General features: G+C 61.2%; 6 protein-coding genes across 17 annotated transcripts; 3 read left to right on the plus strand and 3 right to left on the minus strand.

Moving 5' to 3' along the window:
- Positions 1 to 5196: 5196 nt before the first annotated feature.
- On the minus strand, positions 5197 to 7816 carry CRYAA (crystallin alpha A). 3 transcript variants are annotated; one of them, XM_062175129.1, is made up of 4 exons: positions 7628 to 7816; positions 7377 to 7445; positions 6283 to 6405; positions 5197 to 5406 (listed from the first exon to the last, which is right to left on the minus strand). In XM_062175129.1, the coding sequence occupies exons 1-4, from the start codon at positions 7814 to 7816 to the stop codon at positions 5197 to 5199; spliced, it is 591 nt and encodes a 196-aa protein (XP_062031113.1). The 3 variants fall into 3 exon arrangements, with proteins under 3 accessions (XP_062031113.1, XP_062031108.1, XP_062031119.1); XM_062175124.1 differs by having other exon boundaries at positions 7362 to 7445; XM_062175135.1 differs by lacking the exon at positions 7377 to 7445.
- Positions 7817 to 33665: 25849 nt separating this feature from the next.
- Positions 33666 to 42719, plus strand: U2AF1 (U2 small nuclear RNA auxiliary factor 1). Of its 3 annotated transcripts, none has more exons than XM_062204652.1 (8): positions 33666 to 33768; positions 35609 to 35696; positions 38046 to 38112; positions 41551 to 41600; positions 41685 to 41783; positions 41944 to 42077; positions 42166 to 42258; positions 42443 to 42719. In XM_062204652.1, exons 1-8 carry the CDS (start codon positions 33725 to 33727, stop codon positions 42585 to 42587), a joined length of 720 nt encoding a protein of 239 aa, XP_062060636.1. In that variant the 5' UTR covers positions 33666 to 33724; the 3' UTR covers positions 42588 to 42719. The 3 variants fall into 3 exon arrangements, with proteins under 3 accessions (XP_062060636.1, XP_062060630.1, XP_062060642.1); XM_062204646.1 differs by lacking the exon at positions 38046 to 38112 and adding an exon at positions 38882 to 38948; XM_062204658.1 differs by lacking the exons at positions 33666 to 33768; positions 35609 to 35696 and adding an exon at positions 38882 to 38948 and having other exon boundaries at positions 38040 to 38112.
- A 7984-nt stretch (positions 42720 to 50703) lies between these two features.
- Positions 50704 to 63211, plus strand: CBS (cystathionine beta-synthase). 3 transcript variants are annotated; one of them, XM_062204680.1, is made up of 17 exons: positions 50704 to 50762; positions 52843 to 53060; positions 55657 to 55763; positions 56861 to 56995; positions 57250 to 57329; positions 57415 to 57549; positions 57816 to 57885; positions 58549 to 58640; positions 59112 to 59237; positions 59416 to 59500; positions 59998 to 60103; positions 60711 to 60788; positions 61164 to 61298; positions 61581 to 61689; positions 62027 to 62111; positions 62389 to 62430; positions 62974 to 63211. In XM_062204680.1, exons 2-17 carry the CDS (start codon positions 52852 to 52854, stop codon positions 63075 to 63077), a joined length of 1698 nt encoding a protein of 565 aa, XP_062060664.1. In that variant the 5' UTR covers positions 50704 to 50762; positions 52843 to 52851; the 3' UTR covers positions 63078 to 63211. The 3 variants fall into 3 exon arrangements, with proteins under 3 accessions (XP_062060664.1, XP_062060655.1, XP_062060672.1); XM_062204671.1 differs by lacking the exon at positions 50704 to 50762 and adding an exon at positions 52584 to 52650; XM_062204688.1 differs by lacking the exons at positions 50704 to 50762; positions 62389 to 62430 and adding an exon at positions 52588 to 52650.
- A 5951-nt stretch (positions 63212 to 69162) lies between these two features.
- On the minus strand, positions 69163 to 207708 carry PKNOX1 (PBX/knotted 1 homeobox 1). 5 transcript variants are annotated; one of them, XM_062204715.1, is made up of 12 exons: positions 207608 to 207688; positions 171397 to 171465; positions 169366 to 169472; positions 164513 to 164640; positions 95989 to 96160; positions 93581 to 93751; positions 86952 to 87048; positions 85746 to 85843; positions 79611 to 79739; positions 77635 to 77711; positions 74022 to 74194; positions 69163 to 71911 (listed from the first exon to the last, which is right to left on the minus strand). In XM_062204715.1, exons 3-12 carry the CDS (start codon positions 169414 to 169416, stop codon positions 71706 to 71708), a joined length of 1302 nt encoding a protein of 433 aa, XP_062060699.1. In that variant the 5' UTR covers positions 169417 to 169472; positions 171397 to 171465; positions 207608 to 207688; the 3' UTR covers positions 69163 to 71705. The 5 variants fall into 5 exon arrangements, with proteins under 5 accessions (XP_062060699.1, XP_062060683.1, XP_062060690.1 ...); XM_062204699.1 differs by having other exon boundaries at positions 86952 to 87051; XM_062204706.1 differs by lacking the exon at positions 171397 to 171465 and having other exon boundaries at positions 86952 to 87051; positions 207608 to 207697.
- A 27043-nt stretch (positions 207709 to 234751) lies between these two features.
- Positions 234752 to 243240, minus strand: NDUFV3 (NADH:ubiquinone oxidoreductase subunit V3). 2 transcript variants are annotated; one of them, XM_062204738.1, is made up of 4 exons: positions 243115 to 243240; positions 241984 to 242104; positions 237477 to 238394; positions 234752 to 234971 (listed from the first exon to the last, which is right to left on the minus strand). In XM_062204738.1, exons 1-4 carry the CDS (start codon positions 243160 to 243162, stop codon positions 234814 to 234816), a joined length of 1245 nt encoding a protein of 414 aa, XP_062060722.1. In that variant the 5' UTR covers positions 243163 to 243240; the 3' UTR covers positions 234752 to 234813. The 2 variants fall into 2 exon arrangements, with proteins under 2 accessions (XP_062060722.1, XP_062060729.1); XM_062204745.1 differs by lacking the exon at positions 237477 to 238394 and having other exon boundaries at positions 243115 to 243226.
- A 7879-nt stretch (positions 243241 to 251119) lies between these two features.
- WDR4 (WD repeat domain 4) lies at positions 251120 to 273654 on the plus strand. The gene is made up of 11 exons (XM_062204754.1): positions 251120 to 251232; positions 251857 to 251922; positions 252755 to 252898; positions 262217 to 262373; positions 262900 to 263012; positions 265176 to 265236; positions 267116 to 267214; positions 269317 to 269381; positions 270715 to 270898; positions 271445 to 271514; positions 272413 to 273654. Exons 1-11 carry the CDS (start codon positions 251144 to 251146, stop codon positions 272586 to 272588), a joined length of 1224 nt encoding a protein of 407 aa, XP_062060738.1. The 5' UTR covers positions 251120 to 251143; the 3' UTR covers positions 272589 to 273654.
- Positions 273655 to 282178: the final 8524 nt, after the last annotated feature.

The following is a 282178-nucleotide window of genomic DNA, read 5'->3' on the forward strand; positions in this document are numbered from 1 at the left end:
GCCCGGGGCCGCCCACCACACTCACGGGCTGCGGCAGGGGAGGGCAGGTGGGGGCAGCCCTGACGGCGGCTGTGGGCGCCTGCGTGGGAAGAGCAGGCTGGGGTCACCCTCTCCGGGAGGCAGTCGGGTCAAGGGCGACTTCTCATGAACCAGCGGGCCCAGGGCACACGCGCGGGGCAGTACTGCCGTCTCCTCAAGCAGCCGCCACGGCCAGCTGGCCCCGCCCACGGCACACAGCCCGGGCCCCAGGGCCGGCCTGGTCCACGCAGCTGCTGAAGGTGACCTTCCAGGCTGCGGCTCTGCTGGCCTCCCTCAGCCAATCGAGGCCTCTGCTGCCCCCTGGTGGACAGTCGGCCGCGCAGGCAGGCGATGCAGGGAAGGCGACCTGGGGACGGGACCTGCCCAGGAAGCACCTGCCATCCAGACACCACAAGTCGCCAGCACCCCCAGCTTCCGTGCACCCGTGCCACCGTGACGATCACCGCCCGGGGCTTCCGTGTCCGGCCCGGGGACAGCAGGCGAGTGACTCAGCGTCCAAGCCGCTTCCCCACTGCAGGAAGACTGGCGGGCCCTCCTGCAGGTGACACGGTGGCTGGCACAGGCGATGGGGACACCGGGAGGATGCCCCTGCGTCCCACTCACAGCGCCCGGCTCCCTCCTCACTGAGCCCCTGCCGCCCAGCTTGGGACTGGAGGGGGCTCCTGGCTCCCAGCCCAGGCCTGGCCCAGCCCAGCATTTCAGGGAGAGAATCAACGCTCGGAAGGTCTCTCTCCCTCCCCCTCTCCCTCTCCCTCTCCCTCTCCCTCTCCCTCTCCCTCTCCCTCTCCCTCTCTCTCTCTCTCCCCCTCTCCCTCTCTCTTCTCCACTCCCTGCCTCTCAAATAAATGAATAAAAATTTTGAAAGTAAGAAAAGAATAATTATGATACTGATGATGGTGGTGTTGATGGTGATGAAGGCGATGATGATGGTGAAGACAGTGAGGTGAACATGGTGGTGGTGGTGATGGTGGTGGTGATGGTGGTGATGGTGGTGGTGGTGGTGGTGATGGTGGTGGTAATGATGATGGTGAAGACAGTGAGGTGAACATGGTGATGGCGATGATGGTGGTGGTGGTGGTGGTGGTGATAGTGATGGTGATGATGGTGATGGTGGTGATGGTGGTGGTGATGGTGGTGGTGGTGGTGGTGATGGTGGTGGTGGCAGTGGTGGTGGTGGCAGTGGTGGTGATGGTGGTGGTGGTGATGGTGGTGATGGTCGTGGTGATGAGGAGGATGGTGATGATGGTGATGGTGGTGATGGTGATGGTGGTGGTGGTGATGGTAATGGTGATGATGATGAGGATGTTGATGATGGTGATGGTGGTGGTAGTGGTGGTGGTTGTGGTGATGGTGGTGGTGGTGGTGGTGGTGATGGTGGTGGTGATGATGGTGATGGTGATGGTGGTGGTGGTGGTGGTGATGGTGATGATGGTGATGGTGATGGTGGTGGTGGTGGTGGTGGTGATGGTGGTGAGGATGGTGATGGTGATGATGGTGGTGCTGGTGGTGATGGTGATGATGGTGGTGCTGGTGGTGCTAGTGGTGATGGTGGTGGTGGTGATGGTGGTGATGGTGGTGAGGATGGTGGTGATGATGCCATAGCTGGAGTACACAAGGAGATCCCAGGAGGGGAACGGATCATTCTTGCTCCTGAACCACGGAGCGACACGCAGGTGTCAGGTGCGGTGGGGTGAGACCTCGCCCTGGGACCCACAGGCAGCTTCCTGTGCTCCCTGCCCCTCCCCCACCAGAGGAGGCAGCTGCTGCTCTCCCAACGACTCCCACGGGGGCTGGGCCTGGGGCCCCGGAGTGATCACCCAAGATAGGAGCCCTGGACTCCACCCCCAGGGGAGATGGTTCTCCAGACCTGGCCAATCCCACCCTGACCCGACGGGCTCGCCAGCAGGTGGCTCGGCCTGGGCTCCGACCGCCCGGGACTGCCCAGGCAGCAAGGGGCAGGTGGGTAAGCTGGGAGCAGTCGGGCCGCAGGCCTCGGAAGCTGTGAGCAGTAGAGGGAGACACCGCAGAGCTCCAGTGCCTTGTCCCTCAGACGACCAGGCCTGGGGGGCCCGGGAGGACCAGCTGGCCGCGGCGGCTTCAGTCATCCAGGGAGGCCCCGGGGAGGGCAGGGGACCCCAGGGAGGAGAGGGCAGTGCCCGTGGGAACGACGCAGGGCGGACCCCAGCAACCGGAGGTTTCCGATGGCCGGTCAGACCCTGGTCGGCCACCAGGCATCAGCACAGCCTCCTGCCGGGGCCGTGACACTGACGGGTCCCCTGGGCAAATCCGAGCAGTCCCTCAGCCAGGAGACCTGGCTGCAGCCGGCCTGGGGCGCCCTCTGACCTCTGTGTGGATGTCCCAGCTGGAGCCCCAGGCACCGCACCCCCGAGTCTGACAGCCATTGCAGGAGAGGGCATGGGCCAGGGGCCGGGGGCCGGGGCAGGGGGCCGAGGGCCAGGGCGGGCCGAGCCCTTCCTGAGCCTGAGCTGCCGGAAGGGCCCATTGGGGGCAGAAGAGGTGCCCCTCCTGCTGACCCCGGCTCCTGGCAAACCCCAAGGACTGGATGGGGCCGGCATGCAGCTCACACGGCCACGGGAGGGCTTGGCCGTGCAGCGGGCGCCTGGCGTAGTCCCCTGGGGCTGGAGCCCGGGATGCCTGAAGCTGCCCACCCGACCTGTGGCTGGCGTCCCCTCCCCCACCCATGTCACCTGCCGGCCACCCCGCCTCTGCCTCGGCTCCCCTCCACCCAGCCAGGGCCTGAGCTCTGGGGCCGGGCCTCCAGCAGGACTGCAGGGCTCAGGCCGCCCTGAGCGCCAGGTGGGGTGGAAGGAGCAGTGAGCCTGGGCCCTGGCCGGCCAGAGCGACTGCCCAGCCCCACAGGGAGCACCCGTGGCTTCCCTGACCCGAGTCCTCCCCGCCTCAGACACGTGGCACACAGCACTCGGCACTTGGCACACGGCTGGGCGGGCAGGAGCCAGGAGGTTCTGCAAGGGCCAGGCCACTGAGCTGGAGAGCTGGGCCACAGCCACGGGGAGGTGCGGGCGTGTGTGTGCAGGGTGAGTGTGCAGGGTGTGTGCAGGGTGAGTGTGCAGGGTGAGTGTGCAGGGTGTGTGCAGGGTGAGTGTGCAGGGTGAGTGTGCAGCGTGTGTGTGCAGGGTGAGTGTGCAGGGTGAGTGTGCATGTAGTGTGTGTGGTGTGTAGTATGTGTGTTAGTATGTAGTTTTCATGTGGTATATAGCATGTAATGTGCAGTGTGTAGTGTGTGTAGTATGTAGTATATATAGTGCATAGTGTGTGTGTAGTGTGTAGTGTGTGGAGGATGGAAGGGGTGCCACTGTGTGATGTGTGTAGAGTGTGTATGTAGCATATAGCGTGTGTAGCATGTAGTGTGTGTATAGTATGTGCGTGTACTACATAATTGTACATTGCATGTAGTGTATGTGAGTGTGTGTATAGTGCATGCAGTGTTTGTGTGTGTGTTCTGTGTGCACTACTCCCCTCCCTGCCCTCTGCTCAGCGTGCTTACCCTGACACCCCAACACCCTGAGCTCCGACACCCTGACACCTGACACCCAACCCCCTGACACCCCAACACCCTGACACCTGACACCCAACCCCCTGACACCCCAACACCCCAACACCCCGACACCTGACACCCAACCCCCTGACACCCCGACACCCTGACACCTGACACCCAAAACCCTGACACCCTGAGCTCCGACACCCTGATACCCTGACACCCTGACACCCAACACCCTGACACCTGACACCCAACACCCTGACACCCCAACACTCCAACACCTGACACCCAACACCCTGACACACTGACACCCCGACACCCTGAGCTCCGACACCCTGATACCCCGACACCCTGACATCCAACACCCCGACACCCAACACCCCGACACCCTGACACCCAACACCCAGCACCCTGACACCCTGAGCTCTGACACCCTGATATCCTGACACCCAACACCCTGACACCCCGACACCCTGACACCCAACACCCCAACACCCCGTGAGAGTCCTCTCTCCCAGGAGGAGGATGGGGTGCCACCCCATGGCCTTCCCTGGGCTCCATGGGTCCCTGGGGCCCTCGATCTCGACCTCCCAGGCAGTGGGTCCCAGGCAGGGTGATGGCCATGCGGCTGTGGGGCTGCTTCCCAGGGACCACGCCTGGCCCCAGCCTGTGCCTCCGTGGGTCGTGGGAGCCACCTGCTGGCTCCAGACGGCAGTGCCAGCCTTCCCTGGGTGGAGGTGGAGGCACCTCCCTGCGGCAGGGGTCTGGACAGACAGCAAGAGGCCAGCCAGCCTGGCCGGAGGTCCTGCTTGGACCCTTGGCCCCTGGTCACCAGAGTCCCTTAGAGCCAGTATCCCATCCAGGGAGGGGGACGGGGAGGCAGTGCCTCCCACACTGGCCTAGGCTGCGCTAGCCAGGGACACGAGGATGAACCCCAAGAAGATGATAGAAGCCCCCACGTGGGGTCCCTCCCTCTCCTCCTGAAGTCCCTGGGGCCAGGGGGAGGAGAGGGCACAGGAGGCCGGGGGCTGGCAGGTGCATGGTGCCCCGCCTCTCCCTCCCCCACCCCGCCCCCTCCCCAAGGTCCCACCCCTTCCCCACTGGACCCCCCCCCCCGAACATCCTTCCCAGGCCACACCCCTCCCATCTGTCCCTCCCAGGCTCCGCCCCCTCCCTCCCATGCCCCTCCCAGCAAGACCACAGGACAGCGTGTTGCTTGTGTCACCTGCTCTTTATTGGCTGCCGTGGGTGACCAGAGTCCCCAGCAGCGGCACTACGTAGAGGAAGGGTGGAGGAAGAGGGTCTGAGAGAAGAGGCGCCGGAGAAGGTGGGCGGGGCCACGGCCAGGGTGTCAGGACGCCCCCGGCCCCACTGCAGTCCGGAAGCCATCAGAGTGTCACTAGCGGTGTTCTCAGGGCCTGGTCACCTCCTGCTTTGACCTCTCACCAGCAGCCCCAGGACGAGGCCTCACGGAGCAGGGGACCACCACCACCCTGGGTGCCCCTCTCTCAAACCCTCACTCCCCTGAGGAGATGAGCGGGAAGGGAAGGGAAGGGAAGGGAAGGAAGACGAGCCCCACGCCTGTTCTGGGGTCCCCCTGGCCCGGGTACCAGGGAGCCTCGGTGGGGGCAGCGGGCTCAGGACGAGGGCGCCGAGCTGGGCTTCTCCTCCCGGGACACGGGGATGGCTCGCTCGCTGTGGCCAGCGTCCAGGCCGGACTGCACCTTGGGGCCGGAGAAGGTGAGCATGCCGTCCGCAGAGAGCGAGCAGGACAGCGCCGACTGGTCCACGTTGGAAGGCAGGCGGTAGCGCCGGTGGAACTCGCGGGAAATGTAGCCGTGGTCGTCCTGGGCGGAGGCCGGGGGAGGTGCCGTCAGAGGCAGTGCAGCGGCGTGGGGGGAGGGGCACGCGTCCCCCAAGGCCCAGACCCCTCCCGGGAGGCACAATTAACCCCCCTGGAACCTCGGCCTGGCCTCCCTGCCTCCACAGAGGGGCCGTGACCTCAGACCTTCCTGGGGCGCCCACGGCCCTGGGGTCGCCACTGTTTCCACTCACCGCGGTGCCCCCAAATGGGGTGAACCTGCCCTGCACCTGTGCCCTGGCTGTGCCCTCTGAGAATCCAGCCTGGCACCCCCTGGAAAGCTCCCCACTCCCGTGGACACCCTGACTCCCCCACCCTGGACTCGTCCTCTGGCCTGGGCTGAGGGGGCTGCAGAGGAAGGGTTTGGGGGTGCCCCTCCCCGAGCTGCCGCAGCCAGGAACAGACAACCCGGCCAGGAGTTGCTCGGCCTCAGCCAGGAGGCTGCACACAGGCCCCCCTCTGCTTGCCCGTCGTGGGACCCCGTCTGGGCTTCCAGCTCCACCCCAGGTGCTGCCTCCGCCTGCCCCGGTGCCAGGGGCTCCCATGTGGCAGAGTGGGTGACTGCAGAGGGAGATCCCCTGCCCACCACCTGAGCTCGGCCAGCCAGTGACCCAGGACACCAGGTACTGGCCGCAAAGGGGCCCTGGGAGCTGGCCATGTCCCTGCGGGCAGGCCCTGGGGGCAGCCGTTTGCCAAGGGCTCTGTGCAACCCTGCTGGCTTGGGCCTGCTCTCCCCAGCTCCTTGCTAACCCCACCCTGCTACTCGGATGGTTTGGGTGGGGCTGGGGGCAGCGGGGAGCAGCCGTGGCCGAGGCTCCGGGGCCCCGCGAGGGCTCCTGTCCCCATCCCCGCGCCCCCGCACCTGTCTCTCGTTGTGTTTGCCGTGGATCTCAACGAAGTCTTCCTGCACCTTCACGGTGAGGTCCTCAGGCGAGAAGTGCTTCACGTCCAGGAAGATGACGAACTTGTCCCGGTCGGACCGCACCTGGAGGCCAGACCCGCGTGTGACTCCCAGCCGCCCCCTCCCACGCGCCAGGCCGGACCCGTGTGTGACTCCCAGCCGCCCCCTTCCACGCGCCAGGCCGGACCCGTGTGTGACTGCCCAGCCACCCCCTTCCACACGCCAGGCCGGACCCGCGTGTGACTGCCAGCTGCCCCCTCCCACGCGCCAGGCCAGACCCGCGTGTGACTGCCCAGCCGCCCCCTTCCACGCGCCAGGCCAGACCCACGTGTGACTCCCAGCCGCCCCCTTCCACAAGCCAGGCCGGACCCATGTGTGACTGCCCAGCCGCCCCCTTCCACGCGCCAGGCCAGACCCGTGTGTGACTGCCAGCTGCCCCCTCCCACGAGCCAGGAGGGACAGAGACCGCCGCTGGGTCCCCGGACGCCACGCTCAGCTGCTCTCCAGAGCCGGGTGGGGCGGGCGGTGCCGCTGGCGGCTGTGTGCTTGGCGGGGGCTGACTGGCAGGTTATGGGTTAACTCGCCGGTGAAGGGCTGGCTGGTTAGGGGCTACCAGCTGGTTAAGGGCTGACCGGCTAGTTAAGGCTGACTGGCTGTTTGTGAGCTACCAACGGGTTAAGTGCTGACCGGCTAGTTGAGGGCTGACTGGTTATGGGCTAACTCGTTGGTTATAGGCTGACTGCCGGCTGTGCTAAGCTCCTGTCCTGTTGTCTCTGCCCGGGGCCTGGGCTCACAGGCCACCGTGGCACCCAGAGCCCTCACACCGCTCTCCTGCCTGCAGCTCGGGCACCCCTGCACCGCAGCAGTTGGGGAAACTTAGCCCAGCCGTGGCACCGTCCCCCGGCTGAGGGTGGGGAGGAAGGCGGCTCTCGCGGCCTCTCTGCTGCTGGGGGCTCCCTGAGGGCCCTGGCTGGAGCCCCGCTCCCAACCCGCACCCGGGCTTCCTGTGCTGACGGAGAGCGGCCCCCGGGAGCTCGCACTGGCATCGGATTTGCCTTGCCAGGGTTGTTCTTGGGGTCTCCAGCATGAGGCTGGCGCGTTAGAGACCACATACGGGTCATGAGCTGATGGAGGGAAAGACAGCGGTCGGCGCCGGGCGCCCTCCTCCTCTGGCCCCTGGCAGGGGTGCAGGAGGCTGCGCTGCCAGGCCCCCGGGCTGGGCGGCCATCCCCACAGGCTCCGTGGAACAAGCCTGCGGCGGCTCTCCGGAAGTCCCTAGGTCTGCCGCACCCGCCGGGGCGCTTACCTCGGAGATGCCGGAGTCCAGCACGGTGCGGAAGAGGGACTGGCGGTAGTAGGGGCTGATGGTGGACGACAGGAAGGGCAGCAGGTCGTACTCGAAGAGGCCCTCGCCGAAGAACTGGTCGAACAGCCGGCTGGGGTAGAAGGGCCCCAGGGTGCGCTTGAACCAGGGGTGCTGGATGGTGACGTCCATGGCCGGCGGTGCTGCTGCGGGGAGCGGAGGCTGGAGAGGAGTGGAGCAGGGGCTGCTAGGCAGTGCAGTGGACAGCCGGGGCGCCGGCCCTGCTTTATACGCCCCGGGAGAATGGAGGCATTAAGGGGGATTTCTCGGGAAAGGCATGAGCTCATGCGGGAGCTGCACGGTCAGCAACCCCGCGGGGCCGGCCCCGCACCCCAGCCCCGGGAGGCCTGTGCTGACCAGCACGGGGCCTGGGCTCCGGTCAGCCTGCCTGGGCGCCTCGGGCCACCAGGGCGACAAGGAGCCACTCTGCCCTCCCCGCCTCGCCCCATGGGGCCGGGGCCAAGCTGGTGTTCCAGCTACTAGGGGTGGGGGCGTCACGGCCAGCGACAGAGCTGCGCCTTGGCCCTCTGTCCTGTGTGGCCCTCACGGTGGGGGCGGCGCCCACCTGTTTCCTGGACGTGGGGGACCCAGAAGCTCACGCTGCTTCCCACAAGCAGAGTTGCCTCTCTTACGGAAGCCTTGGGGGTGACGGAAAGCACAGAGAAGAGACCAAAGGGACCTGGCAATTCTGGCCCCAGGGGAAGCTTCTCCCGGGGTCAGGTGCATCCCTGGGAGGCCCCGTCGCCTGCGAAGCCTGGCCCCAACGCATGACCGTGCTGTGACTGTCCGTGTCACCCACACAGTGCCCTGCCACGGGCCAGGCCTGTGGCCGGGGAGGCTCGCATGTTGGGGATCCCTCCCTTGGAAGTCTGGGGGTACTCCTGGTCCTCCGGCCTGCTGGCTGCCACCCCCGCGGCACAGGGCAGTGCCGGACCACACCCCGCCCCGGGCTGGCTTTCGAAAGCACCCTCCGGACAGTGGCTTCGTCCTGCCCATTTCACGTGCCCCAGACCCTGGCCCAGCTGGGGGTCGGCGTCCATCTCTCGTTTGTGGGACGCACTCACACCCCACAGCCCTCGGGGATGCAGCAGTGTGTCTCTGGGCAGCAGCACTTGGGGGGGGGGGGTGCGTCTGACGCAGCCGAGGCGGGGTCGCCGTGGGACGTGGGGCACCGCCCCGCGGGAGGCAGAAGTGCTGGGGATCACGCCCTCGCCCCCATTTTGAGCACCAGCTCCGGGCACGGCCCTGGCGCGGGCTCTGGGGAGAAAAATCTGGAAGGGAGGACACTGACCCTTCGGTGTGTGGTTCCAGAGGCGCAGCTGTAGCGAGGGCTGTGAGGAGGGGCCGTGCCCCAGCCCAGCCTGCACCCGCGCCTGCTGGCTGTGGGAGGCAGCCCTGGCATCACCCTGCATGGCAGGCCGAGCTGCGCGCCCAGGTCACCCGGCTCGGACAAGTGGGGGGAACTACGACGCGGTGGGGCTTTGGCTGCCTGTCCGGGCTGGGGACCAGCATCCCCTCAGTGGCGGGTGTGCACGGGACAGCCGGTGGCCCTGCAGTGCTGGCCGCTGACCCCAGGGCCCGGCCGGGGGTCTGCTCCCCTGGAAGTGAGCGTCCACCTGGCTGTGTCCTGCAGCCTGGGGCAGAGAAATCGCCAGATTCCTTGGGCTTTTGTGTTCGCTCCTCTCCGACCTGGCTCGGCTTGAGCTGGGGTGTGCCAGGGGCTGCAGCCTCCTGGGCTCCCGTCCACGCTCAGCGGCCTCTCCCAGGGCCACACCTGGCACGTGGGGTCCACGCCTGCGGCCGAGACTGGGGGGCTTGAAGCGAGGCCCTGCTGCTCCAGAGGGGAGCGACCACGAGTGACAAACACACGGAGCCGCAGCCACGCGGCCGGCAGCAGGAGCTCCGTGGGCGCTGGGGCTGGGAGGCCGCCGGTGTGCCGTCAGCAGCCACGGGCAAGGCCCGCTCTGCCTCAGACCTCAAAAGCAACCCTTCTTCCTGGGCCGGGTTCCTCCTGGAAGCCAAAGCCGCAGCGGCAACGGGTGGCCGGAGCTGATGGCCGTGAGCGCCAGCACTGGGCAGCATTGGAAACCACAGTAAACCAGGCTGCCCTCGCGGCTCCCGACGCGGCCAGGCTAAGAAACGCCGGTGCAGCCTGCGTCTCCCAGATCGTCTGGACACGCCCTGCTGACCTGTCCACACCGAGCCGTGTCCGCCCGCACCATCCGTCGCTTGTGCTGGGACAGAGCCCGTCCGGCACAGGTGGTTCCCACAGCACCGGCTCCCTCGGGGGCGTCCAAAGCATTGGCGGTGTCTTGGGGCGAGCCACGGCAGGGGGGCGGCTCAGCCTGGGCTGGGGCAGGCGGGGGGCGGACAGCTTTGCGAGTATAGACTCACAGGCAACCACAACTCTGAGCTGGGGTGCTGTGGCCTGGGTTGCGTCCCCCCAGCATTCACGGGGGGGGGGGCCTGGGAGATGCAGGTGGGGGGACCTGCTTCTCGGCTTCAGGGCGCCCTGGACACCAACTCAGGCTAGCGCTCAGGAGTGGGCGCACAGGGGCACGGCTTTCCTGTCCCTTCGTGAGAGCTCACCCTGGGAACTGAACTGTCCAAGGCACCCCCAGATCGGCGGCTGCCTCCCCCCCACAGCCGTTGGCTTTGAGGTGTTTGTTTGTTTTAAGATTTATTTATGGATTTGAAAGGCAGAGTTACAGAGAGAGAGAGGTCTTCCATCCACGGGTTCACTCCCCAGATGGCAACAATGGCCAGGCCTGAGCCAGGCCAAAGCCAGGAGTCTGGAGCTCCATCCCAGTCTCCCACACAGGAGCGCTTGGGCCATCGTCCACTGCCTTCCCAGGCCATCAGCAGGGAGCTGGACCGGAAGTGGAGCAGCCGGGACTGGAACCAGTGCTCTGCTGTGGGCTGAAGCCGCTGCGCCACCATGCGGTTCCCCGAGGCAGGTGCTGAGCTGGGAGCCGGTGGGCCTCACGGGAGAGGGCGGGACTCCTGCATCAGGTCTCCAGAAATGACGACAGCGCACAGAGAAACAGAGCTACGGCCCGGGAGCTGCCGCGGGGTGGCTCCTCGGGGTTCCTGGTGCCCTTGTGCAGCCGACGCTCAGGTGCGCTCCTTCCGCAGAGCGTGTGAACGAACAGTGAGAGAAGCAATGCTCACGGCACGCCCCCCTCCACCCCGTGTGGTCCCCGCGTGACTGGAGGGACACAGGCCTGTGAGGGGTGGACGAGATGCTTGGAACGGCCATCCACTCTGGGTGTCCAATGCCGGGCACACGGCCGGCTGCGGGCCCTCGGGGACCTGTTGCTGTCCCAGTAGCTTCCTCAGCCCTGCAAGGCTGCGCCGGCCTCCGTGGCCATCCACAGGAGACCTGGAGCCTCCCCCACCCTCCGGCTCTGGAGCAGCCACGCTGGGACCCCAGGGGAGAGAAGGCACCCGGAGCAAGCGTCCACTGCCGAGGGGAGGTCTGCCTGCGCCCGACGGCACCCCTCCCACAGGCTGCTCCCGCCTGCACGGCCATGGCTCCCAGCAGGCCCCGGGGCGGGAGTGGACACGTGTGAGGCTGGGAGTCCTGGGCCACACAGGGCCTGCCCTGCAGCTCCCAGCTCAGGAGGGGGCTACACACCTCCCCTCACAGGTCCCGGGCCACGGTCCGCTCTGGGGTCGCCCAGGCAGCAGCTCCAGCTCAGAGACCCCAGCCGGTGGCTCTCAGGGCGGCCATTCTTCCCGGGACATCTCCTGGCCTCTTGCCCAGCGCCCAGCGCTCAGCTCCCGGCTTCCTAGAGGGTCACCGTCACCCCCTGCAGAACCAGCTCCTGTGACGGCCAAGGTGGCCGTGAGGCCCGGGGCCTCTGCCCGGGGGCCAGTGCTGCTCTGGGCAGCCCCTGCGGCCTGGCCCTCGAAGCTCATGGCAGGGAGTGGGGCTGAGGCCACAGCTGCACACGCGGTGCCCACGCTCACGGCCCAGGCTCCACCAGGAGGCAGCGCCGGCCACGCGTGCTCCCCGGCACAGTGTCCACACTGCAGGGGTGAGGGCACACGTTCCCCACTGAGGGAGAAGCCGAGAGGAGGAATGGAGAGGGACACGCGGTGCCCACGTGTGGCCTGCGCCCCGTGCTGTGCTCCCTGCTGCGTGGGCACCGGGCGTGGAAGACACAGGGAGAAGTCACGCGTGACAGGACTGGGCAGGCCTCACACACGGCTGGACACAGGGTCTAAGGAGGCTGGGGGAGGGGCCAGCTAAGAGTGCGGGGTCTGCATGTCAGGGCAGGACCCCCACAGGCCTGGCAGTGCGCACGCGTGGTGCTGTGTGTAGTGGGGTGTGTCTACACGTCTGTGTGATGTGTGTGCTGAGTGTGTGTGTGTAATAGAGGTATGCGCGTGCATGTGTGTTGTTATGTGGCTGTGTGTAATATGTGTGTTGTGTGTGTCTGCACACAGTGTGTGTGTGATGTGTGTATGGTGTTTTGTATGTGCGTGCGTGATGTGTATGTCGTACTGTGTGGGTCTGATGTGTGTGGTGTGTATCTACACATGGGGTCGGTGTGTGGGTCATGTTGTATATGTGTGCACACGGGGTCTCTGTGTGTGACTTATGTGTGTACATGGGGTCTGTGTGTGATGTGTGTATTGTGTGTCTGCACACAGGGTCTTTGTGTTGTGTGTGTGTGCATACGGGGTCTGTGTGTGTGTGATGTGTGTTGTGTGTGTGCACACGGGGTCTGTGTGTGTGATGTGTGTCGTGCGTGTGCACAGAGGGTCTGTGTGTGTGATGTGTGTTGTGTGTGTGCACACGGGGCCTGTGTGTGTGATGTGTGTCGTGCGTGTGCACAGAGGGTCTGTGTGTGTGATGTGTGTTGTGTGTGTGTGCATACGAGGTCTGTGTGTGTGATGTGTGTTGTGTGTGCACACGGGGTCTCTGTGTGTGATGTGTGTTGTGCGTGTGCACAGAGGGTCTGTGTGTGTGATGTGTGTTGTGTGTGTGTGCATACGAGGTCTGTGTGTGTGATGTGTGTTGTGTGTGCACACGGGGTCTCTGTGTGTGATGTGTGTTGTGCGTGTGCACAGAGGGTCTGTGTGTGTGATGTGTGTTGTGAGTGTGTGCACATGGGGTCTCCGTGGGGGGGGCTGAGCCCCCCCTCCACGGGGGCAGTGCTCGGTGCCCCCACAGGCGGGAAGCGGGGCCTCCCTGGGCCACGCCCTGGGCATTGTCTCCGACCCGGCTTTCGCCCGCTCTCAGCAGTTTCCCGTCCCACTGCACAGGGGCTAAGCCGACACTGGCTGCACCCAGCGATTCCCACCGCGCCAGCAGTCTCCACAAAGCCGGCCCCGGGATTCCAGCCCCAGGCGCCAGTCCGCCCGCCCAGCCCCCTGCGCAGGCCACGGCCATTGTTGAGGCCCCGCAGGAATGCGCAGGCTAAGCCCTGGTCAGCAGGTCCCAGGGCACCAGCCCCGCCCGCCCAGGACAAAGCCGCAGGCGTGGGGCGGGGGTGCTGCTGGCCTGGGGGCTTGGGGACCCCTGTGTCCCACAGTCCCGTGGCCCTGGGAGTAAAGTGTGGCTTCGCCAAGAACGCCGGCATCCTCGGAGCAGAGGAACCGGGACAGGGACCCCAGGCAGGAAGCCCTCCCCCGGAAGCACAGCTTGTTAACTTGTTAAGGAAGCCTGCTTTGCCCTTTCTGGTTTCTGAGGGACAGGCGGGAGGACCTGGCCAGGCCGGAGTCTGAAGCCAGGAGCTCCCTCTGGTCTCCCCCATGAGCGGCAGCGACCCAGCTACGGGGGCCACCGCTGCTGCCCGCCAAGGTCTGCACCGGCAGGGAGCTGGCGCCAGGAGCCGGGGCTGGCATGGAGCCCCGGCACTCACACGTCCTGGGCCTGACGCCCGCCCTGGAGGGCCGCATTCATATGGGCCCCATGCCCGCGGCTCCAGGGGCTGCGCCTGAGACCCGAGATGACTGCAAAGTCCACTTTTCAGCTGACGGGGACTTGGCTACGTCCCGGTGCCTCAGGGACCCAGAGGCGGTCAGGCTAACCTGAGCCAGAATTAGCCCTGGAATTAGCCCCTGTTTCCCGGCAACGGAGTTGCGCAGGCCAAGGTCAGGGTGAAGGTCGGGCAGGGCATCGGAGGCACCGCTCCACACAGCACCACGGCCACGGTCACATGACCACCTCCCCCCACACACCTGCCTCGTGCGGCTCTGCTGGGGCAGCCACGGGGCTCCCAGTCCTGAGGACCCAGGTGCCTCCACGGGGGGGCTCCCAGCTCGCTCCCCCGGGGGCTGGGTCTGTGGGGACAGGGGCTCCTGTTGGCTGGATGATGCTACGTTTGGCACCTGTGCTCGAAATGCCATCGGCCTGTCCCTTTTCTTTCTTGTGCCTTCCTTGTGTGGCTTCCCAAGAGGAAACCGACCTGGTCAGGAACGCGGAATCATGTTTCTTTCCTTGCTGTGGGGACAGCGCAGCCCGGAGCCCAGCAGGACGGCTCTGGGGTGCGTGCGAGAGCCTGCAAGGAGGTCCGGGCGCAGCCCCGGGAGCAGACGGCTAGCGCCCGGTTCCTTCTGTTACCAAGATTTGAGATTTGTTTGTCTGAAAGGAGAGCTACGGGAGGGAGGGAGGGAGGGAGGGAGAGAGAGAGAGATCTTCCATCCTCTGATTCACTCCACGAATGGCCACAACAGCCAGGGCTGGGCCAGGCAGGAGCCAGGAGCTTCTTCCAGGTCTCCCACGTGGGTGCAGGGGGCCAAGCACTTGGGCCGTCTTCTGCTGCTCTCCCAGGTGCACTAGCAGGGAGCTGGATGGGAAGTGCAGCAGCCGGGATCCGGGCCAGAGCCCACATGGGAGGCCGGTGTCGCAGGCAGTGGCTCTGCACTCTATGTCCAGTTCTGAGGTCAGCGCGTGCCCAGCTGTGTTCGTGCCCCAGGCCTGTTTCCCACTCACACTGAGTGCGGCGACCCCACACTGCTCCACTTCTCTTCCTGGTTGTGGAAAGAGAACCAAGTGTGGCCGCGAACAGCTCTGCAGCTGAACACGCGTGGGTGTGAGCAGAGACAGAAGGCCACAGCCATGCCAGGGCTGCGCGGGCGACCTCCACCCCCGCGTGCCCCAGGGAGCAGCCGGGGCACCCACAGAGTAACCCCAGGAAGCTACGGACCCACAAGCGTCAGAGCCCAGGACCCCGCCCAGGCACCCACCGTTCCCCCAGGGGCTTCCTTCCCTGAGTAAAAGGGCGGGGGCTGCCTGGGGTCCCCACGAGCTGTCCTCCACCCATCCCAAGGGCTGACTTCCGTTTTAACTCCTCCTGCCCGCCGCCAGCTACAACCCTGTAGGTGGGGGGGCCCGGCCTGGAGGAGGAAGACAGTATCAACGTCTACTCTGGGTGCCTGGTGACAGAGGGCGGTGGCCAGGGCGGCAGGTGGGAGGAGCTTCCTCTTCTTAGGCAACAGAGCCCGGCTTTCACTTCAGGAAGTCCCGGCTCCCCGGGTGGGCAGAGGCCACGCAGGGAAGGGCATGCCCGGCCCAGAGCCCCCGCGTGCCTGGGTGACCAGCCCACAGCCTCCTGCCCACGGGGAGAGGCCTCACGCCCCACGAGACCAGGGCTTTCGGGGCAGGGGCGGTGCCGTGAGACGCTGTGGTCTCCACTTGGCTCCCCCCAAAGCAGGTGCTGAGAGGGGTGCAGAGGAGGAGGTGAGGCTGGGAAAAAGCCAAGCAAACGCCCCTTAGCAGGAGGGGTGCGTGGGGCTGGGCAAGCTCCGTGGGGGCGGGGGTCTGGGAAGCCGCTCCGGGGCGAGTCAGGTGTGGATGAGCGGACTCAGTGAAGTGGGGGACCCGGGGCGCCCGCAGCTGCACCTCGGCATCGTCCCTCCCAGGACACCCCACAACCTCCCCGCTCCTGAGGACGTGGCCGCTGGCACTTCCGGGTGTGTTCTCCTGGGCAGAGAGCAGAGACGAGGGACCCCCTCATCTCCAGGGGCGCACGGCCCCGCAGGGCAGCATCGGGGCCAGAGACCCGGAGTACGGGGAGCCAGGCCGCTCTGCAGGGAGACAGAATGGGGGCGCAGGGGGAGCAGGGCCGACCGCACCCAGGTGTGAGGGACGGGCTGAAGGGCAGAGCCGGGAATCTGAGCGAGGCGAGGCGACAGCCACGGAGGCAGAGCCACACAGTCCCGCCCCGCTCCGTGACCTTTCCGGGGGTCGGGGTTAGGGGCCCCTCCACCCACACCCAGGGGGCTGATGAGGCCCTGGGCGGAGTCTCAGGAATTCAACCCCCAGGAATATCCAAGAGGGAGGGGCGGGGGAGCCGAGGCTCACCCCACATCCAGTAACTCCAGCTGACCGCGCCGGGCTCTGGCCTCTCCTGGGCCTGGCAGGTGCAAGCCGGCTTCCTGCCCCTCCCTGCCTCTCCCCTGCGATCCTCTGGGGAGCGGGGCAGGCGAGAGGCTTACTTCGATGGCAGAGGTTTACAATGGCAGGGGCCGCTGACTCCAAGCGCAGCAGCTCCCGCGTCGCCATCCAAGGCGGCCGCAAGCCCACCCACTCCGCAAACCGCGCCTGCGCACGGAAGGCCGCGGCTCCCTCGCCGAGGGTCCCCGGCTTCACTGAGCCTGCTCATCCACACGAGACTCGCCCCAGAGCGGCTTCACAGACCCCGGCCCCCCCGGAGCTCGCCCAGCCCCTGGCCTGGGTCTCCCAGCCCCGCTGTCCCCTCGGACATCCACAGCCCCTAAGCCCACAGCACGCAGGACAGGAGGGCTCGGAGCAGGGCCGCTGGCTCCACAGCCCCAGGCCGGCCACAGTACAGCCTCCCTGAGAGGCCGCCCCCACCCCCACCGTGAGCCCGGCTGTCCGTCCAGTTCCGGCTGCTTGCACTCGCCACCCCGCCCGAGGGCACTGGCAGGGTCAGCCGGTGCTGAGCAAACACCGGCCCAGAGCCAGGCTGCCGGCGACGACCACGCAGCCTTGTGGAGTCCAGGAGGGGCGGGGGCCCTCCCCCAGCTTCCCACCCGGACTCCCCCATGTCGCCAACCCCAGGGACCCGTTGTCAGGCCTGGCCTTGGCGAGCTGACATCACAGGTCAGCCCCACGTCCTGCTCCTCCTGCCTCACCGTGGGGCCCCCAGCCCTTCAGCTCCCCTGGGGGCCCCTCCTCCCTCTCTCACCCCTCAAAGCTGGGGCTCCAAGGGCTGAGGCTGGGGCTGGAGCGCCCCCCCCTTTTAAATAAATATTTATTTATTTGAAAGGCAGTTACAGAGAGGTAGAAGCAGAGGCAGAGAGAGAGAGAGAAAGAGAGGGAGAGGTCTTCCATCCCCTGGTTCACTCCCCAGATGGCTGCAAAGGCCAGGACTGGGCCAATCCGAAGCCAGGAGCCAGGAGCTTCTTCCGGGTCTCCCACGGGGGTGCAGGGGCCCAAGGACTTGGCCATCTTCCACTGCTTTCCCAGGCCACAGCAGAGAGCAGGATCGGAAGTGGAGCAGCCGGGACTCAAACCGGCGCCTGTGTGGGATGCAGGCGGCAGCCTTACCTGCTACGCCACAGCGCCAGCCCCTTTTTCCCGTTGTCCATGATCTAAGGAGCCCCGTGGACGCCCCCAAGCTTCGTTCTGTGTGCTGCTGGTCCCCAGGTTCCTGCTTGGTGTCCCCGCCGCCTCCACGGGTCTCATGCTGGCCTTGTCCCTGCGGCCCTCGCCCCGGCCTCTGGCTCAGCCCTGGGAGCCCCGCACTCACTGTCACCCAGGCCAAGCTGAGCTTCAGCCTTGCCACCTGCAGCGCCACAGGTGGGAGCCCCAAGTCCCCGCAGAGGAGGGGACCAGAGTTCAGAGAGCCCAACAAGGATGGGCCCTCCCTGGACAGCACCTGTGCGTGTCTGAGGGAGGAGGCAAGGACATCCATCGGATGGGGCAAGCCCAGGGCAGCAGCCTCGGGAGGCGCCGTGGTGCCCACGCCTGTCTCCAACCCTCAGCCTCCAGACAGTGAGACAGGAAACACCTGTGGTTTAACCCACCCAGCCCGCAGCACATGGCCGCCTGCGCTGGCCAAGACGCACCCTGTCCCTGCCCTGGCAGCCAATCCGGCCACCTCCACCTGCGAGAGCAAAGTGACCCAGAATTCACCCTCCGCTCGCCACCACCACCCCCTCCACCAGGACCCCGTGGACCTGCTGCCCACTGCCCAGGACTTGCCACCCTGCACCCCGAATGCAGGACCACACCCAGCCTCTCCTGTGCCCCACGCCTTGCCCGGCTGCCCCAAGGAAAAGCCAGCGTCTTTGCAGGGTCTCCCCTGCCCTCGCTCTCAGAGCTGCAGCCGCACAGAGCCAGGCACCCTCCCACTCAGGGCCTTCGCACCTCCGGCTTCTTCCACACAGGAATTGCTTCCTGGGGGGCGGCACTGTGGCTAGGTCTCCACCTGCAGCACCAGCATCCCGTATGGGCGTTGGTTCGAGACCTGGCTGCTCCTCTTCCAATCCAGCTCTCTGCTGTGCCTGGGAAAGCAGCGGAGGATGGCCCAAGCCCTTGGGCCCCTGTACCTGCGTGGGAGACCTGGAGGAAGCTCCTGGCTCCTGGCCTCAGATCAGCCCAGCTCTGGCCATTGCAACCATTTGGGGAGTGAGCAGTAGAAGGAAGACCTCTCTCTGTCTGTAACTCTAACTCTCAAATAAAATAAATAAATCTTAAAAAAAAAAAAAAGTGTCTCCTTCAGTCCCCTGCATGGCAGGGGTGCTCACCTTGAGGTCACTAACCCAGTCGGTGTGGCGCCCACCTCGCACAAGGCCGCATCTGCTTCCTGCCCTGGCCACAGGCTGTGTGGCCTTGGAACCTGTGCTGGGCAGCAGTGCGCGTGGACGAAGCCGTGGCTGTGCTCCGTGAGCAGACGCTGCCCCCTCAGTGTGGCCACGGAAGAGGAAGGCACAGAGTGAAGCCGACGCAGGAGCCCCCAGCCACACGCGGACCCCCGAGCCAGGAAAAGCGCCTGCAGCGTGAGCCAGAGAGCAGTGACGGTGACAATGCTGGCTGGTTGGGTGCACGTCCCCGCCCTGCCACGCCCGTTCTCACCCCCGCCCTGCCCCGTCGTCTCCTCCCAGCCACGTCACCCTCAAACCGCCTTCCCCCCGCTAACGCTCTGCCTTCCCTCCCAGAGGTGAGCTCTGTGGGCACAGGGCCTCCACCACATCTCCTCACCACGGTCTCCCCGGGGCTAGGCAGGAAGGAGGAGACACTGAACAGATATGGCTGGGTGGGTGGGTGGGCAGATGTGTGGACAGTGGGTAGGGGAGGATGGGTGGATGGGTGGGTGGATGGATGATGGATGGGTGGATGGGTGGATGGGTGTGTGGGTAGACAAATGGGTGGATGGGTGGGTGGGTGGATGGGTGGGTAGACAGATGGGTGGGTGGGTGGATGGTGGGTGGTGGGTGGATGGGTGGATGGGTGGGTGGATGGGTGGGTGGGTGGATGGGTGGGTGGATGGTGGGTGGGTGGATGGGTGGGTGGGTAGACAGATGGGTGGGTGGGTGGATGGTGGGTGGATGGGTGGGTAGACAGATGGGTGGATGGGTGGGTGGATGGTGGGTGGATGGGTGGGTGGGTGGGTGGGAAGACAGATGGGTGGGTGGATGGGTGGGTGAGTGGGTAGACAGATGGGTGGATGGGTGGATGGGTGGGTAGATGGTGGGTGGATGGATGGGTGGGTGGGTAGACAGATGGGTGGATGGGTGGGTGGATGGTGGGTGGATGGGTGGGTGGGTGGGTAGACAGATGGGTGGATGGGTGGGTGGGTAGACAGATGGGTGGATGGGTGGATGGGTGGGTGGATGGTGGGTGGATGGGTGGGTGGGTGGGTAGACAGATGGGTGGATGGGTGGGTGGGTAGACAGATGGGTGGATGGGTGGGTGAGTGGGTAGACAGATGGGTGGATGGGTGGATGGGTGGGTGGATGGTGGGTGGATGGGTGGGTGGGTGGGTGGGTAGACAGATGGGTGGATGGGTGGGTGGGTAGACAGATGGGTGGATGGGTGGGTGGATGGTGGGTGGATGGGTGGGTGGGTGGGTGGGTAGACAGATGGGTGGATGGGTGGATGGGTGGGTGGGTGGGTGGGTAGACAGATGGGTGGATGGGTGGATGGATGGGTGGATGGGTGGGTGGGTGGGTGGGTGGATGGATGGATGGGTGGGTGGGTAGACAGATGGGTGGATGGGTGGGTGGATGGGTGGGTAGACAGATGGGTGGATGGGTGGGTGGGTAGACAGATGGGTGGATGGGTGGGTGGGTAGACAGATGGGGGGATGGGTGGATGGGTGGGTGGATGGTGGGTGGGTAGACAAATGGGTGGGTGGGTGGGTGGGTGGATGGTGGGTGGGTGGATGGGTGGGTGGGTAGACAAATGGGTGGGAAGACAGATGGGTGGGTGGATGGGTGGGTGAGTGGGTAGACAGATGGGTGGATGGGTGGATGGGTGGGTGGATGGTGGGTGGGTAGACAAATGGGTGGGTGGGTGGATGGGTGGATGGGTGGGTGGGTAGACAGATGGGTGGGTGGGTGGGTGGGTAGACAGATGGGTGGATGGGTGGATGGGTGGATGGGTGGGTGGATGGGTGGGTGGATGGGTGGATGGGTGGATGGATGGATGGATGGATGGGTGGGTGGATGGTGGGTGGGTAGACAAATGGGTGGGTGGGTGGATGGGTGGATGGGTGGGTGGGTAGACAGATGGGTGGATGGGTGGGTGGGTAGACAAATGGGTGGATGGGTGGGTGGGTAGACAGATGGGTGGATGGGTGGATGGGTGGATGGGTGGATGGGTGGATGGGTGGGTGGATGGATGGATGGATGGGTGGGTAGACAGATGGGTGGATGGGTGGGTGGATGGGTGGGTAGACAGATGGGTGGATGGGTGGGTGGGTAGACAGATGGGTGGATGGGTGGGTGGGTAGACAGATGGGGGGATGGGTGGATGGGTGGGTGGATGGTGGGTGTATGGGTGGATGGGTGGGTGGATGGTGGGTGGGTAGACAAATGGGTGGGTGGGTGGGTGGGTGGATGGTGGGTGGGTGGATGGGTGGGTGGGTAGACAAACGGGTGGGAAGACAGATGGGTGGGTGGATGGGTGGGTGAGTGGGTAGACAGATGGGTGGATGGGTGGATGGGTGGGTGGATGGTGGGTGGGTAGACAAATGGGTGGGTGGGTGGATGGGTGGATGGGTGGGTGGGTAGACAGATGGGTGGGTGGGTGGGTGGGTAGACAGATGGGTGGATGGGTGGATGGGTGGATGGGTGGATGGGTGGGTGGATGGGTGGGTGGATGGGTGGGTGGGTGGATGGATGGATGGATCGGTGGGTGGGTGGGTGGATGGTGGGTGGTGGGTGGATGGGTGGGTGGGTGGATGGGTGGGTGAGTGGGTAGACAGATGGGTGGATGGGTGTATGGGTGGATGGGTGGGTGGATGGATGGGTGGGTGGGTGGATGGGTGGATGGGTGGGTGGATGGATGGGTGAGTGGGTAGACAGATGGGTGGATGGGTGGATGGGTGGGTGGATGGTGGGTGGGTAGACAAATGGGTGGGTGGGTGGGTGGGTGGATGGGTGGGTGGGTAGACAAATGGGTGGGAAGACAGATGGGTGGGTGGATGGGTGGGTGAGTGGGTAGACAGATGGGTGGATGGGTGGATGGGTGGGTGGATGGTGGGTGGGTAGACAAATGGGTGGGTGGGTGGATGGGTGGATGGGTGGGTGGGTAGACAGATGGGTGGGTGGGTGGGTGGGTAGACAGATGGGTGGATGGGTGGATGGGTGGATGGGTGGGTGGATGGGTGGGTGGATGGGTGGGTGGGTGGATGGATGGATGGATGGATGGGTGGGTGGATGGTGGGTGGGTAGACAAATGGGTGGGTGGGTGGATGGGTGGATGGGTGGGTGGGTAGACAGATGGGTGGATGGGTGAGTGGGTAGACAAATGGGTGGATGGGTGGGTGGGTAGACAGATGGGTGGATGGGTGGATGGGTGGATGGGTGGATGGGTGGGTGGATGGGTGGGTGGATGGATGGATGGATGGGTGGGTAGACAGATGGGTGGATGGGTGGGTGGATGGGTGGGTAGACAGATGGGTGGATGGGTGGGTGGGTAGACAGATGGGTGGATGGGTGGGTGGGTAGACAGATGGGGGGATGGGTGGATGGGTGGGTGGATGGTGGGTGTATGGGTGGATGGGTGGGTGGATGGTGGGTGGGTAGACAAATGGGTGGGTGGGTGGGTGGGTGGATGGTGGGTGGGTGGATGGGTGGGTGGGTAGACAAATGGGTGGGAAGACAGATGGGTGGGTGGATGGGTGGGTGAGTGGGTAGACAGATGGGTGGATGGGTGGATGGGTGGGTGGATGGTGGGTGGGTAGACAAATGGGTGGGTGGGTGGATGGGTGGATGGGTGGGTGGGTAGACAGATGGGTGGGTGGGTGGGTGGGTAGACAGATGGGTGGATGGGTGGATGGGTGGATGGGTGGGTGGATGGGTGGGTGGGTGGATGGATGGATGGATGGATGGGTGGGTGGATGGTGGGTGGGTAGACAAATGGGTGGGTGGGTGGATGGGTGGATGGGTGGGTGGGTAGACAGATGGGTGGGTGGGTGGGTGGGTAGACAGATGGGTGGATGGGTGGATGGGTGGATGGGTGGATGGGTGGGTGGATGGGTGGGTGGATGGGTGGGTGGGTGGATGGATGGATGGATGGATGGGTGGGTGGGTGGATGGTGGGTGGTGGGTGGATGGGTGGGTGGGTGGATGGGTGGGTGAGTGGGTAGACAGATGGGTGGATGGGTGGATGGGTGGGTGGATGGATGGGTGGGTGGGTGGATGGGTGGATGGGTGGGTGGATGGATGGGTGAGTGGGTAGACAGATGGGTGGATGGGTGGATGGGTGGGTGGATGGTGGGTGGGTAGACAAATGGGTGGGTGGGTGGATGGGTGGATGGGTGGGTGGGTAGACAGATGGGTGGATGGGTGGGTGGGTAGACAAATGGGTGGATGGGTGGGTGGGTAGACAGATGGGTGGATGGGTGGATGGGTGGATGGGTGGATGGGTGGGTGGATGGTGGGTGGATGGATGGATGGATGGGTGGGTAGACAGATGGGTGGATGGGTGGGTGGATGGGTGGGTAGACAGATGGGTGGATGGGTCGGTGGGTGGGTGGGTAGACAGATGGGTGGATGGGTGGATGGGTGGATGGATGGGTGGGTGGATGGTGGGTGGGTGGATGGTGGGTGGATGGTGGGTGGATGGTGGGTGGGTGGATGGTGGGTGGGTGGATGGGTGGGTGGATGGTGGTTGGATGGGTGGGTGGGTGGATGGGTGGGTGGGTGGGTGACTGTGATGGGACCGAGATGAGAGCTAATCCTGGAAGTAACAGGAAGTTATCAGTGGAGCCATCAACCCAGAGGGACTTCCCAGAGGAAGCAACATCCAAGCAAACAGCCCGAGAGGTGACCCTGAGTCACCCTATGAAGGGTTCCCAGAGACCAGACTCTGCTGACCAGGCCAGGGGTGAACATGGACACTGAGTGGTCACCAGGGCTGGGGACACGGTCCAGGTGAGCAGAGGAAGCAGGAGGGTCAGGGAGATGCGTCTGGGGGGACAGAGGTAGGGTGGGACAGGGGTGTCCCCAAAAGGTGAAGCAGGCAGGATGTGAACCCTCCCGTGGGGCACTTTGTCGCCAGCACTTGGACCTCAGCAGGGCAAGACCCGCTTCTGGCGTGGACACCCCTGCTGAGACCCTCAGGGCTCTGTGCCAGCAGCCGCAGGACGTCCTCCTACAAGTGATGCGGCGTTCACTGAGATCCCCACTCCATCCGGACCCCATAATCGTGTCAGGGACGGAGAAAGATGGGGAGAGGGTCCGGGCCACATCCCATCCCCAGAACCGCGAGCAGCACGGAGCTGGGAGGCAGGCGACAGGGAAGCCGTCTGGGGCTCAGCGATGCCGGCCGGACATCGGCCACGTCCCGGGAGGACCTGGCCCGTGCTGGTCCCAGCGGCTGTCTCGTGGTTCTGCCCCACTCAGCTCAGCGGCCACACGTGGGGCTGGCTGTGGATGTAGAGGTCAAGGGCAGGGCACAGCGCTTGCCAGGGGGCTCAGGGGCTCTGGGTGCAGGCTTCGTCCACGACTGGCCCAGCAGGTCTCTGGAGAATGAACCAGGCAGGGAGGAGCCGCCCGGGACCCCACGAGGCCGGGCTGCGGTTTGAGGATTTCCCCTCGGGAATCAAGCCTAGCCCCCAAAGTCTTGTGCTTTTTATTTATTTTTAAAGATGTATTTGTTTATTTGAGAGGCAGAGTTACAGAGAGGCCGAGAGAAAGAGAGAGAGAGAGAGAGAGAGAGAGAGAGAGAGAGAGAGAGGTCTTCCATCCACTGGTTCACTCCCCAAATGGCTGCAACAGCCAGAGCTGTGCTGATCTGAAGCCAGGAGCCAAGAGCTTCTTCCAGGTCTCCCACATGGGTGCAGGGGCCCAAGGACTTGGGCCATCTTCCACTGCTTTCCCAGGTGCATTAGCAGGGAGCTGGATCGGAAGAGGCGCAGCCAGGACACAAACAGGAGCCCATATGGAATGCTGGCACCGCAGGTAGAGACTTAACCACTATGCCACAGTGCCGGCCCCAGTCTTGTGTTAATGGGAGGAAGAGTGGACGCACGTCCAGTGTGACGTTGGAGTGGGGCCTTAGGGTCATTCGATTGGCCTGGGTCTTAGGGTGATGACCCTGTGACCGAGCCCTGGTGACGTGAGACCTCAGATGTGATGGTCACACACTCCTGTCTTCTGCCAAGGAGGCCCTGTGCCACCTGGGACTCAGCCAGCGAGAGGCCACCAGTGCTGGCTGCTCGGTCAGTGACCCTGCCGAGCCAAGAGCCACAGACCTCCCGTGAGTCCAGCCAGCCTGCCTCTGGCGATTTGTCAGTGACAACAAAGCCGACCAACATGGCGCTGGCTGTCACAGGCCGCACTGTGTCACCTCCAGGAGCTGGGATTCACATGAAATCCCAGGGGCGAGAGGAGTCCCCTGGGAAAGAGGGACAAGCAGGAGCCGGGGTCATTCAGCCCACGGAACAATGCCTGTTTTCAATATTTATGCTTCAAACAGCGGTTAAACCAACAAAGCATCAAAAATCGTCCGTCTTCACTATTTCTGGGCGCATGGTTGGAGGGTCACAAGCTCCCGTCCCCGCCCCTGGGCTCCTGAGCCCCCTCCCCGCCGTGTGCCTGAGCAGGCCACTCCTCTGGGGGCCCCACGGCAGTGGGACAAGGACAAGCAGCCCTTGTCCTGCTGTGCCTGGTTGACTTCGTGGGCACTGCAGACCCTGGAGAGGGGGGAGAGGCTGAGGTCGGCCGGGAAGGGGCTCACGGGGCAGGGGAGGTGCCAGGGAGCTAGTGTGAGAGCTGGTGTGAGCCCCCCGTCCTGGACTTCGGCTGCACCCAAGAAGTCAGGATCTCGTCCTGGCTGTGCGACTGAGTACAGCCACAGACACAGCACAGGGTGAGTGAGCACGGGTGAGTGAGCGCAGGGTGAGTGTGCACAGGGTGAGTGTGCACAGGGTCAGTGTGCACGGGGTGAATGAGCACAGGGTGAGTGAGCGCAGGGTGAGCATGCACATGGTGAGTGAGTGCAGGGTGAGTGTGCACAGGGTGAGTGAGTGCAGGGTGAGTGTGCACACGGTGAGTGTGCACACGGTGAGTGAGTGCAGGGTGAGTGTGCGCAGGGTCAGTGTGCACAGGGTCAGTGTGCACAGGGTGAATGAGCACAGGGTGAGTGTGCACAGGGTGAGCGCAGGGTGAGCACAGGGTGAGTGAACACAGGGTCAGTGTGCACAGGGTGAGTGAGCACAGGGTGAGTGAGTGCAGGGTGAGTGAGCACAGGGTGAGTGTGCACAGGGTGAGCGCAGAGTGAGCACAGGGTGAGTGTGCACCGGGTGAGTGAGGACAGGATGAGTGTGCACAGGGTGAGTGAACACAGGGTCAGTGTGCACAGGGTGAGTGTGCACACGGTGAGTGTGCACAGGGTGAGGACAGGGTGAGTGTGCACGGGGTGAGTGAGCACAGGGTGAGTGAGCACAGGGTGAGTGTGCACACGGTGAGTGAGCACAGGGTGAGTGAGCACAGGGTGAGCGCAGGGTGAGTGTGCACAGGGTGAGTGAGCACAGGGTCAGTGTGCACAGGGTGAGTGTGCACAGGGTGAGTGAGCACAGGGTGAGTGAGCGCAGGGTGAGTGTGCACAGGGTCAGTGAGCACAGGGTGAGTGTGCACAGGGTGAGTGAGCACAGGGTGAGTGTGCACACGGTGAGTGAGTGCAGGGTGAGTTGCACAGGGTCAGTGTGCACAGGGTCAGTGTGCACCGGGTGAGTGTGCACGGGGTGAATGAGCACAGGGTGAGTGTGCACAGGGTGAGTGTGCACAGGGTGAGTGTGCACGGGATGAGTGAGCACAGGGTCAGTGTGCACAGGGTCAGTGTGCACAGGGTGAGTGAGCACCGGGTGAGTGTGCACGGGGTGATTGAGCACAGGGTGAGTGAGCACAGGGTGAGTGAGGACAGGGTGAGTGTGCACAGGGTGAGTGAGCACAGGGTGAGTGAGGACAGGGTGAGTGAGCACCGGGTGAGTGTGCACGGGGTGAATGAGAACAGGGTGAGTGTGCACGGGGTGATTGAGCACAGGGTGAGTGAGCACAGGGTGAGTGAGCACAGGGTCAGTGTGCACAGGGTGAGTGTGCACAGGGTGAGTGAGGACAGGGTGAGTGAGCGCAGGGTGAGTGTGCACAGGGTCAGTGTGCACAGAGTGAGCACAGGGTGAATGAGCACAGGGTGAGTGTGCACAGGGTGAGTGTGCATGGGGTGAGTGTGCACCGGGTGAGTGTGCGCAGGGTCAGTGTGCACCAGGTGAGTGAGCATAGGGTCAGTGAGCACAGGGTGAGTGAGCACAGGGTCTGTGTGCACAGGGTGAGTGTTCACAGGGTGAGTGAGCACAGGGTGAGTGAGCGCAGGGTGAGTGTGCACAGGGTCAGTGAGCACAGGGTGAGTGTGCACAGGGTGAGTGAGCACATGGTGAGTGTGCACACGGTGAGTGAGTGCAGGGTGAGTTGCACAGGGTCAGTGTGCACAGGGTCAGTGTGCACAGGGTGAGTGTGCACAGGGTGAGTGAGCACCGGGTGAGTGTGCACGGGGTGATTGAGCACAGGGTGAGTGTGCACAGGGTGAGTGTGCACAGGGTGAGTGAGCACAGGGTGAGTGTGCACAGGGTGAGTGAGGACAGGGTGAGTGTGCACAGGGTGAGTGAGCACAGGGTGAGTGAGCACAGGGTGAGTGTGCACAGGGTGATCACAGGGTGAGTGTGCACAGGGTGAGTGTGCACAGAGTGAGCACAGGGTGAGCACAGGGTGAGTGTGCGCAGTGTCAGTGTGCACAGGGTGAGTGAGCACAGGGTGAGTGTGCACAGGGTGAGTGTGCACAGGGTGAGTGTGCATGGGGTGAGTGTGCACCGGGTGAGTGTGCGCAGGGTCAGTGTGCACCAGGTGAGTGAGCATAGGGTCAGTGAGCACAGGGTCAGTGTGCACAGGGTCAGTGTGCACGGGGTGAGTGAGCATAGGGTGAGTGTGCACAGGGTGAGTGAGGACAGGGTGAGTGTGCACAGGGTGAGTGTGCACAGGGTCAGTGAGGACAGGGTGAGTGTGCACAGGGTGAGTGTGCACCGGGTGAGTGAGGACAGGGTGAATGTGCACAGGGTGAGTGAGCACAGGGTGAGTGTGCACAGGGTGAGTGAGGACAGGGTGAATGTGCACAGGGTCAGTGTGCACAGGGTGAGTGTGCACCGGGTGAGTGAGGACAGGGTGAATGTGCGCAGGGTCAGTGTGCACAGGGTCAGTGTGCACAGGGTGAGTGAGCACAGGGTGAGTGTGCACAGGGTCAGTGTGCACAGGGTGAGTGAGCACAGGGTCAGTGTGCACAGGGTGAGTGTGCACAGGGTGAGTGAGCACAGGGTCAGTGTGCGCAGGGTCAGTGTGCACAGGGTCAGTGTGCACAGGGTGAGTGTGCACAGGGTCAGTGTGCACAGGGTGAGTGAGCACAGGGTGAGTGAGCACAGGGTCAGTGTGCACAGGGTGAGTGTGCACCGGGTGAGTGAGCACAGGGTGAATGTGCACAGGGTGAGTGAGCACAGGGTGAGTGTGCACAGGGTGAGTGAGGACAGGGTGAATGTGCACAGGGTCAGTGTGCACAGGGTGAGTGTGCACACGGTGAGTGAGTGCAGGGTGAGTGTGCACAGGGTCAGTGAGCACAGGGTCAGTGTGCACCGGGTGAATGCGCGCAGGGTCAGTGTGCACAGGGTCAGTGTGCACAGGCAGCGCAAACATCAACTTCTGATGACTGCTGAATTCGGTGCCGGCATCACCAAGCTCCATTTTCACCTCTGCTCCCTGGGCCTGGGCTCTGGGCTCCCACACTGGGGGCCACACCACACAGGACGTCGCACCCAGGCCCCTTCAGTCAGGCCTGCAGGGGTCTCTGTGTCTGGGTTCCTAGAGGAACAAACCAGAACGACAAACAGAGGAGATGGAGAGAAAGAATGGATTCACAGACGGATGAGAGGAGTGGACTGGGTAGGTGGATGGATTAGAAATTGACAGATGGAGCCGGCACCGCGCCTCACTAGGCTAATCCTCCGCCTGCGGCGCCGGCACCCCGGGTTCTAGTCCCGGTCGGGGCGCCGGATTCTGTCCCAGTTGCTCCTCTTCCAGGCCAGCTCTCTGCTGTGGCCCGGGAGTGCAGTGGAGGATGGCCCAAGTGCTTGGGCCCTGCACCCCACGGGAGACCAGGAGGAAGCTCCCAGCCCCTGGCTTCGGATTGGCGCAGCGCTGGCCATGGTGGCCATTCAGGGAGTGAACCAACAGAAGGAAGACCTTTCTCTCTCTCTCTCACTGTCTATAACTCTACCTGTCAAATGAATTTTTAAAAAGACACTGACAGATGGATACATGGGTAGCCACGCCGGCAGATGTCTGGGACGGGGGCGGGGGGGGGGGGGCAGGTGACGGGTGATCTACCCCGGGGACTGGCAGCCGAGCAGTGCCGTGATCCGCCTCAGAGCCCCAGCATGGTGAACGGGTGTTGTTTGAGCCACTTTGTCATGGCCACCCCAGGGAAACTGACGCACGCCCCTCCTCCTCCTGGGAGCAGGCTCGGCTCTGCCAGCACACGGAGTCCTTGCTGGCTCCTGCACTCAGCTGAGTGCCACGACAGGTGGCTCCGCCTCCATTTCCCGTCTCTGCGCCTTGGGGGGTTCCTGCAGCTCCGGCATTCCCACGTCCGGGCAGGTCCCTGGCCCCAGCATCCCCAACATGCCCACCTCGGCGAGGCACAGCCACCTGCCGGCAAGCCAGGAGGACGTGTGGAGCACAGCTCGGCTCACACCCAGGCCCCGGCTTCCTGAGTGGTGGGGCAGCTGCTGCCGGCAGAGGCGAGGCAGGCAGCACACCTGCGGGCCCTGGCTCAGTGCCCGACCCGCGGGAGGCCGAGAGCCACAGGCAGGCTGCTCCAGGACAGCTCAGCTGCCAGCCCGCCCACTGTCTGGACACTGACCTCGCCGGCAGGGGGCGCAGCAAGCCAGCTGCAGCAGGCAGGGCTCGGCCGAGCGTGGGCTGCCCGGGAAGTCGTGAGAAGGAGGGGTGCAGGCCCCGGGAGGCAGTGGCTGGACACAACCTTGACCTCCTGCGACCAGGCACGAGACTGTGTGGCAGGTGGGGCACTGCCCACTACAGGCTGTGCAGGGCTCTCAGAGCCTCTCCCTCCACCACTGTGCCCAGAAACCCTGCTGTGTGGAGCCCAGGCAGCCTAGCACGGCTGTGGAGCCCCACTGCGGCCACTGAACACCCACCCGGCCTCCCCGGGGGGCTGCAGGGCCACTCTGCCCCAGTGTCCCTCAGCTGGACGCCCCAGCCCCCCAGGCTCCCCCACACGCCCTGTGCCTGGGCTGGGAGGGTGGTCCTGCCCTGTGCAGCCGGCAGAGGGGGAGGGGCACTGTGCTGGGGACAGCCAGGGAAGAGGACCCCCGGCCCCAGCCCTCCTGCAGTCCGCAGCAGGGCCGTGGCCCCCTGTGGACGGGCCCCCCGGGGAGCGGCCACAGCCGGGGGTGCAGGTGCATGGTCAGTGGACTGTGAAGCAGGGCTGTGCAGGCAGCAGGGACTGGCGTGACCCAAAGGCCAGGGCCCAAGGGAAGCAAAGGCCGTCACGCGTCTCAGACGTGATGGGCGGCAGCCCTCGGGCCCTGCTTCCACGGCCAAGGCGAGAGGCCAGGCCAAGGAGACTCCAGGTGCCCTGGTCCACTTTGTTCTCCACCCAAAATCCACAGCGCAAGTCCGGCGTCGCCCCCTGGGGAGCACTGAGCCCCACCCCCCAGCAGGCCTAAGTCCCACCCGTGGCCTGGGCAGGCTCCGGGCCCAGCACGGGCGCAGACTGGCGCCCTCTGGTGTCGGCTGCCGCACAAGCAGGCTGGAAAGAACGTCCTCTCCACCATGAACTCCAAGATCGGACAAAAAAGCCTGAGTCCTGCGAAGTCCACCCCTCAACACCGCCTGCTAAACACGCCCACCACCCTCCCACGGCGACGGCACGGTGGAGACCAGGCTTCCAGCAGCCGCCTGCCGGCACAGTTGCAAAACACATCAGCAAAGTGGGAGTGTGTTTACTGCTGCAGCAGCCTGGAGACCACCCTCCCAGGGCTTGGCCCACGTGGGGGCGCCGGTTCAAGTCCCGGCTGCTCCACCTCCGATCCAGCTCTCTGCTATGGCCTGGGAAAGCAGCGGAGGATGGCCCAAGCCCTTGGGCCCCTACACCTGCTCCTGGCTCCTGGCATTGGATCAGCCCAGCTCCAGCCATTGTGGCCATCTGGGGAGTGAACCAGCAGATGGAAGAGCTCTCTCTCTCTCTCTCTGTCTCTCCCTCTCTGTAACTCTGCCTTTCAAATAAACTTCAAGCTGGCGCCACGGCTCACTAGGCTAATCCTCCACCTGCAGCGCAGGCACACCGGGTCCTAGTCCCGGTCGGGGCGCCGGATTCTGTCCCGGTTGCTCCTCTTCCAGGCCAGCTCTCTGCTGTGGCCCAGGAAGGCAGTGGAGGATGGCCCAAGTGCTTGGGCCCTGCACCCCATGGGAGACCAGGAGAAGCACCTGGCTCTGGAGGCTGTGGGGAAGTGAACCAGCGGATGGAAGCAGCCCCACCCCCGCCAATTAACTAAACAAACCTTTAAAAAAAAAAGCCCACGGCCTGCAGAGATGCCACCAACACTTGGGTCAGGTCGACGTTTGCAGCAAACTGAATTCTAACAAGAAAAAAAAAAAAAGAGCTTTCAGTCTTCAGAACGTTTCGATGTGGGGTATTGCAGATAAGGGGTCTGTTCCAGCAGGGACTCAGAACGGGACCTGGAGTCGGCTGCTCGGAGCGCCCTCAGCCGAGTAGGGCCGAGCAGGGCAGAGCCGGCATCTCGAAGCTGGAACGCCGTGCGGTGACAGCAGCTGCTGTGTCCACGGCCACTGAAGGCCGAGCTCTGGACGCCGGCAGCGCGGGGATGGCTGCTCCCACCACACGGAGACCCCGAGCGAGGGACCCCGGAGCACGGTCCCACCACACGGAAACCCCGAGCGAGGGACCCCGGAGCACGGTCCCACCACACGGAAACCCCGAGCGAGGGACCCCGGAGCACGGTCCCACCACACGGAAACCCCGAGCGAGGGACCCCGGAGCACGGTCCCACCACACGGAAACCCCGAGCGAGGGACCCCGGAGCACGGTCCCACCACACGGAAACCCCGAGCGAGGGACCCCGGAGCACGGTCCCACCACACGGAAACCCCGAGCGAGGGACCCCGGAGCACGGTCCCACCACACGGAAACCCCGAGCGAGGGACCCCGGAGCACGGTCCCACCACACGGAAACCCCGAGCGAGGGACCCCGGAGCACGGTCCCACCACACGGAAACCCCGAGCGAGGGACCCCGGAGCACGGTCCCACCACACGGGAACCCCGAGCGAGGGACCCCGGAGCACGGTCCCACCACACGGAAACCCCGAGCGAGGGACCCCGGAGCACGGTCCCGTGCCGCAAAGTGGGTTTCAGATCTGGTGGCTCCATCCTCAGAGGGGACCCAGCGGTGCGGGAACCCAAAACGAGGTGCCCACCTGGCAGGGAGTGAGCCCAGGGCCAGGGGCCTCCGGGGGCCCCACAGCCAACCTCCCTGCGCGAATGGCACAGGCTGAGGTGCCGCAAGGCCGGCGGTGGGAAGGGCGCGAGGGCGTCAGATCTGGGTTTCCCACAGGCCCCAGCAGAAAGACAACCTGTCAGCTGGCAGAGGGCACCGAGGAATCCCGGGGAGACACGGGCCAGCGCTGGGTCATCGCACGCTCAGCAGGGGGAATAAAGGCAGCTGGACGCGCCCACCGCGGCCTGGAAGCCGACGGCTCCAGTCCCAGCCTGCATGCGTGCACCTGCCGTGGTGTCTCCGGTATCAGCTGCGCCCCTGCCCCAAGCCAGACGGACGGCCAGATGTGCACGTGTGGACGGATGGACAGGCGGTGTATGGACTGACGGATGGACAGATGGTGGACACAGAGGTGGGTGGATGGATGGACAGACGTGTGACTGGATGGGTGGGTGGGTCAGTGGATTGATGGATGGAGAGATGGATGGGTGGGTGGATAGGTGGACGGATAGAACAGTGGGTAAGTGGATGAATGGGTGGGTGGGCAGGCGGGGGGAGGGAGAGCCCTGGGACTCACGCCCCCCCGGTGCTAACGGCCAGATTATAACCCCCGGGTGACAGCGCCCCTCCCGCCACTTCTCCCAGGGCCTCCAGCCCCGCTGAGCTCCCACTGCCCTGCAGCTGCGGACACGGCCCGCGCAGACGGGCCCACCTGCGCCCGCTCTCCCCGCACGGCGCGGCGACCGGGCCCTAACCTAACCTAGGCGGGGTGCCCTGTAGCGGGGGGGGGGGGGGGGGGGGGTCTGCGAGGCCGGGGGACCGGGGACCTGGGACCGGGAGGCCGGGGGCTCGGCCGAGGGACGGGGGCTGGGGGCTCGGCCGGGGGACCGGAGGTCGGGGGCTCGGCCAGGGAGGGGACCGGGGGACCGGGGGGGCCGAGGGGTCGGGGGTCGGGGGGCTCGGCCGGGGGGCCGGGGGGGTCGGGGGCTCAGCCGGGAGACCGGGGGTCGGCCGGGGGGGGGAACCGGGGAGCCGGGGGGTCGGGGGTTCGGCCGGGGGGTTGGGGGCCGGGGGCTGGGGGCTCGGCTGGGGAGGGGGAGCCGGGGGGTCGGGGGCTCGGCCGGGGAGGGGGGGCCGGGGGCTTGGCCGGGGGTACCGGGGGTCGGGGGCTCGGCCGGGGAGGGGGGGCCGGGGGTCGGGGGCTCGGCCGGGGGTACCGGGGGTCGGGGGCTCGGCCGGGGAGGGGACCGGGGGTCGGGGGCTCGGCCGGGGGGTTGGGGGCCGGGGGCTGGGGGCTCGGCTGGGGAGGGGGGGCCGGGGGGCCGGGGGCTCGGCCGGGGAGGGGACCGGGGGTCGGGGGCTCGGCCGGGGGCCGGGGGCACGGCCGGGGAGGGGGGCCGCCCACAGCCCGCCCCTGGAGCCCTCCGCGAGCGCCAGGCCCCGGGCCGGCCAGCCCCGCGCACAGCTGCGTGGACACGCAGAGGGCTGGCACGCGGGAGGCTGAGCCCGCCGAGACGCCCCGGCCGCCCAGCTCGCTTCCGGCCGCCGCGTGGCGCGCAGGCCGCGGGCCCTGCGAGCGGAGCGCGGGCCCGGCGGGCGCCGGCAGGGGGCGCGCGGGCTCCCGCGGCGGACGGGGCGGAGTCGTGCGCCTGCGCGCGCCCCACGTCCCGCCCACGCGCGGGCAGCGCCTCGCCCGATTGGGCGGCGCCGCGGCGTCGGGGGCGGGGAGAGCGTCGTCGCGTGCGGGTGACGTCTCCCGCGGGCGTCGGCAGAGTCGGCGGCGTCGGCGGCTGTGGCGGCGGTGGCGGGTGGGAAATGGCGGAGTACCTGGCCTCCATCTTCGGCACCGAGAAAGACAAGTGAGTGCGGGCGGCCCGCCGGGGCTCCGGCCGGGGCGGCGGGCGGGCGCGGGGCGGCGGGGCGCGGCGCGCGGGAGGCAGCGGCCCTCCCGGCCCTGGCGCGCCCGCGGGAGCCGCCGCCGCCGCCGCCTCGTGGGCCGCGCGCGATGAATGGGGCGGCCGGGCCGGGCCGGAGCCCGCGGCGGGCGGGGGGCGGCGCCGGCGGTTGGGGTCCCCAGCCGCGCGCCCGGCGGTGCGGGCCTCTGACGTGGGCGAGTGGCGGGGCCGCCGGCCGGGAGGGACGGAAGCCGCGCCGCGGGCGAGGGGGTGTCGGCCGTAGAGACGTGCGTACCTGGCTGTGTGTCTGCCCGGCCCCGGTTGGCGTAGCTGGGGGTCCCGGGCCTCCCGCGGAGCCGGGCCGGGCCTGGCGGGTGTCCCGTGGGCGCGGGGTCCCCCCGGAAGTCTGGCCGGAGCGGGTCTGCGGGGCGGGGCTGGGGGCGGGACCCCCGGCGGCCTCGCTGCCCCTCCGCGGGTCTAGCCGTGCGGGGCTTTGGCCGCCAGGAGCCGAGAGCGAGGCCCCTCTGGCTGCGCCCGAGTCGGGGTTCAGAGTGCTGGCGGGGGTAGTGCAGGCGTGGGGAGCCTTTGTCCCGCCCAGGGCCGTTTGGGAATTTGTAGCGAAACGCACGGAGCGCACAAAATCGCCGACTGGGAAATGGGAGTGCTCGGGCCCCGGTTCGAGTCCCGGCCGCTCCACGTGGGCCCCAGCACCCTGCTGTGCCTGGGAAAGCAGCGGAAGACGCGCAGGTGCCTGGGCTGGCGCCCGCGGGAGGGACCCGGCCCGGCCCGGCTGTTGGCCGCCACCTGGGAGGGACCGGCAAGGTGGAAGGCCCCTCTCCCGCTCGCTCTGTGATAGCTGAACACCTCTCTGAAGGAGCAAGTTCGCTGCCCTGGGCTATCTGAGCTTCGAGGGCCACAGCAGAGCTGCCCGAGGCAGGGGCGCTGGGGGAGGCCCGGCCGCGTCGCCCCTGGGAGCTCGACTTCCCCTTTTCCTGTTTTTGTTGCCTTGAAAGATTTTGTTTCCGTGGCGGCTGCGCGACAGAAAGGGAGGCCTTCTCTTCGCGGGTTCACGCCCAGGTGGCCAGAGCCGGGGCCCGGGGCCGGGGCCGGGATTTTCCACTCCGGCTTGGTGGCCTGGAGCGCCCTGGCCTGCCCCGTCTCCCTGCCGTTTCTGTCGCGGCTCCGGGTTGACGGTGCGCCGTGAGGCCTGGGTGCTGCCCTCCCGCAGCCTGGCTGGGCACAGGCCCCGGCGCCCGTCCACGCGGCCTGCAGGTGATTGCTGGACGGGCAGGCGCGGTCGCCAGGGTCAGGGAGGGCTTGGTGGTGGCGTGGGTTCCTGCGGCCGCCCGCGTCCCCTGTGGCCTGGTGGCGGGGTTCAGGAAGTCGAGAGAATGTACTGCTTCAGGCCTCTTTGGGAATTTCCTGTCGATCTGATGGCGGAAGTTTCCGGAGAACCTGGAGCTGGTTTCCTTAGAGCAGTGGGGCACCCGTGTGCGGGCAGCGGTGCACAGACCGCCCGAGGAGGGGTGGGCAGTCGGTGGGAGCCGTGCCCTTGGGAAACGGGGGCGTGAACCTGCTGTGGACCGAGGCGGCCTGTGAGGTGGCAGGGGCAGTGGACCTTGAACCTGGAGGGAGCCTGGTGAGGAGGAGCCAGGACGTGGCCAGGGTCTGGGGGAGCTCCGTCCTCAGCCAGGCGCTCTGCCGGTGCAGCCTGGGGCCGACAGGAGCGTGGGAGCAGGTGCGACCCCCGGGTCCACGTGCCCTGTGCGTCCTCAGCAGAGTGACCGGCTCTCCTCCCTTACAGAGTCAACTGCTCGTTTTACTTCAAGATCGGAGCGTGTCGCCATGGAGACAGGTGCTCTCGGCTGCACAACAAGCCCACCTTCAGCCAGGTTTGTCTTCTCGTCTTGTTCTTACTCTGTCCGTGGGATGCTCAGCCTTGCTTTCCACAGCAGTCCCTGGCCGCTGTGTGTGAAGAGCACGTCCTGTTCTCTGTCCCGCTCACTCGTGTCCACGAATGTCTTGTTTCCCCGAGGCTGAGACACGAGAGCTACCCCGGGGGGGGGGGGGGGTCTGAGCACCGCTCCAGTTCCTCTCCGTTTTTCCAGAGGTGCTTTGTCCGTGGGCCCTGTCTGCTGGACACGGCGCGGGCTGTGGCCAGGCCAGCATGGGCTGCGGCTCTTCTCCAGGCCCTGGTGGGTGCCGGCGGGGCTCTGCCTTTGCTCTCCATTCAGTGGCCCGCGGGGCGCTTAGAGAGGGATGCCAGCGTGACTGTGTGTCCCCAGGCCCAGCCCTCCCCAGCACCCCGAGAGGAAGGAGCAGCGGGTTGCAGCCTGTCGGGAAAGCATTGAGAAATGAGACGGCGTGGACGGTGCACGCACAGCAGCGCTGTCACCGAGCTGGGCCCGTGAGCTTGGGCTTTGGTCTGCTTTGAGTTTGGTTCAGTCCAGCGCTGTGATTTTTGAGAGCTGCCTCTTTGGCCCACTGGAGAGGCGGCCAGGGTGTCCACCCCCCAGAGGCTCCTGACGGCCTGCAGGAGGGACTGGGAGCGCAGTCTGCCCGAGCGTTGGGGTCTGAGACTTGAGCGTCTTCCCTTGAGTCTCCGTGGGCCGAGGGCTGCCGGCTGCCGCGGAGCTGCCTGGGCCACTGCTCCCATCCCGGAGGAAGGCCGGGGTCGGCCAGCGAAGCCGTGGGAACCCCACCCCCACCCCCCCAGTGCTGTGTTTCTGGGAGAGGTGCTGGCGCCTCCTCCCCTCCGTCCTTCCTGGTCACCAGGTAGTGAGTGGACAGGATCTGTTTTTTAAGAATTCTGAATGTGTCTTTTTGTGAATTTCAGAACACTGGAGAACTTGGTTAGCCTGTGTTTATTACAGTTGTTTTTAAGAAATGCTTTGATTGCCCCGGGTCTCTCCAGCTAAACCATTGCTATAAATTGTACCATAATCAAACACTTTTAATGTCCACCCAGTTGTTTGATTTGGGGTATTAGGAGTATTGGGCTGCGAGAGAGATCTCGATTCTTCAGGCTAGCCAGGGGCACTGGCTTGTCTCGAGCCCTGGGTGAGCTGACGGGTAGAGGAGAGGTGACGAGCCCCGTGGGTCGAGCGAGCTGCCGGCCTGGCAGCTACGGCCTGGCGAGCTCGGTGGCGTCGGCTCACCTGAGCATCTGATCTGGCCAGTTGGGATCAGGAGAGTACTCTGCCTCCTTAAGTGCCCCTGCGGAGTACCTGAGCCCCGGCGTGGATTTACAGTGACCGACCGGGCTCAGTCTAGCTCAGCGTGGGCGCTGGCCCTCTCCAAGAGTCAGCTCCGGGACAGCTCCGGGGCCTATGGCCGGCAGAGTGCAGCCCTGACTGCGGGTGCAGGTGGCTCAGTGTGTGCCGGCCCAGGCGGCTTTCCCAGCCATGGACCTTCCTCTGGGGAGCCTCGCGCAGCCGCGCCCCGGAGGTGCCGCTGGAAGCTGGACGGCTGGCTTTGTGAAGCCGCTCCGGAGCTTGTGTGGTGTTGACTGAATGTTTTTCTAAGTTGTGGCGTTCCTGAGTCACTCGTAAGTCTAGCATAACTCTGGGGGGTTTCTTTGTAAGCTTACAGTGGTATGGACAATAAGATCTCGTGTGATATATTAGCTACTAACTTAAACATGGTTTGTTTTTTCAGACAACTTGGTTTTGAGAAGAACGGTACAGTGTAAGGTTCAAGTCTGCCTGATCCAGTGTAAAGCACGAGGGCTAAAAGGATTTTTTCCTTAAAAGGCGATCGGAAAGGAGCAGATGTGCTAAGCTATTGTATTATGTAAACAGAGACCCCACCAAGAACGCGTAATGAGCCGGTGCCCACGGCAGCGCAGAGGCCTGTTTCCTGAGACCAGAGAGCTGGGTGTGCTGCACACGGCTGAGTTATGCGTTGAGAAAAGTGACTGTGTGTGGGCACTGTGACTGTGAGTTTTAGCCTAAAGTAGAAGCAAACGTTAGCGTGCGTTACTTCTCAGAGTAGCGTGGCCTGCTCAAACGACAGTGGAAATTTCTTGTTGGTCGCTGGCTGACTTGGCCCGAGTCACTGCTCGAACTCTGTTTTCATAATATGATGGCTTCTGTGTCTTCTGCTGAAGACGAGGGTCTGACTTGGGGGAAAAAAAACCAACAGCAGACGTTTAGCCATTTGCGAACAAACTGTCTCTGCAATTGTCTAATATATGCACAGCAGCCAGTAGAATTCCCCTTTTTATTTTTTTTTCCCCGCAGACCATCTTGATTCAAAACATCTATCGTAATCCCCAAAACAGTGCACAGACGGCTGACGGCTCACACTGTAAGTCCCACAGTTGGAGGAGTTTTAAAGCGATGGTGTTAAAGAGCCCACTCTTAGCTGAGGCGCGCAGTGCCGGCTCCTGAGCTGCTGGCATAGAGCTGCCGCAGGCGGGACCAGGCGCCGGGCCCGGCGCACGGCAGGACCTGGCCGCGTGGCCGCCAGGAGGCCCCGCTCTCGGGCAGTCACCGGCCGGGCCTCTTCCCTTGCTGCCACTGGTCACGCAAGATGGGTTTTGACATTGTTAGCCGGTCATGGTCTTTCCAGTGACTGAACCCCTGGCCTTTCTTAAGTTCCTTCTGGAAAATTAAAAATCTTAAGAGTGTTAAGGCATCGATCAGGTAAGTTGCCCGATAAGTGTGGGCTTCATTTCACCATTATAATTTCTCCTTAGGAAGTGGAGACTTCATGACGTGTCATTATTGTGTTCTCCTAACGCAGGAATCTCTTCGCCCACCGCTACACACACTGGGCTCAGTTTATGAGGTTCTGTGTCGTACCTGAACACGGGCCCCTCGCAGCCGCGTGCCTGCTGCCTGGAGTGGCTTTGGGGGCGGAGCCCTCCTGCGTGTGGACAGACACGGTACTCGCATGTCATGAGGTCTCCCCAGTGCAGCGTCAGGCAGGCAGCAGCTAGGAGAACTCCGCGCAGGAGCAAATAACTCGCTCTCTTTGCAGCACGCATCTCGGCCGAAGCCGTCGCCAGAGGCAGCCGGTGAAGTGTTTACATTCAATTTTCCGTAATATAAAGTTGTTGCGTTTTGTATTTCAGACCATTGCCCTCTTGAACATTTACCGTAACCCTCAAAACTCTTCCCAGTCTGCTGACGGTTTGCGCTGTAAGTTCATACAAGTTCCTTCCCTGGTCCCCTGGGCTTCCGTGTCAGCTCAGTCCACTCCGGTCTGCCGTGGTAGTGTGCAGGACCGTGTGTCGCTAGCGGTGGCCAGGAGCTCTCGTCCCACTGACCCTCTGGAACCTCTGTCGGGGAGTTGACGACCTGCCCACCCCCTGGAAGAGGAAGACAGTGACTGGAAAGGGTGCCCATGAACCGCCGGGGCTGCTCTCCCTCCTGGGACGTCACCCCGGGGGCGCGGCCCTGGCCTCCCAGCCCAGAGCACGGCGCGTGCGCGCTGCTCTCAGCGCAGGAGTGACTTCCTCCCTGGCCGCCTCTCCTCAGACCCGGTGCTGAGGCTGCATGGTGGTCCTGAGAACGCGGGCCCGGCGTGGGCCTGGCCGGGGAGAGGCGCCGGCGGCCCCTCCGCCGCTCGGGTCAGGTCATCTGGACTTGCGCAGCACCCGTCCCCACCCCTGCCCTGTCGGGAAGTTGAAGTTGAGGGTGTGAGCGTTTCCCGAGAACGGGCCGCACGCCGGTGTCTGGATTCAGAGTTCACAGACCGGAGCTGAGTTTTCTCGGCTCACGCGTGGCTCGCTGGGCTGTAGTCATTCCTGGAGGAAGCGAGGACCCGCTGGGCTCCTGCCGCAGCGAGACAGCCAAACCAAGGCAGACACTTCGCCAGTTCATTAAAGCAGTGGGCACCGATGCAGGACCCCTGGGCGGCCACACCGAGGCTGACTGCACCCTTGCACTGGAACCCCTGTTTCCAGGGTGACCTGCCCGGGGGACAGTCGCCCACCGGAGCTGCCCGAAGCGGGGAGGCCTGGATGCCCCCGGCCAGGGCACAGCTCCTCCGTCGGGGAGGGGCAGGGAGGGTCCCCATGCTTCTGAGAAGCCCAGGGCCTGCAGTGCTGAGACCGACCTGGTGCAGGCTTGCCTTCCGGAAGCTGCCGGAGCGAGCCCTGGAGTCAAATTCCTGGCGTGTGGTCTTGCTAAGGTGGAGGGAAGTGTTGCTGTGTTTGCTCACTGAATGATTTCTGCTAACAGCTGCCCTGGGACAGAGTGATTGAAAAGTAGTGGCTGAGTGCCGGGAGGGGGGAGAGTCGCCCTCTGCCCGTCTCCCGGGCTGTCCGCGCGCCCGCTGCTGTCGGCTTCTGGGTCTTCCTCTGCAGCTCGCCGCGCTCTTGTTTGGCGTCGGCTACGGAGTCAGAGTTGAGCTGTTACTTACACACTCAGATTCTGGGGTTCACATTGTACAATCAAATGAAATTCTGATTCTGCGTTTTAGGAAGAAAATCAGTTATCTAAATAAAATTACTGGCTCTTCACATAACCTTTCATATACAGAAACATAAGCTTCGTATGTGTGGATTAAACTTAAATAATAATCCCAGTTTAAAGCTACTATTGCGAAAAAAAAAAGGTATTTCCAAGCAGCAGTATCACAGCCGTGCCCAGCGTTCAGGTGACTTGTCGTGTGGCCTCGCTGCAGCACGAGGCCCTGGCGGACGCCGAGGTCCTATGTAAGCAGGACAGACGCCAGCCACTTGAAATCGCCACCACGAAGGCCGCTCGGCGCTGTAGCTTGGAGCGTAGTTCCGTTTTTTTCTTTTCGTGTCCCTTCTGCGGTGGCAAAGGAGAAAGTGTTAGGGGTGCAGTGTCGAGCCTGCCCGTGGCGGCTTCTCTGGCTCGCCCCCGACTTCCCCGGGGCTGTTGATCAGGGCAGCTGCCGGAGCCTGCCTGTCGTGGCCTCGGCCCGGCACTCGAGGTGTCCGGGCCGTAAAGCAGACTGGTTCCCCGGAAGTTGAGAGACAGCGAAAGCATAGCCATGAGCAGGCGAGCCAAACCTCCTTGTCAGACCGGCAGGTGAGGAGTGAGTTGGTGTCTTCCATATGAAAGGGTTTTGAGGGCCTCACCCCACCAGGAGCCGTGGGGGCCGCAGCCTGCTCCCGCCCGCTGGGACGTCAGGCTGGGCTAGGCCAAGAGCCTGCTGGGGTCTGGACGGTGGAATGAGGTAGGGAGCGTGGTGCCGGGCTAGGTGGGCGTGTGCGCCCGTGAAGGGAAGCCCAGTGCAGGAGTGGGTTCTGAGCCCTTCACTGGGCGCCCAGGCCGCTGGGTTGCACCTGCCACTCACCCTGCTGAGTCTCTGGTCCTTGGGCTTTAAACACGTCAGAATTTTCTGGCGCTCTGTGGCTGGCAGTGCGTGAGAGAATGGCGGGAGCGCACGCCCTTGGTCACCCAGCCGCCCTCGGCTTCTGTCTTATGATAAAGGGAAGGCACCCAGCGCGCTCACCTGACATCCATTCTAAATCTGAAGGGATTTAGATAATCTAAATAATCCAGGAGAAGGATCTGAACAGTTTAAAATGTTCTTGATTTTGAGAGTCGACTTCTCGCTTTATGAAAACGTGGCCCTTCTTGGTGCTGGTTAAGACTCGTGGTTTTGCTGCGTGGCGAGCCAGGACAGCCTGTCAGGGACACGTGGCGGCTGTCGCGCCAGCCGTGGTGCAGCCTGCGGTCACAGACGGCCTGTGTGTCACTAGAGCTGAGTGGTAGCGCGAGGCCCGCCCGGCCCAGCACTAACCAGCAAGCTCTCTCGTTGCAGGCGCCGTGAGTGACGTGGAGATGCAGGAGCACTATGATGAGTTCTTTGAGGTGAGGCGGTTCCTGGGTGGCCCCGAGTCTGGCGGCCCGCGTAGCCGTGCGCCGCGTGGGTGACGTGGCCATGCTGTCCCGCAGGAAGTGTTCACGGAGATGGAGGAGAAGTACGGGGAGGTGGAAGAGATGAACGTGTGCGACAACCTGGGCGACCACCTGGTGGGGAACGTGTATGTCAAGGTAGGCGCCCGCCCCCACCCGTCATCAGGCCGGGAGAGCAGGGGAGGGGCTGGCTCTGAAGGAAGAGGTGGCTGGAGTGTGAGCGAGTCTGGCGAGCGCGCGAGTCTGGCGAGCGCGCGTGGGCGGCGGTGTGAGCTGGGCCGGGCGCCTGTCCCCGCAGTTCCGCCGTGAGGAGGACGCGGAGAAGGCCGTGATCGACCTGAACAACCGCTGGTTCAACGGGCAGCCGATCCACGCCGAGCTCTCCCCCGTGACCGACTTCCGGGAAGCCTGCTGCCGCCAGTACGAGATGGGGTGAGTGTCCACCGGGCCTGGGGCCACCACCGCCCAGAGCGCGCGGTGCACGCTGGGTAACAGTCTGCCCCCCTCCCCCCCCCCCCAGGGAGTGCACGCGGGGCGGCTTCTGCAACTTCATGCACCTGAAGCCCATCTCCAGGGAGCTGCGGCGGGAGCTGTATGGGCGCCGGCGCAAGAAGTGAGTGCGGGGCCCGGGCGGGGCGGAGGGACAGCACCGCGGGGCGGGCGCCCTGTGGAGAGAAGGGCTGGTGGTGGCTGGTCCGTGGACTCCCCGGGCCGCCTGAGTTGGTGCAGGACGCAGCTCACAGAGCTGACCTGGTGGGGCCTCGGGCCGCGTTCTGACGCCGTGTTTCCCGTTGCAGGCATAGGTCGAGGTCCCGGTCCCGGGAGCGGCGCTCTCGGTCTAGAGACCGTGGTCGTGGCGGCGGCGGCGGTGGCGGAGGCGGCGGGGGCCGGGAACGCGACAGGCGGCGGTCGAGAGACCGGGAGAGGTCGGGGCGGTTCTGAGCCGCCGTTGTTGCCAGTGTCTAGCCTTGTAGTTGATTGACCAAACCAGTTCATAATGGGAATTTTTTTTAAAAAACAACAAAAAAAAAACACAAAGATGGGTTTCTGAATAAAATTTGTAGTGATACGGTATTCTCAAGGTAGCTTGTTTGTTGTGGAAAGTTTATTTCTGGTTCCAGCGCAAGTCCTCCAACCTTGGGTACAAAACGAGACACGTGGGGGGTGGGGGGCTCACCTGCAGCTCCTGTGCCCCTGCCCGTGGCGAGGGCTGCGCCCGGGAGAGGCGTGCGGCTCGGGGCGGCACCGTGGTGCAGACCTGCCCTCCACCGCCGGCCACCCCAGGCTGCGGCCTGTGTGCAGGCTCCCCGGTGCGTTAGCGGGGAGCCAGGACTCAAACCAGCGGCTTACCCGCTGCTCCACCAACGCCAACATGGTGGCTTGTGTGGAGACCCAGGCCTGGTGCCCCGGCAGCTGGTGGCTCCAAGGTAGGTGAACCAGGGCACGTGCGCACAGTAGTTAGAAGCCATTGCACGGATCGCCGGACGCTGATAACGGGGCCCCCATCTCCCTGCTGAAGGGGCTGATGGGCGTGGCAGCGTCTGCCGTCCGTGCTTGAAGGCACAGCACTGGGGCTTAGTGGCTGAACCTCCACCTGCCACACCAGCGTCCCACGGGCTCGTGTCCCAGCCACTGCCTGTCCAGCCCAGCTCCCTGCTGACGGCCTGGGCGCCTGCACCCATGTGGAGACCTGGGGAGCACCCGGCCTGGCCATGGTGGCCCAGTGGACGGAAGCTCTGGCTCAGATCCTAGATCTTACAGGCCCTAGCGTAGGTCTGCACTGGTGTCCACTCACTGCCCGTGTTCTGGCTGCACTGGGAGGTCTTGGGTGTATCGGCGTCGGGGTGGTGGTTGTGGGTTTGAATCGCGGTCGGTTGGTTGTTTTTTCTTTTTTGACAGGCAGAGTGGATAGTGAGAGACACAGAAAGGTCTTCCTTTTTTTTGCCGTTGGTTCACCCTCCAATGGCCACCGCGGCCGGTGTACCACACTGATCCAAAGGCAGGAGCCAGGTGCTTCTGGTCTCCCATGCGGGTGCAGGGCCCAAGCACTTGGGCCATCCTCCACTGCCTTCCCGGGCCACAGCAGAGAGCTGGCCTGGAAGAGGGGCAACCTGGACAGTATCTGGTGCCCCGACTGGGACTAGAACCCGGGGTGCCGGCGCCACGAGGCGGAGGATTAGCCTGTTGAACCATGGCGCTTGCTCACGGTCAGTTTTTAAAGGTTTATTTGAAAGAGCAACGGGGCAGTGCTGTGGTGTGGCGGGTAAAGCCGCCGCCTGCTGTGCCGACATCCCACATGTGAGCCAGTTCGAGTCCCAGCTGCTCTACTTCTGATCCAGCTCTCTGCTATGGCCTGGGAAAGCAGTGGAAGATGGCCCAAGTCCTTGGGCCCCTGCACCTGCGTGGGAGACCAGGAAGAAGCTCCTGGCTTTGGATCTGTGCAGTTCTGGCTGTTGTGGCCAATTGGGGAGTGAACCAGCAGATGGAAGACCTCTCTCTGTCTTCTCTCTCTCTCTCTCTCTCTCTCTCTCTCTCCCTCTCTCCCTCTCTCCCTCTCCCTCTCCCTCTCCCTCTCTCCCTCTCTCTGTCTTCTCTCTCTCCCTCTCCCCCTCTCTCCCTCTCTCTCCCTCTCTCCCTCTCTCCCTCTCCCTCTCTTCTCTCTGTGTAACTCTGACCTAAAAGAGCCACAGACTTCAGAGAAAGGTTCCATCCGCTGGCCCACTCCCCAGACGGCTGCTTCAGCTGGGGTGACCCAGGCCAGAGCCAGGGGCCCCACCCAGGTCTCCGGTGCTGGTGGCCGGCCATCTGCTGCTTTCCCAGGCGTTAGGGCCTGGCTGCTCCCGGTACCACAAAGCTGGCCGGGGGCTGGCAGCCCTGGGGGGTGTGTGTGGTGGCTTCTGCTCACTCCCATCTGGGCTGTCCTCCCTGTGGCCCTGGCTGAGGGGAGGGAAGGTGACCGGGTCCCCATCGCTCTGCTGGCTCGGGGAGGCAGGCCCATGGCCACCCCGGCCTCGGACAGAGGGACAGAGGGACGGGCCTGGAGCCTTTGGCTCGCACGCTGGGGGGAGGCCAGCAGGTTCCGGTGCGGGCGAGGGATGGCCACGTGCGGACGGACTGGGCGCTGGGGACTCGGAGCGTCTCCACTTCGTCTATTTTTAAAGACGTCCACTTCTGTTTCCTATTTAAATTTTCATGTCTCGTTTGTTTGAGAGACAGATCTGCCGGCCGGTTCATCCCTCAGATGCCCACAGACGCGGACACTTGAGCCGTGGCCTGCTGCTTCCCAGGCTGTGTGTGAGCGCGAAGGGGGGCAGGGCTGGGGCTGCGGGAGCCGGACTCTGCCCCCCCCCCGCCCACATCGTGCGTGTGCCGACTCCGGTGAAGCGCCTTTGCCGCCCAGTGGTTTGGGGCTTTCTGGGGAGCCTGGACCTGCCGAGCTGCGGGCTGAGGGGCGTCACCCCGTGTCAGGATGAACCCAGGCTCCTGGAGTCCCCTGGCAGGAGACATGGGGCGTCTCCCAGGCCTGGTTCTGAGGTCACTGCCACCCTGGGGCCTGGGTGAGGTCCAGCCACCCTGCCCTGGGTCGCGGGAGACCTGCACACCCCACTGACCAGGACGGATTTTGTGTGACAGTGGCTGGGATTTGCTGGCAGGTCAGGTGTGGAAGGCAGAGGGCTGCAGGAGGCCCCCAGGGCGCTGCCTTAGGCCAGGCTGGGGAAGGGGTGACCCAAGTCCCATCCCCACCCCTGCCACCTGGGGACAGGGTCTCCCCCCACACCCTGCGGCACCAGCTTCCCCCTCCCCGCAGTGGGGTCCCAGCAGCCTTGCAGGGAGGAGGTGGGCGGGCCCCCCGGCCCTCTGAGACCTCAGGCTGGGCAGGGCTCTCCCCCCTCATCTAAGTCCCAGGGAGGGAGGCCAGGGTCTTAGTGGAGCCTTCGCCGTAGATCGCAACAGGTGGTGCCTTCCCTGGCCCTCGCCTGCAAACCCAGAGCCCTGGAGACCTGGGAGGGGTGGGCCCCGGGCCACCCAGCCCGGCGGCCTGGTTCTGAGGGAAGGGTCGCCCCCAGGCAGGGACCCTGTCAGTCCCAGTTCCTGTTTTGCAAGGTCGGCAAAGCTCCCTGCTGCTTCCTGGGCCCCGGCGCTGGAGTGGGAGACCCGGGTGGAGCTCCTGGCTCCTGGCTTTGGCCTGCCCCAGCCCTGGCTGTTGTGACCATCTGGGGAGGGAACCAGCAGATGGAAAATCTCTCTGTCTCTGTCACCCTGCCTTTCAAATACATAAATGAATAAATCTTTATTTACAATGCCCGAGGCCAGTACTTGCAAGTGCAGAGTTCTGTTTGGTCCACACTTGGGGCAGCAGCGTGGTGCAGACAGACGGACGACTCAGCACGTACGGGAGGCACAGGCACATGGGGAGGTGGCCTTGCTTCCAACAACCTGGTCCCCAAGGCAGCCTTGAGTCCCTGGGGCGGGCAGCAGCCACTGGCCAGCCAGTGGCAGTGCCCCAGGGTTCAGGGTCCCGCGTCCCGTGGCTGGGCTGATGGTCCTTGCAGGGTGGGTGAGGAGGTGCCCAGGCTCAGGGCTCCGTAGCCTGGGGTCTGGATCCTGGCCAGCGCCGAGTGCCCAGGGGGCCAAGCACCTGCCGCCAGCCCCGGCAGCACCCCGTGCCCATTGGCTACAGGTTCTGAGCAGTAGCCTGGTCAGCAGCTGCAGGAGGGACGTGGGTGGGGGTGGGGGACTGGCAGGAAGCCTAAGGGGCCCGTGTCACACCAAACACCGGAGTCCGGCGGGGTGGGGGGGGGCTCCATCCGGGTCTCCCACGCAGGCGCTTGGGCCATCCTCTGCCGCTTTCCCAGGCCACCAGCAGGGAGCTGGATCGGAAGCGGAGCCGCCGGGCAGAGCCAGCTCCCATTGGGCCGCCGGTGTGGCAGGCTGCGGCCTCGCCCGAGCCGGAAGACCTCTCCCCAGTCCAAAAGGATAAACGGGGGAAGCGTGTGGACTGAAGATCCCGACACCGTGGCAAGAACCAGAGGCCGTGTGCGTGGCTGGAAGCTGCCACGTGATCAGAGCCGCCCGCCCCAGGCCACCTCTCCAATCCCAGATCCTGGAGTCCCTGTGCAACTGGGCCTCAAGCAGTCAAGGGGACCTTGAAGACCTCAGCTGTGGGACTTGCACTGCCGGCTGGTGTCCGGGCTGCTTCCCCTCGGGTCCGTGCTGGGCGCCGGCCCCTCCCCTGCAGCCCAGGGGACGCGGCTGGCGAGCACGGGGCAGGGGTGGGGGATGGGGGAGGCCAGCACACCACCCTGCCTGTGCACACCTGTACCCAGGTTGTCTGCTGAGGCTCAGGGAGGTGCACCTGTGCTGCCTTGGCGCTCAGGAGCGGGCGGGGGACACCGGCCCGCCTGCAGGGTCCGACCTGAGACCCCTCTCCCCACCACTTCCTGCCTCCCTCCCCGGCCCATCCTCCCAGGCCTGCGGCCTCCGGGGGCTGCTCCACCTCCTGCCGCCAGCCACACCCCTCTCCGGCCGTGCCTCCCTCTGGGTGTGGGGGGTAGGGAGGAGGCACAGGTGCCGCAGGGCCTCTAAACCGCCTCTGCTCCCCTCCACTCCCCTCACGCCCACCGTGGTGGTCTGGATCCAGTCAAACCTCACCCCACCTGGCCCCAGGACGGGGACAGAGGGGGCGATTGGAAGTGTTAGAAAAGTTAAACTGTTAAAACCAGAACCTAAGCCAGAGAGGTAACAGGATATTTACATAGTTACAAAGGCCCGCCCAGGAGATAGCCTATCAGTTAGAGTCAAACAGTAACTTCCAGACAGCAGCCTGGACTGGGGATTGCGGGTAGCATTGGCCAGTGGCAGGGGGCCACGACGCCCGTGGTCCACCTGGGTGCCCGGGTTCCAGTCCCAGCCCGGGCGCACCCTGGGAGGCAGGCAGCGAGGTCCCTGGGGCCCTGCCTTCCCTGTGCAGGCTCCTGGTCGCCGGGGCAGCGAACCAGCAGGTGCAGGATCTGTTTGTCCATCTCTGTCTTGAAAACACGTCGTGTGCAGAGGCAGCTACAGCCCGCCCTGGGGGGTGAGGCAGACCGGGAGGCCACACACACACACACACACACACACCGCAGCTTTCCTGTGGCCCAGCGCCTGGTCGCCAGGGGACAGACACCAAAGAAGCAAGAGGGACTGGGCACTCTCTCAGGCCCTGTCTGGAGAGGTGCCCGTCCGTCCTTACGGATGTCCCTGCCCCAATAAACCTTGCTCTTTTACCTTCCACTACTCTCTGTCTCACGCCTGAATTCTTTCTTGCGTGAAGACCAGAACCCTGCCATTCATGGGTAACAATAAGGCTTTATTGGGGACGGGCATCGGTCAGGACGCAAGGGACAGAGAGCGGCCAGTCGCTGGGACTGGGGGAGCGAGGTCACGTGGCTGAGTGGAGCGAACACGGGGCGAGCGCCGTCCGGTGGGACTCCCTGGGTTTTTAAGGGCGTCTGTTTACCCCTCCCCCTCTCCTCCAGGACAAAGGATGGGGAGTCCTGGCGGAAGGGGTGCAAATTAGCAAACTCCTCCCCAGAGTTGCAGGCAGGCCCGGGCAGGGCTGGGACCCCCTGGGAGGTCACCAGGGTCTGGGCAGGACTTTGGAGTGGGAGACGCTGGACTTCTGGGGCTGGCGCAGGGGGTGCTGGTCCTCAGGCCGGTCTCACACACAGAGGCTCAATTTCTGACTTCCACCCAACAATGGGAGCTGAGGTCACGGGGGGGGGGGGGGGGGCTGAGGTCACAGTGAGCGGAATTTGGCCCCTAAAATATTCATCGAAATGGGGCCCCTTAGAGCCCCCCAAAAGTCCCACGTGGGGTGCCACATAATATCACCATATCCGTCTTAGGAGATCCCCGGTACTACGAAGCCGTGTGGGTGCTTCCTGACGTCCAGAGAACTCTGAATGCCGGCACAGGTGAAGGAGGCAGCGCGGTACACTTGAGGCTTTTATTCAGTGTGAAAGGTGGAGAGTGAGGGCTTTATCTCCGAGAGAGGGGGAAATCTGGGTTCACGCCGAGCACCAGGAACCGGCCCCGTGGAGGAGCACCTAGACAGGAAGCATGGGGTGGGTGGCGCAAGGCCACGCGCCCTGGAGGCTCAGGGCTACAGCCAGCCCTGTACTGGCAAGAGACCAGAGCAAGGAAAAAGGAGGACAGGGCCGGACACACCCTGTCCCAGGCCTTTAACCACTCTCAAAGGGGAGCGGTTAATTAACCTGATTGGCCGGTGGGCGCTCAGCTGTGGCCAGGTAGGGGCAAGAGGTCACTCAGGGGCGTGGTGAAGGCGTGGTCTTCCAGCCCACAAAACTAATCCATTTTAACCTGTGTGCCTCTCTACACAACGGGAACTGAAGTCACGGGAGCTGAGGTCACGGGGCTGAGGTCACAGCCAGCGCAGAGGTCACAGCCGGCGCTGAGGTCACAGGGCTGGGGTCTGGGCTGGGGTCTCAGCAGGGGCTGGGACTGGGCTGTGGTCTGGGGCTGGGGGCTGGGCTGGGGTCTCAGCAGGGGCTGGGGCTGGGCTGGGGGCTGGGCTGGGGCTGGGTTGGGGTCTGGGCTGGGGTCTCAGCAGGGGCTGGGACTGGGCTGGGGCCTGGGCTGTGGTCTGGGGCTGGGGTCTCAGCAGGGGCTGGGGCTGGGCTGGGGCTGGGCTGGGGTCCCAGCTGGGCTGGGGGCTGGGCTGGGGGCTGGGCTGGGGCTGGGGCTGGGTTGGGGTCTGGGCTGGGGTCTCAGCAGGGGCTGGGGTCTGGGCTGGGGCTGGGGCTGGGCTGGGGGCTGGGCTGGGGTCTCAGCAGGGGCTGGGGGCTGGGCTGGGGCTGGGCTGGGGTCTCAGCAGGGGCTGGGGTCTGGGCTGGGGTCTGGGCTGGGGTCTCAGCAGGGGCTGGGGCTGGGGGCTGGGCTGGGGTCTGGGCTGGGATCTGGGGCTGGGGTCTGGGCTGGGATCTGGGGCTGGGGCTGGGGCTGGGGCTGGGCTGGGGTCCCAGCTGGGCACGGGGTCCATCCTGCCTGTCCTGGATGCACTGAGGTTGGGGCAACACCTGGATGTTTAACAGATGCCCTTGGGGGCGCTCGGGGGTGGGGCTGGGGCGCACTCAGCGGCTCACCAGGCTCACCAGGTGCAGGGGTGCAGAGGGAGGGCAGAGCCGAGCCGGGTAAAACTCCGCACTGCCCTGGTCTCTCCTGACTGTGCAACTACGTCACAGTGTGCAAAAACTTTAAAAAATGTTTTGGGTGGCAGTAACAAACCCCCACAGATTTGCATTCCTAAGACACACACTGGGGGCAATGCTGTGGCAGGGAAGGCTAAGCCTCCACCTGCGGCGCCGGTTCCAGTCCCGGCTGCTCCTCTTCCCATCCAGCTCTCCGCTGTGGCCTGGGAGAGCAGTGGACGATGGCCCAGGTCCTCGGGCCCCTGCACCCGCGTGGGAGACCCGGAAGAAGCCCCTGGCTCCTGGCTGCTGGTGGGCCCTGGCCCAGTCTCAGCCATTGCCACCATCTGGGGAGTGAGCCAGCAGATGGAGATTCTCTCTGCCTTTCAAATAAATTAATTCGAAAAAACCAAACCAACAAACCGCACACACAACTGGGGGCAGCTTCCGTGGCCCCCGCCTCACTTCGTTAAAAATCCAGACTCGGCCTTGGCCTGGGGACACACCCTCCCTCCCTGGGGGACGCGGCCCCTCGGGCTGTGCCCCCCGCCACCAGTGCGCGCGGCCGCCCCCGGGCCGCTGTCCCGCGCCCGGCGCCCCCCTGGACCTGTCCCCGCCCGGCTGCGGGGGCCCGCGCGGTGGGCAGCGCCGCCTCTGCGGCCTCGGCTTCCGAGGGCCCCCGCACGCGGGCCTGCGCGGGCACTTCTGGGCGTCGCAGCCCGCGGCGGCACGGGCGTGGGCCCGGGGCTGCGCGGATTCGCGGCCGGAGGCGGGGCGGGGCGGGGCGGCCGGCGGGCGGGGCGGGGGCGGGCGGCGCTGCGCGCGCGGGGATTGGCGCCGCGGCCTCCGCCCGCCGCCCGCCGCCCCCTCCCGCGCCGGGGCGGGCCCGCCCGCCGACCCCAGGCTCGTCTCCCGCGCCGCCGAGCAGGTGAGCTGGTCCCCGCCAACCCCCCGCCTCCTGCCGCGACGCGGGCGCGCCCCGCCCGCGCCGCAGCCCGGAGTTGCATCAGCTCCCCCGCCGCGCCCCCCGCCCCGGGCAGCGGCCCCCTCCGGCCCCGGTATCCCAGCCGCGAGGGTCTCCCCACCCCGCGGGGCCCAGCCGCGGCGCAGCCCGGAGAGCGCCCACGTGGCCCGGCCGCGGGCCGGGGCGTGGGGCTGGTCCCGCGTGGAGGGTAGGGGCGCCCCAGGGCCGGTGGGGCCGGGCGGCGGGAGGCTCCGGGACTCGGCGCTCCCTCCCCCACCGCGGTGTCCCCCGGGATCCCTGCGGGGCCGCGGCCGAGGTGCCGGGGGCTCCCTGGCCCCACGTGGACCTCGCCCTCCCTCGCGGTCAGAGCGCGGCCAGAGGCCCGGGGGGTCCCCGGGGGTCCCGGTGGCCCAAGCGCTTCCGGAGCCGACGACGGCGCCCGGCGACCCAGCCCCCTAGGGCGCACGTGCGTGCGGGGTGCGCAGTGGGCAGGGTGCCGAGCGGGTCACGCACTCAGCGGAGACGCCAGGGCCAGGTGTGCACGGGCCGGGGTCGCCCTTGGTGGGAGTCGGGAGGGAGGTGCGTCTCCCCCCACCGACCCCTGAGGAGGCCGGGACTCAGGCCCTCGGGGGAGGCTGGGCAGGTTCGGCCTGGCCTGGGCTGCAGAGTGGCCAAGCCGCGGGCAGGCCCGGAGGCGGGGCCGGCTCTCCTGCTCCTGGAGTTGGGGGAGGGGTGGCCCGCAGTCCCCGGTTTGCACTGCACCTGGAGCCGGTGCACACTTTTCCCAGCAAAACCCCGGTGGGTGCAGGGCAGGCGGCCGGGTGGGGCTGTGCTCAGAGACCGGCCTCCTGCCCCATCCCCTAAGGGGCCTGGCGGCTCCTGCAACCCAAGCCAGGAGCTCCATCCGGGTCTCCCACGTGGGTGCAGGGGCCCAGCGCTTGGGTCATCTTGCGCTGCCTCCCAGGCCACAGCAGGGAGCCAGAAGTGGAGGGGCTGGGACCCGAGCCGGCTTCCTGACGCGGGGTGCGGGAGTCCGAGCGGCCGCCCAGGCACCCGTTCCTGCATAGACGTTTGGACAGAGCAACTGTGGGTGGGCAGGAGGGTTGCAGAGGCACGGCTGGGGTCTGTCCATCACGGCTGGGGTCTGTCCATCACGGCTGATGAGCCAATCACACGGCCACGTGCTGAGCCCCGGCTCCCTCCCTCTGCCTGTCCTCATGCAGGGGCGACAGCTGCTGTCTTAGCCGTGGCCTGGGCGCCTGTTTAGTGTCCATGGGAGGCTGGGCAGGGGCTGCGTCCAGCCCTGGCCTCTGGAGAGGAGGGGGTGTCTCCTGTGCCCCAGGCACCGCCGGGCAGGGCGCACCTGGCCGCACACCCCTCTCCCCTTCTCCTCTCTTCCTTTTAGTCCATCTGGCTTAGGTGCACGGTGGCTCTGTGACCTGTGAGTCCGATGGGGGTAGCACGGCGCTGGTCACCTTAGCCATCTGTGAGCATGAAGGTCGAAGGCGTTAAATGCCTCCCAGCGATGGAGACTTCCTGGTCAAACCAAGAGCTCTGTGCAGGGGCGCCCCAGCCCCCGGGGCCGCTGGGGCCAGGACACGTGACGTGGGGTCCCGCGGTGTGTGCCCATCTAGGAGTGGCTGACTTAGCATGCGGTCCTCGGCGCTCACCCACGTCAGCGCGCGGCCACAAGTCCATTCCTTTTCGTGGTTACGTAGTACTCCCCTGTGGACGGGTGCACTGGGCTTGTCGTTCTCTGCGCGTGGAGGCCGGGGTGGCCTAGGCGCGGGTGTGCAGATGCCCACCGGCGGCTGTCTGGAACGGTGCCCAGGAGGCGGATTGCTGGCCTTGTGTGAGTTCTATGTTTAACTTCTTGAGAATCAGCCAAGCCGTGGTCGGGTGCAGCAGCTGGAGCCTGCGTCCACATGCCTGCTCTTTGTGGGCGGGCTTGAGGGGTGCCCGCCCCAGGGGGGCCGGGAGTGCCGCCTCCGCCAGGATCCAGCACTTTCCAAGCCTGAACCGGCATCCCCCCTCCTTCTGTCAGATCCCAGCAATGCCTTCGGAGACAGCCCAGGCAGGAGAGGGGCCCGCTGGCTGCCCCCGCCTCTCGGGGGCCCACGGCTCGGAAAGGAGCCCGGACCAGAGACCCCCCGGGAACAAAGATGCCCCGGAGCGCGTGTGGATCCGGCCGGATGTCCCAAGCAGGTGCACCTGGGAGCTGGGCCGGCCCGTCGCCGACTCCCCACACCAGCACACAGCCCTGTGAGTCCCTGCTCTTGGCCATGTGGTGGGTGGTCCGGGGTGGGGGGCGGGGGGGCAGGCTGGGGCATGGGTCCGCGTGCTGGTGAGCTGAGGCTCGCCAACCGGAGCCTGTTCATGCCAAGGCCGGTACCCACGTCAGCGGCCAGCAAGACTGGACGCGCCGTATAAATATTTGCTGAACAAAGCAGTGTGAGTGCCCAAGTCACGGTCTGGGAGGGACCGGAGGTGAGCCCACGGCTTCGGCTGTGCCCTCCTGCTCTGGCTGCATCTCTGTGGCCAGACACAGCTGGACCAGTTAACCACCGCTCTAGGGTAGACGGTGTTCACCGCTACCTCGTGCCAAGCACCGGCCGTGGGAAGCTTCCAGGTGGCAGCGGGGTCACCTCTACCTCGTGCCCTCTGGGCGTGGGAAGCCATCGATGGGAAAGACACCGGCTGGGGCTCGCTCCCCTGGGGATCACTCGGCTTCGGTTTGTTTCCTTGGGGTCATCTCGAAGCCAATCAAGGACAGGCTTTTTGGATCTGTGAGTCTTTTTAAAAAGTGGCCCTCGTTGGCTGGGTTGTCAAGCCTGCGGCTGGGGACCCTGCGTGCCATGAGTGCCGGAGCTTGTGCCGATGGGATGGGTACTGAGTGAGGGCTCAGTGTGTGGCACTCCCAAGGGGGCCAATAAAAGGGCTGGAAATCTGTGAACCCGGAAGCTCCGGGCCCTGGGCACCTGAGAGGCCGAGTGGGCAGCTGGCCAGCTGGACCAGAGCCGGGGAGAGGCCATGGGGGTGGGGGCGGGGCTGCACCTGTTCCTGCCAGGCTGGCCTCACCCTTTTCAGGAGACACGGCAGGGGGCCGCACCGCAGACCCCAGCCCGCCGGAGGGGACGCTGGTCACCGGGGCTTCCTGCAGCGAGGGGGCCTGGCTGTGCCGAGGAAGGGGGTCCCAAGGGGGGATGGGCTTGGGCAGGGGAGCCCTGAGGGGGAGGGGCTGGCCCTGCTGGGTGGGGGGCAGTGGGCTAAGGTGCCCGGAGGCTGAGCCAAGCAGACTCCCTGGCCCCTGTACACTCGGTTCTCCTGCTGGGCTCGGCCCCGGGGCAGCCGGGCGGCTCCCAGGCTGGGGTTAGGCGCTCTCTGTTGCCAGCCTGGTTCCTGACCCAGGGCCAGCGGGCGTGAGGTCAATGAGGAGCAGGCAGGAGCAAGTCCTGCCTGGGCCCTGGGGCGGCCTCTCCCTCCTACCCTGGAATGTGCATTCCTGCCACCCCCCCGGGATGCTCGCTGGGGTGGGAGAGGTGAGGCTGGGCTCAGTGGGCACTGAGGGCGAGCGGCACCCGCGGGTCCTGAGGCTGAGGCAGCTGGAGCGTCCCCAGGAGGGTGGCAGGCCGGGCCCCATCCCCCTGGCAGAGCACACGGCCCATCTTGCCTGTGGAGGAGCTGCTGGTGGGGGGCCGGCCCCATCCCGGCCCCGGCCCTGGCCCTGGCCCTGCTGTGTCTGTACCCGGCCCCTCCCCCGCTGTGTCCTGTGCCTGGCCTGGCCTCTGAGGTCCAGGGACCTGGGAGCCCCTTGGGGTGACTGCCACAGGCTGCTGGCCAGAGATCTGGGGGGCCCTGCCAGAGTCAGAACTTAGTTTTTTGGGTTTTTGAAAAAATATTTATTTTTATTTGAACAGCACAGAGAGACAGAAATCTTCCATCTGCTGGTTCACTCCCGAAGCCAGGAGCTTCATCGGGGTCTCCTACGTGGTCAGGGGCCCAAGCACTTGTTTGTTTAACGATTTATTTAGGGGGCGGTGCTGTGGCACAGCGGGTAAAGCCGCCACCTGCAGTGCCGGCATCCCATGTGGGCGCCGGTTGAGTCCCGGCTGCTCCACTTCCGATCCAGCTCTCTGCTGTGGCCTGGGAAACAGCGGACGATGGCGCAGCACCCAAAGCGCCTGGCTTTGGCCCAGCCTCAGCTGTTGCAACCATTTGGGCAGTGAACCAGTGGATGGAAGATCTCTCCGTGTGTCCCTCTCTGTAACTCTTCCTTCCAGATAAATCTTTAGAGAGAAAAGAGTGAGGGGGTGGGGCAGGAGAGACAGGGGTTCCACCTGTTGGTTCACTCCCCTGTGCCTGCAACAGCTGGGCTGGGCGAGGCTCAAGGTGGAAGCCAGGAGCTCCATCCGGGTCTCCCACACGGCGGCAGGGCCCCAGCCTCCGGCCGTCATCCACTGCCTCCCAGGATGCACCTCACCAGGGCACTGGATCAAGGTGGGGAGCCGAGAGTCGGACCAGGCCACGGGGGCCAAACCCTCCGGGCCGCAGAGTGACCTGACCCTCGCGGAAGCGGCCGAGACGCCCAGCAATTCTCTGTAGCTGCCCTGCTGCCGTCGGCGCAGGACCCAAGTTCTGGTCCAACCCCGGGACCTGGCCTGGTGGCTGGAGCAGCTACAACGCCTGAACTAGACCAGGGCACGGTTTGGGCTTTGTAGGTTTCGAGGTGCGTGTGCGCGTGTTTCTGGCATGAGCACGCGTGTTACAGGTGTGGTTGTGTAACCGCACCCGAGTCCCGCCCTACCGCCGGCTCCGGATTTGTGTCCCTGAATAAGCCTGGGCCCCCTCTCTACTTTAGGGCAAAATCTCCAAAAATCTTGCCAGATATTCTCAAGAAAATCGGGGACACCCCCATGGTGCGGATCAACAAGATCGGGAAGAACTTTGGCCTGAAGTGTGAGCTCTGTGAGTGCCCGGCAGGGACCCCGGGGCCTGGACCCCGGGACATGGGGCAGCGGCCGGTCAGTCAGGCGTAGCAGGTGCTGTGTGGCAGAGCCAGCGGCCGGGACAGGCGAGGCCAGTGGGCGGGGCCTGAGCTGGAGGCGGGCAGGTCAGAAGGTTGACGGGGGTCTTGCCGCGGAGAGGCCGAGTCGCAGCTGGGTCCGGCCAGCTCCCAGCACCCCGGCGCTGGTGGACTCCTGGCAGGAGTGGGGCGGCCTGGTCCTGGTGGACATGGAGGCCTGGGGTCTCATCTGAGCTACATGGGCGAGGGCAGCGCTGCATGGAGCTGCTTCTAGAACGCGAGGTGAGGGGGACTCATGACCACCGTCCACCTCTCCTCCCTGCACAGGCCCTGGGGCGGCTGGGAGGGAGCAGCCCAGGTGTGGCATCTCTGCTCCGAGGTGGTCACTCGGCGAGGTCCCCTTCGCTGGGGAAGGGGCGCTCTGTGCTGGGGAGCCCGGGCCGTGCCAGATCAGCCGCCTTCCCCGAGACCCCCAGGCGCCACCGGGGCCTGCTCCACATCTGCCTGAGGGGACAGAGACCACACCCTAGCGCCCTGCAGGCAGGCCTGCACCTGAGCAAGGCGGAACCTCAGATGTGCCCATTTTGCAGAGCGACAACCCAAGGCCCAGGGAGGGGGGAGGGATGCAGCTGGCGCAAAGGCTGGGCTGGCCAGAGTGCCCAGCAGGGGCCTGGGCGCCGGGGAACCCCCACCCCGACACCTCCACCTGGCTCTGTGTGGAGTGGCTTTCACCGGGCTCTGGCGTGGCCAGGGTCCTGGCCGCTCCTGTTGGCTGCAGCCCAGAACCCCCTCCTTTGAGAAAGCAGGCGTGCTGACCATGGCTGCGGGGGCAGGGGGAGGAGACCCTGCCTCGGGGTCTGACCCCCGGGGAACGGCCTGCCCGGGCCCACATTTCCCAGCCGTGCCCGCGCGGGGCTCCCAGGTGTCCTCCACTCAGTGGCCTCTGGGGTCGGGGGAGAGGCTGCCGTGGGGCGCGCCCAGGTGGGGGTGGGAGCGAGGAGGAGGTGGCTCCGGGCCCTCACGGTCGTCCCTGGTGCAGTGGCCAAGTGTGAGTTCTTCAACGCGGGCGGCAGCGTCAAAGACCGTATCAGCCTGCGCATGATCGAAGACGCGGAGCGCGCGGGGACCCTGAGGCCCGGGGACACCATCATCGAGCCCACGTCCGGGAACACAGGTGCCAGCTGGGCCGCAGTGGGGACGCTGGCCCCGCCGGGCCTGGGGCACCATGCCAGGGGCTCCCGGCTCCCGGCCAGCGGGTGGGCTCCTCCTGCTGTGCACCTGGCTGCCTCCGGCCACGACCCGCTCACCCTGCAGGGGAAGGCAGAGGGGGCTCGGGGTGGGGGGCGATGGAAGCCGAGGTGCCTTCCCGCTGGGGCTCGGGCTGTGGGCGGGTGGGGCGGGGCGGCGCTCACTGCTCTGTCCGCCCAGGGATCGGGCTGGCCCTGGCCGCCGCCGTCAAGGGCTACCGATGCATCATCGTGATGCCAGAGAAGATGAGCCTGGAGAAGGTGCTGCCTGGGGAGGGGGCTCGGGCAGGGGCCCCGGGAGGGCGGGCAGGCGGGCAGCGGTGAAGCCGTGGTCTCTGCACCGCAGGTGGACGTCCTGCGGGCCCTGGGGGCCGAGATCGTGAGGACGCCCACCAACGCCCGGTTCGACTCCCCCGAGTCCCACGTCGGCGTGGCATGGCGGCTCAAGCACGAAATTCCCAATTCACACATCCTAGACCAGGTGAGGGGCGGGGAGCCTGCCGCGGGGGCCTGGGCGGCTGTCCTGCCCGGTGGTCGGTGGGCCGAGCTCTGAGCCGTGCATTCCGTGTCCGTGTGTCCCCCAGGGTGGGCTGGCTGGCTCCACAGGGGACCCTGGGCACACGCGCCGCCCTGCCCCATGGGCACAGGGGCTGACCCGGGTGCTGTGGGGCTGGGGACGTCCCCAGAGTTGCTCCCTGGCCCGGCCGTGGCGTCCACCCGGCTCACAGCTCTGCTCTCGCCATGCAGTACCGCAACGCCAGCAACCCGCTGGCTCACTACGACACCACGGCCGAGGAGATCCTACAGCAGTGTGATGGTGCGTCTGCCTGCCCACCGCGGCTCCATGGCGTTTGTCCCTGGTGTGGCCCTTGCCTGTGACACCAAGCACCGGGCACGGGTGTGCCGGCCATCTCTGCTCCAGCCCGGAGCCTGTCCGGTAGCTCGGTTGAGCTCTGCCTGGGCACTGGGGTCAGTGGGGGCGGTGGTGCCTGGCTGGCTCTGCACACGGCCCGAGGCTCGGGACCACTCCCCTCCCGGGCACCGCAGCCACAGTGGGGGTGGTGCCTGGCCTCCTGCCTTGGCTCTGGCTCAGCCCCGTCCTGTGCCCAGGCTCTGCCCAGCTGGCCTCACTGGGGAGAGTCGTGCCGTGCAGCCGCGGTTCCATGTCGGCGTGACTGCCCGCCCACGCTCCGGCTCGGCCCTGGCGCTGGCCCCGCCACAGTCCCGGCCCGGCAGCTCCGAGCCACGGCCCGAGGGATTGAGCACTTCTCAGCTCCACTGCCCTCCGCATCCACGAATCCCCGGCCGGGGCCGGCCTGCCGTGGAGACCCTGCCCCTGCCCGCGCCCTCCCGTGGGCGCCCGGCTTCTGCATTCTGCCGGGAGGGGTGGCGGGGAGCCGCCCTTTACAGGGTCTGCCTGCCCTGGTTGGGCTGGGCCGTCTCGGCCGGGTGTGGCCTGAGGCTGGTCCCCCCTCCCCAGGGAAGCTGGACATGCTGGTGGCCTCAGCGGGCACGGGCGGCACCATCACGGGCATCGCCAGGAAGCTGAAGGAGAAGTGCCCGGGATGCAAGGTGAGCGGCAGGCGGGACCCAGGAGGCCTCGCCTGCGCCGTCTCACTGTGGCGTGCACCTGGGCAAAGCAACACAGCAGCTCGGCGGCCGTGCGCCAGGGCTGGGGTCGCCCACAGCCGTGGCCTAGAGGGGCTTCCTGGGCTGGGGGGCTGTGCCATGTGGACAATCAGCCCAGAGGCTCCCAGCCTGGGGCAGGGCCCCTCCGGGTCTGAGAGAGCTGGGAGGGGCTCCCGGAAGTGCCCACTTCCTCCCTGTGGCCCTGACATTGCCCCCAGGAAGAGGCCAGTGCCCGTGCCGCCCGCCTCCCCGAGCGCCTACAGGGGGCGCTCCTGGGGCAAGGCCTCTGCCCGCTCCGCCCCGGCTGCTGGCTTCACTGCCAAGTGTGCGCTCCGGTTCTGGGGTTGTGCACCTGTGTGCCGTGGGCGGGGCCCCACTCGCTGCGGGCGGAGCCTAAGGCTGCCCCCTCTGCAGATCATCGGCGTGGACCCCGAGGGCTCCATCCTGGCCGAGCCGGAGGAGCTGAACCAGACGGAGGTGACGGCCTACGAGGTGGAGGGCATCGGCTACGACTTCATCCCCACCGTGCTCGACAGGACGGTGGGTGGGCCCCAGCCTGCAGACCCCGGCTATCGGGACAGGGCACCGGGCCCCGCTGGGGAGGGAGGGGCCGCCGGGGCAGCTGGCACAGAGCTGGTAGCTGGTGGGACGGCGGCCTCCGTGCGGGCACCCACCCACCCCCTGGCCGAGCTGACCGCCAGGACTGGGTCTGCCGCAGGTGGTGGACAAGTGGTTCAAGAGCACCGACAAGGAGGCCTTCGCCTTCGCCCGCATGCTGATTGCACAGGAGGGGCTGCTGTGCGGTGGGTGCTGGTGGGGACCCCGCCTGGCTGGGGGGGCGGGGCCGTGGGCCTCAGGGCAGCCGGCAGGGTCACCTGCCCGGGGCGGGGCTTTGAGCTGCCCTGCCAGCACCATCCTGTTCCGGGGTGGGCCAAGGGGTCACGAGGCTCCAAGGGCCGGGCCGGGCGGCAGCTCTGGGAGCCTCCGCCTCTGGGTTAGGGAGTGGGGCCTGGCGTCACCCGTCGTGTGGGGCGGATGTGGGCAGCCCATGAGACGCCGGCCCCGGCCCCAGCACGGGCCCGGCCCTAGCTGAGCAGCAGCCCACGTGGTTCCAGGCTGCGTTCCTGCCTTGAGGGTTCGGTCACGCCCCTGAGCAGGCGGGGACTCCAAGGGGGCGGGAGAACACGGACGTCCCGGGACCCTCCCGGAGTGTGTATGTGCACACGTACGTGCTGGGCTGGTTCTCCCCGGGCACACGCGTGCACTCACAGGGCAGGGTCTGACTGACGTGCCTCGGCAGGTGGCAGTGCCGGCAGTGCGGTGGCCGTGGCCGTGAAGGCCGCCCAGGAGCTGCAGGAGGGCCAGCGCTGCGTGGTCATCCTGCCCGACTCCGTGCGCAACTACATGTAAGAGCTTCAGCTGGGGGCCCCTGTGTCTTGTCACCTGCCTTGCCCCACTGTGGGGCTTGGGTGCTGCCATGGTGATGGCACGGACTCCCTGCTGCAGCCCCTGCCCTGGGGGCCCCGTCCCCCGCACTCTGCTGAGGTTTCTGGGGCCCAGGCAACACCCAAGCTGAGTCCTGGTGACGTCTCTTGTTCACCCCACCCGCTCGCTCAGGCGCTCCCCTGGGCTGGAGGCGTGCGGGCCGGGCAGCCAGGCTGGCATCCCCTAGGGCCCGGTGTGCTCAAGTCCAGGCTCCCAGGACAATGGCCTTGGTCCCGCTCCAGTGGGCACCCAGAGTCTGCCCTGGAGCCCAGCGCTCACGTGCGCAGGCGTGTTAACCACAGGCGCACAGGCGTGTTGTGCTGGCCGTGCCTGCTCCCTGCGTTGCTGGACCCTGCCCTGCCTTTTCAGGACAGAGGCCACCCAGGCCTGCAGAGAGGGGACCCTTGTTGACCTGTGACCCGCAGGCCTCTCCCTGGAGCCCCTGGCCAGCTGTCTGGGGTCTCTTCCCTCCGCGTGGTCAGAGGCCACCACGGACACCCCATGAGGCCTCGGTGCCTGCCCCTGCAGGTCCAAGTTCCTGAGTGACAAGTGGATGCTACAGAAGGGCTTCCTAGAAGAGGAGGAGCTCTCGGTGAAGAGGCCATGGTGAGGGCCTGGCGGGGACACGGACCTGCCCGTGGGGTTAGGTCCTGGCGGGGACACGGACCTGCCCGTGGTGAGGGCCTGGCGGGGACACGGACCTGCCCGTGGGGTTAGGGCCTGACGGGGACACGGACCTGCCCGTGGGGTTAGGGCCTGGCACGGGGACACGGACCTGCCCGTGGGGTGAGGGCCTGGCGGGGACACGGACCTGCCCGTGGGGTGAGGGCCTGGCACGGGGACACAGACCTGCCCGTGGGGTTAGGGCGCTGGCGTGGGGACCCTGGGACCTGCCTGCTGTGGTTAGGGCACTGGTGCGGGGACCCTGGGGCCTGCCCGCTGTCGGTGGCGGTGATGGTCTCACCTGCCGTGGCTCCCCAGGTGGTGGCACCTGCGGGTGCAGGAGCTGAGCCTGTCGACCCCACTGACCGTCCTGCCCAGCGTCACCTGCAGCGACACCATCGACATCCTCCGTGAGAAGGGCTTCGACCAGGCGCCCGTGGTGGATGAAACGGGGTCAGTCCCGCCCCCCACTGTCGCTAGACGGGGCAGCCGTGGGCCCCACACTGACAGCTGGCCTTGGTCGCTCTGCCCAAGACGTCCAGGGCACACCCACCGGAAGCTGGTCCTGAGTGGCAGCTCCCTGTCCCACCCCAGGAGATGGGTGACGGGCACCCTGAGGTTGGGCTCAGAGGTCGGTGCCCCCTGGCATCCCAGGGCTGAGCAGAAGCGTGGAGCTGAGGCAGCAGGGCGCTGAGCCCGCCACCCCTCTCCCAGCGCTGTCCTGTGCCTCCACAGAGAGACCCTGGGCATGGTGACCCTGGGGAACATGCTGTCGTCCCTGCTCGCCGGGAAGGTGCAGCCGTCCGACCAGGTCTGCAAGGTCCTCTACAAGCAGTTCAAGCAGGTGCGGCGCTGGTGGCCGGTGCAGGGCCTCCCGGGTGGGAGTGAGGTGCCCGGCCCGGAGGCGCTGGCGGGCTCTCCCCACCTCTGCCACCTGCACTTCCCGGAGTCTGTGCGTTTGCCACTCCTGTGCCCCCCCCGCCGCCATGCACCGGTTCTGAAAGCTGCTTCCTGCCCTGCCCAGCACCTGGACACGAAGTCCCTCCCTCCCCCTGCGGACCCCGTGAGGCTGTTGGCACCAGGACCCTCGGCCCTGCGGGGCCGTCACGGTGGTCGGAGTTAGGAGAGGCTCACGGGCCCTGGGTCCTGGCCGCCGGGTGCTGAGGCCGCTCCTCCCACAGATCCGCCTGACGGACACCCTGGGCACGCTCTCGCACATCCTGGAGACTGACCACTTTGCCCTGGTGGTGCACGAGCAGATCCAGTGTAAGTGGCGCAGGGGCCGATCTCGGGGGTCCTGAGGGCGGCCCCAGGAGAATCGGACTGTGTCCCCAGCCCCCTCGGAGGGGATCCTGTGGCTCAAGTGCGTCCTGCTCCCAAGGCTGCCCCCGGGCCGGGAGAGTGGCCGCACTCCTGAGTGCAGGCCGGGCCCGGGGCCCACGGCGTAGTTGAGGGGCCCTGGAGCCCAGTCCCAAGCCCACCCGCCTGGCCTGGCCTGGCCGAGGGCTCCCACCTAACCCCTCTCCCGTCCTTGGCTCTGCAGCACAGGACCAGGCCTGGTCAGGAGAGGTGGGGGGGCCCACAGGTACGTACGCCCCGCCCAGCACTCCCCAGGGTGCCCGGGGCCTGACTCCAGCGTGGGTAGGACGGTCCCTCCTCGTGGCCTCACACGTACTTGTGTTCACACGTGGTGAGGAAGAGGAGAGGGTGTGTGGACTTTCCCCGAGAGTCCGTCCTGTGACCCCAGGCCTGGACGCACCTCCTGGCCCATCCTGGGCAGGCGTGACCCGGCTAAGGGCCGGCCCCCGGCGCCGAGGCCGTCTCTGGGCTGTTCCCCAGGCTTCCAGAGGGCAGCATCTCCCCCACCCCGGGCGCTTCTGCCTGGGGCTGTGGGATGGTCCAGGGCCAGCTCGGCAGGGAAGCAGAATCCAGGGCCCAGCGTGGTGTCCACCTGCTGGCTGCCAAGTGGGCCAGGGCGGGTATGGCCTGCGGGTTGTTGGCCGGTGTCCTGGGTCACCTGGCTGTGGGTGCCGCTCCTGCTGCCCCAGGGGCTCAGTGTCGGGGGGACCTCGGCCGCCAGCTGGCTCCGGCCACCTCCTGACCCGCTGCCCGATGTTCCCCCCCACAGACGGCGGCGACGAGCAGCCCAGCAAACGGCAGACGGTGTTCGGCGTGGTCACCGCCATGGACCTGCTCCACTTTGTGGCCAGCCGGGGGCAGGACCAGCAGTGACGCATGGGAGCTGGGCATGGGGACCCCCAGCACGCGGAGCGAGGCCCCTGGGTTCCCCTGGTTAACCCTTGGCCATGCCCACAGCTCTATTTATGGCATCCTGGGGAAGAGGCTTCCTATTAAAACGTCTTGTCAAGGAACTGTTCAGACCGGATCCGGCCGGCAGGGTGTCAGGGATGCTCGGGGAACCTGGGTCGCCGGGGTCCCATCTCGGGGACAGCTGCGCCCCTTGGGGCTGAGTGGGTCGAAGCAGCCGTCTGGGGTGTGCATGACCTTTGAGTGACCGGTTTGGTGGTGCTCGGCCGCCGTGTGGTCACCACGTGGGTGCAGTCCCCAGGGACGTTTCCCCCATCAGGCCGCCCTGCCAGGCGTGGGTGTGGGTCCTGCCACGCGCGGCAGCGGCACCTGGGACCCAGGGCTCTCTGAGGAGCTCCTGGGACAGTGCACAGGGACTGCAAACTTTCCCTCCAGCGACCTTCACCTTCCTGGAAGAGAGCCAGATCTTCACCCACATAACAGCCAGGGCTGGCCTGGCCGGGCCAAAGCCGGGAGCCGCTCTGTTGGCACGCACCTTGCGTGCCGGGCATGGCCCCGGGAGCCAAATTCCTGGGCCATGGAGTCACCTGTGGTAGCGGCTCCCGCCCCCGCCCACGCCCGCCCTCCGCCGGCTCCCCTGGTGCCTGGCCGTCTCCACACGTCTGCGCCCGTCCCTTCGTGCTGGCCACCTGCAGCCGTCTTTCTTAGCGCCCTCTCGACCGGGCCTGCTACAGCCGAGCACTCGGTTCGGGTCCCCCACCCGCCCCTGGCCGGCCCCTGCCGGAGCTGAGCGCTCAGCCAGGTCTGTCCCGTGTTAGGAGCTGTTCCAGGTACTCACACTGTGTCAGACACGCGTGGGACTCCAGGCACCCGCTCCCTGGCTGCAGGTTCTCTTCCCGCGCGAAGCCGCTGGACGCACAGCCGTCCTCGCCTGCGGCCAAGTCGGAATCTGCCGCCTGCAGCTGCTCCCTGCTCAGCTCCGGGGCTCTGCCTGGTGCCCACTGGGACGGGTTCTCTGTGCCTGTGCGCGTCTGTGTTCATGTATGTGCGTGCAACCAGTTCCCGGCAGGGAGGCCCACGTGTCCCTGGGTCGCTGTGACCTCAGCCTGGCGGCCCCCAGCTGCCCATGGTTGCCGCGGTCCTGTTTGGTGGTTTGCGGAGCAGTCGGCTCCGGCCCGGGCTTCTGTGCCAGCAGCGCAGGGCTCCGGGGGCTACAACGTGAGCATCCACTTGGTCCTTGTTCTCTTTGAGGATTTAGTTGGCAGAGAGGGAGAGGGAAACAGGTCTTCCACTGCTGGTTCACTCCCCACGTGGCCGGGCTGAAGGCAGGGGCTCCATCCAGGTCTCCCAGGCGGGTGCCGGGGGTCCCAGGGGTCCCAGCACTCGGCCGCCGTCTGCTGCTTCCCAAGAGCGTTAGCAGGGAGCTGGATTGGAAGCGGAGCCAGGGCCTCCCATGTGGCAGCTTAACCGTGCTACATCGGCCCCGGCGTAGGTCCTACAGGGTGGCCGAGGGGTCCCGTTCCAGCAGCACCACCCCCCAAAACTGCCCTGAGCCAGTCTGATCTGGATCCAAGACCTGAGTCCAGGCCTACAGGCATTCAGAAAGCAATGGGCGGGGCAGGGTGGGACCTGAGCCACCACGTGTCCCAGGGATCAGCTCAGAGCTGGGGCCGAGTGCAGGAAAGGGTGTCCTGCGAGCTCACAGGTGCACAGAGCGGCACACAGCCTGCGTCATGGAGCCCAGCGCACTGTCCCTGGGCGTGCACGCCAACGCACACGCACAGCTCCCCAGGCCTTGCACCTGCACCACGCAAGGGGGTCACACCCAGCCTCTGGGGGAGCCCGGGGGCAGGCCGAGCGCTCACTCCCCAGACGCCTGCCTCAGTCACAGCTGGGAACGGGCTGTCCACGGCGTGGCCAGGGGCCCACCTGCCAGTCTGCACCGGGGTGGGACAGCGCCCACCCTGGGAACAGGCTGTCCACGGCGTGGCCAGGGGCCCACCTGCCAGTCTGCACCGGGGTGGGACAGCGCCCACCCTGGGAACGGGCTGTCCACGGCGTGGCCAGGGGCCCACCTGCCACAGTCTGCTCCGGGGTGGGACAGCGCCCACCCTGGGAATGGGCTGTCCACGGTGTGGCCAGGGGCCCACCTGCCAGTCTGCACCGGGGTGGGACAGCGCCCACCCTGGGAACGGGCTGTCCACGGCGCGCCCAGGCCACTGCTGACAGCATCTGCCCCCAGGACTGCACCCCCAGCTCCGCCTGCCGGCCCTGGGTGAAGCCAGTAGCAGGAACCAAGGCCTCTCTGTGTGGCTCCTCTGCCATCTTCAACACGTGGCTTCTACCTCATTGTCCAGTGTGGCTGCTTGAGCACCAACCGTTATGTCTATCCCATCCCAGTGGACTGCACCGGCTGATCCAGCCGCCAGCTCACTTAGTGCCACGGAGAGTTCTAGAAAGAACCCTGAGGGCACATGGCACAGTAGGTCCACAGTGCCTCAGCCAGTCAGAAGCATGGTAAATCCTGGGGCCAGCGTCCCACATGGGCACTGGTGCAAGCCCAATCCAGCTCCCTGCTAACACGCCTGGGAAAGCAGAAGAGGGCCCAAGTGCCTGGGCCCCTGCACCCGCGTGGATGGAGCTCCTGGCTCCTGGCTTCAGCCTGGCCCAGTTCTGACCATCTGGAGTGAGCCAGCAGACGGAGGGAGGGCCTCCCTCTGTCTCCTGTAACTCTCAAAATAAATCTTTAGAAAAATAAAGACAACCCATGGTGAGCCAGTGGCCTAAGCCAGGCCACACCTGCCCTCACGCCTGGTGAGCAGCACCAGCACGCACTCGCTCCTGTCGCTGCTGGGTGCTGGCTGTGGCCGAGGACAGCTGTGCCGGGCTCCCCGTGTGCCCTGGGCAGCCCTCAGCCTTGCTCACGCCCTGCAGCCCTGTTCAAGCGCTGGGGCCCCTAGGGCTGCGGCCACAGCTGTGGCCCCTGTGGGCAGCACCCCGGCCACAAGACCCCAGACACCTCTGGAGAGAACATCGCTGCCGAGAACCAGCAGCCCGAGGCCTCGGTGCAAGCCGGCATGGCGCGGGGCTCTGCGAAGCCACTCCCAGCCCCGTTTCCCTCCCGTTCCCGTCTCTGGCTCTGAGGCCTTAGATGCCGGGCTCGATACCCTCCGGGGCTCAGGACAAGACCCCACCTCACCCCAATACCCCCCACCCCCACAGGCATCCCTAGGACTCAGGGCCCCGGCTGTGTAGTCCTGGGCGCCTCCCAGGCCGCGCCAGCTGTGAGCTGGCCGCGTCCCTCTCCACCAGCCCATGTGGAGGTCCCGCTGAGGTCATACGGAGGGCGCATGAGGTCCCTGAGCGTGAGCTGTAAGACCACCGCGTGGAAGAGGTGCCAAGGAGGGACAAGCTCCCCCAGGAGGCAGGGACACACAGGTCCCCTGGGCAGGCTGCCCTGGACGGGACGGAGGAAACATCTCAAGTTAACCCAGTGTGCGGAGACGGCCCCGGCGCAGGCAGTGGCCAGAGCGGCCCTCAGGGCAGCGCCCGGGGAGGACCCGCTGGCCTGGAGGAGGGGCACAAGGCCTCCGGGACCCAGGTCCTGCCCTGCCCAGCAGTGGGCGTGAGCCCTGTGCCCCACAGGACTCGCCTGGGGCTGGGCTAAGCCAGCTAACAGGCAATCACAGTAACCAGCCTCGGCGGCCCCTGCTGGGGGGGGGGGAGCCGACACCACGGAGCAGGCAGGGAGCAAGAACCGGGGGGGGGGCAGGGAGCAAGAACCGGGGGGGGGCGGGCAGGGAGCAAGAACCGGGGGGGGGGCAGGGAGCAAGAACCGGGGGGGGGCAGGGAGCAAGAACCGGGGGGGCGGGCAGGGAGCAAGAACCGGGGGGGGGGGCAGGGAGCAAGAACCGGGGGGGCGGGCAGGGAGCAAGAACCGGGGGGGGGGGCAGGGAGCAAGAACCGGGGGGGGGGCAGGGAGCAAGAACCGGGGGGGGGGCAGGGAGCAAGAACCGGGGGGGCGGCAGGGAGCAAGAACCGGGGGGGGGGCAGGGAGCAAGAACCGGGGGGGGGGCAGGGAGCAAGAACCGGGGGGGGCAGGGAGCAAGAACCGGGGGGGGGGGCAGGGAGCAAGAACCGGGGGGGGGCGGGCAGGGAGCAAGAACCGGGGGGGGCAGGGAGCAAGAACCGGGGGGGGGGGCAGGGAGCAAGAACCGGGGGGGGGGGGCAGGGAGCAAGAACCAGGGGGGCAGGGAGCAAGAACCGGGGGGGGGCAGGGAGCAAGAACCGGGGGGGGGGGCTCTCGGGCATCCCTGCCGGAAGACAGGCCCCTAGTGCCCACGCCTGTCTGCCGCAGCACGGGCCTCCCCCTGTCCTACAAGGCACCAGCAGCAGTCAAAAGTGGTGACACAGGACAAAGCAGCACCTGCACTGCTGGGAACAGAGCTGGCCACGGACCCGGACCCGAGACTGGCCATGTGGCCAGAACAGAGCCGGCCACGGACCCGGACCCAGACCCGAGACTGGCCATGTGGCCAGAACAGAGCCGGCCACGGACCCGGACCCGGACCCAAGACTGGCCGATGTCCACACGGGGCCCTGCCGGGGCACACTGCCAGATCTCTCCAAATGCCCGTCCCAGGTCACTGGGCTGTTTCCACAAACACCTGGTGCCACTGCTCTCACGGTGGCCTGACACTGGGACGCAGCATCGCTCCTTGGGCCCACAGCAGGCCCACCCCTCACACCTGCTCCTTCCTGCCCATTTCCAGACAGGACTGGTTGACTGGCGGGAATCCCGCCCCCTCCCCACCTCGGAGAAAGGTTCCGCAGGTGTTGCCTTCCCCTGGCATCCGGCACTGCCCTTGGGGCCCTCGGCCTCCCAGCTCCTGCCCTCGCCTCTCCCTACCCGGGGCTCCCAGCAGCCCTTGTGCCGCCCGGCAGTTCAGCCTGCCTGGCCCCTCCTCCTGGAAGCCCAGGTCTGCGCCGACACGCATGGGCGTGCGGGAAGGAGCTTATTTCAGACGTGGACTGCCGTGTTAGGACGATCCGGACGAAAACGCAGACCATGTAAACCATGATACTACAAACAACCCCGTGTTCTGTAAACACGACGAAGCAGCTCGTGCCAACGCTACCGCTAAAAGCTCCCTTACGAACCCGCTGGGACCCGGCCACTCCTGACTCCCATCCCGGCCACTGCGGCCTTTCACAGGGTGGCCCCAAAGGGTGGGGACCTGGGCCAGCTGAGCCTGCAGGTCCCACAGGGGCGAGCCTCACACCCACCAACCACTCCCCAGAACAACACCCTTCCGGCTGTCGCGCTGAACCACTAGTCGCAACCTTAGACGCATTTTCTTTCTTTCTTTTTTTTTTTGGACAGGCAGAGTGGATGGGGAGAGAGAGAGAGACAGAGAGAAAGGTCTTCCTTTTTGCCATTGGTTCATCCTCCAATGGCCGCTGCGGCCGGCGCATCTCGCTGATCCGAAGCCAGGAGCCAGGTGCTTCTCCTGGTCTCCCATGGGGTGCAGGGCCCAAGCACTTGGGCCATCCTCCACTGCCTTCCCGGGCCACAGCAGAGAGCTGGCCTGGAAGAGGGGCAACCGGGATAGAATCCGGTGCCCCAACCGGGACTAGAACCCGGGGTGCCGGTGCCGCAAGGCGGAGGATTAGCCTGTTAAGCCATGGCGCCGGCCAGACGCATTTTCAACGTGCGCCAGGCTGCTGCGCCGAGCCTCCCCCCCCCCCCCCCCAAGCAGGTGCCGGAGCCCGGACACCAGGCCCTCTGCAGAGCCAGGGAACCTCACGGCGCTGCCTCTGAACGTGGGCTACCTGACCCAGCAGTTTCTTCTCATTGCTGTCAAATCAATGACATTAAAACTACAATAAAAACAACAGAAAACCCATTTCGGATTTTTTCCGGGAAAACCAGCGACTGATGAAGCGAAGCGAGAGTCTGAAGGGAGATCCGTAACACATGAGGGGCCAGGGTCCCGCAGCCACGGCCGACGCCGCTGGCGACACGCACTGTACAGAAATAAAGCGTCCATAAGGCTTGTTTCTGTTTTTAATTTTTTTGATTTGATAGATCAATTGCTTCACAAAAATCCTCTTAAAGACAACAATCCAAGAAACGTATCGTTACAGTATTCACATTTTAAAGATTGTCAGTTTCAAAGACCGAACAGAACTGAAGCAAAGGAAGACTGCTGACGTAACCGTCCCTAAGGCCCGGGAGGGGGCGGGGCTTCACGGCGCGGCGGAGGCCTGCGGGGTCCCCTGGGGTCTGTCACACAGAAGGGAGCCCGGAAGCCTCGGAGGTCAGGGCCCTGGGCCTTCCGGGCTGACACCTGTCCGTCCCTCACCGTGCAGTCACGTGGAAAGCCGAGTCAGCCCCGGCTGGCACCTGCTGGAGCCACGTGCCGACTCCGGGCCTTCCTAAGGAAAGACCTCGACAAGGACACAGCTGGGCTGGAGGGGACAGAGGCCACAGGGTCCCCCACTGTGCTGGTCGCCGCGCAACAGCCGTGTGCTCGGCGCACTGTCGGCAGCCAGGACGGAGCTGCTTGAAAGCACTGTGGTTATGTGCGGCGAGGGGAAGGAGCCCAGGCCGCGGCACAGGGCCTCCTCCTGAGCCCCGCCCTGCCCTGGTCTCACCGTGGACACAGGGCCTCCTCCTGAGCCCCGCCCTGTCCTGGTCTCACCGTGGACACAGGGCCTCCTCCTGAGCCCCGCCCTGCCCTGGTCTCACCGTGGACACAGGGCCTCCTCCTGAGCCCCGCCCTGTCCTGGTCTCACCGTGGACACAGGGCCTCCTCCTGAGCCCCGCCCTGTCCTGGTCTCACCGTGGACACAGGGCCTCCTCCTGAGCCCCGCCCTGCCCTGGTCTCACCGTGGACACAGGGCCTCCTCCTGAGCCCCGCCCTGTCCTGGTCTCACCGTGGACACAGGGCCTTCTCCTGAGCCCCGCCCTGCCCTGATCTCACCGTGGACCTCAGAGGGCTGTCGTCAGCAGAGAACTCGGCAGCCCACACGCGAGGGCCCGCTCGGCGGGGGCCACCATCTGTGACTGCGCCAAGACACGTGTGGAGGGACAGATGGAGAAGCAAGAAGTCCCAGAAAGTCCAAGAAAGATGTGTGGGATAAAGTTAAAGTGATCTTTCCGGTTTGTGTAGACCTGACGTAAAATGTTAAAACCTATTTATAAATAACAAACCCAATGGCCGCCTAAGAAATGCGTTTTCTCCTGACGGGAGCTGACCACTGAGCTCTGCTCTGGGGCAGCTCCCGCAGCCTGGCCGCAGCTCTGCGTCTCCTGCGGCTCTGGGTTCATCAGGGAGAATCCCCCTACGATTCACACCAAGTACACGCATTCCTCTGGGGGAAAAGTCAGTTCCAGAAAAAAATATCTGCACTAGTTAAAAATGTCCCTCCACCAAGCGTTGGTCCACAACCCCTCACCGGCGCTGTGTCCCGGAGGACAACCCCGTCCCCTCACCCCGTGACGGGCACCCGGTGAGGACACACAGAGGCACCCAGTACGCGCCTGGTTCTCGCCTTCCTAGGCGCAGCCCTGAGCCTCTCAGGGCTGGTCTCTGTCCCGGCTCCACGGGGCTCTGAAGCCACAGCCTTCAACACCAGGAGGGCCCACGGCTGCGCCCAGTGCACCCTGAGCCACCGCATGTCGGCTGCTGGTGCGGGAATGGCTGCCGCCCTCCGCCCAGCTCTGAGCCAGCTGGACAGAGCACCTGCTCTGTGTGCAGAGTCCACAATAAACATCCTGTGCAGAACATATCTGGACTAAAAAACCATCCTAAAACGACACTCAGTTACCGTGGGGGGAGCTGTGGCTCATCACGGGCTGCGTGGCCCCTCGCTTCCCCGGCGTCCCCTCATCAAACCTTCACACACACGATCTGAGCAGCACAAAGGGGCGCACAGCAGAGACTCCAATCTGACTGACAGCTGTCTCTCTGCGAGTGGAAAGCCAATCACGGAGCGGGCGGGGCGGGGACATGGCGCAAGGTGGGCGGGAAGCAGGTACTGTGTCTCCTCTAGAAATTTTTATCCTCAATACAGTCATAATCCAATTCATAATGAATTTATAAAAATAGCTTTTTATCCAATAATTCCAGCAAGGTAAAAATAGGAGCTTCTTTTTCAGTATATATAGCAAATGAAACAGGCTCACGGAAGACGGGAGAGCTGGGCTCGGTGGAACCGCCGTCCGCGCCCTCCGGGGTCATGCGCGGTCTGCGCTGGTGCGGCCGGCAGCTCTCGCGGGCACATCGGCCGCGGAGCTTCCCGCAAACCCGCGGGCCCCGAGCAGGCGGTGCTGTTCAGATCAGAGAACGGCGCGCTGCTCCTTAATCTAGGCAGGGGCTCACTCGCCACGTCTCTAGCGTTCACTTTAAAAACCCACGCGCACACACACTCAGAGGAAGTCGCTGCACTGGTGAAGACGCTCCGGAAGCTTACTAGGAAATACAAAAGTGCACTTCTATATCTACATATAAAACATATTAGAAATAAAACTGTGTAAAACGTTTGCTGTGCAAACTCCAGAACGTCCGCTCGTGGCCGAGGCCCCACCTACTGCAGGGAGTCGCTGTTCTCCAGCACCAGCCCCCCGATGTGCGCGGGGGCCAGCGCGCCCCCGTCATCCTCTGTGCTGTCGGCCGACTCGTCCTCGCTCTGCCCCGCCATCATGACCTGCTGCACGGCGAGCGTGGCCCCGGCCGAGGACAGGGACTGCAGGCTGTCCACGTTCACGGGCGTGGTGATGGTCACGACAGCTCCTGTAGCAGAGCACCGCGCGTCAGCACCGCGTCCAGGGCTCAGAGGGAGGCAGCACCCACCCGGCTCGGTTTGCTTTCCAGGCCCGAGTGAGATGCCCGGGTGTGTGACGGGTGCCGAGTGCACAGGTGGTGGTTTCTGGAGCTGGTCCCAGACCACGCGCACCTGCCGGGGTCCTGGCTGCCCGCTGTGCACCAGGACGGGGGGGGGGGGGGGGAGCAGCACCTCCAGGCACAGGGCTGCCCGGAGAGCACAGGACCAAGGAACTGGACAGAGTGAGACGGGCGAGATGGGCCGGTGGACAGAGGGAAGGGAAGTAAGGTGAGAGTGAGGGAGACCAGTGTGAGGGGACCCCAGCGTGCACCCCAAAGCCTGCAGCAGAGGACGGAGTCACCCCGACAGCCACCAGCAAGGCCCAGAGGCACGCAACAGGCCCGAAGGACCCCACATCGCCAAGTGGTTACACAGTGAGGGAGACAGGGGACTGCACTACATGAACTGCTAGCAGTGGGGTGAGCTGTTCAGAGGTGGACTCAGGGGCTGGCGCTGGGGCGTAGTGGGCTAAGCTGCCGGCTGCAGTGCTGGCATCCCCTACGGGCACTGGTTTGAGTCCCAGCTGCTCTCTTCTATGGCCTGGGAAGGCAGTGGAAGACGGCGCAAGTCCTTGGGTCCCTGCACCCGCGTGGAAAACCCAGAAGAAGCTCCTGGCTTCACCTGGCACAGCCTTGGCTGTTGTGGTCACTTGAGGAGTGAACCAGCAGATGGAAAAAAAAATCTTTGTCTCTCCATCTCTTTCTCTGTAACTCTGCCTTTCAAATAAATACAAATAAATAAATCTTTTTAAAAAAAAAAAGAGAGACGGGTTTGTTTGTTCGTGTGTCTGCACAGAACACCGGGCCCTGTGCCCGAGCACAGGCAGGGGACGGCAGGACTGACTGCAGAGCCAGGGTGAGACAGACTGGGCACGGCTGTCCGCAGCACACAGCATCGCCTCCCCGCGAGGGGACGGGAGAACGCCGCCGCCTAACTCACTCTTAGAGAAAACACTGGAAACGTGAGGTCTACGCACGAACACGCGGTCGTGACATCCAAGCCCACGTGAGGAAGAGGAAGCCGTCCCGGGGGACTTCGCTTCAGAGCACACAGCTCCAAAGGGCTCAACGGAGACAGCGAGTGTGACTGACACCCGTGCGGCGGGCCACGTCCCAGCCGCAGGCCTCCACGCCGGCAGGAGAGGTCACGGAGAACAGCGTCCCGGGTCCCCCGGCCACTAGCCACCGAGAGGTCTGTCTGTGCTGCGGGCATGGTCAGCCCCCTCAGACCACCGCTGTGGACCACCCAACAAGTTATGGAGCCAGACCTCAGGGAGCCAACTGCTCCCAAGTCCACTATGCGCACTGCAGGAGGCGCTCAGGACACACAGGACCCAGCACTCCACTCCCGGCAATGCTCACAGCGTGCCAGCAGCCAGAGGAGAGCAGTCGGCCAGCCCCGGCCGGCCCCGAGCTGACAGACGTCCGGGTTAGCACCGGGTGTACAGTGCGCCCCACATGGTCAGAGCGGAAGCAGGCTCAGGCCTCCAGGGAGGTGGCCACTGTGATGTCTAAGGTGAGAAGCATGCTGGACCCTGCAGAGGGAACGCTAACGAAGCCCAGGGGCGAACTGTGAACTCACAGAGGCAGCGTTTGCTCCCTCGGGAGGAGGGGACGGGGCCCGGGACGACCCCCTGGACCTGCCCTGCCCCAGGCGGCGCCCTGGTGCCGCCACAGGAAAGCAAGCAGAGCCAGACTCCACCACCAACGTGCGCGACAGACACGTCAGAGCGGCCGCTGGGGACAGAGGTCACGGGTGGAGAGGGGGTGCACGTGGCGAGAACAGGGTCCTTCCTTCATTGGTCCCCACAGCTGAGGGGAAGACGGGATGGACAGGCAGAGTGCTGGGTGCACGGGTGTCATGTGAGTGAGACGCCACTGGCCCCTGCCCTACGCCGCTCTCCGTGTGCGGGATGCGACACCCCCTCGGGCCTCTGTGCGAGGCGGGAGAGCTCAGGGAACGGCCTCGCGCACGGCGGGCAGGGCCCGGCCCGCCCACTCTGGCTTGGGCTGCTCGTACCTTCTGGCATGGTGAGCTCACTTGGCGGAGGCTGTGCGACTCCTGATGCAATGGAGTCCGGCCAGAACCTCTGAACCGGCCTGTTCTGAGCTGTTTTTTTCTTTGTTTTTGGGGTCTCTGAGCAACTGGAATCCAACATTGGCTGAAGAATCCGTCTTCGAGCGTTGATGAACCTGGGAATCAGCAAGGGAAACTGTGTCAGCGCCCTGCACCAGCCCCTCCAGCGCGCACCTGCCTTGTACGCCAGGCTACCAGGATCTCAGGCCCCACCGTGAGACGCGAGCAGCAGCACTACTGGAACGTTCCGCTGCCCTGGAGAGGAGCAAGCCCCGGACGGCGCGTGGGGAGCTGGGCCCGCAGTGACAGAGCCGGCCTGTGGGAGCTGGGAACCCGATGCTGCTTCCCGTGGGGAACGAGTCCAAGCAGCAAGGCCCCAGGGGTCTGCAGTCCCGCCCAGCCCAGCCCTGCCCACACGGCGGCCCCTCTGCCTCTGGGTGGGACAACAGGCTGACCCACCCACGAGCGATTGCCAGTTCCATCCTCGGTCTCCACAAAGCACAGGTCTGGGGGAGCATCCTCGGTGTCCTGTACCCCAGGCCTGGGCCGCCCTCTGTGCTGGCTGTGATGGAACCCTCGGGCCCACCACAGCCTCATGGGGCCGAGTGCCTGCACGTGAGCTGTCCGCACACACAGCTGGGCTGGCAGGCGGCCGGCACGGGGTTTCCTGTCCAATGAACATGGGGAGAGACCGCTCTTTTCAGCCTCCATCCCTCTGAGTGCCCCCAGCTGTGGCCCCTAAACCTCAGAAGCCAGGGGGTGGCGGGGGGACCAGTGTTCACAAGGAGACCCCAACACCCCAATGGCTTTCCCTCCTGCGGTAGCCAGAGCACAGTCTCTGTGCCGCCACGCCACCCTCCGCCATGGGCGACCCTGCAGGAGAGACAGCCACCAGCGCGCAGAAGCTCGGTGGGGTCAGAGCCTGTCCACTCAGGACCCCTTGGTAAGCACCCAAGGCGCGGGGCCACCTCTGCTTCTCTGCAGTCACGTGAGTCCCCAGGCAGGTGGCCGCTTGCCGGGGTCACACACGCTGTCTAGGAAAGGCCTGACCTCTCTGGACAGCGGGGGGCTGTGCTCATGGGGCCATGGAGACGGGGCGCTCGCCACTTGCCCCGACACCCTCTCTTCCAGTGCCCTCACCCGCAGAACACAACCAGCACCAGGCTGGCTTGCAACTGCTCAACTTTAGACTCTGAGAGGAGAGCACACAAGGATACGTTCCAGCAACAAGAGAACGGGCTCAGCACGGGTGTGCTGACCCACAGGCCCCGGGGAGCCCCTGCGCTCTAGTGACCAAGCTCAGCTCTCACAGGCTGCTGTGTAATCACAAAATGAAACAGTTACAGCTACAAATATCAAAATGTTATAACTCTTAAAACTTTTTATAAAAGATTGTTTATTTAAAAGTCAGAGTTGGGGCCGGTGCTGTGGCCTAGCTGGTAAAGCCACCACCTGCAGTGCCGGCATCCCATATGGGCATAGGTTCAAGTCCTGGCTGCTCCTCTTCCAATCCAGCTCTCTGGCCTGGATCAGAGCTGGCCTGAGAAAGCAGCAGAAGATGGCCCAAGTATTGGGGCCCCTGTACCCACGTGGGAGACCCAGAAGAAGCTCCTGGCTTCCAATCAGTCCAGCTCTCCTCTGTGGCCTGGGAAAGCAGTGGAGGATGCCCAAGTGCTTGGGCCCCTGCACCCATGTGGGAGACCTGGAAGAAGCTCCTGGCTCCTGGCTTCAGATCAGCTCAGCTCTGGCTGTTGCAGCCAGAGTGAACCAGTGGATGGAAGACCTCTCTCTCTCTCTGTAACTCTACCTCTCTAATAAATAAATAAATATAATCTGTTTAAGAAATTAAAGTTGATATTAAACCTTCTAGATAAAATAATGCTGTTAATGCACAAGATGATCAGGTTGGTGAAAACAGGGACAAAGAAAAGACAGGACAGTGACAGCAGCTCCAGAACCTCCACGGTTATGCCTCTGGCCTAACCCTCACCCCCTCGACCGAGCAGTCGCCCTTACTGCCTAACCACAGAAGACGTCATTCAACCTGAGACCACGGGAAGTAACCAAGAACGCTCATTACCGCAGCACACAGCAGCAACGTGCCTGATCCCCTTACACTTTATAGCACTCTTTTAAAAACATCTAACAGTAAATAATTCAAGTAGCATGATCTATTATTAGTACCCACCCCCCCAAAAAAGGGGGCTGGCCCTGTGGGGCAGTGGGTTAACACCTGGCCTGCAGTGCCGGCATCCCATATGGGCGCCAGTTCAAGCCCCAGCCGCTCCACTTCCCATCCAGCTCTCTGGTATGGCCTGGGAGCAGTAGAACATGGCCCAAGTCCTTGGGCCCCTGCACCCGTGTGGGAGACCTGGAGCAAGCTCCTGGCTCCTGGCTTTGGATCGGCGCAGCTCTGGCTGTTGCAGCCAATTGGGGAGTGAACCAGTGGATGGAAGACCTCTCTCTCTTTCTCTCTGCCTCTCCTCCCTCTCTCTCTCCGCCTCTCCTCTCTCTGTGTAACTCTTTCAAATGGATAAATCTTTGAAAGAAAAATGACTCAAATGTGAAATAACAGAAATAGTTAATGAGACACCAAAGCATAGCTCTTGCATAACTACACAAACAGGAATTTTTTTTTTATTATTATTTGACAGAGTTAGACAGTGAGAGGGAGAGACAGAGAGAAAGGTCTTCCTTCCGTTGGTTCACTCCCCAAAAGGCCACCACAGCCGGAACTACGCCGATCTGAAGCCAGAAACCAGGTACTTCCTCCTGGTCTTCAATGTGGGTGCTGGGCCCAAGCACTCGGGCCATCCTCCACTGCCTTCCCGGGCCACAGCAGAGAGCTGGACTGGAAGAGGAGCAGCTGGGACTAGAACCTGGCGCCCATATGGGATACCGGCGCTGCAGGCGGAGGATTAACCAAGTGAGCCACGGCGCTGGCCCCACAAACAGGAATATTTATATCATTTTCATAGGAACTTTAACAAATTTATACTATGTCACACTTAAAATGAAAAGGTAATGTTCATAAGTGTTAGAATTTGTTTTCCTTTTAGGCCAATCTTTACGAGCCTGGAACTGCTCCCTGCATCTGAACAATGAGGGAATTAAGCGAGGCAATGGCTCACAAGCAGTCAAATGCGCCCCACACACCGGCGGTCAGCCTGGCCCCCACGTGTCTGAGGCCAGAACTGGGCGCTGTGCTGTGAACGCACGAGCGGCCCCTTCTACGCACACTCTCCTGGAAGGGCCCCTGGCTGGTGCGCTGTGGGAGCCCACGAGGGGTCAGGACGCCCGGCCTCCCCACTGCAGAGGCGCAGCCACTAAGACACCGTTTTGAGGACGGGGACTCGGGGCGGCGGCACACCAGGAGACAGTCTAACCAGGTAGCGGCGAGCGGGACGCTCAAGCCCAGGCTGAGTGCCGGCGTCCTGCGAGCCCAGAGTACAGCCAGCCGCGTGGACGCGGTCTCTCAGCGCAGTCTCACTACGGATCGGTGTCCGATTCCCAGGTGCTCCGGTGGACCCCCGCCTGGGGGCGGGCTGCCTCTTACCAGTTGTTAACCTGGAGTAGTGTCAAGTTCGTCTGAGCAGCAATCTGTTTCTTCTCGTCTTCTGTCGGGTAGGGATGCTAAAAACAAGAGAGGAGAGTCACCACGGACTTCCGCTGCCCAAGGGGGACGGAGACAACACGAGCGAAACAGGGCCAGAGCCTCCAAGCCCTGGCAGGGACCGGAGCTGTCATCCAGAGCCCACTGCGTCTTGGCGACCTCTGTGAGGAGCCGCCAGGAAGGGTGGTGCTGCAGCTGGGTCCGTGCGCGGCGAGGGTGTCACCAGGCTCAGCGTGCCCGGCACACGGCGGGGAGGGGCCCCGCGCCCGGCGGCTGCGGAGCTCTGTGGTGCACCTCAGTGCCGCTTACTCGGCTAACGGCAAACAGGAGACCGCCGCCCCCGCTGCACAGCGCGCTCCCACACCCCGTGCCGCCCCCGGCGGTCCCGATTCCTCACAGGCACCCCGGAGACGCGGCTCACAGCCAAGGAAACTGAGGCACGGGCCGACAGGTGGAGGTGGCGCCTCTGTGCCGGCACCGGGGCTGGCCCTGGGGCTGCATACAGCAGTGTTCCTGTTACAAACGACTGAACACATCGCACTTACAAACAAACCAGACTCAAGGCGCTGGCGCGGTGGCCCAGTGGGTTAGGCTGCCACCTCAACGCTTGGCATCCCGCATGGGTGCACGTTTGTGACCTGACTTCTCCACTTGCAATCGCGCCGGGGAAAGCAGAAGACCCTAGTGCTTGGGCCCCGGCACCCTCCTGGGAGACCCAACGGGGCTCCTGGCTCCTGGCTTCGACCTGGTCCAGGCTGGGCCATTGCAGCCATTTGCACATCTCTCTCTAACTCGACCTTTCAAATAAATCTTAAAAAAAGAAATAACGGCCCGAAGTCAACGTCAAAATTCACAGAAGAACCATGGAGAATGGTTTCTGCCTTCTGTAACATGCAATTTATCCACGACCGCCCGCACATGGAAACCAGGGCGACATCAGCTAAAACCCTGCCTGCCCGCGAATCCCTGACTTGGGTCCAGCCCGGAGTGAGCAGCACCAGCAAGGCGGCGTGGGCATCACCCTGGGTCTGATTTCCAACGGGCAGACGCGGGCCTCGGCCGGGCGGGCGGTGCTGAGGCGTTGAGGTAGGGACGGGGGACGAGAGGAGGCCCCGGACAGCTCTGCTGGTGGCGGCAGCACAGTGGGGCTGAGCCAGAAGCCAGGGCGAGACCGGGACACACGAGGGGTGACAACAGCCGAGCAAAGGGCAGTGGCCAGGACAGCAGGGCCTCCTGCCGCAGCCAGCACAGATGCACCTGGACCAAAGCTGGCCGCAGAGGGGCCGCACGAGGTCACAGGGCGGGTGAGTCCTACCGGCCTACAGAGGCGGCCCCCGAGGCTCCCTCCTGTGCCTGGGCACACTGTGGCTCCCCCCGGCCTCACCGCGCCCTCCTGAGCACCAGGCCTGCTCACCCCTGCCCTGGCTCTAGGGCAGGGGCTGGCCCATGTCAGGGTGACGGGCAGGTCTGCCCGCTGATGCAGCACAGGACGTCCTCGGAAGAAGCTGCGCTCCTCTCCAGCCGGGGAGCTGCGAACCGAGGTGTGCCGGTGCCGGGCCCGCCTCCTCTCGGCGCACCGTGACCCTCAGCATCTCCGTCTGTAACCTGTGGCATCTTCCCTCCGAGCCCCACTCGGACGCACATGGCGCCTCCCATGGCTTTGCTACCTGACTGACCTCCCTCGCTCTAGACGGGAACACGGGCTCTTCGTGCTCCCTGTCGGGCCGGTGCTCGGAGGAGGCGTGCACAGGGAGCCAAGGCGGGAGACGCGGGGAGACGCGCTGCTGTGCGGTGGGGTCCCCCTGTATTTTACGCCTCTGGAGTCCACGGTGGCCCTCCCTCTGCCCCTGCTCAACACAACGCCAACACCAAGAGAGCAGAGGACCCCTGAACCTCCTCCCCGCGGCCCCGGCTCTCACCCCGATGTGCTGGAAGAGCCAGGAGCGCATCACGCTGGTGGCGTGCTTGGGCAGGACGCCACGCTTGCTCTTGGAGGAGCCGTCATCTTGATGCAAGATGCTGAGGTCCTGGTTCAGCTGCAGCTGAAGCTTTCAAACAATTGAGAAACAGCGTCAGAAGGCACAGGGGGCCGGCCACAGCGCCCGAGGGCAGACGGACGGCAGCCAAGGGCTCGTTAGGGCGAAGCAGACGCCTGGGGCCCGGCCCCCTCGGCTGGGAGGCGGCTCCCACGCTTCCTAACCGCACACGGGTGACTCAGAGCGCCCTGCAGCAAGGAGAGTGGTGATGCTCTCACCTCCTGGCCTGAGCCGGCCAGGGGTGCTGGGAAGGGTGCGCCAGGGGATGGCTGGCTGCCCAGCCACACCCCCTCAGTAGGCATGGAGGTGCTGACGTTACCCCCCAGACCACTGAGGGGAAGAGAAATCACGTTCTGTCAACTCTATTTAATTTTTAAATTATTTATTTATTTATTTGAAAGGTAGAGTCAGAGAGCAAGAGAGAGAGAGAGGCCTTATATCCACTGGTTCACTTCCCAAGTGGCCGCAATGGCAGGAGCTGGGCCAATCCGAAGCCAGGGGCCAGGAGCTTCTTCCAGGTCTCCCACACAGGTGCAGCGGCCCAAGGACCTAGGCCATCCTCTACTGCTTTCCCAGACCATAGCAGAGAGCTGGACCGGAAGTGGAGCAGCCGGGACTTGAACCTGCGCCCATATGGGATGCCGGCACTGCAGGAGGCGGTTTTACCCGCTGCGCCACAGCGCCGGATCCTGTCAACTCTATTTTAAAAGCAAAGGCTGCATCTGGCCCTTCTCTGTGACGAGTCTCATCAAGGACAGCCACGTGTCCCCGAGCACCAGACCGTCAGAAACAGAGCCCACAGCCAATCCACTACGACACGCAGAGGCAGCAGAGGAGGTGGGACCGAAGGAAAGCTTCAGGTGTCTGAGCCAAGGTAGCGCACATCTTAAAAAAAGGGGGGGGGGGGAGGCACAGAGGGCAAAGGGGAGCTCAGTCCCTCTGCTCCCGGTCCAGCTCCCTGACAGCGTGCCAGGGAAGGCAGCGGAAGGCCATCCCAGTCCTTGGACTCCCGGACGGGGATCCTGGCTCCTGGCTCCTGCCTGGCCCAGCTACAGCCATTGGGGAGTGAGCCAGCAATCTCTCTCTCTCTCTCTCACTAGCGCTGCCTTTCAAATACATTAAAAAAAAAAAAATCTTTTAAAAGACAAAACAAACAGAAATTCTCATTGCTAAGTCACTCACTCTGATTCTCTGAAATGGCAAGCACCCAGACTCCAGCCAGCAGAGCCCAGAGCAGCCCCGCGGCAGCAGAGCCGTGTGCATCACGTGCACTCTCTCTGAACACCTCCCCAAGGCCCTCGGCCACGTCCGAACTGAAAACCCAGACACCCGATCCATTTTGTGTACCTGGGTCCCAGCCCTGCTTCGAGGGAGCAACCCCCCCAGGGCGGACACCAGGGACAGGTCCGCAGGACAGCGGACACCAGGGACAGGCCCGCAGGACAGCGGACACCAGGGACAGGCCCGCAGGGCAGCGGACACCAGGGAAAGGCCCGCAGGACAGCGGACACCAGGGACAGGCCCGCAGGACAGCGGACACCAGGGAAAGGCCCGCAGGGCAGCGGACACCAGGGAAAGGCCCGCAGGGCAGCGGACACCAGGGACAGGCCCGCAGGACAGCGGACACCAGGGACAGGCCCGCAGGGCAGCGGACACCAGGGACAGGCCCGCAGGACAGCGGACACCAGGGACAGGCCCGCAGGACAGCGGACACCAGGGACAGGCCCGCAGGACAGCGGACACCAGGGACAGGCCCGCAGGGCAGCGGATACCAGGGACAGGCCCGCAGGACAGCGGACACCAGGGACAGGCCCGCAGGACAGCGGACACCAGGGACAGGCCCGCAGGGCAGCGGACACCAGGGACAGGCCCGCAGGACAGCGGCGGCTCAGACACGGCGACGCCGGGCACCTGCACGCGGACCCCTGCGAGAGCTGTAAGGCAGCGTTCCAGCCCGCAGGCTGCGACTCAGCACCATTCAGCCAGCTTCAGCTGACAAGGGACCAGCAGCGCCCATGGCCGGGAGGTGACCCCGGTGACGCCCCGTGAACCTGCCGACAGCGCAGCCCACTGTACGCTGTGTGTATAGTGTGCACACCCTCGCCGAGGCGAGGCCCGACCACGCTGTGTTTTTCTGCAGAAACTTCTCACGATCCCCACTCCGTAAGAGCTGCATCTGACTTGACGATGTCACCGATGTCACGGGGCCTTCTCCCAAGCCCGCCCTGCCCCTGGCGTCTCTGACTCTGGGGAATCTGTGAAGGCCCAGTGAGGACCTCGACCGCCCGCAGCCAAGAGCAGCTGCAGGCCCTCTGTGTTCGGTCGTGAGCTCCGCAGAACACAAGGGATGAACAGGGTCAACCGCCACAACAGAGCCGGGCGGACAGACGCCGTCTTTCTGAGACTTGGCTTTAAAGAAGGTGTGCAGGATGCGTGTGTGGTGTGTGTGTGTAGTGTGTGATACGTGTGGTGTGCACCGAGAGGTGTGTAAATGTGTGTGAGTGGTGTGCGTGTGTGTGGTGTGTGTGTACAGTGTGTGAGTGGTATGCTTGTGTGTGGTGTGTGTGTACAGTGTGTGAGTGCTGTGCGTGTGTGGTGTCTGTGTACAGTGTGTGAGTGGTGTGCGTGTGTGTGGTGTCTGTGTACAGTGTGTGAGTGGTGTGCGTGTGTGTGGTGTGTGTGTGTACAGTGTGTGTGTAGTGTGTGATACGTGTGGTGTGCACCGAGAGGTGTGTAAATGTGTGTGAGTGGTATGTGTGTGTGTGGTGTGTGTGTACAGTGTGTGTGTAGTGTGTGATACGTGTGGTGTGCACCGAGAGGTGTGTAAATGTGTGTGAGTGGTGTGCGTGTGTGTGGTGTGTGTGTACAGTGTGTGTGTAGTGTGTGATACGTGTGGTGTGTACCGAGAGGTGTGTAAATGTGTGTGAGTGGTGTGCTTGTGTGTGGTGTGTGTGTACAGTGTGTGAGTGGTGTGCGTGTGTGTGGTGTGTGTGTACAGTGTGTGTGTAGTGTGTGATACGTGTGGTGTGCACCGAGAGGTGTGTAAATGTGTGTGAGTGGTGTGCGTGTGTGTGGTGTGTGTGTACAGTGTGTGAGTGGTGTGCGTGTGTGTGGTGTCTGTGTACAGTGTGTGAGTGCTGTGCGTGTATGTGGTTTGTGTGTGTACAGTGTGAGTGGTGTGCGTGTGTGTGGTGTCTGTGTACAGTGTGTGAGTGGTGTGCGTGTGTGTGGTGTGTGTGTACAGTGTGTGAGTGCTGTGCGTGTATGTGGTTTGTGTGTACAGTGTGTGAGTGGTGTGCATGTGTGTGGTGTGTGTGTGTACAGTGTGTGAGTGGTGTGTGTGTGTGTGGTGTCTGTGTACAGCGTGTGTGTGGTGTGCGTGTACAGTGTGTGAGTGGTATGCTTGTGTGTGGTGTGTGTGTACAGTGTGTGAGTGGTATGCTTGTGTGTGGTGTGTGTGTACAGTGTGTGAGTGCTGTGCGTGTGTGGTGTCTGTGTACAGTGTGTGAGTGGTGTGCGAGTGTGTGGTGTCTGTGTACAGTGTGTGAGTGGTGTGCGAGTGTGTGTGTACAGTGTGTGAGTGGTGTGCGTATAGTGTGTAGTGTGTGTGTATAGTGTGGTGTGAGTGGTGTGTAAATGGTGTGTGTGTGTGTGCTCACGTGACTCTAGACCTGAAAGAGGCCCTGCAGCCCTAGCTCTGCAAAGAGGTGAGGGCGAGGCGAGGGCAGGGCAGGACGCCTGCCGCACGGGCAGCCCCGCTCCGTCCCTGCTGCGCCTGCGGCTGCTGCCTGTCTCCTGGAAGCCAAACTCCTGGGCGCCCAGATGCACGGGAGGTGTGGCCGAGGAGAAGCAGGCACAGTCCAGGGGAAGGGGAGGGACTGAGAGCTGGGAAGCCCCTCGGGTTGGCATCACAGCTCTAAATAGAGCCTTCCAGACGCAGAGGACACACAGCAGACACACATGTACAGACACACGGAGGACACACAGCAGACACACGGAGGACACACAGCAGACACACATGTACAGACACACGGAGGACACACAGCAGACACACATGTACAGACACACGGAGGACACACAGCAGACACACACGGACACAGACACACAGAGGACACACAGCAGACACACACGGACATAGACACGCGGAGGACACACAGCAGACACACGGAGGACACACAGCAGACACACACGGACACAGACACACGGAGGACACACAGCAGACACACGGAGGACACACAGCAGACACACACGGACACAGACACACGGAGGACACACACGGACACAGACACGCGGAGGACACACAGCAGACACACATGGACACAGACACACGGAGGACACACAGCAGACACACACGGACACAGACACGTGGAGGACACACAGCAGACACACACACAGACACACGGAGGACACACAGCAGACACACACGGACACAGACACACGGAGGACACACAGCAGACACATGGAGGACACACAGCAGACACACACGGACACAGACACACGGAGGACACACAGCAGACACACACGGACATAGACACGCGGAGGACACACACGGACACAGACACGCGGAGGACACACAGCAGACACACATGGACACAGACACGCGGAGGACACACAGCAGACACACACGGACACAGACACACGGAGGACACACACGGACACAGACACGCGGAGGACACACAGCAGACACACATGGACACAGACACACGGAGGACACACAGCAGACACACATGGACACAGACACACGGAGGACACACAGCAGACACATGGAGGACACACAGCAGACACACACGGACACAGACATACACAGCCCAACCCAAGCCCCTCCCTCCGGAAGTGTGGCCAGGCTGTGGGTCTGCTGTGGCTCCTCAGGGGCCCTGCACGGGGCAGGTCCTGGGGGGCCCGCGTGCACAGGGCCCAAGCGTGCTGCTCTAGAGGGCTCTGGGTGCCTGTTTTCCACTTCAGACTTTGCTGCGTTTTCAACTCCCTGTGGTGAGGGAGATGACGGTGAAAAACAAAGCAAAGGGCTGGCACTGAGACTACCCAGAGGCTGCACAAGGACAGAGGACAGAGGCTGCACAGGGACAGAGGGCAGAGGCTGTACGAGGACAGAGGGCAGAGGCTGTACAAGGACAGAGGGCAGAGGCTGCACAAGGACAGAGGCTACACAAGGACAGAGGGCAGAGGCTGTACAGGGACAGAGGGCAGAGGCTGCACAGGGACAGAGGGCAGAGGCTATACAAGGACAGAGGGCAGAGGCTATACAAGGACAGAGGGCAGAGGCTGTACAAGGACAGAGGGCAGAGGCTGTACAAGGACAGAGGACAGAGGCTACACAAGGACAGAGGGCAGAGGCTGTACGAGGACAGAGGGCAGAGGCTGTACGAGGACAGAGGGCAGAGGCTGTACGAGGACAGAGGGCAGAGGCTACACAAGGACAGAGGGCAGAGGCTGTACGAGGACAGAGGGCAGAGGCTGTACGAGGACAGAGGGCAGAGGCTGTACGAGGACAGAGGGCAGAGGCTACACAAGGACAGAGGGCAGAGGCTGCACAAGGACAGAGGCTACACAAGGACAGAGGGCAGAGGCTGTACGAGGACAGAGGCTGTACAAGGACAGAGGACAGAGGCTGTACGAGGACAGAGGCTACACAAGGACAGAGGGCAGAGGCTGCACAAGGACAGAGGGCAGAGGCTGTACGAGGACAGAGGCTACACAAGGACAGAGGGCAGAGGCTGTACAAGGACAGAGGCTACACAAGGACAGAGGGCAGAGGCTACACAAGGACAGAGGACAGAGGCTGTACGAGGACAGAGGCTGTTCAAGGACAGAGGACAGAGGCTGTACGAGGACAGAGGGCAGAGGCTACACAAGGACAGAGGGCAGAGGCTGTACGAGGACAGAGGGCAGAGGCTGTACAAGGACAGAAGGTCCCCACCCGAGAAGATGCTGCAGCCCGTTCCCCTCTGCTCCCACGGCGAGCAGACTCACCCCAAACCCTTGCATGAAAGGCGCACGTACCTGTGAGTTCTGGATCCTAATGGTTCCGGGCGACAATGCCTGGGTGACCACCTGGCCCTGCGGAGTGACGACGGTGACCGGCTGATAGACCGTGCCGCCTCAAAGGGAGAAGGAGCGAGTCAGCCAACCGCGGAGCCTCAGGGACCCAGACCGACCCCAGCGCCCCCGCACGCGGCACAGAACACGGATTCTGCAGCTCCCTCCTGCTGCCTGCTCTGCCGCTACCCCCACCATGGTCAGCGCACGTTCAGGTTCTGCACGACCAGCGCTCAGTCCTGTGTGTTTGCCCCAGACGGCTTTCTTCCTGGGGACTTCATTGTGAGCGACAGCATCCGTTCACACCGCTCACACGGCGCTGTGCTGTGGGGGTCTACCCACTCCCAGAGCACCTGGCCTGTGACCCCGGGGTCTACCTGCTCCCAGAGCCCCCGGGCTGTGACCCCGGGGTCTACCTGCTCCCAGAGCACCTGGCCTGTGACACCTGGGGTCTACCTGCTCCCAGAGCACCTGGCCTGTGACCCCGGGGTCTACCTGCTCCCAGAGCACCTGGCCTGTGACACCTGGGGTCTACCTGCTCCCAGAGCACCTGGCCTGTGACCCCGGGGTCTACCTGCTCCCAGAACGCCTGGCCTGTGACCCCGGGTTCTACCTGCTCCCAGAGCACCTGGCCTGTGACCCCGGGGTCTACCTGCTCCCAGAACACCTGGCCTGTGACCCCGGGTTCTACCTGCTCCCAGAGCACCTGGCCTGTGACCCCGGGTTCTACCTGCTCCCAGAGCCCCCGGGCTGTAACCCCGGGGTCTACCTGCTCCCAGAGACCCGGGCTGTGCTGGTGGGGGTCTACCTGCTCCCAGAGCCCCCGGGCTATGACCCTGGGGTCTACCTGCTCCCAGAGCACCTGGCCTGTGACCCTGGAATCGAGGCTGCTCCCCCATCACCTCCCTAGGTGACACAATCCAAGGCTTCCTGAGCACTGTGAACGCACAGTCGGAAACCAAGCCGCCTGGACTCACGCTGCCTACAGAACCACTTTTTTCTTCTCAATGTGTTTGTGGTACAGAAACACAGTTTGTGTGAACCATCTGTTGCGAGGATCCCTAGGACACAGGCATGCAAACGGCTCAGCTGCTGACGCTATGTCAGGATCGCATCGGCAGGGTCTTCCTGCGGAAGCGCGCGGAGGAGGCGCCCAGGGCCCGGCCGTACCTGCCACCGCTGCCATGGTGACGTTGCCCTGCTGCAGGGCAGACGCGGGCACCACGATTCCTTGAGGGCTGAGCGTGCCCGTGATGGCACTCTGAATCTGCTGGAAGTCAGAAAACACACGCCACAGGAATCGTTAGAAAACGCACGGTCACGTTCACACTTCACAGTCAGAGGCGGGACAGGTCCTCCATAAAGCAGAGAACAGTGCGGCTCCTGGGGAGCATCAGGGAGCAGGACGCCGCGGGCCAGCGCGACGCCCACACGGGGTGCTGCTGCTCAGGGCGGCTTCCCGGAGACGGCCTTTCTGCTTTCTTTTTAACGATGCATTTCTTTCAAACACAGAGCAGGGGGTGGATTGGGGCATAGAAACCCCATTGGTTTACTCCCCAGATAGCTGCACTGGACGGGGCTGGACCAGTCTGAAGCCAGGAGCTCCATCCGGGTCTCCCCCATGGGTGCAGGGCCCAGGCACTTGGCCCATCTTCCGCTCCCTTCCCAGGTGCACCAGCAGGGAGCAGCAGGACTCACACAGGCGCTCTGGTTGGGACGCCAGCTTTGGAGGTGATGGCTTAACCTGCTGAGCCACACCGCTGGCCCCACAAGGCTGTCCCCGCCTCACGCCTCATGGCACATGCCTCACCGCCACCGAGCCGTGGCAGGCAGGTGCAGCTTTCTTGTCACCAAGGCTTCGTCCACCCCCACACCTGTTCCCATGGATTTGGCTCGGACAGCCCTGAGTGTCCAGGAGCCAAATCCTCCTTGGCCAGATGAGCACAAAGAGTACAAGTTTGGGAGGCAGCCGGGAGTGACCTGGGCGGGGCTGGGCAGTCGCCCCTGGTGGCTGCCTTGACCACAGCCCCCCTCCTGTGAGATTAGGCCTGGCCGGCAGCAGGCACCATGCATGTGCTGGTGAACAAGTGGGAGGACCCCCCATGTGAAGCTGGCTCTAAACGGGCTCCTTCTCCAGTCACTGTGACCGCTGTGTCGGCAGGTGGCCGGGGAAAGGGACACAAGGCAAGCCCTGAATCCCTGGGCAATTACACGGCACAGGTGCGTGCCGTCCCAAGGCCACAGGTCTGTGGGCTGCCAGCGATTTGAACGTGTAAGTCTGTAGGTCTTTTTTTTTTTTTTTTTTTTTTTTTTTTTTTTTGACAGGCAGAGTTAGAGAAAGAAAGACAGAGAGAAAGGTCTTCCTTCCATTGGTTCACCCCCCAAATGGCCGCTACAGCTGGTGTGCTGCGCTGATCTGAAGCCAGGAGCCAGGTGCCTCTCCCTGGTCTCCCATGCGGGTGCAGGGCCCAAGCACTTGGGCCATCCTCCACTGCCCTCCTGGGCCACAGCAGAGAGCTGGTCTGCCATGGTATCGCTTCTCGGCCTTTTGGCTAAGATCAAGTATAGTAACATCTGCCGTGGTAATTTGGTCAGAACAGAAGTTCAAGGTCAGACACCCCAATCAGTCATCCAAACCCCACGCGAAAATCCTAAAGAACGGGGGAATAAAATGAACCCAAAGCAAGGAAAAGGAAGAGAATAAACTTCAGAGCAGTAATGAATGAAACCGACACAGAATGCTGGTTCCTGAAAAAAAAAAAAAATCAATACATAAAGGAACCTCCAGCAAGACTGGAAGATGCGAAAGCAAAGGAAAGAGAAGGCGCGGCTTCAGTTCAAGGAGACAGCAGGAGCCGGCTCCAGGCCCTGGAGACACCGAAGGTCAAGCAGGGAACGCGGACAACTCCACTCCTCCAAGCTTAGCATCCAGCAGGAGATGCACCAAACCCTCCAAAAACGCCCGGCCAACGTGAGCCGGCAACTCAGCCCCCAGCCTCGAGGGAGCCCCACTGCCAATTCAGAACTCGTGTGCGGGGACTCGACAGGTCCTTGCAATTTTGCTGGGGAATTCTATCTATCAAGTATGTAAAGGATTGATACCGATTCTACATAACCCCTCCCGGAAGACAGAAGAGGGAACACTCCCCAGTCTGTTTTTTATGGAGCCTGTATCACCCAGACCCCAAACAGACAAAGCCCAAAAACAAAACCGCGCCCTGCTGCCCCTTATCAGCGTGCACAGGCTGCCTCCCCCTGGCCTCGGCTTGGCCCGGGAGGCCTGTGCGGTCAGGCGGGGGCCGGCAGTGCGGCTCGGCAGGCTGAGCCACCTTGAATCTGCTTAGAAACACAGGAGCAAACCGAGTTCAGACCAGGACGAAGCAGCAGCACCTGCGTGGCCAAGTGGAGCTTACTCTAGCAGTGCAAGGCCGGTCCCACATTTAAGAAAAAGATCCTTGTAATCTCCCGTGTAAGAAGACAAGAAAGTCACAGATCAGACCAACCACGGCGGAGAGAGCATCTGACAAAACCCAGGTAAAGACCGTTCAGGAAGACGGCAGACGTGGGGAACTTCCCCAACCTGATGAAGGTCTTGGAGACACAAGCTGTGGAGGGCAGGCCGCGAAAGAGCGGCAAGGCCAGGGTGTCTGCGCCCACTCGCACTCGGCACTGGCCGCTCCAGCCAACGAACAGAGGGATGAGGGGCCGAGAGGGAAAACAGAGCTGCCCCTACTTGCACAAGACACGACTGGTACAAAATCCTAAGGAATCCACCCAAAACAAGCATCCGTCCACTTAGATAATCAGCGAGCCCGGGGACAGGGTGACCACTTGGGCGGCAGCTGGGGCACGGCGGTGAAGCCGGCACCCACACTGCAGCGCCAGCCCAAGTCCTGGACACGCTGCTTCCCGTACCCTCCCTGCTAATATGCCTGGCTCAAAGACTCCAGTCCCTTCCACCACGTGGGAGACTCAGATGGAGCGCCAGGCTTCTGGCTCTGGCTGGCCCGGCCCTGGCTACTGCGGCGTGGACCAGCAGACAGAAGAGTGTTCGCTCACTCCCTCTACTCTCTGCCCAGCACTGTTTCACATACACAAACAAATCTTTAAAAAAAAGATAAATATTAAAAAATGAGTTATATTTCAAAATATCAATGTGAACAGGTGGACACAAAAATTCATTTATTTTTTCTAAAGATTTGTTTATTTTTTATTTATTTTTATTTTTTTATTTTTCACAGGCAGAGTGGATAGTGAGAGAGAGAGAGAGAGAAAGGTCTTCCTTTGCCGTTGGTTCACCCTCCAATGGCCGCCGCGGTAGGCGCGCTGCGGCCGGCGCACTGCGCTGATCCGATGGCAGGAGCCAGGTGCTCCTCCTGGTCTCCTATGGGGTGCAGGGCCCAAGCACTTGGGCCATCCTCCACTGCCTTCCCGGGCCACAGCAGAGAGCTGGCCTGGAAGAGGGGCAACCGGGACAGAATCCGGCGCCCCGACCGGGACTAGAACCCGGTGTGCCAGCGCCGCTAGGCGGAGGATTAGCCTGTTGAGCCATGGCGCCGGCCTAAAGAGTTGTTTTTTAAAAATTGATTTATTTCAGGCCGGTGCCATGGCTTACTTGGCTAATCCTCCGCCTGCGGCGCCAGCACCCCGAGTTCTAGTCCCGGTCGGGGCGCCGGATTCTGTCCCAGTTGCTCCTCTTCCAGGCCAGCTCTCTGCTGTGGCCCAGGAAGGCAGTGGAGGATGGCCCAAGTCCTTGGGCCCTGCACCCGCATGGGCGACCAGGAGGAAGCACCTGGCTCCTGGCTTCGGATCGGCGCAGCACTGGCTGTGGCGGCCATTTGGGGAGTGAACCAACAGAAAAGGAAGACCTTTCTCTCTGTTTCTCTCTCTCTAACTCTGCCTGTCAAAAAAAAAAAGAGAAAAGATTGATTTATTTTATTTGAAGGACAGAGTTACAGAGAGGCAGAGGCGCAGAGAGAGAGAGAGAGAGAGAGAGAGAGGTCTTCCATCGGCTGGTTCACTCCCCAAATGGCTGCAACGGCCAGAGCTGGGCTGATTTGAAGCCAGGAGCCAGGTGCTTTTTCCTGGTCTCCCACGTGGGTACAGGAGCCCAAGCATTTGGGCCATCTTTCACTGCTTTCCCAGGCCACAGCAGAGAGCTGGATCGGAAGTGGAGCAGCCAGGACTCGAACTGATGCCCATATGAGATACCAGCACTGCAGGTGGCAGCTCTACCCACTAAGCCACAGTGCCAACCCCTATTTATTTATTCGAAAGGCAGAGTTACAGAGAGGCAGAGGCAGAGGCAGAGAGAGAGAGAGAGAGAGAGAGAGGTCTTCCATCCACTGGTTCACTCTCCAAATGGCTGCAACGGCTGGAGCTGCGCTGATCTGAAGCCAGGAGCCAGGAGCTTCTTTCCGGTCTTCCATGTGGGTGCAGGGGCCCAAGGACTTGGACCATCCTCTATTGCTTTCCCAGGCACAGCAGAGAGCTGGATCAGAAGTGGGGCAGCCAGGACTCAAACCGGCATCCATATGGGATGCTGGCGCTACAGACCGGGGCCCTCAGCCCGCTGTGCCACAGCGCCAGCCCCAGGATACAAAAATTTAAAATATCATTTATAGGCCGGTGCCGCAGCTCACTAGGCTAATCCTCCACCTGCAGCACCGGCACCCTGGGTTCTAGTACCAGTTGGGGCGCCGGATTCTGTCCAGGTTGCCCCTCTTCCAGACCAGCTCTCTGCTGTGGCCCGGGAGTGCAGTGGAGGATGGCCCAAGTGCTTGGGCCCTGCACCATCATGGGAGACCAGGAGAAAGCACCTGGCTCCTGGCTTCAGATCAGCGCAGCGCGCCAGCAGTAGCAGCCATTTGGGGGGTGAACCAACGGAAGGAAGACATTTCTCTCTGTCTCTCTCTCTAACTCTGCCTGTCAAAAAATATATCATTTATAATCACTCAAACAAATAAATACTTGTGTGTAATTCTACAAACACATGTTTGGTGCAGTGGTCAAGACACCACAGGATGCCAGTGTGCGTACTGGAGGACCTGGGTTCCAGCCCTGGCTCCACTTAAGATCCAGCTCCCGCTAATGTACACCCTGGTGCCCTCCGCCACCCACTCCCAGCTCCTGGATGTGACCTGGCCAAGCCTTGGCTTTTGTGGGCACTGGGGAGTGAGCCAGCAGACAGAAGATCTTTCTCTCTGCCTTTAAAATACAAATAAAAATTTTAAAAGAAAATAAAGACACACGTACAGGACTTCTACGTGCAAGCGACAAAGCCTGGACAAAAGGATCAACGGCGACCTAAGTCAGTGGAGACGTACCGTGTCTGTAATCAGAAGACCCAACAGAGAGATGACGATTCTACCCAGATGACACACAGGTCATGCACGTTTCTAGATCCAAACAAGATTACTGGAAAATTTATTTGAAAAGGCGAAAGCAGCAGAATGGCTAACGTGACTCAGCAGAGGCCTTGGCCCACCAGGTGCTGCGACTCCCTGGGTAACACAGAGGCAGCGGCACAGACCCCAGAGGGCGCCGCAGAGGCCACACAGATGCCGTCCCATTTCTGGCAGAGGTGCAGAGAGCAGCTCCGGGCAGGAAGAGCTGTTTTGCAGCGAGTGGCGCTGGAGCAAACAGCATTCTCAGAGCGAGCAGCCTCAAGCTGAATTTCACACCTGACACAAAAGTTCGCTCAAAACAGACCGGACTTAACGTAACCGTGAAACAACTCTGAGAGAAGCTCATGGACGCAATCTTTAGGCTCGGCACTGGCAGAGCGGTCGTGGACTTGCCGAGATCGTGCCTCAAAGGCAGAGCCGATGAAGCGTGCCTGGTCAACATTAAGAATGCTCGAGCTGCACTGAGCACCTGCTAAGGCGCCGGGAAGCCACCTGGCGACAGACCTGGGGAAGCTGCAAACCACATCAACAGGGCCTGGCATCTAGAACAGGCATACGGTTAACATCATCCAGCTGGGAGACGGGAGAGGAGTGCCACCTGGGGCGCCAGCGTTCCCCAGCAGAGTGCTGGGTGCAAGTCCTGCCTCTACCCCCCACCCCCAGTTTCTTGCTGCTCTGCTCCAGGGGAGCAAGCAGACGACAGCGCAAGTGCTTGGACCCCCGCCACCCACGTGGGGTGCCCCATGGAGGTCCAGGCTGCTGCCTCTGGCCTGGCCCAACCCTGGCTGCTGGGGACGTTTGGGGAGTGACCCAGTAGATGGAAGGTACTTTCCAATTAAATAAACAAAGGAACTAGAGGAGACAGAGGACGGGCAGGGCCTCAGCAGGCACTGACCAGAGAAAACACAGATGGGCACATGAGCCCAGGCAGACGCTGGCACCGGCAGCCACCAGGGAGACGCACTGGCACCACATGGAGGAGCCCACGTCTGTGAGGTCCCTGGAGCGGCCACATCCACGGTGACCAACAGTGGGGTAGAGGAGGGAGGGGCGGGAGCGGTGTTCAAGGGGACAGAAGTTCAGGGTGGGAGGGGGACGCGGTCCTGGAGGCAGATGCTGGTGACGGTTGCACAACCATGGCAACGCCCACAATGCCCCCGACCGCACGCTCAAATGGTGAACTTTACGCTGTATATATCACAGAATTTTATATGTGCACGAAAAAGGCACAACAGAACAGTGCTCTGGTACCCATGAACACAGGACGGGGAGCCTACACAGACCCGGGACTCAGTCCACAGCTGCACAAGGCCCAGGCCCACAGGCCCGGTGCCGGTGCTGAGCTCCGGAGGGCCCCTGGAGTCCGGCCGCCGCGGCGGGGCCTGCGAGTACCTGGGACTGCACGGGGGAGTACGGGCTCCCAGGCTCCCCGCTCAGCAGTGTCTCACTGTTCATCTTGGTCTTCAGACAAGCGATGTAGCGGCTGCAGAAGTCTTTGCACAGCTCGTTCACTTTCTCCAGCTCCAGAAGATGGATGCGCAGGACCTGGATTGCTTTCACCATCTAGACGCAAGAGGACGAAGACGTCACGGCAGGAGAGGGGCATCGTACGTGAGCCCTCGTCAGCGCCTCGACCAGCTCGACTGTGCGAGCAGAGACCCCACCCCCAGACAGGCTTTGGGAGCTGGCCGCGCTCCCTGTGAGGGGCAGGAGCCCAGGGCTGACCCCACACCCGGGCTTTGGGAGCTGGCCACGCCTCCTGTGAGGGGCAGGAGCCCAGGGCCGACCCCACACCCGGGCTTTGGGAGCCGGCCGCGCCCCCTGTGAGGGGCAGGAGGAGCCCGGGGCCGACCCCACACCCGGGCTTTGGGAGCCGGCCGCGGCCCCTGTGAGGGGCAGGAGGAGCCCGGGGCCGACCCCACACCCAGGCTTTGGGAGCCGGCCGCGCCTCCTGTGAGGGGCAGGAGGGGCCCAGGGCTGACCCCAGTCCCGAGCTGACGTGTGAGCCTGCGCCTACAGCCAGCCCGTCTCTCACAGGCTCTGCGGCTCCCTAGGACGGGGGGGGGGGGGGGGGGGGGCGCGGTTCTTAGGTCGACCAAGTTCAACTCCGCCTTTCACAGGTCGTGTCCAGTCTGAAAGGCTACGCCCTGCTCTCAATGCCATGGAATTCCTCTGATTTTTCTGAAAGGTTCATATTCAGTCACTAAGTTTCAGGGGAATCTGTCTCACGACTGGGATAACTAACATCAGCGATGAAACCATTCGAGAACAACCTGCCCGAAGCCTGCCGAACCTGCCGCGTGGGGAGGGCTCCGTGGAGCAGCAGCCTCCGACACCTGCACCCCATGTGGGAACGCTCAGGCCGTCCTGGCCACTCCGGCTTCTACTCACTGCACCTGGGAGCAGTGACTGCCAGCCCAGAACTTGGGTTCCGGCCGCCCACAAGGGAGACCCAGATGGAGCTCCTGGCTCCTGGCTCTGGCCTGGCTCCGCCCAGCTGCTGTGGTTCTTTGGGGAGTGAGCCAGCAGATGACGCTCTCGCTCCATCTCCCTGCCCGTCACCTGCCTTCCAAATAAGCACACACGTTCGACAGGATAAGTCTGCTCGACACGGCGCAGACAGTGGGCACAGCAGCTGGGTCGCACCTGGGACACCTGCATCCCACAGGTGCTTGGTTCGAGCCCCGGCTCCTCACTTCTGCATGCTAACACGCGACCCAGGAGGCACAGGTGCTGGCCCGAGCACCGGGGTGCCCGCCACTCACAAGGAACAGACTGAGCTGTGGGCTCTGATTCCAGCCTTGCTCGGCCCTGACACTGCAGGCATTTGGGGAGTGAACAGCAGACGAAACACTGCTCTCCCCACCCATCTCTGTGCCTTTCAAATACAGTGAACAAACTTTTTTTAAAGACTATTTGAAAGGCAGAGTTACAGAGAGGCAGAGGCAGAGGCAGAGGCAGAGGCAGAAAGAGAAAGAGAGAGAGAGAGAGAGAGAGAGAGGTCTTCCATCCACTGGTTCACTCCCCAGGTGACTGTAACAGCCGGAGCTGCGCCGACTTGAAGCCAGGAGCCAGGAACTCCTTCCAGGTCTCTCACATGGGTGCAGGGGCCCAAGGACTTGGGCCATCTTCTGCTGCTTTCCCAGGCCACAGCAGAGAGCTGGATCAGAAGTGGAATGGCCAATACTCTAACTGGCGCCCACATGGGATACTGGCACTGCAGGCAACGGCTTTACCCGCTACGCCACAGCACCAGCCCCAGAAAATGAAAATTTTAAAACAAAGCCAGCGCCAGCCTCTGACGTGCAGGGCCGTCTCGTCGGAGAACGCCGCTGAAGTCACACCTGTGTGATCAGGCAGCGTGCGGCAGGAGCGCCCGCGGCAGAGCGCTGAGTCCCCCGTCCACTGGGGACAGGCGCCCACACTGTCTGACAGAGGAGGCTGGAGCCGCTGTCACTGCCCGGTCCCTCTCCGTCACCGTCCACTGGGGACAGGCGCCCACACTGTCTGACAGAGGAGGCTGGAGCCGCTGTCACTGCCCGGTCCCTCTCCGTCACCGTCCACTGGGGACAGGCGCCCACACTGTCTGACAGAGGAGGCTGGAGCCGCTGTCACTGCCCGGTCCCTCTCCGTCACCGTCCACTGGGGACAGGCGCCCACACTGTCTGACAGAGGAGGCTGGAGCCACTGTCACTCCCCAGTCCCTCTCCTTAGAGGAACGCGCGCAGGTGCGAGCTCTAAAGGTGGGCTTAGAGCCCAGGACGGGCTCCGCAGCCTGAAAGCGGAAGCGGCTCACTTACTAGGCTGTCCGTCTCGGGGTCCTCGCAGAAGAAGGGCTTCCCTTCCTTCTCTTGCTTCCGGACGAAGTTCTCGATGTCCACGTCGAAGCTGGCCGACGTGGTGCCTTCCGAGCCCTGCGTGGACTGCTCGCACTTCTCCAGCAACAGCGCTAACAACGGAAACAGCGGGTGCCTGGGGAAGAGCGCGGGGAGCAGAGGGCGGCTCGTCACTCGGGCAGGCCGAGGGCGGCGCCGTGCACCTGCGCTCTTGCCGTGGGCTCTCGCTCCGCCACCTGCCGTGGGCCCCCCAGAGGTCTTCAGCACGTCCACAGGGCTGCGCCACCACGGTCTCAACCAGTGTCAGAACAATCCGTCACCCCTGGGAGAAACCCTGCCAGGCCCATCTCCCCACGCGCCAGCCCACACCCATCCTCCTACCCATGAACGTGCCTGCTGAGACACCGCACACAGGAGCAATGCCGCCCTGTGGAACCTCTGGGGTCGGCCTTGCTCCACTTCCCAACGTTGTAGAATACATCAAGTTCACCTGTTTTGAGGCTTTTTTTTTTTTTTAATTTATGTTTCTGTAAAGATGAATTTATTTAGGGGCTGGCACAGCTGTGCTGCAGCGTAAGCCATGGCCCACAGCGCTGCCATCCCATACAGGCACCTGTTCAAGTCCTGGCTGCTCCACTTCCCACCCAGCTCCCTGCTAATGGCCTGGGAGGCAGCAGAAGATGGCCCAAGTACTGGGGCCCCTGCCACCCACATGGGAGACCTACATGGAGCTCCTGGCTCCTTGCTTCAGCCTGGCCCAGCCCTGGCTGTTGTGGCCATTTGGTGAGTGAATCCGCAGATGGAAGATAGATCTCTCTCTTTCAAATACATAAATAAATCCTTTAAAAAAATTTACATTTTATTTGAAAGTCAGAGCTAGAGACGGAGACAGAGAGAGGGAGGCAGAGGGAGAGAGATCTTCCACCTGTGGGTCACTCCCCAGATGGCTGCCACGGTCAGGGCTGGGCCAGGCCGAAGCCAGGACTCCATCCGGGTCCCCCGTGCGGGTGCAGGAGCCCGAGCGCTCGGCCATCTTCTGCTGCCTCCCAGGTGCGTCAGCAGGGGGCTGGGTGGGAAGCGGAGGGGCTGGGACTCCATGCACCCAGAGCAGGCCCAGGCAGCCCGGGCAGCACAACCCGTGTCCAGGACGCCTGCCTTCCATCCGCGAGCAGACCCCTCCTGTCCGTATGCTCCTCGGAAAAGGACAGCCGGGGGGCCTCCTCCTGCCGGCAATCGTGAGGCGTGGCTGGGAGCGTCCCTGGACAAGGCTTTGGTGGACTGACCCTTCACTGTCCTGCGCGCACCAGGAGTGGGCTGCTGGCTTGGCCGTAACTCTAGGCTTACCTCCCGAGGAACGGCCAGGCGCTGCGCAAGCGGCCGCGTCACTTCATACCCACTGGCCACACACCTGGCTCCCAGCTTCTGTTTCAGCAGCACTCGTTATTTTGCTTTTCTACCTGGTGTGAAGTGGTCTACCTCTGGTATTTAACTGCACAATGTGGGAAGACAGACCTCGTGGGGAAATACAGAGATCCTCCCAGACAGCACCCCGCACAGCACCCACCTCTCAGACAGCACCCCGCACAGCACCCACCTCTCAGACAGCACCCACCTCTCAGACAGCACCCACCTCTCAGACAGCACCCCACGCAGCACCCACCTCTCAGCACCCACCTCTCAGCACCCCACGCAGCACCCACCTCTCTCCTTCCCTGTAAAGGTGCCTCCTTTCCCAGAGGACCTACGTCCACTCACATGCTTCTACAACTTGGCTCTTCTTCCCAATGTCACAGAAACAGGGTCGGCTTCGTGGGTACAACCAGCTTAGTGATCTATAATGCTGTCTTAAAGCTCTTAATATGTTTGCAACTAAGATCCCTGTGTTTTCCATTTGCAGTGGGCCCACAAGCTGTGTAGCTGGAGCCGCCTAAGGGACCGTCCACGTGAGTGTGTGGAAGTCTGAGTCACTCTAAGCACAGCGTGAGGTCCACAGCCCAGAAGCTGGGGTCACGTGGGCTGCTTGGTGTCGACACTGGCAATGCAGGAATGCAATGGCCTTCCAGGCGAGCCACCCCAGGTGGACTGCACACCCTGCACACAGGTTAGCAGGGGCCTGTGGCATAGCAGGCAAAGCCACTGCCTGCGATGCTGGCATCCTGAATGCGTGCTGCTCCACGTCTGATCCAGCTCCTGCTAATGGCCTGGGAAAGCAGCAGAAGGTGGCTCACGTACTGGGGCCCACGCACCCATGTGGGAGACCTGGGGGAAGCTCCTGGCTCCTGGCTCTAGCCATCCGGGCAGTGACCCAGCGGATGGAAGTTCTCTCTCTCTGTTTGAAGCTAGCAGGGCCACATGCCACAACAGGGATAAGCCTGGGGACAGTATGCTGAGAGACAACTTGTCACAAAAACAAGCATCACGTGACTGTTTATCTGGGGTCTTGGGAAACGGAGTTGAAACTCAGGCTCATCTGGGTGCAGAACGCGTCTCTGAAATCCACGCACGGAGGGGTCGTCAGAAATCTCATGATAATGGGTATCGTGAAGAAACTGTGATTTCAAAGTTTCTAAACCAAAATAAGTGCCTCTAAAAGCCCACCTGCCCACGAGCCTGAAGTGCTCTCTTCCCGAGTTGTATGAACATTTGGGTCTTCTCACTGGGACGAACTTTTAGGACCAAAGTGAAGCACTCGGGTTTTCTTCCAAGCAGCCACGAGGCTCTGCGCTGTTCACGGACTTGGGCGCCCGCTCCTCCTGCACTGCGTCTCCCCTCCCGCGCACGGCCGCCCGCGAGGCCGCGTATCCCCTAGTGCACACGGCTGCCCGCGGGGCCATGTCTCCCCTCCCTCCCGCACATGGCCGCCCGCGGGGCCGGGTCTCCCCTCCCTCACGCACACGGCCGCCTGCCCGCTGGGCTGTGTCTCCCCTAGTGCACACGGCCGCCTGCGGGGCCACGTCTCCCTAGTGCAGACGGCAGCCTGCGGGGCCGCGTCTCCCCTCCCACACGTGGCTGCCCACAGTCCTGCACCACTACCGTGTGCCCAAATGACAGTGAAAAACAGGCTGTTTACAGTTTCTGGTGTGGATTCACTCACATTGTTCTCTTCCTACGTTTGCTCTCCACTCTCCCACATCTACTCTACCCACTGCTGCTCTCCACTCTCGCACATCTACTCTACCCACTGCCGCTCTCCACTCTGGGCACATCTACTCTACCCACTGCCGCTCTCCACTCTCACACATCTACTCTACCCACTGCCGCTCTCCACTCTGGGCACATCTACTCTACCCACTGCCGCTCTCCACTCTCACACATCTACTCTACCCACTGCCGCTCTCCACTCTCACACATCTACTCTACCCACTGCCGCTCTGCACTCTCACACATCTACTCTACCCACTGCTGCTCTCCACTCCCACATCTACTCTACCCACTGCCGCTCTCCACTCTCCCACATCTACTCTACCCACTGCTGCGCTCCACTCTCCCACATCTACTCTACCCACTGCCGCGCTCCACTCTCCCACATCTACTCTACCCACTGCCGCTCTCCACTCTCACACATCTACTCTACCCACTGCCGCTCTCCACTCTCCCCCATCTACTCTACCCACTGCCGCTCTCCACTCTCACACATCTACTCTACCCACTGCCGCTCTCAAGTCTCACACATCTACTCTACCAACTGCCGCTCTCCACTCTGGGCACATCTACTCTACCCACTGCTGCTCTCCACTCTCACACATCTACTCTACCCACTGCCGCTCTCCACTCTCCCACATCTACTCTACCCACTGCCGCTCTCCACTCTCACACATCTACTCTACCCACTGCTGCTCTCCACTCTGGGCACATCTACTCTACCCACTGCTGCTCTCCACTCTGGGCACATCTACTCTACCCACTGCCGCTCTCCATTCTCACACATCTACTCTACCCACTGCTGCTCTCCACTCTGGGCACATCTACTCTACCCACTGCTGCTCTCCACTCCCACATCTACTCTACCCACTGCCGCTCTCCACTCTGGGCACATCTACTCTACCCACTGCTGCTCTCCACTCCCACATCTACTCTACCCACTGCTGCTCTCCACTCTCACACATCTACTCTACCCACTGCTGCTGTCCACTCTCCCACATCTACTCTACCCACTGCCGCTCTCCACTCTCCCACATCTACTCTACCCACTGCTGCTCTCCACTCTCACACATCTACTCTACCCACTGCCGCTCTCCACTCTGGGCACATCTACTCTACCCACTGCCGCTCTCCACTCTCACACATCTACTCTACCCACTGCTGCTCTCCACTCTGGGCACATCTACTCTACCCACTGCCGCTCTCCACTCTCCCACATCTACTCTACCCAATGCCGCTCTCCACTCTCCCACATCTACTCTACCCACTGCCGCTCTCCACTCTCACATCTATTCTACCCACTGCTGCTCTCCACTCTCGCACATCTACTCTACCCACTGCTGCTCTCCACTCTGGGCACATCTACTCTACCCACTGCCGCTCTCCACTCTCACACATCTACTCTACCCACTGCCGCGCTCCACTCTCCCACATCTACTCTACCCACTGCTGCTCTCCACTCTCCCACATCTACTCTACCCACTGCTGCTCTCCACTCTCACACATCTACTCTACCCACTGCTGCTCTCCACTCTGGGCACATCTACTCTACCCACTGCTGCTCTCCACTCTCCCACATCTACTCTACCCACTGCTGCTCTCCACTCTCACACATCTACTCTACCCACTGCCGCTCTCCACTCTCACACATCTACTCTACCCAGTGCTGCTCTCCACTCTGGGCACATCTACTCTACCCACTGCCGCTCTCCACTCTGGGCACATCTACTCTACCCACTGCCGCTCTCCACTCTCACACATCTACTCTACCCACTGCTGCTGTCCACTCTGGGCACATCTACTCTACCCACTGCCGCTCTCCACTCTCCCACAACTACTCTACCCACTGCTGCTCTCCACTCTGGGCACATCTACTCTACCCACTGCCGCTCTCCACTCTCACACATCTACTCTACCCACTGCCGCTCTCCACTCTGGGCACATCTACTCTACACACTGCCGCTCTCCACTCTGCCACATCTACTCTACCCACTGCTGCTCTCCACTCTCACACATCTACTCTACCAATGCCGCTCTCCACTCTGGGCACATCTACTATACCCACTGCCGCTCTCCACTCTCCCACATCTACTCTACCCACTGCCGCTCTCCACTCTCCCACATCTACTCTACCCACTGCCGCTCTCCACTCTCATATCTACTCTACCCTCTGCTGCTCTCCACTCTCCCACATCTACTCTACCCACTGCTGCTCTCCACTCTCCCACATCTACTCTACCCACTACCGCTCTCCACTCTGGGCACATCTACTCTACCCACTGCCGCTCTCCACTCTGGGCACATCTACTCTACCCACTGCCGCTCTCCACTCTGGGCACATCTACTCTACCCACTGCTGCTCTCCACTCTCCCACATCTACTCTACCCACTGCCGCTCTCCACTCTGGGCACATCTACTCTACCCACTGCCGCTGTCCACTCTGGGCACATCTACTCTACCCACTGCCGCTCTCCACTCTGGGCACATCTACTCTACCCACTGCCGCTCTCCACTCTGGGCACATCTACTCTACCCACTGCCGCTCTCCACTCTCACACATCTACTCTACCCACTGCTGCTGTCCACTCTCCCACATCTACTCTACCCAGTGCCGCTCTCCACTCTCCCACATCTACTCTACCCACTGCTGCTCTCCACTCTCCCACATCTACTCTACCCACTGCCGCTCTCCACTCTCACACATCTACTCTACCCACTGCCGCTCTCCACTCTCCCCCATCTACTCTACCCACTGCCGCTCTCCACTCTCACACATCTACTCTACCCACTGCCGCTCTCAAGTCTCACACATCTACTCTACCCACTGCCGCTCTCCACTCTGGGCACATCTACTCTACCCACTGCTGCTCTCCACTCTCACACATCTACTCTACCCACTGCCGCTCTCCACTCTCCCACATCTACTCTACCCACTGCCGCTCTCCACTCTCACACATCTACTCTACCCACTGCTGCTCTCCACTCTGGGCACATCTACTCTACCCACTGCTGCTCTCCACTCTGGGCACATCTACTCTACCCACTGCCGCTCTCCATTCTCACACATCTACTCTACCCACTGCTGCTCTCCACTCTGGGCACATCTACTCTACCCACTGCTGCTCTCCACTCCCACATCTACTCTACCCACTGCCGCTCTCCACTCTGGGCACATCTACTCTACCCACTGCTGCTCTCCACTCTCCCACATCTACTCTACCCACTGCTGCTCTCCACTCTCACACATCTACTCTACCCACTGCTGCTCTCCACTCTGGGCACATCTACTCTACCCACTGCCGCTCTCCACTCTCCCACATCTACTCTACCCACTGCCGCTCTCCACTCTCACACATCTACTCTACCCACTGCCACTCTCCACTCTGGGCACATCTACTCTACCCACTGCCGCTCTCCACTCTCACACATCTACTCTACCCACTGCTGCTCTCCACTCTGGGCACATATACTCTACCCACTGCCGCTCTCCACTCTCCCACATCTACTCTACCCAATGCCGCTCTCCACTCTCCCACATCTACTCTACCCACTGCCGCTCTCCACTCTCACATCTATTCTACCCACTGCTGCTCTCCACTCTCGCACATCTACTCTACCCACTGCTGCTCTCCACTCTGGGCACATCTACTCTACCCACTGCCGCTCTCCACTCTCACACATCTACTCTACCCACTGCTGCTCTCCACTCTCCCACATCTACTCTACCCACTGCTGCTCTCCACTCTCCCACATCTACTCTACCCACTGCTGCTCTCCACTCTCACACATCTACTCTACCCACTGCCGCTCTCCACTCTGGGCACATCTACTCTACCCACTGCTGCTCTCCACTCTCCCACATCTACTCTACCCACTGCTGCTCTCCACTCTCCCACATCTACTCTACCCACTGCTGCTCTCCACTCTCACACATCTACTCTACCCACTGCTGCTCTCCACTCTGGGCACATCTACTCTACCCACTGCCGCTCTCCACTCTGGGCACATCTACTCTACCCACTGCCGCTCTCCACTCTCCCACATCTACTCTACCCACTGCTGCTGTCCACTCTCCCACATCTACTCTACCCACTGCCGCTCTCCACTCTCCCACATCTACTCTACCCACTGCTGCTCTCCACTCTGGGCACATCTACTCTACCCACTGCCGCTCTCCACTCTCCCACATCTACTCTACCCACTGCTGCTCTCCACTCTCCCACATCTATTCTACCCACTGCCGCTCTCCACTCTGGGCACATCTACTCTACACACTGCCGCTCTCCACTCTCCCACATCTACTCTACCCACTGCTGCTCTCCACTCTCACACATCTACTCTACCCACTGCCGCTCTCCACTCTGGGCACATCTACTCTACCAACTGCCGCTGTCCACTCTCGCACATCTACTCTACCCTCTGCTGCTCTCCACTCTCCCACATCTACTCTACCCACTGCCGCTCTCCACTCTCACATCTACTCTACCCTCTGCTGCTCTCCACTCTCCCACATCTACTCTACCCACTGCTGCTCTCCACTCTCCCACATCTACTCTACCCACTGCCGCTCTCCACTCTGGGCACATCTACTCTACCCACTGCCGCTCTCCACTCTGGGCACATCTACTCTACCCACTGCCGCTCTCCACTCTGGGCACATCTACCCTACCCACTGCCGCTCTCCACTCTCCCACATCTACTCTACCCACTGCCGCTCTCCACTCTCGGCACATCTACTCTACCCACTGCCGCTCTCCACTCTGGGCACATCTACTCTACCCACTGCTGCTCTCCACTCCCACATCTATTCTACCCACTGCCGCTCTCCACTCTCACACATCCACTCTACCCACTGCTGCTCTCCACTCTCCCACATCTACTCTACCCACTGCCGCTCTCCACTCTCACATCTACTCCACCCACTGCTGCTCTCCATTCTCGCACATCTACTCTACCCACTGCCGCTCTCCACTCTGGGCACATCTACTCTACCCAGTGCCGCTCTCCACTCTCCCACATCTACTCTACCCACTGCTGCTCTCCACTCTCACACATCTACTCTACCCACTGCCGCTCTCCACTCTGGGCACATCTACTCTACCCACTGCCGCACTCCACTCTCACACATCTACTCTACCCACTGCCGCTCTCCACTCTCACATCTACTCTACCCACTGCTGCTCTCCACTCTGGGCACATCTACTCTACCCACTGCTGCTCTCCACTCTCACACATCTACTCTACCCACTGCTGCTGTCCACTCTCCCACATCTACTCTACCCACTGCCGCTCTCCACTCTCCCAAATCTACTCTACCCACTGCTGCTGTCCACTCTCCCACATCTACTCTACCCACTGCCGCTCTCCACTCTCCCACATCTACTCTACCCACTGCCGCTCTCCACTCTGGGCACATCTACTCTACCCACTGCCGCTCTCCACTCTCACACATCTACTCTACCCACTGCTGCTCTCCACTCTCACACATCTACTCTACCCACTGCTGCTGTCCACTCTCCCACATCTACTCTACCCACTGCCGCTCTCCACTCTCCCACATCTACTCTACCCACTGCTGCGCTCCACTCTCCCACATCTACTCTACCCACTGCCGCTCTCAAGTCTCACACATCTACTCTACCCACTGCCGCTCTCAAGTCTCACACATCTACTCAACCCACTGCCGCTCTCCACTCTGGGCACATCTACTCTACCCACTGCTGCTCTCCACTCTCACACATCTACTCTACCCACTGCCGCTCTCCACTCTCCCACATCTACTCTACCCAGTGCCGCTCTCCACTCTCCCACATCTACTCTACCCACTGCTGCTCTCCACTCTGGGCACATCTACTCTACCCACTGCTGCTCTCCACTCTGGGCACATCTACTCTACCCACTGCCGCTCTCCATTCTCACACATCTACTCTACCCACTGCTGCTCTCCACTCTCACACATCTACTCTACCCACTGCTGCTCTCCACTCCCACATCTACTCTACCCACTGCCGCTCTCCACTCTGGGCACATCTACTCTACCCACTGCTGCTCTCCACTCCCACATCTACTCTACCCACTGCTGCTCTCCACTCTCACACATCTACTCTACCCACTGCTGCTCTCCACTCTGGGCACATCTACTCTACCCACTGCCGCTCTCCACTCTGGGCACATCTACTCTACCCACTGCCGCTCTCCACTCTCACACATCTACTCTACCCACTGCTGCTGTCCACTCTCCCACATCTACTCTACCCACTGCCGCTCTCCACTCTCCCACATCTACTCTACCCACTGCTGCTCTCCACTCTGGGCACATCTACTCTACCCACTGCCGCTCTCCACTCTCCCACATCTACTCTACCCACTGCTGCTCTCCACTCTCCCACATCTATTCTACCCACTGCCGCTCTCCACTCTGGGCACATCTACTCTACACACTACCGCTCTCCACTCTCCCACATCTACTCTACCCACTGCTGCTCTTCACTCTCACACATCTACTCTACCCACTGCCGCTCTCCACTCTGGGCACATCTACTCTACCCACTGCCGCTGTCCACTCTCGCACATCTACTCTACCCACTGCCGCTCTCCACTCTCCCACATCTACTCTACCCACTGCCGCTCTCCACTCTCACATCTACTCTACCCACTGCTGCTCTCCACTCTCCCACATCTACTCTACCCACTGCCGCTCTCCACTCTCACATCTACTCTACCCACTGCCGCTCTCCACTCTCCCACATCTACTCTACCCACTGCTGCTCTCCACTCTCCCACATCTATTCTACCCACTGCCGCTCTCCACTCTGGGCACATCTACTCTACACACTACCGCTCTCCACTCTCCCACATCTACTCTACCCACTGCTGCTCTTCACTCTCACACATCTACTCTACCCACTGCCGCTCTCCACTCTGGGCACATCTACTCTACCCACTGCCGCTGTCCACTCTCGCACATCTACTCTACCCACTGCCGCTCTCCACTCTCCCACATCTACTCTACCCACTGCCGCTCTCCACTCTCACATCTACTCTACCCACTGCTGCTCTCCACTCTCCCACATCTACTCTACCCACTGCTGCTCTCCACTCTCCCACATCTACTCTACCCACTGCCGCTCTCCACTCTGGGCACATCTACTCTACCCACTGCCGCTCTCCACTCTGGGCACATCTACTCTACCCACTGCCGCTCTCCACTCTGGGCACATCTACTCTACCCACTGCCGCTCTCCACTCTCCCACATCTACTCTACCCACTGCCGCTCTCCACTCTGGGCACATCTACTCTACCCACTGCCGCTCTCCACTCTGGGCACATCTACTCTACCCACTGCTGCTCTCCACTCCCACATCTACTCTACCCACTGCCGCTCTCCACTCTCACACATCTACTCTACCCACTGCTGCTCTCCACTCTCCCACATCTACTCTACCCACTGCCGCTCTCCACTCTCACATCTACTCTACCCACTGCTGCTCTCCATTCTCGCACATCTACTCTACCCACTGCCGCTCTCCATTCTGGGCACATCTACTCTACCCAGTTCCGCTCTCCACTCTCCCACATCTACTCTACCCACTGCTGCTCTCCACTCTCACACATCTACTCTACCCACTGCCGCTCTCCACTCTGGGCACATCTACTCTACTCACTGCCGCTCTCCACTCTCCCACATCTACTCTACCCACTGCCGCTCTCCACTCTCACATCTACTCTACCCACTGCTGCTCTCCACTCTGGGCACATCTACTCTACCCACTGCTGCTCTCCACTCTCCCACATCTACTCTACCCACTGCCGCTCTCCACTCTGGGCACATCTACTCTACCCACTGCCGCTCTCCACTCTGGGCACATCTACCCTACCCACTGCCGCTCTCCACTCTCCCACATCTACTCTACCCACTGCCGCTCTCCACTCTCACATCTACTCTACCCACTGCTGCTCTCCACTCTGGGCACATCTACTCTACCCACTGCTGCTCTCCACTCTCCCACATCTACTCTACCCACTGCCGCTCTCCACTCTGGGCACATCTACTCTACCCACTGCCGCTCTCCACTCTGGGCACATCTACTCTACCCACTACCGCTCTCCACTCTGGGCACATCTACCCTACCCACTGCCGCTCTCCACTCTCCCACATCTACTCTACCCACTGCCGCTCTCCACTCTGGGCACATCTACTCTACCCACTGCCGCTCTCCACTCTGGGCACATCTACTCTACCCACTGCTGCTCTCCACTCCCACATCTACTCTACCCACTGCCGCTCTCCACTCTCACACATCCACTAACCCACTGCTGCTCTCCACTCTCCCACATCTACTCTACCCAATGCCGCTCTCCACTCTCACATCTACTCTACCGACTGCTGCTCTCCATTCTCGCACATCTACTCTACCCACTGCCGCTCTCCACTCTGGGCACATCTACTCTACCCAGTGCCGCTCTCCACTCTGGGCACATCTACCCTACCCACTGCCGCTCTCCACTCTCCCACATCTACTCTACCCACTGCCGCTCTCCACTCTGGGCACATCTACTCTACCCACTGCCGCTCTCCACTCTGGGCACATCTACTCTACCCACTGCTGCTCTCCACTCCCACATCTATTCTACCCACTGCCGCTCTCCACTCTCACACATCCACTCTACCCAGTGCTGCTCTCCACTCTCCCACATCTACTCTACCCACTGCCGCTCTCCACTCTCACATCTACTCTACCCACTGCTGCTCTCCATTCTCGCACATCTACTCTACCCACTGCCGCTCTCCACTCTGGGCACATCTACTCTACCCAGTGCCGCTCTCCACTCTCCCACATCTACTCTACCCACTGCTGCTGTCCACTCTCACACATCTACTCTACCCACTGCCGCTCTCCACTCTCCGAAATATACTCTACCCACTGCTGCTGTCCACTCTCCCACATCTACTCTACCCACTGCCGCTCTCCACTCTCCCACATCTACTCTACCCACTGCCGCTCTCCACTCTCCCACATCTACTCTACCCACTGCCGCTCTCCACTCTCACATCTACTCTACCCACTGCTGCTCTCCACTCTGGGCACATCTACTCTACCCACTGCTGCTCTCCACTCTCCCACATCTACTCTACCCACTGCCGCTCTCCACTCTGGGCACATCTACTCTACCCACTGCCGCTCTGCACTCTGGGCACATCTACTCTACCCACTGCCGCTCTCCACTCTGGGCACATCTACCCTACCCACTGCCGCTCTCCACTCTGGGCACATCTACTCTACCCACTGCCGCTCTCCACTCTGGGCACATCTACTCTACCCACTGCCGCTCTCCACTCTGGGCACATCTACTCTACCCACTGCTGCTCTCCACTCCCACATCTATTCTACCCACTGCCGCTCTCCACTCTCACACATCCACTCTACCCACTGCTGCTCTCCACTCTCCCACATCTACTCTACCCAATGCCGCTCTCCACTCTCACATCTACTCTACCCACTGCTGCTCTCCATTCTCGCACATCTACTCTACCCACTGCCGCTCTCCACTCTGGGCACATCTACTCTACCCACTGCCGCTCTCCACTCTGGGCACATCTACCCTACCCACTGCCGCTCTCCACTCTCCCACATCTACTCTACCCACTGCCGCTCTCCACTCTGGGCACATCTACTCTACCCACTGCCGCTCTCCACTCTGGGCACATCTACTCTACCCACTGCTGCTCTCCACTCCCACATCTATTCTACCCACTGCCGCTCTCCACTCTCACACATCCACTCTACCCACTGCTGCTCTCCACTCTCCCACATCTACTCTACCCACTACCGCTCTCCACTCTGGGCACATCTACTCTACCCACTGCTGCTCTCCACTCCCACATCTACTCTACCCACTGCTGCTCTCCACTCTCACACATCTACTCTACCCACTGCTGCTCTCCACTCTGGGCACATCTACTCTACCCACTGCCGCTCTCCACTCTGGGCACATCTACTCTACCCACTGCCGCTCTCCACTCTCCCCCATCTACTCTACCCACTGCTGCTGTCCACTCTCCCACATCTACTCTACCCACTGCCGCTCTCCACTCTCCCACATCTACTCTACCCACTGCTGCTCTCCACTCTGGGCACATCTACTCTACCCACTGCCGCTCTCCACTCTCACATCTACTCTACCCACTGCTGCTCTCCACTCTGGGCACATCTACTCTACCCACTGCCGCTCTCCACTCTCCCACATCTACTCTACCCAATGCCGCTCTCCACTCTCCCACATCTACTCTACCCACTGCCGCTCTCCACTCTCACATCTATTCTACCCACTGCTGCTCTCCACTCTCGCACATCTACTCTACCCACTGCTGCTCTCCACTCTGGGCACATCTACTCTACCCACTGCCGCTCTCCACTCTCACACATCTACTCTACCCACTGCTGCTCTCCACTCTCCCACATCTACTCTACCCACTGCTGCTCTCCATCTCCCACATCTACTCTACCCACTGCTGCTCTCCACTCTCACACATCTACTCTACCCACTGCCGCTCTCCACTCTGGGCACATCTACTCTACCCACTGCTGCTCTCCACTCTCCCACATCTACTCTACCCACTGCTGCTCTCCACTCTCCCACATCTACTCTACCCACTGCTGCTCTCCACTCTCACACATCTACTCTACCCACTGCTGCTCTCCACTCTGGGCACATCTACTCTACCCACTGCCGCTCTCCACTCTGGGCACATCTACTCTACCCACTGCCGCTCTCCACTCTCCCACATCTACTCTACCCACTGCTGCTGTCCACTCTCCCACATCTACTCTACCCACTGCCGCTCTCCACTCTCCCACATCTACTCTACCCACTGCTGCTCTCCACTCTGGGCACATCTACTCTACCCACTGCCGCTCTCCACTCTCCCACATCTACTCTACCCACTGCTGCTCTCCACTCTCCCACATCTATTCTAGCCACTGCCGCTCTCCACTCTGGGCACATCTACTCTACACACTGCCGCTCTCCACTCTCCCACATCTACTCTACCCACTGCTGCTCTCCACTCTCACACATCTACTCTACCCACTGCCGCTCTCCACTCTGGGCACATCTACTCTACCAACTGCCGCTGTCCACTCTCGCACATCTACTCTACCCACTGCTGCTCTCCACTCTCCCACATCTACTCTACCCACTGCCGCTCTCCACTCTCACATCTACTCTACCCTCTGCTGCTCTCCACTCTCCCACATCTACTCTACCCACTGCTGCTCTCCACTCTCCCACATCTACTCTACCCACTGCCGCTCTCCACTCTGGGCACATCTACTCTACCCACTGCCGCTCTCCACTCTGGGCACATCTACTCTACCCACTGCCGCTCTCCACTCTGGGCACATCTACCCTACCCACTGCCGCTCTCCACTCTCCCACATCTACTCTACCCACTGCCGCTCTCCACTCTCGGCACATCTACTCTACCCACTGCCGCTCTCCACTCTGGGCACATCTACTCTACCCACTGCTGCTCTCCACTCCCACATCTATTCTACCCACTGCCGCTCTCCACTCTCACACATCCACTCTACCCACTGCTGCTCTCCACTCTCCCACATCTACTCTACCCACTGCCGCTCTCCACTCTCACATCTACTCTACCCACTGCTGCTCTCCATTCTCGCACATCTACTCTACCCACTGCCGCTCTCCACTCTGGGCACATCTACTCTACCCAGTGCCGCTCTCCACTCTCCCACATCTACTCTACCCACTGCTGCTCTCCACTCTCACACATCTACTCTACCCACTGCCACTCTCCACTCTGGGCACATCTACTCTACCCACTGCCGCTCTCCACTCTCACACATCTACTCTACCCACTGCCGCTCTCCACTCTCACATCTACTCTACCCACTGCTGCTCTCCACTCTGGGCACATCTACTCTACCCACTGCTGCTCTCCACTCTCACACATCTACTCTACCCACTGCTGCTGTCCACTCTCCCACATCTACTCTACCCACTGCCGCTCTCCACTCTCCCAAATCTACTCTACCCACTGCTGCTGTCCACTCTCCCACATCTACTCTACCCACTGCCGCTCTCCACTCTCCCACATCTACTCTACCCACTGCCGCTCTCCACTCTGGGCACATCTACTCTACCCACTGCCGCTCTCCACTCTCACACATCTACTCAACCCACTGCTGCTCTCCACTCTCACACATCTACTCTACCCACTGCTGCTGTCCACTCTCCCACATCTACTCTACCCACTGCCGCTCTCCACTCTCCCACATCTACTCTACCCACTGCTGCGCTCCACTCTCCCACATCTACTCTACCCACTGCCGCTCTCAAGTCTCACACATCCACTCTACCCACTGCCGCTCTCAAGTCTCACACATCTACTCTACCCACTGCCGCTCTCCACTCTGGGCACATCTACTCTACCCACTGCTGCTCTCCACTCTCACACATCTACTTTACCCACTGCCGCTCTCCACTCTCCCACATCTACTCTACCCAGTGCCGCTCTCCACTCTCCCACATCTACTCTACCCACTGCTGCTCTCCACTCTGGGCACATCTACTCTACCCACTGCTGCTCTCCACTCTGGGCACATCTACTCTACCCACTGCCGCTCTCCATTCTCACACATCTACTCTACCCACTGCTGCTCTCCACTCTCACACATCTACTCTACCCACTGCTGCTCTCCACTCCCACATCTACTCTACCCACTGCCGCTCTCCACTCTGGGCACATCTACTCTACCCACTGCTGCTCTCCACTCCCACATCTACTCTACCCACTGCTGCTCTCCACTCTCACACATCTACTCTACCCACTGCTGCTCTCCACTCTGGGCACATCTACTCTACCCACTGCCGCTCTCCACTCTGGGCACATCTACTCTACCCACTGCCGCTCTCCACTCTCACACATCTACTCTACCCACTGCTGCTGTCCACTCTCCCACATCTACTCTACCCACTGCCGCTCTCCACTCTCCCACATCTACTCTACCCACTGCTGCTCTCCACTCTGGGCACATCTACTCTACCCACTGCCGCTCTCCACTCTCCCACATCTACTCTACCCACTGCTGCTCTCCACTCTCCCACATCTATTCTACCCACTGCCACTCTCCACTCTGGGCACATCTACTCTACCCACTGCCGCTCTCCACTCTGGGCACATCTACTCTACCCACTGCCGCTCTCCACTCTGGGCACATCTACTCTACCCACTGCCGCTCTCCACTCTGGGCACATCTACTCTACCCACTGCCGCTCTCCACTCTCCCACATCTACTCTACCCACTGCCGCTCTCCACTCTGGGCACATCTACTCTACCCACTGCCGCTCTCCACTCTGGGCACATCTACTCTACCCACTGCTGCTCTCCACTCCCACATCTACTCTACCCACTGCCGCTCTCCACTCTCACACATCTACTCTACCCACTGCTGCTCTCCACTCTCCCACATCTACTCTACCCACTGCCGCTCTCCACTCTCCCACATCTACTCTACCCACTGCTGCTCTCCATTCTCGCACATCTACTCTACCCACTGCCGCTCTCCATTCTGGGCACATCTACTCTACCCACTGCCGCTCTCCACTCTCCCACATCTACTCTACCCACTGCTGCTCTCCACTCTCACACATCTACTCTACCCACTGCCGCTCTCCACTCTGGGCACATCTACTCTACTCACTGCCGCTCTCCACTCTCCCACATCTACTCTACCCACTGCCGCTCTCCACTCTCACATCTACTCTACCCACTGCTGCTCTCCACTCTGGGCACATCTACTCTACCCACTGCCGCTCTCCACTCTCCCACATCTACTCTACCCACTGCCGCTCTCCACTCTGGGCACATCTACTCTACCCACTGCCGCTCTCCACTCTGGGCACATCTACTCTACCCACTGCCGCTCTCCACTCTGGGCACATCTACTCTACTCACTGCCGCTCTCCACTCTCCCACATCTACTCTACCCACTGCCGCTCTCCACTCTCACATCTACTCTACCCACTGCTGCTCTCCACTCTGGGCACATCTACTCTACCCACTGCCGCTCTCCACTCTCCCACATCTACTCTACCCACTGCCGCTCTCCACTCTGGGCACATCTACTCTACCCACTGCTGCTCTCCACTCTGGGCACATCTACTCTACCCACTGCTGCTCTCCACTCTCCCACATCTACTCTACCCACTGCCGCTCTCCACTCTGGGCACATCTACTCTACCCACTGCCGCTCTCCACTCTGGGCACATCTACTCTACCCACTGCCGCTCTCCACTCTGGGCACATCTACCCTACCCACTGCCGCTCTCCACTCTCCCACATCTACTCTACCCACTGCCGCTCTCCACTCTGGGCACATCTACTCTACCCACTGCCGCTCTCCACTCTGGGCACATCTACTCTACCCACTGCTGCTCTCCACTCCCACATCTATTCTACCCACTGCCGCTCTCCACTCTCACACATCCACTCTACCCACTGCTGCTCTCCACTCTCCCACATCTACTCTACCCACTGCCGCTCTCCACTCTCACATCTACTCTACCCACTGCTGCTCTCCATTCTCGCACATCTACTCTACCCACTGCCGCTCTCCACTCTGGGCACATCTACTCTACCCAGTGCCGCTCTCCACTCTCCCACATCTACTCTACCCACTGCTGCTGTCCACTCTCACACATCTACTCTACCCACTGCCGCTCTCCACTCTCCGAAATCTACTCTACCCACTGCTGCTGTCCACTCTCCCACATCTACTCTACCCACTGCCGCTCTCCACTCTCCCACATCTACTCTACCCACTGCCGCTCTCCACTCTCCCACATCTACTCTACCCACTGCCGCTCTCCACTCTCACATCTACTCTACCCACTGCTGCTCTCCACTCTGGGCACATCTACTCTACCCACTGCTGATCTCCACTCTCCCACATCTACTCTACCCACTGCCGCTCTCCACTCTGGGCACATCTACTCTACCCACTGCTGCTCTCCACTCTGGGCACATCTACTCTACCCACTGCCGCTCTCCACTCTGGGCACATCTACCCTACCCACTGCCGCTCTCCACTCTGGGCACATCTACTCTACCCACTGCCGCTCTCCACTCTGGGCACATCTACTCTACCCACTGCCGCTCTCCACTCTGGGCACATCTACTCTACCCACTGCTGCTCTCCACTCCCACATCTATTCTACCCACTGCCGCTCTCCACTCTCACACATCCACTCTACCCACTGCTGCTCTCCACTCTCCCAAATCTACTCTACCCAATGCCGCTCTCCACTCTCACATCTACTCTACCCACTGCTGCTCTCCATTCTCGCACATCTACTCTACCCACTGCCGCTCTCCACTCTGGGCACATCTACTCTACCCACTGCCGCTCTCCACTCTGGGCACATCTACCCTACCCACTGCCGCTCTCCACTCTCCCACATCTACTCTACCCACTGCCGCTCTCCACTCTGGGCACATCTACTCTACCCACTGCCGCTCTCCATTCTCGCACATCTACTCTACCCACTGCTGCTCTCCACTCTCACACATCTACTCTACCCACTGCCGCTCTCCACTCTGGGCACATCTACTCTACCCACTGCCGCTCTCCACTCTCACACATCTACTCTACCCACTGCCGCTCTCCACTCTGGGCACATCTACTCTACCCACTGCTGCTCTCCACTCCCACATCTATTCTACCCACTGCCGCTCTCCACTCTCACACATCCACTCTACCCACTGCTGCTCTCCACTCTCCCACATCTACTCTACCCAATGCCGCTCTCCACTCTCACATCTACTCTACCCACTGCTGCTCTCCATTCTCGCACATCTACTCTACCCACTGCCGCTCTCCACTCTGGGCACATCTACTCTACCCACTGCCGCTCTCCACTCTGGGCACATCTACCCTACCCACTGCCGCTCTCCACTCTCCCACATCTACTCTACCCACTGCCGCTCTCCACTCTGGGCACATCTACTCTACCCACTGCCGCTCTCCACTCTGGGCACATCTACTCTACCCACTGCTGCTCTCCACTCCCACATCTACTCTACCCACTGCCGCTCTCCACTCTGGGCACATCCACTCTACCCACTGCTGCTCTCCACTCTCCCACATCTACTCTACCCACTGCCGCTCTCCACTCTCACATCTACTCTACCCACTGCTGCTCTCCATTCTCGCACATCTACTCTACCCACTGCCGCCCTCCACTCTGGGCACATCTACTCTACCCAGTGCCGCTCTCCACTCTCCCACATCTACTCTACCCACTGCTGCTCTCCACTCTCACACATCTACTCTACCCACTGCCGCTCTCCACTCTGGGCACATCTACTCTACCCACTGCCGCTCTCCACTCTCACACATCTACTCTACCCACTGCCGCTCTCCACTCTCACATCTACTCTACCCACTGCTGCTCTCCACTCTGGGCACATCTACTCTACCCACTGCTGCTCTCCACTCTCACACATCTACTCTACCCACTGCTGCTGTCCACTCTCCCACATCTACTCTACCCACTGCCGCTCTCCACTCTCCCAAATCTACTCTACCCACTGCTGCTGTCCACTCTCCCACATCTACTCTACCCACTGCCGCTCTCCACTCTCCCACATCTACTCTACCCACTGCCGCTCTCCACTCTGGGCACATCTACTCTACCCACTGCCGCTCTCCACTCTCACACATCTACTCTACCCACTGCTGCTCTCCACTCTCACACATCTACTCTACCCACTGCTGCTGTCCACTCTCCCACATCTACTCTACCCACTGCCGCTCTCCACTCTCCCACATCTACTCTACCCACTGCTGCGCTCCACTCTCCCACATCTACTCTACCCACTGCCGCTCTCAAGTCTCACACATCTACTCTACCCACTGCCGCTCTAAAGTCTCACACATCTACTCTACCCACTGCCGCTCTCCACTCTGGGCACATCTACTCTACCCACTGCTGCTCTCCACTCTCACACATCTACTCTACCCACTGCCGCTCTCCACTCTCCCACATCTACTCTACCCACTGCCGCTCTCCACTCTCACACATCTACTCTACCCACTGCTGCTCTCCACTCTGGGCACATCTACTCTACCCACTGCTGCTCTCCACTCTGGGCACATCTACTCTACCCACTGCCGCTCTCCATTCTCACACATCTACTCTACCCACTGCTGCTCTCCACTCTCACACATCTACTCTACCCACTGCTGCTCTCCACTCCCACATCTACTCTACCCACTACCGCTCTCCACTCTGGGCACATCTACTCTACCCACGGCTGCTCTCCACTCCCACATCTACTCTACCCACTGCTGCTCTCCACTCTCACACATCTACTCTACCCACTGCTGCTCTCCACTCTGGGCACATCTACTCTACCCACTGCCGCTCTCCACTCTCACACATCTACTCTACCCACTGCCGCTCTCCACTCTCACACATCTACTCTACCCACTGCTGCTGTCCACTCTCCCACATCTACTCTACCCAGTGCCGCTCTCCACTCTCGCACATCTACTCTACCCACTGCTGCTCTCCACTCTCACACATCTACTCTACCCACTGCCGCTCTCCACTCTCACACATCTACTCTACCCACTGCCGCTCTCCACTCTCCCCCATCTACTCTACCCACTGCCGCTCTCCACTCTCACACATCTACTCTACCCACTGCCGCTCTCAAGTCTCACACATCTACTCTACCCACTGCCGCTCTCCACTCTGGGCACATCTACTCTACCTACTGCTGCTCTCCACTCTCACACATCTACTCTACCCACTGCCGCTCTCCACTCTCCCACATCTACTCTACCCACTGCCGCTCTCCACTCTCACACATCTACTCTACCCACTGCTGCTCTCCACTCTGGGCACATCTACTCTACCCACTGCTGCTCTCCACTCCCACATCTACTCTACCCACTGCCGCTCCCCACTCTGGGCACATCTACTCTACCCACTGCTGCTCTCCACTCCCACATCTACTCTACCCACTGCTGCTCTCCACTCTCACACATCTACTCTACCCACTGCTCCTCTCCACTCTGGGCACATCTACTCTACCCACTGCCGCTCTCCACTCTGGGCACATCTACTCTACCCACTGCCGCTCTCCACTCTCACACATCTACTCTACCCACTGCCGCTCTCCACTCTGGGCACATCTACTCTACCCACTGCCGCTCTCCACTCTCACACATCTACTCTACCCACTGCTGCTCTCCACTCTGGGCACATCTACTCTACCCACTGCCGCTCTCCACTCTCCCACATCTACTCTACCCAATGCCGCTCTCCACTCTCCCACATCTACTCTACCCACTGCCGCTCTCCACTCTCACATCTATTCTACCCACTGCTGCTCTCCACTCTCGCACATCTACTCTACCCACTGCTGCTCTCCACTCTGGGCACATCTACTCTACCCACTGCCGCTCTCCACTCTCCCACATCTACTCTACCCACTGCTGCTCTCCACTCTCCCACATCTACTCTACCCACTGCTGCTCTCCACTCTCCCACATCTACTCTACCCACTGCTGCTCTCCACTCTCACACATCTACTCTACCCACTGCTGCTCTCCACTCTGGGCACATCTACTCTACCCACTGCTGCTCTCCACTCTCCCACATCTACTCTACCCACTGCTGCTCTCCACTCTCCCACATCTACTCTACCCACTGCTGGTCTCCACTCTCACACATCTACTCTACCCACTGCTGCTCTCCACTCTGGGCACATCTACTCTACCCACTGCCGCTCTCCACTCTGGGCACATCTACTCTACCCACTGCCGCTCTCCACTCTCCCACATCTACTCTACCCACTGCTGCTGTCCACTCTCCCACATCTACTCTACCCACTGCCGCTCTCCACTCTCCCACATCTACTCTACCCACTGCTGCTCTCCACTCTGGGCACATCTACTCTACCCACTGCCGCTCTCCACTCTCCCACATCTACTCTACCCACTGCTGCTCTCCACTCTCCCACATCTATTCTACCCACTGCTGCTCTCCACTCTGGGCACATCTACTCTACACACTGCCGCTCTCCACTCTCCCACATCTACTCTACCCACTGCTGCTCTCCACTCTCACACATCTACTCTACCCACTGCCGCTCTCCACTCTGGGCACATCTACTCTACCCACTGCCGCTGTCCACTCTCGCACATCTACTCTACCCACTGCCGCTCTCCACTCTCCTACATCTACTCTACCCACTGCCGCTCTCCACTCTCACATCTACTCTACCCTCTGCTGCTCTCCACTCTCCCACATCTACTCTACCCACTGCTGCTCTCCACTCTCCCACATCTACTCTACCCACTGCCGCTCTCCACTCTGGGCACATCTACTCTACCCACTGCCGCTCTCCACTCTGGGCACATCTACTCTACCCACTGCCGCTCTCCACTCTGGGCACATCTACCCTACCCACTGCCGCTCTCCACTCTGGGCACATCTACTCTACCCACTGCCGCTCTCCACTCTCGGCACATCTACTCTACCCACTGCCGCTCTCCACTCTGGGCACATCTACTCTACCCACTGCTGCTCTCCACTCCCACATCTATTCTACCCACTGCCGCTCTCCACTCTCACACATCCACTCTACCCACTGCTGCTCTCCACTCTCCCACACATACTCTACCCACTGCCGCTCTCCACTCTCACATCTACTCTACCCACTGCTGCTCTCCATTCTCACACATCTACTCTACCCACTGCCGCTCTCCACTCTGGGCACATCTACTCTACCCAGTGCCGCTCTCCACTCTCCCACATCTACTCTACCCACTGCTGCTCTCCACTCTCACACATCTACTCTACCCACTGCCGCTCTCCACTCTGGGCACATCTACTTTACCCATTGCCGCTCTCCACTCTCACACATCTACTCTACCCACTGCCGCTCTCCACTCTCACATCTACTCTACCCACTGCTGCTCTCCACTCTCCCACATCTACTCTACCCACTGCCGCTCTCCACTCTGGGCACATCTACTCTACCCACTGCCGCTCTCCACTCTGGGCACATCTACTCTACCCACTGCCGCTCTCCACTCTGGGCACATCTACCCTACCCACTGCCGCTCTCCACTCTGGGCACATCTACTCTACCCACTGCCGCTCTCCACTCTCGGCACATCTACTCTACCCACTGCCGCTCTCCACTCTGGGCACATCTACTCTACCCACTGCTGCTCTCCACTCCCACATCTACTCTACCCACTGCCGCTCTCCACTCTCACACATCTACTCTACCCACTGCTGCTCTCCACTCTCCCACATCTACTCTACCCACTGCCGCTCTCCACTCTCACATCTACTCTACCCACTGCTGCTCTCCATTCTCGCACATCTACTCTACCCACTGCCGCTCTCCATTCTGGGCACATCTACTCTACCCACTGCCGCTCTCCACTCTCCCACATCTACTCTACCCACTGCTGCTCTCCACTCTCACACATCTACTCTACCCACTGCCGCTCTCCACTCTGGGCACATCTACTCTACCCACTGCCGCTCTCCACTCTCCCACATCTACTCTACCCACTGCCGCTCTCCACTCTCACATCTACTCTACCCACTGCTGCTCTCCACTCTGGGCACATCTACTCTACCCACTGCTGCTCTCCACTCTCCCACATCTACTCTACCCACTGCCGCTCTCCACTCTGGGCACATCTACTCTACCCACTGCCGCTCTCCACTCTGGGCACATCTACCCTACCCACTGCCGCTCTCCACTCTCCCACATCTACTCTACCCACTGCCGCTCTCCACTCTCACATCTACTCTACCCACTGCTGCTCTCCACTCTGGGCACATTTACTCTACCCACTGCTGCTCTCCACTCTCCCACATCTACTCTACCCACTGCCGCTCTCCACTCTGGGCACATCTACTCTACCCACTGCCGCTCTCCACTCTGGGCACATCTACTCTACCCACTGCCGCTCTCCACTCTCACATCTACTCTACCCACTGCTGCTCTCCATTCTCGCACATCTACTCTACCCACTGCCGCTCTCCACTCTGGGCACATCTACTCTACCCAGTTCCGCTCTCCACTCTCCCACATCTACTCTACCCACTGCTGCTCTCCACTCTCACACATCTACTCTACCCACTGCCGCTCTCCACTCTGGGCACATCTACTCTACCCACTGCCGCTCTCCACTCTGGGCACATCTACTCTACCCACTGCCGCTCTCCACTCTGGGCACATCTACTCTACCCACTGCTGCTCTCCACTCCCACATCTACTCTACCCACTGCCGCTCTCCACTCTGGGCACATCCACTCTACCCACTGCTGCTCTCCACTCTCCCACATCTACTCTACCCACTGCCGCTCTCCACTCTCACATCTACTCTACCCACTGCTGCTCTCCATTCTCGCACATCTACTCTACCCACTGCCGCCCTCCACTCTGGGCACATCTACTCTACCCAGTGCCGCTCTCCACTCTCCCACATCTACTCTACCCACTGCTGCTCTCCACTCTCACACATCTACTCTACCCACTGCCGCTCTCCACTCTGGGCACATCTACTCTACCCACTGCCGCTCTCCACTCTCACACATCTACTCTACCCACTGCCGCTCTCCACTCTCACATCTACTCTACCCACTGCTGCTCTCCACTCTGGGCACATCTACTCTACCCACTGCTGCTCTCCACTCTCACACATCTACTCTACCCACTGCTGCTGTCCACTCTCCCACATCTACTCTACCCACTGCCGCTCTCCACTCTCCCAAATCTACTCTACCCACTGCTGCTGTCCACTCTCCCACATCTACTCTACCCACTGCTGCTCTCCACTCTCACACATCTACTCTACCCACTGCCGCTCTCCACTCTGGGCACATCTACTCTACCCACTGCCGCTCTCCACTCTCACACATCTACTCTACCCACTGCTGCTCTCCACTCTCACACATCTACTCTACCCACTGCTGCTGTCCACTCTCCCACATCTACTCTACCCACTGCCGCTCTCCACTCTCCCACATCTACTCTACCCACTGCTGCGCTCCACTCTCCCACATCTACTCTACCCACTGCCGCTCTCAAGTCTCACACATCTACTCTACCCACTGCCGCTCTCAAGTCTCACACATCTACTCTACCCACTGCCGCTCTCCACTCTGGGCACATCTACTCTACCCACTGCTGCTCTCCACTCTCACACATCTACTCTACCCACTGCCGCTCTCCACTCTCCCACATCTACTCTACCCACTGCCGCTCTCCACTCTCACACATCTACTCTACCCACTGCTGCTCTCCACTCTGGGCACATCTACTCTACCCACTGCTGCTCTCCACTCTGGGCACATCTACTCTACCCACTGCCGCTCTCCATTCTCACACATCTACTCTACCCACTGCTGCTCTCCACTCTCACACATCTACTCTACCCACTGCTGCTCTCCACTCCCACATCTACTCTACCCACTACCGCTCTCCACTCTGGGCACATCTACTCTACCCACGGCTGCTCTCCACTCCCACATCTACTCTACCCACTGCTGCTCTCCACTCTCACACATCTACTCTACCCACTGCTGCTCTCCACTCTGGGCACATCTACTCTACCCACTGCCGCTCTCCACTCTCACACATCTACTCTACCCACTGCTGCTGTCCACTCTCACACATCTACTCTACCCACTGCTGCTGTCCACTCTCCCACATCTACTCTACCCAGTGCCGCTCTCCACTCTCCCACATCTACTCTACCCACTGCTGCTCTCCACTCTCACACATCTACTCTACCCACTGCCGCTCTCCACTCTCACACATCTACTCTACCCACTGCCGCTCTCCACTCTCCCCCATCTACTCTACCCACTGCCGCTCTCCACTCTCACACATCTACTCTACCCACTGCCGCTCTCAAGTCTCACACATCTACTCTACCCACTGCCGCTCTCCACTCTGGGCACATCTACTCTACCCACTGCTGCTCTCCACTCTCACACATCTACTCTACCCACTGCCGCTCTCCACTCTCCCACATCTACTCTACCCACTGCCGCTCTCCACTCTCACACATCTACTCTACCCACTGCTGCTCTCCACTCTGGGCACATCTACTCTACCCACTGCTGCTCTCCACTCCCACATCTACTCTACCCACTGCCGCTCTCCACTCTGGGCACATCTACTCTACCCACTGCTGCTCTCCACTCCCACATCTACTCTACCCACTGCTGCTCTCCACTCTCACACATCTACTCTACCCACTGCTGCTCTCCACTCTGGGCACATCTACTCTACCCACTGCCGCTCTCCACTCTGGGCACATCTACTCTACCCACTGCCGCTCTCCACTCTCACACATCTACTCTACCCACTGCCGCTCTCCACTCTGGGCACATCTACTCTACCCACTGCCGCTCTCCACTCTCACACATCTACTCTACCCACTGCTGCTCTCCACTCTGGGCACATCTACTCTACCCACTGCCGCTCTCCACTCTCCCACATCTACTCTACCCAATGCCGCTCTCCACTCTCCCACATCTACTCTACCCACTGCCGCTCTCCACTCTCACATCTATTCTACCCACTGCTGCTCTCCACTCTCGCACATCTACTCTACCCACTGCTGCTCTCCACTCTGGGCACATCTACTCTACCCACTGCCGCTCTCCACTCTCACACATCTACTCTACCCACTGCTGCTCTCCACTCTCCCACATCTACTCTACCCACTGCTGCTCTCCACTCTCCCACATCTACTCTACCCACTGCTGCTCTCCACTCTCACACATCTACTCTACCCACTGCTGCTCTCCACTCTGGGCACATCTACTCTACCCACTGCTGCTCTCCACTCTCCCACATCTACTCTACCCACTGCTGCTCTCCACTCTCCCACATCTACTCTACCCACTGCTGGTCTCCACTCTCACACATCTACTCTACCCACTGCTGCTCTCCACTCTGGGCACATCTACTCTACCCACTGCCGCTCTCCACTCTGGGCACATCTACTCTACCCACTGCCGCTCTCCACTCTCCCACATCTACTCTACCCACTGCTGCTGTCCACTCTCCCACATCTACTCTACCCACTGCCGCTCTCCACTCTCCCACATCTACTCTACCCACTGCTGCTCTCCACTCTGGGCACATCTACTCTACCCACTGCCGCTCTCCACTCTCCCACATCTACTCTACCCACTGCTGCTCTCCACTCTCCCACATCTATTCTACCCACTGCTGCTCTCCACTCTGGGCACATCTACTCTACACACTGCCGCTCTCCACTCTCCCACATCTACTCTACCCACTGCTGCTCTCCACTCTCACACATCTACTCTACCCACTGCCGCTCTCCACTCTGGGCACATCTACTCTACCCACTGCCGCTGTCCACTCTCGCACATCTACTCTACCCACTGCCGCTCTCCACTCTCCTACATCTACTCTACCCACTGCCGCTCTCCACTCTCACATCTACTCTACCCTCTGCTGCTCTCCACTCTCCCACATCTACTCTACCCACTGCTGCTCTCCACTCTCCCACATCTACTCTACCCACTGCCGCTCTCCACTCTGGGCACATCTACTCTACCCACTGCCGCTCTCCACTCTGGGCACATCTACTCTACCCACTGCCGCTCTCCACTCTGGGCACATCTACCCTACCCACTGCCGCTCTCCACTCTGGGCACATCTACTCTACCCACTGCCGCTCTCCACTCTCGGCACATCTACTCTACCCACTGCCGCTCTCCACTCTGGGCACATCTACTCTACCCACTGCTGCTCTCCACTCCCACATCTATTCTACCCACTGCCGCTCTCCACTCTCACACATCCACTCTACCCACTGCTGCTCTCCACTCTCCCACACATACTCTACCCACTGCCGCTCTCCACTCTCACATCTACTCTACCCACTGCTGCTCTCCATTCTCACACATCTACTCTACCCACTGCCGCTCTCCACTCTGGGCACATCTACTCTACCCAGTGCCGCTCTCCACTCTCCCACATCTACTCTACCCACTGCTGCTCTCCACTCTCCCACATCTACTCTACCCACTGCTGGTCTCCACTCTCACACATCTACTCTACCCACTGCTGCTCTCCACTCTGGGCACATCTACTCTACCCACTGCCGCTCTCCACTCTGGGCACATCTACTCTACCCACTGCCGCTCTCCACTCTCCCACATCTACTCTACCCACTGCTGCTGTCCACTCTCCCACATCTACTCTACCCACTGCCGCTCTCCACTCTCCCACATCTACTCTACCCACTGCTGCTCTCCACTCTCACACATCTACTCTACCCACTGCTGCTCTCCACTCTGGGCACATCTACTCTACCCACTGCTGCTCTCCACTCTCCCACATCTACTCTACCCACTGCTGCTCTCCACTCTCCCACATCTACTCTACCCACTGCTGGTCTCCACTCTCACACATCTACTCTACCCACTGCTGCTCTCCACTCTGGGCACATCTACTCTACCCACTGCCGCTCTCCACTCTGGGCACATCTACTCTACCCACTGCCGCTCTCCACTCTCCCACATCTACTCTACCCACTGCTGCTGTCCACTCTCCCACATCTACTCTACCCACTGCCGCTCTCCACTCTCCCACATCTACTCTACCCACTGCTGCTCTCCACTCTGGGCACATCTACTCTACCCACTGCCGCTCTCCACTCTCCCACATCTACTCTACCCACTGCTGCTCTCCACTCTCCCACATCTATTCTACCCACTGCTGCTCTCCACTCTGGGCACATCTACTCTACACACTGCCGCTCTCCACTCTCCCACATCTACTCTACCCACTGCTGCTCTCCACTCTCACACATCTACTCTACCCACTGCCGCTCTCCACTCTGGGCACATCTACTCTACCCACTGCCGCTGTCCACTCTCGCACATCTACTCTACCCACTGCCGCTCTCCACTCTCCTACATCTACTCTACCCACTGCCGCTCTCCACTCTCACATCTACTCTACCCTCTGCTGCTCTCCACTCTCCCACATCTACTCTACCCACTGCTGCTCTCCACTCTCCCACATCTACTCTACCCACTGCCGCTCTCCACTCTGGGCACATCTACTCTACCCACTGCCGCTCTCCACTCTGGGCACATCTACTCTACCCACTGCCGCTCTCCACTCTGGGCACATCTACCCTACCCACTGCCGCTCTCCACTCTGGGCACATCTACTCTACCCACTGCCGCTCTCCACTCTCGGCACATCTACTCTACCCACTGCCGCTCTCCACTCTGGGCACATCTACTCTACCCACTGCTGCTCTCCACTCCCACATCTATTCTACCCACTGCCGCTCTCCACTCTCACACATCCACTCTACCCACTGCTGCTCTCCACTCTCCCACACATACTCTACCCACTGCCGCTCTCCACTCTCACATCTACTCTACCCACTGCTGCTCTCCATTCTCACACATCTACTCTACCCACTGCCGCTCTCCACTCTGGGCACATCTACTCTACCCAGTGCCGCTCTCCACTCTCCCACATCTACTCTACCCACTGCTGCTCTCCACTCTCACACATCTACTCTACCCACTGCCGCTCTCCACTCTGGGCACATCTACTTTACCCATTGCCGCTCTCCACTCTCACACATCTACTCTACCCACTGCCGCTCTCCACTCTCACATCTACTCTACCCACTGCTGCTCTCCACTCTCCCACATCTACTCTACCCACTGCCGCTCTCCACTCTGGGCACATCTACTCTACCCACTGCCGCTCTCCACTCTGGGCACATCTACTCTACCCACTGCCGCTCTCCACTCTGGGCACATCTACCCTACCCACTGCCGCTCTCCACTCTGGGCACATCTACTCTACCCACTGCCGCTCTCCACTCTCGGCACATCTACTCTACCCACTGCCGCTCTCCACTCTGGGCACATCTACTCTACCCACTGCTGCTCTCCACTCCCACATCTACTCTACCCACTGCCGCTCTCCACTCTCACACATCTACTCTACCCACTGCTGCTCTCCACTCTCCCACATCTACTCTACCCACTGCCGCTCTCCACTCTCACATCTACTCTACCCACTGCTGCTCTCCATTCTCGCACATCTACTCTACCCACTGCCGCTCTCCATTCTGGGCACATCTACTCTACCCACTGCCGCTCTCCACTCTCCCACATCTACTCTACCCACTGCTGCTCTCCACTCTCACACATCTACTCTACCCACTGCCGCTCTCCACTCTGGGCACATCTACTCTACCCACTGCCGCTCTCCACTCTCCCACATCTACTCTACCCACTGCCGCTCTCCACTCTCACATCTACTCTACCCACTGCTGCTCTCCACTCTGGGCACATCTACTCTACCCACTGCTGCTCTCCACTCTCCCACATCTACTCTACCCACTGCCGCTCTCCACTCTGGGCACATCTACTCTACCCACTGCCGCTCTCCACTCTGGGCACATCTACCCTACCCACTGCCGCTCTCCACTCTCCCACATCTACTCTACCCACTGCCGCTCTCCACTCTCACATCTACTCTACCCACTGCTGCTCTCCACTCTGGGCACATTTACTCTACCCACTGCTGCTCTCCACTCTCCCACATCTACTCTACCCACTGCCGCTCTCCACTCTGGGCACATCTACTCTACCCACTGCCGCTCTCCACTCTGGGCACATCTACTCTACCCACTGCCGCTCTCCACTCTCACATCTACTCTACCCACTGCTGCTCTCCATTCTCGCACATCTACTCTACCCACTGCCGCTCTCCACTCTGGGCACATCTACTCTACCCAGTTCCGCTCTCCACTCTCCCACATCTACTCTACCCACTGCTGCTCTCCACTCTCACACATCTACTCTACCCACTGCCGCTCTCCACTCTGGGCACATCTACTCTACCCACTGCCGCTCTCCACTCTCACACATCTACTCTACCCACTGCCGCTCTCCACTCTCACATCTACTCTACCCACTGCTGCTCTCCACTCTGGGCACATCTACTCTACCCACTGCTGCTCTCCACTCTCAAACATCTACTCTACCCACTGCTGCTGTCCACTCTCCCACATCTACCTTACCCACTGCCGCTCTCCACTCTCCCAAATCTACTCTACCCACTGCTGCTGTCCACTCTCCCACATCTACTCTACCCACTGCCGCTCTCCACTCTCCCACATCTACTCTACCCACTGCCGCTCTCCACTCTGGGCACATCTACTCTACCCACTGCTGCTCTCCACTCTGGGCACATCTACTCTACCCACTGCCGCTCTCCAGTCTCACACATCTACTCTACCCACTGCCGCTCTCCACTCTCACACGTCTACTCTACCCACTGCTACTGTCCACTCTCCCACATCTACTCTACCCAGTGCCGCTCTCCACTCTCCCACATCTACTCTACCCACTGCTGCTCTCCACTCTCACACATCTACTCTACCCACTGCCGCTCTCCACTCTCACACATCTACTCTACCCACTGCCGCTCTCCACTCTCCCCCATCTACTCTACCCACTGCCGCTCTCCACTCTCACACATCTACTCTACCCACTGCCGCTCTCAAGTCTCACACATCTACTCTACCCACTGCCGCTCTCCACTCTGGGCACATCTACTCTACCCACTGCTGCTCTCCACTCTCACACATCTACTCTACCCACTGCCGCTCTCCACTCTCCCACATCTACTCTACCCACTGCCGCTCTCCACTCTCACACATCTACTCTACCCACTGCTGCTCTCCACTCTGGGCACATCTACTCTACCCACTGCTGCTCTCCACTCCCACATCTACTCTACCCACTGCCGCTCTCCACTCTGGGCACATCTACTCTACCCACTGCTGCTCTCCACTCCCACATCTACTCTACCCACTGCTGCTCTCCACTCTCACACATCTACTCTACCCACTGCTGCTCTCCACTCTGGGCACATCTACTCTACCCACTGCCGCTCTCCACTCTCCCACATCTACTCTACCCACTGCCGCTCTCCACTCTCACACATCTACTCTACCCACTGCCGCTCTCCACTCTGGGCACATCTACTCTACCCACTGCCGCTCTCCACTCTCACACATCTACTCTACCCACTGCTGCTCTCCACTCTGGGCACATCTACTCTACCCACTGCCGCTCTCCACTCTCCCACATCTACTCTACCCAATGCCGCTCTCCACTCTCCCACATCTACTCTACCCACTGCCGCTCTCCACTCTCACATCTATTCTACCCACTGCTGCTCTCCACTCTCGCACATCTACTCTACCCACTGCTGCTCTCCACTCTGGGCACATCTACTCTACCCACTGCCGCTCTCCACTCTCACACATCTACTCTACCCACTGCTGCTCTCCACTCTCCCACATCTACTCTACCCACTGCTGCTCTCCACTCTCCCACATCTACTCTACCCACTGCTGCTCTCCACTCTCACACATCTACTCTACCCACTGCTGCTCTCCACTCTGGGCACATCTACTCTACCCACTGCCGCTCTCCACTCTGGGCACATCTACTCTACCCACTGCCGCTCTCCACTCTCCCACATCTACTCTACCCACTGCTACTGTCCACTCTCCCACATCTACTCTACCCACTGCCGCTCTCCACTCTCCCACATCTACTCTACCCACTGCTGCTCTCCACTCTGGGCACATCTACTCTACCCACTGCCGCTCTCCACTCTCCCACATCTACTCTACCCACTGCTGCTCTCCACTCTCCCACATCTATTCTACCCACTGCCGCTCTCCACTCTGGGCACATCTACTCTACACACTGCCGCTCTCCACTCTCCCACATCTACTCTACCCACTGCTGCTCTCCACTCTCACACATCTACTCTACCCACTGCCGCTCTCCACTCTGGGCACATCTACTCTACCCACTGCCGCTGTCCACTCTCGCACATCTACTCTACCCACTGCCGCTCTCCACTCTCCTACATCTACTCTACCCACTGCCGCTCTCCACTCTCACATCTACTCTACCCTCTGCTGCTCTCCACTCTCCCACATCTACTCTACCTACTGCTGCTCTCCACTCTGGGCACATCTACTCTACCCACTGCCGCTCTCCACTCTGGGCACATCTACTCTACCCACTGCCGCTCTCCACTCTGGGCACATCTACTCTACCCACTGCCGCTCTCCACTCTGGGCACATCTACCCTACCCACTGCCGCTGTCCACTCTGGGCACATCTACTCTACCCACTGCCGCTCTCCACTCTCGGCACATCTACTCTACCCACTGCCGCTCTCCACTCTGGGCACATCTACTCTACCCACTGCTGCTCTCCACTCCCACATCTATTCTACCCACTGCCGCTCTCCACTCTCACACATCCACTCTACCCACTGCTGCTCTCCACTCTCCCACATCTACTCTACCCACTGCCGCTCTCCACTCTCACATCTACTCTACCCACTGCTGCTCTCCATTCTCGCACATCTACTCTACCCACTGCCGCTCTCCACTCTGGGCACATCTACTCTACCCAGTGCCGCTCTCCACTCTCCCACATCTACTCTACCCACTGCTGCTCTCCACTCTCACACATCTACTCTACCCACTGCCGCTCTCCACTCTGGGCACATCTACTTTACCCATTGCCGCTCTCCACTCTCACACATCTACTCTACCCACTGCCGCTCTCCACTCTCACATCTACTCTACCCACTGCTGCTCTCCACTCTGGGCACATCTACTCTACCCACTGCTGCTCTCCACTCTCACACATCTACTCTACCCACTGCTGCTGTCCACTCTCCCACATCTACTCTACCCACTGCCGCTCTCAAGTCTCACACATCTACTCTACCCACTGCCGCTCTCCACTCTCCCACATCTACTCTACCCACTGCCGCTCTCCACTCTGGGCACATCTACTCTACCCACTGCCGCTCTCCACTCTGGGCACATCTACTCTACCCACTGCTGCTCTCCACTCCCACATCTACTCTACCCACTGCCGCTCTCCACTCTCACACATCTACTCTACCCACTGCTGCTCTCCACTCTCCCACATCTACTCTACCCACTGCCGCTCTCCACTCTCACATCTACTCTACCCACTGCTGCTCTCCATTCTCGCACATCTACTCTACCCACTGCCGCTCTCCATTCTGGGCACATCTACTCTACCCACTGCCGCTCTCCACTCTCCCACATCTACTCTACCCACTGCCGCTCTCCACTCTGGGCACATCTACTCTACCCACTGCCGCTCTCCACTCTCCCACATCTACTCTACCCACTGCTGCTCTCCACTCTCACACATCTACTCTACCCACTGCCGCTCTCCACTCTGGGCACATCTACTCTACCCACTGCCGCTCTCCACTCTCACACATCTACTCTACCCACTGCCGCTCTCCACTCTCACATCTACTCTACCCACTGCTGCTCTCCACTCTGGGCACATCTACTCTACCCACTGCTGCTCTCCACTCTCACACATCTACTCTACCCACTGCTGCTGTCCACTCTCCCACATCTACTCTACCCACTGCCGCTCTCCACTCTCCCAAATCTACTCTACCCACTGCTGCTGTCCACTCTCCCACATCTACTCTACCCACTGCCGCTCTCCACTCTCCCACATCTACTCTACCCACTGCCGCTCTCCACTCTGGGCACATCTACTCTACCCACTGCCGCTCTCCACTCTCACACATCTACTCTACCCACTGCTGCTCTCCACTCTCACACATCTACTCTACCCACTGCTGCTGTCCACTCTCCCACATCTACTCTACCCACTGCCGCTCTCCACTCTCCCACATCTACTCTACCCACTGCTGCGCTCCACTCTCCCACATCTACTCTACCCACTGCCGCTCTCAAGTCTCACACATCTACTCTACCCACTGCCGCTCTCCACTCTCCCACATCTACTCTACCCACTGCCGCTCTCCACTCTGGGCACATCTACTCTACCCACTGCTGCTCTCCACTCTCACACATCTACTCTACCCACTGCCGCTCTCCACTCTCCCACATCTACTCTACCCACTGCCGCTCTCCACTCTCACACATCTACTCTACCCACTGCTGCTCTCCACTCTGGGCACATCTACTCTACCCACTGCTGCTCTCCACTCTGGGCACATCTACTCTACCCACTGCCGCTCTCCATTCTCACACATCTACTCTACCCACTGCTGCTCTCCACTCTCCCACATCTACTCTACCCACTGCCGCTCTCCACTCTCACACATCTACTCTACCCACTGCTGCTCTCCACTCCCACATCTACTCTACCCACTGCCGCTCTCCACTCTGGGCACATCTACTCTACCCACTGCTGCTCTCCACTCCCACATCTACTCTACCCACTGCTGCTCTCCACTCTCACACATCTACTCTACCCACTGCTGCTCTCCACTCTGGGCACATCTACTCTACCCACTGCCGCTCTCCACTCTCCCACATCTACTCTACCCACTGCCGCTCTCCACTCTCACACATCTACTCTACCCACTGCCGCTCTCCACTCTGGGCACATCTACTCTACCCACTGCCGCTCTCCACTCTCACACATCTACTCTACCCACTGCTGCTCTCCACTCTGGGCACATCTACTCTACCCACTGCCGCTCTCCACTCTCCCACATCTACTCTACCCAATGCCGCTCTCCACTCTCCCACATCTACTCTACCCACTGCCGCTCTCCACTCTCACATCTATTCTACCCACTGCTGCTCTCCACTCTCGCACATCTACTCTACCCACTGCTACTCTCCACTCTGGGCACATCTACTCTACCCACTGCCGCTCTCCACTCTCACACATCTACTCTACCCACTGCTGCTCTCCACTCTCCCACATCTACTGTACCCACTGCTGCTCTCCACTCTCCCACATCTACTCTACCCACTGCTGCTCTCCACTCTCACACATCTACTCTACCCACTGCTGCTCTCCACTCTGGGCACATCTACTCTACCCACTGCTGCTCTCCACTCTCCCACATCTACTCTACCCACTGCTGCTCTCCACTCTCCCACATCTACTCTACGCACTGCTGCTCTCCACTCTCACACATCTACTCTACCCACTGCTGCTCTCCACTCTGGGCACATCTACTCTACCCACTGCCGCTCTCCACTCTGGGCACATCTACTCTACCCACTGCCGCTCTCCACTCTCCCACATCTACTCTACCCACTGCTGCTGTCCACTCTCCCACATCTACTCTACCTACTGCCGCTCTCCACTCTCCCACATCTACTCTACCCACTGCTGCTCTCCACTCTGGGCACATCTACTCTACCAACTGCCGCTCTCCACTCTCCCACATCTACTCTACCCACTGCTGCTCTCCACTCTCACACATCTATTCTTCCCACTGCCGCTCTCCACTCTGGGCACATCTACTCTACACAATGCCGCTCTCCACTCTCCCACATCTACTCTACCCACTGCTGCTCTCCACTCTCACACATCTACTCTACCCACTGCCGCTCTCCACTCTGGGCACATCTACTCTACCCACTGCCGCTGTCCACTCTCGCACATCTACTCTACCCACTGCCGCTCTCCACTCTCCCACATCTACTCTACCCACTGCCGCTCTCCACTCTCACATCTACTCTACCCTCTGCTGCTCTCCACTCTCCCACATCTACTCTACCCACTGCTGCTCTCCACTCTCCCATATCTACTCTACCCACTGCCGCTCTCCACTCTGGGCACATCTACTCTACCCACTGCCGCTCTCCACTCTGGGCACATCTACTCTACCCACTGCCGCTCTCCACTCTGGGCACATCTACCCTACCCACTGCCGCTCTCCACTCTCCCACATCTACTCTACCCACTGCCGCTCTCCACTCTCAGCACATCTACTCTACCCACTGCCGCTCTCCACTCTGGGCACATCTACTCTACCCACTGCTGCTCTCCACTCCCACATCTATTCTACCCACTACCGCCTTCCACTCTCACACATCCACTCTACCCACTGCTGCTCTCCACTCTCCCACATCTACTCTACCCACTGCCGCTCTCCACTCTGGGCACATCTACTCTACCCACTGCTGCTCTCCATTCTCGCACATCTACTCTACCCACTGCCGCTCTCCACTCTGGGCACATCTACTCTACCCAGTGCCGCTCTCCACTCTCCCACATCTACTCTACCCACTGCTGCTCTCCACTCTCACACATCTACTCTACCCACTGCCGCTCTCCACTCTGGGCACATCTACTCTACACACTGCCGCTCTCCACTCTCACACATCTACTCTACCCACTGCCGCTCTCCACTCTCACATCTACTCTACCCACTGCTGCCCTCCACTCTGGGCACATCTACTCTACCCACTGCTGCTCTCCACTCTCACACATCTACTCTACCCACTGCTGCTGTCCACTCTCCCACATCTACTCTATCCACTGCCGCTCTCCACTCTCCCAAATCTACTCTACCCACTGCTGCTGTCCACTCTCCCACATCTACTCTACCCACTGCCGCTCTCCACTCTCCCACATCTACTCTACCCACTGCCGCTCTCCACTCTGGGCACATCTACTCTACCCACTGCCGCTCTCCACTCTCACACATCTACTCTACCCACTGCTGCTCTCCACTCTGGGCACATCTACTCTACCCACTGCTGCTCTCCACTCTGGGCACATCTACTCTACCCACTGCCGCTCTCCATTCTCACACATCTACTCTACCCACTGCTGCTCTCCACTCTCACATCTACTCTACCCACTGCCGCTCTCCACTCTGGGCACATCTACTCTACCCACTGCTGCTCTCCACTCCCACATCTACTCTACCCACTGCTGCTCTCCACTCTCACACATCTACTCTACCCACTGCTGCTCTCCACTCTGGGCACATCTACTCTACCCACTGCCGCTCTCCACTCTGGGCACATCTACTCTACCCACTGCCGCTCTCCACTCTCACACATCTACTCTACCCACTGCTGCTGTCCACTCTCCCACATCTACTCTACCCACTGCCGCTCTCCACTCTCCCACATCTACTCTACCCACTGCTGCTCTCCACTCTGGGCACATCTACTCTACCCACTGCCGCTCTCCACTCTCCCACATCTACTCTACCCACTGCTGCTCTCCACTCTCCCACATCTATTCTACCCACTGCCGCTCTCCACTCTGGGCACATCTACTCTACACACTACCGCTCTCCACTCTCCCACATCTACTCTACCCACTGCTGCTCTCCACTCTCACACATCTACTCTACCCACTGCCGCTCTCCACTCTGGGCACATCTACTCTACCCACTGCCGCTGTCCACTCTCGCACATCTACTCTACCCACTGCCGCTCTCCACTCTCCCACATCTACTCTACCCACTGCCGCTCTCCACTCTCACACATCTACTCTACCCACTGCTGCTCTCCACTCTGGGCACATCTACTCTACCCACGGCCGCTCTCCACTCTCCCACATCTACTCTACCCACTGCCGCTCTCCACTCTGGGCACATCTACTCTACCCACTGCCGCTCTCCACGCTGGGCACATCTACTCTACCCACTGCTGCTCTCCACTCCCACATCTACTCTACCCACTGCCGCTCTCCACTCTCACACATCTACTCTACCCACTGCTGCTCTCCACTCTCCCACATCTACTCTACCCACTGCCGCTCTCCACTCTCACATCTACTCTACCCACTGCTGCTCTCCATTCTCGCACATCTACTCTACCCACTGCCGCTCTCCATTCTGGGCACATCTACTCTACCCACTGCCGCTCTCCACTCTCCCACATCTACTCTACCCACTGCTGCTCTCCACTCTCACACATCTACTCTACCCACTGCCGCTCTCCACTCTGGGCACATCTACTCTACACACTGCCGCTCTCCACTCTCCCACATCTACTCTACCCACTGCCGCTCTCCACTCTCACATCTACTCTACCCACTGCTGCTCTCCACTCTGGGCACATCTACTCTACCCACTGCTGCTCTCCACTCTCCCACATCTACTCTACCCACTGCCGCTCTCCACTCTGGGCACATCTACTCTACCCACTGCCGCTCTCCACTCTGGGCACATCTACCCTACCCACTGCCGCTCTCCACTCTCCCACATCTACTCTACCCACTGGCGCTCTCCACTCTCACATCTACTCTACCCACTGCCGCTCTCCACTCTCGGCACATCTACTCTACCCACTGCCGCTCTCCACTCTGGGCACATCTACTCTACCCACTGCCGCTCTCCACTCTGGGCACATCTACTCTACCCACTGCTGCTCTCCACTCTCCCACATCTACTCTACCCACTGCCGCTCTCCACTCTCCCAAATCTACTCTACCCACTGCTGCTGTCCACTCTCCCACATCTACTCTACCCACTGCCGCTCTCCACTCTCCCACATCTACTCTACCCACTGCCGCTCTCCACTCTCACACATCTACTCTACCCACTGCCGCTCTCAAGTCTCACACATCTACTCTACCCACTGCCGCTCTCAAGTCTCACACATCTACTCTACCCACTGCCGCTCTCCACTCTGGGCACATCTACTAACCCACTGCTGCTCTCCACTCTCACACATCTACTCTACCCACTGCCGGTCTCCACTCTCCCACATCTACTCTACCCACTGCCGCTCTCCACTCTCACACATCTACTCTACCCACTGCCGCTCTCCATTCTCACACATCTACTCTACCCACTGCTGCTCTCCACTCTCACACATCTACTCTACCCACTGCTGCTCTCCACTCCCACATCTACTCTACCCACTGCCGCTCTCCACTCTGGGCACATCTACTCTACCCACTGCTGCTCTCCACTCCCAAATCTACTCTACCCACTGCTGCTCTCCACTCTCACACATCTACTCTACCCACTGCCGCTCTCCACTCTGGGCACATCTACTCTACCCACTGCCGCTCTCCACTCTGGGCACATCTACTCTACCCACTGCCGCTCTCCACTCTCACACATCTACTCTACCCACTGCTGCTGTCCACTCTCCCACATCTACTCTACCCACTGCCGCTCTCCACTCTCCCACATCTACTCTACCCACTGCTGCTCTCCACTCTGGGCACATCTACTCTACCCACTGCCGCTCTCCACTCTCCCACATCTACTCTACCCACTGCTGCACTCCACTCTCCCACATCTATTCTACCCACTGCCGCTCTCCACTCTGGGCACATCTACTCTACACACTACCGCTCTCCACTCTCCCACATCTACTCTACCCACTGCTGCTCTCCACTCTCACACATCTACTCTACCCACTGCCGCTCTCCACTCTGGGCACAACTACTCTACCCACTGCCGCTGTCCACTCTCGCACATCTACTCTACCCACTGCCGCTCTCCACTCTCCCACATCTACTCTACCCACTGCCGCTCTCCACTCTCACATCTACTCTACCCACTGCTGCTCTCCACTCTCCCACATCTACTCTACCCACTGCTGCTCTCCACTCTCCCACATCTACTCTACCCACTGCCGCTCTCCACTCTGGGCACATCTACTCTACCCACTGCCGCTCTCCACTCTGGGAACATCTACTCTACCCACTGCCGCTCTCCACTCTGGGCACATCTACTCTACCCACTGCCGCTCTCCACTCTCCCACATCTACTCTACCCACTGCCGCTCTCCACTCTGGGCACATCTACTCTACCCACTGCCGCTCTCCACTCTGGGCACATCTACTCTACCCACTGCTGCTCTCCACTCCCACATCTACTCTACCCACTGCCGCTCTCCACTCTCACACATCTACTCTACCCACTGCTGCTCTCCACTCTCCCACATCTACTCTACCCACTGCCGCTCTCCACTCTCACATCTACTCTACCCACTGCTGCTCTCCATTCTCGCACATCTACTCTACCCACTGCCGCTCTCCATTCTGGGCACATCTACTCTACCCACTGCCGCTCTCCACTCTCCCACATCTACTCTACCCACTGCTGCTCTCCACTCTCACACATCTACTCTACCCACTGCCGCTCTCCACTCTGGGCACATCTACTCTACACACTGCCGCTCTCCACTCTCCCACATCTACTCTACCCACTGCCGCTCTCCACTCTCACATCTACTCTACCCACTGCTGCTCTCCACTCTGGGCACATCTACTCTACCCACTGCTGCTCTCCACTCTCCCACATCTACTCTACCCACTGCCGCTCTCCACTCTGGGCATATCTACTCTACCCACTGCCGCTCTCCACTCTGGGCACATCTACCCTACCCACTGCCGCTCTCCACTCTCCCACATCTACTCTACCCACTGCCGCTCTCCACTCTCACATCTACTCTACCCACTGCCGCTCTCCACTCTGGGCACATCTACTCTACCCACTGTCGCTCTCCACTCTCCCACATCTACTCTACCCACTGCCGCTCTCCACTCTGGGCACATCTACTCTACCCACTGCCGCTCTCCACTCTGGGCACATCTACTCTACCCACTGCCGCTCTCCACTCTGGGCACATCTACCCTACCCACTGCCGCTCTCCACTCTCCCACATCTACTCTACCCACTGCCGCTCTCCACTCTGGGCACATCTACTCTACCCACTGCCGCTCTCCACTCTGGGCACATCTACTCTACCCACTGCTGCTCTCCACTCCCACATCTATTCTACCCACTGCCGCTCTCCACACTCACACATCCGCTCTACCCACTGCTGCTCTCCACTCTCCCACATCTACTCTACCCACTGCCGCTCTCCACTCTCACATCTACTCTACCCACTGCTGCTCTCCATTCTCGCACATCTACTCTACCCACTGCCGCTCTCCACTCTGGGCACATCTACTCTACCCACTGCCGCTCTCCACTCTCACACATCTACTCTACCCACTGCTGCTCTCCACTCTCACACATCTACTCTACCCACTGCCGCTCTCCACTCTGGGCACATCTACTCTACCCACTGCCGCTCTCCACTCTCACACATCTACTCTACCCACTGCCGCTCTCCACTCTCACATCTACTCTACCCACTGCTGCTCTCCACTCTGGGCACATCTACTCTACCCACTGCTGCTCTCCACTCTCACACATCTACTCTACCCACTGCTGCTGTCCACTCTCCCACATCTACTCTACCCACTGCCGCTCTCCACTCTCCCAAATCTACTCTACCCACTGCTGCTCTCCACTCTCCCACATCTACTCTACCCACTGCCGCTCTCCACTCTCCCACATCTACTCTACCCACTGCCGCTCTCCACTCTGGGCACATCTACTCTACCCACTGCCGCTCTCCACTCTCACACATCTACTCTACCCACTGCTGCTCTCCACTCTCACACTTCTACTCTACCCACTGCTGCTGTCCACTCTCCCACATCTACTCTACCCACTGCCGCTCTCCACTCTCCCACATCTACTCTACCCACTGCTGCGCTCCACTCTCCCACATCTACTCTACCCACTGCCGCTCTCAAGTCTCACACATCTACTCTACCCACTGCCGCTCTCAAGTCTCACACATCTACTCTACCCACTGCCGCTCTCCACTCTGGGCACATCTACTCTACCCACTGCTGCTCTCCACTCTCACACATCTACTCTACCCACTGCCGCTCTCCACTCTCCCACATCTACTCTACCCACTGCCGCTCTCCACTCTCACACATCTACTCTACCCACTGCTGCTCTCCACTCTGGGCACATCTACTCTACCCACTGCTGCTCTCCACTCTGGGCACATCTACTCTACCCACTGCCGCTCTCCATTCTCACACATCTACTCTACCCACTGCTGCTCTCCACTCTCACACATCTACTCTACCCACTGCTGCTCTCCACTCCCACATCTACTCTACCCACTGCCGCTCTCCACTCTGGGCACATCTACTCTACCCACTGCTGCTCTCCACTCCCACATCTACTCTACCCACTGCTGCTCTCCACTCTCACACATCTACTCTACCCACTGCTGCTCTCCACTCTGGGCACATCTACTCTACCCACTGCCGCTCTCCACTCTGGGCACATCTACTCTACCCACTGCCGCTCTCCACTCTCACACATCTACTCTACCCACTGCTGCTGTCCACTCTCCCACATCTACTCTACCCAGTGCCGCTCTCCACTCTCCCACATCTACTCTACCCACTGCTGCTCTCCACTCTCCCACATCTACTCTACCCACTGCCGCTCTCCACTCTCACACATCTACTCTACCCACTGCCGCTCTCCACTCTCCCCCATCTACTCTACCCACTGCCGCTCTCGACTCTCACACATCTACTCTACCCACTGCCGCTCTCAAGTCTCACACATCTACTCTACCCACTGCCGCTCTCCACTCTGGGCACATCTACTCTACCCACTGCTGCTCTCCACTCTCACACATCTACTCTACCCACTGCCGCTCTCCACTCTCCCACATCTACTCTACCCACTGCCGCTCTCCACTCTCACACATCTACTCTACCCACTGCTGCTCTCCACTCTGGGCACATCTACTCTACCCACTGCTGCTCTCCACTCTGGGCACATCTACTCTACCCACTGCCGCTCTCCATTCTCACACATCTACTCTACCCACTGCTGCTCTCCACTCTGGGCACATCTACTCTACCCACTGCTGCTCTCCACTCCCACATCTACTCTACCCACTGCCGCTCTCCACTCTGGGCACATCTACTCTACCCACTGCTGCTCTCCACTCCCACATCTACTCTACACACTGCTGCTCTCCACTCTCACACATCTACTCTACCCACTGCTGCTCTCCACTCTGGGCACATCTACTCTACCCACTGCCGCTCTCCACTCTCCCACATCTACTCTACCCACTGCCGCTCTCCACTCTCACACATGTACTCTACCCACTGCCGCTCTCCACTCTGGGCACATCTACTCTACCCACTGCCGCTCTCCACTCTCACACATCTACTCTACCCACTGCTGCTCTCCACTCTGGGCACATCTACTCTACCCACTGCCGCTCTCCACTCTCCCACATCTACTCTACCCAATGCCGCTCTCCACTCTCCCACATCTACTCTACCCACTGCCGCTCTCCACTCTCACATCTATTCTACCCACTGCTGCTCTCCACTCTCCCACATCTACTCTACCCACTGCTGCTCTCCACTCTGGGCACATCTACTCTACCCACTGCCGCTCTCCACTCTCACACATCTACTCTACCCACTGCCGCTCTCCACTCTCCCACATCTACTCTACCCACTACTGCTCTCCACTCTCCCACATCTACTCTACCCACTGCTGCTCTCCACTCTCACACATCTACTCTACCCACTGCTGCTCTCCTCTCTGGGCACATCTACTCTACCCACTGCTGCTCTCCACTCTCCCACATCTACTCTACCCACTGCTGCTCTCCACTCTCCCACATCTACTCTACCCACTGCTGCTCTCCACTATCACACATCTACTCTACCCACTGCTGCTCTCCACTCTGGGCACATCTACTCTACCCACTGCCGCTCTCCACTCTGGGCACATCTACTCTACCCACTGCCGCTCTCCACTCTCACACATCTACTCTACCCACTGCCGCTCTCCACTCTGGGCACATCTACTCTACCCACTGCCGCTCTCCACTCTCCCACATCTACTCTACCCACTGCTGCTCTCCACTCTGGGCACATCTACTCTACCCACTGCCGCTCTCCACTCTCCCACATCTACTCTACCCACTGCTGCTCTCCACTCTCCCACATCTATTCTAACAACTGCCGCTCTCCACTCTGGGCACATCTACTCTACACACTGCCGCTCTCCACTCTCCCACATCTACTCTACCCACTGCTGCTCTCCACTCTCACACATCTACTCTACCCACTGCCGCTCTCCACTCTGGGCACATCTACTCTACCCACTGCCGCTGTCCACTCTCGCACATCTACTCTACCCACTGCCGCTCTCCACTCTCCCACATCTACTCTACCCACTGCCGCTCTCCACTCTCACATCTACTCTACCCTCTGCTGCTCTCCACTCTCCCACATCTACTCTACCCACTGCTGCTCTCCACTCTCCCACATCTACTCTACCCACTGCCGCTCTCCACTCTGGGCACATCTACTCTACCCACTGCCGCTCTCCACTCTGGGCACATCTACTCTACCCACTGCCGCTCTCCACTCTGGGTACATCTACCCTACCCACTGTCGCTCTCCACTCTCCCACATCTACTCTACCCACTGCCGCTCTCCACTCTCGGCACATCTACTCTACCCACTGCCGCTCTCCACTCTGGGCACATCTACTCTACCCACTGCTGCTCTCCACTCCCACATCTATTCTACCCACTGCCGCTCTCCACTCTCACACATCCACTCTACCCACTGCTGCTCTCCACTCTCCCACATCTACTCTACCCACTGCCGCTCTCCACTCTCACATCTACTCTACCCACTGCTGCTCTCCATTCTCGCACATCTACTCTACCCACTGCCGCTCTCCACTCTGGGCACATCTACTCTACCCAGTGCCGCTCTCCACTCTCCCACATCTACTCTACCCACTGCTGCTGTCCACTCTCACACATCTACTCTACCCACTGCCGCTCTCCACTCTCCCACATCTACTCTACCCACTGCTGCGCTCCACTCTCCCACATCTACTCTACCCACTGCTGCTGTCCACTCTCCCACATCTACTCTACCCACTGCCGCTCTCCACTCTCCCACATCTACTCTACCCACTGCTGCGCTCCACTCTCCCACATCTACTCTACCCACTGCTGCTCTCCACTCTCACACATCTACTCTACCCACTGCCGCTCTCCACTCTCCCACATCTACTCTACCCACTGCCGCTCTCCACTCTCACACATCTACTCTACCCACTGCTGCTCTCCACTCTGGGCACATCTACTCTACCCACTGCTTCTCTCGACTCTGGGCACATCTACTCTACCTACTGCCGCTCTCCATTCTCACACATCTACTCTACCCACTGCTGCTCTCCACTCTCACACATCTACTCTACCCACTGCTGCTCTCCACTCCCACATCTACTCTACCCACTGCCGCTCTCCACTCTGGGCACATCTACTCTACCCACTGCTGCTCTCCACTCCCACATCTACTCTACCCACTGCTGCTCTCCACTCTCACACATCTACTCTACCCACTGCCGCTCTCCACTCTGGGCACATCTACTCTACCCACTGCCGCTCTCCACTCTGGGCACATCTACTCTACCCACTGCCGCTCTCCACTCTCACACATCTACTCTACCCACTGCCGCTGTCCACTCTCCCACATCTACTCTACCCAGTGCCGCTCTCCACTCTCCCACATCTACTCTACCCACTGCTGCTCTCCACTCTCCCACATCTACTCTACCCACTGCCGCTCTCCACTCTCACACATCTACTCTACCCACTGCCGCTCTCCACTCTCCCCCATCTACTCTACCCACTGCCGCTCTCCACTCTCACACATCTACTCTACCCACTGCCGCTCTCAAGTCTCACACATCTACTCTACCCACTGCCGCTCTCCACGCTGGGCACATCTACTCTACCCACTGCTGCTCTGCACTCTCACACATCTACTCTACCCACTACCGCTCTCCACTCTCCCACATCTACTCTACCCACTGCTGCTCTCCACTCCCACATCTACTCTACCCACTGCTGCTCTCCACTCTCACACATCTACTCTACCCACTGCTGCTCTCCACTCTGGGCACATCTACTCTACCCACTGCCGCTCTCCACTCTGGGCACATCTACTCTACCCACTGCCGCTCTCCACTCTCACACATCTACTCTACCCACTGCTGCTGTCCACTCTCCCACATCTACTCTACCCAGTGCCGCTCTCCACTCTCCCACATCTACTCTACCCACTGCTGCTCTCCACTCTCCCACATCTACTCTACCCACTGCCGCTCTCCACTCTCACACATCTACTCTACCCACTGCCGCTCTCCACTCTCCCCCATCTACTCTACCCACTGCCGCTCTCCACTCTCACACATCTACTCTACCCACTGCTGCTCTCCACTCTGGGCACATCTACTCTACCCACTGCTGCTCTCCACTCTGGGCACATCTACTCTACCCACTGCCGCTCTCCATTCTCACACATCTCTTCTACCCACTGCTGCTCTCCACTCTCACACTTCTACTCTACCCACTGCTGCTCTCCACTCCCACATCTACTCTACCCACTGCCGCTCTCCACTCTGGGCACATCTACTCTACCCACTGCTGCTCTCCACTCCCACATCTACTCTACCCACTGCTGCTGTCCACTCTCCCACATCTACTCTACCCAGTGCCGCTCTCCACTCTCCCACATCTACTCTACCCACTGCTGCTCTCCACTCTCCCACATCTACTCTACCCACTGCCGCTCTCCACTCTCACACATCTACTCTACCCACTGCCGCTCTCCACTCTCCACCATCTACTCTACCCACTGCCGCTCTCCACTCTCACACATCTACTCTACCCACTGCCGCTCTCAAGTCTCACACATCTACTCTACCCACTGCCGCTCTCCACTCTGGGCACATCTACTCTACCCACTGCTGCTCTCCACTCTCACACATCTACTCTACCCACTGCCGCTCTCCACTCTCACACATCTACTCTACCCACTGCCGCTCTCCACTCTCACACATCTACTCTACCCACTGCTGCTCTCCACTCTGGGCACATCTACTCTACCCACTGCTGCTCTCCACTCTGGGCACATCTACTCTACCCACTGCCGCTCTCCATTCTCACACATCTACTCTACCCACTGCTGCTCTCCACTCTGGGCACATCTACTCTACCCACTGCTGCTCTCCACTCTGGGCACATCTACTCTACCCACTACCGCTCTCCACTCTCCCACATCTACTCTACCCACTGCTGCTCTCCACTCTCCCACATCTACTCTACCCACTGCCGCTCTCCACTCTCACACATCTACTCTACCCACTGCCGCTCTCCACTCTCCCCCATCTACTCTACCCACTGCCGCTCTCCACTCTCACACATCTACTCTACCCACTGCTGCTCTCCACTCTGGGCACATCTACTCTACCCACTGCTGCTCTCCACTCTGGGCACATCTACTCTACCCACTGCCGCTCTCCATTCTCACACATCTCTTCTACCCACTGCTGCTCTCCACTCTCACACTTCTACTCTACCCACTGCTGCTCTCCACTCCCACATCTACTCTACCCACTGCCGCTCTCCACTCTGGGCACATCTACTCTACCCACTGCTGCTCTCCACTCCCACATCTACTCTACCCACTGCTGCTGTCCACTCTCCCACATCTACTCTACCCAGTGCCGCTCTCCACTCTCCCACATCTACTCTACCCACTGCTGCTCTCCACTCTCCCACATCTACTCTACCCACTGCCGCTCTCCACTCTCACACATCTACTCTACCCACTGCCGCTCTCCACTCTCCACCATCTACTCTACCCACTGCCGCTCTCCACTCTCACACATCTACTCTACCCACTGCCGCTCTCAAGTCTCACACATCTACTCTACCCACTGCCGCTCTCCACTCTGGGCACATCTACTCTACCCACTGCTGCTCTCCACTCTCACACATCTACTCTACCCACTGCCGCTCTCCACTCTCACACATCTACTCTACCCACTGCCGCTCTCCACTCTCACACATCTACTCTACCCACTGCTGCTCTCCACTCTGGGCACATCTACTCTACCCACTGCTGCTCTCCACTCTGGGCACATCTACTCTACCCACTGCCGCTCTCCATTCTCACACATCTACTCTACCCACTGCTGCTCTCCACTCTGGGCACATCTACTCTACCCACTGCTGCTCTCCACTCTGGGCACATCTACTCTACCCACTACCGCTCTCCACTCTCCCACATCTACTCTACCCACTGCTGCTCTCCACTCCCACATCTACTCTACCCACTGCTGCTCTCCACTCTCACACATCTACTCTACCCACTGCTGCTCTCCACTCTGGGCACATCTACTCTACCCACTGCCGCTCTCCACTCTGGGCACATCTACTCTACCCACTGCCGCTCTCCACTCTCACACATCTACTCTACCCACTGCTGCTGTCCACTCTCCCACATCTACTCTACCCAGTGCCGCTCTCCACTCTCCCACATCTACTCTACCCACTGCTGCTCTCCACTCTCCCACATCTACTCTACCCACTGCCGCTCTCCACTCTCACACATCTACTCTACTCACTGCCGCTCTCCACTCTCCCCCATCTACTCTACCCACTGCCGCTCTCCACTCTCACACATCTACTCTACCCACTGCTGCTCTCCACTCTGGGCACATCTACTCTACCCACTGCTGCTCTCCACTCTGGGCACATCTACTCTACCCACTGCCGCTCTCCATTCTCACACATCTACTCTACCCACTGCTGCTCTCCACTCTCACACTTCTACTCTACCCACTGCTGCTCTCCACTCCCACATCTACTCTACCCACTGCCGCTCTCCACTCTGGGCACATCTACTCTACCCACTGCTGCTCTCCACTCCCACATCTACTCTACCCACTGCTGCTGTCCACTCTCCCACATCTACTCTACCCAGTGCCGCTCTCCACTCTCCCACATCTACTCTACCCACTGCTGCTCTCCACTCTCCCACATCTACTCTACCCACTGCCGCTCTCCACTCTCACACATCTACTCTACCCACTGCCGCTCTCCACTCTCCACCATCTACTCTACCCACTGCCGCTCTCCACTCTCACACATCTACTCTACCCACTGCCGCTCTCAAGTCTCACACATCTACTCTACCCACTGCCGCTCTCCACTCTGGGCACATCTACTCTACCCACTGCTGCTCTCCACTCTCACACATCTACTCTACCCACTGCCGCTCTCCACTCTCACACATCTACTCTACCCACTGCCGCTCTCCACTCTCACACATCTACTCTACCCACTGCTGCTCTCCACTCTGGGCACATCTACTCTACCCACTGCTGCTCTCCACTCTGGGCACATCTACTCTACCCACTGCCGCTCTCCACTCTCACACATCTACTCTACCCACTGCCGCTCTCCACTCTCCCCCATCTACTCTACCCACTGCCGCTCTCCACTCTCACACATCTACTCTACCCACTGCCGCTCTCAAGTCTCACACATCTACTCTACCCACTGCCGCTCTCCACGCTGGGCACATCTACTCTACCCACTGCTGCTCTGCACTCTCACACATCTACTCTACCCACTACCGCTCTCCACTCTCCCACATCTACTCTACCCACTGCTGCTCTCCACTCCCACATCTACTCTACCCACTGCTGCTCTCCACTCTCACACATCTACTCTACCCACTGCTGCTCTCCACTCTGGGCACATCTACTCTACCCACTGCCGCTCTCCACTCTGGGCACATCTACTCTACCCACTGCCGCTCTCCACTCTCACACATCTACTCTACCCACTGCTGCTGTCCACTCTCCCACATCTACTCTACCCAGTGCCGCTCTCCACTCTCCCACATCTACTCTACCCACTGCTGCTCTCCACTCTCCCACATCTACTCTACCCACTGCCGCTCTCCACTCTCACACATCTACTCTACCCACTGCCGCTCTCCACTCTCCCCCATCTACTCTACCCACTGCCGCTCTCCACTCTCACACATCTACTCTACCCACTGCTGCTCTCCACTCTGGGCACATCTACTCTACCCACTGCTGCTCTCCACTCTGGGCACATCTACTCTACCCACTGCCGCTCTCCATTCTCACACATCTCTTCTACCCACTGCTGCTCTCCACTCTCACACTTCTACTCTACCCACTGCTGCTCTTCACTCCCACATCTACTCTACCCACTGCCGCTCTCCACTCTGGGCACATCTACTCTACCCACTGCTGCTCTCCACTCCCACATCTACTCTACCCACTGCTGCTGTCCACTCTCCCACATCTACTCTACCCAGTGCCGCTCTCCACTCTCCCACATCTACTCTACCCACTGCTGCTCTCCACTCTCCCACATCTACTCTACCCACTGCCGCTCTCCACTCTCACACATCTACTCTACCCACTGCCGCTCTCCACTCTCCACCATCTACTCTACCCACTGCCGCTCTCCACTCTCACACATCTACTCTACCCACTGCCGCTCTCAAGTCTCACACATCTACTCTACCCACTGCCGCTCTCCACTCTGGGCACATCTACTCTACCCACTGCTGCTCTCCACTCTCACACATCTACTCTACCCACTGCCGCTCTCCACTCTCACACATCTACTCTACCCACTGCCGCTCTCCACTCTCACACATCTACTCTACCCACTGCTGCTCTCCACTCTGGGCACATCTACTCTACCCACTGCTGCTCTCCACTCTGGGCACATCTACTCTACCCACTGCCGCTCTCCATTCTCACACATCTACTCTACCCACTGCTGCTCTCCACTCTGGGCACATCTACTCTACCCACTGCTGCTCTCCACTCTGGGCACATCTACTCTACCCACTACCGCTCTCCACTCTCCCACATCTACTCTACCCACTGCTGCTCTCCACTCTCCCACATCTACTCTACCCACTGCCGCTCTCCACTCTCACACATCTACTCTACCCACTGCCGCTCTCCACTCTCCCCCATCTACTCTACCCACTGCCGCTCTCCACTCTCACACATCTACTCTACCCACTGCTGCTCTCCACTCTGGGCACATCTACTCTACCCACTGCTGCTCTCCACTCTGGGCACATCTACTCTACCCACTGCCGCTCTCCATTCTCACACATCTCTTCTACCCACTGCTGCTCTCCACTCTCACACTTCTACTCTACCCACTGCTGCTCTCCACTCCCACATCTACTCTACCCACTGCCGCTCTCCACTCTGGGCACATCTACTCTACCCACTGCTGCTCTCCACTCCCACATCTACTCTACCCACTGCTGCTGTCCACTCTCCCACATCTACTCTACCCAGTGCCGCTCTCCACTCTCCCACATCTACTCTACCCACTGCTGCTCTCCACTCTCCCACATCTACTCTACCCACTGCCGCTCTCCACTCTCACACATCTACTCTACCCACTGCCGCTCTCCACTCTCCACCATCTACTCTACCCACTGCCGCTCTCCACTCTCACACATCTACTCTACCCACTGCCGCTCTCAAGTCTCACACATCTACTCTACCCACTGCCGCTCTCCACTCTGGGCACATCTACTCTACCCACTGCTGCTCTCCACTCTCACACATCTACTCTACCCACTGCCGCTCTCCACTCTCACACATCTACTCTACCCACTGCCGCTCTCCACTCTCACACATCTACTCTACCCACTGCTGCTCTCCACTCTGGGCACATCTACTCTACCCACTGCTGCTCTCCACTCTGGGCACATCTACTCTACCCACTGCCGCTCTCCATTCTCACACATCTACTCTACCCACTGCTGCTCTCCACTCTGGGCACATCTACTCTACCCACTGCTGCTCTCCACTCTGGGCACATCTACTCTACCCACTACCGCTCTCCACTCTCCCACATCTACTCTACCCACTGCTGCTCTCCACTCCCACATCTACTCTACCCACTGCTGCTCTCCACTCTCACACATCTACTCTACCCACTGCTGCTCTCCACTCTGGGCACATCTACTCTACCCACTGCCGCTCTCCACTCTGGGCACATCTACTCTACCCACTGCCGCTCTCCACTCTCACACATCTACTCTACCCACTGCTGCTGTCCACTCTCCCACATCTACTCTACCCAGTGCCGCTCTCCACTCTCCCACATCTACTCTACCCACTGCTGCTCTCCACTCTCCCACATCTACTCTACCCACTGCCGCTCTCCACTCTCACACATCTACTCTACTCACTGCCGCTCTCCACTCTCCCCCATCTACTCTACCCACTGCCGCTCTCCACTCTCACACATCTACTCTACCCACTGCTGCTCTCCACTCTGGGCACATCTACTCTACCCACTGCTGCTCTCCACTCTGGGCACATCTACTCTACCCACTGCCGCTCTCCATTCTCACACATCTACTCTACCCACTGCTGCTCTCCACTCTCACACTTCTACTCTACCCACTGCTGCTCTCCACTCCCACATCTACTCTACCCACTGCCGCTCTCCACTCTGGGCACATCTACTCTACCCACTGCTGCTCTCCACTCCCACATCTACTCTACCCACTGCTGCTGTCCACTCTCCCACATCTACTCTACCCAGTGCCGCTCTCCACTCTCCCACATCTACTCTACCCACTGCTGCTCTCCACTCTCCCACATCTACTCTACCCACTGCCGCTCTCCACTCTCACACATCTACTCTACCCACTGCCGCTCTCCACTCTCCACCATCTACTCTACCCACTGCCGCTCTCCACTCTCACACATCTACTCTACCCACTGCCGCTCTCAAGTCTCACACATCTACTCTACCCACTGCCGCTCTCCACTCTGGGCACATCTACTCTACCCACTGCTGCTCTCCACTCTCACACATCTACTCTACCCACTGCCGCTCTCCACTCTCACACATCTACTCTACCCACTGCCGCTCTCCACTCTCACACATCTACTCTACCCACTGCTGCTCTCCACTCTGGGCACATCTACTCTACCCACTGCTGCTCTCCACTCTGGGCACATCTACTCTACCCACTGCCGCTCTCCATTCTCACACATCTACTCTACCCACTGCTGCTCTCCACTCTGGGCACATCTACTCTACCCACTGCTGCTCTCCACTCTCCCACATCTACTCTACCCAATGCCGCTCTCCACTCTCACACATCTACTCTACCCACTGCTGCTCTCCACTCTGGGCACATCTACTCTACCCACTGCCGCTCTCCACTCTCCCACATCTACTCTACCCAATGCCGCTCTCCACTCTCACACATCTACTCTACCCACTGCCGCTCTCCACTCTCACATCTATTCTACCCACTGCTGCTCTCCACTCTCGCACATCTACTCTACCCACTGCTGCTCTCCACTCTGGGCACATCTACTCTACCCACTGCCGCTCTCCACTCTCACACATCTACTCTACCCACTGCTGCTCTCCACTCTCCCACATCTACTCTACCCATGCTGCTCTCCACTCTCCCACATCTACTCTACCCACTGCTGCTCTCCACTCTCACACATCTACTCTACCCACTGCTGCTCTCCACTCTGGGCACATCTACTCTACCCACTGCTGCTCTCCACTCTCCCACATCTACTCTACCCACTGCTGCTCTCCACTCTCCCACATCTACTCTACCCACTGCTGCTCTCCACTCTCACACATCTACTCTACCCACTGCTGCTCTCCACTCTGGGCACATCTACTCTACCCACTGCCGCTCTCCACTCTGGGCACATCTACTCTACCCACTGCCGCTCTCCACTCTCACACATCTACTCTACCCACTGCTGCTCTCCACTCTCCCACATCTACTCTACCCACTGCCGCTCTCCACTCTCCCACATCTACTCTACCCACTGCTGCTCTCCACTCTGGGCACATCTACTCTACCCACTGCCGCTCTCCACTCTCCCACATCTACTCTACCCACTGCTGCTCTCCACTCTCCCACATCTATTCTACCCACTGCCGCTCTCCACTCTGGGCACATCTACTCTACACACTGCCGCTCTCCACTCTCCCACATCTACTCTACCCACTGCTGCTCTCCACTCTCACACATCTACTCTACCCACTGCCGCTCTCCACTCTGGGCACATCTACTCTACCCACTGTCGCTGTCCACTCTCGCACATCTACTCTACCCACTGCCGCTCTCCACTCTCCCACATCTACTCTACCCACTGCCGCTCTCCACTCTCACATCTACTCTACCCTCTGCTGCTCTCCACTCTCCCACATCTACTCTACCCACTGCTGCTCTCCACTCTCCCACATCTACTCTACCCACTGCCGCTCTCCACTCTGGGCACATCTACTCTACCCACTGCCGCTCTCCACTCTGGGCACATCTACTCTACCCACTGCTGCTCTCCACTCTGGGCACATCTACCCTACCCACTGCCGCTCTCCACTCTCCCACATCTACTCTACCCACTGCCGCTCTCCACTCTGGGCACATCTACTCTACCCACTGCCGCTCTCCACTCTGGGCACATCTACTCTGCCCACTGCTGCTCTCCACTCCCACATCTATTCTACCCACTGCCGCTCTCCACTCTCACACATCCACTCTACCCACTGCTGCTCTTCACTCTCCCACATCTACTCTACCCACTGCCGCTCTCCACTCTCACATCTACTCTACCCACTGCTGCTCTCCATTCTCGCACATCTACTCTACCCACTGCCGCTCTCCACTCTGGGCACATCTACTCTACCCAGTGCCGCTCTCCACTCTCCCACATCTACTCTACCCACTGCTGCTCTCCACTCTCACACATCTACTCTACCCACTGCCGCTCTCCACTCTGGGCACATCTACTCTACCCACTGCCGCTCTCCACTCTCACACATCTACTCTACCCACTGCCGCTCTTCACTCTCACATCTACTCTACAGACTGCTGCTCTCCACTCTGGGCACATCTACTCTACCCACTGCTGCTCTCCACTCTCACACATCTACTCTACCCACTGCTGCTGTCCACTCTCCCACATCTACTCTACCCACTGCCGCTCTCCACTCTCCCAAATCTACTCTACCCACTGCTGCTCTCCACTCTCCCACATCTACTCTACCCACTGCCGCTCTCCACTCTCCCACATCTACTCTACCCACTGCCGCTCTCCACTCTGGGCACATCTACTCTACCCACTGCCGCTCTCCACTCTCACACATCTACTGTACCCACTGCTGCTCTCCACTCTCACACATCTACTCTACCCACTGCTGCTGTCCACTCTCCCACATCTACTCTACCCACTGCCGCTCTCCACTCTCCCACATCTACTCTACCCACTGCTGCGCTCCACTCTCCCACATCTACTCTACCCACTGCCGCTCTCAAGTCTCACACATCTACTCTACCCACTGCCGCTCTCAAGTCTCACACATCTACTCTACCCACTGCCGCTCTCCACTCTGGGCACATCTACTCTACCCACTGCTGCTCTCCACTCTCACACATCTACTCTACCCACTGCCGCTCTCCACTCTCCCACATCTACTCTACCCACTGCCGCTCTCCACTCTCACACATCTACTCTACCCACTGCTGCTCTCCACTCTGGGCACATCTACTCTACCCACTGCTGCTCTCCACTCTCCCACATCTACTCTACCCACTGCCGCTCTCCATTCTCACACATCTACTCTACCCACTGCTGCTGTCCACTCTCACACATCTACTCTACCCACTGCTGCTCTCCACTCTGGGCACATCTACTCTACCCACTGCTGCTCTCCACTCTGGGCACATCTACTCTACCCACTGCCGCTCTCCACTCCCCACATCTACTCTACCCACTGCTGCTCTCCACTCTCCCAAATCTACTCTACCCACTGCTGCTTTACACTCTCCCACATCTACTCTACCCACTGCCGCTCTCCACTCTCACACATCTACTCTACCCACTGCTGCTCTCCACTCTCCCAAATCTACACTACCCACTGCCGCTCTCCACTCTCACACATCTACTCTACCCACTGCCGCTCTCCACTCTCCCACATCTACTCTACCCACTGCCACTCTCCACTCTCACACATCTACTCTACCCACTGCCGCTCTCCAGTCTCACACATCTACTCTACCCACTGCCGCTCTCCACTCTCCCACATCTACTCTACCCACTGCTGCTCTCCAGTCTCACACATCTACTCTACCCACTGCCGCTCTCCACTCTCACACATCTACTCTACCCACTACTGCTCTCCACTCTCCCACATCTACTCTACCCACTGCCGCTCTCCAGTCTCACACATCTACTCTACCCACTGCCGCTCTCCACTCTCCCACATCTACTCTACCCACTGCCGCTCTCCACTCTCCCACATCTACTCTACCCACTGCCGCTCTCCACTCTGGGCACATCTACTCTACCCACTGCCGCTCTCCACTCTCGCACATCTACTCTACCCACTGCCGCTCTCCACTCTCACATCTACTCTACCCACTGCTGCTCTCCACTCTCACACATCTACTCTACCCACTGCTGCTGTCCACTCTCCCACATCTACTCTACCCACTGCCGCTCTCCACTCTCCCACATCTACTCTACGCACTGCTGCTCTCCACTCTGGGCACATCTACTCTACCCACTGCCGCTCTCCACTCTCACATCTACTCTACCCACTGCTGCTCTCCACTCTCACACATCTACTCTACCCACTGCTGCTCTCCACTCTCGCACATCTACTCTACCCACTGCCGCTCTCCACTCTCCCACATCTACTCTACCCACTGCTGTTCTCCAATCTCACACATCTACTCTACCCACTGCCGCTCTCCACTCTGGGCACATCTACTCTACCCACTGCTGCTCTCCAGTCTCCCACATCAACTCTACCCACTGCTGCTCTCCACTCTCGCACATCTACTCTACCCACTGCCGCTCTCCACTCTCACATCTACTCTACCCACTGCCGCTCACCACTCTCCCACATCTACTCTACCCACTGCTGCTCTCCAGTCTCCCACATCAACTCTACACTCTGCTGCTCTCCACTCTCGCACATCTACTCTACCCACTGCCGCTCTCCACTCTGGGCACATCTACTCTACCCACTGCTGCTCTCCAGTCTCCCACATCAACTCTACACTCTGCTGCTCTCCACTCTCGCACATCTACTCTACCCACTGCCGCTCTCCACTCTCACATCTACTCTACCCACTGCCGCTCTCCACTCTCCCCCATCTACTCTACCCACTGCCGCTCTCCACTCTCGCACATCTACTCTACCCACTGCTGCTCGCCAGTCTGGGCACATCTACTCTACCCACTGCCGCTCTCCACTCTCACACATCTACTCTACCCACTGCTGCTCTCCACTCTCCCACATCTACTCTACCCACTGCTGCTCTCCATTCACACATCTACTCTACCCACTGCTGCTCTCCACTCTCCCACATCTACTCTACCCACTGCCGCTCTCCACTCTCCCACATCTACTCTACCCACTGCCGCTCTCCACTCTGGGCACATCTACTCTACCCACTGCCGCTCTCCACTCTCGCACATCTACTCTACCCACTGCCGCTCTCCACTCTCCCACATCTACTCTACCCACTGCCGCTCTCCACTCTGGGCACATCTACTCTACCCACTGCCGCTCTCCACTCTCCCACATCTACTCTACCCACTGCTGCTCTCCACTCTGGGCACATCTACTCTACCCACTGCCGCTCTCCACTCTCACACATCTACTCTACCCACTGCTGCTCTCCACTCTCGCACATCTACTCTACCCACTGCTGCTCTCCACTCTGGGCACATCTACTCTACCCACTGCCGCTCTCCACTCTCACACATCTACTCTACCCACTGCCGCTCTCCACTCTCCCACATCTACTCTACCCACTGCTGCTCTCCACTCTCCCACATCTACTCTACCCACTGCTGCTGTCCACTCACACATCTACTCTACCCACTGCCGCTCTCCACTCTGGGCACATCTACTCTACCCACTGCCGCTCTCCACTCTGGCCACATCTACTCTACCCACTGCCGCTCTCCACTCTGGGCACATCTACTCTACCCACTGCCGCTCTCCACTCTGGGCACATCTACTCTACCCACTGCCGCTCTCCACTCTGGGCACATCTACTCTACCCACTGCCGCTCTCCACTCTGGGCACATCTACTCTACCCACTGCCGCTCTCCACTCTGGGCACATCTACTCTACCCACTGCCGCTCTCCACTCTGGGCACATCTACTCTACCCAGTGCCGCTCTCCACTCTCACACATCTACTCTACCCACTGCCGCTCTCCACTCTCACACATCTACTCTACCCACTGCCGCTCTCCACTCTCACATCTACTCTACCCACTGCCGCTCTCCACTCTCGCACATCTACTCTACCCACTGCCGCTCTCCACTCTGGGCACATCTACTCTACCCACTGCCGCTCTCCACTCTCACACATCTACTCTACCCACTGCCGCTCTCCACTCTGGGCACATCTACTCTACCCACTGCTGCTGTCCACTCTCCCACATCTACTCTACCCACTGCCGCTCTCCACTCTCCCACATCTACTCTACCCACTGCTGCGCTCCACTCTCCCACATCTACTCTACCCACTGCCGCTCTCCACTCTCACACATCTACTCTACCCACTGCTGCTCTCCACTCTCCCCCATCTACTCTACCCACTGCCGCTCTCCACTCTCACACATCTACTCTACCCACTGCCGCTCTCAAGTCTCACACATCTACTCTACCCACTGCTGCTCTCCACTCTCCCACATCTACTCTACCCACTGATGCTCTCCACTCTCACACATCTACTCTACCCACTGCTGCTCTCCACTCTGGGCACATCTACTCTACCCACTGCCGCTGTCCACTCTCCCACATCTACTCTACCCACTGCCGCTCTCCAGTCTCACACATCTACTCTACCCACTGTCGCTCTCCACTATCCCACATCTACTCTACCCACTGCTGCTCTCCACTCTCCCACATCTACTCTACCCACTGCCGCTCTCCACTCTCCCACATCTACTCTACCCACTGCTGCTCTCCAGTCTCACACATCTACTCTACCCACTGCTGCTGTCCACTCTGGGCACATCTACTCTACCCACTGCTGCTCTCCACTCTCCCACGTCTACACTACCCACTGCCGCTCTCCAGTCTCACACATCTACTCTACCCAGTGCCGCTCTCCACTCTCCCACATCTACTCTACCCACTGCCGCTCTCCACTCTCACACATCTACTCTACCCACTGCCGCTCTCCACTCTCACATCTACTCTACCCACTGCTGCTCTCCACTCTCCCACATCTACTCTACCCACTGCTGCTCTCCACTCTCGCACATCTACTCTACCCACTGCCGCTCTCCACTCTCCCACATCTACTCTACCCACTGCCGCTCTCCACTCTCCCACATCTACTCTACCCACTGCCGCTCTCCACTCTCCCACATCTACTCTACCCACTGCTGCTCTCCACTCTGGGCACATCTACTCTACCCACTGCTGCTCTCCACTCTCCCACATCTACTCTACCCACTGCTGCTGTCCACTCACACATCTACTCTACCCACTGCTGCTCTCCACTCTCCCACATCTACTCTACCAACTGCCGCTCTCCACTCTCACACATCTACTCTACCCACTGCCGCTCTCCACTCTCACACATCTACTCTACCCACTGCTGCTCTCCACTCTGGGCACATCTACTCTACCCACTGCTGCTCTCCACTCTCGCACATCTACTCTACCCTCTGCTGCTCTCCACTCTCCCACATCTACTCTACCCACTGCCGCTCTCCACTCTTGGCACATCTACTCTACCCACTGCCGCTCTCCACTCTGGGCACATCTACTCTACCCACTGCTGCTCTCCACTCTCCCACATCTACTCTACCCACTGCCGCTCTCCACTCTCGCACATCTACTCTACCCACTGCCGCTCTCCACTCTCACACATCTACTCTACCCACTGCTGCTGTCCACTCTCACACATCTACTCTACCCACTGCTGCTCTCCACTCTGGGCACATCTACTCTACCCACTGCTGCTCTCCACTCTCGCACATCTACTCTACCCACTGCCGCTCTCCACTCTCCCACATCTACTCTACCCACTGCCGCTCTCCACTCTGGGCACATCTACTCTACACACTGCCGCTCTCCACTCTCCCACATCTACTCTACCCACTGCTGCTCTCCACTCTGGGCACATCTACTCTACCCACTGCTGCTCTCCACTCTCCCACATCTACTCTACCCTCTGCTGCTCTCCACTCTCCCACATCTACTCTACCCACTGCCGCTCTCCACTCTGGGCACATCTACTCTACCCACTGCCGCTTTCCACTCTCCCACATCTACTCTACCCACTGCTGCTCTCCACTCTCCCACATCTACTCTACCCACTGCCGCTCTCCACTCTCACATCTACTCTACCCACTGCTGCTCTCCACTCTCGCACATCTACTCTACCCACTGCCGCTCTCCACTCTGGGCACATCTACTCTACCCACTGCCGCTCTCCACTCTCACACATCTACTCTACCCACTGCCGCTCTCCACTCTGGGCACATCTACTCTACCCACTGCTGCTGTCCACTCTCCCACATCTACTCTACCCACTGCTGCTCTCCACTCTCACACATCTACTCTACCTACTGCTGCTCTCCACTCTCCCACATCTACTCTACCCACTGCCGTTCTCCACTCTCACACATCTACTCTACCCACTGCTGCTGTACACTCTCCCACATCTACTCTACCCACTGCCGCTCTCCACTCTCACACATCTACTCTACCCACTGCCGCTCTCCAGTCTCACACATCTACTCTACCCACTGCCGCTCTCCACTCTCCCACATCTACTCTACCCACTGCTGCTCTCCACTCTCACACATCTACTCTACCCACTGCTGCTCTCCACTCTGGGCACATCTACTCTACCCACTGCTGCTCTCCACTCTCGCACATCTACTCTACCCACTGCCGCTCTCCACTCTCCCACATCTACTCTACCCACTGACGCTCTCCACTCTGGGCACATCTACTCTACCCACTGCCGCGCTCCACTCTCCCACATCTACTCTACCCACTGCTGCTCTCCACTCTCACACATCTACTCTACCCACTGCTGCTCTCCACTCTCCCACATCTACTCTACCCACTGCTGCTCTCCACTCTCCCACATCTACTCTACCCACTGCCGCTCTCCACTCTGGGCACATCTACTCTACCCACTGCCGCTCTCCACTCTAGGCTCATCTACTCTACCCACTGCCGCTCTCCACTCTCCCACATCTACTCTACCCACTGCCGCTCTCCACTCTGGGCACATCTACTCTACCCACTGCCGCTCTCCACTCTGGGCACATCTACTCTACCCACTGCCGCTCTCCACTCTGGGCACATCTACTCTACCCACTGCCGCTCTCCACTCTGGGCACATCTACTCTACCCACTGCCGCTCTCCACTCTGGGCACATCTACTCTACCCACTGCCGCTCTCCACTCTCACATCTACTCTACCCACTGCTGCTCTCCACTCTCGCACATCTACTCTACCCACTGCCGCTCTCCACTCTGGGCACATCTACTCTACCCACTGCCGCTCTCCACTCTCACACATCTACTCTACCCACTGCCGCTCTCCACTCTGGGCACATCTACTCTACCCACTGCTGCTGTCCACTCTCCCACATCTACTCTACCCACTGCCGCTCTCCACTCTCCCACATCTACTCTACCCACTGCTGCGCTCCACTCTCCCACATCTACTCTACCCACTGCCGCTCTCCACTCTCCCACATCTACTCTACCCACTGCCGCTCTCCACTCTGGGCACATCTACTCTACCCACTGCCGCTCTCCACTCTCACACATCTACTCTACCCACTGCCGCTCTCCAGTCTCACACATCTACTCTACCCACTGCCGCTCTCCACTCTCCCACATCTACTCTACCCACTGCTGCTCTCCACTCTCACACATCTACTCTACCCACTGCTGCTCTCCACTCTGGGCACATCTACTCTACCCACTGCTGCTCTCCACTCTGGGCACATCTACTCTACCCACTGCTGCTCTCCACTCTCCCACATCTACTCTACCCACTGCCGCTCTCCAGTCTCACACATCTACTCTACCCACTGCCGCTCTCCACTCTCCCACATCTACTCTACCCACTGCCGCTCTCCAGTCTCACACATCTACTCTACCCACTGCCGCTCTCCACTCTCACATCTACTCTACCCACTGCTGCTCTCCACTCTCCCACATCTACTCTACCCACTGCCGCTCTCCAGTCTCACACATCTACTCTACCCACTGCTGCTCTCCACTCTCGCACATCTGCCTGTGCGGGATGGAGTTTAGAGTCAGTCCCATTGGGCTTCGACTATATTGTCTTGAATTTATAAACCGTGCCCACACAAATGTCCTCCAGGGACATGGAGCAGACCTTCCCCAGCACCGGCACCCCCTGGGGTAATCTGCACTAACACCTGTGCAGTCTCTTCCATGTCGCTGTCACAGACCTGTGGTCAGGTTTAATCAGTTTTTGTAGTGATTCCAACTGGAATTGTCTCATGAGATTGTTAACTGCATTAATTATGAAGCATATGAAGCCAATCTGTAAAAACATCTGACCACTGTATTTTCAAATTTTTATTTTAAAAATGACCCAAAACTGACTGCTCGTGATGTCCAAACGTGCACACAGGTGTGTGTAATCGGCACCGGCCCTGATGGCCACCCCACCCTGCCTGGCCTTCACATGGCCCTGACGGCCACCCCGCCCCGCCCGGCCATCACACGGCCCTGCCCCTCCACCCCGCCCTGCCTGGCCATCACATGGCCCTGCCCCACGCCTAGCCTGCCGTGGCTGATGAGGCCTCCAGCACCGTCAGGAGGCAGCCGCGCAGGTGTAACCCCCACAGGGCGTGGTCCTCGCTCCCTCAGCGTTCACACCGGCGCTGCTGGAGCCCGGCCCCTTCCCCTTCTCTGCCAAGTGCACCCCATGGGGTGACTACACCACCCATCAGTTCAGGAGCATCTGGGTTGTTCCCAGCTCCTGACAACTGTGACTAAGGCTCCCACAGACATCTGTGTGTGGCCACACGGACGTATGCACACCTATGGCGCAGGGCGCTTTAACAACATCAGAAGGTGGAGACCTGGGGCTGGCATGGGGCAGGGGTTAGCCACCACCTCTGATGCCACATGGGCGCTGGTTCCAGTCCCGGCTGCTCCTCTTCCAATCCAGCTCCCTGCTGTGGCCTGGGAGAGCAGTGGAAGATGGCCCAAGTGCTTGGGCCCCTGCACCTGCGTGGGAGACCCAGATGGAGCTCTGGCTTTGGCCTGGCCCAGTCCTGGCTGTTAGGGCCACCTGGAGAGTGAATCTGCAGATCAAAGATCTCTCTTTCTTTCTCTCTCTTTCTCTCTCTCTCCCTGGAATTCTTTCACATAAATAATCTTTTTTTCTCCCCAAAAAAGACGACAACTACCCGGTGCTCCCAGCAGATGACCAGGTAGTGGCATGTGCTCTCCACACACGGTATCGCTCAGCCTTGCAAAGGAGTGCGACTCCAACACGGCCGCAGTGCGGAGACTGTGCGAGGTGACATGAGCCAGACACAAGGAAGACAGACGCTGTACGGAGACAGCTGGAAAGCCCGCATTCACAGCGACAGAGAGGAAAACAGTGCTCCCGGTCTGGGAGGGTCAGGACCGCGGCACGAGGCTTCACCGGGCACGGAGTCTCAGTCTGAGACGGCAAAGCCTTCAGGAGACGGATGGCACTGACGGCCGGGCAGCACGGCTCCCAGTGGCCAGGACGGTGAACTGTGTCAACGCACTCCCCACGGTGACAAGCGACTCATACCTCACTTCTCCAGGGCGAGCACCAGGGGTACTGGGGCTGCCGGGTCGTGTACAAACTGAATCCTCATGGGAGAATCTCAAACCAGGATCCACGTTCACAGGCCACGGCACGCCAGTGGTGAGTGAGTCGGCTTCCTCAGCCTCTCTTCAGAGCTGGGTGTCGCCACTGCGCCTTACCGTGGGGATCTAACGCGCTCAGCGCACCGCAGGTGGGGCTCTAACGGCGCTCAGTGCACTGCGCACGGCCCTCACCTGCATCTCCCCGACAGCTGCCGGACCTGAGCACACCTCTCCATGCGATTCTGCCACCTGAGTGTCCGCTGAGACCAAGAACTGGCCCATCTTTGCCCACCGTTACACTGGACAGCTTGCGTTCCCACTGAGCTCTGTTTTTTAAAGATTGAGTTAATTCTCTGACAGGAAGAGTTAAAAAGAGAGAAGGGGAGGGAGGGAGGAGGGAGAGAGTCAGAGAGAGAGGGGGAGAGAAAGAGAGAGGGGGGAGAGGGAGAGGGACAGGGAGAGAGGGGGAGATTTGTCATCCCCTGGGTCACCGGCTGCAATGACAGAGGCTAGGCCAGGTCAAAGCCAGGAGCCAGGAGCCCCCTCAGGGTCTCGCACGTGGGTGCAGGGGCCCAGGCCTTTCCAGGGGCACTACCAGGGAGCTGGACTGGAAGTTGGGTGATGCTGGTGCTGCGGGGCGCTGGCCCCTTACGGCTGAGCGTTCAAAGTTCTTTACTCATTCCAGACACAAGTCCTTGGTTGAATACTTTTTGTATCCTAAACACTTAGATTTTGTCCTACGCCCTCTTCTAAGGTGTTAGAATTCTACATTTGGGAGCAGGCGTGTGGCAGAGCAGCTAAGCTGACGTTCGGGACACCCCCACCCCACGTCAGAGCGCCTGGTTCAAGCCCCAGCTCCCGAGTCTGCTTCCTGCTAACGCACCCAGGAAGGCAATGGAGTTGGCGCAAGGACTTGGGTCCCTGACAGCCACAGGGGAGACCCGGCTGGAGGTCTGAGGTCCCGGCTTCGGTCTACCCCAGCCCTGGCTGGTGCAGATGCTTGGGAAGTGAACCAGCGGATGAAAGAGCTCCTTCTTTTTTGAATAAAATGAAAATAAATAATTTAAAATTTAAATAAATAAAATTTCAAATGTGGATATGCATTTGGAGTAAACCTTTTTGTAGGACAGAGGGCATGCCGAGGATCTTCTCGCTGCATATTAACGTCCACTGGCTCAGTCACACTGCTGAAAGCCCAGCCTCTCACAGGAGGGTCACAGCGCCCTGGACCAAGCCCCTGCCGGGGACGCCCACCTCTGAGCGTCACTTCAGCCTCAGCTCCGCTGCCGCCGGCCGAGTCCCATGGCTGCATCCCGGACGCGGTGGGTGCTGACTCAGGGCCTGGGCCCCGCCACCCCCACGGTTCTGGGCTCCCGGCTTCAGCCTGGCTCAGCTCTGGCTTTTGCGGGCATTTAGTGTGTGCACCAGCAGACGGAAGAGCTCTTTCTCTTCTAAGTAGATGAAAAGAAACAAACATTTAAATACAGTCTGTCCTCTCTCCAGGGGACGCTGCTGCGCCTTTGTCAAAGATGAAGTGGGCAGATCTGTTTCTGGCCGTTTGGTGCCAGGGATTGGTCTGTCCGTCCCTTTGCCAACCCCACAGCTGATTTCCGCAACTTCGAGTGAAGCTTCACAGTGAGTGGCCTGATTCCTCCAACTTTATTCTTTTTCAAAATTGTTTTAGCTGCTCTAGGTCTTTTGTCTTTCACGTAAAATTGAAATCAGGGGCAGGTATCCGGCCCAGCAGCTCGACGCCGGCTGACACGAGCACCCACACCTGCACTCCTGGTTCGAGCCCTCGCGTCGCTGCAGATTCCCGCTCCCTGGGAGGCTGAAGCAGTTAGGTTCCTGCCACTCACAGGGGAGACTTGGGTGGAGTTTCAGCTCCCAGCCACTGTGGGCTCCCGGGGAGTGAACCAGCAGACGGGAGCATGCTTTCTCTGAAATAAATAAATGAACTACCTTGTCGGCAAGCACAAAACCACACTGCTGAGAACCTCACTGGGATTTGAGCTGGACCTGTGGCTCTGTTCTGGGTGAGCTGGCGTCTGCTGCAATCAGTCTCCCAGCCTGTGGGGCCCGGCACCGACGGCTGCACCAGCACTTCACAGCTTCCAACCTAAGGGCTGCGCGCATCGTTAGGTTCACACCATGAACAGTGCTTGCAGCGCCTGTGAATGGTGTTGTCTTTTGAGTTTCCAGTACACACTGGTATAGGACTGGTGTTTGCTTGCTCCCTGCGAGCTTACAAAGCTCACTGATTTAGACCCAGGGTTTCCCACACAGACAACCCAGCAGTGACGCTGACACAGCCGCTCCGTGCCTACTGTGATGTGCCCTCTTCCTGCTTCCTCCCTCACTGCACTGTCCAAGCTGAGCAGAAGTGAGGGTGGACAACCTGCCCCGGCCCCCGTCTCTGGGGAAGCACCCGGTCTTTCTCCATAAGGTACAGGTGAGCTGTCGCTCACTTCTCTCTGCCGGTGGTTTTTAATCCTAACAGGGCACTGCGTCTGGCCGAGTTCTTCGGCATCAATTCCTGTGACCCCCTGGTGGGTCTTATCGTCTGATCTTTTTAAAATAAAAAAAAAGATTTTTTTATTGAAAGTCAGAGTTACAGAGCGAGGAGAGGCAGAGAGAGAGAGAGAGAGAGAGAGAGAGAGAGAGAGGTCTTCCATTCACTGGTTCACTCCCCAATTGGCCACAAAGGCCAGAGCTGCGCTGATCTGAAGCCAGGAGCCAGGAGCTTCTTCCAGGTCTCCCACATGGGTGCAGGGGCCCAAGGACTTGGGCCATCGTCCACTGCTTTCCCAGGCCACAGCAGAGAGCTGGATCAGAAGTGGAGCAGCTAGGTCTTGAACCGGAGCCCATATGGGATGCTGGCACTGCAGGCCAGGACGTTAACAGGCTGCGCCACAGCGCCAGCTCCGTCTGATCTCTGAATAATTAGCAAGTCTTGCATTCTTGGGATAAACGTCACCGGGTCACCGTGGATCACTCTTTGCATATATTCCTGGGTTTGCTTTGTTAATGTATTGACGGTTTTTATGTCTAAGCTCCTGAGGGATAGTGGTCTGAAGCTTGTGTCGCCTGGTTCTCGTATCAGAGTGATGCTCCACCCACTGAGTGGGAAGCACCCCCTCTGCTGTTCCTGGACGAGGCCGTGGACACACGCTGTCCTTCTCGTCCTAGTACGTTTGGTAGGATTCTCCCATAAATCAATCTGGGCCGATAGAGTTCTCTCTGCAAGGTTACCCAAAATGGAGATTTATAACCAGTATTAATATTTTATTTTTCATTTATGCTGCACTAATTTTTAAGATTTATTTATTTATTTGAAAGGCAGAGAGAGAGAGAAAGAGAGAGAGGTCTTTCATCCGGTGGTTCACTTCCCAAATGTCCGCAAAGGCTGGAGCTGTCGATCTGAAGCCAGGAGCTTCCTCCAGGTCTCTCATGAGGCTGTAGGGGCCCAAGGACTTGGGCCATCCTCCACTGCTTTCCCAGGCCACAGCAGAGAGCTGGAGCAGCCGGGACTCAAACCGGTGCCCACACGGGATGCCAGTGCTGCAGGTGGCGGCTTCACCTGCTCCATCGCAGTGTAGGATATTAGAAATAACACCTTAACCCAGGAAATTCCTCCCAAGCAGTGAGCACGTCGGCTGGCAGCTCACTGTGCTGCCAGCCCTGGTCCCCGCTGCCTGCCTCCTCAGGAGAGCCGCGCCTGTGTCCAGCGCTACCTGTAAATGGCCTGCTTGTCCGCGTCCATCGGGGCCGGAGCCTCCGCAGCAGGGGGACGCACTCCTTCCGCGTCAGGTTCAGAGCAGGCCGGGTCTTGCTCTGTTTTTAACTCTGTGACTACTTGCATCTGTAAGAGAAGGACACTTGTGTTACCCCACACAGTGTGTGCCACTCTGTATTCCGTCCCCGGAGAGGAAACACGAGCCGCCACTCTGTATTCCCTTCCCGGAGAGAGGAAACACCAGCCGCCACTCTGTGTTCCCTTCCCGGAGAGGAAACACCAGCCGCCACTCTGTATTCCCTTCCCGGAGAGAGGAAACACCAGCCGCCACTCTGTGTTCCCTTCCCGGAGAGAGGAAACACCAGCCGCCACTCTGTATTCCCTTCCCGGAGAGGAAACACCAGCCGCCACTCTGTATTCCCTTCCCGGAGAGAGGAAACACCAGCCGCCACTCTGTGTTCCCTTCCCAGAGAGGAAACACCAGCCGCCACTCTGTATTCCCTTCCCGGAGAGAGGAAACACCAGCCGCCACTCTGTATTCCCTTCCCGGAGAGAGGAAACACCAGCCGCCACTCTGTATTCCCTTCCCGGAGAGGAAACACGAGCCGCCACTCTGTATTCCCTTCCCGGAGAGAGGAAACACCAGCCGCCACTCTGTATTCCCTTCCCGGAGAGAGGAAACACCAGCCGCCACTCTGTGTTCCCTTCCCGGAGAGGAAACACCAGCCGCCACTCTGTATTCCCTTCCCGGAGAGAGGAAACACCAGCCGCCACTCTGTGTTCCCTTCCCGGAGAGAGGAAACACCAGCCGCCACTCTGTATTCCCTTCCCGGAGAGAGGAAACACCAGCCGCCACTCTGTATTCCCTTCCCGGAGAGGAAACACGAGCCGCCACTCTGTATTCCCTTCCCGGAGAGAGGAAACACCAGCCGCCACTCTGTATTCCCTTCCCGGAGAGAGGAAACACCAGCCGCCACTCTGTGTTCCCTTCCCGGAGAGGAAACACCAGCCGCCACTCTGTATTCCCTTCCCGGAGAGAGGAAACACCAGCCGCCACTCTGTATTCCCTTCCCGGAGAGAGGAAACACCAGCCGCCACTCTGTGTTCCCTTCCCGGAGAGAGGAAACACCAGCCGCCACTCTGTATTCCCTTCCCGGAGAGGAAACACGAGCCGCCACTCTGTATTCCCTTCCCGGAGAGAGGAAACACCAGCCGCCACTCTGTATTCCCTTCCCGGAGAGAGGAAACACCAGCCGCCACTCTGTGTTCCCTTCCCGGAGAGGAAACACCAGCCGCCACTCTGTATTCCCTTCCCGGAGAGAGGAAACACCAGCCGCCACTCTGTATTCCCTTCCCGGAGAGAGGAAACACCAGCCGCCACTCTGTGTTCCCTTCCCGGAGAGAGGAAACACCAGCCGCCACTCTGTATTCCCTTCCCGGAGAGGAAACACGAGCCGCCACTCTGTATTCCCTTCCCGGAGAGAGGAAACACCAGCCGCCACTCTGTATTCCCTTCCCGGAGAGAGGAAACACCAGCCGCCACTCTGTATTCCCTTCCCGGAGAGAGGAAACACCAGCCGCCACTCTGTATTCCCTTCCCGGAGAGAGGAAACACCAGCCGCCACTCTGTGTTCCCTTCCCGGAGAGAGGAAACACCAGCCGCCACTCTGTGTTCCGTCCCCGGAGAGGAAACACCAGCCGCCACTCTGTATTCCCTTCCCGGAGAGAGGAAACACGAGCCGCCACTCTGTATTCTGTCCCCAGAGAGGAAACACCAGCCGCCACTCTGTATTCTGTCCCCAGAGAGGAAACACCAGCCGCCACTCTGTATTCCCTTCCCGGAGAGAGGAAACACCAGCCGCCACTCTGTATTCCCTTCCCGGAGAGAGGAAACACCAGCCGCCACTCTGTGTTCCCTTCCCGGAGAGAGGAAACACCAGCCGCCACTCTGTGTTCCGTCCCCGGAGAGGAAACACCAGCCGCCACTCTGTATTCCCTTCCCGGAGAGAGGAAACACCAGCCGCCACTCTGTATTCTGTCCCCAGAGAGGAAACACCAGCCGCCACTCTGTATTCCGTCCCCAGAGAGGAAACACCAGCCGCCACTCTGTATTCCGTCCCCGGAGAGGCACAGCCAGCGACACCACGTGAACAGCAGCCCAGCAGGACTCCTCCGCTTTTAACACGGTTACTATCCGTGAGGGGCTTCTGGTTAAACCCCTCGGGTACACGACATGAAGAGGACGTGTAAGTTCAGTCTCTCTTCTCTCCTTGCACTTGATGATGGCACAGGAAGACAGAACAAACTGCAGCCCAGCTCTTCTCATCCTGTGACAAACAACCCAGACCCGACCGGCTGCACCGCCAGGACAGGACTCCCCGCGCACACTGACGCCGGACCCTCAGGGACACCAGGCGAAACACGTTCAGAGACCAGCTGTGTTTACTTAGAGCCTGGAAGATGTTATCACTTAAACCCCTTCCCACAAGCCATGTGCTTGTCCTTTACGTAAAAGGCATTTAAATCCTTAAACACAGAATTCAGTTTACCAAAAAATAAAACGGACAGACAGACAGAAAAGCTGCGTAGCTCCTAACCCCCGTGAGCGGAGGGGACTGGCGGAGCTGGCCGGGCTGTGTCCTGCGGGGAGGCAGCGGGGCCTGGGGGAGTCGGCTCCACGGGCGCCCCCCCAGCCCCCTGCTCTCCTCTCTCCCTTTAGAGGGTGCGTTACACTGGGGACGTTGCTTTTCCTTCCCCTAAAAACAGCAACTAAAGGCCAGACACAGACTTTCTGGAGGGCCATCTGGTTACAGAACCGTCCTCACAGACTTATTTCCCCATCTCCTGATGGCTGAGCCGCCCCAGTGCGGAGGGAGGGCTGCGGTAGCAGATTTTACAGCACAGCCCTCAGCATGTTTCAAGGCTGCCCGAGGCATCAGCGACTTAAAAAGCAAGGGGTGTGGCCCCGGGCACAGCGGCCTGCACCGCCCCCGGGCTGGGAGGCTGGCCACGAGGGCCGAGGGCAGCAGGGTCAGAGCAGAGACCCGAAGGGCAGGAGGGGGCAGAGCACAGGGAACGGCTGGGGCCAGCGACTCAGCAGGCAAGGAGGACACACACGGGGCCAGGCCATGCAGGGCCGGGGCGGCTGGGACTTCGGGAGAGCTCAGGCAGGGGGAAGGATTTGCATTTTGAATGGAAAACATCATCTGGCAAGGCCATAGGCCGAGAAAGTCCACACCACAGAATTCCCTCCCTCCACTCCTGCAAGAGAAACAAAAACAACAGCCCCACAAGGAACCTACAAAATACCTATCAAAACTCCAGCACAGGAACCGAACAAGAATGGTACAAAACCGGCCACTAAGAGGAGAGAGGCACGGCCCCCCACCCCTGACCGCCCACCCTCCCCAGAGCCACTCCTGCCTCATTGCCGTCTTGAGACAGTGGATGGGAGGGGCACATTGCACCTGCACCCCAACTCCAGCAGAACCCTGCTCAGAGGAGAGCAGCAAATGGCAGGGCCCGATCTCTGGGCAGAGGAGCCAGCCCCAGCAGGACACGTGGCAAGACCTCAGGCGCCCCGAGAAAGACTGCAAAGGCTGCCAGTGCCCCGCTGCCCCCTCCATGCACACAGCTCCTTCAGGTCACATGACACAAAGCACACAACCAAACACCACAGCTTCACGGGAGACGCGGCCCTGCACCGCCGGACACGGGAGACGCGGCCCTGCGCCGCCGGACACGGGAGACGCGGCCCTGCGCCACCGGGCAAGGGACACGCGGCCCTGCGCCACCGGGCAAGGGAAACACGGCCCTGTGCCACCGGAGGACAAGGGAAATACGGCCCTGCACCGCCGGACACGGGAGACGCGGCCCTGCACCGCCGGACACGGGAGACGCGGCCCTGCGCCACCGGGCAAGGGACACGCGGCCCTGCGCCACCGGAGGACAAGGGAAATACGGCCCTGCACCGCCGGACACGGGAGACGCGGCCCTGCACCACCGGGCACAGGAGACGCGGCCCTGCGCCGCCGGACACGGGAGACGCGGCCCTGCACTGCCGGACACGGGAGACACGGCCCTGCGCTGCCGGACACGGGAGACACGGCCCTGCGCTGCCGGACACGGGAGACGCGGCCCTGCGCCACCGGGCAAGGGAAACACGGCCCTGCGCCACCGGAGGACAAGGGAAATACGGCCCTGCACTGCCGGACAAGGGAGACGCGGCCCTGCGCTGCCGGACACGGGAGACGCGGCCCTGTGCTGCCGGACACGGGAGACGCGGCCCTGCGCTGCCGGACACGGGAGACGCGGCCCTGCGCCACCGGGCAAGGGAAACACGGCCCTGTGCCACCGGAGGACAAGGGAAATACGGCCCTGCACTGCCGGACAAGGGAGACGCGGCCCTGCGCTGCCGGACACGGGAGACACGGCCCTGCACCGCTGGAGCACACCATGGAGTCGTGGCGTTGCCATGGCACAGCTCAGAGCGCCAGGGTGCACACGGACGCCCTGTGAGAAGTCCCCCTCCCGCCTAGGACCTGGGAGCTGAAGCCATTTTTCAGTAAGCAGGTCGCCGAGCAGGACACTGAGAACAGTGACTGGTCAACAGGGGCTCTGTGTACCAGAACTGCCCACGTCCTTCAGAGCATCAGTACTAACCACATCCCCGGACAAAAGGTCAACCCCCAGGAACTGTCATCTGGCTTTGGGGTCCTTACTGGCAACCTCGAAAGCGTTCCTGGTTCCGTCTCTGAACACCAGCATACAGGCAACGCACACGCGTTTGGATCGAACGGTAAAGGTGCACCAGCCCCGTGGCTCAGAGGCCAGCACACTGGGCAGGCTCACCTGCTGCCCATCCTGATAGCTGTCTATGCTCAGGGTCTGCGTGGCCATCATGGTTCTCAGCTTTCCCTGGGGTCCTCAGATCATCTTGAGCCGAAAGCGGAGGGTGCCTGGGAAGACAAAAGCGAAGAGCAGCCGTCAGCGCCCGCCGCCCTCACCTCCCAGCATCACTCAGGGTCCCAGCCTTACTTTAAAATGTTTGCCTACTGAATGGCAGAGACAGAGATCTTCTACCCACTGGTCCATGTCCCAGATGCCTGCCACGGCCAGGGCTGGGCCGGGTCGGTCAGGAGCCAGTAGTTCAGTCCAGCTCTCCCACGGGAGCAAGGATGCAGCTCCTTGAGCCACCGCCTGCTGCTTCCCAGGGCGCACACCAGCAAGGAGCTGGAACTGAAACAGACCAGGACAACGCCCACCGCCACATCGTGTTTTCGTAAATCCCAGGTTTTTTTGGTTTGTTTTTTTGACAGGCAGAGTGGATAGTGAGAGAGACAGACAGAGAGAAAGGTCTTCCTTTGCCATTGGTTCACCCTCCAATGGCTGCTGCGGCCGGCGCATCGCGCTGATCCAAAGCCAGGAGCCAGGTGCTTCTCCTGGTCTCCCATGGGGTGCAGGGCCCAAGCACTTGGGTCATCCTCCACTGCCCTCCCGGGCCACAGCAGAGAGCTGGACTGGAAGAGGGGCAATCAGGACAGAATCCAGCGCCCCAACCGGGACCAGAACCCGGTGTGCCGGCGCCGCAAGGCAGAAGATTAGCCTGTTGAGCCACGGCGCCGGCCAAAATCCCAGTTTTGCACCGAGAGAAGAAGGCATCGTCAACACGGCGTGAGTGTTCAGTGGTCCCCTGATGGTCAGGGGCACTTCCAGTCACATCCACTGTCCCCCAGACACCCAGCAGACGCCCCCACATGGACACTGTTCTGGGCCTGGAGCAGAGAAGGTGAAGAGAGAGAATCCACCCGGCAAACAGCAGGTGGCGCCACACAGAGACCAGCGGAGGGGCAGGGGGAGTGGCAGGGGCGGCTGCCCACATGTGGCTGGGCAGGGCTCCCTGGGACGATGCCACCTGAGTTGACAAACTGAGGTGAGGGGAGGGGACAGCGAAGGCAGGGCCAGAAAGATCCATGGGGGCGCTGAGACGGCACTCCCGCACACGCGTGCGATCGAGCACCTACCTGCACAGGGCCCGTCTGCTTACACCACCACAGAACCTCAGAATCTCACCGACCGGCTGCCACGGCAGGCCGGGGCCCACCGCAGGCACCTGCCACGCCATGGGGACACGCACGGAGCTGGCGCAGGCCAGCGGCGCTGTGGGGGGCTGAGGGTCACGTGGAGGTCAATGGCTCCATACCAGCAGGACCAGCAAAGGTCACCAGGAAGGACACCTTTGGGGACGGAGCTACTTGGAGCTGCACGAGTCAGTCCAGCCCAGGTCACACATGGGGATGGAGTTAGCCGCGAGACAGCTAAAGGAGGGCGTCCAGGCCACCTCCTGAGTGGCACTGGGACACACGTGCACACGCGCGGCCCCCAGGGTGCTCCTTCACAGCCGAGGGGCTGTGTGATCGGCCAAGGCTACGGAGTCGGCCGGGGCGTGCCAGGGCCACCAGCGGGGACCAGCGCCCTCACCGGCCTAACGTGAGGTCACTCCTGCCTCCAACACACCCCTGTTCTGTCCCAGCACTGGTGCACACTGGCACACGGCTGCACCGGATGACACGGGTGCAGGCAAATGCCAGGTGTGACGGGCTCAAGGCAACCTGACAGGGCAGGGAAAGCACCAGGGAGTGAGCCCCAGCAGCACCTGGCGGCAGGAGGCAGGTGTGGCCGACCGGGGGAGGGGCAGGCAGCTGCTGACGCCAGTCCAGTCCCGACGCACAGCCAGTGACGACTCTGGCGGCCACGGGAAGACGTGAGCGGAGTGACTCAGACCGTGTGAGCCAGGGGCCTGCAGCTGGATGGAGTGGGGGCACGGGGTGCAGGTGGGCCCGGGGCCTGCGGCGAGGGGCAGGCTGGGTCTGAGCTTCCTACCTGAGCACCCGGAGGAGCGTAGCCGCAGGTCCCGAGACGCAGCAGGCTGGCGAGGCCGGCTTCTGCAGCCTGGGAGGAAGCAACGCAGCGCTTAGGGCTGGGACGTTCAGGCATCCACCTGGCCCAGGACAGACCTGGCCGCGCTCTCGTAGACAGGGGGGGTGTATCTCAGACCTCACCCCGTGCCCGGGCATGGGAGCGTCCACAGCGGGGGCAGGTGAAGGACCCCAGCTGAGACAGCTGTGCTTAGAAAGGAGGGGAGGAGGAGCTCTGAGGCGCAGAGGGCAACGCCCGTGAAGACGGGGCAGAGACCAGAGAGAGGCCACAGTCACAGGCGGCCAGGGATGCTGGACACCAACCTGGAGGCAGCAGAAAGGAGCCCCCCCCCCGCCCCCCGGAGCACACAGAGGTCATGTGGCTTGGGCTCAAACCACGAGACAGTCACTGTCGTTTATCTTTCCAAGTTTGTGGTCATCCCTGGGCAGCACTGGCAAAAAAGGCCAGAACACAAGGCCATGAGACCGGGAGGCCACCAGGAGCTCATGGGATGGCCCAGGATGGCACAGCAGGCAGCGCCCCCGAAGCCACGTGCGGGAAGGGGACCTGGGAGCGGGAGAGCCAGCCACGTCGAGGACAGGCTCGTGCCACGGAGGAGGAGGGCCAGGCGTGCTGGTGAGAAGGGGGCCTGCAGGAGTGGGGGAGGAGCGACCCCGCTGCCAGGGGCAGGCCCACCACACAGCGCCCTCCTGGGAGCAGCGGGGCGGTGCTCAGAGGAAGGCAGGAGACTCCATGGGCGCCCGGCGCGACGGAGTACGTGCACGGAAGACAACGCTGCTCCCGTCACCTGTGGGATCACAGGTCAAGGTGGCCTCGACTGCCCTCGGGGCCGCACCTGCGGACTCTCAATGTCCTAACAGTCATGCCCGGCCCTCCCCCAAACCCTGTCCTCTCCAGGCCCACTCCTCCGTGCCCTCCCCCCGCACAGGGACCCCATGGCCGGGTCACAGTGGAGACGTCCGCCTGGCCAGAGGAGCCCCTGTTCTCCAGGCCTCCTGTGCAGGGGAGGGAGCAGCCCCTCGGTGCCCGGTGCCAACAACGCCAACTCACAGAGAAGCAGCCCAAGTCAGGTCTCGCCTGGGAGACACAGGGGCCAGCACAGAACCTGGGAGTGGGTGCCACTCTGCGGAAGTCAGACCACTCATGACAGAAAAGAACAATCACTTGTAAACCCGTCATTGCAGCTCGACGGGCCGGCTCTGCGGCGTGGCAGCAGCTGCTGCCTGCGTCGCTGGCATCACATCTGGGTACTGATTTGAGTCCCTGCTGCTCCACCTCTGACCCAGCTAATGCGTCCCTGCTACCGTGCCTGGGAAGCAGAGGAAGATGGCCCAAGTGCTTGGGCCCCTGCACCCACAGGGGAGACCCAGAAGCTCCTGGCTCCTGGCTTCGGACCAGCCCAGTTCTGGCCACCGTGGCCATTTGGGGAGTGAACCAGTGGATGGAAGGCCTCTCTCTCTCCCTCTGTAAATTCTGTGTTTCAAATAGATAAATAAATACATATTCTAAAAAACAGTTCAACTGAAGAAAGAGACCCTGCCTCCCTGCGTGGGTGAGCCCCCTGCCCGGCCATGCTGAGGCAGAGGCAGCGCCGGGCCCGTCTCCTGGGACGTGGTGCAGTGACCAGTGCTACAGGGGATGGCTCCACAGTAGTCCCGCCACACAGCCAACACCAGGGCCGGACAGCGTCGACATCTATTCATTTACTGGTTTCAAAAACACTGACCCCTGCCGGCTCGGCCGCCCGCACCCGAGCACACCCCACCCCATCACAACAGCTCTAAACAAAGCAGGCCTGTTGTCTTTAACAACGGTCAGGATAAGTTCATATTTGGCAACATAAACACACGAGTGCACACATCCAAGAAGGCTCTAGATCACGGTAAAGCTTCCTACGTGTGGGCAGGATGACGGCACTGGAACACTGCCATTTGGCAACTGGCACAGTCGTCGCCATTCCGGGCAGAGTCATCAGCGGACGTCCACACCAGCTGACGCCAGCATGAGGACCAAGAGGAAATGCAGACAACCTCCAAATGCCTGACTCCAAAGCACAAGCCGGTGCCTTTACCACAGAAGACCCGGCGGAGGACACCTTCCTGGATGACCACCACCCCCAGGGTCGGCGTCCCCGCGTGGTGCTCAAGGGCTGCATGGCTCAGCCCCTGCGGCACGCAGGAGCCCCAGTCCTCAGAACGTGCGCACACCAGCAGGGCACCTGCAGGGCAGCTGGCCAGGGCCCTCCGAGCGCCAAGGCCCGCAAGGCTGCTGGACCCCTGCACGCACGCGCGGTGTGTGTGCTCCTTGAGTCCAGGGACCCCCGGAAGTGCCTTCCTTTGCTATCAAGCTCACGAGTGAGACCGATGGCAAATTCTGAGCGGGATCGGTGCGGACGGTGGCACGGACTCCAGGCTCCCTTCCCGACTCTGAGGACCGCACGGTGGTGACTGGAAGAGCAGCACACGCAGGCCTGCACCCTGCTCCCTCAGACCTTTTCTTTAAAGTTCACAAAAGTTAAAATACTTAGGATAAAAAAAAAGTGCAGGAACTGCTCTGGGTTAAAGAGACTAAGAAAAGACGATCAGTCCGTGATGTCGACTTCAAAAACAAGTGCTGTGAAGGACGAGCTACGGTCTGGAGACGTGACGGTGTTCTATGTCGAGATGTTTACACAGGGTTGACGTGGCGGAGCAGGCTAGGCCACGGCCTGCAGTGCCAGTCCCCCATGGGTGCGGTTCGAGTCCCAGCCGCTTCACTTCTGATCCAGTGCCCTGCTAACGGCCTGGGAAAAGCAGTAGAAGACGGCCCAAGTACCACGGGGGAGACCTGCAGGACCTCCTGGCTCCTGGTTTCAGCCTGGCCCAGCCCTGGCCATGACAGCCATTTGGGCAGTGAACCAGTGGATGAGAGATCTGTCCCTGTCTCTCTCTCTCTCCCCCTCCCTCCCTCCCTCCCTCTCCCCTTTCCTTCTTTATTTTTGCCTTTCAAATAAATTTCTTTTAAAAAGTTTGCAATAAATATTGGGTCAGAATTCTGTTTTAAAAACATATAACTTGCAGTCCCCCCTCTTCCAGAACTGGTTAAAGCTCCTCTCTCTGGTGTTAGTTCACTCCCTCTAAGGGAAAAACCTGAACTTTGTATTGAAAGTCTCGGGAGCACACGTGTGCTCTCCGCAGAGTGGAACACCACGCAAGGATTAACGCAGCCCTTCTTGGCTGGGGTACCAAGGCGGCCAGCACCTCACCCAAGGCACGGAGCTGGAGGAGTCGCCAGGAGATGGCGCTGCCCGCTCGCGGTGGCTCCACTCACTCAGCAGAGCATCTGTCCATCCCCTCCTCGGCTCCACCCACTCAGCAGAGCATCTGTCCATCTCCTGCCCCGGCTCCACCCACTCAGCAGAGCATCTGTCCATCACCTGCCCCAGCTCCACCCACTCAGCAGAGCATCTGTCCATCTCCTGCTCCGGCTCCACCCACTCAGCAGAGCATCTGTCCATCTCCTGCCCTGGCTCCACCCACTCACCAAAATGACAGAGCCGATTTTCAAATCACCCAGTTCCTGAAGTCAGGCAAACAGCCCCCAGTGGAATCTCTCGCACCCATCCCAGCACAGCTCAGTGCTAGGAGGTTACGACCTCGAGGTTAAGTTGAGGCCTGTCAATCAGCTCAGGGAACAGCAGGTCCAAGACACAACTGCTTGGGGCTTGGCCAAATCTATTGTTAAATGGGACAACACTAAGAGGATCCCACCCAAGGATAAGCTGTCATCAGGCTCTTCTTTCTAAGCCAAAGACTGGCTCAGCGTTGAGACAATAGTAATCGCCGCCTCTCTCCCCACGTGAAGCCACGCTCTGGTCTGGAAGGACGCAGGTGGAGACTCAGGTCCCAGTCTCCCTTACCTTGCAGGTCCTGTGTCTCACTACACAGAGGGATCCATAGGCAGGCTGCCGACCCCTGCAGGACCTCAGACTGCAAGACTCAGAATCCCGCCATCAATCCACCGCACTTCCTGCAACCAGTCTTGGGGGTTCTCTGACACGGAGGGGTCCTCCTCCTGAGTGGCTGTCGCCCCAGGGCCAGCAGTCCACTCAGGCGCTGTTCTGCATCGGCTGAGTACTTGGGGTCTTGGTGACAGCCCCTTCCTTTGGCCAACTGCTGTCCAGGCATCACTGGCCTAGTGCCTTTTCAGGCTTAAACTGGCTTGAGATTTGGGTCCTTTACCATGGATCGTGCATGACAATGACAATTTCTTGTGATAATTGGGACTTTCCCTTTTTTGTAGCTAGTGATTTCTGCATTAAAATGCTATGCTTTGTCCTGGGGCCCGCCTTGCCCCCGCAGTGGATTCCGGCTCCTCCTCCTGAGCACAGGTTTGAGGCCCCATCTAGCCCCCAGGGAACGCGCCTGGGAGAAGCAATGAAAGACGCCCAAACGCATGCGGCCCTGCCACCCACTCGGGAGACCCTGATGGGATTCTGGGCTCCTGGCTTCAGCCTGGCCCAGTCCCGGGAGTGGCAGCCACTGGGGGAGTGAACCAATGGATGGATTGTCTGCCACTCCTCTGTAACTCTGCCTTTCAAATAAATAAAATAAATAACTTGTTTTAAAGGTTACTGCTTTATTTCTTGCTACACTTCTTTTGTAACTTGGTTAAGTTTCCGGGGAATAATCTCAAAATAAGCAATTTTGTTTCCCTCCTTGCCTCTCTGGTCAGCCCCTCACAGATTCTGGGTAGGTGGTTGGGCAGGGTGGGGGGAGGGGCAGGGCCAAGGTGAAGCACCAGGCCCCAGCTGAGTGCACTCTGGAACCTGCTGTTGGCCTGAGGTCTCTGTGTGTTGTCCATGCTGTGCCTGCAATTCCTGTGGAGGCATCTGTACACGACTTGCTGTGTGTAAGGCCACACCAAACACTGGAGTTAAAGGAAAAGGTTTACTGTCGGGTGGGGGAAGCCAGACCGGGGTGGGGGGGGTGTGGGAGGGGGAGGGTGAGAGGGTTAAGAGAGTGTAAGAGGGGCCTGTGCTGTGGCATAGGGGATAAAGCTGCTGCCTACAGTGCCGGCATCCCATGTGGGCGCTGGTTCGAGTCCCAGCTGACCCACTTCTGATCCAGCTCTCTGCTATGGCCTGGGAAAGCAGCGGAGGAAGGCCCCAGTCCTGGGACCCCTACACCCAATGGGAGACTGAGAGGAAGCTCCTGGCTCCTGGCTTTGGATCAGTACAGCTCCAGCTGTTGTGGCCAATTGGGGAGTGAACCAGTGGATGGAGGACCTCTCTCTCTCTCTCTGCCTTTCAAGTAGATAAATGAATCTAGAAAAAGAACTTATTTAAAAGAGAGTATGTAAGAGAGATTAAGAGAGAGAGCCACGTGTCAGGAACAGGTCCTGTTGAGCCTTTGCCAGGGGGCGGGCAGGGAAGTAGGAGCAGTGAATCCTGTCAGGGTGGTGGTTGGGCCAGGGGGTCACCTGGCTCCCAGCAATGGCGGCGGGGCCTGGAGCCCAGGATTGTGTCCAGGGTGTAGATAAGACTGCGCCATTTCACTAGCCTGTGTCCATGTGATAACATTCCCTAATCCTATTTTTGACTGATTATAGACGAATGAGTGCACACAGAACTTAAAACCTAAGTGAACCCAAAAGCCTTTGGGACATGTCACTTAAATAAAAGCTAACAGACAAACTTAACTGTCAGAAAAAACAAGTGTTTCAATAATTGTTAATATGTATTTGAGCCTGGTTTTGCTGGCCAAGGAAAAATTATACTTATTTAAAAAAAAAAAAAGATTTATTAGAAAGGCAGAGACAGAAAAAAAAAGAGGTCTTCCATCTGCTGGTTCACTCCCCAGATGGCCAGAGCTGCGCCAATCCAAAGCCAGGAGCCAGGAGCTTCTTCCAGGTCTCCCATGCAGGTGCAACAGCGCAAGCACTTGGGCCATCTTCCACTGCTTTCCCAGGCCATAGCAGAGAGCTGGATCGGAAATAGAGTAGCTGGGACTCGAACCAGCACCCATAAGGGATGCCAGCACTGCATAGCTTTACATTCTATGCCACAGTGCCGGTCCCTATACTTACTTTTATTATATATTTTTAAAGATTTATTTATTTGAAAGGCAGAGTTACAGAGAGAGAGAGAAAGATCTTCCAGTGGTGGATTCACTCCCCAATTGCCCACAATGGCCGGAGGTGGGCCAGACCAAAGTCAGGAGCCAGGAGCTATATTCAGGTCCCCCATGTAGGAACAGGAGCCCAAGGACTTGGGCATCCTCTGCTGTTTTCCCAGGGACTAATTAGCAGGGAGCAGGATCGGAAATGGAGCAGCCAGGATTTGAACCAGCCCCCATGTGGGACGCCAGCACTGCAGGCTGCAGCCTAACCCATAGGCCAGGCCCTTGTCAGACATTCAAAATCACAAAAAGCATAATTCTGAACTAAGAGTAATGCAGGTGAGCACACACAGTAAGAGTGTTCAGTGCTTCCTGTGTATGAAAACAAAATTTAGTTTTTAAACTTTCACAAGAAAATGACTTTAAATAATAACCATGCTTGCCAAGTTCTTTCGGTTTTGGGGCAACTTAAGGATAAAGACGCATTAAGGGGCTGGGATTGTGGTCCAGCAGGTAGTGGCCACCTGCAGTGCCGGCATCCCACACGGGCGCTGGTTGAGTCCCGACTGCACCACTTCTGATCCAGCTCTCTGCTATGGCCTGGGAAAGCAGCAAAAGATGACCCAAGTGCTTGGGCCCTGCCACCCACACGGGAGACTCGGAAAAAGCTCTCAGCTCCCGGCTTAGCCTGGTCCAGCTCTGGCCATTACAGCCATCTGGGAAGTGAACCAGCAGACAGAAGATCTCTTTCTCTGTAACTCTGCCCTTCAAGGAAATAAATATTTTAAAAAAAAAAAAACAGATGAATATAATTAATTAAAAAACTAAAATTAAAAATAGGGTAAGTGAAACATATGTAAATGTTTCTAAATATAATAAACTATATAGTCAAAATAGTTTAATAAATAAATTAAAAATAAGGTCAATGGAAGAGAGATAAATGTTTCTTAATAGAAACTCAAGTCTCGCCGGCGCCATGGCTCAACAGGCTAATCCTCCGCCTTGCGGCGCCAGCACACCGGGTTCTAGTCCCAGTTGGGGCACCGGATTCTGTCCCGGTTGCCCCTCTTCCAGTCCAGCTCTCTGCTGTGGCCCAGGAAGGCAGTGGAGGATGGCCCAAGTGCTTGGGCCCTGCACCCGCATGGGAGACCAGGAGAAGCACCTGGCTCCTGGCTTCGGATCAGCGCAATGAGCAGGCTGCAGCGGCCACTGGAGGGTGAACCAACGGCAAAAAGGAAGACCTTTCTCTCTGTCTCTCTCTCTCTCTCACTGTCCACTCTGCCTGTCAAAAATAAAAATTAAAAAAAAAAAAAAAGAAAGAAACTCAAGTCTCTCGGGTTTCTTAAATTCTATGAGAAGCACAGGGCCTTTTAATAAGGATGTTTTCATGAAATGTGGGGTCTGACAGTTCAAAATTGTTTACTAGAATTTCACTAGAGGTTAAGTTACAAAAAAAATAATTCTAATCAATATATAATAATTAAAATTTTTTTTAAAAGAAAAGGGAAAAAACTCTAAGTGTGAGAGAGCAAGACAGGATTTTGTAGAAGCCATGAAACAGAAGTGTCTCGGTGAAGGGGAAAAGAGCAATTTTTGTCCTAACGTAAGACAACAGGGGTTCCAAAGAGAGAGAATTTCAAATTCTAGAATTTGGCCCCATGTTAAAACAGTAAGGGTTTCTGGCTTTGTTTGTTTGCTTGTTTGTTTGTTGTTTATTTGACAGGCAGAGTTAGACAGTAAGACAGACAGAGAGAAAGGTCTTCCTTCCGTTGGTTCACCCCACAAATGGCCACCATGGCTAGCGTGCCGCGCCGATCCGAAGCCAGGAGCCAGGTGCTTCTCCTGGTCTCTCATGCAGGTGCAGGGCCCAAGCACTTGGGCCATCCTCCACTGCACTCCCGGGCCACAGCAGAGAGCTGGCCTGGACGAGGAGCAACCAGGACAGAACCCGGTGCCCATGTGGGGTGCCGGCACCGCAGGCGGAGGGTTAACCACGTGAGCCACGGCGCTGGCCCCAGGCTTTCTGTTTTTAACAGGCGAAAGAAACATTTCTACAATTTGAAGAGAAACCAGAGTATCGTTTTCTGTTTTTTAACTTAGGTATTTTGGGTTTTTTTGAGATAACTTATTTTGAATTTACATTACAGTCAAAGGCTTAATGGCATTACTAAATAACTCACAAATAATAGTCAAATTAAAAGATATTCAACTGGGGCTGTGGCATAGCAGGTAAAGCCACCACCTGCAGTGCCGGTACCCCATGTGGACGTGAATTCTAGACCTGGCTGCTCCACTTCTTTTTTTGGTAAAGATTTATTGATTTATTTGAAACCCAGAGTTACCAAGAGGCAGAGAGGGAGAGGGGGAGGTGTTCTATCCGCTGGTTCACTCCCCAGATGGCTGCTATGGCTGGAGCTGCACCAATCCGAATTGGGCCATCTTCTCTGCTTTCCCAGGCCAAAGCAGAGAGCTAGATCAGAAGTAGAGCAGCCAGGACTCGAACTGACGCCCACATGGGATGCTGGCACTGCAGGCGGCAGTTTTACCCGCTACACTACAGCGCCGGCCCCTGCTCCATTTTTGATCCAGCTCTCTGCTGTGGCCTGGGAAGGCAGTGGAAGATGGCCCAAGTCCTTGGGCCCCTGCACCCACATGGGAGACCAGGAGGAAGCTCCTGGCTCCTGGTTTTGGATTGGCCCAGCTCTGGCCATTGCAGCCGTTTGGGGAGTGAACCAGTAGATGGAAGACATCTCTCTTTCTGCCTCTCTTTAGTTCTGCCTTTCAAATAAATAAATATTTTAAAGATTTATATCTATTTACTTGAGAGGAGAAACAGCAGGAAGAACCAGACCCCTTTCCCTTACGAGCCCCAGTCGGCTCAGCTCTCAGTGGAGCTGCCCGCCTGGCAGGCAGATGTGTTCTCTCCACTTAACTGTACCCTTGCTTTCCCCCAGTCTGAGTGACCGGCGCTCAGACTCTGCCCCATGCACTCTGCCGATGCCCTGTCCCCAGCACACCTGGCCTCCTTGCTGCCCACCGCTCTCTCTCACACCTGGATTCTTTCTTGCACAAAGACAAGAACCCCACCATGATCTCTGCTAACAGCTTCAGCTCCAGCATTGGAAATGCTTAGACCCAGGAATCAGCTCCAGCGTCTGAGGACCCCTGAGCACAAGCCAGACCCCAGGCACAGTGCTGCTCCAGGGCCCAATGCCCCGGGGCCCAAAAGCCCCAGGTGTGGCCCACCCTGGGGCATAAAGGCCCGAGGTGCTGTGGCAAAGTCCCCCGAAGCAACCAGGTGCTGAGCAGCTGCCTCTGAGACCAGGGAGGCGACCCCAGGTCTGCATCGACCTGCAGGGAGTCCAGGAAAGTTTGGGCAAAAAGGAGATCTCATCTAACGCAGGGGTTCGAGCCAGAAGCATGAACGTAACTGGGCTCACGCACAGCATGTCCGTCTTTTCTCTTTCCAGGCTCCCCAGCTGCACCATTCGGCGGTGAGTAATTCTACCTTGACTCCCGTGCACTTACCACTACGCTGACTCAGAGTGGCCCTGGGACGCCAGACTCCCAGCAACCGCGAGACAGACCCAGCATCAGGTGTTTAAAACACAGACGGGCTGAGGAAGAGCGGGAGATCCAACGTGGGCAGCAGCCCAGACAGCAGTCGCTGTATCCCGTGTCCAGTGACCTCAGGGTCAACTGGGGGCATTCTGCTTGCATGGAGAGCCCAGGGGAGGACGCTTCAGGAGTAGGAAGCGGGACACTGGCGCAAGTGAAGGGCCCTCTGGTCCTTGCACTCAACGTAAGACAGTCATTGGCAGACAGACTGTCCCCAGCTCCAAGGCGAGGATTCCCAACGCCCTCGTGGCCTTGTCTGAGAACGGACGGGGCCTGGGGACTCAGGAGGCACCGGCACCTCACAGAGATCTCAGGCCAGGATCCTGTGTGATTACTGGCATCACAGGTCACAGCTTAATCTTTTTTTAAAATTTTTATGTGATATTATTCTAATGATCACATTCTCTTTTTTTAAGATTTATTTATTTGAAAGTCAGAATTACACAGAGAGAGAAGGAGAGGCAGAGAGAGAGAGAGAGAGAGAGAGAGGTCTTCCATCCACTGGTTCACTCCCCAATAGGCTGCAACGGCCGGAGCTGTGCTGATCCGAAGCCAGGAGCCAGGAGCTTCCTCAGGGTCTCCCACATGGGTGCAGGGGCCCAAGGACTTGGGCCATCTTCTGCTGCTTTCCCAGGCCACAGCAGAGAGCTGGATTGGAAGTGGAGCAGCCAGGACTGGAACCAGAGCCCATATGGGATGTTATCACTGTAGGCAGAGACTTTACCTGCCATGCCACAGTGCCGGCCCAAGAGTATTAATCTTCTAATTAATTGGTCCAGGAGGCACTCACTCTGTGCCGAATTCCTACGCAGGACCCCTGTCCTCAGAGCTGTCATCGCGGGAGTTGATGGTGAACCTTGCTCTTGGAAATGCTCCTCTCTCCCCGGTTGGGGTGGTGCCTGAATGCCTGTCTCTGTCAGCTGGCGGGATATGCGGTCATTCCTGGGGACGTCTCTCAGGTTAACTGCTCCTAAGTCTAAGTCTTTTGTCATGATGCTACTGAGCTCTGAGACGAGTCCCAGCGTGGATGATCTTCCTAGTGAGAAGGCAGGGTAGGCCCTCCGTGGGAGCAGGACTGATCCGGGCGGGCCACACTCTGTCCCCATCACAGTCTCTTAGAAGACAAGACAGCATTTTCTCATCAACATCAGAGACCCTGAAAGCCAGAGTAGATGGGGACTCCAAGCCCTGGCTGCTGAGTCTCAGCACGCAGTCCTGGTTCCATGTCAGTCTCTCCCTGTGAGACCCCCGATTCTGCCTATTTCAAAGCCAGCGGGGAATACAGAGTGGTTCAAGACCTCAGGGTGACCAGAGGCAGCTCTCCCACTCCACTGTATTGTACTAAATCCCCACATTCGACTCACCCAGTGCCTGACACCTGGCGGAACCTCCCAGAGCACAGTCCTAGACCCAGGATGTGCTTCTGGGGCCACAGACGCAGAACCCTGGTATCTGCCTGTCTGAATGCATGGATTTGTCCTCAAACGTAACCCAGCAGTACTTGGACAGTCAGTCCTCAAGACCCCAGAGACGACCCCCACCTGTCTGGCAATGCTCTTGTAAAAGGACAGAGCCCCTCCACGCCGGAGCAGTCCACAACGTGCGGACGCCGGAGCAGTCTACACTATACGGACGCCGGAGCAGTCTACAACGTACGGACTCCGGAGCAGTCCACAACGTATGGGCTCTGGAGCAGTCTACACTATACGGACTCCGGAGCAGTCTACACTATACGGACGCCGGAGCAGTCTATACTATATGGACGCCAGTACGGTCTACACTATACGGACGCCGGTGCAGTCTACACTATATGGACGCCGGAGCAGTCTACAGCGTAGGATGCCAGAGCAGTCTACAACAAGCGGACGCCGGAGCAGTCTACAACGTGCGGACACCGGAGCAGTCTACACTATACGGACGCCCGAGCAGTCTACACTATACGGACGCCGGAGCAGTCTACACTATATGGACGCCGGAGCAGTCTACACTATATGGACGCCAGTACGGTCTACACTATACGGACGCCGGTGCAGTCTACACTATATGGACGCCGGAGCAGTCTACAGCGTAGGATGCCAGAGCAGTCTACACTATACAGACGCCCGAGCAGTCTACACTATACGGACGCCGGAGCAGTCTACACTATATGGACGCCGGAGCAGTCTACAGCGTAGGATGCCAGAGCAGTCTACACTATACGGACGTCCGAGCAGTCTACACTATACGGACGCCGGAGCAGTCTACACTATATGGACGCCAGTACGGTCTACACTATACGGACGCCAGTACAGTCTACACTATACGGACGCTGGAGCAGTCTACACTATACGGACGCCGGAGCAGTCTACACTATACTCTTTTGCAGTACCTCTAGGGAGGTCTCAGAGGAAAATGCCAGCTAAGCCTTAAAACTTTTAGGGAAATGAGGATACAAAGTTTATCCAACCAAACTCAGATTTCTAAGCACGAAGTGACCCACCTGCAACACACTCTGACCCTCTGACTCAAGTGAAGGACACTGTGTCATGTACAGGGCCAGCACAAGAAAACGTGGCCATAAACGTTCTTGGGAATGGCAGGCGTCTGCAGGATTTCAACTCCAAGATGTGGGTCACCAGCCAAACCCTTGTATGAATCCTTAAAGGGCCCGACCCTGGGGCCAACACCGCAGCACAGGGGTAAAGCCTCCGCCTCCTACACCGGCCTCCCACACGAGCATCGGTTCAAGTCCTCCTGCTCCACTTCTAATCTAGGTCATTGTTAATGGCCTGGCAAGCAGCGGAAGATGGCCCAAGTGTTTGGTCCCTGCCACCCATGTGGGAGACCTGGAAGAAGCTCCTGGCTCCCGGCTTCGGCCTCACCCAGCCCTGGCCGTTTCAGCCATCTGGGAAGTGAACCAGCAGATGGAAGATATCAGTCTCTCCTTCTCTCTGGAACTGACTTTCAGATAAATATATAATCTTTAAAAAGTGACTCACTCAACTGCACAGAGAACACGAGGCTTTCAGAAGATTAAGAACCTACTAAAAAGAGGCTCCAGCACTGGGAATGGCGATTTTAAAACATTTTTAAAGATTCTTCTTAAAAAAAAAAAAGATTTTTTTATCTTATTTGAAAGGCAGAATGAGACAGAGAGACCTCCCATCTGCTGGTTCACTCCCCAAACGGCCACAATGGCTGGAGCTGGGCCAGGCCAAAGCCAGCAGCCAGCTGCTTCCTCTGGGTCTCCGCTGTGGGTGCAGGGCCCAGGACGCGAGTCCCCTTCCACTGCTCTCCCAGGCACGCTGAGCACGGAGCTGGACTGCAAGTGGAGCAGCTGGACTGGAACTCACATGGGACCCTGACATCGCAGGCAGCGGCTCCCGCGGTGCCACAGTGCCAGCCCCGGAGTCCCTGAGACAATCTGTCCACTCTGCCTGCAGCAGAGACAGGGAACAGCTCTGAGCACTTCACCCAGAAACTGGATCCACCTTGGCAGCCAGTGGCCACAGGACAGCCTGCAGGCTTAGGAGCAGTCACTGCTACAGCGTTTGGGGGAAGAAACCATGAACTTGCCTTTCAGCCAGCCACCTGAGGTCAAACTCCACGCCAGGCACAAGGAGTTCTGGAGATCAGAGACCACCGTGGCCAACAGGAGGACGCCTGCTGCGTACAAGGCTCCTCAGACTCCCAGGAGCTCTGAGCAGGCCAGGTCCTCAGTCCAGCGACTCGCCCGCCGTCAGAACCCACTGGAGGCCAGCTCGCTCCTGTGTGCAGACATGGAGCAGGCCTGAGCTCGGAGGTGAGCCCTGGAGAACCCGGTGCTGAGGGCTCGCTGATGGCGGCAGTTTCCTGAAGGAAGGAGCCGGGAAGGCAGGCCACGTGCAGGGTGACCCTCAAGTGACAGAGCTGGCGGCTCAACACTGCGGTCCAAAGGCTCAGCTTGCTCCCTTAGAAACGTGGCGGTCGGGAAAGGGCCACGGAGGCAAACGCAGGCTCCAGCTCTGCCTCCCCTGAGCTACACACACGGGAGGCCACCTGCCGAGCACCCTCCCCTCAGGCATGGCAAAAACGTTCCAGCTTTCTCCGGGCAGCTTCAGAGCCTCTGGAAGTGGCTGCTGTCCACCTCAGGGGACACCGCAAGGGGGACAGCACAGCACACAGGGCAGCAGAGAAGGCGCTCAGACCTCAGCCTGGGGGGCGACCAGAACTCTCCCCTCCAGCCAGCCTGAGACGGGGCTCAGGACGAGGCCAGCGGTGGACCCCAGGGCACAGGGTCACGCTCCCAGGAGAGCTATTAAGGAAACGCGCGGCTCTGCCTTGTGGAAGGGAGGAGCCCTAATGCAGCTTGGAGGGAAAGGCCCGCATGACTGCGGTGAGGGAGGTGACCCGGCCCTGGCCCTTCTGCTGCGGTCACACCAGGCCACCCTCTCAGTGTCGCCAGCAGCAGCTGCACGTGGAAGGTCAGGTACCTAGTGGTCTTCTGATACTTTCACGAGATGGACAGAGTCTTTCCAAGCCCCCCAAAAAGGCCCAAGGAGTGTCGGAAGCCCTGCTAAGGGAAATATTCCTGCATTTGTAGGCTCCCCAAAGCACCCCAGAGTGAGAGCGACTGGGCCACTTCCCGTCTGTAAAGTGACCCCGGACTCTCCCGACACCGCCACGCCGCTTGGAGACCTCAGCCTTCAGGGAAAGCCACAAAGGCCCGGCACAGTCTTCGAAGGGCTGGGGCCGGGCTCTGCCACGAGGGAACTGTGGCGTGGGCTCCCGCCTGCTGCTCTCCTGAGGACGAGGGCGCCACCAAGGGCAGGCGTCCTCCGGGAGACCCTTCACCGCTGACGCTGCGTGTCAGAGAAAGCATACCGTCCATTCAGGTCGGGTACAAAAGGCCCTGACAGACTACGGCGCCAAACTCCCGTGCCAGTGATTCCACAATCAACAGCCACTCTCCCCGGGAACACGGTTTGGAAAGAAGCATCTCCTCTGGCCGGTCTGCGCCAGCAGGCAGGGCCCTGTCAGTGCTGCGCAGCTCCTACTGCAGGTAAAGCACAGGGAAGGCCCAGCTGGGTGCACCTGCCAGGAACCCAACTTCTGGGGCCGGCTCTCTGGCAGAGTGCACTAATGCCTCTGCCTGCAGGGCCGGCATCCCATATGGACGCCAGTTCGAGTCCCGGCTGCTCCACTCCCATCCAGCTCTCTGCTATGGCCTGGGAAAGCAGCTGAAGATGATGGCCCAAGTCCTGGGAGACCTGGAAGAAGCTCCTGGCTTCAGATTGGCCCAGCTCCAGTCACTGCGGCCATCTGGGGAGTGAACCAGCAGATGGAAGACCTCTCTCTTCTGTCACTGCCCTGTCTATAGCTCTACCTCTCAAATAAATAAACTCTTTAAAAAAAAAAAAAAAAAAAAAGGCCGGCGCCGCGGCTCAATAGGCTAATCCTCCGCCTAGCGCACACCGGGTTCTAGTCCCGGTCGGGGTGCCGGATTCTGTCCCGGTTGCCCCTCTTCCAGGCCAGCTCTCAGCTGTGGCCCGGGAAGACAGTGGAGGATGGCCCAAGTGCTTGGGCCCTGCACCCCATGGGAGACCAGGAGAAGCACCTGGCTCCTGCCTTCGGATCAGCGCAGTGCGCCGGCCGCAATGCACCGGCCGCGGCGGCCATTGGAGGGTGAACCAACAGCAAAAAAATAAAAATAAAACAAAAAACAAAGACAAACCAGCGTGCTCATGAAGAAGCTACCACAGGGCTTACACGCAGCCACGCGGGCCTGATGGTGGTAAACGCAGCCTACGAGCTGCCCCCACCTGAGACGCACCAGGAGGCAGCTTCCCTTTCAGAAAAGGAATCCCAACCTGGATCTTTTCCCAATTATGCTCATTCTAACGGTCAACTCTGCTTCTCAATCACGATGAGCGTGCAGGGACCCCCGCCACTGGCAGTGATTCACCAAACCCCCGGCTCTTGAGACGGAACCATGGGTCAGTTAGGGATCCCATCCCCTGGCCAGGCCCGGACAGTCCCCATTCAGCGTGACACAGACGCGGAAGACGGACTGAGACAGAACGCTGTGGGGGAACTAGGCAGAGGTTAGGAAGAAACGGCTGGGACATCTCCCACCATTTCTCTCCACATCCCTGCACTGGGCACGGCCGTCGGGTGCGCCCAGGTTCCCATGATGCACCTGTGTCTCAGCCGGGACTGGGGAGGAGGAGATGGCATCACCAACTCGCGGAAGCCAAACTCCATGTGAAGGTGTGAAGACGCTCCCAGGAAACGTCCGCACGCTGAACTCCCAAGTCCCACCTGCTCCATCTCTAATTAGGGGGACCCCTACTGCTCCATCTCTAGTTAGGGGGACCGCTACTGCTCCATCTCTAACTAGGGGGACCTACTGCTCCATCTCTAGTTAGGGGGACCACTACTGCTCCATCTCTAACTAGGGGGACCACTACTGCTCCATCTCTAACTAGGGGGACCTACTGCTCCATCTCTAGTTAGGGGGACCACTACTGCTCCATCTCTAACTAGGGGGACCGCTACTGCTCCATCTCTAATTAGGGGGGATCTACTGCTCCATCTCTAGTTAGGGGGACCACTACTGCTCCATCTCTAACTAGGGGGACCACTACTGCTCCATCTCTAACTAGGGGGACCTACTGCTCCATCTCTAGTTAGGGGGACCACTACTGCTCCATCTCTAACTAGGGGGACCACTACTGCTCCATCTCTAATTAGGGGGGATCTACTGCTCCATCTCTAATTAGGGGACCCCTACTGCTCCATCTCTAGTTAGGGGGACCACTACTGCTCCATCTCTAACTAGGGGGACCTACTGCTCCATCTCTAATTAGGGGGGATCTACTGCTCCATCTCTAATTAGGGGGGACCTACTGCTCCATCTCTAACTAGGGGGACCACTACTGCTCCATCTCTAATTAGGGGGGATCTACTGCTCCATCTCTAATTAGGGGGGACCTACTGCTCCATCTCTAACTAGGGGGACCTACTGCTCCATCTCTAACTAGGGGGACCCCTACTGCTCCATCTCTAACTAGGGGGACCTACTGCTCCATCTCTAACTAGGGGGACCCCTACTGCTCCATCTCTAATTAGGGGGACCTACTGCTCCATCTCTAACTAGGGGGACCACTACTGCTCCATCTCTAATTAGGGGAACCCCTACTGCTCCATCTCTAATTAGGGGGGATCTACTGCTCCATCTCTAATTAGGGGGACCTACTGCTCCATCTCTAACTAGGGGGGACCTACTGCTCCATCTCTAATTAGGGGGGACCTACTGCTCCATCTCTAATTAGGGGGACCTACTGCTCCATCTCTAACTAGGGGGACCCCTACTGCTCCATCTCTAGTTAGGGGGACCGCTACTGCTCCATCTCTAACTAGGGGGACCACTACTGCTCCATCTCTAATTAGGGGGACCACTACTGCTCCATCTCTAATTAGGGGGGATCTACTGCTCCATCTCTAATTAGGGGGGATCTACTGCTCCATCTCTAATTAGGGGGGACCTACTGCTCCATCTCTAACTAGGGGGACCACTACTGCTCCATCTCTAATTAGGGGGGATCTACTGCTCCATCTCTAATTAGGGGGGACCTACTGCTCCATCTCTAATTAGGGGGACCACTACTGCTCCATCTCTAACTAGGGGGACCATTACTGCTCCATCTCTAACTAGGGGGGACCTACTGCTCCATCTCTAACTAGGGGGACCCCTACTGCTCCATCTCTAGTTAGGGGGACCGCTACTGCTCCATCTCTAACTAGGGGGACTGCTACTGCTCCATCTCTAACTAGGGGGACCGCTACTGCTCCATCTCTAATTAGGGGGACCTACTGCTCCATCTCTAGTTAGGGGGACCACTACTGCTCCATCTCTAACTAGGGGGGACCTACTGCTCCATCTCTAACTAGGGGAACCCCTACTGCTCCATCTCTAACTAGGGGGACCCCTACTGCTCCATCTCTAACTAGGGGGACCACTACTGCTCCATCTCTAATTAGGGGGGATCTACTGCTCCATCTCTAATTAGGGGGGACCTACTGCTCCATCTCTAATTAGGGCGCCCCCCTCCCCGACAAAGGGAACTGCTACTGCGTTGGGCCCTTTTCTTGCTCTGGTCCTCTCCTAGGGGTCACCTCTCCCCGTGGTACCCATACTTAGTGAACGTGTCCCCGCTCTGTTAATAACTCCTGCTCTCACACTGCACATTACCTGTGCACCACTTTGAATTCTTATCTCACACAAGGGCAAGAACTGGGGGGGGGGGGGCATGTGCCCACAATCCTCCCATCCCCTGGCTCACTCCTCAATGCCCACAGCAGCCAGAGCAGGCCAGGCTCAAGCCAGGAGCCTGGAACTCCATCCAGGGTTTCATGTGGGCGCAGGAACCCAAGCACTTGGGCCATCTTCCACTGCCTTACAGGCACAGTAGCAGGAAGCTGGACCAGAAGTGGAGCAGCCAGGACCCAGACTGGCACCTCCGTGTGATGCCAGCATCATAAGCGGCCACTTAACCTGCTGCACCACGACACCCGCCCCTCGTGGCTACTTTCAACTGTTACAGTGAAATCAGGGCAATGAGACGGCTTAAGAGAAACACGGCAGAAAGCTCTGGGAAACTCTCAGCCTGGTGGCAGGGAGAGAACCAGGAATCTTCAGGGAAGGAAACCGAGGTTGCAGCTGAGCCACCGCTGAGGACACAGGACAGAAAGGACCACCAGAGCCACGGAGACCCCTCAGGCATTCCAGCGACCTTCACAGCTGTTCCCGCTCCCTAAGCCAGAGCTCCAGGAGAGCAGACCGGCTTCGGGGGACGAGTCAGAGCACCCCCAGAACCCCCACTGACTGGATCACCCTCAGAGCACCCCCAGGACCCCCACTGGCCAGGACCACCCTCAGGGCACCCCCAGAACCCCCACTGACCAGGACCACCCTCGGGCCACCCCCAGAACCCCCACTGACCAGGACCACCCTCGGGCCACCCCCAGACCCCCACTGGCCAGGACCACCCTCAGGCACCCCCAGGACTCCCACTGACCAGGACCACCCTTGGGGCACCCCCACAACCCCACTGGCCAGGACCACCCTCGGGGCACCCCCACAACCCCCACTGACTGGATCACCCTCAGGGCACCCCCAGGACCCCCACTGGCCAGGACCACCCTCAGGGCATCCCCACAACCCCCACTGGCCAGGACCACCCTCAGGTACCCCCAGGACTCCCACTGACCAGGACCACCCTTGGGGAACCCCCACAACCCCACTGGCCAGGACCACCCTCGGGGCACCCCCAGAACCCCCACTGACCAGGACCACCCTTGGGCCACCCCCAGGACCCCCACTGGCCAGGACCACCCTCGGGGCACCCCCAGAACCCCCACTGACTGGATCACCCTCGGGGCACCCTCAGAACCCCCACTGGCCAAGACCACCCTCGGGGCACCCCCAGAACCCCCACTGACCAGGACCACCCTCGGGGCACCCCACAACCCCCACTGACCAGGACCACCCTCGGGGCACCCCACAACCCCCACTGACCAGGACCACCCTCGGGGCACCCCCAGAGCCCCCACTGACCAGGACCATCCTCGGGGCACCCCCAGGACCCCCACTGACCAGGACCACCTCGGGGCACCCTCAGAACCCCACTGGCCAGGACCACCCTCGGGGCACCCCCACAACCCCACTGGCCAGGACCACCCTCACTGTGGTGCAGCGCTCTCAACTCTACCCCGGGGCACACATAAGCTCGGGTGTCCAAGTGGTGCTGCTGACGCAGGCCCACAGAACCCAGGAGCTGCGGGCCATGACCTACTCCCCCACCTGGGTCTCCTTATTCCTGCATGATCCAGACGGCCTGGGGGTGCAGCCTAGCACAACACCCACAGAACCGGGGGAGCGGTGGACACGAGGCTTCCAGTCCCAGAGGGTGGGCGAATGGGCTGGTGCTAAAAGCCGGGAGGCAGGGCTGCTCAGGCCAGCACGGACAGCATGGACAGCACGGACCGGCCGGCTGGCCTGTGCCTCACTGCTGTGTTCCCTGCGGGTCTCTAGACTTCCTGGGGGCCTGTGACTCTTATCTCTCCTTCCGGAACACGGATGTCTGCTCCATGCCCGTCCCACCACGGCATTCCGCAGGCACGTAATTTGTTTTGGTTGCACAGGCCGCAGCTGGAGCGAATCCTCGTGGTGACGAATCCGCCCGAGTCTCCCGGGGCTGAGTCAGAGAAGGCTCTGGACTCCGTGTTTGGGCTGACACTGGGAGGAGCTTGACTTTGGAGCTAGGGGTGGAAGGAACGTGTTCTGTGCGACAGGGACATGGAATCGTGGGTTCCAGGCAGAATGCTATGGTTTGAAGGTGTCCCCAGGAGCTCCTGTGCTGGACACTTAACCCCATTAATGGCATTTTGAGGTGGGGTCTTCGGGAGGCGATCAGAAGGACACGACCCCAAGAGGGCTGGGGCTCCACGGCGGCCACGGGGCAGACAGACCCGACCCGGCACACCTCTGTGACGCCCCGTGCAGCAAGGCCCTCACTGGATGCCAAGCATCTGCCAGCCCCAGGTCCAAGACCAGGAGCCAAATAAATTTCTATTCTTAATAAACTACTCTGCCTGGGTGGGGCTGAGCCTAGCAATTAACATAACGGCAGGACACCAGCATCCCCTGGGGGGCTGGCTTCAACAGCCAGCTGGACTCAGCCTCTTCGTGGACCCAGGGAGGCAACAACGATGGTTTAGGTCTTGGGTCCCTGTCCCCCGCGTAGGAGACCTGGCCTCAGTTCCTGCCTTCAGCCTGGCCCACCCTGATGTTGCAGGCTTTCGGGGAGTGAACCAGTGGTGGGAGATCTCTCTCTGCCTTTCAAGTGAATACAACAAATGTTATTTAAAAACTTAAAAATAAACAAAAAAAGCAAAACCAGGGCCAGCCCTGAGGCATCAGGAGGTAAAGCCGCCATATGGGCGCCGGCTCGAGACCCAGCTGCTCCTCTTCCGATCCAGTTCTCTGCTGTGGCCTGGGAAAGCAGTGGAGATGGCCCAGGTCCTTGGGCCCCTGCACCCACGTGGGAGACCTGGAAGAAGCTCCTGTCTCTGGATTAGCGCAGCTTTGGCCATTGCAGCCATTTGGGGAGTGAACCAGCAGATGGAAGACCTCGCTCCCTGCCTCTGCCTCTCAAATAATAAATAAATAACTAAAAAAAAATTGTCCACAAAACAAACAAGTAATTCTTGCTCTCAGGCAGAATGAGATGGTCTAGACTCACTTTGTCTTTTTCGTTTTTTTTTTTTTTTAAAAAGATTTATTTATTTATTTGAAAGTCAGAGTGAGAGAGTGAGAGAGTGAGAGAGTGAGAGAGAGAGAGAGAGAGAGAGAGAGGTTCCATCCGCTGGTTCACTCCCCAGTTGGCCACAATGCTCAGCACTGCAACGATCTGAAGCCAGGAGCCAGGAGCTTCTTCCAGGTCTCCCACGTGGGTGTAGGGCCCAGCACTTGGGCCATCTTCTACTGCTTTCCCAGGCCACAGCAGAGAGCTGGACTGGAAGTGGAGCAGCCGGGTCTCAAACTGGCGCCCATATGGGATGCTGGCGCTGCAGGTGGAGGATTAACCAAGTGAGCCACAGTACCGGCCCCCATCATAATTTTTTTAAAAGATTTTATTTATTTTATTTGAGAGGTAGAATCATAGACAGAGAGACAGAGACAAAGGTCTTCCTTCCATTGGTTCACTCCCCAAATGGCCGCAACTGCTAGAGCTGTGCTCAACCGAAGCCAGGAGCCAGGAGCTTCTTCCAGGACTCCCACGTGGGTGTAGGGTCCCAAGCACTTGGACCATCCTCCACTGCTTTCCCAGGGCACAGCAGAGAGCTGGACTGGAAATGGAGCAGCCGGGTCTCAAACCGGCGCCCACATGGGATGCAGACTGCAGGCCAGGGCATTAGCCCACTGCGCCACAGCGCCGGCCCCACTTTGTCTATTTGCTGAGCTAAACCTGCACTCTGCCATTCGTCCAAGCAGCCGATCCCTCACACTGGGACAGCGCTCACAGCCCACAGCTCGGTGAGGTCTGCTCACTGCTACTCACTGGCTGCTTCTAGACCTTTCTAGTAAAGCACTGGGAAATACATGCTCATAAAAATTATTTTAAAACAAATTAATACTGATATCGCCAATTCAACATGAGGTTATAGGGAATTTATTTCTTTTAAAATAAGAGAGATTGATTGATTGATTGATTTGAAAGGCAGGGTGACAGAGAAAGAGAGAGATCTTCCATCTGCTGGCTTGCTCCCCAAATGTCTGCAACAGCTGGGACCAGGCCATGCCAAAGCCGGAAGCCAGGAACTCCATCCGGGTCTCCCATGGGGTGGCAAGAACCCAAGTCCTTGGTCCATCATCTGCTGCCTCCCAGGAGCATCCACAGGAAGCTGGGAGGGAAGGGGAGGTGGGGACCCGATGCACTCTAACACCTACCCCTTAACTGTTTCCATTTTGTAGTTTTTTTAAAATTTTTATTTATTTATTTGAAACTCAGAGTTACACACAGAGAGAGAAGGGGAGGGGGAGGGGAGTGGGGGAGAAGGAGAAAAGTCTGCTGGTTCACTCCCCAACTGGCCGCAATGGCTGGAGCTGTGCTAATCCAAAGCCAGGAGCCAGAAGCTTCTTCTGGGCCGGCGCCGTGGCTTAACAGGCTAATCCTCCGCCTTGCGGCGCCGGCACACTAGGTTCTAGTCCCGGTCGGGGCGCCAGATTCTATCCCGGTTGCCCCTCTTCCAGGCCAGCTCTCTGCTATGGCCCGGGAGTGCAGTGGAGGATGGCCCAAGTGCTTGGGCCCTGCACCCGCATGGGAGACCAGGAGAAGCACCTGGCTCCTGGCTTCGGATCAGCGTGATGCACTGGCCACAGCGGCCATTGGAGGGTGAACCAACGGCAAAAAGGAAGACCTTTCTCTCTGTCTCTCTCTCTCTCACTGTCCACTCTGCCTGTCCCAAAAAAAAAAAAAAAAAAGCAAAAAGCTTCTTCTGGGTTTCCCATGTGGGTGCAGGGGCCCAAGCACTTGGGCCATCTTCTACTGCTTTCCCAGGCCACAGCAGAGAGCTGGAAGTGGAGCAGCCGGGACTCAAACCGGCGCCCATATGCGATAACAGCACTGCAGGCAGTGGCTTTACCCACTACGCCACAGTGCCGGCCCTGAATTTTGTATTTTTTTTTTAAAGATTATTTTATTTATTTGAAAGAGTTACAGCAAGAGGCAGAATCAGAGAGCAAGAGAGGTCTTCCATCTGCTCCCCAAATGACTGCAACGGCCAGAGCTGAGCTGATCCGAAGCCAGGAGCCAGGAGCTTCTTCTGGTCTCCCTCACAGGTGCAGGGGCCCAAGCACTTGGGCCATCTTCCACTGCTTTCCCAGGCCATAGCAGAGTGCTGGATTGGAAGTAGAGCAGCCAGGACTAGAACCAGCGCCTGGAGCCCTGTATGGGGTAGCAGCTCTGCAGGCCAGGTCTCTAACCTGCTGTGCCACAGCACCACCCTCTATTTTTCACTTGTACATGTTCCTAAGACAGTAACTTAATGACCAAAAGTATTGGGGCCAGTGCTATGGCACAGCGGGTAGGGCCGCCGCCTGCCGTGATGGCATCTCATGCGGGCGCTGGTTCTAGTCCCGGCTGCTCCTCTTCCAGTCCAGCTCTCAGCTGTGGCCTGGGAAAGCAGTAGAAGATGGCCCAAGTGCTTGGGCCCCTGCACCCACGTGGGAGACCTGGAAGAAGCTCCTGGCTGCAGATCAGCTCAGCTCCTGCCGTTGGAGTAATCTGGGGAGTGAACCAGCGGATGGAAGACCTCTCTCTCTCTGCCTCTCCTTCTGTGTAACTCTAACTTTCAAGTAAATAAATAAATCTTTAAAAACAAACAAACAAAAAAAAGTATGAAAGCACGGGGACTGCCGTTGTGGCACAGCAGGCCAAGCCCTCGCGGAGACATCCCACAGGAGCGCCGGTTCACATCCTGGCTGCTCCACTTCCTACCCTTCTCCCTGCCGAGGAGCCCGGGAGAGCAGAAGATGGCCCTGGTGCTTGGGTCCTCACACTCAAGCGGGGACCTGGATGGAGTTTTCTGGCTTCACGCTGGCCCAGCCCCGACTGTTGTGGCCATTTGGGGCGTGAACCAGTAGATGGTACATGTCTCTTTCTGTCTCTGTCTCTTCCTATCTCTCTAACTCTGCCTTTCAAAGAAATTTTTAAAAAGAATAAAAACCATTATTACTAACCATATAAGTGCTAAAAACTGCAGGATTTGTGTAGGTCCCTTGATTTTAGGATTTATCCAACCAGAATGTACAATCCAACTTGTTCTGAAATCATTCAAGTATCTCCTCTCTGCCTAAGCCAACTCTGTTTCTAATCAGGTTCTTTCAGCTCAGTTTGCTTTCTATTATGAGACAACTTTTCCCCATTTAGATTTAAATTTAAAACTACATGACAACATCTGTATGGTTTAATGGGGGTTCAAGACACGCTACCCCCATCTCACAGAAGGGACAGTGAGGACGCTGACCACGCAGGCTCTGGCCACTCAGTGCCTCACCGTAGCTTCAGGTCAGTTAACCTGGGTGCCTTTCCTGTAATTTGGGTTTTGTTACAGAGTAGAAAGAAAACAAAGCTTTTGTCCCCAGAAGGTATGAACCCGGCCCCGCCCCCTCCTCCATAGGTTTGGGTTTTCCTTCCTTTTTAAAGATTTATTTTTAAATGCTTATTTTTATCTACTTGAAAGGAACAGCAACGATGAGAGATGGAGATCTACCCGCTGGCTCACTCCCTGAACATCCACCACAGCCTGGGCTGGGCGGGCTGGAGCCCGGAGTCTGGAACTCCACCGTGGTGGGGCCCAAGCACTTGAGCCGTCATCCACGGCCTCTCAGCTTGCACTTCCAGGAAGCTGGACCAGGAGTGGAGGAGCAGGACTCTGAAGTGCAATGTGGGTGTCCCAAGGGGCAGCCTGACCCTTGTATCACCACAGGCGCTGGTCCCAAGCCCTCCTTAGACAGCAGGCCCCACCCCGCAAGCTGGCCTGAGCCGTGTCCCCCGGCTACAGCACGCTGGACGTGGCCTGCACTCCTGCGCAAAGCAGCACATGTGCTGTGCAGACTGACCATGGCTATCTGACAGCGCTGTGCCATGGACACGGCAGGCTTCCCAGTCTAGAGAGCTTCTAGAAACCTCAATCTGACCAGGAGGAGCCCGCTCAAGCCCTGCAGGGCCAGACACAGACCCTGGCTCTCCACACAGCCAGTGTCGCTGGCCATGATGGGCGTGGCCTTCTCCTCCGTCCCTCCCAGGCCCCCACCTCCACTGCTGTACCTAGTGCCCACCGTCACCGTGTTCCTCTCAGCGGACGGCTAACGTGCGGACATCTGCAGTCCTTACCCCTGCTGCCCACTTACTGTGAGGTCTCTGAGGGTTTCCTCTGCCCCCTCCCGGCAGGCGGGAGCCCTCGGTTCTCGCTCGCTGCTGGCCCGGGAGCCACCCTCACAGCGTCTGGTCCACAGCAGGAGCTCACTGACCCACTGACTCACCCCCGCGGGCCTGGGGCCTTTGCAAGGACAGACAACTTTCATCACCACCCCACTTCTGTCTAAAGTTTCTGGACTAAAGCACAGGACTCCCACCTCAAAGGCCACCTCTGGCCACTCGTGTCTTCCACTTGGAGCCCCTTCAACGCATCGCCATCTCGCTGCACAGAGTTCCCGCTGCAGAATCTTCGCCCGTGAGGTCACACAGCTTTTCAGACGTACTTTCTTCTCAGGGTGGACTCCAGCCCAGCTGTTGAAACGTCCAGAGCCCACATGCTGGTGTCCGGATACCCAGCTCTGGACACCAGCAGCTCACTGCCAGCGAGCACCCCAGGAGGCAGGGACCACAGCCCAACAGCTGGGCCCCTGCCACCCGTGTGAGAACTGGATTGAGGGTCTGGCTCCAGTTTCAACGCAGCCACACTGGGGGACAGAGAGGCCCCAACAGTCCTCCTGTGTCTCTCCCTCTCCAAGAAATTTTTTTTTTTTTAATTTTTTTTTTTTTTGACAGGCAGAGTGGATAGTGAGAGAGAGAGACAGAGAGAAAGGTCTTCCTTTTGCCGTTGGTTCACCCTCCAATGGCCGCCGCGGTAGCGCGCTGCGGCCGGCGCACCGCGCTGTTCCGATGGCAGGAGCCAGGTGCTTCTCCTGGTCTCCCATGGGGTGCAGGGCCCAAGCACTTGGGCCATCCTCCACTGCACTCCCTGGCCACAGCAGAGAGCTGGCCTGGAAGAGGGGCAACCGGGACAGGATCGGTGCCCCGACCGGGACTAGAACCCGGTGTGCCGGCGCCGCAAGGCGGAGGATTAGCCTAGTGAGCCGCGGCGCCGGCCTCCAAGAAATTTTTAAAAGCCCTACTTTCGTTTCTTCTTAACCAGAATTACCAGAAGAAAAATCACACCTGGCTCTATTTTCTTCAGGTTGATTCTGTTTTTCTAGCCTAACTTCTTGTTCCCCAGCAGGTGCACTTGAGGCTACGCACGCGGGTGCCTCGGGTCAGAGCCGCACCTCTCTTGCTGTTGTTCAGCTCCACAGTCGGAACAGCCGCTGACCTGTCTGATCCTGGAGGTATACAGCAGGGGCTTAAGAATTCCAGGCACAAGCAGAAAACTTCAAGGTGGCCACTCCTCGCTCCCCCTCACTCCGACGTTCTTCCACGGTCGAATCACTGTGGTCGGTGATTCTGGCCTAAGGGATCGACTTTTGGAAACTTGGGCGTTTCCTGCACACCCCAACACACAAGGGGCTTCAGTCAATTTGTGGACGGGGGCCAGCACGGTACGGCAGGTGAAGCTCCGGCTGCGACACTGCACTCCATGTCACAGCGCCAGTTCATGCCCCAGCTGCTCTGCGGCTGACCCAGCTCCCGTCCCTGGGAAGGCAGCAGAGGACGGCCCAAGTGCTCGGACTCCTGCCACACAAACGGAAGACCCAGGCCCAGCTCTGCACCCCGCTGGAGCGCTGTTCAGCCTAGTAGTTAAGACCTCAGTTTGGATGCCAGCATCCACCATCAGAGCAACCAGGCCTGAGCCCAGCTCCGCTCCCAGCTAATGGGGACCCTGGCGGCAGCAGGTGAGGGTTCTGCCTCGCACAGAGACCTGGGCCAGGCCACGCGGCATTTAGGAAGTGAACCGGCACGGCTGCCTCTCCTTCCCTCTGCTTCACCTCGGGCTGTGTGGGCTGCCAGCATGGCGATGCACACCCTCGTCTCGGGCTGTCTGGGCGATGCACCTCTTCGTGCCCTCCCCGCCCCGTCTCTCACCTACACAAGCAAGCACTCAGCTGGGTGTCTGGAGTCCCCGCCCGGGAGAGACAGCCCTGCGTTAACTGTGGCTCACCATTTAAACCAGCTGCTCTGGTTCTTGCTTTTTCCTTAGCTCCCTCTGTGGAAACGACTGTACTGTTCTTTGTTCCATCTCTCCTCTCTGGTGCACTAGGAGCTCTATGTACCCCATATCCTTTTAAAAAAAAATTTTTTTTTTTTGTTTATTTGAAAGACAGAGTTACACAGAGAGAGAGAGAGAGATCTTCCATCCAGAGGTTCACCCCACGAATGGCCGCAACGGCCAGGGCTGGGCCAGGCTGAAGCCAGGAGCTTCTTCTGGGTCTCCCACGCGGGTGCAGGGCCCAAGCACTTGGGCCACCTTCAGCTGCTTTCCCAGGCCACAGCAGAGAGTTGGACTGGAAGTGAGCAGCCGGGACTGGAACTGGCACCCATTTGGGACGCCAGCGTCCCGACAGCGGCTTGTCCAGCTACACCACAGAACCGTCCTCCCCACACCCTTTCTTTTTTTTTAAGATTTATTTTTATTTATTTGAGAGACAGAGTTACAGAGAGAGGTAGAGACAGAGAGAGAGGTCTTCCATCCACTGGTTCACCCCCCAGATGGCTGCAACGGCCGGAGCTGCGCTGATCCGAAGCCAGGAGCCAGGAGCTTCTTCCAGGTCTCCCACGTGGGTGCAGGGGCCCAAGGACGTGGCCATCTTCCACTGCTTTCCCAGGCCACAGCAGGGAGCTCCACACCCTTTCTTCAGTTACCCCGTGGAGACGCACACGACACCCACGCCAACTGGTTCCTGTGACAATCTCTAATGTCAATCAACACAAAAGCACGCCCCCTGCCCCTAGGTGGGGCTCTGGGCTGTGAGGCAGAAATGTCCTACACCCTCGTCCACTTGGCGCTCACGACGCACACAGCCTGCGGTCACCTCAGAAACAGGGTTTAGATCTTCAGAAAAATCTCAGGGTATCTGAAGGCCACATTTTATCATAATTCTAAAAATGTGTTTGATTTGAAAGGCAGAGAGGAAGAAAAAGACAGGTTTCCCACCTGCTGGTTCACTCCAGGGTTGGGCCGGGCCGGGCCGGGCCAGGCCGGAGCCAGGAGCACAACCCAGGCCTCCCGTGTCGCTGGCAGGAGCCCCATCGCTTCAGCCATCACCTGCCCTCTGGAAGCTCATGGGGAAGGTGTTTTAGGAAAACACCAGGCATCGCTGTCACAGTTCTACGCCTAACAAGCCCACCTTCTAATTCCATTTCCCTCAGACTTTCTGAATTCTCCTTGTCTAAGAAAATTCCACAAGGAGAACATTGATTACCGGGGTGTAGGAAGAGGCCAGTTAGACGCCCACACCCGTGTCCGAGGCCTGAGGCCTGCGCCCCGGCTCCGGCTCCCCTTTGTTTCCTTCCAGCTCAGACTCTGCGAGGGGCAGGTGCCGATTCAAGCCACCCACGTGTTCTGATCCCGGCGTCAGCCTGGCCCAGCTCTGGCCACGGAGGCACCTGAGCAGTGGACCAGCGGAGAGATTCTCTCTGCCTCTCAGACAGCTTTAAAGAGAGGATTTTTGGGAACGACAGACACATTTTCGTTTAAAACAGCCGCAGACTCCATTCTCAGGATACACTGGACTGAAACTCAAAGAGAAGCAGCCCCCAGCAGGCTGGCTGGAAGGCCCCCGCGGGCGAGCGCTCGCAGGAGAGAGACCGGCTTCCTTAGGGCCTCCTTAAACCCGCTGGCAGAAGAAACACGGACGTCGTGCATTCCAGAAAGAAAGAAGCCCCAAGAGGCCGAAGACCCTGAGGGAGGCCCTCCCCCAACTCTCCCTCCCCATCCCCCAGGTCTGGGACGCTGACCACCGGCCCCGGCCTCCCCTCCACCAACCACTCACACCCAGCCCTGAGCCAGCCCCAAGGAGCCCTCTGGGCTTTCCCAGCAGCCTCGGGGGCCTCGGTGGACCCCACGAGCCCACAGGGAACAGCCTGGCCCTCCGCGCAGGGTTTCCCGGCACCGACAGGAACCGGCCACTACAGCAGATTCTGGGGTTAGTCTCTCGGCACTTAGTCACACGCAGCCCTGTGTGAGTCTAACGATGACAGAGTTATTTCTCATGGCTGTTTTTACATGGATGACTTCACACGCTGACCACAGCCCAGGAAGAATCCACTGAGGGAGACATCGTACCCACTGCCCACTCGGCCCGCCCACTTCCCCCGGCCGGGCTCCTCGATCCATTCAGTGTGCTGATGATCCACTGCAGCGGGCACTGTCCGTCAGGAACTGGGGCGGGGAAGGCCAGCAAACTCTTCTTCCACAGGACAGTGAAACTCAGGTCGCAGTGGGATTTGGCCCATAGGCCTGTAGGTCACCAACCCCTGGCTTAAAGTGTAGCCGTCCAAAGCGACATGCTATATACAAATTTTTTTTTAATAAGTAAATCTTTTTTTATTTTTATTTTTTTGACAGGCAGAGTGGACAGTGAGGGAGAGAGACAGAGAGAAAGGTCTTCCTTTGCCATTGGTTCACCCTCCAATGGCCGCCGCAGCCGGCGCGCTGCGGCTGGCGCATTGCACTGATCTGAAGGCAGGAGCCAGGGGCTTCTCCTGGTCTCCCATGGGGTGCAGGGCCCAAGCACTTGGGCCATCCTCCACTGCACTCCCGGGCCACAGCAGAGAGCTGGCCTGGAAGAGGGGCAACCGGGACAGAATCTGGTGCCCCGACCGGGACTAGAACCCAGGGTGCCAGCGCCGCAAGGCGGAGGATTAGCCTGTTGAGCCACGGCGCCGGCCCTGCTATATACAATTCTTTAAAAACCTTAACAAACTGGGGCTGGTGCGGTGGTGCAGCGGGTACCATACGGGTACCAGTTCGAGTCCCAGCTGCTGCACTTCCGATCCAGCTCCCTGCTAATGCGCCTGGGAAAGCAGTAGATGATGGCTCAAGTGCTTGGGCTGGCTCCCCTCCAAGGGAGGCCTGGAGGAAGGCTTCGGATCAGCGCAGCTCCAGCCGTTGCAGCCATCTGGGGAGTGAACCAGCGGATGGAAGACCTCTCTCTCTGTAACTATCCTTCAAATAAGTAAATAATTTTTTAATTTCTTCTTTAAAACATAGACTACTTTATGTATTTGAGAGGCAGAAAGAAACAAGAGTGACAGAGCGCTCACTCCCCAAATGCCTGCAACAGCAGGGAACCCAATCCAGGCCCCCAGGCTGGTGGCAGGGACTGAATTACTGGAGTCAGCACTACCACTGCCTCCCAGTGGGGGCAGGAGCCAGAGCCGGACCAACCCTGGTTACTGACAGGGGACACAGGTACCTTTTTTTTTTTTTTAAGATTTTTATTTATTTGAGAGTCAGAGTTAGAAAGAGAGACAGAGAGAGAGGTCCTCCATCTGCTGGTTCACTCCCCAACTGGCCCCAATGGCTGGAGCTGGGCCGATCCGAAGCCAGGAACCAGGCACTTCTCCCAAGTCTCCCATGCAGGTGCAGGGTCCCAAGGACCTGGGCCATCTTCTACTGCTTTCCCAGGCCACAGCAGAAAGCTGGATAAAAAGTGGAGCTGGGACTCAAACCCGCGCCCCTATGAGATACTGGCGCTGCAGGCAGCAGCTTTACCGGCTGTGCCACAGCGCCCATTGGGCCATCTTTCACTGTCTTCCCAGGCCATAGCAAAGCGCTGGATTGAAAGAGGAACAGCTGGGATACAAACCAGTGCCCATATGGTTTGCCGGCACCACAGGCGGGGACAGCTTACTGCGCCACAGCGCCGCCCCTCTAAGGCTAAATGCCCATCCCCTGCTTTTACCTACACTTATTTTAACCCGTATAGAGTGCACTCCATTTCATGACAGTGTCTCTGCACGGCACTGCAAGCCACTCACAAGCAGCCGGCCCCTGTGCAGCTGCCACACCAGCAGAGAGCTCTGTGTACCAGGTACAGCAGCTGCCGAGGCCCCACAGAAATGGGGCGACGCTGGCCTGACCCCAGCTCTGGGACCCGCAGGGAGCGAGCCTGCGTTAACTAAGCGACGGTTCCAGGGCAGGGCTCCGAGCAGGGGCCCAGGGCAGAAGCCACGCCACAGTTTCCTTTCTCACCGACCATTCTCTAAGCACGCAGTGGGTGTCCCCTTCCCACACCAAGCAATCAACAAATCCACAAAAGCCGTCGCAGTGTTGGGAAAAAAGGTCAACACTCTGTGTTCAGCAGACGGCGCCTGGGCGGCGTCCTGGGCGGCTCACACACAGCTACTTCAGCCAGTGCTCACCCGTGTGGGACACGGGGCGACGGCACTCGAGGCCCGCAGCCCGCGGCCATCTGTCCCCCGCCCAGAGACGAGCTCACTCTGAGAACGCTCGTCACAAGGTGTGCAGACGCCACCCCACGTTTAATGTGCAAGTAACGTCACAGCCACTGAATTCCGTGCAAAAACCCAACTATTTCCAACCCAAAAACAAAGTAGCATTTCCAAGCCAAAGTCCGCTTGTTCGCAAAAGGCCAAGCAAATCTAAACAAAGGCACTCTGGTGGCTTCAGAGTGCGCTCCTCAGAGCGGGACTGCGCGGCACACAGACGCCCACAGCACACGCGTCGTCACACAGACCCCCACAGCACACGCATCGTCACGCAGACCCCCACAGCACACGCATCGCCACACAGACGCCCACAGCACACGCGTCGTCACGCAGATACCCACAGCCCACACGTCGTCACGCAGACGCCAATAGCACACGCGTCGTCACAGACGCCCACAGCACACGCGTCGTCACGCAGACCCCCACAGCACACGCATCGTCACGCAGACCCCCACAGCACACGCATCGCCACACAGACGCCCACAGCACACGCGTCGTCACACAGACCCCCACAGCACACGCGTCGTCACGCAGACGCCCACAGCACATGCGTCGTCACGCAGACCCCCACAGCACACACATCATCACACAGACCCCCACAGCACACACATCACCACACAGACCCCCACAGCATACGCGTCATCACGCAGACGCCCACAGCACACACATCATCACACAGACGCCCACAGCACACGTGTCGTCACGCAGACCCCCACAGCACACACATCATCACACAGACCCCCCACAGCACACACATCACCAGACGCCCACAACACACGCGTCGTCACACAGACGCCCACAGCACACGCGTCGTCACACAGACGCCCACAGCACACGCATCACCACACAGACCCCCACAGCACACGCGTCGTCTCGCAGACCCCCACAGCACACACATCACCACAGACCCCCACAGCACACGCGTCGTCACGCAGACCCCCACAGCCCACGCGTCGTCACGCAGACCCCCACAGCACACACATCACCACACAGACCCCCACAGCACACGCATCATCACACAGACCCCCACAGCACACGCATCGTCACACAGACGCCCACAGCACACACATCATCACACAGACGCCCACAGCACACGCGTCGTCACGCAGACCCCCACAGCACACACATCATCACACAGACCCCCCACAGCACACGCATCATCACACAGACCCCCACAGCACACGCGTCGTCACACAGACGCCCACAGCACACACATCATCACACAGACGCCCACAGCACACACATCACCACACAGACGCCCACAGCACACGCGTCGTCACGCAGACCCACACAGCACACGTGTTGTCACGCAGACCCCCACAGCACACACATCACCACACAGACCCCCACAGCACACGCGTCATCACGCAGACGCCCACAGCACTCACATCACCACACAGACCCCCACAGCACACACGTTGTCAGATGCCCACAGCACACGCGTCATCACGCAGACCCCCACAGCACACACATCACCACACAGACCCCCACAGCACATGCGTCATCACGCAGACGCCCACAGCACACGCGTCATCACACAGACCCCCACAGCACACACATCACCACGCAGACGCCCACAACACACGCATCATCACGCAGACCCCCACAGCACACGCGTCATCACGCAGACCCCCACAGCACACACATCACCACGCAGACCCCCACAGCACACGCGTCGTCATGCAGACTCCCACAGCACACGCGTCGTCAGGGCTCAGTGAACACACCTGATGAACAGAGGCCCTGACCCCTGGGGGCCAGGGTCTCCCCAGAGCTGGCCAGGAAGGGCCGGCTCTCAGATGGCAAAACGGCCAAGGCCAAGACCTACACAAACCTGTGTGGGCTCTGTAAAATACGAAACATACGTACAACGCCTACTAAACACACACAAAACAGCTGAACTGCGTGTGTGCAAACAGCCACCGTGACGCCACAGACCCCTCAGACGCGCAGTGACAGTGGGTGTAAACCAAAGCCACGTAACAACTCACGCTGCCACGGCGGCGTCGCAACAGCCAAGATGAACGGAAACAGACGTGACACGCACACAACGGGATGCTCAGCCTTAAGAAATCCCGGCACGTGCCACACCACGGCGGAACACCGCCCAGCTGCCGTGTGACGGCGCTGACGGGAGGTCCCTGGAGGAGCCGCGTCCACGCACACACACTGCAGGGGGGAAACGCCAGTCAGCTCCAGTCTCTCAGGGTGCAGAGGCGGTGGCCGGACAACAGGAATGAACTAACTGCCGACGAACGGTGCACCTGCGAGGTTACGGGGGCCCCAGCAGGCGGACCTGCAGTGCCGGCATCCCACAGGGATCCAGCTCCCGCCAGCGCGCCTGGGACAGCATCCGAGGGTGAACTTTGGCCCCCAGACCCAGATGGAGCCCTGGCCTGGGCCTGGCCCAGCTCGGCCGTCGTGGCCATCTGGGGAGTGACCCAGCAGACGGAAGACGCTCGGAACGCTGCCTTTCAAATAAGCGACACACTTTACACTACCCACGCTTCACAGTGAAGCCTGGAAACTGAATCCAGAGGAAGGTGAAGTCCAGAAATTTAATTTTTGTTACATCTCTCTTCCCTGTGAAGTTGTGTTCCCACTTTTTTTCCATGTAAAAAATGTAAACTTTCCTAAAATGGCTTAGCAACACACAACACAGCATCCTGGGAGCTCACCAGGCCCACACGAGGACGTCATTCCACACACGCCTGACCAGATCCTTCCAGAATCTGCAACCCCAGCACCGACCCATGCATGGCCCCTGAGCCACCCAACCTCAGCCACAGCCCTGCCGAAAGGGGCCGCACAGATGGCAAAGCCGCGCCTGCTCCAGGTGTGCGCTGGAAGGGGCAGGAGCGCGGTGGGCCCGCCGGAGCCCAAGCCGCAGTCCCACTCGCGCAGGCCCCGGGGATCCCACTGGGTTCCCGTTCTCCCTCCACGGTCCTCCATCCCCGTGCTGCAGTCAGCCAGCCTCCCGAGAACCTGACCCACACAGCTGACCACAGCTGGCCAGCAACAGCGGGCTGGGGCACACGGACGACGGCGCCCCAGGCGAGAGTGTGCGAGGGCCGGGGCACACGGGCGACGGCGCCCCAGGCGGGAGTGTGCGAGAGCCGGGGCACACGGACGACGGCGCCCCAGGCGGGAGTGTGCGAGAGCCGGGGCACACGGACGACCGACGGCGCCCCAGGCGGGAGTGTGCGAGGGCCGGGACACACGGGCGACGACGGAGCCCCAGGCGGGAGTGTGCGAGGGCCAGGACACACGGGCGACGACGACGCCCCAGGCCGGAGCGGGCGAGGGCTGGGCACACGGGTGACGACGGCGCCCCAGGCCAGGAGGGTGCGAGGGCCGGGGCACACGGGCGACGACGGCGCCCCAGGCCGGGAGGGTGCGAGGGCCGGGGCACACGGGTGACGACGGAGCCCCAGGCCGGGAGCGGGCGAGGGCCGGGGCACACGGGTGACGACGGAGCCCCAGGCCGGGAGCGGGCGAGGGCCAGGACACACGGGCGACGGACGGCGCCCCAGGCCGGAGTGTGGAGGGCCGGGCACACGGGCGACGACGGACTCGGGCGCCCCAGGCCGGGAGGGTGCGAGGGTTGGGCACACAGGCGACGGCGCCCCAGGCCGGAGTGTGCAAGGGCCGGGGCACACGGGCGACGGCGCCCCAGGCCGGAGTGTGGAGGGCCGGGCACACGGGCGACGACGGACTCGGGCGCCCCAGGCCGCCCTCCGCTCCCACGCTTCTCAAGGAGCCCCAGACCCCAGAGGAGCGCGGCCGGAAGTGGCCCGTCCCTTCCCCGGGCCGCAGGGCACAGCACGCGTGTGGCGACGTCCAATGCCTCTGGGCGAACTTTCCAGACACAGCAGGAAGTGGCATCTTTGAGGCGCGGGCGGGCCCGGCCTCTGTCCCCGACAGCTCCGCACAGGGACGACATCGCGACACACGTGTCGCCGCGGCACCGGTCCGGGCCAGGTCAGCTCGCGCCGTGCACCTGCCGCCCCGCGGAGGCCGCGACGGGCCGCACCCGCATCCCCGGAGCGGCTCCCTGCGCGTGACAGCTGCGACCCCGCCCGGCCCGCACCTGCTCCGCGGCCCGGCCCCCTCAGCCGCAGGAGACCCCCGCGCCGGCCGGACCGTCACCCAGGCCGGAGGGACGGAAACGCCCGCCCCCGCCCCCGCCCCGCGTGTCCGCCCCGCGAGGGGGCCCGCCGGCGCGCGAGGCGCCTCACAAAGGACCCCACGGCCGAGCCCTCGCCCGGCTCTGAGGAGCCCCGCGCCCCGCGGAGCCGCCATCTTCCCGCCCGCCCAGCGCCCCCGGCCCGGCCCGCCCGCCCGCGCGCGCCCCGCCGGCCCCGCCCGCGCGCCCCCGCCGGCCCCGCCCGCGCGCGCCCCCGCGCGCCCCCCGCCCCCGCCCGCGCAGGCCCGCGCGCCGCTCCCCGACAGGGACGGTTGGGAGCGCGCGCCCCGAGCGGGCCCGGCGCGGCGGCCGCGGCGCCTTCCAGAAATTTCCGCGTCCCTCAGCCCGCACAGAACAAGCCGGGCGCGTGCCCGCGGCCGCCGCACGGCGCCCCCTGCCCCGCGGCTCCCCTCCCGCCCCCTGCCCCTCGGCGGCGCCGGTGCGGGCCCCCGCGGCAGCGGCAGCGGCGGGCGGCGGCCGCGGGCCGGTGTGATTGATAGGGACGGCGGCGGCGAGAGCGGCGGCGGCGGCGGCGGAGCGCTTGAGTGACAGCTTACCTGGGTGCCAATCTTCATCACACTGACAAGCGGCTGCAGCAATCGGGACCCGCAGTGCCGCGCCCGCGTCCAACCGTCACGCCGACGCTGGGCCACGCGACACAGCCTCGCTCAATGGGAGGAGGGCGACGCCGACGCGCGCCGCATCAATATTCAGGGAGGGGGCGGGGCCTGCCGCGGAGGGCCCCGCCCCGCGTGCGCGGCGGCGGGCGCGGGGCGGGGCCTGCGCGCCGGGGGCGGAGAGCGAGGCCGGGGGCCGGGCGGCGGCCGGCCCCGCCCCCAGCCCGCCGCGCCCGGGCACGAGAGCGGCCTGCCCCGCCCGGAAGGCGGCCCCAGATGCCTTATGACTATGCATCGAGGGGCGTGGTCTGGCGCGCTCGCCACGCCCCCTCCGCGCGCTCGGCGACCGGGGAGAGGTTTGCGAAGCCGGTCGAAACCATCTGCCGTGGTCCGGCGGGGGCGGCGGGCTGTACCATTAGAACAGCCCCCATACGGGGCGTCTTGGCGCCGAATTCCCGTAAATATGCCACGCCCGCGTTGGGCGCAGGCCCGCGGCAGCCCCTCCGCCTTGCCCCCGGGGCTCGCAGGCCCGGCTGGGCGCCGGCAGGGCCTTCGCGGTGGTTGTGCACGTGCGCTACAGCCACACCGGGCGCCGGCTCCCCGCAGTGCGCGGGTTCCAACGCGGTGGTCCTGCTGTCCGCTCCGGCGGACGCGGGTGCTGCGGGCCGGCCTCCGCCCCGCCCGTCGTGCCTTCCCGGAAAGTGAGCCTGTCTCCAGGTGTGGTCTGTGCTTGGGGTCTGGGCGGAACACCTGTGCCCCCGGTGGCACCTCCCCCAGGTGCAGGACGGCACCCTGGGCACACGGCCCCCACGCAGCCTCCCGGGGTAGGTCCGCCGAGGGTCGCACCAAGTCTTCAGGGCCCACCTGGGAGCCCTAGGACCCGCGCTGTGTGGAACTGCGTGGGCGGGGGTCCCGCGAGACCCTCGCCTGGGCAGAACACTGAGGCGCACGTACAGCCCAGGGCGCAAGCCCGCTGCGGGGTTTGGAGGGCGGAGGCACAGGGGGCCTTGCTCAAAAGTCGCTTCGAATGTCCGGGCTGAGGGGCAGAGGGTGACAGCCCGGGGCAGCCCTGGCCGCGCTCATCTGCTTCCCAACCAGCGGGCACAGGAAGGCCAGGGTTTGCTGGGGCCACGAAGTGGAGGGGCAGGCTGGGCCCCCGTGTCCTAGAGTGAGGGGCAGGCTGGGCCCCCCCACACCCCACCTGTCTGTCCTAGAGTGAGGGGCAGGCTGGGCCCCCCCCCACACCCCCCACCTGTCTGTCCTAGAGTGAGGGGCAGGCTGGGCCCCCACACCCCCCACCTGTCTGTCCTAGAGTGAGGGGCAGGCTGGGCCCCCACACCCCACCTGTCTGTCCTAGAGTGAGGGGCAGGCTGGGCCCCCACACCCCGTCCTAGAGTGAGGGGCAGGCTGGGCCCCCACACCCCCCCCCTTGTCTGTCCTAGAGTGAGGGCCAGGCTGGGCCCCCACACCCCACCTGTCTGTCCTAGAGTGAGGGCCAGGCTGAGCCCCCACACCCCACCTGTCTGTCCTAGAGTGAGGGGCAGGCTGGGCCCCCACACCCCCCCACCTGTCTGTCCTAGAGTGAGGGGCAGGCTGGGCCCCCACACCCCCCCACCTGTCTGTCCTAGAGTGAGGGGCAGGCTGGGCCCCCACACCCCCCCCACCTGTCTGTCCTAGAGTGAGGGGCAGGCTGGGCCCCCACACCCCGTCCTAGAGTGAGGGCCAGGCTGGGCCCCCACACCCCCCCACCTGTCTGTCCTAGAGTGAGGGGCAGGCTGGGCCCCCACACCCCCCCACCTGTCTGTCCTAGAGTGAGGGGCAGGCTGGGCCCCCACACCCCCCCACCTGTCTGTCCTAGAGTGAGGGGCAGGCTGGGCCCCCACACCCCCCCACCTGTCTGTCCTAGAGTGAGGGGCAGGCTGGGCCCCCACACCCCGTCCTAGAGTGAGGGCCAGGCTGGGCCCCCACACCCCCCCACCTGTCTGTCCTAGAGTGAGGGGCAGGCTGGGCCCCCACACCCCGTCCTAGAGTGAGGGGCAGGCTGGGCCCCCACACCCCCCCACCTGTCTGTCCTAGAGTGAGGGGCAGGCTGGGCCCCCACACCCCCCCACCTGTCTGTCCTAGAGTGAGGGGCAGGCTGGGCCCCCACACCCCCCCACCTGTCTGTCCTAGAGTGAGGGGCAGGCTGGGCCCCCACACCCCGTCCTAGAGTGAGGGCCAGGCTGGGCCCCCACACCCCCCCACCTGTCTGTCCTAGAGTGAGGGGCAGGCTGGGCCCCCACACCCCCCCACCTGTCTGTCCTAGAGTGAGGGGCAGGCTGGGCCCCCACACCCCCCCACCTGTCTGTCCTAGAGTGAGGGGCAGGCTGGGCCCCCACACCCCCCCACCTGTCTGTCCTAGAGTGAGGGGCAGGCTGGGCCCCCACACCCCACACCTGTCTGTCCTAGAGTGAGGGGCAGGCTGGGCCCCCCCACACACACACCCCACCTGTCTGTCCTAGAGGGGCAGGCTGGGCCCCCCACACACACACCCCCCACCTGTCTGTCCTAGAGTGAGGGCCAGGCTGGGCCCCCACACCCCCCACCTGTCCTAGAGTGAGGGGCAGGCTGGGCCCCCACACCCCCCCACCTGTCTGTCCTAGAATGAGGGCAGGCTGGGCCCCCACACACACCCCACCTGTCTGTCCTAGAGGGGCAGGCTGGGCCCCCCCCACACCCCACACCTGTCTGTCCTAGAGTGAGGGGCAGGCTGGGCCCCCGTGTCCTAGAGTGAGGGGCAGGCTGGGCCCCCACACCCCCCACCTGTCCTAGAGTGAGGGCCAGGCTGGGCCCCCACACCCCCCCACCTGTCTGTCCTAGATTGAGGGGCAGCTGGGCCCCCACACCCCACACCTGTCTGTCCTAGAATGAGGGCAGGCTGGGCCCCCACACCCCACCTGTCTGTCCTAGAGTGAGGGGCAGGCTGGGCCCCCCCCCCACCTCTCAGGAGGCCTCAGGACACCTCCTTCCCGGGTCTTGAACAGGAGGGGGCTCAAAGATTAAAAAAAGAAACATTTGCACACCGTAATGCCAATACGTATTTGAAATCTTTGTTAGTGCTTTCCCCAGAACCTCCTGTAGGGGTATGGGCTAAAAAGTCCTTGTAGTTGTGACCTTAACAGAAACAGCAGGAGCCGAATTACTTCTGGCTGCCCCCGCCCTCCCCCTCCCCCCTCTCAGTCCCCTCCCCCTCCCCCTCCCCTCCCCCTCTCCCTCCTCCCCCTCTCTCCCTCCCTCCCTTTCAAATTTTAAAATTGCTCAGGTTTCCTGGGGGGCCTTGGGTGGGAAGTCACCAGCGATGAGCAGGGCCTCTGCTCAACTCTTCTCGGATTGTTTTTTTCAAATCAATCGACCTTTGATTGCATCATTAAAATACCACAAATGAGACATAGAATCCGTGTTCCTGTTTGTAGCTGGACAGCTGGACAGCTTTTTTTTTTTTTTTTTTTTTAAGATTCATTTTATTTATTTGAAAGAGATACGAGAGAGATAGAGACAGAGAGAGAGAGAGGTCTTCCATCCGCTGGTTCACTCCCCAATTGGCCGCAACAGCTGGAGCTGCGCTGATCCGAAGCCAGGAGACAGGAGCTTCTTCCAGGTCTCCCACCCGGGTGCAGGGGCCCAAGCACGTGGGCCATCTTCCACTGCTTTCCCAGGCCACAGCAGAGAGCTGGATCAGAAGAGGAGCAGCCGGGACTTGAACCAGCGCCCTGATGGGATACCGGCGCTGCAGGCCGGGGCTTTAACCTGCTGTGCCACAGCGCCAACCCCTGGACAGCTTTTAGATTTTCCTTCATCCACCTGTTTGAACTGTTCCTTTCTGACATAGATACCATCCAACATTTTTCTGATATCCTTTTTTTTAACTGCTTGATCAAAGCAGCTTAGTTTGGGGGCCAGCACTGTGGCGTAGTAGGCTAAGCCTCCGGCTGTGGTGCCAGCATCCCACCAGTTCAAGACCAGGCTGCTCCACTTCTGATCCAACTCCTTGCTCCTGGGAAAGCAGTGGAGATGGCCCAAGTGCTTGGGCCCCTGCACCCACGTGGGAGACCTGGAGAAGGCTCCTGGCTCCTGGGTTCAACCTGGCTCAGCCCTGGTCTTGGTGGCCATTTGGGGAGTAAACCAGTGGATAGAAGATTCTCTCTCCCTCCCTCCCTCTCTCCTTCTCTCTCTGTATTTCTGCCTTTCAATTTGAAGAAAATGAGTAAAAAAATTTTTTAAAAAATTAGGAATGAGGCCAATGCTGTGGCAAAGCAAGTTAAAGCCTTGGCATTGCATGTGGGCTCTGGTTCAAATCCCAGCTGCTCCACTTCTGATCCAGCTCCCTGCTAATATGCCTGGGAAAGCAGAAGATGGCCCACGTGCTTGGGCCCCTGTACCCACCTGGGGACTCGGAAGAAGCTCCTGGCTCCTGGCTTCAGATCTGCGCAGCTCCAGCTGTTGTGGCCAACTGGGGAGTGAACCAGCAGATGAAAGACCTCTCCCTCTCTCTGTCTCTACTTCGCTCTGTAACTCTGTTTTTTCAAATAAATTAAATACTAAAAACAAAAAGGTACAGCCGGCTAACAGTTCTCTAAAACCTGTATATGTTGCAGTAACAGATCCCAGATGAAAAATAAACTGTTAAAAAAAATTGGGGAACACACATAGATTTAAAAAAAAAAAATGCAGCTGAGTTTGAACCAAGTTCAATGTCATCTCCTTCAAAGACGAATTCATGTTCCTGGGCTCAAGACCCTGATCAGACAACACCTGGCCTCATCCAGACCCTCCGGCGTACTTTTCAGATTTCAACCTGGGATCCATTCTGCTGAGCAACCACGCTGGTGGGGAGTGAGCGCACGTGGCCCGGCCTATCTCTGGAGCCCGGCGTAACCCCCTGCCGCAGACGGTGCACATGGGAGCCGGGTCCTGTCCGGTGCCCACGGCTTGTCAACCTGCAGCCTCTGGTTCCCAGCAGCTGAGTGCCACACGGTGGCCGGCCCTGCAGGTGGAGGTGCCGCACACGGTGGCCGGCCCTGCAGGTGGAGGTGCCGCACACGGTGGCCGGCCCTGCAGGTGGAGGTGCCGCACACGGTGGCCGGCGCCCTGCAGGTGGAGGTGCCGCACACGGTGGCCGGTCCTGCAGGTGGAGGTGCCGCACACGGTGGCCGGCCCTGCAGGTGGAGGTGCCGCACACGGTGGCCGGCGCCCTGCAGGTGGAGGTGCCGCACACGGTGGCCGGCCCTGCAGGTGGAGGTGCCGCACACGGTGGCCGGCCCTGCAGGTGGAGGTGCCGCACACGGTGGCCGGCCCTGCAGGTGGAGGTGCCGCACACGGTGGCCGGCCCTGCAGGTGGAGGTGCCGCACATGGTGGCTGGCGCCCTGCAGGTGGAGGTGCCGCACACGGTGGCCGGTCCTGCAGGTGGAGGTGCCGCGTCTGCAAGGCCGGCCGTCTGATTGCTGGGGACGTCTTCATGCTCACAGCACATGCTGTGACGGACCACCAAATTTATCATCACATTCTTTTTTAGCTTATTTCCAGTTTATTTACCCTCTGTCTGCCTTTTTTTTTTTTTTAAGATATATTTGTTTGAAAGGCGGAATTACAGATAGGCAGAGGCAGAGAGAGACAGAGAGAGGTCTTCCATCTGCTGGTTCACTCCCCAGTTGGCCACAACGGCCAGAGCTGCGCTTCTCCGAAGCCAGGAGCCAGGAGCTTCTTCTGGGTCTCCCATGCGCGCGGGTGCAGGGCCCCAAGGACCTGGGCCATCTTCCACTGCTTTCCCAGGCCAGCAGAGAGCTGGATCGGAAGGGGAACAGCTGGGTCTTGGGGCTGTATGGGATGCTGGTGCCACAGGCTGAGGCTTTACCCACTAAGCCACAGTGCCAGTCCCAGGGTCATCACGTCCTTCAGCCCAGCATCTCCTGTAAGATTAAAACCCGAGTCCTCACAGTGGCCCAGGAGGATGCACAGGGCCTTCCTTCCGCCCCCGCCCCTGTGACCTCAGCTCCAGCTGCTCCAGCCACAGCAGCCTGGCTGTCTCTCCAACAAGCCTGGAGCTTGGTGCTGGCTGCTCCCTGTACCTGCAGTGTTCTCCCGAGCAGATCTACCTGGCTCCCTCCCTGCAGTCCTGGCCCAGGAGGGGTGTAAAATTGCAGACCCCGCACCCACCCCCAGCTGCCTCAGCCCGCGGTTCCTCTCTGTGGGGTTGTGCAGGTGCACCTGCCTGCTGTGCCTGCTCCGGGCTGAACGCTCCTGTCCCTGCAGAATCCCGACGTTGAAGCCCCTGCCCACGAGGGGACGATGCACAGGTGTGGAGGTGGCAGCTTTGGAAGCACTTGGGCCTGGATGAGGTCACAGCCATGAGCCCCATTTTCCCGGTGCACTTAGTGGGGTCTTTGCGGGAGGAGGGGGGAGAGGGAGGGTCGCCAGCTCTCCACAAGAGCTTGGGCCCACCAAGCTCTCCCAGGGACTTCACTGAGGAAACCTGGAGGCCTGGGGGGAAGTACTGGGGCATCCTCGGGCCAGGCTGGGCGGTTCCTCCAGAGGAGCCCTTTCCACAGGAAACGTGTCGCCCCCCCCCCGCATGATCCCACGCGTGCCAGGGAGGTGAGAGAGCCTCGTGGGAACCCCATGGCGAGCGTCAGAGCCGGGCCTTTCCACAGGAAACGTGTCGCCCCCCCCCCCGCATGATCCCACGCGTGCCAGGGAGGTGAGAGAGCCTCGTGGGAACCCCATGGCGAGCGTGAGAGCCGGGCCTTTCCACAGGAAACGTGTCACCCCCCCCAACATGATCCCACGCGTGCCAGGGAGGTGAGAGAGCCTCGTGGGAACCCCATGGTGAGCGTGAGAGCCGGGCCTTTCCACAGGAAACGTGTCACCCCCCCCCCCCCGCATGATCCCACGCATGCCAGGGAGGTGAGAGAGCCTCGTTGGAACCCCATGGCGAGCGTCAGAGCCGGGCCTTTCCACAGGAAACGTGTCACACCCCCCCCCCGCATGATCCCACGCGTGCCAGGGAGGTGAGAGAGCCTCGTGGGAACCCCATGGCGAGCGTCAGAGCCAGGCCCTTGCGACGGGCCCTCGGACACATAGCCCAGGGCACTTTTGGCCACAGCACCACTGCCTTTCTAAAGGAATACACCACGTGTGGTCAGGCTCTGAGACGGCCACGGTGATCTCCTGGAATCCGTGCCTTTGTGTCGTCCCCTCCTGCCGAGTGTGGACAGCACCTGTGCCTTGCCTGTGACCCGTGGAACCTGATACAGGGCCGGGGGTGGGGGCAGGGGGGCACACGGCTGTGATTCCACAGACTCCTCCTCCCATCCTCCTCCGTGGCTTTGATGAAACAAGCTGCCACGTGGCAAGTCCACGTGTGGAAGTCCACGTGGCAAGGCCTGAAGGCCAGCAAGCTGCCAAGCCCCCACGAGGAACTGCAGTTCCGATGGCCACGTGGACGTGGGAGCCAACCCCTCCCCAGCAGACCGTGCCCTGGCTGACACTTAGTGAGAGTCCCCGTGGCGGATGAACCACGGAGCCCGCCCGCACCTCCGACCCCAGATCTTAACTGTGTGTAGTCTTGAGCTGCTAGCTTTGGGAGAACTTACACAGCAGTAGGCAGCGGACACATGGCCCTTTGGGAACGCTGGTTCATGCCTCCAGCAGTCTCTTGCCAGAAGGACAAGTGCACGTGCTCCGTATTCACCAGTGAAGAAAACAGAAGTCCCGGGGCCGGCGCTGTGCCATAGCGGGTAAAGCCACCACCTACAGGGATGGCATCCCATGTGGGCACAGGTTCCAGTCCTGGCTGCTCCACTTCCGATCCAGCTCTCTGCTGTGGCCTGGGAAAGCAGTAGAAGATGGCCCAAGTCCTTGGGCCCCTGCACCCACGTGGGAGACCTGGAGGAAGCTCCTGGCTCCTGGCTTTGGATCGGCTCGGCTCTGGCCTTTCTGGCCAATTGGGGAGTGAACCAGCGGATGGAAGACCTCTCTGTCTCTGTCTCTCTCTCTCTCTCTCTGCCTCTGCCTATCTGTAATTCTGCCTTTCAAACAAATGAAATTTTTGAAGATTTATCTATTTATTGGGAAGGCAGTTACAGAGAGAGGGAGAGAGAGGTCTTCCACACGCTGGTTCACTCCCCAGTGACCACAACAGTGAGCTGGGCCAACCCGAAGCCAGGAACTTCCTCCAATTTTCCCACGTGGGTGCAGGGCCCCAGGACCTGGGCCGTCCTCTGCTGCTTTCCCCGGCCACAGCAGGGAGCTGGACTGGAAGAGGAGCAGCCGGGACTTGAGCGGGCGCCCATATGGGATGCCCACGCCGCAGTCGGTGGCTTTACCCGCTGCACTACAGCGCCGGCCCCAGAGGCCCCACCTCTTAGCACAGCGGCACTTAAATGCCAACCTGGATTTTGAAGGGGACATTCAACCGTAGCCTCAGACTCTGTGCCCACCTGCTAGCCGGCTTGGCTCAGGCACCCGTGGCACTTGGCTTAACCCTCGTGCACAAGGCTTTGCCAATTTTCTGGGTGAAAAGACACCTTGTGCCGGCCGCCTACCCCGGGATAGCCGTGCTGATGACAGGCATGAAGCTCCTCAGGGTCTCGGCCGCAGTCCCAGGCATGGTGCCGGCAGCCTCCGTCAGACGCCAGGCACCTGGAGCTGGCCTGTGCCCCGGGCTCCCAGAGGGCTGGGGTAGCGGTTCTGTTGGGGCCCAGTGCGGGAGCGGCGTGTGGCCCAGAAGTCCCGCAACTTCCCTGCCGGCAGTGATGCCGCACCGGCCGCCGCCGCCGCCGCTGTCTGAGGTCAGCCAGTCTCTGAAGTAGACTCACAGGTGATTGGGGGTGTCACTTTAAAAAAAAATAGAAACAAATACATTTCCCTCCCTCCCTCCCTCCCTCCTTCCTTCCTTTCTTTTTCTAATTTGAAAAAGAGATATAAAGACAGAGACGGACAGAGAGGTCTCCCACCTGCCGGTTCTTTCCCCAGTGCCCACAGCAGCCAGAGGACGTCCTGTGTCTGTGGGCTGAGTGGCGTCGGAGGAGACACCTCTGCTCGCCGTGGGCTGCTTCCACCTCCTGACCGTCGCTCACGCTTCTTTTGGGTCTAGAAGTGGAACTGTTGGGTCAATCGGTAATTCTGTGACTGATTTTTTATAAAGGCTTATTTATTTATTTATTTAAAGGCAGACTAACAGAGAGGTAGAGACAGAGAGAGACAGTGAGGTCTTCCATCCACTGGTTCACTGCCCAGATGGCTGCAATGGCCAGGGCTGGGCCAGGAGCCAGGAGCTTCCTCCTGGTCTCCCACATGGGTGCAGGGCCCAAGCACTTGGACCATCCTCCACTGCCCTCCCGGCCACAGCAGAGAGCTGCGTGGAAGTGGAGCAGCCGGGGTTTGCGTGGGGGCCACGTGGGATGGCGGCGTCGCACGGTGCCTCCACGCCGGCCCCTGTGTTCAGCCTTCCCAGGAACCACAGTGGCCGCCGCCGCAGTGCCTGCATTCCCGTTTCTCCACAGCCCTGCCACACGGTCGTTTCCTGCTCCCTGGGTGGCAGCAGTGCCGGGGTGGGGGGTGGTCTCAGGACGTCTACCATCCCTTGGTTTCAAATACCTTGATTGCTCCCCCTCCCCCATACTCAAGGGGTTGGGGTTAGTGTAAGAAGTTTCCTGAGCAGACGGTGGCGTTGGCGTCAGGGAGGTTAGCAGTGACTTCCAGCCCCACGGGCTCACGTCTGCGGGCCCCTGAGTGCACACACGGCTACAGACATGTAGAGTTCAGGGGCTGGTGCCGTGGCCCAGCGGCTGGAGTCCCCGCTTGTATCCCATGTGGGTGCCGGTTCCTACCCTGGCTGCTCCACTTCCCATCCAGCTCTCTGCTATGGCCTGGGAAAGCAGCAGAGGATGGCCAAGTCCTTGGGCCCCTGCACTGACGTGGGAGACCTGGAAGAAGCTCCTGGCTCCTGGCTTCAGATCTGGATCAGCACAGCTCCGACCGTTGTGGCCATGTGGGGAGTGAACCAGCAGATGGAAGACCTCTCTCTCTCTCTCTCTCTCTCTCTCTCTCAAATAAATAAATATGTGCATATATTTAAAACAAAACAAACAGCATGGTTGCTTCAGCCGGGTCAGACGCTCAGTGCTCCGCCCGGCTTGGCCTGGTGTCTCTCAAAAGCCCACCCCGTGGCCACATGGGCACTGACGCCACATCGGCGCAGTCCACTCCGTGGCACAAAGAGCCGCTGTTCCCGCTGTCGCGCCACATGACTGCGACACGGCCGTTTGGGAGCTGTTAATTCTCGGAGCTCCGCGGATCTTGCAGCTGGCGCCCGTCTCGCTGTGCACTATCAAAGCTGCAGCTGTTAGCGGCACCGCCTGCCTCGGCAGGGACTTTAAGTACTGGGAGAGGGGTGCAGGGCGCGTGGATGGAGCCAGAGCTGTAACTTTTGCTTGGACTTTCAGTGTTACCGTTGACAGCATGGACCCCCGTGGGGCCCTCGAGATGATAAACCTGCTCTGTTGCTTTGAATGAGACCTCTGGCAAGGTCCCAAGTCTTTCACAGCCCAAGTTTGGCAAACAGTTGTTCTTTGAAGCCAGAATGGTGTTCTGGGAAAAAAGCCAGCCACGAGTTGAGCTCACAGCCCAACAACTGGACAGGCTCTCTGTCGCCCTTGGTCCACGCCCGGGGAGCTGCCTGGGCACCACCCGGCCCAGCTTCCCCCACAGCTGTCCAAAGGGATGAGCCTTCAACGGCCTGGACTCAGTAAAGCACGTGAGTTAAGGACCACCAGGCCGCTTGTCCATGGCGAGGGCACGGTGCACAGAACACAGTGACTGGGGGAGACTTCCCGGCCCCGCCGCCGCTGGTTTCTGTGCCGAGGGTCCACAGTTCTACCCACCAGCGCTGTCGGGCCAGCGTTGCAAACGTCAGCGTGGAGAGGCCGGTCCTGTGTTAGCATGATTGTAAAAACGGCTCTGACCACGCAGCCCCGTGACCGCGCCCGGAGATTTGTCGTGGAGAGGAGCCGGGAAGGCGGCCTTGTTACGGGGAGGAAGGGGGTCTTGGACCCTATCTCTCTCCTCTTGCCCATCACCCTGTACCTGGGAGCGGACGAGGTGCAAGGTGCGAGGCCCCGGGCTGCTGTCAATGCTAAGGGCAATGTCACCAGCTTTGGATTTCAGTGGGGTTCCCTTCTCACACAAGAGTTCTTGGGAGAGTTTGTGGAGGACAGCATTGAAAGTTAGCTTATGCTGGTGCAGAAATGTTGAACTGGCCTGGTGGTTCAGTCACGGATCAGGACACCCACATCCCGCCTTCATTCACTGGCTCGGGGTTGGTCCCAGCCTCCTGCTAACGTGCGCCCCGGGAGGCAGCGAGTGGCGGCTTAAGGAGCTGGGGCCCTGCCCCCACACGGGAGAGCTGGATGGAGTTCCCAGTCCCGGCTCCGGCCCCTGCGGGTGTTTGGGAAGCGACCCGGACGTCGGAAGCCCCGCCTTTCTTTCTCTATTTCTGTCTCTCTTTTTGCATCTCAAACAAATATATTTTTTTTTCAGTTTTGAAATCTGGGGCAGACATTATAGCACAGTGGGGCCAGCGCCTCTTGCAATGCCACATAGCGGCTCAGAGCGCAGGTTCGAGTCCCGGCTGCTCCACTTCGGACCCAGCTCCCTGCCAATGCACCTGGGAAGCAGCAGACGACGGCTCCAGAACTTGGGCTCCGGACACTCACGTGGGAGACCCAGGTGGAGTTCCGGGCTCCTGGCTCCTGGCTCCAGCCTGTGCCTCTCCCTCTTCTGTCAAATAAAGAAACCAATCTTTTTTAAAATGGTGAAGTCCATGTATACGAGGGATACTCAAAGAGTTCACGGAAGCATTATGAAGGCACCATGCATGGATTTCAATTTTTTTTGCACCAGTATAAATCTATTTTTAATTGCATTTTCCCAGAAACTTTTATTTTTTATTGTATCTGGGAGGCAGAGACAGACCAAGCGAGAGATCACATTGGTTCACTCCTCAAATGCCTGCAACGGCCCAGGCCGGGCCAGGCCAGAGCCAGGAGCTCAGAACTCCATCTGGGTCTCCCGGGTGGAAGGCAGGGACTCGAGTACTTAGGCCAGCACCTGCTGCTTCCCCGGTGCGCAGTAGCAGGAAGTAGAGTCAGGAGCGGAGCCAGGCTCACGCCCAGGCTCTCTGCAGCAGGACACGGGCGTCCCGAGCCCACGCCCAGGCTCTCTGCGGCAGGACGCGGGCATCCCGAGCCGTGAGTTACTCGCTGCCCCCAGCGCCTGCGCCTCCGTGAACTTCTGAGGCACTGTGTACACTCCCCCAGGGTCCCAGACGCCACACGGCAGCAGCTGTCCCCAGACCGTCTATACTGCACTTCCTGACAAGGGGGAGGTACAGTGGAAACACGGCCACCGGCAGCCCAGCACGCCAGTCAGCAGTGGAAACGAAACCAGGGGCTGGCGGACAAGGTGGACAAGGTGGACAAGGTCTGGGGCCCCGGGCGGCAGCCGCAGAAGGGCCCGAGCCAGGCGTCCCCTGCATTTCCATTGCAGTCTCAAAAGACCCTCGGACAGGAGAGACGCTCGGGGGAGGGGGTGAGAACAGTGACACACACGTGTCCTGCCAGCTCTGGTCTTTGCCTGAGCCTGCAGGCCCAACCGTGCTGTGCACGTCCCCTTGGCCACCGTGCCCAGCTGAGTGGCCAGAGAGAAATTAACATTTGAATGAGGAGCCTTGAGTGATGTGGGTGATTTTCCATCCTGGGCGTGGGACTCCTGCCCTCTGTTGGGGGCTCAGAGAGAGAAGTCTGAGGCTCCAAAAGGAGGAGGGGGCCCGCCCCCAGGCCACCTGTAGTCTCCAACTGCACGGGGGATGCGTGCTAGGATTGCCGGCCTGCTGCCTGCCCGTACTGAGGCTGGCAAAGTGAGACCCCAAAAGCCTGGGCAGGCTGAGCACTTGGGCTAAGGAACAGTGCAAGGTCTCAAAAGCTGCCTTGGAATAAGGTGTCCCCCGAGGCGGGCAGCTGGCACGCGGTCCAGATGCCCCTTGGGACACTGGCGTCTTGTTTCAGGACGCTGGGTTAAGACCTGGCTCTGGTCCTGATCCAGCCTCCTGCCGGTGTGCATCCTGGGAGGCAGCAGGTGCCGGCTCAAGTGCTGGGCCCCTGCCACCCATGTGGGAGGGGTGGGTGGAGCTCCTGGCTCCCGGCTTTGGCCTGGCCCAGCCCTGACCCTTGTGGGCATTTGAGGAGAGAACCAGCAGGTGGAGCTGTCTGTCTCTCCCTCCCGGTCACTCTGCCTTTCTTTTTCTGTTTTCACAACACCGTGGGTTTAATTGGAGTTGGGCCTGCAGGCTCAGGCAGCCTGTTGCTGGGTAGGAGGGTCCGGAGCACGCGGCTCTTCAGCAGGCTGACCCTGCGGCCCCCTCCTGGCTCCCCGCTCCCCAGCCCCGTGCGCCCTGGCAGCACGTTGAAGACAGGGGCCTCGCACTGCAGGGCCTCCTGTGCGTGCCTGTTGGTGACCGCCTGCGGGCGAGCCGGCGTCAGGCCGCCATGGGTGCCGCTGGCTGAGGCTCCCACCCGGCGCGGCGTCCGCGCACCGGCAGGGGATGGAGTTCTCCAGCGCGCTGGCTGCTCCTTGGGTGCTGCCGGGGCAGGTGCTTCGGCTTGTGGAGGGCGCGGACCCCGTACTCGCAGAGCGGGAGCGGCAGACGCGGGCCAGGAGAGGCCGTTCGCTCGGCGGGCACCCTCTGTCACACCCTTCTCCACCGCCTGCGTGCCGGAGGACCAGACCTCGGTGGGCCGGGTGGTGACCCTGGTCGGGGACTCTCGTCCTGGCTGGAGCCTCCGCGGAAGGAGCTGCCTTCACCCTGCACATTGGTGCTGGGGTCTGCTCGGAGCTTCAGGACGATCCCTGCTCAGAGCCCCGCGCCCTCGCTTCTCTGGGAATTCGCCGCGGATCTGGCGCACGTCCACGGCTTCGTGGGAGGGGTCACTGGCCGGGGTGCGTGGACAGGAGCTTGCGGTGTGTGTCCAGGTCCCGCTACCGCCCCAGGAAGGCTGAGAATGCCAACGCCCACAGCTTGGAGCTGGCCACACGGCGGCCCTGCCACAGGGGTGCGAGGGGTGAGCGGGGGTGGGGTGGGGGCGCAGAGGGAGACTCAAGCCCCGCCCACAGGGGAGGGGCCCAAGGAACCGTGCACAGGCGCCCTCCCTGCTGACCCAGGCCCCACCGCTACCCCTGCAGAGCGGCGCTGGCGGGGGACTTCCTGTCTCGGGTCCATTCTGCCTTTCAAATGCATAAATAAATCTCTTTAAAAAGTGAGGGTGAAGAAGGCAGGCGTCAGTGTTGTGGTGCAGAGGGCATCATATGGGCACCGGGTTCTTGTGGGTTCATATCCCGGCTGCTCCACTTCCGATCAGCTCCCTGCTGAGGGCCTGGAAAGCAGCAGAGGATGGACCAAGTGCCTGGCCCCCTGCACCCACGTGGGAGACCTGGAAGAAGCTCCTGGCTCCTGGCTCCAGCCTGGCCCAGCCCTGGCCATTGTGGCCACTTGGGGAGTGAACCAGCAGATGGAAGATCTCTCTCTGTTTCTCCCTCTCCCTGTCTGTAACTCTGCCTCTCAAGTCAATAAGTAAATAACTTTTTAAGTATTTGTGGATATTCCGGAGCTGGAAGGGCTCTCCCCACACCCTGTGCAGGGCAGAAAACCGCGCACCTGGGCTGGGGCATCTTTCCTTCTGCCTCTCTGCGTTCCCGTGGGGCTGCTGTGGCAAAGACAGACAGGCAAGAGAAAAAAGAAAGAGCAGTGTCTTGGCGTCTGTGTTTCCTGTGTGTGCCGGAGACACTCGGGGATGGGTGAACTCACTGAGCTGCCTCGGAGTCGGCTCAGGTCCCACCAGCCCTGAAACACAGGACGGAGGGCGTGGGGCAGCCATGGTGGGAAGGGGGCGTGGTTTGTTAGGCAGGCTGGCTGTCCAGTGGCCTCTTCCTAACGCAGGGCCACCTTCTCCCGGTCAGCTGGCTCTCAGAGCCCTCCTCACGCCGGGCGGGCACATCCTAGTACCCCGATGGCCAGTGCTGTCTCTACATTCAAGGTGGACCAGGGCGGGCATGTGTCTGCCCTGTGGCGGGGACGCTGCTTCACGGGCAGCTGCCGCTGGGGGCGCCCGCGTCCCATCCCAGTGCCTGGCTCGGCCCTGCCCCTGCTTCCTACCCAACTACCTGCTGGTGTGCAGCCTGCGATGAGCGACCAGTGCCAACCGCTGCCAGGCTCTGCGGAGTGAAGCAGTGCACGGGAGCCCTGTCTCTCCCCATGTCTCCGCCTCTCCGTGTGCAAGGCTCACAAAGTGCTACCCAGCAAAGATCTGCAGCAAGTTTATTTAACGGCTTGATGGAAACAATTTATGACTGGTCTAGCTTTGGCTAGATGTCCATAGAAGCTTCTGGAGTTTCAAAGCACTTTTACTCATCCTGAGATTTCCCCCTGGGTCTCGTCTACACCATCTTCTTACCCCACAGGTGGGGGGTTTGCTAAGCAAAGGTCGCCAGCAGCCCTGAGCTCCCCACGGCTTCCGTGGACGCCTGTGTGTTTTGTGCTGTCAGGAAAGCTGGGGGCCGGCGCCGTGGTGTAGCGGGTGAAGCTGCCGCCTGCAGTGCCAGTGTCCCATGTGGGCGCCAGTTCAAATCCCAGCTGCTCCACTTCCGATCCAGCTCTCTGCCGTGGCCTGGGAATGTAGCAGAGGACGGTCCAAGGGCTTGGGCCCCTGCACCCACGTGGGAGACCTGGAAGAAGCTCCTGGCTCCTGGCTTCAGCCTGGCCCAGCCCTGGCCATTGTAGCCATATGGGGAGTGAACCAGTGGATGGAAGACCTCTCTCCCTCCACCCCCTCGTGTGTGTGTGTGTGTGTGTGTGTCTCCCTCTCTGTTCCTTTCAAATACATAATAATAAATCTTTAGAAACACCTGCACCAAGACAGACACCTCTGGATGCTATTTCTGCTCGAGCTGCTGGAAGCCCTCTGTTAAAGCCGTCACTTCACGGGACCCGCACTGCGTGGCCCACCAGGCAGACCTCGTGCGGGGGCCTTCGGCTTCTCAGTTCCTGCGGCTCAGCTCCCCACAGGGTGCCGGCGAGAGTCGCGGTAACACCGCGCAGCTTCTGCCAGCCCTGGGTTTCATTCCCCGTGCCCCGCTGCCTCCGGGAACCCATGGTTTGCAGACAAAGCCTCCGCTGCTTGGTGTTTAGGAAGCTGGAAGTGACACACAGGTGTCTGCAGAGGTCGGCTGCTGGGCACCGAGGCCGCGACGGCGCAGGCGCGTTTCCTGCAGCACCGGCTGGCCCAGGTGCGCTGCGCGTTCCCCACGCCACGAGCCAGTCCTGCCCGTAGCAGCCCAGGCTTGGAGACTTCTACCCTGGTGCCTGGCCGCGTCCCTCCCCTGGTTCTGTCTCCCAGGCGACAGTACCTCAGGTGTCACGTAGCATCTGAGGGCAGTAAAGCCGGAGCAGCCTTAAAGCCACGGGGTGCTCGCGCGTTGGCAGGACCCGTGTCCCATGGAAATCTTCGCATTCTTGAAGGTAGGGAGAAAAGTACGATGCATTTCTGTGTGTTCAGCTTTTGATGGGAAATCATTCAAATCGTGTCCTTTATTTCATGTATTTTCTGCCCTTTTATCCCGTCTTTTTTTTTTTTTTAAGATTTATTTAATTATTTGAAAGTCTGAGTTACAGAGAAAGAGATCTTCCATCTGTTGGTTCACTCCCCGGATGGCTGCAAGAGCCGGAACTGGCCAGGAGGAACCCAGGATCCAGGAGCTTCTTCCAGGTCTCCCACGTGGGTGCAGGGTCCCAAGGACTTGGGCCATCCTAAACTGCTTTCCCAGGCCACAGCAGAGAGCTGGATGGGAAGTGGAGCAGCCGGGACCAGAACCAGTGCCCACATGGGATCCCAGCCATGGCGATACAGCACTGCGGCAGAGCCGGGCATTACCAGTTCTAAGAGAATAGAAGCCAAGAATCTGGCTGTGAGGAGTCAGGGGGCCACCGCAAGGGGGTTGCCGAGCTCCGGGAGCTGCAGCAGCGCCAGCCAAAGGTCTCTCCTGAGTGACAGGCACACCTGTCACCTCCCGCGGGACTGCAGCGTGGCAACCACCCTGATGCTGACGAGTCAGCAGATTTATGTCTCAGTCCACGTGTGTTCCAGAGAGCTCAGACTTTACTTTCTGGAGCTTAAAATCAGAATCCCTTTGGGGCCGGCACTGTGGCATAGTGGGCTAAGCCTCTGCCTGCAGTGCCAGCATCCCATATGGGCGCTGGTTCAAGTCCCAGCTGCTCCACTCGTGGCCTGGGAAAGCAGTGGAAGATGGCACAAGTCCTGGGGCCCCTGCACCCGTGTGGGAGACCTGGAAGAAACACCTGGCTCCCGGCTTTGTATTGGCTCAGCTCTGGCGTTGTGGCCATGTGGGGAGTAAATCAGTGGATGGAAGACCTCTGTCTCTCCCTCTCACTGTCTGTAACTCTACCTCCCAAATAAATAAAAAAGTCTTTTTAAAAAATCAGAATCCCGGCCGGCGCCATGGCTTAACAGGTTAATCCTCCGCCTTGCGGCACCGGCACACCGGTTTCTAGTCCCGGTTGGGGCGCCGGATTCTATCCCGGTTGCCCCTCTTCCAGTCCAGCTCTCTGCTGTGGCCCGGGAGGGCAGTGGAGGATGGCCCAAGTCCTTGGGCCCTGCACCCGCATGGGAGACCAGGAGAAGCACCTGGCTCCTGGCTTCTGATCAGCACGGTGCGCCGGCCGCAGCAGCCATTGGAGGGTGAACCAACCGCAAAGGAAGACCTTTCTCTCTGTCTCTCTCTCACTGTCCACTCTGCCTGTCCAAAAAAAAAAAAAAAAAATCAGAATCCCTTTAAAGAATAAACAGGAAGCTGAACTCCTTGCATGTTCTTATGAGATTTAAAATCCAAGAGCAGGTGTTTGGTGCACTGGTTGGCACCCACGTCAGTGCCCAGGGTCCTGCTCCCCGTGTCGGTTTCCTGCCGCGTGCACCCCGGGAGACAGTGCTGATGGCTCAGTAGTTCTGCCCCCGCCAGCCCTGTGGGTGACTTGGGTGGAATTCTGGGTGCTGAGGGCCTCTGAGTGACCCCGCTGATGGGCGGATTCCTTTCCGTCTGCCTCATATACGTGGAATACATAAACATGGAATTTAAATCCGGGCATAAGCAATACACATGTGACCCTTTGTTCGCCCACAACCCTGATCCCAGCCCTGCTGTGGCGTCCACCCCGCCTTCCTGTGCAGAGGTCCCAGCCAGCACCACCACTGCTGACGCCGGCCCGCAGGCCCCTGTGTGGCCCCAGCCGGGAGGAGGCTGCCTGGGGATGCTCTGTGCTGCCCGGCAGCGCCCTGGGAAGGGGCGGCCTATTAACCAGCCCGTTGCCTGCTCCTATCAGTACGCGAGGCTGCGAGCTTGGGAAGCCCTTTTGGAGCTGAGGGTCCATGGCACCGGCTCTGGTGAGGGCTCCCACGTGGCAATGGCCCCACACTGGCAGAGTGAGCAGGTGGAACAGAGCAGGAGTGACACGGCAGCCGGCGGGAGGGGCAGGGGGCAGCCCGGTGACCTCCCACGAGGCCCCACCGCCCCTCAACACCGCCACACTGGAGACCCTTGGGGGCCGCACTCAGACCCCATCCAAACCCCAGCAGCTGGCTGCTGCCCCACTTCCTGGCAGGGAGCCTGGGCCCCAGGGAGTCCCCGAGTGACAGGGAGTGGGAGACCCTGACCACACCAGCGCGGACACCTGCGGGCAGCTCGGGATGGGGCTGCTCACTCTGGAAAGACCAGCTGGGGGCTGGACCTTATCAGACCCGACCGGGAGCAGCGGAGGCCGGAGGCCCAGTGCATCGTCCCTATGGGATGGGGCCCCAGGGAGAGCTGCAGCTCAGAGACGAGCTGCCGGGTTGGTGACCCCAGGCCCCCCATTCTCGTATTGTCCCTTGTCTACCTGAGGGCACCTGCCGAGCGGACACAGGTGCCCACCATCTCCTCACTGGCATCTCCTTAGGCTCCGAGGGCCCACAGGGAAGGGAGCCTGGCCTCTGTGCACACCCCGGCAGACCTCTGTCCTCTGTCCACGCCAGCCAGTGAGTTCTGCCCCAGGCCGCAGGGGACACCTGTCTGCTGTGCCGGCCCAGCACACCGCGTCCCAGGCCATGGCCTTCCCCAGGCCGCACCTGCTGCCCTCCCTCCCATGGAGCACGGTGTCAGAGTGTGTGGGCCACGTGGGCTCCCTCCTGTGCCTCCCTCTGTCCAGGGCTCAGCCCCAGGGCGGCCAGGAGCTTCCCTCCGCCCCCACGGAGAAGCCAGGGACGGGAGCCCAGCCCACTGGGGAGGAGCCGAAGGCAGGAGCTGCCCAGGTCCCAGCAGGTGGGCACCCCACACCCACCTCTGCCCTCCAAGGCGGGGCCAGGCTGTGTCTGCTTCCAGTGGTCAGCGCGGCGTCCACAAGGGAAGCAGACACCAGAGGCCAGGAGGCGTCCTGCTTCCCCCAGGCTCCTGGGAAAGCCACAGCCACTGACAACCGCTCTTCCCACGTGCGGCTATCTCCCTCGCTGCCGCTCATCCGTCCTGCCAGGTCCGGCCGCCTGGATGACCTTCCTGGGGAAGCCCGGTGGCCTCACTGCACAGTGCACGTCTCCACGGGCAAAGCAGGCGGGCGAGGCCCAGCGTGCGGATCCCAGGGCGCTAACGGGGCGGGCCCAGCCAGGCTTCACTGTGTCCAGGGCTGCTGTCAAAGTTGTGAAAGATTAAAAAAAAAATGTACTTGTTCATTTGAAAGGCAGAGCAACAGAGGGAGGGGGAGAGGGAGGGGAAAGCAAGGGAGAGAAGGAGATGGTGGGGGGGAGGAGGGGAGGGAGAGAGGGAGAATGAGAATCTTGTATCCACTGGTTCACTCCCCTAAAAGGCCTCAATAGCCGGGGCTGGGCCTGGCTGAAGCCAGGAGCCAGGAGCACCAGCCTGGTCTCCCACGCAGGTGCAGGGGCCCAGGGACTTGAGCCGTCTTCCACTGCCCTCCCAGGAGTAACAGCGGGGAGCTGGGTTAGGAGCGGCACCTGTGTATTGAACCAGAACTCAGAAGTGGGATCAGAGGGTGGCTTAACCTGCTGCCCCACAAGCCCAGCCCCCTGTAGAACCCCCCCCCCCCACACACACACACAAGACACTCTATTGCAGACACCTGGAGTGGATCTCTCCCGGAGTCGCGCAGTCACACTTCCCTCCTTAGTGGAGCGGTGCTGTGGGCTCGCTGGGGCTCCCCAGGGAGGCGGGGTGGGCGTCCACCTGGCTTTACGCACAACAGGAATCCACTCCCCAGTGTGGAGCTCCCCAGGGAGGCGGGGTGGGCGTCCACCTGGCTTTACCCACAACAGGAATCCACTCCCCGGTGTGGGGCTCCCCAGGGAGGCGGGGTGGGCGTCCACCTGGCTTTACCCACAACAGGAATCCACTCCCCGGTGTGGGGCTCCCCAGGGAGGCGGGGTGGGCGTCCACCTGGCTTTACCCACAACAGGAATCCACTCCCCGGTGTGGGGCTCCCCGGGGAGGTGGGGGTGGGCGTCCACCTGGCTTTACCCACAACAGGAATCCACTCCCCGGTGCGGGGCTCCCCAGGGAGGTGGGGGTGGGCGTCCACCTGGCTTTACCCACAACAGGAATCCACTCCCCGGTGTGGGGCTCCCCAGGGAGGCGGGGTGGGCATCCACCTGGCTTTACCCACAACAGGAATCCACTCCCCGGTGTGGGGCTCCCCAGGGAGGCGGGGTGGGCGTCCACCTGGCTTTACCCACAACAGGAATCCACTCCCCGGTGTGGGGCTCCCCAGGGAGGCGGGGTGGGCGTCCACCTGGCTTTACGCACAACAGGAATCCACTCCCCGGTGCTGGAGGCGGGAAGCCTGGGTGAGCAGACTCGGGCGGGCGGAGGCCTGGTTCCCTGGTGCTGAAACAGGAGCTGGTCCGAGTGTGAGCCCGTGTGGCCAGCCCGCTGCCCGCTCACAAGAACCCTGTTCCGCTCACGCAGCTCCAAGAGGGCACCTGAGGGATGGCCGCTGGACTCCAGCGGCTGCGTTCAGACGGGCAGGCTTGGAGGGCGTCAGGTCCAGCCACGGCTCAGGTGCAGCTTCACAGAGCGGTCCTGACACTGGGGACCAGGACGGTCCTCAGGGACTGAGAGGCCAGTACTACATGGCTTCTCGGGGACTGAGCGACCAGCACTGCCCAGCTCCCTGGGGACTGGGTGACCAGTACTGCCCGGCTTCTCAGACACTGAGTGACCAGCACTGCCCGGCTCCCCGGGGACTGCGTGACCAGCACTGCCTGGCTCCTCAGACACTGAGTGACCAGCACTGCCCGGCTCCCCGGGGACTGTGTGACCAGCACTGCCCGGCTCCCCGGGGACTGCGTGACCAGCACTGCCCGGCTCCCCGGGGACTGCGTGACCAGAACTGCCCGGCTCCTTGGACAGTCAGGTGAGCACCAGGGACCCAGTCATGTGCGGCATCATTGCCCTCCTCCTCCTCCCCAGGTGCATAAGAGCAGAGAAAGAGATGGGAGCTGGAGCTGGGAGTCCGGTCAGGTATGCACGTGGGGCGCAGGAACTGGACGTGCCTGCCCCCCATTCTAGTCCTCTACGTGGGGCGCAGGAACCGGACGTGCCTGCCCCCCATTCTAGTCCTTACGTGGGGCGCAGGAACCGGACGTGCCGGGGCCCCACCCCCACTTTAGTCCTCTACATTGTGCAGGGACCGGACGTGCCGGGGCCCCACCCCCACTTTCGCCCTCTCTCTGGCCAGAGCCTCTGTGAAAACGACCATGGTGACCCCGTTAGTACTGGAGCTCGTGTCACAGCAGCACAAACACCCTGCTCGCCCTGGCCGCCCTCCCAAGCTAAGGAGGCGCTCTCGTTGCCAGGTTATTGAAGAAACCCCAGGGACCGGGGCTGCGGCTCAGCCGGCTCAGCCGGGTAAGCCACCGTCCGCAGCGCCTCCGTCCCACGGGGCTGCCAGTTCCCATGCCGGCTGCTCCACCTCTGCGCCCGCTCCTGGGACAGCAGCTCAGGGTGGCCTGGGTGCTGGGGCCCCCGCACCCACGAGGGGACCCAGAAGCTCCTGGCTCCGGCCTGGCCCAGCCCTGGCCACTGCAGCCATTTGAGGTATGAACCAGCGGATGGAAGACCTCTGTCTCTCTGTAACTCTGCACAATAGAAGAAGACAGAAACAGAAGAGAATGAGAAACGGACTCCCTTGGGCCTGACCGACAAGGCACGCCACCTCTGCTCTGACAGGACACCCCCACCTGGCGTCCCCGCCACCTCAGGCGTCCTCCCGGGAGGGCAGTGGACTCTGCGGTGCCTGTTCTATGAAGCTCTGCTCACTTCCTGTGTGTTCACACGGCACCCTAGGCAGGGAGCTGCAACTCAGCCAGCAGCGCCCTAAAGGTAGGAACGCCCCAAACCAGCAGCAGGTCAGCCCCGAGGGTGCAGTCAGGGGGCGGGGAGAATCTGGGATAGGCGAGGGCTGGGCCTGATCGGCACACAATCTCCAGCAGTCCAAGGGCATTCGGGCCAGATGTTATGGGAGCAAAGGTTCTGGCGACAGGAAGTGACCACACAGCAGACTCACAGAATGACAATCGCTCTAAGTAGCACTCTGACCTCAGAATCAGCCCGTGAGCATTTCAGCCATGGGAAGTCAAGCCACTGAGGCAAAAATGTTTTACATGAAGGAACTCAGTGAGAGACCCCGGTGGAAAGAAGGGGCCATCAAAGAAGGAGGCACTTTCCTCTGAAGGGAGGAGAACTTCCACTTTGCTCATGGCCTTGTCTAAATACTGACGGAGACTGTGGATTCAAAAGGCTTTCACAGCCTTGGTAGCTCACGTCAACAGTTGTGGGTGGGGCTGGTGCTATGGTGCAGGTTAATCATCCTATATGGGCACTGGTTCTAGACTTGGCTGTTCCTCTTCCGATCCAGCTCTCTGCTATGGCCTGGGAGGGCGGTGGAGGATGGCCTAGGTCCTTGGGCTCCTGCGCCCACATTGGGGACCCGGAGGAACCTCCTGGCTTCAGATCAGCTCAGCTCCACCCACTGCGGCCATTTGGGGAGCGAACCATGGACGGAAGACCTCTCTCTCTGTAACTTTGCCTCTTAAATAAATGGATAAAATTTAAAAAAAAAAAAAAAGAGCCTCAGGTGGTCACTGACATCCTACATAGGAGTGTTGTTAAATCAACAACAGGAGTCACTGTGCACTTACTCCTTGTGCAGGACCTCTGTCCTCAGAGTGGGATTATGAGAGTTAACAGGAAAACCAACGCACAAGGATTTACTTCACTTTACCACATTAAGTGAAAGGTGCTTTCTTTCTTTTTTTTTTCTTTCTTTTTTTTTTTTTTTTTGACAGGCAGAGTGGACAGTGAGAGAGAGAGAGGGAAAGGTCTTCCTTTGCCGTTGGTTCACTCTCCAATGGCCGCCGCGGCTGGCGCGCTGTGGTCGGCGCACCGTGCTGATCCGATGGCAGGAGCCAGGTGCTTCTCCTGGTCTCCCATGGGGTGCAGGGCCCAAGCACTTGGGCCATCCTCCACTGCACTCCCGGGCCACAGCAGAGAGCTGGCCTGGAAGAGGGGCAATCGGGACAGAATCCGGTGCCCCAACCGGGACAAGAACCCGGTGTGCCAGCGCCGCAAGGCGGACGATTAGCCTGTTGAGCCACGGTACCGGCTTGAAAGGTGCTTTCTACGCCGCCTAAGCTACAGTTATGTCTAAGTGCTCGCAAAACAGGAACCACTCTTGGGTTCTTCTTCAAAGTTAACTAAGTTTCTCAAACTATCTATCTATCTATCTATATATATATATATATATATATATATATATAAATTAAACCTCAGAAAGGTTTCTTTCTATTGAATTAAAGTGTACCTTTTTTTCCCTTATGAACATAAATCCTCTTGGTGTTCTACTGCACGTCAGGATAACAACAGTTAACAACAACATACTGCATTTTTCTAAATAGCTAGAAGAAAGACTTTGGAATGTTCACACTACAAGAAATCTTGACTGTATGAGTGATGGGTGCTCATTATCCTAATTTGATCATTAAGATGTATGCGTGTATCGAAATATTACATTGTACCCCATAAATATGTACAATTATCGTTTGTCCATAAATACAAATAATCTAATAAAAAAAGAGGAAGTAAAGTGACTACCTCTGTTAACACCCGTATTATGCAGGCGACAGATCTGGCAGGGGTGACAGCACGGGACCCACAGGGTGCCCCTGGAGTAACATGGCGACTACAGTCAGACGGCACGGACTCTGCGGGCCACCACACGGGCCTGGGGTCGCGGTGCCCAAGGACCCGCCTCTGGGAGGCAGAGGGAGCACACCCTGCACCCAGCAGCCTGAGTCCGGCCCAACGGGACCAGCTCCCAAGGACCAAGTTTGTCCTGTGAGGCTTCACCTTTAGTGGGTACACACCCACGGCCATGGGAGAACTCCGCCCGAGGCAGTCAGTCTGGGACCCGTGGCTTCACGCCCCCAGCGCACCTCCACGTCACAGGGGCTCCACGAGCTAGTAAACCAAAGAGCAAACCAAACGCCCAACAGTGGGGTACCCGGCCAGGGCGACACAGACGGGGCCTTCACAGCCCGCGAGCCACACGGACCCCTCTTCTGTACAATGGCCCAGGCTCAGCGACCGTTACAACAGCAGATGGACCAGCGCCAAGGAGACGGACTGCGGGTACAGCCACCGCCTGTGAGGCTGGCATCCCCTGTGGGCGCCGGTTCGTGTCCCCGGTGTTACTTCTGATCCAGCTCCCTGCTAAGGGCCTGGGGGAAGCAGCGGAACCCGAGGGAGCGCCTGGTTCCTCCGGACGTCAGCCTGAGCCCCGGCCAGCAGGGCCACGTGCAGGGGAACCAGCAGAGGAAGACCTCGTCTCTCCTCTGTCATCTTGCCATCTTAAACAGGAAACCTGTGCACTCACTGGTCGCCTGGAGCAGGAAGCAGCAAGGCGACACGGGCGGCCTACCTTCCACTGCGCGTCTGGTGCTGCGGCCCCTTCTGTCCTAACAGAATCGCTGAGCCGCTGAGCCCCTGCGTGGAACAGACCTGAGCAGACGACCGCCGCTGTCAGTCTGCCCACTTTTCTTGACTCCTTTAAGTGTGGGCTTAGAGAAAGGTGAATCCCAAGGACGCTGTCTGGAGTTTGCCTGAGCTGACGGAGGCCAAGGAGAATTCAGAGGCAGTACCACCCACGAGACGGAGCCGTGACAAGGCAAATCGTGCGCCCACGGCCCGGCTGCGGCACCCACGGCACAGCTGCTCTCGGCAGCTACGGCCCCGCCTATGTCTGCCCAGGCTGCTGGCCGTGCCACCTCGCCACACACACAAGCCGGCCTCAAGAGTGCCTAAAGCCACAGGGCGGGAGGTGCCTCGGCCTACCCAGACACCCCGAGCCCCTGGGCCTGGCTGTCCCTGGGCTGACTGTCCCTCGTCCCACCACCGACCTTCCTGTCAGATCCCTATGGAGGGGAACAAAATGACCTGCGCTTTCCTGCCGAGACACTGTGGCCGACACTGCCATTTCTTTGCAATGCAGTAACAAGTGACTTACCAAGAACCCGAAGTCACCGCTACCCTTCTGCGGCCTGGCCTGATGAGAGTGCTGTCACGCCACGCCTCCGCGGGCAGGACCACAGGCCTGAAGGTGCTGACCCTCCCCTAGGGTGCTCGTTCTGGGAGCCCGAAGCCCCCAGTCAAAACCCCGAGCGCATGTGGAGTGCGTCGGCAAGTGCTGGGACACCTCCACAGTGACACGCGAGAGGGAACCCGAGCCCACACCACCACACGTACCCCGACACACCGTACACACACACACCACCATACAGAAACCACACACACCACACCACCACACGTACCCCGACACACCGTACACACACACACCACCATACAGAAACCACACACACCACACCACCACACGTACCCCGACACACCGTACACACACACCACACCACCATACAGAAACCACACACACCACACCACCACACGTACTCCGACACACCGTACACACACACCACACCACCATACAGAAACCACACACACCACACCACCACATGTACCCCAACACACCGTACACACACTGCACACACCACACAGACACTACACACACACCACACCCACAGACCACACCACCACATATACCCCGACACACCGTACACACCCCACACACCACATATACCCCCAACAAACCATACACACACTACACACACCCACACACCACACCACCACATATACCCCCGACAAACCATACACACACACCACACCCACCACATATACCCCCGACAAACCATACACACACCACACACACCCCACAGACACTATACACACACACCACACATACCCCACAAACCATAGACATTACATACACACACCACACCCACCACATACACACCTTCACACACTCACTACATACACCCCACACACACCACATACACCCACACACCACACCCACACACCACACCAGCCACAAACCATACATACACTACACACACACACACCCAGACCACACCCATCACACACACCTGCCACAAACCATACATACGCCATACACACCTTCACCCACACCCACCACACACACATACCCTCACCCATCACATATATACTCTCACCCTCACACACCCACCACATACACACCCTCACCCACCACATACACCCCCCACAAACCATACACAACACACACACACCATATACACCCTCACCCATACCCCCCACAAATCACACACATACACAACACTCAGAAACCACATACATACACCCCACTCATACCTACCCACACCACAAACCATGCACACCACACACCCCCACCCCACACAAGCCCTCACCCACACACACCCATGCACCCCTACACAGATACACCCTCACTCATGCCCGCACCACACACACGTACCCCCCCTCCCCCTCCCCCTCCCCCACACACCACACACACCCTCGTGCCTTGAGCGGGTTTTATTTTTGCCGGCGGGGACGCAGACGGTCTAGACCGCGGGCGGCTCCCTCAGTGCCGAGGCGACTCTCGCCCCGAGGAGGGCTGGGGCATCCTGAACTTCGAGAGGTCCAGGTTGAGGTCCAGGAAGGTGTAGGGGGTGTAGTCGTGGTGCTGGAGGTTCTTGTAGGTGGTGCTGTCGGACGGCTCCGCAGGCGCCAGCGCGGGCTCTGGGAAGGAACGCAGAGAGCATGAGAGGCGGCGGGGGCGCCCCCTGCCTGAGCCCGCGGCGAGGACGCACCGGCTCGCAGGAGAGAAGCTCCCGGAGCAGGTGCCCTCCACAGCGAGCTGTGTCCACCCCAGCAGAGACAGGCACCTCGGCCTTGGCGTCTTCGCCTGGTTCCTCGGCCGGGCTGGGGACGCCTCGGGCACCTGCGGAGGGACTCCGGGCCCCCTGGGCTGGGGACGCCTCGGGCGCCCGCGGAGGGACTCCCGGACCCCCAAGCTGCTCAGCCGCGCCCTGGAAATCTGGCCAACAGCAACAAGCAACGTGCAGGAGGAAACTTCCAGACACAGCAGCCCCGCGGGCCTCCTGGGTCTCTATCAGGTGCACCCTGAGGCTCTTGGTCAGGGGATGGGCAGCCCCGCGGGCCTCCTGGGTCTCTATCAGGTGCACCCTGAGGCTCTCGGTCAGGGGACGGGCAGCCCCGCGGGCCTCCTGGGTCTCCACCAGGCGCGCCCTGGGGCTCTCGGTCAGGGGACGGGCAGCCCCACGGGCCTCCTGGGTCTCCACCAGGCGCGCCCTGGGGCTCTCGGTCAGGGGACGGGCAGCCCCACGGGCCTCCTGGGTCTCCATCAGGTGCACCCTGAGGCTCTCGGTCAGGGGACGGGCAGCCCCGCGGGCCTCCTGGGTCTCCACCAGGCGCGCCCTGGGGCTCTCGGTCAGGGGACGGGCAGCCCCGCGGGCCTCCTGGGTCTCCATCAGGCGCACCCTGAGGCTCTCGGTCAGGGGACGGCTGAGAGGCGCGGCTGACTGCTGTCTGGAGGAAGAAGTTGCTACAGCTTAGGTTCATAGACTAAAAATACTAAGTCAGCTTTAGTCTCTAAATGGGAAAATTAATCAAAACCCACACACCTACACTTCTGCCGATCCTGAGACTGCAGAGTGTGCGGCAGAAACAAAGAATCCTGTTCCCAGCCGTGGCACATGGGCCGCGGGCTCGGAGGAGAGCTGAGGGCAGGCGTGGGGACGCCAGGCCTCGGCCTGCCCGGGTGCGGCACGCGGCTCCACCACCGCGGTGGACGCCCAAGGAGAGCTGAGGGCAGGCGTGGGGATGCCAGGCCTCGGCTTGCCCGGGCGCGGCACGTGGCTCCACCACCGCGGTGGACGCCCAAGCTCCACTTCCTGGTTTCAGCTGAGCTCTACGAAAGCACGAGTTGACAGTTATCCAATCTCAAGCCAAGAACGCATCGCCGCGGTAAGACGAGGAAGGCAGCAGCAGAGAGATGCGGGCTCCAACTCCCGTGGAGAACCAGCCCACGTGGGAGCCCGTGAGCCCGCAGCGTCGGCCCAGCGCAGCCCACCCCACACAGGGGCTGCGCCCTTCAGCCTTCTCCAGCCTCCTAAGGACAAAGAATATTTGGAAAAGCAAGCAAGCGCTCAGGACCGCAGTCTGAGACCCGGACTCTGCGTCTTGTCCGTGGGCGTGGCGTCCACTCCGTCCCGCGGCGACGGCAGACGGGCGCACCAGGACACGCGGCCCGGCTTCTCGGCGTATTAGAGAGGAGGAGAGAGGGCAGGGGAGGAACACGCGGCCCACGGCGGCGGCGAGGCGGCGTCAAGGCCGCGGCCTCCCAGACGAGTGCCGAGGACAAGACAGGACAGGAAGGAAGACGTCCACAAAGCTCGCGACAGCAGCTCGAGCAGCCATGGGCTTTCGGGAAACTCAGAGAAGGGCTCCACGCAGAGCGCGGCTGAGTACACCTGACACTTCCTGCTTCAACTCCTAAACCGCGTTCGCTCAGGCCTGAGCGCTCGAGGCAACCGTGGGGCTGGGTCTGCCCAAAGACCCCGCAGCCAGGGCAGACACTGAGCTGCCACGCTCGCTGGCTCAGCCGGACGCCCTGCAGGTGCAACAGTGGACACTCAGTGCCCCAGAAGTTAAGGGCAGGACGTCAAAACTACACTGTTCAGGGAGCCGTCAAGGGTGCCAAGGGCACACTCCCCAGCTTGGGGCCGGCGCTGTGGCGTAGCAGGCAAGGCCGCTGCCTGCAGTGCCGGCATCCCATGTGGGCGCCAATTCGAGTCCCGGCTACTCCACTTCCGATCCAGCTCTCCACTGTGGCCTGGGAAAGCAATGGAAGTTGGCCCAAGTGCTTGGGCTTCTGCACCCCCGTGGGAGACCTGGAAGAAGCTCCTGGCTTCACATCGGTGCAGCTCTGGCCATTGCAGCCAATTGCGAAGAGAACCAGCACATGGAAGACCCCCCCCCCCCCCCATGTAACTCTTTCAAATAAATAAATAAATCTTAAAAAAAAAAAAAAAAAGAAAGAAAGAAAGAAAGAAGAGATGAGCATAAGGCACTTCAGGCTGGGTGTAAGGCAGTGGATCCACCAGGACAGGCGCGCCGCCCTTCTCCCATCAGCCCTCCTGCCCCGTGGCCCAGGTCATCGCACAGACACGGGAGGGAACTAACTCTGGAGTCCGGCCCCCGGGGACAGGAAAGGCTGTGTACCCTGTGCGGCGTCTTCCCGCGGCGCCAGAGCAGAGGCGGCCTCCGTCACCCCGCCTGCTTCCTCACACACGTCTTCCCCGTCCACGGGAATGGTCTTCATGCTGCCCGGGGGCTCCCGATCTCCCAGGACCTCTCCCGTGGCCGTCACCTGCCCGGCCGTCGGCTGCCCGCCCACACTTTCTTTTCTCATCGGGAGAGACGCGGCCTTCCGGCTGGGTCCCGGCGCTCGCTCCCGATGGCTCTCCTGGGCCCCGGGGGGAGCGGCCTGCAGCTGCCCTCCTGGGCCAGCCTGTGCCGTCGTGGGGGCGGACAGCCCTGGTTCCGCGGGATCGGACGAGACGTCTTTGCCGTCACACGGCTTCTGGCTTCCTCTGTCAGCGTCAGCCGACCGCACTGCTCTCGGCACCTGCTTCCCCGCTGCGTCCCGCCACACGAGCTCGGCACCTGCTTCTGGCTTGCGAGCTGTGGCTTTGGGCTTGGCCTCTCCTGTGTCCTCCCATGGCTTGGCGGGGATCCCGTTCTTCCTGGGTGGGTGGGCGACACCCGTGTGCGGCTCCTGTGCCCGGGCGTTCTCTGTGGAGGCCTGGGCTTTCGGGGGCCTGCCTCTGCCTTTGCTCTTCCCGCGAGGGCGGGCGCCTGGGCGGTCCCCCTCCTCGTCGGACTCAGAGTCGGAGGAGCTGGACGAGGACGAGGACGAGGACGAGCCGTCCGCCACTCTCCGGCCCTCCCGCGTCACCGCTGGGTCTGAGCGCCGCTCTCGGGACGGGAATGGAGCTTTCTGAGGAAACTCTACCAAGGTCTTCCCGGACAGGAGCCCGTGCGCCCCTCCGCCTGTGCGGCCAGCCGATGGGTGAGCCCTGGGCGCAGCGGCCATCTGCCTGGCCGGCAGCTCTGGCCCCTCCTGGGGCTCCACTACATCTAGGAAATGCACAGAGAGCAGCGTTATTTTCCACACTTGACCCGACAACCTCAACTCTGCAGTCGCAGACCCCTGTCACACGGCCACGCCCAGAACGTCCTCGGTGTGACGCCCCGAGCCACGGCGCCCGGGGAAAGCCGGCTGGGGGAGCCCAGCCAGGGTGCCGGCGCTGACGGCTTCCTCTGCGGAAAAGGCTGCCGCCCAGCGCCCACCAGCAGGCATCCCGGCCTGCCCCGCTTCTCACCACGGCAACTTCCCTCAAGACGATGCTTTCGATTCTCAGATTGCACCCAAATCTAAGACAAATTATAATAAAGATGTTTTTGAATGACTATTCAAGTTTCAAAAATGTGTAATCGCTTGAATCCCTTAAAAGACGTATTTCTCAAAAAACAAAACAAAGTTCAGAACCGAACGCCTGTCTGGATGTGGAGCGTGCACCTGCTGTGGTTAGGAGTGGGCACACGCAGCTCAGAGAGCCACCCTGAGAGAGAGAGAGGTCCTTCAAGCCACGTGCATCGCTGGGATTTCCTCAGCCAGGAGACAGGTGTGTCACAGCTCCTCCAAAAACTGCAATTTCATATCACGCACACCAGAGGGAACAGGTTTGAAGCCTAAAAAAATCCCAAAATGAAAGTCTTGTGTTTCAGAGTCCTTGATGGAGGATGGGATTTTGTGTAAGGACATCTTCGTCGTTTTCTCACGAGCACAAAACGCCCTCCGAGCCTCCATCTGAACAGCACCCAGGCTGTGTGTGCTGAGCCGTGGACGGACAGACGAGGGAGACGAGGGGCGGCAAACACACAGGGGCCCCCAGAGAGGAGAGCAGAGGGTGGGCAGGCGGACGCGGGGTGGCCTAACCGCCCCCAGCCCACCGCGGCCACCAGGCACACCCGAGTCTTGGCTCTGCCCAGAGCAGGCACCGATGCGGTAACCAGTGGCTCTCAGAGCTCAGGATGACGCTCCACACGGCACCGGGCTGGAGCTCACACCCACCGCCGACTGCCGTCTCTCCCTAACCATACCTGTACCACTCAGAAATCCCAACCAAACGTGCATGGTGTGCGGCCTTCACCACCTGCCAGCCCACTCACCTTTACTATTTTATTTTCCTTCCACGATGCATTTATTTATTTGAAAGACAGAGTTACAAAGGGAGGCAGAGACAGAGAGCAAGAGAGATCTTCCACCTGCTGGTTCACTCCCCAGATGACCCCAACTGTCAGGGCCGGGCCAGATAGAAGCCAGGAGCTTCTCCTGCGTCTCCCATGTGGGCACAGGGGCCCAAACACTCGGGCCATCAGCAGGGAGCAGGACTGAAAGTGGAGCAGCTGGGACTTGAACCGGTGCCCATACAGGATGCCGGCGCTGCAGGTGGAGGCTTAACTTGCTCTGGTCTTTACGAAGCCACGCGGATGTCATTCAGTCAACAACTTAATGCTGACTGGCAAAACTCCACCAGTGAACGGATTCAAACTCGCCAAAGCCAGAGGGCCTTGTGGTTCTCCAAGAGGGTGCACAGCAATGGACGCTCGCTCTCTCTGCCTCTGCTTCTAACTCTGCCTTTCAAATAAATAATTTTTTTAAAAGGGAGGGGGTGGCTCTTTGGCGTGACCATCTGAAAATCCATTTAGTCGTAACTCATAAATCTACGAAGCAGAATTACGGCCATGAGACGACAGGACGTGAGTGAAGATCTGAACTACTGTGAGCACGCAACAGATGCCAACACGTGGGGCGTGACACAGTTTAGCTAACGCTCCCACAGACGTTCTCGGGCGTGACCGTGGTATCGTGGCTGTTCTAGAAGGGAGTCCTTGTGTTCAGAAACATCCCGCAGCGTCCACACATTGAAAGAGCAGCACACCGAGTAAGTTACTGTGGAATCCAGACCCGAGTGGACGGGTGTAGACGCCACGGGACGACGCCCGAGTGGACGGGGTGTAGACGCCACGGGGACGGCGCCCGAGTGGACGGGTGTAGACGCCACGGGATGGCGGCGCCCGAGTGGACGGGTGTAGACGCCTCGGGGTGGTGCCCGAGTGGACGGGGTGTAGACGCCACGGGGACAGTGCCCGAGTGGACGGGGTGTAGACGCCACGGGACGGCGCCCGAGTGGACGGGGTGTAGACACCACGGGACGGCGCCCGAGTGGACAGGGTGTAGACGCCACGGGATGGCGCCCGAGTGGACGGGGTGTAGACGCCACGGGATGACGGGGTGTAGACGCCACAGGATGGCGCCCAAGTGGATGGGGTGTAGACGCCACGGGGTGGTGCCCAAGTGGACGGGGTGTAGACGCCACGGGATGGTGCCCAAGTGGACGGGGTGTAGACGCCATGGGATGGTGCCCGAGTGGACGGGGTGTAGACGCCATGGGATGGTGCCCGAGTGGACGGGGTGTAGACGCCATGGGATGGTGCCCGAGTGGACGGGGTGTAGACGCCATGGGATGGTGCCCGAGTGGACGGGGTGTAGACGCCATGGGATGGTGCCCGAGTGGACGGGGTGTAGACGCCATGGGATGGTGCCCGAGTGGACGGGGTGTAGACGCCACGGGATGGTGCCCGAGTGGACGGGGTGCAGACGCCACGGGGACGGCGCCCAAGTGGACGGGGTGCAGACGCCACGGGATGGTGCCCAAGTGGACGGGGTGTAGACGCCATGGGATGGTGCCCAAGTGGACGGGGTGTAGACACTTTTAGGTTCTAGTCCCGGCTGCTCCACTTCCCCTCCAGCTCTCTGCTGTGGCCTGGGAAAGCAGCAGAGGATGGCCCAAGTGCTTGGGCCCCTGCACCCGCGTGGGAGACCCGGATGGAATCTGCAGCCCCGGCCGCACTGGCCGCCTGGGGAATGAGGCAGAGGGTGGAAGAGCTCCCTCCCTCTGAAACGTAGGTCCAATCTTTATAAACAGACAGCGGTGGGGCACTAGGAAGCCGCACCCCGGATCTGAGCTCTGGTGCCAGGGGCACTGTGGCGCAGTGGGCTGGGCCGCTGCTTAGGAAACCGCACCCCGGATCTGAGCTCCGGCTCTTCTGCTCTGTACCCACTTCCTGCTGATGCATCCTGGGAGGCCGCAGCCGTACTCAGCACAGTACCCGGGTCCCTGCCACCCACACAGGGGACCTGGACGGAGCTGTGGCCACTGCAGGCGTTCAGGGCGTGATCAGTGGAAGGGAGCTCTTTCCTGCCACTGCTTTGCCTTTCAGACACACACACGCGCACACACACAGGCAGAACAACTGTGAAACAGCTGGAAACAGCCCAGACGTCCTGCATCCGCAGAGGGCGGGAGACGCCTGCTCCCCGCGCCCCTGCACCCCAATCCCGCACCGACTGGGTAAAGCCTGGGACACCAGCCGGCCCCGGGACTGGAGACGGGAGTCGGGCAGGATTCACGGCGGGGCCCTGGCAACGCCGCGCGGCTGTCGGCAATCACCCGCTCCATGTTCTCCCCTGGCGTGTGAGAACAGAGCAGCCAGGCCTGGGCAGGGGACCGCGGCCCACGCCGTTCCTGAGTGGATCCTGGACCCCGTGGGAACGGCGAGCAGGGCTGGCAGGAGCCCCACGACGGCCCCGAGGTCTTACTTTTGGGTGCACCCTGCTTCCTGGGGGTGGGCGGCAGTCCCTTCTCACTCTTCCCGGATTCTGCGGAGAGAGGAACCGTGGCAGCAAATCCTCGGAACACGCGTGCTTCCAGCAGCATCGTCTGGTGGAAGAATGAACACGCGGGGCTGCTCAGCGGGTGCCACTGGGCCGCGCTCACGACACGTGAGGACCACGCAGGAACCGCACACGGAAGAGGGCGTCACACAGTGTCTTTCTTATTTTTAAAGATTTATTTATTATCTGAGCGGCAGACAGAGAGAGAGAGAGAGAGAGAGGTGTGTCTCTCATCCACTGGTTCACTCTGGCCACAATGGCCAGAGCTGGGCTGATCCAAAGCCAGGAGCCAGGAGCTTCTTCCAGGTCTTCCATGCAGGTGCAGGGGCCCAAGGACTTGGCCCATCTTCCACTGCTTCCCCAGGGCACAGCAGAGCTGGATGGGAAGTGGAGCAGCCGGGACTGGAACCTGTGCCCACACGGGATGCCGGCACCGCAGGCGATGGCTTTACCCGCTGCACCACAGCACCGGCCCCCACACGGTGTATTTCCAATGGTTACCACGATTTTCCCAACATACTTGTATGAGCGTTATGGAAATCCTGAAGAAAACGGGGTTCACGAACAATCACTGCCAAGACGCGGTGAGTAACAGCCCCACGGGGACTTCTCCCTCCTGAGCCCACGATACACTGTTTCTGGGGCCGGCGCTGTGGTCCCACATGGGCGCCGGTTCGAGTCCCGGCTGCTCCACTTCTGATCCAGCTCTGCCGTGGCCTGGGAAGGCAGTGGAAGACGGCCACGTCCTTGGGCCGCTGCACCCGCGTGGGAGACCCGGAGGAAGCTCCTGGCTCGCTCGCGATCTCTCTCTCCAATTCCGGCTTCCAAACAGGTCAGCGGCGGCCCGCAGGCACACGCACACTAAGGCGGTGCGGCCACGCGTGTCCGCGGGGCGCGCACACGCAGACTGACCCCGCGGCCCCGGCCACGCCCAGGCCCCCCACGCACTGCATTTCAAACCATCCCGCAGCGAACGCCGCCCCAGCCCGGCCTCCCCTCGCCGCCCCGGCCACACGGGAAGCCAGACGTCGCCGCCCCCGCGGCCGCCCGCCTCACCCTCAGCGCTCCGGCTCGCCCCTGCCGCAGCAGAAGCGCGGCCGCCATGGCGTCTGCACTCTACCAGCCGCGCCACGGACACCGGCGGAGGTCGCCCGGACACGCAGGCGGCCGCTGCGCGCGCACTCCCGCCCGAGTACACGCCCCCTGGGCCGGGCTCACCAATCACAGGCGAGCACGGGGGCGGGGCGGGAAGCGGGCGCCTGCGCTCGTCCCGTCTCAGGAACCCGCCCCCTGGGCCGAACTCACCAACCACAGGCCGCGTGGGGGCGGGACGGACGCCGAGGGACTGCGCGAGCCCGCCAATCAGAGGCAGGAGCGAGAAGGGCGCCGCCCCCAGGCCGGGCCCGGGAGGATGGGGCTCCGTGGGTGCCCTTGTGGGCGCCGAGGAGCCCGGAGCGAGAACTGGGGCTGCCCCTCACGCCTTCCCCCGTCGTCGCGGCCTTGACCCGACATCCTGCCCGGGCGCGCAGCCTCCCAGCTCGTGCCCTGGCGACCTCGCACCCCGTGACGTCAGCGCGTCCACGCTGACGTCAGAGTTGGCGCAGGTCAGCAATGGAAACTTTCATCCCCTCGAATGTTCACAGCGTTCAGTGTGGAGAGCCCCCCAAAAGCCAGCACAGTGGTGGAGCAGGGGTGGATGGTCAGCCTCAGTGCGGGGGCCCACCGCCCCTGGAGGACGGCATCACTGATGGGTGTGCAAGCCCGCCCAGCCCACCGCCCCACCAAGGACAGAACAGCTTCACCAGTGATGGGTGTGCAAGCCCGCCCAGCCCACCGCCCCACCGAGGACAGAACAGCTTCACCACTGTTGGGTGTGCAAGCCCGCCCAGCCCACCGCCCCACCAAGGACAGAACAGAACAGCTTCAGTGATGGGTGTGCAAGCCCGCCCAGCCCACCGCCCCACCAAGGACAGAACAGCTTCACCAGTGATGGGTGTGCAAGCCCGCCCAGCCCACCGCCCCACCAAGGACAGAACAGCTTCACCACTGTTGGGTGTGCAAGCCCGCCCAGCCCACCGCCCCACCAAGGACAGAACAGAACAGCTTCAGTGATGGGTGTGCAAGCCCGCCCAGCCCACCGCCCCACCGAGGACAGAACAGCTTCACCACTGATGGGTGTGCAAGCCCGCCCAGCCCACCGCCCCACCGAGGACGGATCAGAACAGATTCACCAGTGATGGGTGTGCAAGCCCGCCCAGCCCACCGCCCCACCGAGGACAGAACAGAACAGCTTCACCAGTGATGGGTGTGCAAGCCCGCCCAGCCCACCGCCCCACCGAGGACAGAACAGAACAGCTTCACCACTGATGGGTGTAAAGCCCGCCCAGCTCACCGCCCCACCGAGGACAGAACAGCTTCACCACTGATGGGTGTGCAAGCCCGCCCAGCCCACCGCCCCACCGAGGACAGAACAGCTTCACCAGTGATGGGTGTGCAAGCCCGCCCAGCCCACCGCCCCACCGAGGACAGAACAGCTTCACCACTGATGGGTGTGCAAGCCCGCCCAGCCCACCGCCCCACCGAGGACAGAACAGCTTCACCACTGATGGGTGTGCAAGCCCGCCCAGCCCACCGCCCCACCGAGGACGGATCAGAACAGATTCACCAGTGATGGGTGTGCAAGCCCACCCAGCCCACCGCCCCACCAAGGACGCATCAGAACAGCTTCACCAGTGATGGGTGTGCAAGCCCGCCCAGCCCACCGCCCCACCAAGGATGGACTCAGAACCACCAGGAAGCAGAAAGCGAGGCATTTACTGTGGCTAGGGCTGGGGAGCAGTGCCCGCAGGTGGAAGCAGACTGGAGCCTTCCGCCCCTGCCCCTCCCTGGGAGCCACAGCCTGGACCCCATGTGCTAGGCCCAGGGCAGGGTGGTGGAGGGGTGCTGGTGGGGGGAGGGGAGGCAGGTCTCACATCGTGGCATCCTCCAGGCTCTGGGAGCTGAGCCGTTGGTCCAGGTTCAGAGCTGCTGAGTTACGACGATGGCAAAGCCAGCTTGGCCGTGGACCTGCTTTGGCCTGAGACACTTCGTGGCCGCGCCGGGCTCAGCCAAGCCTGTCAGGGAAATACAGCACCGGGTGGCGTCCCACAGCTCCCGCCTCGCCTTTCCGCACCACTCGGTGCCGTCTTCGTTTTATACCTGGATTAAGCCGGTCTACGAGTCCTCGGACGCCCTGGGCACTCTGATCAGAACCTCGTACTGGCTCCCCCAGGATGGGCCGTGGTCCTGACGGCCCGCTGCACCAGGGCACACGGCCCCGTCCAGTTGGATGAGCACCAGCCACAACTTTCCCCTCCAGACAGCGGCCTGTGGAGCCGTGGCTGTTACACCCAGCACAGAGTTAGGCCCTCCCACAGGCTTGGAGAGACGAGGGGGAGCTCACTGTGTCCGGGGAGAGAGAAGGAGCAAAGGCCGGCGGGGAGCTTGCTGGGAAGTCACGAGTTCTTGCAGGTCTCCTCCCCCAGGTGTCTTGTCTTGGTACAGAGCCAGCACGCAGCTTGTTCCAGCTGACCGTGGCCCCATCCCAGAGGGAGGGGACCCACCTGTGCCTGTGGCCACCTGGCCACACACGTGCTGAACACGTCACCATGCAACACAGGGGTCTGCATCTCCACATCCCGTCTGTATGTTTGGGGTTCGTCTTAATTCAGTCATTTCTTCAGAGCCATCTAAGTTAATAACGTCACGGCGGAGACTCTGAGTGCAACTAAAAGTCTCATTACAAGACGCGTATTCACCTGGCCTTGGAGATGTGAAGAGAGGGAAAGTATTCCCTCTGGGGCCGGTGCTGCGGCTCACTTGGTTAATCCTCCGCCTGTGGCACCGGCATCCCATGTGGGCACCGGGTTCTAGTCCTGGTTGCTCCTCTTCCAGGCCAGCTCTCTGCTGTGGCCCGGGAAGGCAGTGGAGGATGGCCCAAGTGCTTGGGCCCTGCACCTGCATGGGAGACCAGGAGGGAGCACCTGGCTCCTGGCTTCGGATCGGCATAGTTCTGGCCTTAGCAGCCATTTGGGGGGTGAACCAATGGAAAGAAGACCTTTCTCTCTGTCTCTCACTGTCTAACTCTGCCTATCAAAAAAAAAAACAAAAAACAAAAAACAAAAAACCAACAACAACAACAACAAAAACACAACAGTATTCCCTCTAAAGAGAACACACGATCCTATAAAAACTCCTTGAGCAGTGGTGCCTTCAGGGGAAGCAGCCGCTTCCAACCCCAGGGCAGAGACAGCATAAGTCGTTCAATCAGAACCACGCTGAGATCTTACAAGCAATTACATCACATCTTAGAGCATGGGTTCGAGTCCCGGCTGCTCCTCTTCCGATCCAGCTCCCAGCTAATGCCTGGGAGAGCAGCAAAGGATGGGCCCAAGTGCTTGGGCCCCGTACCCATGTGGGCAACCCAGACGGAGCTCCAGGCTCCTGGCTTCAGCTTGGTCCGGCCCTGGCTCTTGCAACCATTTGGGAAGTGAACCAGCAGATGGAACAGTCTTCCTTTTCTCTCTCTTGTTCTCACTCTAACTCCGCCTTTCAGATCTATACATTATTATTATTATTTTTTAAAAATAGGACATCAAGGTTGGTCCTTAAAGTCCAGGTGTTCCCAGCCCGGCTTGTGTTTCCTTGGTTTGTTGCGAGGTCCCGCCCCCTGTGGGCCAGGTCAGCGTGGGTGTCCCGGCCGGCTTAGGCCACGGCAGGACTCAAGTTCACAGTCAGAGCAGCCCAAAGGTAGAGGTGCCCAGAATGCCCAGGAGCTGACAAGTGAGTAAACAAACGTGGCCCATTCGTCCAACGGGAGCAATGAGGCAGCCCGCGCTCCCCGCTCCGCTCTGAAAGAAGCCGGCCACAAACACCAAGCCTGGATGACCCCGCTTAGATGAGGCCTCCTTTCGTGGTGAAGCCAATGCGGAGACTGCCAAAACCCAAATGGAGAGCTTGTGTCGATCCCAACACAAACATAAACAAAGCCAGGAGGCTGTGGGGGAAGGGCTCTTAGGCACAGGTGCCGACAGCCACCATCGCACACTCTGCCGGAGACACAGCCGGGGCTACCGCAACACACAGACAGATCCTCTGCACCTGCGCTGGGCCAGGCTGAAGCCAGGAACCTGGAACCCCATCCGGGTCTCCCACGTGGGTGCTGGGGCCAAATGCACCAGTTCAGCCTCCTAGAGTCACAAATCCATCGTGATAATGGAGGGAAACAAAGCCTCCTGTTACCTTTCACACATCTTGCATTTTGTCTCTCGTGTTTATTTATTTATTTTTTACAGGCAGAATGGCTAGTGAGAGAGAGACAGAAAGGTCTTCCTTTGCCGTTGGTTCACCCTCCAATGGCCGCTGCGGCTGGCGCACCACGCTGATCCGAAGGCAGGAGCCAGGTGCTTCTCCTGGTCTCCCATGCAGGTGCAGGGCCCAAGCACTTGGGCCATCCTCCACTGCAGTCCCTGGCCACAGCAGAGAGTTGGCCTCGAAGAGGGGCAACTGGGACAGAATCCGGTGCCCCGACTGGGACTAGAACCTGGGGTGCGGCACCGCAAGGCGGAGGATTAGCTTAGTGAGCCACATTGCCGGCCTAGTGAGCTGCGGTGCCAGCTGGCTCATGTTTAAATGTATATACTCGGGCTGGCGCCGTGGCGCAGTAGGTTATTCCTCCACCTGGCACCGGCATCCCATATGGGCACCGGTTCAAGTCTCGGTTGCCCCTCTGCCACGTCCACAGCTGTGATACCCGCGTGGCAAAATGTTGCTGCGTCGGAGGTCTAAGGCTGCAGGGTTTTGGGGTGAGCGCTCTGTGGAGTTTAGCCTCAGGCGATTCCTGTGCAGTCTACGGTTGTAATGACCCCCGACTCACCTTAGGGAAGCCGAAGACTGTCCTTGCTAATTTTTGGGGACACCGTGTCTCTGCTCTGCTGATGATCTCATTATGCATTATCTACCAGCTGTGTTTACACTTTACTACTTACCCTCATAATTCTCAGAAACTAAAAAATCAAGAAAAAGAAGTTTCCTGTAAGCCAGGAATGCAAGTCAAAACATATCATTAGGTTCCCATTGTAGTAACAGAAAAATGTTAAGGTTACTCAGAGGTTATCTCCAGGTACCTAGAGGGCAAGCAAAACCTTGGACAGTTATTCCCCTAAACAGTTCAAAAAACGAAAACTAAGCCAAAGGTCAATTCTCATCCTCAGTAAACGAAACTAAGCCAAAGGTCAATTCTCATCCTCCGTAAATTGTCTAAAAACAGTGTCCCCACTATGTTCCTCATAAAACCACTCATATGACATCATTGTTTTAACTCATTTTGTCAACCTTTGTGATAAAAGTTTTACATTTGCCTGCAGCATTGTTCTTTACTATATAAACCCAAGCCTTACTACAATAAATCGCAGCAGTAACATATGCATAACGTGTGTGTCTGTCTGTCATTTCCCCGCCGATTTCTGACTCTCCTGGCTCTTCGTCCCCTCGTTCTCCCTCGGTCTGAGACTCCGCGAGAGCCGGTCCGCGGCACCCCTCTTCCGATCCAGCTCTCTGCTGTGGCCTGGGAAAGCAGCAGAAGATGGCCCAAGTGCTTGGGCCCTGCACCCGCGTGGGAGACTGTCGCTGTGGATTCGTTCTGAAAGGAGGAGCATGGTGGGGGCAAGAGGCGTGGAGTCACCACACAGACCCCGGGAGTCGGGTGAAAACGGGCCAGAGGCGAGCAGCCCACAGACTCGTTTATTTCAGTTGGTACAGCAGCTCGTATAGCCAAGGCAGCCAATCCGGTCAAGGGGCGCTTCATGCCCTAACCAGGTGGGTTTTGAAGCCATTCCTGAGTAACTGAGCTGGCTTGCCAGCAGCCATCTGGCATGGCCTTCTCACTCCACCACAGGAGACCAGGAAGAAGCTCCTGGCTCCTGGCTTTGGATCAGTGCAGCTCTGGCCATTGTGGCCATTTGGGGAGTGAACCAGCGGATGGAAGACCTCCCTCTCTCTCTGTGTCTCTGCCTCTCACTGTCTGTAACTCTACCTCCCAAGTTAAAAAAAAATGTATATACTCTATGGGCTTAGGATGGGAGTAAACCTACTTAGGTGAAAACGTTAATTCAGGCCAGCACCGTGGCTTAACAGGCTAATCCTCCGCCTTGCGGCGCCGGCACACCGGGTTCTAGTCCCGGTTGGGGCGCCGGATTCTGTCCCGGTTGCCCCTCTTCCAGGCCAGCTCTCTGCTGTGGCCCGGGAGTGCAGTGGAGGATGGCCCAAGTCCTTGGGCCCTGCACCCGCATGGGAGACCAGGAGAAGCACCTGGCTCTTGCCATCGGATCAGCGCGGTGCGCCGGCCGCAGCGGCCATTGGAGGGTGAACCAACGGCAAAGGAAGACCTTTCTCTCTGTCTCTCTCACTATCCACTCTGCCTGTCACAAACAAACAAACAAACAAATGTTAGTTCAGCCCCTGCCGGGAACGGAGCTCAGGACACCTCTCATCTGTCGGCAGCGCTGACCTGGCGTGCACTCGGCCTGTGGAGTCAGCAATATTTACACCACCTGCATCCTACTGGGTCACCATGGATCGCATACTGTCAAGATTGTGGAAAAAAGAAAGAAAAGTAAAAACCTGAACTTGTAATTGTTCATAAAAACCAGTCCCAGGGCCAGCGCTGTGGTGCAGCAGGTAAAGCCACCGCCTGCAGCGTCGGCATCCCATGTGGGCACAGGTTCCAGTCCCGGCTGCTCTACTTCCAATCCAGCTCTCTGCTGTGGCCTGGGAAAGCAGTGGACGATGGCCCAGGTCCTTGGGCCCCTGCACCCGTGTGGGAGACCCGGAAGAAGCTCCCGGCTCCTGGCTTTGGATCGGCACAGCTCTGACCATTGTGGCCAGAGTGAACCAGCGGATGGAAGACCTCTCTCTCTGTCTCTCTCTGCTTCTCCTTCTCTATATAACTCTTTCAAATAAATAAACAGATCTCTAAAAAATTTTTTGCTTCTTGATAATGCGCCTGGGAAAGCAGCAGAGGATGGTCCAAGTGCTTGGGCCCCAGCACCCACGTGGGAGACCGACCCAGTGGGAGTTCCTGGCCTGACTTTGGCCTGGCCCAGACCCAGCTGCTGCGGCCACGAGGGGGGTGAACCAGAGGACGGAAGAGCTCTTTCTGCCTCGCCCTCTCTCGGCTGCTCCGCCTCGTAAGTAAACACATTTTTAAAAAGATTTATTTGAAAGGTAGAGTTACAGAGAGAGAGAGAATGGGGGAGCGACAGAGAGAGAGGGAAAGTGAGAGACGTTTCATCCATCCACTGATCCACTCCCCAAATGTCCGCAATGGCCAGGGCTCGGCCAGACGGAATCCAGGCCCGGAGCTCCTTCAGGTCCCCCACGCAGGTGCAGGGCCGCCCTGCGCCGGCCTCCCAGGCGCACAGCAGGAAGCTGGCTGGGAAGTGGAGCAGCCGGGACTCTAACAGTGCCCACACGGGATGCGGGCGCTGCAGGCACAGTGCCAGCCCCAGAATCAATATTTAAAACTTCACAAATATTTGAGAGGTAGAGTTAGAGAGGGAGAGACAGAAGGTCCCTGCCACTCGCACGGGCGAATACTCCAGGTCTGGGTGCCAGGCACGACTTCCGGTGAGGGGGCCTGGCAGGCACCCTCGGCTGTCTGAGCGCGGGGTTAACAGGTGCACCTCCAGGCCCCGGGTCTTCACCCCCCGGGGCACCCTCGACGGGGACTACGGCCCGCGCCTTGCAATTTCCCGGAACTCAGTCCCTTCGGGAAGCGATGCCACTGCACAACAGGTGGGGACCAGGTGCTGAGACCCAGCACCGGCCGACAAGGCCAACTCTAGCGTGGACCACCTCTCCGCGGGCACACCTGCTACACCGAGGCGCCTGGGCCACCCCCGGCGGCCAAGCCGAGCCCTCTGCGCATGCTCACGCGGGCCCGGAAGGACGCCAACAGCGGCGTCCCCGTGACGTCACTGCCCGGCGACGGCAGGAAGGCGCTGCCGCGGGGCGGGAGCACGTGGGTGGCGGCGCGGCGGCCGGACGCATGGCGTGTTCCGTGGGGCTGGCGCTGTGCGGGCAGACGCTGGTGGTGCGGGGCGGCAGCCGGTTCCTGGCCGCGTCCACTGCGTGCAGGTGAGGGGGTCCCGGGGCGGCGGCCCCGGTGGCGGGCGCGCGCTGGGCCTGGCGACCGCGCTCGGGGTGACCCAGGGAGCCCGGTCACGCCCAGCCCGCGGGGCCGTCCGGGCCCGGGCCGTCCTGTCCGGCCAGCCGCCTCCGTGTCGGGCACGGACACTGCCGGGCGGCGGGCGTGGGGTCGGGACGCCCGCGCCCCGGAGCGTGCCCCCGGGCCCCGTGCCTCCGCGGGGCCTGCACAGCCTGGCGGGGTGGTCGCGGGCAGTGGCGTGGGGAGCCGCGGGAGTCACGCAGCCCCGCCGCGGTCAGCTGCGCCCCGGCGGCCGGCGCCGTGTCCGTGGTGGCGGCGTGGGGAGCCCTTGGTGGGGAAGGCGGTTTCCCGACGGAGCAGGGCTGGTTTGGTCCGTGTCGCGCGGGGCTGCGGGAGCCGAGGTTCTGCCCGCCTTTGTCCTGGGGACAGAATCGCAGCCTTGCAGGTGACGTGCGCAGAGTAGAGGGGTTCGGCGCCCCGAGTCCCCCCGGGCTTCTGCACCCGGCTTTGCTCCTCGCGCGCAGACAGCTGGGGCGGCGCCGGGAGAATCCGAGCGCCGCCTTTAAACCCCCCGTCCCTGTCTCTCTCCCTAGCGATGGCGACAGCGTCTTCACGTATGACTGCAGCACCGCGGAGAAGACCTCGCGCGAAAATAGAGGGTGAGCTGGGGGCCGGGGGGGGGCGCGTGGGCAGAGCGAGCTGCCCCGCGGGAGGCGCCGGGGTCCTGGCGTGCGCGGGCGCTGGGCGCGGGCAGGCGTGGGGACGGCGGTGGCGCGGGCACTGGGCGCTGGGCACGGACAGGCGTGGGGAGCGGCGATGGCGCGGGCACTGGGCGCAGGCAGGCGCTGGGCGCGGGCAGGCGTGGGGAGCGGCGGTGGCGCGGGCACTGGGCGCTGGGCACGGGCAGGCGTGGGGACGGCGGTGGCGCGGGCACTGGGCGCTGGGCGCGGGCAGGCGTGGGGACGGCGGTGGCGCGGGCACTGGGCGCTGGGCACGGGCAGGCGTGGGGACGGCGGTGGCGCGGGCGCTGGGCGCGGGCAGGCGTGGGGACGGCGGTGGCGCGGGCACTGGGCGCTGGGCACGGACAGGCGTGGGGAGCGGCGATGGCGCGGGCACTGGGCGCAGGCAGGCGTGGGGAGCGGGCAGGCGTGGGGACGGCGGGCACTGGGCCCTGGGCGCGGGCAGGCGTGGGGAGCGGCGGTGGCGCGGGCACTGGGCGCTGGGCGCGGGCAGGCGTGGGGAGCGGCAATGGCGCGGGCGCTGTGTGTGCCTGGCTGCCCGTGGGCCCTGCGGCGGCGCTGGGCTCCGGCTTGCTTCTAGTAGTGTCTGACACGACCCCCTCGCTGCCTGACTCCGAGGCCCAGGCTTTGCAGTGAGCGGATTTTGCTAGGAGATGGGAGATGGCACCTGCCGCCCCCCGCCCCGCGGCCGAGGTGAGGCCGGGAGTGGGCGCTGGGCCCTCCCGGAGGCCTGACTTCCCCTCTTTCCCAGGGAGGACGGACAGCCCGTGGGCGAGGGCAGTGACACGATCCTGGCGTCCACCTTCTCCACGTCCGGCAGCCATTTTGCGTTGACTGATGACAGTAAGCGTCTGGTTCTTTTCCGTACAAAACCGTGGCAATGTCTGAGTGTCAGGTATGAGACGCCAGCCCTGAGTAACTAAGACGTTTGCCCTCCCCGCACTTGCATGCCATAGCAGTAGCCACAGTCACCAGCGGCCACCAGGGGAGCTCGAGGGGGCGGGCCTGTTCTCTCCCTCGGTCGGGGTGAGGGGTTGGAGGGCCCACGGCAGGGGAGTCAGCCCGGGGGTGGGGGGTGGGGCAGAGCCGGCCCCGCAGCTGCCCTGGCCACGGGGCCCTCTGCTTTCCAGACAGGTGGCCCTCCAGCCTGGGATTCACGATGTGTGCCGGGAGGCGTTGGGGGTTTGGGTCAGCGAGATGTGGCTGCCGCGGCTGTGAGCTGGGTGGGTTTATTTCTGGGCTGGCACGCGGCGTCCACGTGTCTGAGTGGACAGCTCAGCATCGGAGCTCAGAGCAGGACGCCGCGGCCTCACTGTCCTGTCACCCAGCCAGCCCCGGAAACGCCCTCGGCCTTGCTCAGCCCCCGTCCGAGGCGTCCCCGTCACCGAATCTTCCGTCCGTGGGTCCACTCCCTGAATGCCCACAGCGGGCAGGCTGAGGTCAGGAGCCAGGAAGCCCGGGCCCCTGTGGGTGGCAGGGACCCAAGGGCTCGAGCTGCCGCCGGCTGCCTCCTGGGCCAGCATTAGCAGGAGGCTGGGACTTGATCCCCAAGACTGGCCTGGGGTGCGCGTGTCCCCAGGGCGGCTTCACGGTGGCGCCACAGTGCCCGGCCCAGCTTTGCCAGTGCTGCGCCCCGTGGGTGACGCCGGGGTGTGTGTGTCACCGGGCAGGCTAGCGTTGCTGTCGCCCTGAATCCTCTACAGACGTGCTCCGTCTCCGTAGCAGGGTGTTGTTTGGCATCACCGTGAACACACGTGCTGTGCGGTCGTGAACACGTGTGGTGCTTGGTTGTGCACGTGTGGTATGTGGTCACGAGCACACGTGCATGGTTGTGAACATGTGTGGTGTGGTTGTGAATATGCTTGTTGTGTGGTTGTGTGGTCATGAACACAAGTGCCTGGTTGTGAACACGTGAGGTGCGTGGCCGTGAGCACGTGTGGTCATGGTCTGCCCCAGCCCCCGGAAGCTGTGTGGTTTGCCTGTGGACGATGGCAGCGCCGCAGGTGTGACGCTGGAGTTAGTGAGGATCAGGAATGTCCGTTCTAGCTGGCTCTCAGCTGAGTCACGTGGAGCTGGTAGATGTCGTGTGTGTGTGTGTGTGTGTGTGTGTTTAAGGTTTATTTTATTTATCTGCAAGGCAGAGAGCCAGAGGGAGAGACCTCTACCGTCTGCTGGTTCAGTCCCTGAGTGACAGCAGTGGTCAGGGCTGGGCCAGGCTGAAGGCAGCCGCCAGGAGCTCCAGTCGGGTCTCCCCTGTGGGTGGCAGGGCCACCTGCTGTTTCCCCAGGCACTGTAGCAGGGGAGTGGATCAGGAGTGGGGTGGCTGGGACCCGAACCAGTGCTCTGGTGAGGGAGGCTGACGTTGCAGGCTGCGACTTAACCTGCCACACCACAGGGCCGGTCCATGTGGGGTTGGTTGGTTTATTTTTTTAATTCGAAAGGCAGAGAGCAGAGACACAGGGAGATCTTCAGATACCTGCAACACTGGGCTGAGCCCGGAACTCAAGCCCGCGCGGCCGGCGGGGACAGCAGGCCTTGACCTGGCAGGCTGTGCGCCCCCAGGAAGCCGCGGCGCTGGGTCTGGAGCCCGGCACCTGGGACGGGGTGAGGGCGGGGCCCGAGCAGTGTCCCGAGGACTAGGCCAGATGCTCGCCGCTGCTCCGTCTTGTTTTCCGAGAGGAGTACAAAGCCAGGGTCCAGATGGCGCTGCGAGCGAGGACCACCCTTCCTGCCCTCTTCTGGGGTCAGGTTAAGGAGAAGGCGCTGTAGCCGCTTTGCTGTTTCATGTAGTGTTTGTGCTGTCGGGATGAGACGGCTGCAGGCAGGAACCGCGGGCGCTCTGTGGGCAGTGGGAGTTCATTCACCAGGAGCCGGCTTTCACAGGCGCGCAGCTGATGGTGGTGCCCTGCTGCTCCCGCTGGCTGCTGGGGCCTCGCACCCCAGCCGGCGTGCTGCTGCCCAGGTGAGCCGCTGACACCAGAGGCTGTGCAGTAGTTTTGGGGGATGTACTATGCAGGGTGCGAGGACCCCTCCCACAGGGGCTCTGACAGTGACGGGCAGGACGTGGGGTGCAGGGTGCAAGGGCCCCTCCCACAGGGGCTCTGTGGGAGGCAGGGGGAGGATGTGGGGTGCAGGGTGCGAGGGCCCCTCCCCCAGGGGCTCTGACGGCGGCAGGGGCAGGACGCGGGGTGCAGGGTGTGAGGGCCCCTCCCCCAGGGGCTCTGCGGGAGGCAGGGGCAGGACATGGGGTGCAGGGTGCGAGGGCCGCTCCCTCAGGGGCTCTGTGGGAGCCAGGGGCAGGACTAGGGGTGCAGGGTGCGAGGGCCCCTCCCCCAGGGGCTCTGTGGGAGGCAGGGGCAGGACGCGGGGTGCAGGGTGCGAGGGCCGCTCCCCCAGGGGCTCTGTGGGAGCCAGGGGCAGGACGCGGGGTGCAGGGTGCGAGGGCCGCTCCCCCAGGGGCTCTGTGAGAGGCAGGGGCAGGACGCGGGGTGCAGGGTGCGAGGGCCCCTCCCCCAGGGGCTCTGTGGGAGGCAGGGGCAGGACGCGGGGTGCAGGGTGCGAGGGCCGCTCCCCCAGGGGCTCTGCGGGAGGCAGGGGCAGGACGCTGGGTGCAGGGTGCGAGGGCCGCTCCCCCAGGGGCTCTGCGGGAGGCAGGGGCAGGACGCGGGGTGCAGGGTGCGAGGGCCGCTCCCCCAGGGGCTCTGCGGGAGGCAGGGGCAGGACGCGGGGTGCAGGGTGCGAGGGCCCCTCCCCCAGGGGCTCTGCGGGAGGCAGGGGCAGGACGCGGGGTGCAGGGTGCGAGGGCCGCTCCCCCAGGGGCTCTGCGGGAGGCAGGGGCTCCCTAGCTGGCTGGTTGTCTGTTTCTCAGCGTTTGGGAAGGAGGCAGGGACGTGTCGCTGGAGGCGGGGGCGGGGGGAGGTGACAGGGCCTTTGGCCCATGAGGAAAGAGGCCGGTGCTGAGCTGACCGCTCGGCTGCCTCAGTGGGACCCCTGGGCCCGAGCACTCTCCTTGGCCTGCAGGTGGTGTCCCTGTGTCCTCTGTGTCCTCGTCTCTAATCATAAGCACAGTGAGGCGGGCTCAGGACCCGCCCGGCAGTGTGGGTGCTGCCTCTGAAGGCCCTGCTTGGGGCCGGCACTGTGGCCCAGCCGGGAAAGCCGCCGCTGCAGTGCCCGCAGGTGGGCGCCAGTTCTTGTCCCTGCCGTCCACATGGGAGATCCAGTGAAGCTCCTGGCTTCGGCCTGGCCCAGCACTGGCTGTCGGCAGGCACCTGGGGAGTGAACCGGCGATGGAAGATCAAGTGACCCCCACCCCCACCCCCCAACTGTACCCTTCAAATAAAGTCTTGTAAGGACGAGGCCCCACCCCGTCACAGCCGCAGCCTCGGGTGCTGGGGGGGCCTGGGGGCCACAGTTCAGCCTCCTGGGCCTTGCCGTCCCCGGCTGCTCAGCCTCTCGGTGGGTGAGCACGTGGTCTGAAGGGCTCTGAGGGGGATTCTTTGGCTCAGGCAGGGCCTGGGCAGGGGCCGGTGGTCGCAGCTGCTGGGCCGTACGCTGTGCTGTTGTAGCAGGAGGCGGTGGGGTGGACTGCCCCGGACCCTGCCCCCTCTGCCGCGGGTTGGCCAGAGAACCCAGCGGGCAGTGACCCTGGGGGCTTCTGGGGTTGGACTTCCAATAGGGTGTGGGGGGGAGGTGGGGGCGCCCTTGGGGTTTGGGGTGGAGGCGCTGGCTGAGTCACCCATGCCCACGTTGGGCACCAGGGCTCGGTGTCTGGCCCTGGCTCCCGGCTGCAGCTTCCTGCGGCTGCATCTTGGGGCAGCATGATGGCTCGGGTAATGGGTACCTAGCACCCGAGAGGCCTGGTGACTGCAGGCGTTAGGGGCGCGGGCCCGGGAGTGGGAGTGTTCTCCCTCTGACTCTGCCCATCAAAAGATGAAGAAGGGGGAGGGGAGGGCGGAGGTCAGGGCAGGCTGTGGACTGAGAGGAGTTAGAGCCTAGGGCAGTGTGGGTGAGTGGGGCCGCCTCCTCTGGAGCGGCAGTAATCTCTTTAAACAGATTCATTCGTCCATTAGCTGTTCACTTGGTTATTTGAAAGGCAGAGCGAGTGAGCACGCTCTCCGTCCGCGGTTCACTCTCCAGGTGGGTGCAGGAGCGGGGCTGGGCCAGTACCTCCATCCTGGTCTCCCGGCAGGGGGAGCAGGGCAGGGGGAGCAGGGCCCGGCTCTGGAGTCGCCGTCTGCCGTCTGCCGGGCCCGTGAGCAGGAGGCTGGGTTGGGTGACGAGTGGCGGCCTCACGTGGCGTGCCGCGGCACTGGCCCGGCCTTGGTTTTCTTCACTGCCGTGATGGATGGTGTTTTCTCTTTGCTTGTGTGCTGTCCAGAAGTGCTCGGGGCCGGTACACAGATGTGTCTCCCGTTTGTGCCCCACACGAGCTGCCGGGTGCACGGTGTGCGTGTGATTCCGTTAGAGCACGCTCGCTGCCTTCTGGGTGTCACCAAGCCCGCGGGGAAGCTGCTGCCGCGTGTACTTGGCTGAGGGAGGGGGCAGGGCAGCTCTGTGCTGCCGGCTCCTCGGGGGTGTGCGCTTTCCTTTGTTGATGGCGGGGGCTGACCCAGGCAATGGAGGAGTTTCCCCCGGTCCATCTACAGAAGCTTCACTGTGGCAGGCGGGAGGTGACCGAGGCTGGGGACCGCGTTTCCCGCAAACCTGGAAGGCCTGGGGTCGAGCTCCGGGCCGGGCCGTCTGGGTTTCTGTGCCCCTCTGCTGGCTACAGCCCTTTGCAGGCCCGTCCAGGTTCTCGCCCGGCTCTGGGACAGCTGTCCGCTTCCTCAGGGTCCACTTTGGTCTCCTGTGTTAACTCTTGGTCGTCCTCGTCCCGCATTCGAAGCCCTGCTGGCGTCTGCCCTGCGGCTCTGCAGGTGCGCGCACGTTCGTGGAAGTCGCCTCCCAGAGCAAGCTGCGTGCACATCCCCTGTTCCCAGCCGTCCCCTGTGGAAGTGATGCTGAACCCGCACCTCTTCTCGCCTCTCTACCTCTGGGACTTGGATGGAGAAGTGGACAAGACCGGCCTTTCTTCTGAGAGCCACTGCACGTGCCCCTCGGGTTCATGGGTTCACAGAACTCGCTGTGTGTTGCTACAGCACCCGGGGCAGGCCCGCTCTGTCAGGAAGTACCGGAGGTACTGGGGCAGGCCCGCTCCGTCAGGAAATACCGGAGGTACCGGGGCAGGCCCGCTCCGTCAGGAAGCACCGGGGCAGGCTGTGGGACACCACGGTGTCACTGTTCCTGCCTGAGCCAGGGGACGTGGTCAGGGGCTCTGGGACACCCATAGCGTCGCTGTTCCTGCCTGAGCCAGGGGACGTGGTCAGGGGCTGTGGGACACCCACAGCGTTGCTGTTCCTACCTGAGCCAGGGGATGTGGTCAGGCTGTGGTCGCTGAGAGCTGTGCCAGGGCGGCCTCCCCGTGGTGAGGGACGCAGATGCGTCAGCCGAGGGCAGCGGCACTGGGCAGTGTCCAGGAGGCTCCCGCTGTGGAACGGGTACCGCGGCCGCGCCCAGGGAGCTCGCCCCGCTGTGGCCTCCATCACACTGGCGGGGGCCCTGCAGAGGCAGAGTGGTACTGGGTGGGCCTGGCCCCTGCCCTGTCACTGCTGGCTGGGCGCTGGGGCTCTAGGTCCCTGGTCCTCCTGGACGTGACCTCGCGACAGGGCAGGCGAGCTGGCTGTGTCTGGGCAGGTTAATTCCCCAGCACGTGCAGCGTGTGTCCACACTCGGGAGTGAGCGCTGCCGTGTGTGGGGTGGCGGCAGCACGAGGCCCGGCTGGTGGCCCTGGGTACAGGCTCGCGCTCAGGTGTCTTGCAGGTGTCCGCTCTGTTGGCCTGGGCAGCGCGTGGCCGGGCAGTCAGGCACGGACATGACTTCCTGGGAGCCTGCTCACCCTCTTCCTCAGGGGAGCTTGCCGTGCCCTGGGCTCCCGGCAGCTCTGAGCGCTCCAGAAGGCTTGGGCTGTGATGACGGTGGATGCCAGGATTCTCTCGGCCCTCGGCAGTTTCCTGTGGCACTTAGACTTGTCACTTAGGCTGGTTGGGGCAGGGCACCCCACATGCCAGGCCTGTGGGGCGTGCAGACTTCAGTGTGGGTGTGATGGCGTGTGGCGCGTCCTCGGTGGGGGAGGAGAGTCCGCGTGGGGTTTTATAGTTGAGGGGCGCACGCTGGGGCCTCCTCAGACTCGGGTGGGCGGTGTTAGGCAGCTAGCAGCTTTCCCCTGGTGACGTGCTGTGACACGGCAACTGTGTAGGCAGCAGTTAGGTGCGGGGAGGGCAGATTGCAGATCTGATGCCCTGGGCTGCCACGTGACCACGCCCAGTGGCTGCAGCTGGGGGCGGCCCTGAGGCCCTGAAGGCCCTCCTCAGGGACTGGCCGGCCCAGCGTGGGCGGGGTGAGCTGCAGGTGCGTGGTGCAGTCCTGCTCCCTCTCCCGCCAAGCCTCTGGAGTTCCTGAGGCTCTCTTACTGACTTCGTTCCTTTAGAATTCTGTATTTGTGGCTGTTTTGGCGCTGGGCGTAGTGACCTCCGCTGTCTCTGATGGGGACAGGTTTCTGGTAGGCGGAGTGGATTCTGGGGACACAGGTCGGGAGGGGAAGGGGCTGGGTGAGGTGCTTTGTTAGGACAGTGAGAACTGCTTGGGCGGCAGGGTCAGGACCACCGAGCTGGCCGGCCTGGGGCTGGAGCAGCCTCGCTGGACGGGGTGGTGCGGTGTTCCCTGGGCCTGAGGGCCCCTCCCATTTTGGGGTACACGTGCCCATGTGTCCGATGGACCCTGTCCAGAAAATGCCCACCCTCATCATATCGGACGTGGCTTCTATACACTTGGAGTTTATCTGCCTTGATCCACTTGCCGGGGTGGGGGTCTACACTGCTGGAGGCTGTGCTTGAGTGGGGACCAGCCCTGGAGCTCCGACCAGTGGTCACTGCTGATGCTGCTGCCCGGAGTCCCGTCCAGTGGTGGCTCTGGTGCTGCTGCCCGGAGTCCCGTCCAGTGGTCGCTGCCGGTGCTGCCGCCCGGAGTCCCGTCCAGTGGTCACTGCCGGTGCTGCTGCCCGGAGTCCCGTCCAGTGATCACTGCCGGTGCTGCTGCCCGGAGTCCCGTCCAGTGGTCGCTGCCGGTGCTGCTGCCCGGAGTCCCGTCCAGTGGTCACTGCCGGTGCTGCTGCCCGGAGTCCCGTCCAGTGGTCGCTGCCGGTGCTGCTTCTCTCAGACTTGGCCTGGGAGGGATTTGAGGCACAGCCCAGGTGGCACTCGAGGTGACAAGGATTCCTCCGGGGGGGGGGGGGGTTGGGAGGACCGAGGCCAGAGGACGTCTGGAGCCGTGCAGCCCCGAGCCCGTGGGTGGTGCTGCCCTGGGCTTGAGCATTTGCGAACGAGCCCGCAGGCCTGCAGTGACAGCTCCCAGCGAGGGCTGAGCATCTGCAGCCCAGGCAGCCCCTCCAGGCACGGCCGCCCGCAGGTGCGGGGGTGGCTTCCTTCTGGACACCTGAGTTTGGGGCCCTGGGGCTGGAGCAGGTGTGGGCTCCTGCAGCACCCCGTGCTCTGGGGGGCCTGACCAGGGCGGCTGGAATCGGGGTCAGGGCAGTGCCAGCTCTGTCGTCAGGGCTTCAGGCTCAGCCTTGGGAGTGCTTGTGGACGCGCCCCTCCGTGGGGGCTCTGGGCTGTGAACCCCCGACTCTGGAGGGAAGAGAAGTGCCGAGAGCTGAGGCTGCAGAGGCCGAGGGCCGGGCATCGGTGGAGTGAGTGCCCCGACTGCCTGCGGCACCCTAGTGGGCAATGGGCCAGCTGTCCTCTGCCTGGGGCCTGATTCCTCAGATCCGGGGGTCAGCCCCGGGACAGATTTTGCCTGAGAGTCTGGGAGCTGCTGGGAGGCGTGAGACGGGGCCGGTGAGGCTTGCAGGTGCCTGCCGGGGCTCCTCTGGGCCTGGTGGGCTCTCCTGGGCTGGACTTCATCTTGGAAGCCGAGGCCACCACTCCTGGATACTGTGGCCGCGTTTGTCACAGCTGTGTGATTAGCTGGTGGGGACAGGGCCGCTGGCCCAGCTGAGGCCGTTTGCTTGAATGATGGCGTACTCTGGGAACTTCGACTTCTCTCAGCCCAGAGCCCAAGAGTCTTGTCAGGTCTTCTCCGTACCTGGCTCCTGTGGCCTCGCCAAGTGGAAGAGGAGGAGACGGCCGGCTGGGGACACAGCCTGGAGGCCCGTTCCTTTCTTCTGTCCTTTTGGTCCTGTGCCCATGAGAAGCCCAGGAGCCCCGTTGGGTTCTGCCAAGTCTTAGTTCCTGTTCTGAGCTGGCACCTGGTACCCAGCTGTGGGAGGCAGGGGCCCCACGGCCACCTGCTGGGGGTGGCAGCTGCCACACCCTTGGTGACAGAGCGGGGACAGCTGCTCTGTGGGGAGGCGAGTGTAGCTGTGTGCACCTGTGTGACACCTTCCCTTAGGCAGAGGCCGTGTCACCCCTACCTGGGAGAGATCCCCACAGAACTCAAGTGGGGAGCGATGGTCAAACCCTGACCCCTGGTTAGGGAGAGGGAGAGGGAGTGGACGGGAGCTTTGTTTCTTGTTGAGCCAGCTGGCAGACGTGAGAACTTTGTGATTGGGAACTGAGGATCGAATTCACGCGTGTGTTCCGCCTCACGGAGACTCGGTGGTGCCCTGACACTGTAGCCAGCTGAGGTCAGAGCTTCGTACCCCGCCCCACAGTCACCCACCCCGTGTCACCACCTGGTTCCTCCCGTTACGGGCAGAAGGAAGGTTTGCTCAGCCGTTGGCGTTGTTTTGGTTCTTGGCGTGGCTGTGCTGGCGTGGCCCCATGCTCCGTGGCTGGAGGAGGGGGCACACGTAGACCAGTGGGGTCCAGGGGCTCCCGGCTACGCGGTCACATCCTGGTGAACCCACTGCATTGGAATGTGCCTTATTTCATCCACCTGCCGGTGTGCATCCTCGGGCCTGCCTGCAATGAGCCCGGGACCCTCACTCAGCCTGCAGCCGGTGCAAGCCGGCAGCTTCGGCTGTTTCGTGGTAAAGCGTCGGTTCACGCACTGCTGACGGCCACGGGGCCTTCTCTCGGCCTGACGGATGCTCAGAGGCTGAGGCCTCGTTGTTTGCAGATGGGTCTGGAGGGGACCCTTGCTGCCTCCTGGCCGCTCACTGGGGGTCTCTGGCCTGCAGGAGCGTGGTGAGGAGGTGCACAGCCTTGACCTTCACGGCCTCCGAGGAGAGGGTCCTGGTGGCCGACAAGTCGGGCGATGTCTACTCCTTCTCCGTGTCGGAGCCTCACGCGTGCGGCCAGCTTCAGCTCGGGCACCTGTCCATGCTGTTAGACGTGGTACGTGGGAGTTACCTCTGCTGTCCGTGCTCAGGAGCGGCAGTGGGCGGGTCGGCCGTTCTACACGCGAGGGGTGGCCCCAGGTAGGGGTGATGAGGTGGAGGGAGCCGGGACGAGCAGGAGCCCTGAGCTCATCCTCTGCTCCAGGACCATCACCCCCACTCCCCCGCCCAAGCAGGTCACCCACAGACACCCGAGGCCCGCAGTCCCCGGTGGTGGAGCCACGGTGAACCCAGCAGGGGCCGTGGGGGAGGCGGCTGGGGTGGGTCAGCTGGCGGGGGGAGCTGAGTCCAGGATGCCCGAAGAGGGCAAGGCATCCAGTGGGGACCCCCGGCCTCAGGAGCATGGAGCTGGGGGATGGGGGCTGGGACACGGGGACCACCCCGGGACAGAGGGAGTCCAGCACCAGACTCAGGAGGGCAGGAGCCCGCGCCGGCCGTCCCTGGGTCCTCGTCCTCCCTGCTGGGGAGACGGGTGCTGTCGGAGACCAGCGAGCGGCTTCCCTCTCTGCCCCGCTGTGCCGCAGGCCGTGAGTCCTGATGACCGATTTGTGCTCACCGCAGACCGGGACGAGAAGATCCGGGTGAGCTGGGCTGCAGCACCTCACAGCATCCAGTCCTTCTGCCTGGGCCACACCGAGTGAGTGCCTGCCCCCTGGCAGAGCCGTGCCCCAGCCCACACCCACGCCGAGTCCTCCTGGGGTACCCCTGCCCCACCCCCACACTATGTCCTCCTGGGGTCCCTCTGCCCCGCCCCCACGCCGAGTCCTCCTGGGGTCCCTCTGCCCCCCCACAGGCCGAGTCCTCCTGGGGTACCTCTGTCTGCGCCCCCACGCCGAGTCCTCCCATGGGTACCCCTGCCCCACCCCCACACTGTCCTCCTGGGGTACCCTGCCCCACCCCCACACTGTGTCCTCCTGGGGTCCCTCTGCCCCACCCCCACACCAAGCCCTCCTGGGGTACCCTGCCTGCATCCCCACACTGTGTCCTCCCACGGGTCCCTCTGCCCCACCCCCACACTGTGACCTCCTGCGGTCCCTCTGCCCACGCCCCACACTGTGTCCTCCTGGGGTACCCTGCCCCACCCCCACACTGTGTCCTCCTGGGGTCCCTCTGCCCCGCCTCACGCCGAGTCCTCCTGGGGTACCTCTGCCCGCGTCCCCACGCGGTACCTCTGCCCGCGTACTCTCACTAGCCTGGGGATGAGTGCTTGTTCTTGGAAAACCGTCTCCACGTGGGTGCCTGGGGCTGAGCCAGCGGTGTCCATGGTGTCCATGGGGAGCACCCCGTGGTGTTGAGCAGTCCGGGGCAGGCGTGCCTTCCCATGGGTCTGTTGCTCCTGGCCGGCGAGCGCTCGGAGGTCTGGGAGGCTTTGTGGACCGTCCGTCAGCCCTTCTGGGGGAGGTGCTGATGCGTGGCACACAGCAGAGTGCTTTGTTTGGTCAGCTAGGTGCTGGGAGAGGCTGATGGCTGCGGATCGGCCGGGGCGTGGTCCCGGGGTCCGTCACCTGGGGGCTGTGTCTGTCTTGGTCTGCATGAGTACACTCTGCGGCCTGTGGCTGAGCGGTGTGTGACAGACACCCCGACATCTGAGCAGTGGAAGTCGGGGAGCGACTTCGATTCCAAGACTGCTCTGTGTTCTTGATGGGGCGGATACGGAGACTGGCCTCGAGGGAGGTGTGGTACCCAGCCTGTCCATCGTGAGGGCTCGTTCTCGGGTCTCCCCAGTTCCCTAGGGACCCAGCCGTGGCTTCTCGTGCCTGGATCCCTCGGCCGTCTCCCCCTGCTCAGCCCGGCTTCGGCTTCAGGGCCTTTGCGCGTGCTACCCCCGGCCAGCGCCCACCGCTCGCTGCCTCAGCTCTGTGCGACTTCGCCCAAGTCTGGGGCAATGCGGAGGTAGCACCGAGGCTCCTCATTGGCTTCTCGTCACTTAGGGTGCAGGGGCTGCAGGTTTAAAGCGTGCCCGTGGCTGGCCTTGAGGCTCCCACTGTCTGCTGGGTGGTGCTGCCCTCAGCCCGTCATGGACACGCGTGTCCGGTGACCCCGTGACCCCTGGCGTCCTGGGGGTTTTGTTGCTATGCTCTCCAACACAGAAAGTGGCTCAGTCAGGGCTGGGGACCAGGGGACCTCATGTCGCCACCCATGATTGCTTGAGGGGACCTCATGTGGCCATCCACGGTTGCTTGAGGTCTGTGCCTTCGGGCTAGGACAGCAGGGAGACTCGTCACCCCTGCAGGTGGCAGACCCGGGCGAGCTTTGTGGAGAGCCAGGCCTCAGGGTCGCTCTTGCCAGCTGAGCCGGGCGTGGCTGGCGGGGTTGGGCTGGTGGGGACAGGTTGCCAGCCACACAGGACTGGGACACTGGGGCAACGCTGTCCTCGAGGGATTGCGGTCCGACTCAGCAGTGTGGACCCTTGACCCTTGACCCCTGCCCCCTGTCCCCGTGCAGGAGTCTCGGGGAGAGGTGGGGAGCGTGTTGGGGTGTCGCTGAGCTCCGCAGCTGGGCAGGGGCAGACTCGGGTCTTCGGGGCAGGTGTGCCGGCCCTGTGCTTCCTCCCGAGCTGCCCAGAGGCCATCACCTGGTTACCCTGGGCTTGGGGAGCAGGGCCTGTGCTGCCTGGAGGCCATCACCTGGTTACCCTGGGCCCCGGGAGCGGGGCCTGTGCTGTCCAGAGGCCGTCACCTGGTTACCCTGGGCCCCGGGAGCAGGGCCTGTCCTTCTTGGAGGAGTGGGCGGGTCCCCGAGTGGCAGGCATGTGCGTGTCCTGTTACACGGCTGACCCTCTGCCCCCATCCTGCTGCAGGTTTGTGAGTCGCATCTTTGTGGTTCCCGGGCACCCTGAGCTGCTGCTGTCGTCCTCTGGGGTGAGTCACCGCGCCCCTCCCAGCAGGGGGAGAGCAGCCTCCGCCCCGTGTCTGCGTCTCAGATGCACGTGCACTCGTGTGTGGTGTGTGTGTGTGCACGCACACATGTATGTGGTGTGCACTCACGTGTGTGATGTGTACGCGTCCACGTGTGTGTCGGCTGTGTGCAGTGTACAGGATGCACGTGTTCTGAGGCTGCCATGTCTTCAGGGTGTTGGGTCCCAGGTCGGAGCACATGACAGGGAGGCCCCGGTGTTGGCTACAGAGCTCAGCTTCCTGGCCGTGCCGTGGCCGAGGGTGGAGCGCCCCCTGGCGGCTCGGGACCTGGCCACGGTGTGTGCTCCGCAGACTCCCGCGTGCGGTGCCAGTCTCCCTCTGCCCTGCCCCCGCTCTTGGTCTTCCTGCTGCTGTTGTGTCCTGGGACGGCCACCCCTGGCGTGGTCCAGTGAAGGCCGTACGTCCCTGGCATCCTGCAGGCTGGAGCATGGCCGAGTCTGTCCCACACTGTGTTCCGCGTGGTTTCCCCTCTGGGTCTCCTGCTCCTCCTGCCCCTCCTCTTCAGAGCGGGCCTGCTGTCGTGCAAGCAGAGGGCACGATTAAGAGTTCTCTGCGTTCCGCCCCTCGTCAGCCCTGCCTCCGGGCCCCCGGGCCCCGCTGCTCTCTGCGGCCAGCCCATTTGTCCCTCTGCCCTGTGAGGTCTGCTCTCTCTGTCCTGTCCTCACCGGGCATCTGCTGGAGGCTCCTGGCTTCCTGCCCCGGTGGAGAGGTTTGGGAGCGAGCAGAGGCCTGTCGGCGTGGTTGTCTCTGCGTTTATCCACCAGATCCCCAATGGTGCAGGTGCATGTGTGCACGTGTGTGACGTGTAGCGTGATGTGCGTCTGCACGTGTGTAGCGTGATGTGCATCTGTGTGTTGTGATGTGGGTGCACATGCGACGTATATCGTGACGTGCGTGTCTGTACATGTGTGACATGTATCCTGTGACACGTATCATGTGCATCTGCATATGTGTGATGTGTGTATCATGTGCGTGTCTGCACGTGTGTAGCGTGATGTGCTTGTCTGCACGTGTGTAGCGTGATGTGCATCTGTGTGTAGTGTGATGTGCGTGTCTGCACGTGTGTAGCGTGGTGTGCATCTGTGTGTAGCGTGATATACATGTCTGCACGTGTGTAACGTGATGTGCATCTGTGTGTAGTGTGATGTATGTGTCTGCACACGTGTATCGTGATGTGCATCTGTGTGTGTTGTGATGTGGGTGCACATACGACGTGTATCATGACGTGCGTGTCTACATGTGTTACATGTGTATCCTGTGATGTGTATCATGCTGTGCATCTGCATATGTGTAACGTGTGTATCGTGATGTGGGGTGCACATGTGACATCGTGACGGGCATGTCTGTACATGTGTGGCATGTGTATCTGTGTGACATGTGTACCGTGATGTGGGTGTACATGTGACTATATCATGACGTGAGTGTACACGTTTGACGCGTGTCCTGTGTGACATGTGTATTGTGATGTGTGTCTGTGCCTGTGTGTGCTCACAGGCAGCCCCCAGAGGACGCTGCCTCCCGGGAGCAGGCTGGGATGACTCCCGTCCATCTTCCCGTCATTTGAAGATGGTCACAAGTAACGCCGTGGCCCGGTGGCTTCAGAGCCCGGTGGTATTGGCTCTGTGTCGGTGACGAGCCCGCGTGGGCATGGGGTCCGCCCTGGCCTTGTGCCTGGCTGGTTCACCGTCCCCCTGACCGTGCAGCTCTGATTGGCCCGAGCTCTGGCTGTCACTGGGGGAGCGGGCCCCGAGCACAGCCGGCCGTCCTGCTTCTGGGCCGGGACCCCTCCAGGCCCGTGTGCTGACGCGGTCTCTGTGCGCAGGACTCCACCCTGCGGCTGTGGGAGTACAGGAGTGGCCGCCAGCTACACTGCTGCCACCTGGCCGGTCTGCAGGAGCCCGCGGAGCCGGGGAGCCACCAGGTAGTGCGCTTGGCTCGGGGCCGCCTCTCCTGGCACTGTGGGGGAGGGGTCTGCTGTCCACGCCAGTCAAGTGCCAGCTTGGGAGACTGCACGTCACCTTCTGTAGGCACCAGTAGTGTGTGTGGGAAGCTGCTGCGCTTATACAGCTCAGAATTGGGGGGAGCCAGCAAATAGGGTCGTGGCTGGGGACGCCCCCGGCTCTGTGGGAGGCAGCTCGTCCTGTGCTTGAGTCCCTTCCACCCGCGTGGGAGACCAGCTCCGCTGTGGTGGGCATTTGGGTGGTGGACCAGAGTGCCCTCATCTCTCTCTGCCTTTCAGATCAATAAAAGTTTTGGGAAGTCGTGATGCTAGGCAGAGAGCAACACCGTGGGTTTGCCAGCCCGGGCAGGGCCAGGGCGGGGCCCACCCAGTGTCTCCGCCGTGGTGAGGCCTCGTGGCACCGTGGTTCATGCGCTGGCTCAGGACTTGGTCTCCTGCTGGACCCTAGAAGTCAGCTATTTTTTTTTTTAATGTTTATTTATTTTGAAGACAGGCTCCCATCTGCTGGTTTATACCCTAAATGCTAGCGACAGGCGGAGTTGGGCCAGGATGAAGCCAAGGTCTCCCATGCGGGTGGCAGGGGCCCAAGCCCCGGAGCCATCGCCGCTGCCTCCCAGGGTGCGCGTCGGCAGGAAGCTGGGTTGGAAGTGGAGTAGCCGGGACTCGCACCCGGGCTCTCGGTACGGGACGCAGGCGTCCCAGGCAGCGAGACAGCTGGGTGCACATGCCTGCTCCTTGGCCGGCTCTTTGACCAGAGCCTCCGTCTCTGTTGGAGTTATTTGAGGCACAAGGAGTCGACGGTACCTTTCCTTCCCACGCTGATTTCTGCAATGTTCTCACAGTGTCTCCTTCTCCTTGTTGTGTGGGCACAGTTCTGCTCTGGGGGTGGGCAGGTGGGCTCAGTCCGGTCCCCGCAGGTGACATACAGGAAGTGACCCTGGGGGTGGGCAGGTGGGCTCAGCCCGGATCCCCGCAGGTGACATACAGGAAATGACCCTGGGGGTGGGCAGGTGGGCTCAGCCTGGTCCCCGCAGGTGACATACAGGAAGTGACCCTGGGGGTGGGCAGGGGGGCTCAGCCTGGTCCCCGCAGGTGACATACAGGAAATGACCCTGGGGGTGGGCAGGTGGGCTCAGCCCGGATCCCCGCAGGTGACATACAGGAAATGACCCTGGGGGTGGGCAGGTGGGCTCAGCCCGGATCCCCGCAGGTGACATACAGGAAGTGACCCTGGGGGTGGGCAGGTGGGCTCAGCCCGGATCCCCGCAGGTGACATACAGGAAGTGACCCTGGGGGTGGGCAGGTGGGCTCAGCCCGGATCCCCGCAGGTGACATACAGGAAGTGACCCTGGGGGTGGGCAGGTGGGCTCAGCCCGGGTCCCCGCAGGTGACATACAGGAAGTGACCCTGGGGGTGGGCAGGTGGGCTCAGCCCGGTCCCCGCAGGTGACATACAGGAAGTGACCCTGGGGGTGGGCAGGTGGGCTCAGCCCGGTCCCCGCAGGTGACATACAGGAAGTGACCCTGGGGGTGGGCAGGTGGGCTCAGCCCGGTCCCCGCAGGTGACATACAGGAAGTGACCCTGGGGGTGGGCAGGTGGGCTCAGCCCGGATCCCCGCAGGTGACATACAGGAAGTGACCCTGGGGGTGGGCAGGTGGGCTCAGCCCGGGTCCCCGCAGGTGACATACAGGAAATGACCCTGGGGGTGGGCAGGTGGGCTCAGCCCGGATCCCCGCAGGTGACATACAGGAAGTGACCCTGGGGGTGGGCAGGTGGGCTCAGCCCGGGTCCCCGCAGGTGACATACAGGAAGTGACCCTGGGGGTGGGCAGGTGGGCTCAGCCCGGTCCCCGCAGGTGACATACAGGAAGTGACCCTGGGGGTGGGCAGGTGGGCTCAGCCCGGTCCCCACAGGTGACATACAGGAAGTGACCCTGGGGGTGGGCAGGTGGGCTCAGCCCGGATCCCCGCAGGTGACATACAGGAAGTGGCCCTGGGGGTGGGCAGGTGGGCTCAGCCCGGGCCCCACAGGTGACCTGCAGTAACTGGCTGTCATCCTGGCAGAGGCTTGCCGCGTCCAGGATCGCGTTCTGGGCCCAGGAGGACTGCGTGGCGCTCCTGTGTGACTGGTGAGTGGTGAGGTGCTGCTCCCTGGGCCCTGGGGAGAGGGTGCGGCGTGTCTCCTGGCAGTGGGGTGAGGGCTCTGAGCTGCTGCTCTCAGTGTTGTAGCTGCGGCCTAACTGTAGGTCATGTGGGCTTCCGCTGGTACCCCCGTGTAGCAGTCCCCTGTGGGCCCCTGCTGGTCTCCTGTGCACTGCAGAGCTCCCCCGTGGGTCCCCGCTGGTCTCCCGTGGAGTGCAGGGCTCCCCTGTGGGCCCTGCTGGTCTCCCGTGGAGTGCAGGGCTCCCCCGTGGGCCCCCGCTGGTCTCCTGTGCACTGCAGGGCTCCCCCGTGGGCCCCCGCTGGTCTCCTGTGCACTGCAGGGCTCCCCCGTGGGCCCCCGCTGGTCTCCTGTGCACTGCAGGGCTCCCCCGTGGGCCCCGCTGGTCTCCTGTGCACTGCAGAGCTCCCCCGTGGGCCCCGCTGGTCTCCCGTGGAGTGCAGGGCTCCCCTGTGGGCCCTGCTGGTCTCCCGTGGAGTGCAGGGCTCCCCCGTGGGCCCCCGCTGGTCTCCTGTGCACTGCAGGGCTCCCCCGTGGGCCCCCGCTGGTCTCCTGTGCACTGCAGGGCTCCCCCGTGGGCCCCGCTGGTCTCCTGTGCACTGCAGGGCTCCCCCGTGGGCCCCCGCTGGTCTCCCGTGGACTGTAGGGTTCCCCCGTGGGCCCCGCTGCTCTCCCGTGCACTGCAGGGCTCCCCCGTGGATCCTGCTGGTCTCCCGTGGACTGTAGGGTTCCCCCGTGGGCCCCTGCTGGTCTCCTGTGCACTGCAGGGCTCCCCCATGGGCCCCGCTGGTCTCCCATGGAGTGCAGGGCTCCCCTGTGGGCCCTGCTGGTCTCCCGTGGAGTGCAGGGCTCCCCCGTGGGCCTCCACTAGTCTCCCCATGCAGAGCTCCCCCTGTGGTTGATGGTGGCTGTCACCCCTGTTCGTCCCACCCCTGTCTAGGCTGTGACAGCGCCCCTGAGGCTGGGATGCAGCTGAGGTGGTGTGGGGTGGAGTGCGTTCAGCTGATCCTGAGCCGGCACAGCTCCCCTCGTGCTGGGGACGGCCGGGGCGTGGTCTCAGTTTGATGGGGAAGCGAGGATCCAGTTAAGACTGGAAAAGCTGGCCAGGTGGTGCCGAGCCCGGAGCCTTCTGCCTGCTGCCCCGCAGGAAGGGCCCTCTGAGCCCGCTGTCCTTGTCCTGTACCGGTCACCATTGCCAGGTGGCGCAGCACGTCACCCCTGCACTCGGGGTTTAACAAACGCGTGTCGGGTCAGGGCCCTCCCCCTGTGCTCTGTCCTCACTGTCCTCCCCCCATGGACAGCGTCCCTGTGGTCTACATCTTCCAGCTGGACGCCGCCACCCGGCAGCTGGTGTTCAGACAGCCAGTGACCTTCCAGCACCGCGTGTGGGACATCGCGTTCGAGGAGGCCCAGGGGCTCTGGGTCCTCCAGGACTGTCCCGAGGCCCCGCTCGTGCTCTGTAGGCCCGTGGGCGGCCAGTGGCAGGTGAGACGTGGGCCCTGGCTGGCGGCCCGTCCCCAGGCGCTCACATGGTGCTTGGGGCACAGAGGGCTCTCGCCACCTTGCTCCTGGGACTCCCCAGCCCTGGGTCTTAGGCGAGAGGTCAGTGCTGTGGCCTGGGGGTGTCTTTCACAGGTGCAGCCTTGTGCCCGGGGCGGTCGTGGGCGCTGGGGCCTCCCGGGGTGGGCGCCATGGTGCGCCCTAGCCCTGCTGCCCATCACTCCTGCTTGCTGTGCGTCCCCGGGTGCTGGGAGCGGAGTCGGGTGCAGTGTGGGGAGCTCTTTGGAGACCTGCATCCCTCTTACCCGAACCGCTCTGCCTGTGCTTTGGGAACACCCTGAGACATTTTGGGTACTTCGGTCAGCACCGTGCCCCGGGGAGCTGCCGGGCCTGCGGGCTCCTGGGGTGGTAGAGGAGCCGCCTCAGGACAGGATTCCCGGGATGGGGCTCCCCGGACACCACGAGCTCCCCTGGTGGCGCTGTTTGGTCCCACCTCCTGCTGACGCTGATGCAGGCGTCCGTCGTCCGCAGGCTGTCCCTGAGAGCGCCTCGGTGGAGAGACTGTCCCGTTGTCTTCGTGCGAACTGGGCCATGTTGGAAGGTGAGAACCACACAGGGCAAGGGGCCTGCTGTGGAAGGGGACGGGGCTGTGTGCCGATGGTCGCACGCTGACGCTCCAAACCACGCAGTCTCTGACCAGGAGCCCACGGGCAGCTCCGTCCAGGGCTCGCAGGCTGTCACCCCACGTCCACCGCTTCCTTCTCCCTGCCAGGGTGGGGGGATTCAGCCCCTTGAGCGGTAGACTGAGGGCCTGGCTTCCTCCGGGTTCCTTGCCTCGTGGGCCTCTCCCTGTCGGCCCAGCTCTTCACCAACATGGGCGCCGCCCAGGTCTCCCTGCTGTGTCTGGTAGAAGCAGGTACCCCTCCCCTCTCCTCTTCCCCTCTACTCTCAGTCCCAGCCTCCCTGCTGTGTTCTGGTAGAAGCAGGTACCCCTCCCCCCTCCTCTCCCCTCCTCTTCCCCTCTACTCTCAGTCCCAGCCTCCCTGCCGAGTTCTGGTAGAAGCTGGTACCCCTCTCCCCTCCTCTTCCCCCTCCCTCCCCCCTACACTGCAGTCCTGACTCCCTGCTGTGTCTGACAGAAGCAGGTGCCCCTCCCCTCCCCTCCCCTCCCCTCTCCTCCCCTCCCCCCTACTCTGTGGTCCCGACTCCCTGCTGTGTTCTGGTAGAAGCAGGTACCCCTCCCCTCCCCTCCCCCCACTCTGCAGTCCCGACTCCCTGCTATGTTCTGGTAGAAGCAGGTGCCCCTCCCCTCTCCCTTTCCCCTCTCCCCTCCCCCCTACTCTGCAGTCCCGACTCCCTGCTGTGTCTGGCAGAAGCAGGTGCCTGGGTGCGGCCAGGGTGTAGGCTCTGGAGGGGCGTCCTGGGGGCCGGCTCAGGAGCCCCGCGGGAACGCACCTGCTTGCCGGTTCCCACCTGCCCGCCTCCTTGTTCGCTGCCAGGCTCCGCGGGTGCCGACAGTGCCTTCCGCGGCCTCTACAAGGCCACCTTCGACAACCTGACGCCATACCTGAAGAAGAAGGAAGAGAGGCTGCAGCAGCGCCGCAGGAGCCCCCCGCCCGGGCCCCAGGGGCCGGCCAAGAAGGGCAGGGTGGGCCCGGCGGCCCTGGGCTGCTGACCTTTGGCTTGGCGGTGGCGCTCACAGCTTCGCGGCACTGGAACCTGTTCACCTGTTCCTCCCCGCCCTGGCGGCTGATGGAAAAGCTGTGGTGACAGGCTGGGGCCAGCCACCAGCAGAGGACAGACTTGGACAGACGCGGCGCTGAGCTGGGCCTGCGCCCCCTGGCCGAAGGGAGCCGTGCACTGCGTTCTCCTGGTTGAGGACAGTGTGGGGGAGTGGCGAGCGCCGCTCCTCGCTCATCTTCACGTTGAGGGGGCACTGACGGTGGCGGCACGGTGGTGGCTGGCTTCTCCTGTGCCCGTGGTGTCGCTCAGCCTGGGTCCTGCGGGCCGGGCTGCCTGTCACACACTTCCACGTCCTCTGCTTGGAGTCGGGGGACCTGCGGCAGCCCTGGGGCTGCTGAAGCTCAGAACTGTTCGGGGCTCAGGCCCCCATCCCTGCAGCCCCCAGGGCAGTGCCCCCCCAGGACCCCGCCTCCCAGGGCGACGCCTGCGGCCAGGTGCATGGCTGTCGCGGGTTCTGGGCCTCTGTGGAGAGGAGCCCTGGCAGCCTCAGGGGGCGTGTAGTGGCATGTGGCCTTGGCCTCGAGACGGAGCGGAGCACCTTGGCGGGTGTGCTGCCTGGGATTCGTCCCCGGTCTCAAACGTGCAGCAGCCACGTGTCCTGGGGACACCTTTGGTGCGGAGTCTCACCCGGGACAAAACCCTCTGCTTGAGTGTTTTCGGAAGTGCCTTGTTCTTTCCCAGCACCGCCTGTCCTGGGGCAGCCACAGCCCCCTGCACGAGGACCCGGGGCGCCTGGCTCGGGGCGGGCTCTCCACCTGCTGGCTAAGACGCCTGTCTCCCATGTCAGAGAGCCTGGGTTCGCGCCCCGGCCCCGGCCCCATTCGTTCCTGCCGAGGCCTGGGTGCTGGCCGTCCACACAGGAGGTCTGGATTGAGCTCCCAGCTCTGCGGTTTGCCCAGACCCAGCCTTGGCCATTGCAGGCATCTGGGGAGTGAGCCAGCGAGGGGGAGCTCGTCCTGTTTCTGTCCCTGCTTTTTGAATAAAAACCCACTGTGAAATTCGGGGCTGTAGGAGGACTTCCGGGTTGGTCTTGCTGGGGGACTGTGACCTGCCCAGTGCGCAGCCCTGTTGGGCGTGCGAGCTGGGATGATTTTTCATTTTGAAAAAGGTAAAGCTGGCCAGTGCTGTGGCTCACTAGGCTAATCCTCCGCCTGTGGCGCTGGCACCCCAGGTTCTAGTCCCGGTCAGGGTGCCGGATTCTGTCCCGGTTGCCCTTCTTCCAGGCCAGCTCTCTGCTGTGGCCCGGGAGGGCAGTGGCGGATGGCCCAGGTGCTTGGGCCCTGCACCCCATGGGAGACCAGGAGAAGCACCTGGCTCCTGGCTTCGGATTGGCGCAGTGCTGGCCATGGCAGCCATTTGGGGGGTGAACCAACAGAAGGAAGGCCTCTCTGTCTCTCACTGTCCACTCTGCCTGTCAAAAAATTAAAAAATGAAAAAGGTAAAGCTTCCACCTGTGACGCCGGCATCCCATGTGGGTGCTGTCCACGTCCCAGCTGCTCTACCTCCAATCTGGCTCCCTGCTGAGGCCTGGGATAGAGGTGGAAGATGGGCTTGGGCCCCTGCACCCAGGCGGGAGACCTGGCTGTCGCACCCGTGTGGGGAGGGAGCCAGGGGATGGAAGGTGTTTCTCTGTATGAACCTGACTTTCAAGCAAGAGAATAAAATCTTTTTTGAAAATGATGGAAGCAAATCAGAAGAGAAGTAATGTGACGGGTGGCAGTCAGGAGCAATCCCGGCCCCGTGTCCACGAGTGGACCTTTCCCCGGGCGACCATGCCTGCTGGCTGCTCGCTGACCCGTCCTGGGGCTGCTGGGAGCCGCAGCCGCAGAGACCCAGGCTCCCGCAGAGCCTGTCTGCCGCACGCCCAGGGAAAGCTTGTCGGCCGATGGCTTGAGATCCCTTTTAAATATGTCTTAAAAATGAGCTGTTGGGGGCCGGTGCTGCGGCGCAGCAGGTGAAGCCCCGGCCTGCGGCACTGGCGCAGTTGTGTTCCGCTTGTGATCCAGCTCTGCTGTGGCCTGGGAAGGCAGTGGAGGATGGCCCAAGTGCTTGGGGCCCTGCACCCGCATGGAAGACCCGGAAGAGGCTCCTGGCTTCGGATGGGCGCAGCTCCAGCCATTGTAGCTATCTGGGGAGTGAACCAGCGGATGGAAGAACATTTTCTCTCTCAGCCCCCCTCTCTCCATAACTGTCTCAAATAAGTAAATAAATCTTTTTTTCTTTTTTAAATGAGCTTGTTTATTTCAGGGAAACCTCCCCTTGCCACGTGCGCTTTGCTCTTCCTTCTCGTTGGACAGTTGCCTCCTTGGCCCTTGCTGGTCTGGGTGCTTGGGCACTGGACGGTGCCCCGAGGTGCCCGAGAGCTTCCTGCCCTGGCTGGAGGCCCCGACACAGCCGTGGAAGGTGGTGCCGGGGAGCCCCTGCCCTGAAGCCAGGGAAGAGTCCAGAGCTGGGAGGGAGTGTGGCTGTCACCTGTCTTCCCACTGGCTGCTTTGGAACTTTTTAGAGTAAATGTTTATTTTTAAAAATTCTGGGGGGGCTGCGCTGTGGTATAGCTGGTAAGGCCACCAGCGCTGGCGTCCCATACGGGTGCCGGTTCAAGTTCTGGCTGCTCCACTTCCAATCCAGCTCTGCCGGACCTCTCTGCCTTTCTTTTTATTTTCCTTTTAAAGATTTACTTATTTGAAAGAGTTACACAGAGGAGAGGCAGAGAGAGACAGACAGAGGTCTTCCATCTACTGGTTCACCCCCCAACGGGCTACAATGGCCGGAACTGCGCCGATCCGAAGCCAGGAGCTGGGTGCTTGTCCTGGTCTCTCGTGCGGATGCAGGGCCCAAGGGCCTGGGCCATCCTCCACTGCACTCCCAGGGCACAGCAGAGAGCTGGATCGGAAGAGGGGCAGCCGGGTCTCAAACCAGCGCCCATATGGGATGCCGGTGCTTCAGGCCAGGGCATTAACCTGCTGCGCCACAGCGCCGGCCCCTCTATAAATAAATCTTTAAATTTTTTTAAAGATTTATTTAATTTTATTTGAAAGGCAGAGTGAGGGAGACCGAGCGAGCTCATCCGCTGACTTCACCCCCCGTCCCCAGACGGCCGCCGCGGCCAGAGCGAGTTGCCGGTCCCCGTGACTGCCCTGGGAGGGTCTGGCTCTCCGTCTCCCCTGCTACCTTCGCTGTTGGGGCTTCCCTTGGACGTCTGCCACTCCCATTGATTAGAGTCAGGTTCTTTTTCTCCCAAACCCGCACACTGGGGTTGCACCCGCTGAACACCGGTGTCGTGCCGCCGAGAGGTGTTCGCCCTCAGCTGCGAAGCCCCAGGCCCGGCCCCAGCCCCTGCGCCCCCCACCCCTCCCCTCAGAACGCCCTTGGCTCTGACGTCAGCTGAGCTGTTTGGTGCCTGTGCCCTGTCTTGTGAGCCTGGTCCACTCTGTCCTGAGGCTGTGGGTGGTTTGTTCTCATTGCTGCACTGCCACACCACGCTGTGAGACGGCCACGTCGCCCTGAAGGCCACGCCGCCCTGTGACACGGCCACGCCACGCTGTGTCACTCCCACGCCACCCTGTGACACGGCCACAGCGTCCCTTAGGCTGACGGGCATTTGAGGGGTTTCCAGGTCTGGGCCGTGAGGGTGGTGCCAAGCGTTCTGGAGCCTGTCTTGGATCATGGGGAGTGTTCCTGGTGGGCCAGGCCAGGCACGACCTGCCCCTGCCGGTGGGGGCTGGTGTGGGGGCGGGGAAGCTGCGCTCCCAGCACCCAGGCCCGGACTTGCTGTTCTCCAGTCACTGGAAGAACCAGACACTCAGGGGCGACGGCCGGGGCCCGGACACCCACAGGGGTGGAGGCTGGGACCTGGACACCCACAGGGGTGGAGGCTGGGGCCCGGACACCCACAGGGGCGGCGGCTGGGACCTGGACACTCAGGGGCGGCTGGGACCCGGACACTCAGGGGCAGCTGGGACCCGGACACTCACAGGGGCGGAGGCTGGGGCCCGGACACTCAGGGGCGACGCCCGGCCGGGGCCCGGACACCCACAGGGGCGGTGGCTGGGACCTGGACACTCAGGTGGCGGCTGGGACCCAGACACTCAGGGGCGATGGCTGGGGCCTGGACACTCAGAGGCGGCGGCTGGGGCCTGGACACTCGGGTGGTGGCTGGGACCTGGACACTCAGGTGGAGGCTGGGGCCCGGACACCCACAGGGGCGGTGGCTGGGACCTGGACACTCAGGTGGCGGCTGGGACCCGGACACTCAGGGGCGGTGGCTGGGACCTGGACACTCAGGGGCGGCTGGGGCCTGGACACTCGGGTGGTGGCTGGGACCTGGACACCCACAGGGGCGGCGGCTGGGACCCGGACACTCAGGGGCGGTGGCTGGGGCCTGGACACTCAGGGGCGGCTGGGGCCTGGACACTCGGGTGGTGGCTGGGACCTGGACACTCAGGTGGTAGCTGGGGCCCGGACACCCACAGGGGCGGTGGCTGGGGCCCGGACACTCAGGGGCAGCGGCTGGGGCCTGGACACTCGGGTGGCGGCTGGGGTGTGTAAGTTGGGTCGCAGTCCCCCCGCCCCGTAGAGCGTGGGCGCCGTCTCCATCTGCTACCCCAGCCCGCTCTGCCGCGACCCTCCCCTCCCCCCCGGGCTGGCCCCGCGATGTCTCTGAAGGCTTCAGCCTTGTCTCATGCAAGTCGCTGCTGTGTTCTGGGTCGGTCCTCATGTGACGGAGCCACCTCTCTCCTGGCATTGGGCGTCCACCGGCCCGGCTCTGCTGGTGGGGAAGGTGAGTTTTCTCGCCATGGGACTGCTCCTGTGCCGTCTTATTTATTTGTTTGAAAGGGTTACAGGGGGAGAGGGGGAAACAGATCTGGTGCACTCCCATAATGGCCACATCGGCAGGGGCTGGGCCAGACCGAAGCCAGGAGCTTCTCCCAGGTCTCCCATGCAGGTGCAGGACCAAATGTCTGGGCCATCTTCTGCTGCTTTCCCAGGCCACAGCAGAGAGCTGGATCAGTGGTGGGGCAGTGAGACTCGAACCCGTGTCCATATGGGATGCTGTGTAGCCCACTGCCCCACGGTGCCGGCCCCAGTGCCCACTGTCTTGGAGTGGCGTCTTCACCGGCTGTGTTCAGATGGACAGCATGACTTGTCTCCCGGCCTGGGCGGGGACTCCATTCTGTGGGGGCTGGGGTCTCCTGTGTGTGCCTTTTAGGCCCGACTCCGACACGGGGCCCTGGGCACTCTGTGGGCTTCTCCTTTGCAGGTTGGCTCAGTGCTGAGTTCTGTCACTAGGGGGAGCCAGAGGGACACCGCAGGAGGGAGGGCCTGTGGGTCCAGCTCTGGGCTGCAGGGAGCCGGGGCACCCTCCAGGCATCGAGTCCCTCGGGCCCAGGGTGGCTTCCCAGTGAGTTGCCAGGACCTCGGGTGTGGCGCCCCAGCCAAGCCCCATCCATTGTGTCAGCCACACGCCTGCCTTCACGCCAGCTCTGGGATCCTCAGCTCTCTGCCTGTTGGCTGGTGGCTGCGCCCTGGCCACCGGGGCCACTGTTCCTGGATTCTCCGCAGTGTAGCCGTTGTACTGCTGGTCACGTTTCTCCCGCCAGGCTCTGCACGCGCTTGCTTGGTGTCCTCGGCTGCTTCTTAGGTTCCTGTCTTTGCCCCTGGCCTCTGACTCGGCACACTGCGTGTCTCCTGTTTGGGTTGGCTGCATTTGTTTGGCTTTTATGAGACTTGGACGCCTTCCAGCTGTTCAGATGGCTCCCCCTTCCCCAGCCCCTGCCTCCTGCAGCTCCCATCACAGCCACGCGCCCCTGACCACTGCGGGTGCCTGCTGGTCCCCTGGGCTCCCCCGTCTGGGCACGTCGTGGCCGCCCTGTGATGCTGTTCACAGCCGTGAGCTCACTGATCCGTCCCTGCTGTGTGCCTGTACTCATACCGGGGTCCCCGAGACCCTGGCCCCCGGGGGCTTCCCTTGTGTCTGTGCGGCTGGGGTTGATTCTGTTTCTGCCCTCTCAGGAGCGGTCTCCCGGGTCTCCCTGGGCCTTCTGGGTCCTTCTGGGTCTCCCTGGTCTCCCGGGTCTTCCTGGGCCTTCTGGGTCTCCCTGGGTCTCCTGAGTCTCCCAGGTATCCCTGGGTCTCCCTGGGTCTCCCTGGGCCTCCCTGGGTCTCCCTGGACCTCCTGGGTCTCCCTGGTCTCCCTGGGTTTCCCGGGTCTCCCTGGGTTTCCTGGGTCTCCCGGGTCTCCTGGGTCTCCCTGGGTCTCCCTGGGTCTCCCGGGTCTCCCGGGTCTCCCGGGTCTTCCTGGGCCTTCTGGGTCCTTCTGGGTCTCCCTTGGTCTCCCTGGGAGTCCTGGGTCTCCTTGGGTCTCCTGAGTCTCCCAGGTATCCCTGGGTCTCCCTGGGTCTCCCTGGACCTCCTGGGTCTCCCGGGTCTCCCTGGGTCTCCCTGGACCTCCTGGACCTCCTGGGTCTCCCTGGGTCTCCCTGGGCCTCCCGGGTCTCCCGGGTCTCCCTGGGTCTCCCGGGTCTCCCTGGTCTCCTGGGTCTCCCGGGTCTCCCTGGCTCTCCCTGGGCCTCCCTGGGTCTCCCTGGACCTCCCGGGTCTCCCTGGGTTTCCCAGGTCTCCCTGGGTTTCCCGGGTCTCCCGGGTCTCCCTGGGTCTCCCTGGGTCTCCCGGGTCTCCCTGGGTCTCCCTGGGTTTCCTGGGTCTCCCTGGTCTCCCTGGGTCTCCCGGGTCTTCCTGGGCCTTCTGGGTCCTTCTGGGTCTCCCTTGGTCTCCCTGGGAGTCCTGGGTCTCCTTGGGTCTCCTGAGTCTCCCAGGTATCCCTGGGTCTCCCTGGGTCTCCCTGGACCTCCTGGGTCTCCCGGGTCTCCCTGGGTCTCCCTGGACCTCCTGGACCTCCCGGGTCTCCCTGGGTCTCCCTGGGCCTCCTGGGTCTCCCGGGTCTCCCTGGGTCTCCCTGGGCCTCCTGGGTCTCCCGGGTCTCCCTGGGTCTCCCTGGGCCTCCTGGGTCTCCCGGGTCTCCCTGGGTCTCCCTGGGCCTCCTGGGTCTCCCGGGTCTCCCTGGGTCTCCCTGGGCCTCCTGGGTCTCCCGGGTCTCCCTGGGTCTCCCTGGACCTCCTGGGTCTCCCGGGTCTCCCTGGGCCTCCTGAGTCTTCTGGGACTCCCCAGATGTCCTGGGCCTCCCTGGGTCTCCCGGGTGCCTCTGTTCTAGGAAGCTGGGCTGTTTCTATTTCATGCGGGGGCAGTGTGCTCCTTGCCACCACTCAAGTGCTCCTGGCCCCTTTGAATGTCGTCCGTGTCCCTCCGAGCACCATCACTCTCGTGCGGCCAGGAGTCCCGTGCACATGGACATACTCACGTGACTGTTCCAGCACGTTCCGCCATGAGCGAGTCCTGCTCAGTGATGCGCCATGAGGGCGGCCGGGGAGTCCCCAGTGGGTGCTGGCTCTGTCATTTTCCTCTAAGGGGCATCTCAGTCTTCCCGGCTGGCAGGGAAGCCACTTGGGGACTCATCAGACCTCTCGCCCTGGGGATGGTTTAGTCTCCGCCCTGTGTCCTCAGGGGACCCCCCCCCCCCCGCTGGAGGGTGGGGGGATGCCTGGGCCAGGTCTGGGAGTTGTTCTTCCCTCCAGAGCTTCTCTGTGGCCAACGGGTTTCCCGTGGGGTTGACATTGGCGGGGGCCCCTCCCTCAGTCCCTTTCCTGCCTGGGGTGGAAGAACTGAGCCCGTGGCTGAGGGAGGGGAACTGGGCAGCTGTTGGTTGGTCAGGACGCGGGGCTGAGGGTGGGCGGTGATGTGGGTCCAGCGAGCCCGTGCGTCAGGGCTGGTTTGGGGGGGCCGGCTCAGCAATTAGTGCGATGAATCAGACACGAAGTCACAGCAGCACTGGGAGAAAACGTGTGTCAGTCCCCGTGTGGCAGACGGGGCCGCCTGGGCCTGCGCCCCGTGACGTGAGGCGGGGACCAAGGCCAGGTCTCACTTAGCAGTTGGCCAGAAGCGTCACCCGGGGCAGATGGTCACTGCTCTCCTGGGGGACTGGGCAGTGGCTCACAGGGCCACCCTCCTGTTGGGAGCCCACCCTGAGCATGCGCCAGCATCAGGGGACCATGGGGTCGTTTACTGCAGATTGTCACTGCAGACTGAACAGGTGAGTGGAGGGAGCAGGTGAGCCAAGGGAACAGGTGTGTGGAGGGAGCAGGTGTGCGGAGGGAGCAGGTGAGCCAAGGGAACAGGTGAGCCGAGGGAGCAGGTGTGCGGAGGGAGCAGGTGTGTGGAGGGAGCAGGTGTGTGGAGGGAACAGGTGTGCGGAGGGAACAGGTGTGCAGAGGGAACAGGTGTGCGGAGGGAGCAGGTGAGCTGAGGGAGCAGGTGAGTTGAGGGAGCAGGTGAGCCCAGGGAGCAGGTGTGCGGAGGGAGCAGGTGAGCCAAGGGAACAGGTGTGTGGAGGGAGCAGGTGTGCGGAGGGAGCAGGTGTGCGGAGGGAGCAGGTGTGTGGAGGGAGCAGGTGTGTGGAGGGAGCAGGTGTGTGGAGGGAACAGGTGGGTGGAGGTGTGTCAGGCAGTGGAGCGCAGGGCACTGTGGCAGAGGAAGGGGGGGGCCTGTGAGCAGTGGGGAAGGGGTCTGTGCCCAGTTCCCTTCCTGTGAGCCGGGGGGAGAGGGGTGGACGGAACCAAAACCTCCCATTAGAACCAGCGATGCTTCACAGACGCCCCCGCCCCCAAACCGAACGGGTGTGACATGGGACAGTTAGGAGGGAGCCCAAGCCCGCCCCGGGGTGGGAAAGGAGGAAGCATCCAGGCTGTGGCCGCTAGGAAGGAGCACACGGTGGACAGTGGAGAGGGAAGCCGAAGGGAGCCCCGGGGTGCTGGGTTGGGATCCGGGGGGCCCTGGGCTGCGTGCAGGTAGAAGCAGAAGTAGACGCCAAGGTTTATGAGCTTGGGCCACCTGCAGGCTTAGCGGCGGCTGCCCAGGCACAGTGAGCTGGCTGCTGCCGGATCGCGTCTCCTAAGCACCGTGCTCCAAGTGCGAACAGGGCTCCTCAGACAGCAGGTTCAGCCCAGGACCGGGGCAGGGAGCCTGGGACGCTTTGTGGTGGCAGGAAGTGGGGATGGGCTGGCGACTGGCGGGAAGAACCCGGGAGCCACCCTGGAGCAGCTCCCGGAGAGGGGCAAAGCCGGAACATTTTGAGCAACAGGAAGACGATGGTGGCAGCGCTGGTTCTGACCCATAGCACAGAGCAAGCTCGCACGGTGCCTTCCCAGCCGCGAGCGACCATGAAAGGAAGACCGGAAGCCCAGAGCCACCGCTGGGCGGCGTCACCAGGAGCTCAGCTCAGCGCAGGGGAAGTGACCCCTGCGCTAAGCACCCAGCACCGACAGTGGAGAAAGCTGGCTGTGAGCACCGCGGCCCAGAGGCCAAGGTCGACCTTGCAGGCACAGGTGGCCCCCTGCACTTCTGCCAGGGTGACCGTCCACATCAGACAGACCCCTGGGAGGGACAGCGCTGTCCCCTGCAGGGGCACGG

The sequence above is a fragment of the Lepus europaeus genome, chromosome 2 (genome assembly GCF_033115175.1).
Source record: "Lepus europaeus isolate LE1 chromosome 2, mLepTim1.pri, whole genome shotgun sequence".
Lineage (NCBI taxonomy): Eukaryota > Metazoa > Chordata > Mammalia > Lagomorpha > Leporidae > Lepus > Lepus europaeus.

Coding starts and splice junctions, on each gene's coding strand:
- U2AF1 (XM_062204652.1), top strand. CDS start 33,725: ATGGCGGAGTACCTGGCCTCCATCTTCGGCACCGAGAAAGACAA. Junction 38,113..41,550: donor GACGGCTGACGGCTCACACT/GTAAGTCCCACA, acceptor CTCTCGTTGCAG/GCGCCGTGAGTGACGTGGAG. Junction 41,784..41,943: donor TGGGGAACGTGTATGTCAAG/GTAGGCGCCCGC, acceptor CTGTCCCCGCAG/TTCCGCCGTGAGGAGGACGC.
- PKNOX1 (XM_062204706.1), bottom strand. CDS start 169,416: ATGATGGCCACGCAGACCCTGAGCATAGACAGCTATCAGGATGGGCAG. Junction 87,052..93,580: donor ACTCCCCCGTGCAGTCCCAG/GTACTCGCAGGC, acceptor TCTGACTTCCAG/CAGATTCAGAGTGCCATCAC. Junction 71,912..74,021: donor TGAGCTCACCATGCCAGAAG/GTACGAGCAGCC, acceptor GCTCTGCTACAG/GAGCTGTCGTGACCATCACC.
- CBS (XM_062204680.1), top strand. CDS start 52,852: ATGCCTTCGGAGACAGCCCAGGCAGGAGAGGGGCCCGCTGGCTGCCCC. Junction 60,104..60,710: donor GACTCCGTGCGCAACTACAT/GTAAGAGCTTCA, acceptor CTGCCCCTGCAG/GTCCAAGTTCCTGAGTGACA. Junction 61,299..61,580: donor CCCGTGGTGGATGAAACGGG/GTCAGTCCCGCC, acceptor GTGCCTCCACAG/AGAGACCCTGGGCATGGTGA.
- CRYAA (XM_062175124.1), bottom strand. CDS start 7,816: ATGGACGTCACCATCCAGCACCCCTGGTTCAAGCGCACCCTGGGGCCC. Junction 7,446..7,627: donor TGGACTCCGGCATCTCCGAG/GTAAGCGCCCCG, acceptor TCCCTCCATCAG/CTCATGACCCGTATGTGGTC. Junction 5,407..6,282: donor GCAAACACAACGAGAGACAG/GTGCGGGGGCGC, acceptor GCCTCCGCCCAG/GACGACCACGGCTACATTTC.
- NDUFV3 (XM_062204738.1), bottom strand. CDS start 243,162: ATGGCGGCCGCGCTTCTGCTGCGGCAGGGGCGAGCCGGAGCGCTGAGG. Junction 238,395..241,983: donor GAAGCAGGGTGCACCCAAAA/GTAAGACCTCGG, acceptor TGCATTTCCTAG/ATGTAGTGGAGCCCCAGGAG. Junction 234,972..237,476: donor GCGGGAAGACGCCGCACAGG/GTACACAGCCTT, acceptor GTTCCTTCCCAG/AGCCCGCGCTGGCGCCTGCG.
- WDR4 (XM_062204754.1), top strand. CDS start 251,144: ATGGCGTGTTCCGTGGGGCTGGCGCTGTGCGGGCAGACGCTGGTGGTG. Junction 251,233..251,856: donor GCCGCGTCCACTGCGTGCAG/GTGAGGGGGTCC, acceptor CTCTCTCCCTAG/CGATGGCGACAGCGTCTTCA. Junction 271,515..272,412: donor GAACTGGGCCATGTTGGAAG/GTGAGAACCACA, acceptor GTTCGCTGCCAG/GCTCCGCGGGTGCCGACAGT.